General features: G+C 41.1%; 2 protein-coding genes and 2 long non-coding RNA genes across 11 annotated transcripts; all 4 read left to right on the plus strand.

Moving 5' to 3' along the window:
• The first annotated feature begins 42,336 nt into the window (after nt 1-42,336).
• RAPGEF5 (Rap guanine nucleotide exchange factor 5) lies at nt 42,337-199,998 on the plus strand. Of its 2 annotated transcripts, XM_068209040.1 has the most exons (26): nt 42,337-42,773; nt 70,940-70,990; nt 72,104-72,210; nt 73,213-73,334; nt 74,669-74,837; nt 80,742-80,808; nt 87,771-87,819; nt 103,997-104,073; nt 109,352-109,477; nt 136,140-136,243; nt 136,583-136,671; nt 164,055-164,133; nt 165,237-165,381; nt 166,695-166,792; nt 167,536-167,566; nt 168,500-168,578; nt 171,549-171,698; nt 174,278-174,375; nt 176,131-176,253; nt 177,365-177,543; nt 180,783-180,873; nt 183,502-183,552; nt 184,625-184,712; nt 187,913-187,977; nt 192,863-192,917; nt 196,279-199,998. In XM_068209040.1, exons 1-26 carry the CDS (start codon nt 42,585-42,587, stop codon nt 196,395-196,397), a joined length of 2,601 nt encoding a protein of 866 aa, XP_068065141.1. In that variant the 5' UTR covers nt 42,337-42,584; the 3' UTR covers nt 196,398-199,998. The 2 variants fall into 2 exon arrangements, with proteins under 2 accessions (XP_068065141.1, XP_068065151.1); XM_068209050.1 differs by lacking the exons at nt 42,337-42,773; nt 70,940-70,990; nt 72,104-72,210; ... (5 more) ...; nt 136,140-136,243; nt 136,583-136,671 and having other exon boundaries at nt 109,364-109,477.
• A 1,426-nt stretch (nt 199,999-201,424) lies between these two features.
• LOC137484864 (uncharacterized) lies at nt 201,425-231,089 on the plus strand. Of its 4 annotated transcripts, XR_011005077.1 has the most exons (6): nt 201,425-201,561; nt 218,360-218,441; nt 225,718-226,121; nt 229,143-229,227; nt 230,136-230,207; nt 230,534-231,089. It is a non-coding gene; the product is annotated as an uncharacterized lncRNA (long non-coding RNA). The 4 variants fall into 4 exon arrangements; XR_011005080.1 differs by lacking the exon at nt 230,136-230,207; XR_011005084.1 differs by lacking the exon at nt 230,534-231,089 and having other exon boundaries at nt 230,018-230,143.
• Nucleotides 231,090-239,167: 8,078 nt separating this feature from the next.
• On the plus strand, nt 239,168-243,624 carry LOC137484937 (uncharacterized). 2 transcript variants are annotated; one of them, XR_011005106.1, is made up of 2 exons: nt 239,168-239,185; nt 240,880-243,624. It is a non-coding gene; the product is annotated as an uncharacterized lncRNA (long non-coding RNA). The 2 variants fall into 2 exon arrangements; XR_011005105.1 differs by lacking the exon at nt 239,168-239,185 and adding an exon at nt 239,740-240,179.
• Nucleotides 243,625-253,081: 9,457 nt separating this feature from the next.
• CDCA7L (cell division cycle associated 7 like) lies at nt 253,082-271,193 on the plus strand. 3 transcript variants are annotated; one of them, XM_068209107.1, is made up of 11 exons: nt 253,180-253,329; nt 253,361-253,438; nt 259,682-259,828; nt 262,973-263,104; nt 263,592-263,951; nt 265,658-265,732; nt 266,416-266,598; nt 268,055-268,189; nt 268,986-269,135; nt 269,788-269,924; nt 270,272-271,193. In XM_068209107.1, exons 1-11 carry the CDS (start codon nt 253,195-253,197, stop codon nt 270,300-270,302), a joined length of 1,563 nt encoding a protein of 520 aa, XP_068065208.1. In that variant the 5' UTR covers nt 253,180-253,194; the 3' UTR covers nt 270,303-271,193. The 3 variants fall into 3 exon arrangements, with proteins under 3 accessions (XP_068065194.1, XP_068065199.1, XP_068065208.1); XM_068209093.1 differs by having other exon boundaries at nt 253,082-253,438; XM_068209098.1 differs by having other exon boundaries at nt 253,082-253,438; nt 268,058-268,189.
• Nucleotides 271,194-284,045: the final 12,852 nt, after the last annotated feature.

Below are 284,045 nucleotides of genomic sequence, written 5' to 3' on the forward strand. Positions count from 1 at the left end.
AAGGTTGCAGCCTCAGTAATGTTGCTTCAGTGCTTTGTGGTAGGGATGAGGTCCTTGGTCAGATCCTGGCAACATGTTCACTCCCTGTGTTTGCCACTGGCATAATTTGCTTACTGTAACAGACCCTTAAGGTTAGATGTTGGGCTATTTCAAGGAAGTGCTCAATTCTTCTAAATATTTTTTCTTATTTAAGTTGTGAATTGCCCCCCACATAACAAATTACTTGGAGATTATTTCAACTGGGAAAGCAGATATTTCTGCAACCTCCATTTATTTCTATATTTTTTCAAAAATTTAATTCTTAAAGGTCATAAGCTCTGAGGATGTGTGATTAGTGCTAGAACTCATTATTATGTTGAGATAATAATATTGAGAGTAGATTAATTTTTAGGTCAGCTATGTTACTGATGGTCACTGTGATATAATAGGAGTTGCCATATTCCCAGGACAGATACATCAAGGACCATGCTAGGAAATACTAAGTTCACAGATTTATTAGAATTTAAGTTTTCTTATCAGCTAGATGCCTTTGTCCTTGGATCAAAGGAAAAAAGCAATGAAAACATGAGAACAAGGTCTCTATGGGCTTCCTCTGGGAAGGCAGAACTCAGAACTGCCAAACTGTGAATACTGTTTAACCCAACAAAGCTATTAAAATAATCCAGGATGTCCATAGAGACTTCTTCTGGAATAACCTCCTGGTTTGTGGCTTGTTTTGCTTTCTTCTGGCTGAGATTTTGTTTCTTTGATGGGTTCTGAAGAGTTGCATGGTGGAGAGTGTTACAGCCAGGGACCCTGGGGGAGAGCCAGGGAGGTGAGAAGGGTCCAGCTGTGAGAGATAGTTGTTAATTCTGCCTCTACAGAAGGAGGGCACATAAAGGAAAAGGGAAGACGGCACCTGAAAAGTTGGAAACTAACATGGTTTGTGAAGGGAATCCATGTCTGAGCTCTACATTCCCATCTTGCTTTCTGGTCTCATGTATGTCCCCCTATAGCTTTTGCTGGCATACCATCCTTGCAGGCTTAGATGAATGTACTGCTGGGCCAAGCTGCTCAGCAGATGTTGGATTTCTGACTGCCACATGCATGGTTGGGCATCCTACAAGTTGCTACTGCTGTGTAATTCACCTCTGTGAGGCAAGCAATGAAGAGAACAAACCCTTTCAGGATGTCAGGAAAACCAAACTGTAAATAGCATTGGATCTTTGAAACATGAGTACTTTGCAGTAAAGTTAATAAAAAGTCTGGTTTTAGAAAACCAAGACTTAACTTTGATTAGAATTAAATGAGCAATTTCGTGCTGGTGGGGTACAGGCAATGGTTATTAATTATTCATTTGATCCATTTCAGAATGCTTTGATCTTTGCAGAAGCAGAGTTGCAGTAGTAAGACCCTAGCCATCTATGTACTGGTATTTATGCTATTCTGCTCTGTTGGGTAGTTCTGGTTACACTACTGAATACTGATTTCTTAGGGGTGTTGCTGCTTCAGCAGCATCCAGGAAAAGAGGGACCAGTTTCAAACCTTTGCACCTTGGTTCAGTTTCCTGGATTCCTTCATCTCACTTTCCAGAACAGTAATGCGTGGATGGAACTTTGGGTGAATCACTGCGTATGAAACCTGTCTCTATTATTGTGGTGTTAGAGAAGCTGAGCTGTTGCTGTGTTGAAACCTGGCAGCCTCACACTACAGTCAGCATCAACAGTCACAAGGCAATCCAGCGTTTCCTGTGGCCTCATCCAAAATGTGGGATTTTGCCGGAACTCACCCCCGGCTGGGGTGAGCCCGGAAGGTAGAAAAGTCTCTTTTCCCACCCGTGTCTCCAAAGAAAGACTCAGTAGTCTTCGGTCATCCGGTCTCAAGGTAGTTTATTGTGTGTTATCTAAAAGATTTCTCCCTGAGCTGCTGCAGTCCATTCAGCAGTCAGGCAAGGGCACACTCTGACACCCAGGGGGCTGGTGCCCTCTTTTATATCATACATTACGTATTAGATGTTTACAGTTTTTCCCCAATGCCCATCACCTACACTGAACAGTGACTTTCTACTCTAAACCAATCTGTGAGTGCCAACATCACCAAGAACATGGAGGTTAGGAAGAAGAAGGAAAAAGGACAGGGCACACCCAAGTCCCTCCATCTGAGAAATTCTGACCCCCATGTACAAAACTCAGACCCCGCTGTACAAGGCCTAAACCCCCCATGTACAGCACTCAAAAACTCGTCCTTTCACTTTGTGACTACTTCTACTACAATATCTAAACTTTTGTGATTTCTTATTCTTCCTGCAAAGTTGGTAAATTGTTCCATGGATCAGGTTCAAAGCCACAGGGGTCTGCAGCTGCATTCCAGGGTCTCAAATGCTTCTGACCTGGGCTTGGAACATCCAAGAGTGTCCAAGGGGCATTCTGGGTTCCGACAGGATTTGTGTAATACTGCAGTCATGCAAGCAGTCTGGTATAGCAGGACTATGTGCAGGCTTCCATCACAGTCATGATGGAAGGAGAAAACAGAAACAACTTTTCCCTTAAGGAGGCAGCGGTTCATAAATGAAGATGATTTCCTGGACTGCATTTCCTTCTTTCTGCCAAATGCCACACTTGTTGGAAGGAGCTGTCACAGATTCATGGATTAGATTAGTAGACTCAGCATCAACAGTCTGGCCACAGGGCTGGAAGTACTTATGCCAGGATGACTGGAACTCATAAACTAAAAAAAAAGAATTAATGGGAACTTCATGCACTGAATTGACATTTTAAGAAACATCTAAATGCATGTTCCATAAGTTTTTGTACAAGGAGCCAGCTCACAGAGCTTGCTGCCTCATACGACAAGAAAATTCAGGTGGATTTCCCCTTTTCTGAACATCTCCACCTCCTCTCACTCCCTCCTTCTCCTTAAAACTGTTTGTCATTATTTGCTGTTGGGAAGACAAATAGGAAAAAAAAAATTGTAACATATAAAATGCAGAATAAAGAGCAAGCAAATATTGCTGTGAAGACTGGAGATATTGCTGACATTGGCAAAGATGAAGACTTTGAAGGGAGAGTTAATAATTTTTTTAGACTAGTGGGTGGAGTTGAGAGATGATTTCAGGCAGGCACACAAATGGGTTTTATTTCCCCTCTCTTATGTAGAAGGGGACATTTCTTAAATATGGGATTGGTTTTTTACAGGTTTAAAAGATAAGGGCTGAAAAAAGAAAGTGCTATTCTTTTCCTTATGCTTTGATGAACTAGTTAAAATTCATCATTTTGACCATTCGGGGGTTAAATGTGACCTGATTGGCATTTCTGACTGCCTCAGAAAATGCAAAAAAAACAGTTCAGGATTTGTTTGCTTTATTTTTATTTTTTTCAGCTTTGTAATTGATTAATGTGGAAACTCTGGGAAACACTTATTAGTCTATTTTGGAAAGAAAGAATTTGGAAGAACTGCTGCAGTAAGAAAAAATTGTACAGGGACCTTCAGGAATATCCTACCCCATCTATACCTTAGCTGCACTTTGTCTGTATGTTAATTGTTATTTATTGCACTCTTGCTCTTAGTAGAGCATTTGTGACTGAATTTATTTTAGACTATAGAAGTTATTGAGCCTATAACCTTTGTTTTAGGGATGTTTTTAGACTTCATTAAGCCTATACTGATGGCTGCTTTCAAGGTAAACATAAAATTCTTGTAGCTGGCTGAATACCCTCTCGGGAGTCCATTATAGGCAGATTTCCTGCTAAAAATAGGTGCTCTGGGTTTTAATAACCAGGACAGACTGATCTACAAGAATCTGATTTTTTTTTTATTGTTGGAGGGTTTTATTTTTATAAACCAGAATTCTGATATAACTCATTATTCACTTGAGATGGCATTAGAATCAATTAATATTAAAATATTTAAATGTAGAACAAAGAGTTTGAAAAGTTACAGAGATTGATCACCCAAGATGCAACATTGGTGCTTCATTAGTTGTGGCTCTCTGCACTGCCAGGCTGAGGTACTTCTGTTTCACCTAATTAGCAATTTTCTTTCTTAATGCTGACTGGATTTGTATTCGGGCTGTGTGGCTTGATTTTAATTCTTGCCAGAAGTTTATATTTCTAGGAGATTTCAAAGTGTGTTGGTGAGAATTCATTCCAATACAAGAAAAAAGGCTTTGCAAAAAAGTGTAGATTTTTGTGATTAGCCTAAAATTTGGGAATAGTGGCATTAAAGGTGTGAGAGACAAATGCCATCTCTAAGCAGGCCAAATTCTTTTTGCATTTCTGGTGTCAGGCTCCTCTTGTATACAGAGGAGAGGCGTTTTCTCAGCTTCCCAAGAAGCTTGGCCCACTCTGAATCAATAATCTGTGGCATAGACAGGCCATCTTGTTCACAGCTCCTGGGTAGAGGAGTAGAGAGGCTGAGTAGAGAAATCTCTCCTCTCCTGGGGAAAACTCTCCTCCCAGAGCTGTCTGCAGTACTGCATTCCATGGCTGGAAGTCCTTAATCCCAGTAATACTAGCAGAGCTATATGGTCTAGAGCTGAAGGAAAAGACAATTTTCTAATTGTAGGCACTAGAGTCTTGCCAGGGGAAAAAGGAAGACAAGTTTTCATGCAGTTAAGCCCTTTGCCATGTACAGCATGAGGTATAGTATGCTCACCTTGCAAATGCTGCTCTCACAGCACTTGGAGTTTCCCTTGATTTTTAACTTAGGACCACAAATGTAAATCTGAGCTTGGCTTTCTTCCCAAATAGATGCTTGTAGGGGTTTTCCTCTGGAAAATCTTCTGCTTCCCCCCACGAATTTTCCCTGGCCCAGGGCCTGCAGGCATGATGCAACACAGACTTTCCAGGGCATTGGGGTTAAATCTGCCAGGTCAGAAGGCATAAACCCAAAGGCAGGAACATGAAACGCATTGTCTAGCAAATGGTCGAGGCAGGGGGCAGAGAAGTGTCTGCCACTTTCACTCAAAGCCACATGGAGCTTTCCGAGATCTGAAGGTCCAGAGAAGGCACGAGCCAGTCACTCATTGTCTCTCACTGGTGGGTAGAGGCGGCAGAGGCAGTGGTGGCTCCTTCACGCTGAGGAAGAAAAACAACCATGCAGTGATGTAACTTTGCATTTCTCTGCGTCCATTGTTTTGTGGCTTTGGACCAGTTTTAGTTTGTGATTGCGTGTGGTACTGTCTTTATTGTCAATGCTTGCATGCTTTTCAAAAATAGAAGTTATAAAAAGGACATCAATCTGTGGATTTAAAAAGTCCTTTCTGCTAGGAATTGTCATTCCTGTTATAGCTGTGCCCTATTTGCCCTCTTTAAATCTTTAACAGAGTAGCAGATATATCATGTTGATTCAAAGAGAATTTAAAATAAACCAGTGGATTCAATGCAGGAAGAAGACTGAGTGACTTTTTTCATGCATAGGTATCCAAGGTGGGGAGGTGTCAGTGGATGGGTCTAAATTTGACTGCATGGGCCCTGTGGAGTTTGTGATATGACAAGATACAGCACTTGCTGCAGCTGGGGCCTGTTTTAGCTTTTGCTTTATGTGAGATAGTAAGGATGTTCAAATCTGTAAACACACAGCACAGCACATTGCCCTTGAAATGTTCATGAAATATTCCCAGGGCCTTTCTACTGTCCTGGAAAGTGCAATGTGCAGCTGGGGCAAACACAGCAGGTCAGGGATGTTGGTAGGTTAGTGGCTTATGTGGTACAAAGGGTTAAGATGAAGGGGAAGGCTGCCTTTTCTGCTTCCAGGCATGTGGTCTCAGATCTCAGCTATGGGGAAATAAACCTTCCTGGGAAGTGGAGTCTCATGGGAGAAGTCTTCTGTTCCACAGAGCTCCCAGGTCTAAGGGGAATGGAGCCAAGGCTTTGCTGCTAGCTACTGCTTAAGAAATATGCAGTTTGATGCTGTCTCAGTGGATTTACCACCCAGACATAAAAAATGGCCAGCTCAACATTTTAAAGTGAGTTATAACTTCTGTTTTCCTCTCCCTTTTCCTGCCAGAGAAAGTTTCCTATTCCCAGGCATCTCTTAAGCACATGCAGAATTGTCAGGGGGGATTAACCAACACAGAGAAAGAACAGCAGGGTTCAGGGAAGACCCAAGGGAAGGACTGATGAGAGGAACATTTCCAGGAGGCAGATTATGCATAACTTTGGCTCTCACGAGGGAAATCTAGCACTGGTTGCACAGGTGTGGTGGTGGAGATCACAGGAGTAGAGGGACTGAACCAGGTTTAAATGTGCAGCCAAAAGAAACCTTGCTGGTGGGGTCTTCAGATCCTTCCAGTACCATCAAGTCTTCACATATGTTCCCTACCAACCCCCTGCAAGAACAGTATGAGGTCAATACATGCTGCATGCGCTTATCTTTCTTAGGTACCCAGTGGGCTAACTTGATTCAAATACTTTGCTTTTCCCCATCCCCGTGGCAGAGAAAAAGCTTTTTATCTCTTAAATATGACAACAACAAATTTCAGAGTCATCTTTTAATTGCCCTTTATGTGCTGTCGTTTTCTGTCACAGGCTCATGGGTAACATTTGCTTGGGAAGCAGGTTAAAAGAAATTGTCAGCGCATTAATATAACTGCTTAATTTAGACCAGTGAAACAAAGAAGTTAAAAGTTCAAAGCTGAGGGGCTCTCAAAGAGCTGCAGGTGTTTCCCTCTGACTGCTGTTTTGTTTCTTCTTTAAATTTATATTAGCTGGCAGAACTAACATCTATAGATTAAAAATCCAGTCGGTTCCTACCTTCTTTTGCCCACCCAGTACTGTTTATCACAGCCTTTCACAGGTCCACTGCACTCATGGTTCCTGAGCTGGGCACTGCTGCTAACCAAAGCCTCAGGGCAGGACCTGCTGCTCCAGGGAAAGGTGCAGCTGAATGCTCTTTCTCCCTCTTCTTGAGAAGTGCATCTGAAGTATCCTGCTATTCCTCTCGTGTCTTTGACTGACATATTGAAAGCATTTGAGAATGTTAGTCCAATTTTAGTCAGTTTAAAAGCTTCGATGCCCTTTTCCATTGGCAAATATGGAAAATATATCAGTTGCCCAGGAGTGGGACCGTATCCTTCCTGTACCTCTAGGGAGAGTGGCAGAAACCCCAAGCCTGCTGTAGGACACAGAAAAGCAGGAGGTAAGAAGGCTGCAGCAGAAGAGAGAGCTGTCAGTTTGTGCTGAGCTACTTCACCTCGTCGGGAGAGGAGCAGTAAGCAGAGCTCCCACTCGAATGACAGTGACACTTTTAGCAGGTACTCAGGCTGAGTCAGGTGCTTGTTAGCGGGGTTATTATCTGTCATGAAGAGGTGTTGGAGCAGTTAATACAACTTACTGGGGGAAGGCAGGGATATAGCTGCTTGGAGCAACATTCCCTCCTGCCTGCAGAGCCTGTCTTCCATCTGTATCCTACCGATTTGTAGTGACTTGCTTTCTCCATTAAAGATTATACAGATGATGTTGGGCTTTGATACTAAAATAATTGCTTTCTGGGTTACAACTGTAGCATTGGCATAATGGAAAGCTGGTTACTTCAGTCACAGGAAAACTTGGAAATAATTCATTTGGCTCCTGCTGATGCTGTGAATGTGTTACTTCTTAACTGGAATGGGCCCAATATTATTTAATGATAGCTTAAATCCATGGGACACCATGGAAAAGCTGCTGCTCAGCAGGTGCCAGTGCTGATCATGAGGGCATGCAGCTGCTTTCCTGAGTGAGCACATAGGTCTCTGGGACTGCTCGGAGGAGCATCAGCCTAGAGGAACACTGTATCAGCAGATAGGCAGTTGCCAGGGATTGCTGGTGGTGCCTGGGAATCCCCTGTTCATGAGGCTGGCACTGGGGCTCTGCAGCACAGGGAAGGCTTAAGCCAGGTGAAGGTGGGTGCTGATGTAATGGCAGAGACATCAGGGTGTGACAGAAAGCTGATGGAAAACCCCTAAAGGCTGAACTCAAAAAAGCACTCATTTTACATAAGGGCTTTTCTGAAATAGCATCAAAATTATTTTGTCCAATTGAGGATAGAATCCTCTTAGCAAAAGTGTTTTGGTGTTTTTTTTTTACTGTGCAAATCAAATTAATCTTCCTTTTTTTTTGAAGCAAATAAAGCTTTTGAGATTAAAAAACAGTGGAAGAAATGTGTCTCTCTCTTTCCCCTTTTCTCCTAAATCTGAGAGTGCTGAATTCTGGGCCATTTTTAGGGTTTCTAATTTTCATCTTATCTAAGGCAATTTGAGTGCAAATGATGTTGACTTACATCAAAACCTTAGGAAGGATTTAGATAAATTTTATTGTCGTTTTGTTTTCAAAATAATTTTTAAATCATACTGAACAATTGCTTAATCACTGGGTAATAACATTTGTTGAGCTTGTGAGAATAAGTACTCAAGGATCAAACCTGTATGCTTGTAGTCCTGTGGGTCAAGCAACATTTGTTTAAATGGTGGATGCCTTTTATTTTTTAATCACAGGCCTGAGCTGGAATTAAGAATTTCTGAACCTGGGGACTGTTTCCATCTGAATCTCCAGGCTGAGAAGGGCTTTTGTGACCATTGCTCTACTGCTAGACATAAATCAGCCTTTTAACCTTGGGTCTACAGGCAATTAATTTATAGTGGCATTGACTCTGCTGCTGACATGTCTGATGAGGAGGTGGACTGAGCTTTCAAGAAAGATAGTGCTCCGTTCTTCCACTGTAAGCAGGTTAACATACTCATTTTTACCACTGATTTATAGTGTATATATTAATAATTTCTGTTTCATGTTGTTACTTTTTGAGTTGTGATGTTATTACAGGTAAAGTCTGGGTGTTGTGCAGAAATAATTCAACTGGGAATCTGCACAAGGTCACTAAGTGTGTTTGAGAGTGTGTTTTTAAAGGAATTAAAGTGAAATTGAGCCCCAAGTACAGAAGACAATGTAAAAATGTATGCTCTGCAGTGTACTTTTCCAATAACAATATATTAAACAGCAAAAGGCACAGATGTGGTTACTCTGAGAGTGTGCGGAGGATGTAATAATGCTGTTTACTCCCTGTGCAGAGAAAAAAATGAGTGCTGTTCATCAGGCCCTCTGGTACAGGCTTAATGTTGGCTAGCATCCTCAGCCATCCTTGTCTCCTGCTGGAAGCTCAGGTCACGTGTTCCTGATGCAGGGCCAGAACTAGCCCAAGGCACAGAGAATCAAGTGGCTCTTGGGTACTGCCAGGGGCAGTTCTATGTTTGCCTCAGGCTCCAGGCAGGCAGTTGGGAGAGAACATCTGGGTTTTCTTTCCATGTTTTGGGGTGCTCAAGGTTTGGGGTATTTGCTTACCCAGGCTGCCCACTGCCTTCCTTACAAGATGTGTGTTGTCAGATACAGATGTCCCTCATCTTTGTTGCGTTTTGCCACAGAAGCAGCACAATGTTTTGGCTATTTTCTGTCTTTTACAAATGTCACCATAATGAGCATGGTGACATCTACAGCTCTTCCTTTTTCTTGTCCTTGATTTTCTCCTTTTGGAGCCTAATTGTGAAGAGAAGGCTCCAGGAGATCAAGCTGTGCAGTAATTAAAACCATGTCAAAGATTAAATGAAAGTGTTTAACCCTATTTGAATGTGCTATTCTAAATTTCATGGGGTAGATTCTGTATTTGGGAAGGATGCCATTATTTGGCTGAAGCAAATGATAAATTTTCTAGAATTTTGATGACTTGGACCCTGGATCACCTAAAGCAGATAAATCTAGGGGGGGAAAAATCACATTTTTGATGGTTTTAATATCTACTGGACCCATTTTGTTAAACAGTACTTAAAAATGCATTCATCATAAGTTGCTTATTAAGATGCATGTCACATGCACAGTCATGCTGATCAGCCTGAAAAAGAACAGTTTCTCAGCTGATAATCTGCTGTGCCACAAGGAGGTCAGGTTAGAAGTCAAGACTCCAGGGATTAAATTCTGGTCCCTTTGAAATTGATAGGCATCTTGCCAATCACTGTGGATTCTGCTCTGTTTTGCTGTTTCACATGAGCTCTCTTCTTGATTGTTATCAGTGATTTGCTGTGGGACTTGAGGAAGTTTTTTAACTTGTCTGCTCTTTTACCTTTTCCAGCAGTTTTTCAAAATCCTATGTATTGCATGTAACACGTTAAGATCAACATATAAATACATCAGATATAAGGGTAAGGTTGAAAACCTTGAGATGACCAACTCCTCTGATTTCTTTCTTGATACACTGATTTCCTGTTCAGGATTGTGGGTAGGAAAAATCAAAGAAATTTCCTACTTTGAGAAATACAAAGCTATTTTGTAGGAGAATAGTTTTTCATTCTGTGCATAACTTTCTGAACTGTTTTCCATAAGTTCTGTAAGCCAACCCTCTTTTTAGGTCAGCAGCAGGGTTGAGTGAGTAGAGCTTAACTTAATTTGGTGCCTCATACATGTCTCGGGATGCTGATGGGAAAGGTGTGCAAACTAAGCTCCGTAGCAGTATGTTTTTTGCTGGCATTGTAGGACACAGCAAGCACCACTTGTGCAGAGAACCACAGCCATATTATTCCCTAAGAACTGCAAATCTCATTTCTCCAGTTGGACTTCTCGTATCTAAGACAATCCATTTGTCTGCTGTGGAAAGGAGCATCCTTTCTCCTTCACACCAGCTTAGGCTGCAGGCCACACTGCTTCTGCAGCCGGACACCCAGTGCCCTTGCTTGGTAAATTGACTGTTGTTGTGGAAAAGAGATCCACCAAAACTGATGTGGAGATGACTGGTGTAGAGCAAGATCATCCCAGGGGAGCATGATGTTTACTGTGACATGAAGTCCTGCTCCCAGCATTGTGGTGAAATTTAGACTCTATGTTCTAAGCCTGAAATCAAAGGAAGATAAACACTTGAATACCTTTGAATATATCCATGCTGCTACAGGCCTGACAATATCCATGCTGCCCTGATGAACAATCCCTCATTCCCAGGTGAAGGTGTGTAAACTGGCCTTTGTCCAGACACCAGCAAGAGGGGACATCTCTGGGCTTTGCATGATCACCCTGGTGAGCAAGGAGAATGGGCTATGTCCTAGTCATTCCAAGGGGATGCAGCACTGCTGATGGGTGAGCTCTTTTTTCCAGAAAAAGGTAGCCTTAGTCATCTTAATTACTACATTGTGGTGTTCCCTGAAATAAGCCTGAACATTGTCTTGGAAGACATAATAGGGCCAGGAACCCTGTTGGAAGTTCAATAATTGGGGTTGTGCCCAAGTTCGTGTCCTGGCCCTGTTTAGGTCCATAGTGCCCGTGTTTCATTCATGACCAGGGATGCCATTATTTTCCAGTACCTTTGCAGTTCAGTGTGAGTGCTGCACCACAGCCTGACAGATGCTGTAGCAGTAGTGCAACACGAGGTACCAGTTGTACACCCAGGAAAGCGGCAAGCAGGTGTACACACAGGGTGTTTTTATGTTGCAAGACCTGCTGGAGTAGTGTTGGAAGACTGACATAGGAAGGAGGAGCCAAATTTGTAATGGTTCCTTTCATGCTTTTCCTGTGGGAAATCAGTGGGACTGCACCAGATTTTGGTGCATTTGAGGTGTGGATGAGCAAGGGAGTAAGTCAGAAAATTAAATTATTTGCAACATAGGTGCCCCCAGCTTTGTGTTGCTGGGTCTTTCCATGCCTTGGGATCCTGGAATTGAAGGAAAGCGCTGTGTAAATGGAACAAATAAAAGAGATGAGGGCAGCAGGACTGCAAGGAATCTAGAGAGGTAACTTGCTCTGCACACTGCTGAGAGGCCCCAGGGCTGCCTGTGGCTGTCTGCTTTGCACACCTGATCCATTCATCTCTCTAGGCTCAAATTGAGTGAGAGCAGCCCTGCTGCCCCCCTCCCTGTCAGACCCACAGGTGCTGCTGCACAACCCAGAGAAAGAAGTCCATGTTTACGGGAAGTCCTTTTCCCTCCCTTTCCTTTCCCTTTTAAGGCTCCTGGCAAAGCTGTGCGATTCTTATCTGGGCTCTGCAGAGCCTTGAAGTGAGGTCATTCAGGAAGTTTAATTAATCCTGTACAATTGTCACTACATCCTTGGCTGCACATTGTACTAGGGCCCAGCCCACCACCACAATGCCTCTTACGACAGCTGAACATCTGTTTAAAAACTAGTTGCCAAGAAGTAGTACTTGCTAAGCCTCATTTTCCCTCTGGCTGTATGTATTCAGCTCATCACAATATTGTATAACAACATTAAGAGAAAAAACAGAATTTCCCCTTGCTCTAGGGATCAACCAGTAAAGCAAGCTAAAATTATCTGGGAAAGGCTGGTTCTGAAATAGCACTGGCAAAGAAATGGGCTGGTTTATGTGCATCCTGCTCATATTTATTTCCCAGGCTGGCACCCTCCAGGGCACTGGGCTGTGAAGTGATACTGCAGAACATGGGATTTGTTGGGATGCTGAGATGGATTCACCAGGGGGTTCAGTCCCTGGTCACTGCTACTCCCCTCAGAATTGGGACCTTGCATGGCCCCAAGGCTGTGCTCCTTTCCACTCTTTACCCTCTGACTGCATAGAAAGTCAATATGTTTCTTCTTGTCCTGAGGATGGAGAAGTGTTGCAGACACAGAAGTACTCTTGGTTCTTCCCAGCCTCCCAGGACAGCCTTTAAAAATTACTCTGGAAGAAAAGGAGAGACTGATAATGAAGAGGTGAAATTGCGAGTCTTTTGCAGGGAGGAAAAGAATGATAGGTGCTGGGCGAGAGGGGAGCAGGGGTTGCAGGAACCAACAGAACTATGGGGCAAGCAATACCAAATACCATAGTGCAGAGTAAAGGTAAAGGGACATGTAGAAGGTGCTGTGACAGAATGTTCTTTTTTCTGACAGAAGAATATTCTTGGTGCCATATAATCTTTTACCTTTATTTGCTCCTGTCCCCCTTGACTCCCTGCAAAATTCTTAGTGGTGCAAGAATATAAGAAAGCCTAGGATAAAATCCTACAAGGAGTTATTTGTGATGGTAGGGAAGTATTAGGGCCTGTAATTTTGCAGCTCATATTTCAAGGAGAAGCAAAACTCTTCCCTGCTCCTGCAGGCAGAAGACCTAATGTGCCCCAGAGCTCCTCACATAGGATAACTGCTCCTGTCCAAGAAAGGTGGAAGTGGGGCTGGTGTGGCCCCTGACTGGCACAGCTGTGGATTGCTGAGGAGTGATTTGACAGGAAGATGGTCTAATTTGGCATCTCTGATGAATAATGGATGGGAAAAGTTAGTGTAGTAAAATAGACTTTGAGTCTTTGGAGGTAATAATCCATGCTTCCAATTTCCCAAATGGTCTTGCCTTTTGCTTCAGTAATGAAATCTATTTTTCATAGTTTGGCCTTTTGGAGCTACCTGACTTGTTTCACTCTTTGCATTTGTTAAAAAAAATTAAATTGCTTTCTCTGAGGTTTTGCAGAGTGATTGTGCCATTGAATGGGCAGAAAGTTGTACTTACATGCAGGCACATCCTTCAGGGTTGTTCATTCTGGGATATTCATATTTAGCTCCATACACAGACCATCTTTTATTCTATAGTAATAATACTAGCCTACCTTGAGATAAGTTGTTCTTTCTTTGATACCATATTGTCTTTTCTTAGACTTATTGAAGAATAAAATTCAAAATTAGCAACATACACTAATTAATTTAATATTAATTATGAACTATAAATACAGTTAAGATCTAAGCAGTAAACAGTTGACACAGACTACAGCATATAAAGGTATCTTCTATAATTATGATCAGATAATACTTACATAATAGTATGTATCTATAATTGTTTCTGTTATCTCCAGAGAACTGAGGTCTGTACTGGCTTCATGCACAGAGAGATGCATTGTCTGAACATTGGGGAGTTGAGCTTTCCAAATCCTGTCTGTGTGCAGGTATTAAATGGCTTAGGTGGTGTCCTTCGTGGTTGAATTGCTGGTCTCACCACAGCACAGAGGTGTAAGTTTGTGGCCAGGGGCCACTGCTGGTGATAGTGTTTTTCTGGCAGGACGTGTGTGTCTGTTCCCTCCCTCACATCATCTCTCTGGCGAGCAAACCCAAACCCCATTATCCTTTTAGGGATACCTCACTTGTTCTGGACTCTAGACATCTTGCTTTATAGGTATACTGGAGGAATTTGCACTCAGCTTTTAGTCTAAGGGATGTGTGAAGGCCAACTTAAAGGAGGGTATAAATACTAAGGAGGACTAGAGGTGATGTTTTCCTAGGAGGGATGTTTTATTGATAGCTTTCTAGCCAGTATTTTCCTTCCTCAACACAATCCTCTCAAGCACACTTACAGGACTGCATGAGTTGCATTTTAGGGTGTTTATCTGTCTTGCCTTTTGACAGTGGCACAGATGTGTCTAGCTCTGGTTTTTTCTGCAGAGCTCTTGGGAGCTAGTGTAGTCTGGGTATGCATCTGTCACAGTGTAATAACTCCCCTGTTGTCCATACCACTGATCTGTAGTACTTCCTATGTTTTGTGTGTCTCAGAATTGCCTGTGCTTGCTTACCTCTGAGTAGATGGTACTGCTCTGTGGCTTGAGTGGAATTGCAGGCAAGGGAGACCTGCTTTCTGTAGGTGTTATATACCTCCTGTTTGTATAAGAAAAAGGTTTTCTCTGCTTTGGGGTAGAATTTAAGGTCAGGAGGAGATGGCTGATGCTAAAAGCAGCATTTTTAAAGGCCAGAGCCTGTACTGATCTGATATCCTGACTTTATTCAGATTCCATAGTTGAAGCCAAAGGGGATCGTACTGGCACAGTCAAATATAGAACATACCCTGCTACCCCTGAAATAAATGACAGCTTACACTGATATACCCTATATCATATTTCTTCAATGTGCTTACAAGACATTAACTAATTAACCTGATAGTACTTTTATTTAATGAGGTCTGAGTACCAGCATGCTCACAGAAGTCTATTCTCTGAGCACTGCTCTCTGAAGAGCACACCTTTTGGTTTAAGTGCCACACACAATAGTATTTTATTGATTACTCTGTTTTTCTCCTACAGTGCTGTAGGGATTTTGTGTAGCAATAGGCTGGAGAATCTTGCATTGTGTTAGGTGCCATGATGCAGTTTCCTAGTGCTTGTAATTTCATTTAAATGGTGTTTAAAAGTCCATGAATTCTCACAAAAATGGGAGAAAGAAGTAACTAAGAAAACCATCAGTCTTAGGCAAAGATATCATGTCTCCTGTCTTAGGCTCGCTTTGCTGCAGTGTGTTGTATATTTTACCATAGTGGCTTGGCAATTTGAAATACAGCTGGATTTAAATGAGCTTTGGCTCCCTGTTAATCATTTGTCCTTCATGGACACTGCCTAGGCCTGTGAGGTTTGTTCCTCTCTCCACCCAAGAGCCCTTGTCTGACACTGAAAGCATCTCCCCGAGGCTGCCTGCTGTATTTTGGGGCTCAGCAACCTTATTACCCTGCTGATTGCCTGTGTCTCAACAACCCTTGGCCCTGACAAGCACCATGCAGCTGGGTGTGTGTGGGGGAAGGGTTGCAGCCCATGGTGGGTGCCTGCTGGCATCTGTCTGACCTCTGGGCCAGCTTCACATCCTGCTCCAGACCCTGGTTTCGCAGCTGGTTGAGGGTCAGTCGTGCCACACACGGCAGGAAGAACGGTTCATCCGTTTCTGCAGATTGCTCAGAGTCACGTTTTTATCTGTGCATGCAGAGCTGTGGTTATCAGCTGTTGCCTCCAAATAACCTGGGAACAAGACAGATTAGAGGCTTCCACCAGACGAATGAAATTGTGCATCAGCTGGCTTGGGATTCTGCTCATTGAACAGCTGAGGTTTGGTTTATGTGGCTGCAGTGCCACTGGCACACCTCCTGACTCGTGGTTACTAAAGACCACTGAGCTGCTAAGCTTTTTAAAGGCTTTATAGATGTGCAATGTGGGGAAAATTGATTAAAATACATTTCTGGATATAAGTGGCATTGCATACTCTGCATATTTTCTAATCATAGTTCGTCCTTATTTCTCCTAAACTCTCGTATCATGAATTCTCTAGCAGATATCTTTCTGGTATAGCAAACGAACTGTCAGGCACACAGTTTTGTTTTGGCTTCAACTGTTATATTTTTATATGGTGGTTTTTAGTGTTTGTTACAAGTGCCTTAACACTATTTTTTCCTGCTTTCTCTCCCTAATCTCACCTCCCTTTTATTGCTTTATGCTGAATTTGTATTGGATAAAGGTGGCTGGTTAACAGTCACATAAATCAGAAATTTCTGCTAATCTGTATCATATGTACAGTCCCTGAATTCTTCCACTGCTATCAGGTTCTCCAAACAGTCCTTTCTATGTTCTCAAGGCTATAACTCAAAGGAGAGACTACTTTTCTAACTCAAAATAGAAAAAGGGATTTCTGTCCATCTCTCTCTTGTCTGAATGTCCAGTTTGGGTTGTGTGTGACAGGAGTGAATCCAAGGGCTGAAGATGCCCATGCTGGAGCCCCTGCACCTCCACTGTAAGCAATTTGCCCCTTTACTCTGAAGCAGGGTTAATCTGATTCTGCAGGTGAATGCCCCAAATCATTCATTTGGGCTTTTGCATTCCCAGCAAAGTTTAAAGTGGATTTTTCTCTTTGCACACCGGAATCACAGCACCTGGTTAAGTTTTCTCTGAGAGCAACCTAGTCCATGACCACCAAATTGCCTTGCAAACACCACCAAAATGCAAAGATGAGCATGGGATTGTGTGGCTGCTCTGTATGAGTACAGCTTGAAGAAAACATGTACAGACCCCACCAAGGGAGCCAAAATGATACTGGGCTTATGCTAGATACAAGGAACAGGTTTTGTCAGGCAGAAGATGAAGCTGGCCTGCAATCACCAATCCCTTTTGTGTTGGAGTGACAGTCACATCTCCCAGCTAGCCAGGCTGCCACTGACCTTCTTGTAAAGGCATATTTATTGAGTGTGGAGTTTATATGTTAAGAAATATGGGATTTCCAAATGAATATTTAAAAAGAAGCTCCAGGAACAAGAAGAAACACTAAGCTGGCTTTTTGTATGTACTGGCCTGAGCTGCTTAGCAGAAACACAGCAGCCCCTCATCCACAGGAGGCTGTGGCTCCTTCATCAACTCTGTGTTGAAGTCTTAAGCCAGCCCCGGTGTTACACTCAGTGACGGAGACCTGACCTGCCTTGGGAAGGAAATAATCCCAGTCTGCTCTGCCCTTGTCCGGTTTGGAGCCAAAGATGTCGCTTCACCACAAAAGCAAAGAGGAAGGAGGAATGACCTCACCCAGCTACAGCAGAGAGCACAAAGGGGATGAAACCATTGGGGATAAGTTCAGCTGCTCTAGGAAATTCCCTTCCCCGGCCTTTCTGAAGGCATCATCAGTATTTCCAACCAACCAAGCAATCTTCTGTCTGATGCTTCCTATCCATGTTCACTGCCCCCCCCCCCCCCTCCCCCTGCCCCCCATCTGGCCCAGTCCCCAGACTCCCAGTGCAGCTTCCCTTGGCAGTGGGACACCCGGGCCTGTGCAGTGTACCTCCCGGGCTCTGGCCCCACTGTTTCATATCCTGGCACTGGCCACCTTTGCTGCCTGTTCCTGTATATGACAGAATTTGCACCTGCTGGTGTTCTGCCCCCGTACAGCTCAGAGTCTCTCCTTTGGTAGCAATTTTGGATATAGAATCAAATAATAGCTTAGGTTGGGAAAAAACTCTAAGATCATTGTCTCCAACCATTAACTCAACACAGCTAAGTTTACCACTAACCCACGTCACTAAGTGCCACATCTACACATCTCTTAAATAGCTCCAGGGAATGAGGACTCCACCACTTCCCCTGGGCAGGCTGCTCCAATGCTTAACAACCATTTCCATGAGAGAAGGTTTTCCTGGTATTGAATATAAACCTCCTGTGGTTTAAAAGCTTGAGGTGATTTCCTCTTGTCCTGTTACTTGTTGCCTGGAAGAAGAGTCCAACTCCCACCCCAGCACAACCTTCTTTGGGATAGAGAGCCTCCCTGAGGTCTCCCTGAGCCACCTTTGCTCCAAGCTAAACAATCCTAGCTCCATCAGTTGCTCCCCACGAGATCTGTGCTCTAGACCATTCACCATTTTTATGGTCTTTGTTGGACATGAAATCCATCGCCTCTATATCATAGCCATGCATTAAAACAAAAAATTAAATAAATTGCAATGGGTCCTACCTCTTCATCTAGGCTGCCTCCATACTTGCTCTGGGCAAGCAGATCCTAATTTTCATTCACTGGTGAATCATCCCCCACTGATGAAGCTTTTGTCCTTCCTGGAAGTCCCTTTGGTGTGTGTTCAGGTGACTGAGTCTTGCTCAAGAGTCTGTCCTGCTGTATTTCACTGGAAGGTGAACACTGTCTTGGGGAAGGGCTGGTATAAAAAAGTTTGTATCCCACAGACACTACTGGAGATAAGACAATTCCCAAAGTATCCAGACGCTCTGTCCTTTTTTTTTTTTAAGTAAGTAATGAATGAAAGCTAGCCTTATACATTTCAACTTTTAAGAAATTCTAATTTCCTTAGATGTAGGCAAAAAATAAAGCTTTTTTTGACAAAAGTATCAGAATTATTATTTCTACTTCCAAATGAATTAAAACAACTAATATGTGAGCTACAGAGAAGTGTATGTGCTGTAGCTGTGAAGGAGTGCATCCCTTTGGATATTTGCTGACTCTTTTATACCCATGGAAACGCTTGGTCCTTGATTGTGTTAACCTCCCAGGGCATGTGAATGTTGGCAGGCTCTTGAGTGTGTAAATATCTGGAAAAGAGTTCCATTTTAACTGGGGAAACTAAGAGTAGGAACTGAAACTACCTTTTTTCCTCTCCTACAATAGGGAAAAAGGTTTGGGTTCTATGTTTGAACTAATTAGCTTAGCTAAATAGAGACTTGTTTTGGTATATCCTGCTTGTGCATTAGGCCTGTGATGGGAATAAGAGCAGAGACCCCAGAGAGCATAAAGATTCATCAACTACATTTATATTGTCTCAATTGGTTTTCCTTTAGCATATGGCATGAAAAAAGGTATGACAGCAAAAGAATGATGAAGAAATATGGTCTGTATTGCAAGACTCAGCAGTCATTTGCAAATGCAGTTACTAAATCTTTGGTTGCAACAGAGTTTGGCTCTGGTAAACACTAAAATAAATTCAGGTACAGCTTCCAAGGTATTCTTTATACGGTGAGATCAACCAACATGTCTGGCAAGGTTACAGCTATTTTTTTCCCCTGCCTTCCTTCATCCCTTCCTTACTGCAGAGGAAAATTCTTTTTGAAGTTTTTGGACATGGTGCTTCAAAGGAAAATTATAACCTTAAACATACAGTTCCTACAACTTGAATATCCCCGTGTCTTCTCAAGGTGATGAATTCTAATTCCTTCATCATGAAGAAGATGAAAAAAATGAACTGTCAGTCTCATCAGCTTTTTTAGAGGAGTGATGAGATAAATTGCAGAGTTAAGCAGCAAAATGTTGGAGTAAAAACACATTTATTACATTTTTGAAATCAATGCATATTACTGAAAAGCTCAGCAATAGGCAACTTGCTTTGAACAGAGCAGTTTGCTGATAGATTTCTTAAACTACCAAACAAGAATTAATATGAGAATATGCACATGTCAAATAGGTATCTCTGAAGAAAGAAATTGGTAAAGTTTGTCCTCAAATATCACAACAAAAAAACCCTGTATTTTCCCAAACACTGATCTGGACACTGAGTGGTTCTGTGGCTTCATCCTCTTCTAAGAGGTGGTGAAGTTAAAAGTAATATTGCACTGTGTTCATTCTTCAGCCAAGTAGTTACAAAAACATTTGGAGAATAAAAATCCTTTTCTAAGATAAGCCTTTCAAGAAGGGCTTCTGTGACTGCTGCTTCCATCTTTTGATTTTCATTGCAACTTTGCCATTTAGATTGTATCAAAAGGTGAAATTTTTTATGGCCTTTCTCCTCTCCACTTATACCTCTCTTTCACCTCATGTAACTGTTAGGTAAGAATAGATATATTGGACATCAGAAAGCTTATATTTTGCTTCCAATTTCACTAAATCTTAGGCTTAATTATGTTGAAAATTCACAGAACCTCTAGAGATCTCTTGGGCTCCAGTCTCTATGATTACAATTTGCATGAAGGTAAAATCACATGGGAAGTACTCAAGAAAATGAGGTATTTTCTTCCCCATAGAAAATACCTTCCTCTGACAGCTGCAGAATCCTTGATTAGTCTTTGTCTTTCACATCTATTTTAGGGATGTTATCTGTGCCTGGGTGGTATCTTTGTAGCAGGCTCCAGTGAGTAATTTATTTCCTAGTGACTGACAAAGAGGAAGGATTATATCAGGACACTGATTGCTGAACTGTCCTGATTGCTTCATTCCTGGCACTTTGGAGAGAGCTGGGAGAGGAAGCCTGGGGACTGCTAGCCTCAGGATTGACACTCTCTAGACACTCTCTAAACACACTGAAAAGGACGGGGGGAGAGAGAGATTTTTTTTTTTTTTTTTGCAACACATTAGGGAAATGGACAGTTCCCCTGGCAACAAACTGCTGCTGAAGTCGAGTTTGCATCATCTGAAGGGTCTGTGTCCTTGAGACCAGGAGTCCAGAATGTGCTCCCACCTGTGTCCTCAGATCAAATGGTGCTAGAGAAAGGCGTGGGGGTCATGCAAAGCAGAAACATCCTTTACAGGTTTTGCTCTTGGGCCAACCATATCCATACCTATTTTTTGCCAGCTGGATGACTGTGGGCATGGTATTCTAACTCAGGAGACCACAGTGGAAGGTTCAGGTTTCAGTCACCCCTGTGGTGCTTCAACCTGGAGGTGCTCAGCACTACGGAGCCTCTGGGTGCTGCCAAACTCCTCTGGAGGCCTCAGTGTGCCCACTTCCCAGGGAAAGGCTGTAGACTGTGTGGGAGGCATGGCTGGAGCCCTGCTGCAGTGCTCTGGTGGGCAGAGGGGATGTTTTGTGAGGTTTCTGTGTGCCACACAAGCTGTGAGCAATGAAGGATCAGAGCTTCTCTGTTTATTATCATTGTGGGTCAGTGCATGGGGCTTTTCTGCCATCTGCTGAAGGTGGGAATCTCTACTGTGCTCATATGCTGATGGTGTAAAATCTGGCTACTCATGTAGACCTGAGTTTCTCCTCAGCATGTGTGTCTGGAAAAAAAGAACCAGTCATACACCAATTTTGTCCTATACTTCTATGTAAGCTAATGATACTATGTGGATCCCCCCTCCTCCCCCAAAGGCTGAATTCTTGAGACAAATGCAGCTTGTTTGGGGGACAAGGAAATGTGTGGACAGGACTAAGAAAGCGTTCTGAAGGCAAGGTCTCCTTCTTAGGCCTGGGAAGGTGGGGAAAGAGCTGTCTAACAAGTGTAACAATTGTGGATTGGTTCCCATGATGTGGAGAAAAGAGAAACCCGCTCTTGACATTTATTTTGGGAACTGACTGTAATTTTATCTGCCTTCAGCACAGCCGAGGCTCCTGTCTTGAATGATCTGTTGCTGAACAACAGGAGGAAGGGATTGCTCTGCCTGCCATAATATATCTAGTGCAGACTTTTCTGGAAGTAGCATTTGATTCGAGACAACTCCAATGGATGAATTGGTTTAGAAATTAAAGTGGAGGATGTAGGTGTAATAATTTCTCCCTTTTCTTTGATGTGAAGATATTTAAATGTATATCTCATCCAACTAGAACTGACCTGGGATCATTCAGATGAGGGTTACTAATGGAGTGCTGTCTCTTTTAAGTCTACCAATACCTGTACTGACACAGCCATGGCTCAGCATCAGAATTCCCTCTCTAAACATGCTTGTTTTCAGAGATTTATGTAACTGTTGCTGGAATTTCCTCCTGACTGGTTGTCAGATCTATTGAAACCATCTCAACAAATCAGGGAAAAAAAAAGTATTTCCTCTTGCCTAGAATTAATATCTTTTTATGTAATTTAAAGAAAAGAAAAACTGAAAACTATATAACTTGAAGAGACAAGAAATAACCTTAGAGGAGGCTGCTTGGGTGGCTCCCAAGATCCCTTCCAGCCTCAGCGGTTCTGTGATTGTATGAACTGTGGGCCTTGGCAGTGTGATGACTATGTATTCTTGAAAAATTGTTTTAGAAACACAACATTGGGGATAACAATTCCTGCTCAAGATTGACAGTAAGTCACATGCCTGAGGTGAGACAAGATGTTAATCTGAAACCTCCACCCCATGGTGGAAGGAGCTGGTTTTTATGTAAGTGCTGTACATCTGACCAAGAAATCCCATTGCATTGTTTACTGTATGTGGTGCACATGTCTATTGCAGGATACCTCTTCAAAACACAATTCACACATTATATTCTTCATAGAGTTCCTTTAGGCATCACCTGAACTCACACTGCTGAGACGAGCTGCTCTGTAATGCTGTGGCTCTCCTTATCCCTCCTGGAATCTGCAGGATGCCACAGAGCTAGCCAGAAAATTTTCTCCCTGGGTAAAGTTCTAATTTTCCAGAGCACTTGTGTTTAATTTTGTCCGGATTCAGTTTGTCAGGAGATGTAATAAACACCAAATGCTATGGTGGCTCTTTAGTCTGAAGAGGGAGATGGTAGAAGCCATGCATACGAAGTGAAGAGTCTGCTGTGCAAGCCAGCACATGGCAGCACGTACCAAGTGGTGACACCAAAGTAGTGGTTTGGCTCTGGAGCTTCATGTTTCAGCTACCTCATCTCCCTCTCCAACACCTTTCTCCCAGAGTGATGCTTGACTGTTTACTAGGAATGAGTTGTGTGGAGGAGAAGCCTGTGTCCCTCTGTGCCCATTTTCTCATTGCCAGGTATCCTACTGGCTTCTTGGCTTCAGTGTCTTTGGAAAGCTGGGATCTTTCTGGTGGTGGCTGCGACTTGCTGGTGATTGCTGCTGGAACACTGGTTCTCCAAGCACCTCTGCAACAAAGATTTCATTTTCATGCATGTTCCTGCCACGTCTGCCTATAATTAAAGCTGAGCAACCAATTAGAGCATCAGCATAAGTCTGTGAATGCCAGTACTGCAGTATTCAGTTGCCTATGGGTAATGAAGCAATAATTTTGAATGTGTGAACCTTGTCCCATGGTTGACTTGACACAGCATCAATATTGGCTTCATTCTGCTGTTGTTGCCTTCTAATGTGATGCTGTGCCATGTGAAATTATGCAGTTGGGTCTGCAGAGTATAAACACAAGAGCAGATATTTGTAAGACAGTCCAAAGTAAACTATAAAAATTGTCTTTCATTTCTTGGCTTCCTCTTTCACAAGACTTTCCCACCGTAACATTTTCTTGTGTGTCCCTTCACTAGGACAGGCAATGTGCTGGTTTAATGTTTCTTTATTCTATTCTGGTCTTCTGCCGCCCACATCAGTATGGTGTCTTAACTAGCACATACAGATTTGAGAAGATTGAAAAAAAAAAAGAAAAACTGCCTGCTAATTAACATTCTAGTGATGGGAAAGAAATTGTTCTGTTACCATTTAATTCTTGAAAAGCACTCAGTGTAAAGGGTTTTGTGAGGAACTTTCTAAATACTTTGCTTAATAAAGCAGCAATTGTGTGAAAATGAAAATAGACAATGATTACAGAGACAATGGAATATGATTTCTGAAAAAAAATGCCCACTTTGCAAACTGAAGACTGCTAGTGTTAAAGAGACAGAGGTATTGGTGCAGAATTGATAAACTACTCTAAAAAAAAACTGGCAATATCTATCTGCCATTACCAAAAAGATACATTTTTGCTGTCTTTTGAAGCTGAAACAGAATTAAAGATGCTTCACTTAACAAAACTATAGGAAACGCCATTCCAGATAGTGAGTCCTTTTTCTCGTAGATATGGAAATCAAAAGACATATGGGGGGGCTACCGTCTATCTGCCTGTATATATGGTGGTCATTATTCAGCTGTGCAGTCAGAGTTTGGGGTTAATTAGCATTAGAACATGAGAATGGAGGGATGACTACAGGGAGCAGCTATGGCATGTAGCTTCCTAGCCTTATGTGGCAGATATTTGTTGTTAATTCTCAGAGAAGCCAGTGGCTGGGCTTAAACTATGTAGACATGATCAAACTGCAATTCAAGATGTTCAGTGCCATTTCCTACTGCTTTTCTCATGTCTTATTCTAATATTCCAAATAAGCACAGGCTGAGAGAAAGATAAAGCATCTTTCCTCACATTGCAAACTTCTCCTAAAATTATCAGTGGCACCTCAAAAGTGTGGATGAACCTTGATCCTAACTCTGTGCTTCAGTACAAGTCTTCACAAAAACATCTAGTGTGGATACATGCTACCAGTTACTTCTGAACACAGGGAAACAAGCTGAGTTAAAATACGATGCAGAATGTGCAAAAACAGCCCAGGAGGAAATGTGAGCATACTGCAACATTATGTTGGACATGTTTTATCATAGTGAGCATCAAGTTCTCAACCCCACTCCCCCCCCCAAAAAAAACAACAAACAAAAAAATCCCAACAACAAAAAACTCCACCACCCCCAACTTCTAGTGCATATTTTCCTTAAATTTGTCTTTAAAAAGCTGTTTAGATTCAATTACTTCTGGTTCAGACAAAAGGAACTGGCAAAACCAGCATCCATAAAATAATACAGGGTATTTTCAGTTTTAATAAACTCACTGGCAGCTTCAATGATGAAAAATTATTCTAAGCACAAGTTATATCTCATATCTGATGCCAGGTAAAAACAGAACAACAGACACTAAAACATACTTCTTGGTTAAAGTATAAGGAAATTAGGGCTTTTGCCTGCTCTACCCATCAGTCTATAAGTGATATTTATACCTAAACAATACAGGGAAGGGCGCATTATAGGTAACACGGACAACTCAAAAACATATAGGGAAGGATTCCACACTGGAAGTGTATAATAAAGCAGGATGTGACTGAACAGAGCCAGACCTGCCTGTACAGAGATAAAAACAAGTATTTGGATGATGATAGTGCAGCTTTTGTATTACTGAACATACCTACCATTTAGGGAAAAAAAAATCCCTTCCATGTTGGAGGAATCTGCTCTTCCTAGGAAATTCAGCTGAGTCTACTTCAGCGTCTTCCTTGAATCTTGTTTAGGCAGATTTTTCTGTTACTATTTCTGCAGCAAACATGGGACTTTATGTAGTGGAGGAGGTGGATTCATACTTTGAAGACCCCTTTTTTGTTGTTTTGGGGCTTGAGGGGGTTTCTTTGAAGGCTGGTGCTAATACATTTGTAAGTGTGCATGCTTGTAGGCTGCATTGATCTGAGTCGGTCTTGCCTGGGCTCTATGAATGTCAAAAACTTAAGATTGAAGAAATTATTTCGACCCTCAGATGCCTTCACAAGAGTGAAGGAACTGCAGAGATGCCTCCCAGATTATAGAGGATATTGTGCAATAGGAAGGATTTGGGGACAACCAGGTAGGATTCATACATCCCCTTGTGATTAGTGGGGGGAACTTTTGTGTAGACAACAAAGTGACTGAAGAGAAAGAGCAGAACTGAGTAAGAAAAAAATATGTCTGGCATCAGAGAATCCAATTCTCCACAGCTGGGCACATTGGTGCATGCCCATCTCATGTCAAAATTCCTGTGTGTCCTTAATCCATGAGATGAGTACATTGGATAGCTAAGGGACCACCAGGAGGCATTGATCTGGGAAAAATACACATTCCCATGGGGAATTTCATATGCTGCCTGTGGGAGAATACTGGCATGCAGCTGTGTCCCTGGGCAACCCAGAGATGTTGATCTTGGCCAACCTTGCTGGCTTACTTCCCACCTTGGCTTGAGGTTTGGATTGCTTAACTATCCCCATGCTAACACACGCCTGCTGCAGGATGGGGGACATTGCAGGTGAGGCAGCATAGCGTGGGCATGTAGGGATTATGTTTTATGGGTCTCAAAATTAACATGTTTTCTACCCTTACAGGACTGTAGTGACCTTCAGGTCTAGTAGTCCATGGCAAGACAGCAAAAAGGCACCAAAAGCAATTCTCTTTACCCAACCCATATCCAGCCCAAATACCAGGTGCAGCAGGAAGCACTGTGCTCTAGTTGCAGAATTATTTCCTTCTGCGATTAAAAGAAATTTTAATGCACAGCAAGCTCCATTGAAGTGCAAGTGAAGGGCCCATTTCATAAAAGATTTAGGCACTGTCTCTCTGTATACTTTTGATTTGTACAGCAGGAAGCTTGTACTTGGGAAGAAAAAGGGGAGGGGGGAGGACTTTGCTTTAAATTACAGCTTTTTTTCCTATTCATTTTGCATTCAAAAGCCCAAATATATTTTCTCTTTCTGTTCCCTTGATTTATGACCTTATAAAAATGAGATAGAATCAGCCCTGAAAGAAACAAAGGTTAGGTCTTCCCAGAGCCTGAAGCCTTTGTGTAAGTCCCTGAAGAACAGCTGTGCAAATTACATTTGCTGCTATCAGATGAAGTGGAGACAGAGAGCAGTTTTTCTAACGGGATCTGGACAAGATTCCATTTTATTTTGTCATTTTGAATGCAGGTTTGATTTTGTTTGCTGGTAATCACAGCCTTTAATGTTACCTTGCCAAAAATGGCTATTGCAGGAGAACTCGCATCAATATGATATCAGCACAGGCAGAAAGAGAAACATCCTGTTTATGTGAATGTCCCTAACAAAAGAAGTCAAGATCTAAACAGATAGAAGAGAATGCCAGTAACCATGAGACAAACTACATGCCAGATGTTAGTCACGCTGCTTAGAGCATTAGGAGAAGTTGATCAGCTATTATGTTGATGAGTGCAGCTTATGAACCTGTAGAGAAGGGAAGCGATAGTTGTCATTTGCATGATTAAAGTCTTGTGTAGTACTTCTACATTAAATCATAATTAATTTCATTTAACCTGAGTGTATTAATTAAAAGGTTACATTTTAAGGCATTCACTTTCTTTTCTTTACAAGTTCATATAAAGCATTCAAAAGTAGAAATTAATTTTATTTTACAGACTAAGAAAGCCACAGAATCATAAACCAAATTAGGTTGAAAAGGACTTCTGGTCCTAGCCCCTACTCTGAACATGGCCAGATTCAAAGTCACACAAAGGCTCAGAGCCTTTAGTTAAACTTGAGTATCTCTACAGAAACTAGATTTTTTTTCATTACTTAATTGTGTTTGCAGTGGAATTGTTTTCCATCCCTCCAACCAAGCAGAATTTCCCATGCAGAAACTTGTGTCTGTTGCCTGTCATCCCTTTACTGTGCACCTCTGGAAGGACCCATCTTTGCTGTAGTCCTCCAAAGGCCCTGTTAGGTTGCTGTGGGGTTTGCTGTGAAGCCTTCTCCGGGCTGGACAGGCTCAATTCTTGTAGTCTCACTTAGCAGGCAGAAACTCCAGCCCCACCCATCTTTGCAGCCCTCTGCTGAACTCACATGGCTTTTTGGATCTCACTCCTCTCCTGGAAGATGTAAAACTGGTCACAATGGCTTCACTAACACCATGGAGGAAAGCTGTGGCCTTTCACATGCTGACTCTGTTGGTTTGACCTGTGTATTTACTGAGTGTGCGCTCCATCCGTCTGTCCAGGTGGCTGAGGAACATGTTTAACAGTGCCAGCATTGGTATTATCATTCACAGCAACTCCTGATTGTACTGACTGCTATGTTGTCTTTTGAACCCAATAGTCTAGCTTCTCCTCCATCTTGTATTGGTCATTTTTGAACCATGCTTAAATTCTGCTACTGCTTCTCTCTCCTGTGATGGAAGTAACTTGGAGCAGAGTATTCAGGACTTGCAGAATGTAATAAGTTGTCTAAATAAAATCAAAATCTGATTATTCAGCCTGCTTTCCATTTTGAGATTTTTATGAGAAAGTAACTGTTTCTCAAAGACTAATAGGTGTTTATTTTTCTTGTTTAAATCTCCTTTGGGTTTCCAGGAATCTTTGAGAAAGGAGAGTGTGGGAAAGATTAAGGTTGAAAGTGAAGGGACTGAAGCCAAGACCAGCAAATTATGGATTTGTACAGGAATAAGACCTGCATATACACAAAAATATTTGTAGCTAGCAGACACTATGAGCACTTCTGCTACTCTGCATAGTTTCACTCTTTGACTAAGGAAGGAGATATTTCCCCTGCAGCAGTGCATCTCTTTTTAAAATAAAAAATTTTCACAGGAGCCTTTGAATTTTGATAGAACTTGAGCAGGTTGAAAAGAAATACCTGACTGTGCTTGGTTTATTGATATTAGGTAGATTTTTCAGTAGTATCAAATAACCTGCTTCACTATATTAGTAAGCACTCATTGTTTTGGATTTTATTAAAGGGTACAAGGAACAGTAGCAGCATTATTATATCATTTTATGTTACATATCTGCTTGATTATCAGGTTTTGTAGTCAAAATGAAATAATTTCATACCGAATCCCAAATTTACAAAACAGGGTCTCATGGGATCTTTTAAAATGTCAGTTCTCTGTTTACGATAACCTTCTTATTTTCTGAAACTGCTAAGAGTTGTGGTGGATCATATACTTCCAAGATTCACAATTCATGATGTGGTCAGATTTCACTATCTCGACCAGCCCAAGGTGGTGGAAACACCTTATGCCTCATTGCTCAAAGCAGTATTTGGTGGGCACTTCTTGGTCCGTGTTTTTTTTTCTGTACTGCAATCTGATGGTAATGAACAGTTCTTCGGGCTCTTACTTGCTTAGCAGGTAATAGTGGGAGCTTCCAAGCTACACCAAGGTCACAGTTAAGTCCTAAGATGTGGTGCAGATTTTAAACATAGGGAGTTAGAGGGGCATGCAAAGAAAAAAAAGGAAGTAAGGGTAAGTAAAATTTAGCACACCCTCAAGGTGCATATGTTGTGTGAATATATCTGCGCATTATCATTGTGTTCATTACATATTTTTCTCAGAAGTGTCAGCCTCAAGAGCAAAGGTAAGGTGACATTGTGGCATGACATGCTTTTCTAAAAGCCTATCAATGGGGGTTTAGGTTTTAACTCTTCTCCCCTCATCTTCTCTTGAATATGAAATGGTTCCTAGCTGGGCTGTTTAAAAGATTCATAAGGAGAGTCCGAGTTGTGTTGGTGATTCATTTGTAAAGCTTCAGGTGAGGGAAAAAAAAAACCTGCAAAGAATTTCCAACAGAAAAGTGTATGTGGAGGAGTTAGAAAACTATTTCCTGTATGGACCAAAGCCTTCTGCATGGATGAGTGTTAAAACTGCAGCAGTCACACTACACTGATACCCAGCTGGCATTTTGCTACTGCCTCTAAATGCGCTAAAGCAGGCAAAGACAGAACACTATGAACTGCGTTTTTGAAAGGCAGGATGTAAAATTCAGTCTTTCAGAAAGCAAAACGTCGTCAACAAAAGACAGTGATTGTGCTTTTAAGCCACCTGGGAGCAGAGGGAGAACACATGCTCAAGCATTCAGAAAGCTGAGGCAGCCTCAAGTTGTTCTGCTCCTGATTTTGCCAGTGAGATGTGAAACTGAAACAGTTGTGTTGTTGATACAGAGAAAAAACAAGTTGTCTACCTGTGCTGACCTTGAAGGCTGCTCTCCTCTTGTTTAGTCAGTTGTTTCTTCTCCTGAGCCTTATGCTGGGGTAAAACAGGAGAAGGATGAGGGTGGGAGATAAGGGGACACAGCCACTGCCAGCAGTGTGGAAATCTCAGTGACTTTTGAACACCTCCAGGCCCCCTGACTACACCAGCACAAGCCAATCTTGCATTGCTATAAGGGCAGCATTGCATTCTGAAGAGCAGCCCCTAGAGTTGCCCCAAAGTCGTACTCCACTGGATATGCTGGAAAACAGCTATTAAGAAGAACACAAAATGAGTTTAATGACTGAAGAAATAGCCACTGAAGTCAGTCTGAATGTAAGGCAAATCTTTTGCAATGCTAAGTTTTGTCATGGGACAGTAGACAGGAAATGAAATGTTGTTATCTAGAATTCCTAGATATTTCTTTACACTTTTTCGGAAATAAAAAAGAAACTCCGATAAAAGTGAATGAAACCACTCGAACCCTTTGCCCTGCAGCACAGGTTGGCAGAAGAATGTTGCGATGCTTCCAGATTTTCCAGGAAACTAGCAATGCTCAGGAAGTCGGAGAAGCTGGAGTCCCTTCCATGGATGTGTGCCAGAGACAAAAGCATTGTTGTAACAGCTGAAATCTGTTTCTTCAGGCCCCATTGAGCAGGGCATAAGTACATACTTAAGCCTATCCCAAGCCAGCAAGGAGCAGAAGTGTGGGCTGAAGTTCCATTTTGCTACTGATTACATGTGGCAGTAGTGAGATTCTCACTACATCCACAACAGCTTTGCTCTGCTTCAACTTCCTTGCTATATCAAAAGTAATTATGTTACGGTGACCAACCTGAACTGGAACATGGCTTTAGGTTATCTTAAATTAATGTAGGCAAAGATAGATATTTACATTGTCTGATTCTACACAACTATTTAGGTGCCCCAAGCCATGTGCTAGTATCCATGGCTTTCCCTTTGGACATACAGTTGGGCTCTCAGGCTCATGAGTTCTGAATCACATTTTAATTAGATGACTAAAATGCCTGTTATAAATCTATTTCTAAGAAGCAAAGTTTTAACTGTGAGCATAATTAAATGTTGAAATCAATTTCAAAAATAATTTCAATTCGTCATCACTTGCGGTTTGTCAGCTGAGCATGAGTGTTCATAAACATACATTTCCCCCACTTCTGTGGGATTCTTATCGGGCACATTCTGGTACTGTGCTGGTACAATTGACTCAGGTCCATGGTGTGCTTTACTGTGTATTCCTCCTGAGGGAAGAATTGTGTACACCAGGATGGCTTCTTCCGGTAGCAAAGCGTGGCATACGTGTGAGAGCCTGCTTTTCCAAGAAGGTGCCTGGCCGTGTTTTACAGTAATTGCAGTTTCCTGTGAACATACACTGCATGCTATAGTCAGTTGATGGATGATCAAAGCACGACTTACTAAAAAAGATTATAATCTACCAGAGACAAGTTTCCTAGCCAGCCAGGGATGACTGCTAGATGATGCTATACAATGTCTGGAAAGGTGATACAAATGATTTCCAAGTAACAATTTGGAACGTAAGTCTTGGTTTTCCAACTACTGTACGTAGTGATTGCTTGTAGACACTGAAAAAGAGCTGTGTGATAGTTTCTGATAAAGCTGCAGTTTTCTCTGATTATTTTTTGAGTGCCTTGCTGGAGAAAAAGCTCAGACCATTTCAGATTGCTGCCCTGGACCTTTGCTTTTTTATCTCAGGAAAAGGAACTGTGCCTCTGAGACAGCATCAAATGCTTTAGGTAGTTCCAGGAGTGTGAGAAAGGATGTTTACTGTGTAGCCACTGAGTAGAGGAGATTTTGTTTCCACTGAGATTGTTTCTCATCCAAATCCTGGATCTGAAAATACCCACTCAGCTTCATTTATACAAGGCTACATGAATCCTGGGTTATTTTTTACGAAGAATGGAGAAGAGTTAACCACAGTAAACAGCAGATTGTTACCCATGCACCCAGGTACCCACAGTAAACAGCAGATTGTTACCCATGCACTTTGCATGCCAAATAGTGTCTTTGAAGAGAGCCTTCTTCTGTGGGTTTCATGTCAGCTATTTCTGTCAAGTGGCACCAGCTTACCCTGATGGAGGAAAAGTAACTGTTCTAGTCAAGTTCTTGGTTCATGCCCTCTCCTCAGTATGTGAAACTTTGTGCAGGTTGAAGGTAATGGGCACTGGAAGCCTTGGTGGAATTCTGGGTGTAGTGGTGTCCTTTTGTGCTACTTTGCATTTCTGACACTTTTTTGATCACAAGATCTATCTGTTCAGAACTGATTAAATCATCTGTGAATCATAGGAAGGCTTGGGGTGAAATTTGGCAGTAACAGTGGAGGGATGTGGGCAGGAAGGTTTTATGGGAGTATGGGACAACCTCAGCTTTTATTTTCTGCCACTTGGTACTTTGGTTTTGTGCCTCTGGCAAGGGAACTTGTACAGTGGCAGAAAGCAAGGGAAGTATATGCAAATGGTAGGAAGACAGAGCCATATGGTAGTCAGTGTGCTGATTGTCAGTGCTGTCAGTGCTAATGCCCCATAAGCCCCTCATGTTTTCCTCGGGAAGAAGGCATTTGCATTTTAGCAGACCTTGGTAGGTGTTGCCATCTTTGTGGCCAAGCCAGAGGCTTTGGACTTACGGCTGGTGTCCTAATGAAATTATGGTTGTGATTTTCATAATCTTGATAGCAGGGCTGGCAAGCACCACCTGGCTAGCTACTTGACCAGAAATTAACTGTGACAGTTCTAAAGCAGAAAAAGGGAAAAATTTGGCAGTTTTAGTCCAGCAGTCTCACCACAGTGTTGTTGAAACTAGGTGAACATGATTTATTTCACTACCTTCAATATACCAGTGAGATCTTCCGTGAATGCTACAGTCTTGGCAGAACTAGCAAACACGTGATTTTACTCCCCATTCCTTTACTGCTCCACTCTTCTGTTGTGCCTACTAACTGGAAAACACAGTGAGGCTGAATGGTGTCCTCAGACTAAGTGCTGTGTATTCATCCGTAGCAGCCTCCAGAGAACAGCTTAAACAACAAATGGTCTGTTTGTATATGCCTTACCTTACCGCTACTGTTTTCTCTATACCTTGGATAGGACAAAGGTTTCAGACATGGAGTCTGTCTTGGAGATCCTAACAAAGAGTTTAAAATCAATTTATAGTTTTCTTGTGATATAACAAAAGAAAAACCCTGTTTATTTAATTAAGGCATGTAGTTGATATCCAAGACAATGAATATGTAGGGCATGTATGGTAGACATTTACCCGAGATATTTGTTGCCTTTGGATGAAGGAAAATGTAAATGTTCTCCCATTGCTTAGTTATGTTTTTTCCCATTTTACAGAAATGTGAATGAAAACCCAGTGCAAAATTTAGGTGTCAGCAGTGCATCTGCCTAGGTTTGAGCTGCTTGCCTTAATTTACTTTACAGTCAGTGGAGTTAAAAATATCATTTTTAAGACCTGCCTTATTCAAAACACAGTGGCTGAATTCAAACCTACAAAGTCTCCTTTCCCTCCATTGACATGAAAGGGGGCCTAGTTTAGTGGTTCTTGTGTAGCTAGACTACAGATGGCCAAAACCCAAAGGTGAAGAATCAGAGTGAGGAGCTGATTCCATTACATTATTCTCCATTTTGAAATGTGTTTATTTGGTTGTCAGTGAGATCCAGTGTGCTTCAAAGTTCTAAAACAGAGTAGGTTCTCAGCCATTCCCCAAGTTGGCTCAGCTTTGTTAGTGGAGCTCACAGACAAACTGTCTGGTGTTTCACAACCCAATTAGTTTTAATAATTTCCCATTCAGACCACATTCTCACTTGCCAAAATAGAATTTTACATGAATTACTAAATAAATAATCAGTTCTTACTGACTTTCAGCTTTAGTGAAAGCTGATAAGAAGATGTTCTTGGCTTGTAATACAAGCCTAATGCAAGCTTCAGGGGGGCTCACTAAGTTTCATCCTATTTTTATCAGCCTTCTCCAGCCATCTATATTCCTCTTTTCCTAGGTGCCTTTTATTAGCTTGTTGAAAATCTGTGGGAAGCAAGACTCTTTAACCTTTGAAAGATTCACAACAGGTATTTACTCTTTCCTCTTCTAACAAGTCAAACAGTATTAGAGATTGAGTCACCACAAATCAGTAAAAGTAGTTTACCAGTCCATTAGCTTATTATTACCAGAAAGCTACCTAGGTCTTAATCAAACTGCAGATCTGTCTCCCTGAGACAAATACAGTTTGGCAAGAACTGGGAAAGAGAAACTCAAATATGTAATTCAATATTTTTCTCTGTAGTGTCTGTTCAGGTTTTGTTTAAGAATTGTTGCTGAGGGCAATGTTTAGAAATAAGTATCTAGCTGTAAACACCTGACTTTATTGAGGTAGTCATATATAAGGTTGGGACAATAATGTATGTCCTAATTATCATCCTATAGGTTTGACTGTTAATTGTGATGTGGGATACTGGACTGGCTTCCAAGCTCTATTCTTCAAAAACTGTGCGGTAAATGAATGAAAACACAGGAAGAAAAGGGAAGAGTTGTTATTGTCTAACCACAACAGTCCAGGCAGGCTGCCACAACAGCATTTTTTAAGCTCTAATTCATTAATTAGATCCAGTTACAAATGTATTCGTTTAGCCAAGTCCTCTAGTTGGCAAAATGTCTCAAATTTCCTTTGATAAATGCTGTTGTTTGCTTAATACATCGTTAGATGGTTTACAAATTGCTTGTCTGTAAATTATTATGTTCAGCAGCAACTTATTAGTTCGATTAATTTGGTTTGGTATTTTGCTAGAAATAGTTTATCTTTATATAAATATATCATTTTATTTCATTACAGTTACAAATATAACACTGTTTACTAATAGTAGTGTATCCAATTTTCAGAAAATACTGTAAATGTCTTGCAGGCCAAGTACAAAAAAAGCATTTCTCCAGGGCTTCAGTGAGAGGGAACAGTTTTCTCTTGTGAGAAAGAAAGATCCATCTAATGTCTTTTGCATGCACAATACCGTGTGCTTGCTGTGACTCTCTTCCAGCAGGTTTTACATGGCTGCTGATGTGGCTTGCTTGGAGACTGGACTGTAAGAGTCTTGTTCTACCATTCTGGCTGCTCCAGGTAATCTAAACACATTACAGACAGATAAACGCAAGCAGGCCCCAGGGCTAGTATTGCTTGCATGCAGAAATACACCTCTGTAGCTGAGGTTCCAGTAAAACCCACCGCTCCACAAGCCAACATCCATAATCTTCCATGGGTAGTCTCAACTGGATCTGTGTTGATGTCTTAGGACAAACTGATTTGCTATACTAATTTTTTTTTACTCCCTGACTCCTGTTGCCTTTCAGAAGTCTCCAGAGGTGTTTGTAAACACTTAGAGGAGACTGAAAGTGGAGGAGATTATGATGGGCAGAACAAAGACAATTTCTCTTTTTCTCCAGTTGTGCTGGATATCTCAGCATGGGGAGAGCTGTTTTGCCAGCCACCTCTCCTTCCCCAAACCTGCCCTTGCTGTCTGCTACTTTCCTGAATGACAAGATTCCTTTGATCATGTTTTCCCACAGTCCTTTTGAACAGATATCCCACAGGACAAGTGAATAGTTAAGAATCTCAGGAGGGCTGTTGGCCTGGGATTTGAGGGCTCATCAAGCTGTAGCTCTGGACACAGAGTTGAAAATTCCCTTGTGTGGATCCATTCAAATCCATTTACTATACCCTAGACACGTGGGCACTGCCTTCCTGCACTGGCAGATGTGGAAAGCAGTATCTCTCCCTGGACTTCTGCTCATGTTAGCAGACCTGTTGGATTGAGCTTTCCCTCCTTTACCACCACCCAAATGGAAAGGACAAAGCCACCTGAATTTATCCACGACCTCATTGCCTCTGCTGGTGCTGGTATGGCTGCACTTCACTACCTTTAACGTTATACTTAACAATACCAGAGGAACCTATCTGGTCATTAAGCAAACCTACACCATTCTTTGTACAGTGCAGACTGTCTTCTGAACCCCCAATCGAACATGATTTTCTTTTCCACTCTTCTCTATCCCTGTTTCTGTTCAATAGCTGCAGTCCTCTAATTCAGCACGGAAAGTCAGCCATAGTTAAAACAAAACAAAACCAAGAACAAATACAAACAAATCAAATTGAAGAATTTTTTTAGAGCATTTCAATACTCACATGATGTTGTGAGATGGTTTCATGTCTAAAATGGTAATATTGTTTCTGGCAATCTATCTCATGCTATTCTTTTGTTGATTTTTCCAAACTCTCAGGAACTTGGGATGAAAATATTTTACTGATGTTACTATCCCTGGGAAAAGCTTGTCAACAGAGATCCAGGTTTATGCTGAAAACTCAAAATGTTTTGTATTTTTCCTTCATCAAAGAAATTATGTGGGGCTAAAGTCTGTTCACAAGGAGGCCAAAAGAGATACTGACACTCTAATTAAAACAAAAGGCGACCTTTCATATCTGTGTACACATATATGCAAATATCTCTTTTTGCAAATGATAATATAATCATATGAGAACCTCACTGCATTACAGTAGTTCCCCCATACAAAAGCTGAGTAGACACTGTGGGCATATGTATACTATAAAAACCTCTCTCATTTTTGCAGTGGCTCTCTGAGCAGGGGGATCAATGAAGCCTGGTTTAGTATGGATTTGTGTCTTGAGGTTGAGCCCTTATCTGAACTTTGAGGTCTCATATGAAGTGCTGCACTTTTTACCTCAGTGAAGCATTAACCACAGCTCTTAACCAGCTGCCTAGTTTCAGAATACTTTTAAGGACTTAATAGTTTTTGGATTTCAATGCCTCTCAAATGTGCTTGATGAGCTGAAGCATTTGAAGACTCACAGAGAGATCTAGATGCTCAAAGAGGCAGCACAGTATCTTAAATACAGTTTTTGCAAAATGAAGCTAAAGCGATCTCACCCACATATGAAGAAGAAGCATAAAATACGAATTAAAACAGAAAACATGAATTTAAACATAAACAGAATTTAACAGCTAAGGAAGAAAAGATACATTTGTAGATTAACCATTAATCACATGGGGGAATCTTCCATTGCCTGTGAGAATTTAGCACTAAATTGCAATTTGTCTCTTTTAAAATTTCCTACACAATCTCTTCTGTGAATGTATGTAAAGTTTCTCACATTGCACATTAAACAAAAAAATTATGAATATGCCTATGTGTCTGGGGGGTAAAGGAACTTGAATTTCAGTTGTAACTGTCAGAAAAAAATTCTCTGATTCCATGGGTTCATTTCTGTGTTTCCTTTTTAAATATTGAATTAAAATACATTGATTTGCCATTTTGAGATTTCTATGTTTAGTTAAAAACCAACCAAGCAAGCAAACTGAACAAACTCCACTGAGGATCTTACTGGCTTTGGAGTTGAATTTTGGCCTGTAAGAGGAAGAGCAATAGCTTGATGACAACACTGTTTTGACAGAAAAGGCCAGATAGATGAGCTTTAAGAGTTTTAAGTTCCCTGAGGGGTCATAAGGTCCCCTGCTACCAAGTATGTTAAAAAGACAAATCGAACTGAAGAGTTGAGTCAGGTTCATTAGCTCTGGCAAATCACAGTTACTACAGCAAATGCATTCTTCCGTGGGTTTGTATGAAAGCAAAAGTTTGCTACACACCAAACAATGTAAATACAATGCTGTATTTACATTAATTTTGCCCTTGTCATCATGGCTCAGTGATTCTTAAAAAAGGCCAAATTGCTAAAGGAAATGCAAAGAGATCCATTTAAGATTTCAAACACCCTCCTGCACACCTGTCTTCTCACAATTTGGGTTCAAAGCACAGCAGCACAAACCCAGTGGCTCAGGATGCTCCTGAGCTCTCTTCTCTTTGAGTGCTGAAGAGTCAGTAGCAGGGATCATGTCTCAGTTTTGTGGATGATTCAGGGCAGGACACAGGCTAAGCAGCCATTTGAAGATGCTCTGAGAGTTTTGAAGGCTGGAAGAGGTGCTGGGGGCAGAGGGGCAGGTGGCTCTTGGTGAGGTGCAGGGAGAAAGGGTCAGATGCTGAACTTGAGGATGTTCACAGGCTGTCAAGTGAAAACTGGGGGTTGAATTAAGAGAGGCAGCTTCAGATCTTCTAGCTATGAGTCACACAAATCATGAAACTACTTGAAATATTTCACCTACTCATATATCTCCTTTATCTTTAACCTCTTCCCTCTCTTTTGTAGTTATTCTCCTGTTCTGCTTTCTTTCAAGTCACACCCTGCACTGTTTTCCTGCTTCCTCATCCCATTTTGGTATCTTTATTCCAATTTTGGTATCTTTCTGCTGCTGAGCATTCATTACATTTTGCAGATCTTTCACATTTTGAAAAAACTACAAGCAGTACTTCTGAGCTTTGGTCACTGAATATATGGTCTATATGATGACACAGTGCTAAACTGTTTTTCAAAAAAATTACTTGAGAAACTAACTAAATTATTTTTTTAAAGTATACACTACCCACATACATGCCCTCAATCTGATAATGAATTTGTGCTATTTATATCCATAGTAAATTGGTGATATTCAACATTTAGAATGCAACTGAGGTCCTGCTCTTTGATCAGGTGATAGGGAGATAAAAAACTCAAGCAAGTTATTCAGCCAGACTCAAAAAAGTCTCAAGGAAGTTATTCAGCTAGAAAGCAGATCCCTAGGCTGGTTTTGTTCTGAAGCTGAATGAACCAATGAAGAGTCGTCAAAGCAGAAAAAGGTGAGAGGTGCCCAGACTTCTGCAGAGTTATCTCCAGCTCACAGCACAGTGGCTGAATGTCACCTGCTGCCCTTGTGCTGTGGGTGAAGTGATGAGGGGCACACACCCCTTCTTGGGACTGGGAAATGTGTCCTGAGACTGCTGTGAGGCACTGAAGTGGCAGAATGGAGCAAAGCCTTACCCAGCCCTTTTCTTTTACAGGGTCATTGCACATGTTGTGTTTAAAGCTGGAAACAAACTTCTGTCAGGCCAGGCTTCTCCATGTCAGGAGCCTGAGAGCTGCCAGGATCTCAGAGCATGACAGGGCAGTCTGCAATTCACATGCATTGAGCCTGGAGTAACACTTGGCAAACTAAAATTTGTAGGATACAATTGTCAGGAGAGCATACCACAGAAAGGAACCTCCTTTGACGTTCATCTGGATGCTGTACAGGAGGTGGGCAGTACTGAGCTCACCTCCTCCTGAATGGAAAAAGGTGTTATGAAGAAAAATGTGCTTGCCTGCTTTTTGAAGGGATGGGGAGAAGGAAATCAACTCAGTTTCTGAAAGGGTAGGAAAGCATCCACGCCCATCCCCACTCCAGCAGGACTGCATAGGGAAGGGGAAGTAGTGTTTGGCTGGTTGTGTAGCGGGTGGTGTTGTTTTGGAAAAAAAACTTGCTTCCTTCTAAATGCCTCCTGCCAGGTGAGGGAGAGCAAATATTCAAAAAGGACTGCTGCCTGTCAATGACATATGGCTTTTGCACTCCAGTAGTCTACAATTCTATTTCTGTACCACCTATCCTCACTTCATGCAGGGAAAACTGAAGTGGTATCTATCAATTATTCCATCAGAGCCAAGAACTCCTAATACTTTAAGTCCAAAAGAAGAGTTTATTATGCTTTGTCAGGAAATGTCTGATACCAGGTAATTCTTTCTTTTTGCAATGATCTATTTCAAAACTGATGTGAAACACATACAGGCATGAAACAGCTTGTATTGTTTTTACTGCATTTCTTTTGATTGTGCTACACCATGAAAGAAAAACAAACACATTCAAAAAGCAGACACTCCCAGGCTCCACATCTGCAAAGTGCAGTAGAGTTGTTTAGGTCTCCAGACTCCATCCTGTATGGATTTAAACATAGATGTTTCTATATTTATATGAAGACTCTTGCAAGTAAGGGAACAAAGCCTAGTCCAGACTCCACTCTGGAAGGTACATTCAAGTTTAGATTTTTTGCTAGAAAGCACCAGATAGAGTGTGTCCATAGTTTTGCTTTATATTGGACCAAATTATAAGTGTTGAATCTGGAGAATTGGAAATCTCCAATGTCTGCACATGATCAGTGGATCTGATATTCCTTTAGTGCTATTGCTGGTGTCTATGAGGGACAGGAAATCCAGTCACTGGCAGGCCAAACCTGCTGAGGATAGGGACCACAGTCCCTCAGAGCCTGTTGTGCCTTCAGTGACAGCTCACTGAAAGCAAGAGCTCTGAATTTCGGCCACTACACACTGTTCTGGGTTTTTAAAATAATGGTGTTTTGCCAAATACTTCCTGACCAGATCTAGTTTTACTCTCTGATCCCTATCACTTTCCTGTGCAGAAAAAAAACCCCAGACTTATTCACCATGCTAAACCTTCAGTGGCTTAACAAAAAAAGCAACACAAAATTAAATTTTATACAATTCCTACCACAATCCTCCCAAAACCTGGAATGATCCAAACAAGAACTAGAGAGGCCTATCTACTATCTACTCAATTTTTTTGACAACTGATAGTCCATATTATGCTGTCTGGCAGCTGATATTTTTTAAATACACTGCAGGGCATATTAATTTATTTTTTGACACTGTTTACATGTTATACTTGCTTAGTTATCTTGCTTAGTTAAAACACAAAAAATTTTGAGCACTGGAATCATTTTACTCTTTCTTAACATAATCACATTACTTCTGGTTATACTCCAGTCTGTCACATTAAGTACCATTTTATTGAGTTGTCTTACTGTGGCTTGTATTGCAGCAGTGCCTAAAGACTCAGATAAAGAACATAGTCCTTTTGTGAAGCCCACAGACTGAGGATCCATTATTCTTTTGGGTGTAGATACACTTCTCTTCATAATTACATCCTGAGCTGTGACAAAGTGGCTGCCAGGCAACACAGCTGTCAAAACTACATTGCAGGGCAGTTCGAAAGCACAAATCAAGTATAATAACAGAAATATTTGGGATTGTCATAATCACCCTTGTCCTTGCGAAAGTGTTGGTGCCAATGTTGCCAACTGGGACTCCCAGATCTCTGTGGCATTTGAGCACACTTTTTGTCTGAAGGCTGCCACTATCCTGTCTCTTCTCTGTCTTTTGTGTCAGCAATAGGCATCATTGCAATGGGCTGTATCACTCTGCTAAAATAGGTGATTGTTTTTTTACACTTAACTTTTTAGATCCTTTACAGGCTAATATAAAGGGCAATAGCCGCAGAAAGGAGGTGATGCCAGAATGTGGCTGGAGCAAACCCTGTCCCTTTCAAGAGTACCCAGGCTGATTCACACTGCTTATCAAATCATGCACAAAGGATGCAGTTAAGTTGATTTAACTGCTACTGAAAGGAGCAGTTCTGCTTTACCTCACTTCCAGGTTTCTGCCTTCCTTGATCCTGCAGCTGTGGGGTCACAAGGTGGATCAATTCAGCTGTCTGGCCAATGGAAAATCCATTCTTTTCTGAGGCGTTATTTCTCCACCAGATTTATCAGCTGAATTGAGTCTGATGGTTACCAGATCCCACAGAACGGTGGCAAAGGGAGGAACACATCCATGGGTTGCAGGTGGGATCACTGTTTCACAGCAGCCTGTGGTCAGGCCAGTGCTGCTGAAAAGCCAGGCTGCTGCTGCATTGAGGTGACAGATAATCCAATGTCACACTGATGCTGGAAGAAGCTGTTCTCTGTCTTGGCACCCTGGCACAGGCTGGGCACATCTGCCATCTTTCTACTGTGGGTGACCCTATGATCCCCGAGGAGCTGGTTTAGGGAGCACATCTGTGGTGAAAACAACCTATTATTTTTTTACTTTTTTTTCCCCCAAGGTTAGTGTCATGGTTAAACTAATTCCCTGTGGGGTTGGAGGAGTACTAGGGTGAGTCCGGAAACCAGTAGGACCTCTTGGGACATGTTAGCTCTCTCTAACATGGCTGTGAAATTGGCTTGACTATAATGTCATTTACTCAGAATTTAGGCACTGGTAAATTCATCCTGGATGAGCAGGTCAGCCTTATTTGTAGCTTTGAGGCAGAAGATATATGTAAGAGAGACCTACATTACCATCAGTTCTGTGGTCTAAATAAGAGAGAATAGAGTCTGGCAGAGAGGAAGCAATTTCTGTACCATGAATTAGAAAAGGCAGGCTCCAGAGACTAAATAAAGTCTCCATAACTCATGGAACTGAATTCTAGACTAGTCTTTTACAAATAGTAAGGGAATTGGTTTTCTGTCATTGAGAGTTCTCTTGCAGGGATGACTGGAAGCAAGTCATTCACCTGGGATGAACTGCTTGGTTTCTCCAGTAACAATGCTGGCTGGCATTGGAGGATGAAACACCTCTTTGATTCAAAAAAAAAAAAAACAAAACAAAACAAAACAAAAAAAAAAAACCAAAACAAAAAACCACTGCGAAGGGAACAGAGAAGGTCTTCACCCTTTCCAGCCATAAATAATTACTGGACCAGAGGGTAACTCGGGCAAGTGGGAACGCGAGGAGCCCTCCAGCCCAGGCAGGCTCAGTGCTTGGGGGTCACACCAGGCTGCTTGGGACTTCCTCCGGTCCCGTCTTGACAGCCTCCAGGAGGAAGCTGAGGCCAGCCAGCCCCTGGAGGAGCCCGAACCCCTCTCGCCTCGGCTCGAACCCGCCGTCTCTGAGCGGACTGGCCGCTCTCTCACGTGTTCTCGCCGTGGGTGCGGGGCGCCAGGTGGGGACGGCCCGGGCGGCGGATCCCTGAGCGCAAAGGAGTTAACAGGACTTTTCTGCCTTTCCCGCCCGCGCCTCCTCCACCCTCCTCATTACCTGCACTTTATCACCGCCGGAGCCGCGGGGCGGGAGCGGTGCAGGGCCGGCGGGGTTTCCTGCGCCGCCCGGGGCTGCCCGCGGCGCTGGGGCCGCGCCGTGCGGGGGAAGGTGCGCCAGTGCTGCGCGCTGCGTGCGGGGGAGCGCCTGCCCGCCGTGTGCCTGCCTGTGGGTGGGAGCGCGGCTGGGGCTGCGGCCGGGGGAAGGCGGGCGGGCGAGCGGGTCTGCGCGCCGCAGCCCGGCCGGGATGCGGCATGGCCGTGGGCTCCGTGAAGATGCCGTCGCCGTGTGAGGGCGCGGAGCTGGCCCGAAGCTGGAGCCCCGGCGGCGGAGCCCAGGAGCCGCCGCCGCCGGTGCAGCTGCGGCAGAAGCTGCGGGAGCTGCCGGCGCTGCTGCGGAGCGGGCTGACGCTGCGGAGGAAAAGCGCGGCCGCGGCTGGCCGGGTGAGTGAGTGAGTGAGTAAGGAGATAGCGAGGGAGCCGCCGGCGGCCCGGGGCAGCGCCCCCGCCCTGCCCTGCCCTGCCGTGCCCGCCGGGCTGCGGTGCCCGGGGCAGGCGGGGCGGCGTCCGCAGCGCCCCCGGCCGGGCCGCGGTGCGCGGGAGGCCGCGGGCTCTCGGCGCTGGCCCCGCGCGGGGCCGGGCGGCGGCAGGGGAGGAAGGAGGGAGGGGGGGAGGAAGGGAGGATGCCCGGGCAGCAGCCGGGCGGCATTTCGGCATCCACCGGGAGCGGTGCCCGCGGGGGGCCCCGGGCTCCAGCCGCCAGTGCCAGCTCTGGTGCAACATGAGATACCAGGGTGAGAAAGCGTCCCTGTCCCATCTCCGGGTTCCTCGAGTGGCTCTCTCCCTCTGTCCTTTTCCCCTCGTGGAGGCTGATGCCTGCTCTCCGCGGACAGCAGGTACAGCGCGCCGGTGCCCCGACATCGGTGCACACCCGCGTTCCAGCAGCGAACTCCAGCGTGCCCTGGACGTGTGAAGCTGGGATGGAGTTGGGATGCACACACCTGGCCCTCAACCTCGCGTTCTCTTGACAGTGAGGCCGTGGTGTCAGCTGGGCATGACCGAGATCCCCGTCTAAATTTCACTCAATTTCACCCATTTTTAAAAAGGCTGGGGGTGTGTCTCCGCAGGGCAGTCAGTGCTCTGTGAAGTACAGCCTGACACTGCTGTGGCTGGGAACTGCAGTGGCAAGCAGCTGCCCATGGCTCCGAACTCTCCCAGTTGTGACTGGAGCCATATCGGGGGGGGGGGGGGGGTGGCGTTGCCATCAGATCAGTGGCAGTCAATATGGTCAGACCTTACTTGCAGGCCAACACTGGATTGTAACCCATCTCCTGAGCAGTCGAAATGAGGGGGTGGGTTAATCACTTGGGGTTGGGTCTGTCTGTGTTGGGTATCAGGCGAGCTGCTGTTTTGTTTCAGTGCACTGATAAACACCTGTGCAGAGAGTTAGGGGGAAAGTCAGCATGGTGTGTGTTTGTACCTTCATCAACTTTGCAGTACTTTGCCCATGTAAATAAATGATTTCTCTGCATGGGGAAGTTGTGAAATATACCAGGGTGTGAATTTCAAACCAAACTTCCTGGGTGAATGCTTTGTTATAAGAGGATATATAGGCAAGGAAGATAATTAGGATTAACGTAGGATATAAATTCACAGTAGAATAACTGTGGAATTAGAATTCTAGAATTCTACAGTAGAATAGCTGTAGAATTAGAATTATAAATCCACAGTAGAATTTTTGAGTAATGTGGATTCAGATGCCAGTTTTACAGTAATTTTTTTCCTCCAGCACATTCAACACACAAAATAAAGAGTAACCTGTATGGAGATGCCTAATGATTTTTATCGTTCTGGTGAATTAGTAATCCATCTGATTACAATCCGAGTTGTCCATATGAACACAGAGCTAAGGGGATTCATTTAAACAGCTAAGTCTTGCTTTGCCCTAGGAGGATATTTGTGACAGATATCCTTCTTCCAACGAAGAAAGTCCTTTTCTGAATTGAGTGTGGTTTGTTCCTCATTAGAAGCATACTACCAAAGAAATGGAGTAAGTGTGCAGTGAGGAGGAGAGAACCAGTGCAGAACTGCTGCTGGTGACAGCTTTAGCTGGCTGGCAGGTCTGAAGCACTGTTTTAACAAAACAAATTCATTACACTTTAGGGAGACACCATGCAGAGCAGCCTCAGGTTTGCTCTTGTGGTTATTCCTCGCCACTACTGAAAACGTTTGACAAGCGAGCGGTGCAACAGTTACTCTGTAAATATTTGCTGTGGGTGAGTTAACCCCCCAGTGAGAAGCCTGGGTTGCTCCTGGGTCATACAGCTCCTCACTTTGCTTGATGAACCCTTGGTCCTCTTTTGTTTCACAGAGTTCCAGTGAGACTCTGCCTGCCTTTGCTGATGTTCTGTGGACCAGCAAACACAGTGTGACAGATTTAGTGGTGGTGTCACCTATGGCTTCACCTCCTGGTACCCTGTGGGTCATCTTGTAAAGTTTTTCTAGAACCATCTGTCTTGGTAGGAAGACTGTAGGGAGGATGGTGAGTCTGTAGGCAGTCTGGAGCCAACCCAGCAGATCTTCTGCTAGGAAGAAATTCTTTACTGTGAGGGTGGTGAGACATTGCAACAGATTGCCCAGAAAAGCTGTGGATGCCCCATTCCTGGAAACATTCAAGGGCAGGTTGGATAGGGCTTTGAGCAACCTGGTCTAGCAGAAAGTGTCCCTGCCCATGGCAAGGGGGCTGGAACTAGCTTGTCTTTAAGGTCCTTTCCAACCCAATCCATTCTATGATTCTGTGACCTTGGATCAGTGGGAGATGCTGTGTGAAGATGCTGTATAGCTGCAGCAGGACCTTCAGACCAGTGCTTTGGTCCCATGTGGAGAGTGGGAATGCTGTGCTCTGCCATCTCTGGGTTTGCAGGGACTTTCCTGCAGGTGGAATTACTCAGCAGGATAAGTGCCTAGTGGGGTGTTCCAAGGAGCAGGTCGTACAAAGAGTCCAGCAGGGTTGTTAATTCACTTGTTCCCTTTGGAGACAAAGTGGGCACCTGAAGTGCAAGGAGTGTCTCTCTACATGTGTGATCATCCAGGGAGCAGTTTGTTTTTGTTAGCAGTGCCCTGTGTTGATTCCTGTCTGCTCTGTGCATGTGCCTTTTCCCCCCAGAAATGGACTTTTATGGGCATCACACTTTTCACATACTTCTTTTTAATCTGATGAATAACTTAAACCCTGAAAATGAGAGTACTTGGGAGAGAAAGAGACCTGTTAGAGCAATAAAATGCAGCATTTTTTATACTTTACCTTTTAAACATGGCCCTAAAATTTTAAAAGTCCTAAAGTTAGAGAAAGGAGTAACAGAGACATATGAAACAAAGATTCCTTTTTTCCCCACCTCAACAAAATATTTCAAGTTAATCCAAAGTTAATTTTCAGAGGGTTTTATTTGCTTATGAAAAAAACTTAGTCTGTTCTTCCTCTGCAGTGACTTTTCTTTGTGCCTTTTTGCTTGTTCAAACACCAAGCTGAGAGCCTTATTTGTCCAGCTGGTTTCATCAGGAGTGTTGCTCACTTAGGTGAGCTGTTTTCAAGTAAATGCTGACCAGCTGAAATCCTGGCTTTTTTAATTTCCTATAAAAATATTATGACCCCTGAACAGGGGTTCTGCTTCTGATGCTGTCTTGCTTAGGAACTGCCTGCAGTGCAGTTTGCTTCCACATGTATAAAGCACAGATAATCTACATGTGTACATGCCTAGGGACTATGGATAATAAAAGATAATGGAAGTGTTAAGGGTATCATAATTGTTTTAATGTTGTACTTCACTTTATGCTGTTCAAATACTTCCTGGGCTTCGGGGGAAGGAAAGCATTGTGTAGTAGATGGTAGTATACATTAAAATAATTGATTACATTTTGAAAATCAGTATAGAGTGAAATAAATTTTTTCAATCCGTTTGGACATCTCAGTCCTTGGCCCTTCACACTAGACTCTCTGAAAATTGTGACCAGAGGTGGTGATAATTGAAAATACAGTGTAACAAAATTAAATTTCCCTCTCAGTTCAGCAACCCTCAAAACTGGAGAGCAAATAGGTATTTTTTGCTTTCTGTCTTGGGATATGTCCAGTACTAATACATGTAAAGAACTTGGAGATGGAAAAGCACCTTGTCGAAATAGCTGCAGTAACCATCCTGCTTGATGGTTCTATGCTGTAAATAGTAAACATGAATATACTTCACTGCTTCAGTCATTTAGATAAAACAAACGTCCAGTTCCTTGTCTAGGGGAGCCTGATGTTTCTTTTAAAGCTCCTGAACTTCACTGACCTTGTCCTTGGTGTTTTTTTTTTTTCTTAAATTCATTCTTAGGGCAGGTGTAGCACAGTTATCCAAGACGGCATGGATGATCAGATTGCATTTGCACAGTGAGCTGTGAGGTGTAGGTTTTACTCATCATCCTCTGCTGGATAAAATAGCAGAAAATGCAACCTTTGCTGTTGTAGCTGGGTGCGTGTCAGAGCTTGCGCAGAGGTGGAGGAGGGATCTGTTGTAGTGGGTCATTGTGCCCTGTGGACCTGTTCCCCTCTGCCATGTCCTTTCTCAGATTCTCTGGAAAGACCCTTCTGTTTCCCAGTTTGCTTCCTAGAGTTATGTGTTGACCATACATGTAGTAGGCAGGAGTACTTTGCTTATGAACTGTCTTTGCTGCTCTTCCTGCTGCCTGTTAAAGGTATCTTCTCTTCCCTTTTATCTTGTGGCTAGTGATGAAATACAGTTCCATGCCTCTGGAAGCACCAGCAGGGAGGCCCTGCAGGCACTCCATCATGGCAAAACTTGTTTTCACCACACTCAGTTTCATTCTTTATGGACCTAACACTGGAAGCACTCAGGAGGAGGAGAAATTGTCTTGTACACACACAGGCACACACCTTTTTAATCACCTCTTCTACTTTCTAGGTTCACATTTACACACAGATAAATACTGTTATACATGAGCATCAATGTTGTTTTTTGTGACAATAGTGGATCTGGAAAACCTTTTGGATGTCATGGTCTCAAACCCCATTACTCTGATATTGTGAAAGATCATGTTGGTCTGTAGAAACCTTCATCATGGGATGAACCTTTTGGCTTGATCAAAGTTGAAGAGATACCATGACTATTTTCTCTTTTGAGACCTTGTAGTTACTTCTGTGAGGTTCCTAGAGGTCTTTGGCAGGCAGATGTTCTCACACTGTCTTTACCTTAGCTTTGTCTTGAGCAGCTATTTTGCTGTATGTCTTGTCAGGATGTAATTGACTGTAGGGTTACAGGTTGAAAATAAACTACAGAAGCTGCAGTACAGCTGCTAGAAGTCTACATGAGTTCAGGGTGAGTCTGGAGAAGTTCATGGAAGAGAAATGTATTGAGGATACATAACCCTTATCAGGCCCAGAAGGATCCCAAGCTGAAAATAGCTGGAGGGTTGGAGTGCGTTAGGGATATCTATCATGTACTCTGGCACTAGCAGTTGTCATGCTGTGGGAGACAACTCCTCTTTGGCAGAGGATAAAAATCAAACTTTATGCAATCTGTTCTAATTAAATGAAGTATCAGATCCTCTCAACCTACATTCTGCTAAACTTTTCTTCATCTCCTGTTAGGAGCTTTCAGTTGCTTGTGTCATTCAAGTAGCTATTCTCTAATCAATTCATTTGGCAGCTAGGGAGACTGTAGTGTTGTTGATGAGGTTTTACCAGGACATTAGAAACTGGCTGCTGGAAACACTCAGAATTTACAGTCCTTCCTTCCATGGCAACATCATGGTGGTGGTTGATATTTAGGTTTTGATTGAGCTGAGCACATGGATCTTCTTTGTACTCAGATAATCCTCTCACAAATGACTGACATTTATCACAGTCCACATCCTTGTTGGCAGCTTCTCATCTTCATGGTGCCTGAGTGACCTTGTATTTCATGCTGCTGAATTACACTCTTTTTCTAATATTACACTTCTTGAAGGCTCCTAATCTTCCAGCACACCATTCTGTTTACATGGGTTTTGACAATACCTCCAATTTTGTGCCATCAACAAATTTCATTAGCACCTTTATGCTCTTTTTACCTATCTTGCTAATGAGAAGAAAAGAAATCATAATAATTTCCCTGGTATCTATGTTTTTACATACTATAGAGACTTTAATTTTGACATTTCTTCTGCATTAAAAAGATGCAGCGATGTTTTGTGTAGATGCTGTACTGGCTGAAATCAGCACACAAAAGTGCTGTATTGACTCAGTGGGTTGGAAGTTTTATTGTCAGAAGTATTATTGAAGTTGATTGATTGATATTGATGACATTCTACTTTCAAGTCTGCCACAGAGGTTCTACTCAGTAACTTAATACCCCCATCACTTTAGCAGCTATTAAGTGACTAAAAATAGTTGTGGTAAGTAGTCTTGAATTTTTCCTATTGTAACCAGGATTATTATGTATGCCTGATAGACGTATTCAATTTAGATAATTATCTTTCACATATCACATATAGTATCCTTAAACTTGTCAGCTCTGTGATTGGTGATGCATGAAATATTGAGCAATGGATAAAATAACTTTAGCAACAGTGACCATGGTAGCTAGTGGGGAATTTCAGTGTCTTACGTGTTTATTTGCATAATAATTTGTTTCATAGTCAATCTTCAGAGAATACTAAATTGAGAATACTTCTTAATTAACCCATGTGTTATGACATCTGAGAAATTATGTCTGGATTTAATTAACTACAGTTGAATGAAATGGAAAGTAAAGCCATACTTCTGCCCTAGGAAGTAACCTAGTAAGTTTTGCAGAATGCAAAGCTATTTTTCTCCCTGAGGCTGGGGATTAGCCTGATTGACAGGATGATGCCCACTGCGTGTGGTCTTACGCTGGCGCTGGGAGTGAGGCTGGCAATTCCTGGACTGACAGTCAGCTGCTTTTTAGCATCCCTAGGAAAGTCCAGATGCAGCACTAGCTGGTGCCACTGCCAACGCATGGGCAATAGGTGCCATCATGTGGCTTGTGTTCATGGAAGCTGCATAAAATTGACACAGATTCCTTGACACGTCAAAAAAGCTTGCTTTAAACTATGGGAGAGGTTCTGTTTCCTTTCACTGCTTTGCTCCAGAGCACATCCTCATAAGCCTCTCTTTAACCTGCCTACCATAAACCAGACACTTGACTGTAACCTCTTTTCCATGCTGCAAATTGAGCTCCAGCTGAAAATACCTTGAGCTCATTTTGCCTGTGCTCAGACTTTAAGTACCTATTGTGTTGAAAATATATCTTTAGTTAAGGACAGCAGAAGTAAGTTTGATCAGCCTTTTTTTTTTTTTTTGTCTGGTTGGACAAGGATCTCTCTGGTTTCACTTTTGGTTTTGCTCCCCTTCCTAAGGGATGTAGCTGGCAGATCCTCAGATGTGGTACTTCTGTGTATGGCTTGGAAACCTATTAAGGAAGTCTATGTAGGAAATAAGATCAACTCCACTGAAGTAAAATTAGTGTATTTGCAAAACTTCTGCTAGTGTTATATCCTGTTGAAATTCTTGATTTAAAGTGAGCTGATTGTCCCCTTAGTTACATACATACAGGAAAATAAACAAAATTCACTAAGTAGAATTTTATACTTTAATTTGCTTGATTACAAACCTGTATTATTGGTTAATTCACACTAGATTTCCCAGCTGCCAGGATGAATGAACAGCACTATACTGTACAATTATGACAAACTCTGTTAAGATTTGTATTCAGCTGTTGTTACTTGTATGTCCCCAGTGGCTTGAATTCCATTTGCACCGTGAGGAAATTGCAAAGCAAGCTGTGCATTTTTATACTGATGAAAATGCTGAAAAGACAGTGATAGCTTTTCAAAAAGGAAAAAAAAAAACAAAAACCAACAAAAAACCAAAGCAGAATATGTCGAGTATGTGAGGTATAAACTTTATCCATGACACCTTTTTATTTAAACATTTTTTGTTACACCTGTGTTTTTGGCATGAGTTTAAGGATAAAAAAGAAGTCATTTGGGCTCTAAAGTTAAAAGCCATGGAAGCAGGATGTGAGTACTTGCAAATTCTAGGTATAAAATGCAGTAGCAATTCATAATTGTCACTATGCCTTTTAACTCAGTTAACTTATTATTGTTTGGTTTGGGTTAGTCTGACCTTGTAAAATGATCTTCTTACAGACATTGTATTAAGCTAGGGTCAGTCATTAATTTAATTATTTAAATCCTATGGTATACAATTTTCTCTGATTAATTCCTTTTTTGAAAGATATTTTCTTGCAGAAAGGCACAGTGGTCTAACTGATTCAAAGTCAATATACTTTTTTATAGTGCTAAAAGAAAATATTCTGCTGATTGAAGGAGAAAAAAGCCCTTCAATCTCCATAAATAGCAGTAGATGTATATTCATAGCATCAGTAAGGATCTTCTGCCTTCAGTTTTAGAACTGAATTAACCCATTAAATCTTAAAATGCCAGATTATTTCCTTTTTTTGAAATACTGGTTGTCAGGATTGCAACTTTTTTTTTCCTGGTTGTTGAGGAGACTGCCTTTCTTTCCCTGCTTCCTGAACCTCCTACTCAAGCCTTTATGTAACAGGCATGCATAGGATACACGAGTTAGAGCAATAAAGAAAGAAATAGTTGAGAATCTTTTGTTTAATTATGGGGTGTGTTTTATCTCTCTCTGTGTGTGTGTGTGTGTTTTATTGTGGTAGCTTCTCCAGCAGCTGCCCCTTCTGAGCCTCTCTGAAGGTCATGCATGTGTCAGTATCTGCTCTCTGACTGTGGAATGAGTGGCACCAAGCAAGGAGCAGTGGCTGCTTGAAATGATACCACTGATGGAAGAAATGTCTGTCAAACCATGCCCTTCATGATGAAGTAGATGGTGTGCAGTTTGTAGGTCAGTAAGGAGGAGGAAGTACTGCATTTTGGGTTAAAATCTGAAACAAACAAACAAAAAAAAAGACCCCAAACCTCAAATCCTACAGAAAAACCCCAACAGAAGATTGAGGTCCAGACCACTTGTGAACATCAAGAATTTATGATGTGGCTTGGGGGAGGGGGAGAGAGTAGGTGTTTGGGGTTTGTTTATACATTTTTGAAGATGATAAGCATTTAATTGTGGTTTTCTGGCCAGGTTCTCGCCAAGAGAGCTAGACCCAGTGGACCTAAAACACTTTGTAATTCCAGATGATAATAATTTGCTGCAATAGACTGCTGCTGCACGCTGCTGAGCAGATGCTCCCTTTCATCCCATAGGTGAATGCAGTTCAGTGATACATCAATTGGTTTTTTAGATATGGAAAGAAGGGGAGAAAAACAATGCACGCACACAGGGTTAGCTCTGAAAGTTGCAAAGCAGTTGTTTATTGGGTGGCTGAAGGAATGAGACAAAAGTATCTCTTAGACCTGCTCTTGATCCCAGCTCATGTACAATCCAGCGCTTTGTTGTGGTCTGTCATTTCTGCAGTGCCTGAAGCCTCCTGGCAGTAAAAATAAATCTGGGGGTGTGGGCAATGAGTCTGATGCTGAATCTGTGTTTCAGGACAAACTGTGTTGTGTGGTGTTTGTTAAGGAAGACCGTGGGAAATCCAAGCCCTAAAAGAAAAGGAACAGAATCCAGCAGTTAGCTGCCAAAGAAGAAAGAGGAGGACACAACCTATCCTAAGCTTAAGTGTGTTTTGACTTGAGCAGGATAAACTGTAGCATCTGTCCGTGCTAGAACTGGTTTGTGTGTGGCAATACTCTAAAGTAGCCTTTCTTGCATTTTGTTGGGAAAAAAATATTTAAGGAACAAAAATTAATAATCCTGTTAGATTTAACTGTTATAACCACTTTTGAAAACTTAAACAGACTTTAATTCCCATTCACAAAGAATGGCATAATCATGTTAAAGTTGGATTTTTGATACTTGAAAAACGTATACCATGCAGACCAACCTAAAGTTATACTCTGTCAGCTCAAAGAGCGTCTGCAAATGATTAAAAGACCTGTTCTCTTTCTTCCACATGTATAAAAGCGATTGATAAAAATACTCAGCCTGTTGGAGCACAGTAATTAATAAACAGTGTCTTTGTGTCTATGGCCTTTGATGGCAATTGCTGCAACAAAATACATAAACTGCAAAAAATAATAATGGCAGTCAAATTGATATGTCTTTATTTATATTTTTACTATTGTAGTGAAGGATACTAAGAGGAACATTAAGCAGATTTTTAATTTCTTGTTTTATCTCATTAAACAAAACAAATGAGTTTCAGATTAATTTTACCAAAGCTATTTATCTAATTATGGCTTTCACTGCACTTGAATGAATAGTTGCAGATCAATAGGGCTCTTAGGTTGCCAGGACATGCATTAATATTGGTGAGTTTCCAAGCTGAATACTAGGACTGATGTCTCTTTGTTATTTTTCCATTCAGATATCTGTCCTCAGTTCCTACAGTGTATGCATAAACTGAGAATTTACCTGAAGGTCTGCTTAAAGAGTTCCATTTATAAACTGATCATTTGCAATTCAGTGTGGCAAAAAATATTTACACTATACTGGTGGAGGTTTTATTTGAAAAAACCCAAAGCAATTATTTCAGAGGAACCTAGAGTAGGTAAAAACATATTCTAATGGGTCAAGATGATGGTTCATCTAGTCCTGTACCCATAAGTTTTAAGGTTAATCTAACAGGTAACAGTTTTAGCCATAAATATAATGTTTCTTGTGATTTCAAGAGAGTGTGTGGGCAAATGCTGCCTGTCTCCCACACTTTTTTTTTGTTTTGGATTTTGTTTGTTTGTTTGTTTTCCCCCTAGTTTCAAATAGTCACATAGTTTATATTCTTGTGCTGGGGGCTTGTTACCATTAACCATTTTAGTTACAGCTTTTCATGTTGTGCATCTACAAAGCCAGTCTTTTAATGAATCTGGATAGTGTTTTGTTTTCAGACTCATCTTGAAACATAAATTTACAAAGCTTCTCTGTAGGGTTTAGTAATAACTTTACAAGGGAAGGAAAACTGAGTTTTGTTTTATCCTGTTGTTGATGAAAACATTTAGTTTTGATCAGTTTTGAATATTCTACCTTAAATTTCAGGGACCCTTGCTCTGTTCCTATGAGGCAGGGAACTTCCAACTTCTGTACATTTGACTTTTTATTCTTTTTGACAGCTGTTTTTCAAGCAAGCAATTCCAGTCTCTTTAGATGACTCCTTCCATGCTGTAATCATTTTTGTTACCTTATTTTGAACTCTGTCTGGTTCTGCAGTATCCCTTTGAACTAGTGATGGCTTGTGCTGAATGTAATATTCTAGGTGAGGCTGCACCACTGTTTCATATAAATCATGCAATTTCCTCCTTCTCCCCATCATGTAGGATTTTCATCCTAACAATCTGCTATCTCTGCAGAGCTCCTGGTGCCACTGATTAGTTCTTCATATAAAATGTCTTCCCAGCCATTCAGGTTGCTTTCTTTTAGCTGTATAAATAATTTAAAGCTGTATAAATTGTCATCACACTTTTCCTTGCTTTTGATGTGCATAAACATAATATAGCACCGTTTACTTACCTACTTTGACTAGGTCCATTTGAAGCTGTTTATAGGCTTCTGATTGTGACTAACCAAATTTGTATGAGCAAAATTTGCTTATCTTAATGCTGACATCATAAATATATTTCATGAAACAGCATCCAGCCTAAGATACCATGTTGGGGCATCTTTGTTTTCCTTTTCACAATGAAAACAGTCCGTTTAATCTTGTTCTTGTCCTTGATTATTTCTGTGTTTTTGATCAACTACTATATTTTGTCTACACACAGAAGACTGCTTTAGCTTCCTTTGAGGAGTTTTCTATGCTAGGGTGAGTCCACACTGTCCTTGTTGAAGTTGGAGGTACAGCTGTGGAGTGTTGCTGTGTAGGTGGTCTCTGAACATACGAGAGAAGCAGCTGATAGCACGTCAGTCTTGAGTTTGTTGCAACATGCTCTGTCAAAGGCTTGCTGTTCTTCTAAGGAATGTAAGAATATTCATGACCAGTGAAGCTCCTGTTTGTTGGGTGGACAAGTCTTTGGAAGGCTTTCCACAGACTAGTAACCAACAACTTTGTCAAATAATCTCTGAGCAGAGCTTTCTGCAAGAATTTATCTTGATCCTGCTCCTATCAATATTTTCTTTAAAAGGTCTAGTGATGGAGTGGAGAATAAGCTGTTAAGTAGCTACTGCTCCAATACATTAAAGAACAAATACCTGTGAAGAAAGGTGTCGTTTTTTGTTGTTTTTAAAATAATTTATTTTTATTTTTCTGCTTAGGCAACTTTATGGCAGAACTGCATTTAGGAACAAACCTATCTAGCAGGTAAACTAACAAAGTCTTTTGAAGAATGTCACATTACAGGCATTTGTTCTCTATTCTTTTAAAGCACTTCATTGAAAACAGAGACACAAAATGTCCTTGCAGTAAGTGGTCTTTTGCATTTAAGCAGAAAAGTGTAGCTAACAGAGCAATACTTCTATAAAATCAGAGTTGCGGTCTGATTAAAAACAGTATGAACTTAGGCTCTTTGAGAATACATTTATTTTGGCTGTAGAAAAGTACCTACTTCAGTTGTTTGTTAATAGCAAAACATGTTACAGGAAAATTTATGGCAGGATGGTGGGAGTCGATACGGAAACATCACATTTGTCCCTTCTGTAAATAGAAATAATTCCAAGAAACTATCCAGAGACAATAATTTCTTGTTAAAAACTGTCCCTGGTCACTGAAAAGCTAATGGTAAATTTTATGAAACTTCTGGAAATGGAAACCTGATTTTATTTTTTTTTTATTTTGAGTTAAGCAAGAAAAAAGACTGCATCTTTATCCCTTGCTTTAGCAGTTCTTGGTGTTATCTGATTTTTAGAAACAAAGCTAAATGCTGAGGGTCTGTGAGTCATCTTCTTTTCAGCCTGAGCCAACTCCAGCTTCAGTATGTGTATGCTTGTTTCTTTATACCATGACTTTTTCCCTCCTAAGTTAGTCATTGTTATCTCTTGGCACAAGTGAAGAGGTTAAAAATGTCAACAAGCATGAGGCATGCTAAAAACATGCAAACAAACCTCCCATGTAATCTTCCAAACCCCAGAGTGTTCCCATTCCCATTACTTTGTTGTTCATGAACCCATCTGATCTTTTGATTCCTGATGGAGGGAGCAGGGAGGTGAATTCCAAGGCAAGGGTTTACTGACCAGGAATAATGTCCTAGAGGCCCTCTTCAGTTAACTTCTGCTGGTGTGTCCAGTTTCCAAAACAGACATTATGGCATTGCATAAAGAAAAAGTAGAAAATAGATTAGATAGAGGTGAAAATTTTCTGTTGATCTTTTTTTGAAAGCTTTGCATTTTGAAGAAGTCTCTGTGTATGTATCTTCATACCAAACAGTTTTGTAAACTCCTTTTAATTTTGGTACAGTTATTTCTGGTGTTTGGCAAGCTACCAATTAGGTAGTCAACCCATAGACTTAGGCTGGTTTGGATAAAATGGATGAAGCCCTTGTGGTTTGTGGTGGTAGTTCCATTGAGATAAGGATAGTTTGAAGTCACCTCTAAAAAATAGTGTGGGAAAGGATGGAGCAGTGAGCAAGGTGACAGGGGTGAGCATCAACTATTTTTTGAAGACAGAGTATCTCAAAATGAAGGTCTCTTACAGTTAGTGGTGATTTGCCATCGGTCTGCTCTAGGGCCAGAGTTTAACCCCTGGGTCATATGTTCTTGCTGCAGAATAAGCAATGGAGCTGGATGGGCTTTGGAGATTGTCATGATGAAGAGGCTGAAAGAGTTTGAGCAGAAATTACCTACTTTGCCCAGGCTGCTTTGGTGAATTGATGAACGTAAACCAAGTGTCCCAGCAGTTTGTTAGGATGTCACTGACATCTTGCTTTTTGTTAGTGTTCATGGAAACACAGAACATCTCTGCTACTCTCTGACAGATCAGTCACTATGGAGGGAACAATGCCTTATATTAACTCTTTGGCTAATTTTTCTTCCCTGAATTCAATCTAAATTATAATTTTCCATGTGCATATTTCTTGAACCAACTTTTCAAGACAGCAGTTCCCCATCTCTCCCACCTCCTGCTTTGCGTAGGTCACAAAACATTTGCTGACTTAAAATGAGGTTTATTAGTGACTTTGAAAACTGAGTAGGCTGGTAACTAGGATACAGTGGGTAAGTGGAAGGAGGGTAGCAGCATATTGAAGTGATCAGTGTTGCAAGCATTGGCTGTGATGCAGAATATTGAAGAATATGAGAGTTAATTCTCTTTGCCCCTAGGACTGAAAAAATCTGGTCAGTCTTTGCCTCCTTTTATTCTCAGGGGACAAAGCACTCCCTCAAGGATCTTAGGATAAAGATTTAACATGGTGAGGCAGAAGAAGGTGGCTCAGTTCTATGTTGTTGCTTTCCATGGGTACATAAAGGGGGACCCTGAAGGGTCCTGGACACTGGTGTGTGTGTGGCAGGGCAAGAAGGGTGCAGCTTCAAGTAGCACATGAAATGCATGAGCTGCTCCTTAGTCTGGTGACCAGAGGCTCCTCCAAGTGTGCTGTTCCTAGTGCTGGCTGCCGGGCCTGGCTGTCCTCAGGTGGTGGAAACATGACCCTGTAGAAAGGCAGTGATATGTGAGCCCTTTCCTCTGATTGTACTCTGGCATCAGCAGACGGTTCTGCTGGCTCTTTGTGGTTGCTCTGTTCAGGATACACTCAGCTGTACTTTGGCTGTGAGTAACGCAGAGGCTATTCTGCTTTTCTTTTGTATGTCCCATTCACACAACTGATAAGTAAGCTTCTGTTCACATTGTGTCCCTCTTACGTGTTCTAATGAGTATTTCTTTAAAAATAGTTACAGTGCTACTGCTGCTGCCTCCAGTGAGGGATGAGGTATTCTCCTGGGTGGTTATCTCAGATTCTGCAGGTGCAGGCTGCCTCCTGTATGTTTTGAAACAGCCTTGAAAAAGTAATCCACAACTTTCAAGCCAAAAGACTTCTGCTTTAAAACAACAGTTCCTCTGGAGGAGTAATTTTCCTTCCAGCACCTGATGTACAGAGATCTTTTGAAATCTTAGAGAGTTCAACCTCTTTGTCAACAGACACCTTAAACAGACACGTGTGGTCAGTTTCATAACATACAATTCACCTAAGATCCCGCTCTGCTCTAATACTGTGGATGTTTTTCCACTGCACACATGTTTTTCATGCTAATTTATACTCTAGCAGTTTTTTTCTTTTGCATATGCTTTTGAATATGAGATTGACTAAGATATAGATATCATATGGCGGGACTTCTGTTGGGATGGAAAGCTAGATAATAGTTGCAAATGTAATTAAAGGTTAATTAATTCAGATAATTTAATCAGATGTAGAAAGTAGAAAAATCTTCTAATCCTTTGACTCTCAAATTGTGAAGGTTTTTTTTCCTGTTTATGGAGTAGTATCTTTCTTTTGTAGGGACAAATGTGCCTTAAAAGTAATTTAAAGGCTTTGTAATGCATTAAAAAATGGAAAAAAGGATAGGAACTTTCTGCTTTAAATGCCAGGTCTAGTTTTGCTAGAGGAAAGTTATTGACATCATGGGAGACAAGAGACTGATTTGGGACAAATTGAAGCAAGATTTTTCTGTTTGTTTGTTTAGTTAGGCTGCCTAAAATAGTTTTTTTTCACAGGTACTTTCTCCACAAAAGGTTTAGTGGAACACAGTTTAATATATTCTTTTTCTGTGAATTTGAGTGGGGTTATCATTTCAGAGGACGTTAATCTTGCCATAGTATCTTGTCAAATTTTGTGACATTTTGTTTAAACTGACTTTGGCTGTACATCAGAACATAGTCTAAGCCTGAGGAGAGGTGTAGGGATCACTTCTGAAGGCCCATGCTGTCTTGAAAATAAATAACAAACACAGAGAGCCCTAATAGGACAGATTCTATTAATGATATTTTCAAAAGTCTATTGTTGGACCAAGGTCCTGTCTTTCAAAACTGGAAGTCAAAAAGAGAAAATTCCCTGGTACCAGCCGGAAAATCTCAAGAGATAAAGAAAACCCTTCCCCATAGGGATCAAACTTCCTACAGCAGTAGGAAGAAGGACTTACAGACTAAATTAAATTTAGAGTGACTAAATCTGCAGCAAGAAAATTCAAAATAATACAGCATAAACCTGATGTGACATATCCATGTGCTAATAATATCAAACGTGTGCAAACAATAGTTTCTATGAATAAAGAATGAAAATAAAGATATATATCAGGAGAAAGGCAGGTAATTAAATTTAAGGATAAAGAATATAATTAAGGAAATCTGTCTCATTAGGGTGAAAGTCTTGCCTCACTTGAAAGGCTGTGTTCCTTTCTTGAACCTGTTTCACAAAGGAAGTTCCTGTCTGAAGATGCCTGAACTGTATTTGTGACCTCGTGGGGGTGCTGAGGACATCTTTTACTTTCTTATGAGATCAATTTGTACAACATATGTCATTTGTATTATTTGGTTTTTATTTTATCATACTAAGTAAAATTTACATCTCTTAGCTACTTGACACTTGAGCAGTTTTACTGAGGCAAAAAGAAATATACCAAACTCATCTGTGTCTTGCATATATATTGTCTGATTCTGTAACCTCTCAGTCTGGTGAAAGCTAAATTTACCTAAGCAGCTTTTTATAGATGAGCTGGTTGCTCATCTATTCTAGACTCTTCATGGTCGAATCATATTCCATATCTAACGGTTGTTGCACACTGCTTTCCACATTGCTCTTTGTGCCAAGCAGTTGGGATTGAATGATGGGCATGCAGTGGTTTCTGCCACATTGCAAAATTCAGATATTTTTGAACTGCCCTGTTTCTCAGGTCCCTCCCCATCTCAGAGGTGACAAACATCCCTTTGGAGCAGTTTGCACTTGAGTTTTCATTTGTTCCTGCTTTAATGGCCAGACTAAAGATTTGCAAGGTGATCAGAATTAGATCTCACTCTGCAGATGGTTTGAAGGTGCTGGTAGCTGAGTTCCAAGTATTTCTGAGGCTTTGCCAAGAGCAGTTGAGGAGTTCCTGATGTATTTTGCCAAAACTGCTTGTGTGATCTAAGGGAAAGCTTTATTCTTTCTTTGCATATTGAGTGCTTTTTAGTTCTCTGTACAGAGGCCTTGACTGCTTAATGAAACTAAAGTAGTTACGCTTTAATAGTTTCTCCCTACAAAAAAGTAAATTACAGCTGTTCTTCTGGAAGTGGTTAAGAACTCCCACTCTCTGGTTCATAGTAGGTTGGCACTGGTTTGTGCCAAGAGCTACTGTCAGTGAAATTATTATTGTTCCCAAGAGGTCACGTAGCGGAGCGCTGCCAATACAAACCACAGCACTTCAGAGCCTCAAACTATTAAGGCTGTAATGCAAAATTCTTTAAGCAGAGCTTGTTCACCCACCCTCAAGGATGTTCCTGCTCTCAGAAAACCTCAGAAGCAAGAAAAGCAGAAGTTGGCAGTTTTACTCTAGATTTGTTGCACTTTAAATGTCCTGTAAGTATCTGAACTTAGAGTGGGGCTTCCCTGGGTATGTGGAAGAGATCTTGTGACCTTCTAGCCCTTAGCTGGTAGCAGATTTTTACCTGTGGCTCTCAAAGTGCTTCCAGAGTGTGCTCATGGTCATTGCCATTGCATGGGAAGGGAAATGCCTCACTGAATGTTTTGACCACACCATATTCGGGAGTAAAACTGAGGTACACTGAACAGTCTGGTGCTTTTCCCAGTGTGCCACTTGTGAAATCAGAAAATCAATTTCTCAGAAACAAAGAGGAAAGAGTTTGAATGTCTTGTACCAGAAAGGAGTAACTGCGCTCTCCTAATAGGAAGAAGGTTTGGGAAATTACTGAGTGACCCACCTTCTGTGCAGGCAGTGGTAAAAACAGGGCTCTCTGGGATCAGGGACATTAAATTATAGGGGCATTAAAAGCATACCTTTGTGCACTTGTAAACCCTATCATGGACAATCTGTGTGCAGCCTATTAAAAGAAAATTTAAAGAAAGTTGCCAGAAAGACAGGCTTTTTTCAAACAGTAAACTGCAAATGCAATTTAATGGGAGGTATTTGCATAAATCATAATTAGAGCACAGAATTTTAATTTCATCTTTTTATACTTGAAACACTAAAGTTCCTTTAGTTACTGAAAACTATAAAACTGTTTCTTTAATTATAAATTGCTTCTGAATGAATGAAGATTTTAATGGATTTTCTTATTCAATAATATATGCACTCTATATTGACATTTTTAGCCATTTGTCGTCATCGTTCATAGCTGATTTCCTGACTATTTGCTAATATTTGGGGTTTTGTTCCTGCATCTGCGTTCACTGAAATAGCTGCAGCAATCTTGGATATTTTTGCCATTCTGCTGTTTGCTAGAATTCTTGTGGCAGAGTTGAGCATTCTTGCAGCTGGGTTATGGGGCCAGTTCATCTGGAGGTTCCTGAGTCTGTGCTGGCAAAAATCAAGTACCCAACCATGCTGGTTTTGCCTGACACCAGAGAGGGAACGTTTGAACTTATGCCTGCATGGTGGGTGGTTAGTCATGACAGGCGAGATGAATCACTTAATTGATTGTCTGCTTTAAATTTTTTATTATATTTTACCTCTGAGAAATGTGGCTTGCTGAAGGTCAGGTTCTGGCACCACTATTATCTGCAGTAATGTTGACAGCTGGGCTATCTCAGCAATTGAGACCTGCCACAGTGGGTAATGTGATGGGGAAAAGTTTTGGTGGAAGGCTAACATGAAAATCTGTGATTTTAGGAGCCTCTTTCTAAACACAGAATGCACCTAGAAATGTACTTCTGGTTACCCTGAAGCTCCACAAACTTTTTCTCCCATGCCTGGTACTGCCAGTTGGACTAGCAGAATTAAATTGTCTGGGAGTGGTGGAGCAGGAGACAATTACAGAAATATTTGGGTGTTAAGGGAACTCCACAAGGTTGTTTGATCCAAGCCCTGCTCTGTGCAGGACAAAATTCAAATCCAGAGAAATTGTGCAGGACGCTGTTGGTAAAGTTCCAGGAAGCTCCAGGAAGAAGATTTTACAACCTGAGCATTTATTCTTGTGTTTGACACACAATTTCCTCATAAATTTCTTTTTGCTAATGCATGCTTGTAAGTCAGGCATCCTGGCTTTCAGAATGCCTTTGCTAAGAAGATGTGCTGTGCTGCTTTCTTTTTTTTTTTTTTCATTTGGAAATGTGTCTTGAGTAGGTATTTTGTTGACAACACAAGAAACATGTCAACAGAGGTAGTTTGAAAAGCTTTTAAGTATGCAGACAATCTGCATTTTCCTACTCCTGAGCTCTCTTTTAACTCTTTTGTTGGTGTCTTCATTTAGATTTATCTGAAAATAAACAGGGACCTGTCACTGGGAACGTCGTTTTAATTGTAGTCTGAAATATCCAGTGCACATTCTTTTGAAAGCTCCAAATAGTGTACTATCAAATTATAGTTTGCATCATTAGAAATATTAGCTGCTACAAAAAATTTTAGCAATCTCTAAAAACCCCCTACCCATCTTATGTGCTGCCCTCCAGATCAAAACCAGACCAGATGCTGGTGGCCAGGGACACAAGGGTAGATGACAAAGACCATCTACTGTATTTATTAGGTGCTAAGTTTTAAAAAAATATTAAGTACAGCAATATTGTTAAATGTTTAGGGTGACAGCCTGTACAGAGCCTATTATTTTACTGGAAGAAAGGGAGGACACTGCTTTCCTGTGAAATGTTGCTGACAGCCAGGAAGAGTGAAATGCACTGGGAATTTTGTAAGGTAGCATTAGGAAATGTATGGCTGAACTGGCAAATGAGAGCACAAATGCTGCAATAAAGTTTAGCTAACGAAGGAACATGAATAGACAATTAAGTGTACTCTGCATATTTTAATGTTATATAAAGTGTGATAAAAAGCAGTAAAATTCTAATTATTTCTTTCCAAATTTAATGAAATCTCACTGCAAACATTATATTAGCATATGAGTTGAAACGTCCATTCTGTCTTTATAAGAAAGAGAAATCTTGTTTAAACTCTGTTTCTGTATTACAAACTATGCCCATGCAGCCTACAGTTGTAGATGACAGGGAACTGTGTTTTGCTTCAGCTGATGCATTTATGTGAAGCTGGAAGTGAAGTTCCCCCCCGTTGCTGACACCCTTGATTTTTGTATTGTCATTTTTTGTGAGCATAGTTAACTTCCTTTTTATGTTGACAGAGCAGTGTCTCTGCTCTGTCAACATAAAAAGGATTTATTAGATGTGCTTTATGCCATCATTCCTTGGATAGTTTTAATACAGCATAAACAAATGCTTCCTCTGAGCACAGCTGTCCCTCCCTGCCTCCCTCCTTGTCCCACAGCCTTTGCCTGTGCCCCCGCTGGTCGCCTTGCTGGGGATCGTGTTTGTGTGGCTCCCCAGTGACCCCACCGAGGGAAACCATCTCTGTTGAAATGAATCTCTATTTAATGAGCCGATTCAAAGCCATTGGCCCTTTGGCTTGGTTCAGGATGTGGCTTCATGGACACGCGTGGAAGCACAAAGGAGTAGAGCGGCAGGAATGGGGAGCTGAAGCAGGAGGTCTAGAGAGGACATGACCTTCTTGTCAGCAGCAGTATTTCAGAATACTTAATCTGATCATGGAACTCATCATTAGCAGGAGGGTGGCTGTCTCCTTTCTTTAGTAACATAAATTTCCTTACCAAGGTATCCCCTTCTGCTGGCTCACCACTCCTCCCTTTCTCTCAATCCGGGTGCGTGTCAGGATGCTGCAGCTTTATTTGAGGCAGAGGATACAGATGGAGGAGCCTGTGTTGGTGCCTTCCTGAAGCTGGATTTATCCTGGGCTTTTCGCTATGGTAGGACTGAGGAAGAGGGTGGAGAGAAACCAGCCAGCCCTGCGATATTGTCTTCTATGATATTCTTTTCTTTAATTAGCTTATTTTAGGCATAGAAAAGGGCATTGAGAATAAATTTTGCTCTTGCACACTAAATTACACTCCTTGCTAGGCTCCAGAGACTTTGAAAGTGGATGGTTTATGCCAGATAAGTAAAAATTAGATTTGTTTGAAGCATAAACCCATTCAGCCATATTTAGTTTGCTAGGTACTGGAAAATAAAGAAATGCTTCTAAATGCATAGCTTCCCTAATTGTCGCTGACTCAGAAATAAGTCTTTAAACATAAAGAGCACTGCTTGTCTTTATAAAGATTGTCATTTTCTTCTCACATCTCTTTCTGTTTTGGAGGAAGTGAGAATGAACCATGGGTTGTGGGTTTCCCCTTTGTGAAATAACTTATGTCATAAGTTCTTTTTGTACAGAAAATAGATGACAATACCTCCTTGGTTTTCTTTCATTAATGACTCATTTGGGTTTCTCCAGAGAGCTCTTCAGGCTCACCTAGGAACACTAAATTGCAAGCTCTGCTGAATACAGATTTTTCTTTTTACAGCTTTTTGACCTCTTTATGCTACACTTAAGTGTATGAAGTTTAGGATGATCAGGAGAAGATCTTTCCTTTATAAAAAAGATCATTTATAAAGGGTTTTATATTTAATCTTAAATAAATATTAATGCAAAGAACTGTCACATTGGTTATACTTCATTACCCGTAAATTCTGACAGTGGGTTTCAAGTGGAGCAGTGGGGGAAGGTTGTTTGTTACAAATATTATTGGCAGAAAGGCATATTCTATGATTTCATATGAATGATATCTGCTGAAAGTCAGCTAGCTTCCCCACCAACTCTGCTTGCTGTGCCTTAGCAACAAGAAAAAAATCTGTTGCCACATGGAAACGGATTTGGATTCATGACAGCACTCCCTATATCCAGCCACCTTCAAACAACAGTAGCGTTTCCTCTACTAAACACAACACCCATGTCTTACTTCTGCTTAAAACAGCTGTCGTTTAGACAGTAGCAGGTGATGTCAAATGCAAAAATTCAAAGGTGGCAAAGGGATAAGTCATATTGTTCGGAAATTTTTTGCTCCCTCCCCCCACTTCTTGCCTGGCATGAGTAAGCACTGGGAATAAATGGGCATTTACTCCTGCAGAAATTACTGCCTTCTTGTGTTGCAGGTTGAGGAGGGTGTACCAGGCAGGTACAGCCCAGCTTTGTTTCAGGATTTGTGTTCAGATCAGGGCTAGGGTGGAAACTCACTCATTATTGTAGCTGCTTGCTTTTAGCAACTCCAGCAAATCTTTTTGATAAAAAACCCCCATGGGTTTTTATCAGTTGTAACAGTTGCAGTGGTTTCTGTTGCTCTTATGGCATTATCATTGTCATGGTTCATAACAAGAGAACAAAATCTGGTTGAGACACAAATAATTACTTTTTGATTTGTACGTGGAGTGGGAGAGAAGCCTGAGGAAAATTAAGTAAATACATCTGGTGGATTTTAAAAATTTTTCCTGAGCCACCGTATTCTTAGATCTGAATGATCATTGGAGAGAAAAGTACAAGCAGATGATTGTTTTTGAGAGTGAATTTGTATTCAGCTTTATTTGTGATCCTTTTCCATACGCTCTCATGGTTGGAATGTGGGAAGTTTCCAGCATGAGTACTTGTGAAAGTGTATTTTAGGTTTGGATGCTTAAATTCTTTTTGGATGTGTGTCTGAATATATAATTTCCTTTGTGAACACACTAGACAATTTAGGATTCAGGTGTTCAGTAGTTGCAGAAATCCCCCTGTCAGGGAATAGAAATGATCTCTTTACCAGGTAATCTGTGCTACACCGTGTGCATTTCAAAATGAGATTATTTTTTTGTTCAGGCTATTTATATTTAGGGAATAACAACACTGAAGCATTTGCTTAATTTTAAGGATACTGAGTAATCCAATTTGAAATGCATGAGTGTTATACTAAATTCTTTAGGGACATAGTGACAGTGCCCTGAAACTATGAACAATTGTTTTGTTATATTTGTACATAACAAAAATGTTTCTAGAAGTGCCCAGCAGCGTGGAGTTGATCATGGGCATGTTTGCAAATTAAGCTCTGATCAAACAGACAAATATTGGTGAGTGTGTTGTAAACTGAAAGCAGGTAAAGTTTGATCCCACATTACAAATTCCAAAGCACGGAATATTATGCTCATATTTTAGAAACACAACCAGTGAAAAACCTATATGTTTGAAAAATCTGGAGTGGAAGTTTGAACAATTTACTGGGGAAGAAAAGCCATGATTCTGCCTTTCCTCATTTCTCTTATTTTCAAAATAAATCCCACTTTAGAAGATTTAGTAAAAGGAATAATCCTGACTAAAAATGAAATTCTTCCTTCCCATTTTTGTCTTTTTTTCCTGTTAACTGCTCATGAGTATCAGATGCTCTTAGAAGAAAGGCAAAACATTTCTGTTCCATATTTGAAATTATTATCTCCCTACAATTTCTATAGCCTCTTTTGAGGTGTTACATTATGACTTCTAGTGTAGACAGGTTGCTGGCTGCTACCACTGCACTAAATCCCAGCTGAGGAAAGCACTTGAACTGGAGCTCGAAGCACTCTTACTTTGTTTCTTTCTGAGCATGCTGGTGATTAAATTGCTAGCAGATGTACAGAGCCTTGCTGATGCTACTGTGACTGCAGTGCTGGCAATGGCAGAAATATCAGCAGTTGTTGGAACAGCTTGGGCAGGAGGCAAAGCGCAAGCAACTTGTAGGCAAGCCATTCTCCCAAGCTGAGATGTGGCCAAAGCAAAATCCCAGGTCTAAAAATGAGGACAAAATTCAAATGTATCTCCAAAAGATATGACTGAAATCCATGCTCTACAGTACCATTAGCCCTGGAACAGAACATTAACCAGGTTGCAGTAAATGCACAGGGACTTGCTGTAGTGGACCCAGTTCAATACTCTCCCAAGGAAGGAACTAAGTCAGCATCTTACAGTAAGATACAGCTTGTTCTTTCCAGTGGAGCCATTAGTATACTTTGTTGTGGGGGAATTTCTTTCCAAACCTCTAAAAAATCAGTTTATGATGATATATTAAAATATTGTCATTGATATCTTCGCATGCTTAACTTTAAGTAACGTCAGAAATTTTCAACTTGTTTTAAAAATAACTGTACAGTTGAAGCAATACTAATTTAAACTTAGGTATAGACTTTACATAGTAGGATTAGTCATTAAATTAGCCTCTGTTTCTAAAACTCTACCTAGCATATTTAATTCTTTGGCTTATAGTTCTATAAGCTGAACATATAGATAATAGATAAATATTTCCTCCTGGTTGTTTCAATTACTTGCTGTTCACTTTATTTTAATCGTCCCATTCTTTTCATGTCATTACTCCTGGTGATGTTAGTGATTTTAAATACCACAGTAAATTCCTTTATAATGTTTCCCAATTTCAGACTAAATTTTCTGTGGTGTATTCAGATTTGATACCAGCAGTCCTATTCCAAAACCTTCTCCTGTCCCAGCTGCCCTCTCCTGTCAAATGCAGGTTGTGTCCCCAAGCTAGGACGATGCCATCCCTGTGCCATGTTCATAGTTCAGACTCTGGATCGTCCAGCCCACAGGACCTCTCACTGCCTATTTCTTCCTGCATCCTCAGCAGGGAAGATGAAGTTGCTTATGCACACCTACTCATGTGTGATGGGCCAGTCGTTCTGGAGGGCACCCAGTGCTCTGGATCTCCTGCACACATATGGTCTCCTGTCCCACCACACGTGCTGCCATAGCCCTGTCCTCTCCCTGACATGGAGCTTGGCAAAGCTTCTCCTCAAGCTGGTGAACAGGCACATGGGGATGCCAGGGTGGCAGTAGCTAGAAAGCAGCACTTGGCGTGGGCATCAATAACTGTTCCAAGGTAGTTTCCATGAGAGATGAGCTGTTTGCTTGATGACTAATTAATTTGCTTTAAAAGCAAATTTTGGCTCATTCTTAGAGTGATTTGCAAATGTATTTTCCATCGGTATGTGTATCAAAATAATTTGGGGAGAGCAGCCTATATTTACCAGATATCTTCAGGGAGGAGCGGCGCTTCTCCAACAGAGCCACCCAAAAGCTGGGGTCTTTGAAGATAGTCTGGACCACTTATCCACTATCTCTTTCTCTCCTGTAGGCAACTGCCCAGTTTGTCCCCACCAGCCAAAGCAGTCTGCTGAATAGAGGTGTGCTCAGTACCTAATATTTATTGAGGAAAGTTAAAAAAAAAAAAAAACAGAGAAAAAAGAAAAAAAAAAACCCCAGGATTTATCATGGTAGCTAGGTTAAACATTTTTATTTAGGATAAAAATCCTAAATTTATGTGGTAATTTCAGCCTAACTGCAGTGAGTGTTTCAACATTACACAGGCTGCACTAGCATCAACATGAAAGATCATTTTTTCTATTCCAGAAAGCCACTTCCTGTTTTGTTCTATTTACTCCTTTCCAGTTTCTATTTTCTTATGCTTTTAGAAATTTTGGGTGGTTGGGTTCCTGCATGGCAGGCTAAATGTACTCTCATGGTCTCTCCAATGTTTCATCTTTGCTCCCCATTGATATGGGTCCAGGCTGCCACCGAAAAGCCATTGTCCTGTTCTCCCTCGTCCCTTTTCAGGGAATTCCTCCTGTCTTCTGTACACCAGAAGACCACTTTGTGGTCTGAAGGATAAACTAGAAGTTTGGGGTCTTTTCTCTACTGGTTTTCAGCATCAGACACCTTTTGCAGACTCCTCGGAATTTCTTCCTAATATTTAATCTAAATTTACCCTGTTTCAGCTTAAAATTATTACCTGTCCTGTAAATGATTAGCTGTCCTTTCAGTACACTCCCTGATAAAAAGTCCATCTATGTCCTTTCTGTTGGCCTCCTTTAGATACTGGAAGATACTACAAGATCTCCTTGGAGCCTTCTTTTCTCCAGGCTGAACAACCCCAACTCTCTTGGCTTGTCTCATGGGAGAGGTGCTCCATTCTCATGATCAACTTAGTGGCCCACTTCTAGACTTCCTCCAACAGATCCCCATCTTTATTATGCTGGAAAGCTGACAAATGAATGCAGTGCTCCAGGCGAGGGTCTCACAAAAGTGTGGTAGAGGTGCAGAATCACCGCCCTCAACCTGCTGGTCTTCCTTATTTTGATGCAGCCCAGGATACAGTTGGTTCATGTGCAGATATCCAGTTTTTCATCCACCAACACCCCCAAGTCCTCCAAAGGGCTGGTTTCAATCCACTCATCACCCAGCCTGTGTCCATGTTTGGGATTACCCCAACCCAGGCACAAGACCTAACACTTGGCCTTGTTGGAATACATGAGGACTGCACAGGCCCAGCTCTCAAGGCTGTCCAGGTCTCTCTGGATGGAATCCCTTCCCTCTAGAGTATCAGTCACGCTACTGAACTTGTCATCCCCAGACTTGCTGAGGGTGCACTCAATCCCACTGTCCATGTTCCCATGTTAACATGAGGATGTTAAATAATATGGTCCCAGAGGGGCACCACTCATCACTTGTGATCAAACCACAGCCATCACTGGTGATCAAACACAGCCAGCAAACCATTGACTACTCTTTGAGTGTGTCCATTTCCTTATCTGCTGAATAGTCCATCCATCAAATCCATGTCTCTCCATTTTAGTGACAAGGATATGCTTGGGATAGTATGAAATGTTTTGCACAAGTCCAGGTAGATGATGTCAGTCTCTCTTCTCTTATCCATCACCACTGCAACCCTGTTGTAGAAGGCAACCAAATTTTTCCTTTTTGCTGAGCTTCATCTTACGCTGTCATGTAAGTGCACACTGCAGTACCAGTATTCTCCCTGGGTGACCCTCCCTGTCCTCTGTCAGCGCTAGCCTGGGAAGGGAGCAGGGAAATCTATGTATAAACTTTGACTGCAGTGAGTGAGGCTTGTGGAATGAAAGACTTGGACAGCAACCAAGAAAGGTGGTGGTATGTAGGGCTGCTGCAGAACCGAGGTGTTAATGACATGCCGGCTAGGAAGAGTAAGTGGGATCCGAGGCAGTGTTGTGCTCTTACAGCATCTTTGTTGGGCACAGGAGAGGGAAATTAGGCTTATATGTTACAGTATTTCCATATGGAGCTGCTGTAATGCATGCAACTACACTAAGGTTTGTGATGAGCGTGAAAGGGTAAACAGCGATAGATGCCTCTGTGGTTCCTCATCCTTTCCCTTTCTAAAAATACAGGAACAAGAATATAGGGAGGAAAAAGCAGGTGGTCTTTCTGAAATTTGGATTCTGTAATTCTTACAGGGTGTGAACGATGGGGTTTTTTTATGATTGAAATATACCAAGTGAGAATTGGATCCTTCTCAAAGCAAGGAATTAATTATGCTGCTTAGAAGTTGGAATAATGTGAGGGAGCACCACATGATCTCCCTGTTGTAGTGCCAGTGCACCTCTACAATCTGCAGTCTTCTTTTCCACTTACAGGCTTATTTTAGGCAGTGTTTATTTGTGTCTTGTGTGGTTTGTAGCAAGATAGAAGCTGCAAGTAAGCATCAGTATAGGCAATATCTTGTCTTTTAATAGATAAAGATATGAAAGGATCATGATGAGTAGGAGTGGGTTAACTGGATTCTTGTGATGTTTATCTTGTGTACCTTTCAGAGCATTGGTTCACTGTGAATTTTATAATTTTAAATCCCATCTTTATTGATCAGTCGTAAGATTTTGACATTTGCATTTCCCTGCTGCAAAAACTTATTTTTTACTTTCCTTTCTGTCTCCTCAAATATGAATCCTCTCTAATTTCATTGAGTGATCAGTTATTTTCATGTAACATAAATTAGAGCACAGAAAATTAGTCTTTTCTTTGTGCTATACTGCATAATTGCATTATGTCTCTTGTAACCTCTCCTTTTTAAGGTAAATAGTCACAGTCTTTTCTTTCTTTTCTCATATTAAAATTTATCCAAATATTTTATTGTTCCTACTACTATTATTGTCTGAGTCACCTCTAACATTGGAGCATTCATTTCTTGAGACGCTGTTACCAGTGCAACATGTGGCACTGCAGAGATAATGCTGATCTACATTAGTTATCTCCTCACTGGTCACCATTTTATTCACCATTTATCCTAATTTCTTTTAACTACAGTTAAGATTTTCATTTAGTAGAATGGTCTTCTTTGAGAAGGGTTCTGTGACCCTGAGGTGTCTTTACTTAATTGATAAAGTTTGCTTTTAAAGTATGTGTAATTACATTTTCTCCCTCTAGTACATGCTGATTTCAATGTTGAGCTCATCATGATATTGTCTTTTCATCCAGTATTTTTTAGGTTTATCTTGAGATTCGTCACTGTCAATTTTGATGTTTCCTGACCCAATAATTGTGCGTTATCTATAGGCTTTGCCATCTCATTGTTCATATTCTTTTCCAGATCAAGAATAAATGAAATAGAAAACACATAATTCAGTTTACCAAACCTTTTTCCTGATGTGAAACAATTATTATTTTGAGATATATGTTAGACTATTCAGATGATTTGATAAATCCTTTTTATGTAGATTTCAATAGTTAAAAGACTAGATTGCAGCTACTTTTTTTTTTCCATGCAAAAACCATAACAACACTAACAGTCTACCGAATTATCTTACAGACCCTGTCCAGAAGAATTTCAAATCCCTATTTGGAAACTCCTTCAAATAAGGTACTTGTGAACTTTCTTTTTAATTGTTTCATCAAACAAAATGCGAGGAATGCTTCTGCTTCAGTTCAACCTCTTATTCATAGCTTTGAAGGTACTTGTGAATGTGACCTGCAGTTAAATCCAGTCAAGAAGTTATCATTTTGTGTGTGTGTGTGTTATAAATCACATCCTGCTATTACTGAGTTTGCAAACTGAATTGTTGTTAATTCCAATGTGCACTTGCTTCCCAGTCACTTAAATGACTGCCACTGTCTAGCTTATTTTTACAGTATTTTGATAACTCCGGTTTGCATGTCACAAGATTTTGCTCCCTCAGGACTCTTCTATATGCCTTAAAAAAATCCTAAATATAGGAAGCAAACAAACAAAAAGGTGAAACCAAACAGAATCAAGTCAGTTCTTTGTGTCACTTGGTGAGACAGTGAGGAAACAGCACAATAAAAGCCCAAGGTAAATTCTTCAGTAAGGAGTGGTACAGGGAGTCTGGATGGAACATGGTTTTATGGAAGACTGGGCTGGGTTCTGTTTTGGCAGACATATCTGCAGTCTTGAGGTGCAGGGCAGAAATTAGGTGTGGGAAATCAGAGGTGTGTCCATTCTGAAGGACCACATCCTCCTGGCAATGCATGGATGAACTGATCTACAGCTATCGTAGGAAACCTGTAAAGGTTTTGAACAAAAAGAAAAGACTACAAAATAGTCTTTTGGTGTGTATTAGGCTTGAAATAAATTATTTAGCTCAAATACATAGGAAATTATATTTATTTTAAACTGTATCTTTGTGATTTTGCAATGGTTCGTATGTCTCTGCTTTGCTAGAATAACACAATTTCATTTAAATTGTCTTTTGTTCCAAGGTAAAGCTGATGGATAGTTAAACCTCTCCTTTTCTAGGACAGCAAATCTAAAATCAACCCAGCTCGTGGGGTACCTACAACCCATGATACAACTGGCAGAAGCTGGGTACATTTCCTATGAGACTGCATGCTTGCTTGTCATTTACCTGTGAAGAAGGCATTGCTCAAAGGGAGGGAGCAGACAGTGGCAAGAAAATTTACTACAGCAGGAATAAATCCCTGTTTGTCACAGTTTTCAATTTCTCTTTTCATTCAGATTTATGGAGAAAGTTCTTCCTGTGCTGGGAGAGCTCTCAGGAATATTTTTACTCTACAAGCTTCTGACCTGATTAAAGACAGGGTGTACCTTACTGGCATTTGCAGGTAAATAAAAATAATTTGTTTTAATCAACTTTAAGAGTTTTATTCACATTTATCTATGCTCTGATTTGACAAAATCAGATTCTGACAGATTCTGTGTATGTCATTAAGAATTAAAATATTTTCTTAAAAAATTCATTGAAGTCTCATGTACTTTGATGTCTTTTCTTACATCACAATGTCAGTTGTCAGAAAGCAGCAGTCTCTCGATTGTATATACATTAATTCAATTGCTTATGGTTTTCATATACAATAGTGTTTGTCAGTTATTTTGTTGAAAAGAAAGAGTATTCATTTCAGCCATGGTTTGGAGTTATAAAAGAGCTTAATTGGATTCCAAGATTTAGTGACACAGTGATTTCTGCATGTAATTTATGGAATATTTCTGTAATGAAGTGATTTTCCATTTGTGTTGCATTGTAGCATAAATACTTCCTCCTGCTTTCAATTACACCAAAATGTGCAGCTCTCTATTATAGCACCCTTCATTCACACCTGTGTTTAAGAAAAATCCACTACTATTATTATTTAAATATGTACATTTACCAATAATATGAAACATTAAGTATATCCTAGAGCAGTACTTAAAGGTCTTACACATATTGTTTAGCTGTACTGATTATGCTATTTTTGGAAAGGAGATAAATGGCTGAGGCTAAAAGCTGGATTTTATTTATCTCTTATGCATCTTTGGATGACCTGTATGCAGCACAAATTGATAAAATGCTATGTATAGCAAAGTATGCTATGCAAATCAGGTACGTAAGGGAACTTGCCTATCTAACATAAGTTCCCTCACTGTAGCTGGAGGTATCCGCTGAGGCTTGCCAATGTAATTTCTTCCCTTGAAATGAATAGGTTTACAAAAATTAGCAATTGAAGACAAAGAGTTTTCTCTGCTGAACAAAAAGGCTGACTTTCAATAGCTTTAAAAATAGCTCTTTATAATAAAAGAATGCTTTAACATTACTGCAGTTTAAGAAGTGATGTTTTGCTTATTTTCAGGAGAAGTTGTGTTGGATCAGAACTCGTAGACTGGCTTTTGGAGCAGTGCCCTTTTGTCAAGTGCAGATCTACAGCAGTTGGAGTGTGGCAGCTCCTCCTGGATATGGGCATTATATTGTCAGGTCAGTCCTGCCAGTACTTGCAGTGTGAGGAAGGCTATCCCTTTCTTCTGTATAGGACAAAAGCCATGCTTTTGATCAGAGGCGGGGAAGGAAAAAAGCACAGATTGATCCCATTTTCTTGCCAGTTCTTTTTTCTACTATCTTTCTGAGAGGCTCACTTATGTGACCTTTCATTTCATAAATACCAAAGATCAATCCCTTGTTTTTGGCAATTTCATTCCTTTTTTCATTCCTGTAATTGACTATTATCAAGTTGCAGACAGAGTGCATGTCTTTTCCAGCCTTTTTTTTTCCCCTCAAGCTATTTTAGGTTTCTTACAAGACAGCAGCTGTTTAGTCGCTGCAGATCATGGCTTTACCAGATGACTTCTGTAGCTATTGATGATTTTCTTTCCTCTCTGTTTTCCATAATTTTTAATTACAATGGGTTGAGAGAGGATTCAGCTCCTTGAGATGGTGGTGAGGCCAGGTTCTACCCTGCTGTCTCCAACTCCCCAAACAAGCTGAGGGATTTGGTCCAACTAATGTGGTTGGTGATAATTACATTGGTAACTAGTTTCTGGATAGATGATGGAATTTACTTAGAGGCTGGGACTACTTAGGTAGCTCAACTCAGGTCATACCCCATCCTGGGGTCTGTGCTAGACAACCTCTTGTGAAAAGGTGAGGAGTTATGGAAGATTTCTGCATATGTACACTGAAAGTGTACTTTAAGGTTTTCTTCAGCTAAACTGACAGCATGTGTGGTCATGCAGCCTCAGCAAGGGCTAAATTACTTGTTGCAGGGTGCTTGTGCTTTTGGCTTTGGACTCTGTCCTTTTTTCCCCATTAAATCTCTATTTTTTTTTTCAGGGAAGACAACTGATACGTCTTCTTATCCAGGTCTAGTCTGCAAATCCAGTAGCCCTGAATTCCAGGAGAAGCTGGAATAATGATGGGCTGCATCCCCATTACTGAACTTTGTTTACTAGTGCCTGACCACTAGTGAAATCAGTTTAGAAACCAATGGAAACTGAGACTCAGAAATCTAACAAAAAAGAGGAAGGGTTTTATTCCCTAAACCTGAACAGATTCCAAAACTAATTAAACACTCATCAGTCTTAATGGTTGAATTTCAAGATCCTGGACATCTTTAAATTGAGGTTTTGGGGTTTTCCTGTTTGGATGCACTGAATTTAACTGAGAGGTCAGGAGAGTTTCTGTGCTGAGTATTCAATCCTTTTGTCTTGTGTGATGGTATAACTCAGCATTAAGATCAAGTGTAATATAGAATGTGGTATGAATCTTTACATGCTGAAAGTTTAAAGGGTATCTAATATTATTTTTTCTTACAGTGGACAGACAACTCTATTTTCAAGACAGTCATGTTTTCTACCAGTTCTCAGCGGATGAATGTACGTACCTTTTCTGTGAATTTGAGAAAGAGGAAGCATGGAAGAATGGAGTAAAGCTCCTACTTCAACTACTGCCACTATCTCCTCCCAGGATTGACATGTGCAATATGTAAGTGTGCTTATACAGCTGTCTGCAACTTCTACTGACTACTTTACAGTTGTCTGGCCTTATAACGACAGTTTGCCCCAAAATCACCTTGCAAATGAGACAGCTTTCTTTTGGGGGTTGAAAAATCTTGTAGAGATGTGCTTTTCATCTGAGAAAGTCAGTATGGGTAGGAAGATGGGGGCACCTGACTAGGGAGTTTAGACATATGACAGTTTTTAGGGACTACCTTGCTGTCTCTAGCTTGCTCTATTACCTGGGCATGTGGTTTTTTTGGTCTCCTCTTACATTTGGAGGCTTGGCATGAATTTGGCAGCAGGGATGCTCTGGTGGTGATTGATTAGCAGATCAGATGCCCTTGTGATGTGTCAGGATCAGCTTTCAGATGGATTGACAAGATGGGTGGAAATGTGGTACCTTCAGTTATTTGATTTTAATTTTTTACTGTATGTTTGCCAGAGCTCTGTAAACTCACATTATTATTCCTTTTTCAGAGTATGCTTTTTAAAAGTTTTGCTTCCTATATGTGTCCCCTTTCACTTGACTATTAAATATTACCATACTCTCTGTGCTCATATGTCTGCACTCTCAGGTTGCCTGTTTAGAGTGGCTAGAAGGAAAACATAGTTATTTGTTCCACAGTTAGAGGCCAAAATAGAGGAGAAAAGTGTTAGTGAGAGCTCTGGAGGCTCGTGACCACTTATGCTTTAGTAAATCTGCAGGAGTTGGCCTGAACTGACAAATTGAATTAAATTCTTTCATTTTCCCTAGCATGATGATCCTCAAACCCAATAATTTGGATAACTATTACTCTGGCAGTACTAGAATTTATTGTCTTTGATGCCAAAGACAAAACTTTTTTCCATGGGTACTTTCCTTCTCTACATTTTGGCTTTAAAAAATGCTCATTCTTGAAGATGAATGCCCAGTAGAAATATTTCAAAGGAGCACAAAGTCCAAAGACCCTGTAAGCTGTCTCAAGCTCAGATTCTTAAATTCAGACATGTTGAGCTGGTAGGAAAAAAACTCAGTAGTTTCTCTACATGGTTCGGGGCATAAACTTGATTCCCTTCCCTATTGCTGACTGCCCTCACCAATCAAATATTGGCAGTTCTGGAGTGGAACTTCCCTTCAAAATGCATTTATTTGATCAGCTTGAGTGAGTGTAGGCAAGTGACAAAACCCCAATCTGGCTAGAGCAATTTGACTCAATATGATCTTCTAAGCAGCTCACTCACATGGGAGAAAACCTTTGACTATTTTTGCAAATTGAAATTCTTGTCTTCCAGACAACTCTGGTGCTAAACAGTTTGTCTGTCCCTTAAATATCAGGGCATTTTGATCTTGACTTTAGTGGGAATTGAGATTTTTCTCATCACTGTAAATCAGACCACTTTTCATGGTTTGTGTCTACTTGTTCAAAGGACTTGAATAAAAGGACAGAACAGATAGGTCATATTGATGTGTTATGTGAAGGATTCTGGGTAGGAAAATGGATTGAAGGCTTTTTAGGTGCAAGTTTACAGTCTGCTTTGCAGTTTTATCATTTCAGTGCAACTGTCATTTCCAGTGGAAGATGATCCCTGTCACATGAATTGAACAATTATTCATTAATGTACATTTCCAGCTCCTTCCTGCTCACATTATTCAAATTTGAGTTGAAGCTGGATTCCTTTTGGGAATATTGTCACTGAAAAATTGTTTTCTGGAGCTTTTACCTGTCAGATTGTGAGGGTGCTTTTTGAAAAAGTATATATTGTAGGAATTTAATTTTAAATAATGGTATACACTCAAGGGATTGTGATATTAAAGCAGGAGGAGACTTTTCCAGGTTCAAAATTCTTCATGCTTGATGCAAATAATAAACTACTAAAATGTTGGAACCCAGAATGTCCCTTGGACACTCTTGGATGTTCCAAGCCCAGGTCAAAAGCATTTGAGACCCTGGAATGCAGCCACAGACCCCTGTGGCTTTGAACCTGATCCATGGAACAATTTACCAACCTTGCAGGAAGAACAAGAAATCACAAAAGTTTAGATATTGTAGTAGAAGTAGTCACAAAGTGAAAGGAAGGATTTTTGAGTGCTGTACAGGGGGGTTTTAAGCCTTGTACAGCGGGGTCTGAGTTTTGTACATGGGGGTCAGAAGTTCTAAGATGGAGGGACTTGGGTGTGCCCTGTCCTTTTTCCTTCTTCTTCCTAACCTCCATGTTCTTGGTGATGTTAGCACTCACAGATTGGTTTAGAGTAGAAAGTCACTGTTCAATGTAGGTGATGGGCATTGAGGAAAAACTGTAAACATCTAATACGTAATGTATGATATAAAAGAGGGCACCAGCCCCCTGGGTGTCAGAGTGTGCCCTTGCCTGACTGCTGAACAGACCGCAGCAGCTCAGGGAGAAAATCTTTTAGATAACACACAATAAACTACCTTGAGATCGGATGACCGAAGACTACTGAGTCTTTCTTTGGAAGCTCGGGTTGGAGGAGAGACTTTTCCACCTTTCCGGGCTCACCCCAGTCAGGGAGTGAGGCCTGACACTAAAACACAGTCAGAAAGGGAATAGGTGTGATGAGATGTTTGTTAAAGTTGTCTGACCTGGTTAAATAAAGCCATATACTCCTTTTCATGAAGAAAGAGAGCAATTCTAAAAACCTTTCCGTGCAGGGTTTGTCTTTTCTTGAATATATAAGCTGTTTTGCATACCATTAGAAGCATAGGATTTTTTTATAATTTATTATTTTTGTACTAATTTTTCTGTCTTAGCTTTTCTTACATTCTATATTGACTGCATTAACTCTATAGGTACATAGGGATAGAGAAATTCTTACTTCATTAATTAGTTTCCCTGCTTTTGATGAGATCAGAAGCAGCTGCCGGCTTGTGCACCAGAAGGGAACATTGGATATCTCCTGGTGGTCCCAGAGGCCAGATGACCTCTGTCTCCTCTGCAGCTGTGGGCAGCAGCCTTGTGCTTTCCTGGACTGCCTCAGTGGGTCTGTGGAGTACCATGGTTCTGCTCTCCCAGGAGGAGTCTGTAGACCTGAGTTGGCAGTAGCAGCTCTGGGGACTTGCTTCAGCAGCTATTCTGGAAACCCTGTTAAATAAACATAGCTCAGATTTGACTTGCTGTACAGATTTTTGATGGATCTGTATTTGTTCCTGGTCAGTCTTAGTGGTGTTATCAAATTACTGTAGAAAACTCTACAATGAAAATACTGTTCTGAAGTCTGAGATGTGCTTATGATTCCTGAATAAATGATCCCCATTGGCCTTGGTGGAAATTCCTTACATTCAACATAATGTTGGTGGGATTCACCATGGATAATAAGTCAGGACATAGCAGACTTTCAGCAGCTCATTCTAATCTGAAGGCTAATGTTGTGTGTATTCCACAGGATTCCGACCCTATAAATGTTGTCAAATTAGATAGGACAAATGAAGAGGCTTCTTGGGGTCGTTAAACACCCAGTGTTAATCACAGTCATTCTACGTGAGTAGAAAACAAGTGAATATTGCAATAGCCTGGGAACAAAAGAACTGAATTGAAAGCTGTGCTATGGGCTCCCTTACAAACTTGAGCAATCACTGGGGCTCTTATTCAATGCCTCCTGAATTCTTTTCCAGTTACTGCAATGGTGTTGTATCAGGTGTTTAATCCTTGTGTGCTTCTATTTCCTTCTTTGTAAATTGGAGTGTTTATAACAATTCCCAGAACCACTGGTAGACACAGGGAACATTTCAAAAATGCAGTCTGTAGCTGGGGCTGTTGAAATGTATCCCATAATACTTTTAAAAATTATTGGAAGGTGTGTTAGCAGAGATTTTTTTTTTTCTTAATCTCGCATTGCTTTTTATTTTCAGGAGCATTATATTCTCTGTCTTCTGTCCTGAAACAATTTCCATTTTATTGATATCAGAAAAGTGACCATTCTTAGAAGTAATTCGGTTTTCATGCAAATAGCCAGGATGGGATATTGATTTAGTTACTGCCTTACGGAGTTCCTGGAAAGCTTTTGCTGAACACAAACAGCTCTCAAGTATTGGATGGAAACTGACTTGTCTGCTTGCAGATCTAGGACAAGCATCCCTGCATCTCACTCTGCTTAGCAGACTGAGCCCACAGATCACTGAACTGTATAAGCACTAATTTGCCTGGGCTTGATAGCTCCTGTTTGGTACCAGACTCACTAGGTCCTAGCTGTCCACTTTGGAAAAAAATTAGGGTGATAACTGTTGCTTTTGTCCATTGACCTTGGTGTCATAATATATCCTTCCTCTCTGATTCTGAAGAGCTGATTCTGATTTTTAGTGTTTTTGTTGTTTCAGAAGTATTTGATGATCATATGCAGATGAATACTGTGAGTAGTTTTAAATAGAAAATGAAGTGATAAAGGCCCAAGAAGGAACTAGCTATGCTATGTGCTGTTCTGGGTTTATAGATTGCATCTGTGGCTGTGTCTACTGAGCTGCTATCTTCTGCCTCCAATTTAGAAGAATCAGGTCCTGGCTAGGTTCTGAGAGATCAGAAGAGAACAGATGTGTAGAGAAACTTCTAAAAAGTTCAGTTATTTTAATCTCATTCCAAATTATAAAGAGAAAACCTGACTAAATCAGTCTTTGTAAATGAAAATGCATTCATTGATTTCTTTCGGGCTGTTTATAACACTTAAAATGTTAAATCACATTTTCTTTGAATAGGAAAGGCAGTTGTGAAAATAACTGTGATTTTAATCTGAATTACCATTTTGATCTGAATTTGCTTGCCCCAAAATGAATGCATGTGTCATTCTGTGCTTTCTGACCTTAATTTTTTATCAGGGAATGAAATTTTTGGAAATGGGATGTAAGAACCTCAATATACCAGCTGCATGTTCCAGATGTCTTGCCAGATCTCTCCCTAAGGACATCAAGGCATATAAGCAATTAAATAATTTAGTCAAAGACAGAAGCTTCTGCTAATACCTAGGATTTATGTTTATTTCAGCAGCTGCAGTTTTGTGTATCTGTTCAGCTTGCTGGCATGCTTCTTGAATACCATGAAAAGTAAAGATCTCAAGGGCATTTTCTTTTACTTCTTCCTGTAGTTATTACCCTATCATATTGGTATAATGCTTCTAATTGCCCATAAAGCTTCTGAAAAGCTTACAGATGTTTTAGTGATGGGAATTAGACTGTTTTAAAGAAAAACACAGTCTTATCCTGTCATACACTGTCCACTTTTGTGTGGCTATTTCCACATGGGCCAGGCTTCTGGGACGGTTTCTAGGAGGACTCTACCTTTACTGCCTCACTTTTGAAAAGACATATTAAGTCTCTTTCTTGTGAGTTACTATCAAGACATCCTAATATTGTTCTCAGCTGTTGCTTTAGTTTGGTTATTTATGGCTTCTTAAACATATTATTTTCACTTTCAGTTATTTTTTCTGAATATTGAATTTTATGTGTCACAAAATTATTTTGATGTTGTCTGTTTTCATCTACATTAAGTTGTTCCATAGGTGCTGCTCCACACCTTAGCAAAGCTGGGTGGTGGGCAGATAGAAAACTCTTTGTTCCATTCCTAGAGTATGTTTTAGCAAAACAAAAGATACAGTCAAATAAGCAACTCTACTCTAAAGGGTCCTGCATTCTTCAGTTCTTCATCATATTTTTATAGCTGAAGAATTCTCTCACTGCTTCATGTTGGTTGGATCAAAAGAGTTCTTGACAGCAAGGGACAAAGGGTGTACTCTGTCGTTACTGACATGATTAATTATTGTCATGCTGCAGTCCTCATTTTGATGTGGAATCTCAAAGGCCCTTTTACATTGGTGCCTGTGGCTACACCGTTCCTTACTTTCCAGGAATCAAAAGATGTTGAAACAGAATGAAAGAAATAATAAAATCTTATTTTTATTTTTAAGGCCTGATCAAAAAATAGAAGATACAGCAGAAACCAATGCTGAAATTCTTGCTCGTCTCACTTCTGCGGTAAGGTCATTGCATCAAAGTTTGAACTGATCATGTTTGAAATATTGTCATGTTTTGGATCCTTTCAAATTAAAGAGTCTAACTGAACAGATGTTTGTATATGAAGGCTGTTTTCTTAGTCTCTGGAAGGGGAAAGCTTTACTGAGGTCTTAGTGTGCAATTCCAAAGCCATTAAAATCAACCCAAGCAGGGACTGCAGCGGCCTGCTCTTGTACTAGATGCTATTCATGGCCCAGAAGATACCATCTTGGAGGATCAAGGTGATTTTTGTGTGATGTGCTTTACACTCAGACCCTCTTGGCCAAGTGTCCATCAATGGGAGACAAAGGGAGAGAAAAGTCTTCAGCAGCCCTTGTGTAGATTATCATAAACTTCTGACGACACCCACCTGGGAAACCTGAGCTTCCCAACTATGTTTAGCCTCAGTAAATTTCACCATAATAAACAATAGCTTGTTCTGTCTGTGCTAGAGTGTGGTGCATCTCATTTATCTTGTGAGATCACTGTTCTAAGAAGAAGACAGACAGGACTTAAGAAAGTTAAGCTAGACTGACTCAATTTGATTTAATCTGTATGATAGCACAGAGTGCACCCTCAGAAAATTAGCAAACAATGCAACACTGGGACAAATGGTTGGTCCATTCCATACCATCTCTGGAGGTATTTGAAAGATGTGTGGATGTGGCACTTGGGGACATGGTTTAGTGAGGACTTGGCAGTGCTGGGCTAACAGCTGTATTTGATGATCTTACAGGTCTTTTCCAACCAAAATAATTCTATGATTCTATGATTGTGCTGTCACTTAGAGGGTCTTTGACAGTCTGGAGAGATGGGCCAACAGGAATCTCAGGAAAGTCAACAAAGGGCAATGCAATATCCTGCATCTGGGAGAAATAACCTCATGATTCTATACAGGCTGGGCATTGACTGAAAAGCAGCTTTGCCGGAAAGGACCTGGGAATTGTGGTAGACAGCAGGTTGAACCAGAAACATGCCCTTATGGCAAAGAAAGCAAATGCTTCTTGAGCTGCATTAGTAAGAGCACTGTCCTTAGGCTAAGGCAGGTGATTATTCCCCTCTCCTCAGCACTGGTGTGCCAGATGTAGAGTCTTGGGTCTAGTTCTGGACTCTCAGTACAAGAGATATGGATGTCCTGGAGTGTATGTGAATGACCATGGAGATGGTTGGCGATTGGAGTACTTGACTTACAAGGAGAGCCTGGCAGAAGTGTGGAGTGGAGTTTGGAGAACAGAAGGCTATGGGAGAACCTTATTGATATCTACAAATCCCTGATAGACAGGCTCTAGCTGGCCATGATTTTCAGCAGAGGTTTGGATCAGATGATCTGCAGAGGTGCTTTTCTAACTCCGCCACTCTGCAATTGTACAGTTCTGTGAGCACTGCACCTAAGTCATGGTATCATCAAAACATGGAATTGGTGTTCTGTTTTTGGCATGTGAGAAAGTAGAGACAAAAATAAGGCAAGCAAGGTAAAGCTTTTATGAAAAAGGCATGAGGATAAGAGCTATTTTAAGAAAAATAAGCAAAGTTCTATCTTGAAATTGCTGGAAAATTGAAGGAAAGGAGAATTTTTGCAGTCTTTAGTAAAGAAAAATATCTTTACAAAAGACATTTAATAATGTTTTTGGAAAGCTAGTGATTCTGTATATTCAACTTTATTCAGGAGTATTTAAAAATATATGACATAATCAAATGCTGTGTTTTAAATATCTTTTTCTTATTATCTCCATTCAAATTCCTTGTTTTCACTACTTTTTTTCTTAACTGAAAACAAAAGGTGAAGTCAGAACCTCAATATCCTCTGTTTTCATTACGATACAGAGCAAAAATAGAAAACTGTGAAAGACTTTCTGCAAAGTTGTATTTTTTTTAAACACTTGCAAAACACCAAATCTATAAAACATTGCCAGTATTCTTCAAAAGCTTTGCCTATCAAAAATAGAATAATGGGGTTTTTGTCAGTTAAAAAAAAAGGGATATGCTCAACAAAATGAAGAGACCTTTTGAGCTTAAGAACTGGATTTAGCAGTTGCTGGATGCACTTGAGTAACACGCATATCCTTGAATGCCTAATTGACAGTGAGTTCAGAGTGTTTCACATCTGCAAGATTGAACCTGTGAACTACATCCTGAGTCATTCCAGCAGTAGGGCACCTGGACAGGGTTTTCTTAAATGAACCATTTTATTACTATAGCTAACTAGCTAAAAAAAAATTAGGCAGTTCCATCTCCAGATGGCGTGAGACCCATCTATCACTATGGTGATGTCAAGAATCTGATCTTTACTCCTGCATTTTCTGATTTTCCACAGAACTTTGTAGTGCCTCTATAATGATTTTCTAGTCTACCCCTGGGGAAAAGCACCAGACCAAAGCAGAACCCTCCAAATTTCATCTGTATGTGAACTTTCGTCTGTATATGAACTTTTCCTGTTTATCTCTCCAGAATATTGCTTTTCCTTCATACAGTAGATTGGGACCTAAAAAACTCACTGAAACCTTGTGGGAAGTCTTTTTAAGTCCCAGAAGAATTTGAAACCTCAGCTCGCCCCATTTAACAGAGGGCTGGACTGTCCAGTATCTAGGTTCTCTTTTTTTTGTAAGCAGGAGCTGGAAACTGAAAGTGAAGTTAATCAGCTATTACTGGAAATGTGTTCACACTGGCTTTTTGGCTCACTGAATGTTTTTGTATTTTGTACAATAAACCATTCTTCTTTGAACAATTAATAACTGAAAATCCCGCTCATGATACTCTTCACACCACAGTTTCAGAAGTGTGAAAAAAGCCACAAAATCACCCCTACTTCTGGCCCAGCACTAAAGCAGTCTAAGATTAGAGTTGCCTTTTTAGTTGGAGATGCAAATCCCACTGCTGTCTCTTCTACTTTTCTTTTTGCTTTTCATGGAACAAAACATGTTTTTGGGGTCAGAAGAAAGCTTCTGTGGCAGCTTTTTTTTCAGGGGATTCCATTCCAAATTTTAAAACCTACACTGATTGTGAGGATCCAACCCAAGCAAGATTGGAGGAATCCACATGCCTAAAATGTAAATTCCTCTCTTAATCTATTCAAGTATGTGATAGATGTGATATATGATTATATCATATGTTCCATTACATGAGGCACCAATAAAACCATCAAACTTAAATTCTAAAGGCAAGCAGTGCAAAATTTGCAAGCAGTGCAAAATGCCATTAGAAATACATTTGCATCAGATAATCTTTTTTTGGTCAGGAATTTTTTAAAAAATGCAATGATTACCCATGGGTTTAAAAAAAGCATTCCAGAGCTGTCAAGCATCCCATGTCGTGTCCCAAAGAGCAGTTTCATATTCAGAGTTTTGTGTGCTAAAAGCAGAACATGGTGGGATAGCTACGAGTGTTTCCACTGCAAAGCCTTTTTACCTTACCTTGTGATGAAACAGAAGATGATATCAGTATGTTAATGAGGTGTATCTGGAAAATAGTTTCTAGTACTTTAAGTCATCAGCCAATATTACTTTTATTTAGAGTCCATCAAACTATCATAACTTGAGATGCAAAAATGTTAACTAGAGTCTTACTGTTTTTCAAAACCCTGCTGTTTAGAGCCTTCTGTTGCAGGATTTCATTTTGAGTTTCTGTAAGGATCGGCACTTTGTCTCTAGATTTGAAGTCCTGCTTGGCACAATGGTATCTAGACTACTGTCTCACAAAAAACTACTATGGGCAGAAAAAAGAGAAAGGATAAAAGGTGTTATGCACTGTCTGCTAGATGCACAGTTATGTCCACTATGACAAAATGATGAGATTTGTGATAAGAGCAGTAGTTGTTATTTACTTTTTAAAATTCTCTATTCTTTGAAGACAAGATTCACCATATAAATGAGCCATTTGTACTTAAACAAGCAGAAGTATACCCGGGTATCACTTTCTATGCATACACTTCTATATTGCAGAAAGAAAACTGATTGAGATGTGGTAACATGCCAACGACCCACTCAAAATGTTCTCTTTCAGACTTTCATAATATTTCTGTAAATATTGTGTGGTGAACTGGCCTTTAAACTGAATCAGTTTTGACATCTGCAATGCTACTCAAATGGGATACTGTTTGGATAGTGTTAGCTTTGTAGCAACAAGCTGTATGTATAAAACATTTTTTAAAATTTAATATGTCAATATGGGAGGCATAGTTCTTGTTTATATATTTTTTTTTGTGTCTGCATTATAATTTTTAATGCGATGTGCAACTATTGATTTTGTCAAACAGGCAGTAACTGAAAATCCTATTAGGAAGAAGCATGGTTATAGATAGCATGTGTGCAGTGAGGAGTGAGTGTTATACATGGATTTCCATTGGTGTAATGATGCAGAGGAATTGCATGTCCAGCAGGGATGTCAAGTGCATTTATGCTAAAATAGACAGAAGCATATAGATTATGAAATCTAGGGGCACCAATCAAATCCAGAAGGATGCTCAGCAGTATCAGTTCTTTGTGATTGGACTGAATCCTATGAGATGGAGCTCAGATTATCTTGAGGGAACCCTTTGATGAAGGAACTTTGGCTTACTGTTAACACCAGAGAAACATATTTTCCTCCCGCTTTATCTGACGGGTTTTGTTCAAGTTAAGTAAAAGACCAGCTGCATTCCTGGCCAGCAGAAAACTATGAGACATTTAGCTTGACATAGACAAAATATAGAAACACAGCCCTTTAATTACCTGTAATTTTAGCACTATCTTTCAAACCTAAAAAGTGCCACCCTATAAGCAGAAGTAATACTGCAAATACAACTGCAGGATACCACAATGCTGCGTTTTCTTCTGACAAGATGGGTTTTTCTTTGCAGCCATGGAGAGATTTGCATTTCTTGAATGTTTGATTGGGTTAAGAGATACATTTGCAATTGTTTCAGGTTGTAGTGTCTCGTAAGGATAATCTTAGGATAATACATTTATTAAATGCTAAGAGATAAAAGATGAGAGATCAGTGAAATGCTTCTTACTGTCGGTAACCTGTGACAATAGACCAGAATCGACATGGGTACCTTCTTCTGAGATTAATGAAGGGAGGGGGTCCAAGAAGTGTAGCCATGAAAAGTCATGGTGTTGTTATTCAGAAACAACTTGGGCTTTTATTGAAATTCCTGTTCTTTATTAGATAGCTTGTATGTATTTTTGTAATACTCATGTATAGCAATTGCTGCAAGGAAGCGGGAGTTGTTTTTCTGTTCTTTCCCATTTTACTTAAAGTTTATGCTTACATTATCCATGATTAATATTTCTCCAGACATGGGAATGAGTGTACAGGAAGGAAGGAAGGGAAGGTAATACTGCCAGCTTGCACAATTGTGCTGGAAACAGGATGACATTTAAGAAAACCATGGCACTGCCTTCATATTTTCCTGCTTGGAGTGGCAGAGAACTCTGTCCCTCTCAGTAGGGCAGTATCAAGGAATAGAAAAGATCCTTTTCCCTTGCAAGGACAGCAAAAAAATCCTTTTGGTTCTTTGCCACAAAGGAAAGAAGGATGCGAGCAGAGGAAGGATGTGGCCTCTGGTATGACTGGCTTCTTCCACGTGCAGAGTGTACTGCTGTGTGGCTCCTGAGGATCTGATCAGGGGATGCTGGAGTTACCATTGTACTGAAATGCCCTGAATGATTTTGTCTTTCTGCTCAGACCAGTATAATGCTAACTGTTTTCTTTCACATTTTCAAACTTCTCTTCAGAGTCATGAGTGGGACATCAACAATTGTTAGTAATTGTATTACTTTGGGAATCCTTTGTGGGCTTTGTGCCTTATGACTGAACCACGTGTCTTGAGAATGGTGTTTGAAATTTCATGTCTCTCAGAAACTGCATGTCAAACCTCCCACTGCAGAATAGCCTTGAGCCTTGGCTAGGTCTGTTAGACAAGATGGCTGGTATGGACTGCTGGAGACTTTGTACAGAGAGGTCAGACAATGCCTAGAAAAAGTTGGAATGTGCCATATTTATTTTTTTTTAAATACTGAAGACAATCTGTCTTGGGAAAATTGGGGAAATTGGAAGGAGCTGAGAGATCTTTAAAGGAATCTGAGAGCATGGATGGGGCAGAGGAAGGGAAGAACTGAGGTGTATGTAGCAGAGAGCATTTATGGTGCTGTAGGCCAAGTGCAAGCAGCTGAAGCGGGACAGATGATGGCAGTGAAGAAGCAGGAAGCATAAGAATAATGTATAGAAAAATTATAGAAAAAGAAATTGTATAAAAAGGAATAGACCTATGGAGAGAAGTGGATGTTGAGTTGAACTGGCTAAAGAGAGACTAGCTGGTCTATACAGAGAATATGAAGAATGCAGAGACAAGAGGACGAGGAATGGAGCTGGTTAGCATGGCAGGGCTGTGTTACCACAGGCTAGTGAGGGACCCTGTAAAACTGAAAATAGCTCTGCCTTCTGCATTTTCACCTCAAGTAAAATTTTGGTCCAGAAATTATCAGCCATGCTACTAGGAGAGGTTGTTTCCTCCTGGAAGATCCAAAAAGTAAGGTCAATTATATACAGGAACCTCTGTCAAGCCTCAGCATGAAGGACTTTCTTATTCTGGAGTCACACAATAAATCCAGCATTACAGTGTGCTCATCAAAAGCAAAACAAATATGTAACAAGGAAAGGGAGAAGATTCAAGTGTGTACTTGTGAAAGAGATATGCTGTGCAAATAAATTACAGGACAGGCTACTGAATTGCCCACTCCCTAAGGAATGTGGGGTATTTACGTGAAATTTAAGTCACAGAATTCCCAGCTGAAAAGGAGATAGATTTGCTAGGAAAATTGACTGTAGTTTCAAAATCAGGCATAATTTCAAATGCAATTGATTGCTGCAAAGCACTGATAGCTCTTATCTTACCAGTGTTGCATTTTATTTTATTTAACTGTGCTAGGAACTATAACCATCCTTTTCTTTTCCTGATATTTTAGGTACAGAGAGAACTGGCTGCTGTCATTGCCTTGAAAGCAAGGAAGTCAGGTGAGTCAGGCTGAACTTCAGAGGGATTTTTGTAATGCTGTTCCCTGTTGTTATTTCTTGAAGTATCTGAATTGTCACTGCTGTCTTTTTAATATGGGGAAGAAAAGATGGTAATGGAGAATCTGTGTATACAGCACAGTGCAATTACAGTTAAGCTTCTCTCCATCCAGCTTATTACTTCTAACAACCTAGCTAATAAAATCAGTATCACTGTAGCACTTGGGTCTCTTTCTGGCCAAAATCACTATTTTCTCTAGGCTCGTGCTTTATAAAAAAAAGCTGACGTCTTTATTTGACTTACATTTAAGACAAATAAGTTGGTCATTTTCCTTTTTTTTTTTTTTTTAATCATTCAGTATCTCATGCCATCATCTTTTCTGCTTTTTACTGGCCCAGCCAGGTGTTTTTCTTACTGCTAAAGCAAAAGGACAACTTCATGCACAAAGGTGTTCTTCCTGCCTGTTCATCTGTATGGCTGGAGAGACAAGTCTCTGATCAGGGCAGGAGAAGGGAAAAGGCAATTGGAAGTCTCTGGCAGTAAAAGCACTCCCAGCAAATGCTGGTGTCATGGTGCAAAGGCACTGAAATACGTGGCTATCTCAGCTCCATCAGGGTTAGGTAGCACAGGCACTTTGGAAGGTAGAGTCTGCATTGCTGAGGCAAGGAAGGAGGCAAGGAAGCTGTGTCTTCCAGGAACTGCACAGGAACCAGCAAAACCTACTTGGCCAGACCTGACTCTTTACAGGGTTAATTCTCTGGTGTCTTCGTGCAGTGTCTTCTGTAGCAAGTTGAATGTATTTCTAAAGTAAGACAGAGGTGGAGTGGCCTTAAATTATTAGCGTGTTCCCAAAGCCATTGAAGTCTTTGAATACATTTTCACTGAGCGTCTCTTGTGATTTTCAGTGATTTTTCTAGAAATCAAAGTCACAGATCTTGTACTTCTCGAGCTATTTTCTGACTTGTTCATTGTGCTGCATCTCTATCAGTCTGTCTGTGGCTTACAAGTACAGCACAAAATTTACTACACACATGCACAGCACTCAGCATGGTATCATAACCTGGAGGCACTAAGAAGATGTGGCTGGTGTACCTGCAAATATTTTCTTGTGAAAATGTAAGTATTAAAAAAATAAATTCTAGACATAGTTTGATGCCGTTTTTTCCTGGAAATTGAAGTACCCATAAGTTATACCCACACTCATCTATAAATGTAAATCTGTAGAAAGTGAACACAAATGTGAGTGTTGATTCAGACCTGAATTGCTTCTGTGTGGAAGCTTTGCTTCTGAAAGTGCTGTAGTAGTTTATGATGTCAACACTCCTGGGCTGTTCGCCCTTACCTGGTGTCACCCCAGTCCCACCAGACTTGTAATGGCTGAACATGGAAATGCTTCTGCTGTGGTTCAGTGCAGAGGAAAACAGGTTATTTTAAAGAAGCGCTCAAGGTAATCTTTTGTTTTGCTGCTAAATGGGCTGAGCATGGTGACATGTACTTTTACTTCCTGCCTATGGAGGTATAATGAATCTCTCTGCTTTTAAGCAGTTTTGTCAGCAAATATTACTATGGCTATTAGCTATAAATAGAAGTCTTCCCCCCAGAAGAGTTGCTTTTAGCTTGAAGTTGCCTCTTATTTCCTTTTGGTGGATGGTTGTTAGAGGAGAAAATGGGGTGGGCGTTAGATTAGGTATGAGGTGCAAAAGATGAAAATCCAAAAGGATAATATCCCTTGGAGTCTCCTTTTTACTGGTGTAATTGCAATCCTCAATGAACAGCTAGAAATATTTCAGTTAAAAATCACAGCCTTAAAAAACCGAAGCTCCTTATAGAGCTTTGCAGTGCTGTCCAGCCTTTCCTAAGACATTAATGTAAACACTTAAAATATCTGTTCAGATCTGAACAAAAGATAACTCTTTAGTCAGTTTAACTAGTGTGTGCTTGTTGTTGAAATTTGCATTTCTTTTTGTCCCATCTTGGATGCCTGTAAAAAATGGGTGTATGATCAGGCATAACTGTAAGGTCTAATTTAAGTTAATGCCTTTAGTAAAGTAGGTGCAGAGTAAATTAAGGTGGTTGGTTATGCTCCTTTATTTTATTGCTGGTGGTTAAATTCACAGTGTAGCAGTTACTGTGAGTGATCCAGCTGTGGTGTGCTGTGTCTGGTGAAGTGAAGCACATTTCAGAGAAAGTATTTCTGGAGCTGTAAGCCACAGTATCTTTCAAAGATATTGTTCCTCTAATCCTCTCCAAGACTCCACATAATTCCAGGAAATAAGCCACCAAAAGTCAGACAAAGAATTTATTTTGGCTTGAAAAGAGTGGAACATGGCTTTTTGGGCCAGCTGCCCTGGGTAGCTTCCAGGCTGGTGTGAATGGCGTGGGAGCCTGGTTCATCCACCCTGGGATTCATGAGTGGGGAGGGCAGGTGATGGGCAGGGTCCTAACCTGCTGTCTGGAACCTGGCTGTAGAGGGTAATTGGTTCATTAATCAAAAGCTTTCCTAGAGATCAGCAGCCCCCTATCCCATTGAAAAAAAAAAAAAAAAAAAAAAAAAAAAAAGCATTTTTACCTAATGCAAGGACTATATAATATATTCCTGAATTAGTTTAATTTCTGGATGTACCTCTGCTCTGAGAGAGACCCTTCACAGTGATTTAATTGTACTAGAAAAACTGGCTGATTTAAGTTTTTGCATTATTTGATTATTTGTCTAGAACTGCTGTGGTAATCACTGTGTTAAGTTGCATGGAAAGCACTACGCAAGGACCTAAACACCACAGCTCCCTGTACAAGAGATGAAGAGGTTCCAAGCAGGAAGGTTTACTCTGTTTGTCGGGGGGGGGGGGGGGGGATTTTGCCTTTGGTTACCTGAATGAAATTAAATTGTTTTTGTTTAAATGAAGCTTGGGTTTGCTACCTAGTGTATGTATGCAACAGGTAGTAATTGAAACTATTACAGTTCTGATTGTGGCAGAGATTTCCACACTGTATCTGCTGACAAATACTGAGGTAGAGACCTGAACCTGCTGTAGGGTAGGGCGCAGTATCAAATTCTTGCTACTGCAGGATCTGACTTGATGGAGAATGTCTGCTATCAGAAAATAAAACACCAGTAGGGTGTGGGGTAGAATACCTTTCCCCAAGAGCTGTTCTTCTGTTCTTTCTGTGGTGTAGTAGAATAGGAGAAATTCATAAAACTGGCAGATGCTGAAAGAAAAATGAGGAACTTGAAAAATTAAAAAATTCTGCGCTGTGGGAAAAAAGCTCTGTTTTCATATTCCAGATGTGTACTGCAAGTATACCACTCTGATAACAAGGCATATGCTGACAGAGACATGCTTGAGAGCCTTCATGCAGAGGGAACTCAGCACTTTTAGTTTCTTGGCAAATAAAACTAAACCAGGGTAAAATAAGTAAATCCAAAGTGTTGATGGACCTCGGTAACACTGTTGGCTTGAAATCACATTTATATTTCATTAGGATAAAGCTCTCATGATAAAGGTGACCTAGGAGGGAGAAATGAGCTTGTGCAATTCTCTGTGGCTTATAAAAATGCATTGAAATAATTCTTGCCTAACCTTAGAAATAAACAGATTAAATGTTGTATTCTGTGGTTTGGTAGAAGGTCTTGGGGAAGCAAATAACTGGAGCAGAAAGGAACTTTTCCTTTAATTGTAGGCAGTTGGCATTAAATTGTTTTGTTTGTTTATACCTTGCTGGCTTCTGATAGCTTTTGCAAATGTGCTGAAACGTAACATAAATGCAGCCTCCCCTCTGAAGGTTTACAAGGGTTGGCATTTATCTCAATTGCTTGTCATGGCTCATGACATGTTTCTTATGTGTTAGAAGAGATGGTAGCTAAAACAAGGATAAAAAGCAGCAAATAGCCTAAGGCTGGAGGCTTTAGCTGGTGGCAAAGCTACGTGGGTACATGTGAACTGATCAAAACCTGTCACGTAGATGCTTTGTACTGCTGTTAATCCCATCCACAAACAAGATGCTTTGCATTTCTGTGCACAAACTGAGCTGCACCCCATGGCATCCCCCAGCAAATCCCTTTATAGAAAAAGGAATTTCTGTAACTTTATTTGTGCAAAGGATCAATTGATAAGAGCATGTTCTTTGTGTTTATGAATACAGGGGCTAATTAAGATAATAGCTGACAGGGTATGGATGAGTAGGAAGATGGTGACTCAGCTTCTCCCCAGGCACTGCAGGAGCAGCAGCAGGTCTGTGGGTGCTTCTCCCTCCCACTGTGAAGGCAGGGCAGCCACAAATGCCCTGTGTGTGGTTTTTCTCCCCCTTATGAATGATATTCAGGTTTCCACTATAAAATTAGATATATTTTAGTCATGCCATTCTTGAATTGGCAAGCTCCATTGATTTTTAATATGTCATTTACATTTTATTTATAATAATGTATAATAATTTATAATAATATTACTTTTGCGATGTATTAACTCCATATTTGAGACCTTCTGGATTGCCTCCACCCTATTCTTACATATATGTATGCATAGCCACCCTTCCCCTTTTCTTTTGTATTGCTTCTGTCAGAACCTAACTGCCTATGTGATTTGCTTTGTATTTTTATTTTAGTGCAGACAATTCAATAGGAAGCAGTCACTGGGGCTTGAGCTTTGCCAACATGAATGAAAAGCAAGCTGTGAACACCTATTCCTTTTCCCAGGCTCTGCACCACCTCTACAGCACTGCTGTCAGGGCTGATTGCGTGACCCGACTCAAACACACTGCAGGCAATGTCAGCCCGGTTAAACACATGAGAACAGTCAGCCTGGGTCAGGTTAAAAGTCCATCCAGCTACGCTCCTACCATGAGTGATGAGTAGGGGATGCTTAGAGTAGAGAAACAGAGCAAGTACACTTCTTCTGTACATACTTAGTATCTACCAGCCTGTGATAGAGGGATTTTGCTGTACCCACAGTGCTGTGGTAGGTAACTCATGCTGGACCTTTTCTCCATTAATTTATCAAATTGCCTTTTAAGCCTGCTTACACTCCTGACCTTCATCATCTCTGATGGCAGCAAGTCTCACAATTCACATGTGTAGTATGTTAAAATATATTTTTTCTTTTTTTTTTTTTTTAACGCATTCCCCATGACCCTCACTCTGTTTTGATGTAGCTCTTTGCTGACAGAGAGTGGTGAATAATCCATTCCCCATTTGTTGTTACACTATTCAGGATTTTGTGCACATCTGTCATACCCCTGGGAGTTGTCTCATTTCCCAGCTGTTTCACTAGTCATTCCTCATACAAAATCTCTTCCATTAAATCTGATTATCTTTGCTACATCTATTATATTACTTTTGAGATGGGGCAGGCAGAGCAGCATAGAGTATAGCAGCAACATGTGCTAGAGTTGACCCAAAGTGAGGGTGGCAGCTTCTTATCAGGGTGGAGAGGAGGAGGTGTGTGGGAAGGAGCCCAGTAAGACACTTTTGGCACCATTAAGTTGTTTTATCAGCTTAGTTAACTCAGAAAACCATATCTTTATCTTTCAGCCCATTTCCTCAAGTAGTACAGGCCCTTCTGAGACTTCTGGGTAAATTTATTCTACTATAATTAGCAGAAGTTTTGTCATATGGTGCTATCTGAATGTCCTATGCTATGTTATTCATTTTATTCACTTGTAGAAGTGTTTTTATATAGAAAATGAAAATCATTACAAGTTTTAGTTAGGTTTGTATACACACTTGAAAAATTACATAACAAATACCTGATCAAAGGTCATTTAAGAATGGACCAGTTCAGCACTGTGTGTAAATTTCAAACATATTAAGGCCTATTGAATTTACGTGTTTCATAAATAACCAGGTATTCAATATCTTTGGAGTAAAATGTGCATGCTTTGTTACCACTTGTGCCACTGAAAAAGGACCTAATGAGGTATGAAAAAACTTGGTCCTATTTACAGAATAAAGTGACAGTCATGTGCCAGAGAGGTGTGCATTTTCCCTTGTGAAAAAACTGAGAGAATTTGAAGGGTGGGAAAAGGGTAAATCAGTAGGATCTTACTGCTTTTCTGTTCTCTTCATATCTCTTTTCAATAGGTTTGCTTAGTTAAGTAGTACCTCATTCTATTACAACTCCCAGTTCCTCCAAGCACCCAGTTGTTTAAAGGAAGGGCTGAAATTAGTAAACTGTGTGGAATGAGAGTTCTTCTGCAAATTCTTCTGCAAATGATACTTACAAGATTCACCCTGGTGAAATGGCCACTTAAAGTGAAGGTGCAGGACTGTTTGTGCTTCTGTTAGGTCATGGTGACTGTATCTTTACTTATTCCCTGCCCACTGAAATGTGATTCAAAATAAAACTTCACCTGAAAACATAGCTAGCAATACTTTAAAAGTTACACTGTACTTTAGGGTCTTTCTTTAAGGTCTGTGATTTCAGGTCTTGAAGTAAGGATGGTGATCTTGGTTTGTTCAGCCTAGAGAAGAGGACTTCATGGTGGTCCCTCATGAGGGGAAGCGGAGGGGCAGCACTGATCTCTTCACTCTCGTGACTGGTGACAGGACTCAAGGAAATGGCATGGAGCTGAGTCAGGGGAGGTTTCGTTTGGATATCAGGAAAAGGTTCTCAGAGAGTGCTTGGGCACTGGAACAGGCTCCCCAGGGAAGTGGTTAGAGCACCAGCTGGTTCTGAGTTCAAGAAGCTTTGGGGCAATGCTCTCAGGCACATAGTGTGGTTTTGGGGTGTCCTGCTCAGGGATGATCCTGATGGGTCCCTTCCAACTCAGCATAATTTATGTGTGATTCTACGATTTTAAGTGTGTTTGCTTCTTTAAGCAATCATTTTAAAACATTTTGTGCCCTATTGAAGGGAATCCCTATCCCTAGGGGCCAGTGCAATACAATGATGTATTCCATCACATGGGATTCTTCCATTATTCCTGAGATTAAGCACACCCAGAAAATGACAGCATTTCAAAAGGGCAGGATCAGACCCCTTCTAGACCTGGGGAATGATGCTCATTTGTGCCCACCCTGGGTGAGGCTGGGGGTGAGAAAGCCCTGGTCAACATCAGTGAAGGAACTACACAGTAACACTTACCAGCTGTTGTGTATTCAACAGCTGATAGAAAGCAGAATGGACTCAGACTTGGAAAAAGAAGGAAAAGAGCTCTCTGCTGGGAATTGTGGTGAGAGGGACTTTGGCAGTTTATGGTTTTGTTTTTGCAGTTGTAGAACCTTGGGCATAGATCTTTCTGTGTAATCTAAGGTACTCACATAGAAGAAACCAGCAATGCAGAGTAGCTGTGTAGGGGAGAGATATTTTGCATGTATGCAAAAAGAGACAGCACAGTAAGGTCGCAAAGACAGCAGTTGTGCAAAAAACAACCCCCAGGTGAATGTTTTGTTTACTGGGGTTTTGGGAGAGGCATTTACAATGAGTTCACAGAATTTATTTATTCAGAGTCCTCTTTGTTTCCTGCTCCTTTCCTGGCCGCGCCTGGGGGATGTTTCCATGGAAAAGAGCCCTGTTTCACTTTGCACCAGCCTGCTCAACAACTGCCCATACCTCCTTGTTTGATGTGTTCCCAGCAGCCATTCTCTGATCATTTAATGGGGTCTTTCTTCTCCATCTTTCTATCATCTCGTTTCAGACAAAACTGTTATAGGTACATTCACTACCACGTGATTTTAAAAAAAATTTTTAAATATCATGCACATGAGAACAAATATCTACAATTACTGGATAAAATTTAAAACTTTCTGCATTCAAGCATCAAATGGTTCCCCTTGAGCTGCAGTTGGTACAAAACCCCTTGATTTTGTCTGTTCCTGCACTAATCCTACAGCATTTTCATATAATTTTTCACTTTTTTTCCTCCATGATAAAAAGTATGATGTCATATGTTCACAAGGTGAGTATAAAATATGGCTTTATCTTTGCATGCATCACAAAGGGCCAGGCATTGAAAACCAAATTTCCTCTGGCCACATGAATCAACAGTAGTTATCTATTAAAAAATGCCTATCTCATTTAGCCAGAGGTGTTTTACAAATTTTGTTGTTCAATTGCACCACTACCTTGCATGGAATATGGACCTTCAAAGCCAGATATAAGAACCTGGGGCTTTGGTTCTTATAAATAAAATAAACAGGAGTTTATTTTATTTATATTAAACTAACAAAACCAGTTGTACAATAATGTGAAAAGACCATTATCTAACTGAGCTGGGAAATATTGGTGGCTTTACTTGGTACACTCATTTTTTAATTTATAATGGCTATATAATGTAGGCAGGCCTGAGCCTCATTTAAACTAAAGTTTGTCCTTCCTGTGGTCATTTAGAAGCAGTGGGAAGGAATGGTGCCTTAACGGTGATCAGCAAGACCAAATCTACATCTGCCAGCCTCCTTTCTTACCACAGTGGTTTTGCTCTGTTTAGATTGCAGTTACCTACCCTTGCTGTTATCTGTTCCTTTTGATAAACTCTGAAATGAGAGGAAATGCTCTTGCATCATTTTCTGGAGTCCTGTTTCCTCTTTGAGATTTGAGAAATGGCTTGTAGCACTAGGACCCTTGGGAACTTCTTTTTCTGCATGGAAACTAATCAGAATAATGAGTACCCTCTGTGCAAATTCAGTATTAGTTCTACACCTAAGGTCAAGCAGAAGTTAATGACTATTTTTTAAGTACAGAAGTCAGTTATGAGACCAACATTACATTTCACACTTTTGTAATTGTAAAATAAAATGCTGGAGTAATTTATGTTAAATTGATTTAAACTACAAAGCATAAATATCATAGCATCCCTGATTAGGGCTTGAGAGAAAATGGCATCGTTGTCACTTGTGCAATAGTTCATTCATTGATTTACAAGTACCTTTATTCCATCTTGTGCTTGCTGTGCTTTTTACATACAGAGGTGCTGAACAATGCTGTAAGTGGGAGTCTGTCTCTAATAATTTTTGCATTTTCTTTGTTTCTTTAATTAGCTGATTTACTCAGCTGATTGCACAGCTGTCTGGGCAACACCCCCCCAGGGGTCTGCCAACTGTTTCAGAGATATGTAATGTACTCAGTGAAGGGAAATCTGTATGATAATTTGCATGTATATATGCAGAAGTAGTGGGAAGGAATAAGAAAGCTCAAAGGCAATTTTTATATTGCTAATAAAAGGAAACATGTTAAGGATGAGCTTAAAAAGCTTTCTCTTTTCAGTAATTTCTGTGAAAAGATTACCCTTTCATGGTAAATAAGGAACCAATTCTCAGTTGGAAGGTTTTGTTCCTGGGATTATTGCTCTCTTACAAGCAGCTTTTGGGAATTTCAGAGATACTCGGTGCTTGTTAGTTTTCCCCTTTAGTTTGGAAACAGAACTTGGAAAATGCAGGAACATGCATGAGGATGTGGTCTGGTCTAAAATGGTCCCCAAATCTGAGGTTTACAAAGCATTTACTGGCTGCTCATCTTCTTTTCCATTGCTCAGCACTAGTGCTCTACATAGCCTAGAGGATCTGGCTTTTAGTTTTCCCAGTGGTGTCAGTATGAGCTATTCATTTTTTTCCACTCTGATAAATTAATAAGCATCAGCAAACATTATAACACTGTCAAACAGCTCAGAGCTGCCATAGTAACCAACCTCTCCAGAGCTTGCTGTATACCCTCCACAAAGAACAACAAGGGATATCACAAGTTCCATTGTTCAAAATAACAGTAAAGTTTTCAAAAATGATAAAATCAGCTTAGTTATGTGATTTAAAAAATGAAATGGGGGGTTGTTTTTTTTTTCTTAAAAGCTTCATGCCAGCAACTTTTTTTGGGAAAAAACCCAAAACAAAACAAAATTAAATCCAGAAGAGAAACAAACATTCCTTTTAAAAATTTGAAATATAAGAAGAATGCTAGAAGTTTTGAGCTTCTCAGCAGCTGACAATAAATCAACTAGTGCAGGCTGCTGGCAATTCTGGAGCCTTCTCCCCAGGGAATATTCTTGCAGATTCCTGCGGTCTTGTTGGTTTGACAGGGACAAAAAAACTCCCACAACAGGCTATAACCATCCAGCAGGGATGAGGCAGTGAAAGTCTGTTGGCTTGTCAAATAAACAAAGTCCTTGTGTTCAGAAGTAGTCTCTTTAACTCTTCCAAGGTGGGAATGTGTCTCCTATCTGCACGCCGGTGCCTTTTACTTACTGGCTAGATAAAAGAGATTCATACATGAATTGTGATCACAGAGTACTGAAAAGACTGAAATCATACAAAGGGCAGACTAGTTTGATGTTCTCGGATGTTAGCAGGTTAAAGAACAATGCTAAATAATAGATTAATGTCTGCATTTGAAATGAAGGAGCATCTCTGAGTACATAAGCGATGTAGCCTTAGGGGTGATCGAGCTTTGTATGGCAAGCAGAGCTACCTCTGGAGAGGCTGCGGGGCCAGTGAAGTCCCCATGCAGCCTGTGCAGTCCCGGCTGAGCCTGGCAGTGTTTGTGCAGCTGCAATCCCCCACGCTCAGCTGCTACTGAGGCTGTGCTGGAGGGTTTGCAGCGGGCTAAGCGAGTTTGGTCCTAGGAGCAGCCTAGGGCAGTGCAGAAGCATGTCTGCTGAAGGTGGTTTATGGGCTCTTGTCCCCAAAGATCAGGCGGTCCTGTCCCCAGAGATGGATTTCATAGCAAGCTCCAGGGCTGCAGCTGGGGTTGCGTGGCACAAGGGGTCTGGCAGCAGCGTTACCTGGCAGCAGTGTCCTGTCCCCCTGCCTGCTGCCTGGGTATTCTGTTCTCAGCCAGGTCATCAAACCCAGCCGGCTTAGTGGTGATCCTCTGCCATCCGCAAATCATCAATGCTTTATGGTAGCACAGAGGGGGAGCAGTCAGTACAGGGGTGTGGGACAGCCAGCAGGGATGGGGAGCTAAACTGGAATGGCCATGTGGGTGCCATCCACAGCCAGCTGCTTACAGATGGGCATGTCCTTGCCTGTTGTTCAGCAGCAAAATGGTTAACTGTGATGGCAGTCCTTTCTTAAGCATTTAAATAATTAGCTTTCACAGTTAACACCCTATTAAGCCAAAGGAGGAAGTTCACACCTCTCCTGGTGTTATTGTTCCAGTCTAGCTGGCTGCAGCAGCGGAATGACGCTAGTGCCTTGGTTTGTGTTGAGAAGGTTATCTTTGCAGCCAGAAGGGGTAGAAAGAAGAAATTTCATTTATAGAGAAGGAAGAAAGCACAATAAAGCAAAGCCTCTGGGAAGATAACAGCGCTGTGGGTTCCAGGAGTTGCTTTATGTGTGGATTTTTTTAAACTGTCCTTCCCACTTTCAGTTGAGCAAATGATTCTGCAATATTGAACAAGATGAAGCATTAAAATGAAATAATGTGCTTGTAATATTATGTGACTTTTAAAAATCTTACTCATCAAATGTAATTAATGTAATTAATTACCTTCAAGTTTGTGGCATAAAGAAGAGTGTGTCATGGAGGCACTGTTCTGTGGGAAACCTTGGCAGATTCTTCCATAGGCAGGAGAAGGTTTGTAGTGCTGCTGGTGTCTGTTGTTACCCTCAGTGGGTGCCAGCCTGTATAGCTAAGGTGGCCCTTTTAGCATGTATGTTGTGCTCCTTGATGCTGGAAAGACAAATCCCTTCCAATGCCTTGAATCTACACTAAACTTTGGGGCACACTGTAAAAGCAGGAGGGAACACACTTGGTTCCAGTGTGAGCTGTGGTTACGTTCCCTTTCCTTTTACACCCCCGTGTGATGGCTGATTCTGCTGTAGTAGCAGGTACAAAATAATTTCTTTTGGTTTCTTATTTCTTCATTATTCTTTTCTGCTGATTGAATGATCTGAAATGGAATTACTAAAGGACAAACCTCTCCCCCACAGGAGTTCTCTGTGCTAATATAAGTTTACAGAAGAATCTACTAGTAAAATCTCAGCTCTGCTCTGTGGGGCCACCAGGAGCTCAGATCAGATGATGGCCCTTGTGATCATGAAGTGACCATAAAACATCAAAATCCAGAATTCCCTTGACTAATTTGCAAACAGACATATTTGAACTGCACATTAGCAAGCTAATGCTCATTTGACATATTTTTTTTCATTCATGGTGACCTTTTTTCTAAAGGAGAAATGCTGCAGGTAGAAAAGGGAATTGATCACTTTACATTTGTTTGTATTTCTTTCTTGTCTCAAGCTGAATCTAAACATAACATTAAATAGATACATATTGATCAGGGTAAACTACCTTTGCCTTTCCCTGTTATTGCTGCTTTGTAAAATATGCTAGGATATTTGTATCAGGGAGCAAAGCTGGGTTTATGGTGGTGGAGAAGGAAACGTTTGGCTCAGCTCCAAAGTTCACAACGTTTTTTGTATGTACAATTCCAGAATCAGCATTTGCCTGGGAAAGTCTTTCCCATCCCACCCTAAGCTTCCACTTGCTTTTCTATGGTCGAATTTGCAATGTCAATTTTTTACTCAAAAAAATAAATGGCCAGCTAACAGTAAGTAGAAAATTATCTTTGAATTCTTATATTTTGTGACCGAACTTGTATTGCATGCACAATAACCCATGAGAGCAGTGCCTGGGCCAATTCAAGGAATGCCTATGAGTTGTTACTGGGTTAGAAGGCATACTGTGTCCAAAAATACTGCTATCAATTTTTTACGTGTATGTGATGGCCCCTGGTAACATACATTTCTAAAGATACCAGAATATTTTAAGAAATATGTGGATTTTCTCTGTTTTATAGACAAAACACATAGTAACCTTTTCCTACAGAAGCCAAGAAAATATAATTAAGGGCTGCTGTTTGTCTGTGTGGCCACTTCGGCCTTCAAGGGACTGTGTTCCTGTGATGGGAAAAAGGTATGAGAGATGGTGTGATCCCTTGAGTGTTGCTCCCTGGGTGAAGTTAAATGGTTTAGTTGTGGCTGGTTCCTATGGATTTGAATGAGAGGCAAGGAAGACAAAAAAAATCAAGTTTGAGATGGAAATTTCATGAAAGAGGTCAAATGCTCCTTCTCTCCCAAGAGAGCTGCAAGAACGTCAGTGTGAGGTCTGTTGTTTTGTTTTTTTTTTTTTTTCCTTTAAGAAAATATTTACGGCTTCTTTTCTACATTCCTTACACAGTCTAAACAACATTGAAGCCAAAGAGAGCTGGCTCTGGATGATAAACTTATTCAGGTTTTTTTAGAGTTGAGTTGTGAAATTGCTGATAAAAAAACTTTTCCTTTTTTAAAATTTTAAGCCATTCACTTAGAGTGCACATAAACTGAGGCAATTTTCTCATCACCTTAAAAATTGCTAATCATGTTAAAATCATCCAATACTCAAGGACAGCTGTATTCATTGGGGGTTGTGGACATGCACCCTCTTTCTCTTCCCCTTTGTGCTAGGTAAGAGATCTTGCTGCTCTCAGTTCTGGGTATTTGCTGCTTGTCACTGTCTCCCTGGCCAGCCACCATCCCCTCACCTGCCTGCCCAGCCAGGTCAGCCAGAGGTGCTGCTCCCTGAATGTCTGCCTGTTCACTTTGGTTGAAGATGCTCTGGGGTGTTTGCCCTGGCACTGGGCAGGGAAGGGGACACTTGTAATCGAGGCCTGTGACAAGAAGCCAGTTGGCAGGCACTAACCTTTTCCCCTGGCACAGCTGTTTGTGGAGCTCCCATCTGCTCAGGACTGTGGAAAAGCTGGCTGGATCAATGTAAATCACTTAAACCTCGAGGCATGGCCGTGTTACCAGCAAGGTGCCACTCCTCTAAATGCCATGATTAATAGCTGGAGTCTGGGGGATGTTTTGCCCATGAGTGCCTACAGCAAACTGATTATAGAAGAAATCAGAAAATTGAAAGGAGAACTGGGGAAATGTTCTGCTAATGCAGACTTAACAATTTGAGAAATTGCTCAAACAACCAATTTTTAGCATTTGTTAATGCCTTCCGGCATTGTAGCATTCCTGTCTCAGGCACGTTGTACTGTAGGGGTCAACAAATCAATGTCCTGAATGCTCCATGTCTGCCGCAGTGGCAGTGGGTAGAACAGGGTCATGCATGTGTGGGACTGTGCAAGAGGATGAGACAACTCTTGGGGAGGAAGGCTGGGAGATAGGTTACACAGGACGGTACTGTACAGACCCCCCAGCCTGGCTGGATAAAGTAGGTTGCCTTTAGAAACCCTGCCCTGCACCAGAAAAGCAGGGATCACACATGGCTGCTCAGGCCATCCCTCTCATTACTGGATTATGATGTTGTTCCTTTTCCAGGCTGGGGCAGAGATATGCCACAATATCCCAAGAGTGTTTTGGTTTTGCCTAGCTTTAAATGTGCTGGGATCTAATGCCCATTATACATGCTGTCTGTTGCAGCTATAGTCTGACCCCGTGTTCTCAGTATTCACCTTGCATTTCAGAGGTTTGCTGGTAAAGTGATGCCTGCAAACCCAGTGGTGAAGATTTATGTCAGAAATCTGATAATGGATTTTAAAAGAGCCTATAATGGAATAAACTGTATTGACAGAATGACTTATTTCCCTTTATATAATTGCATTTTTATTACCTTTTGTTTTTATAGCATAACTGTGAGGGAAGAAACAAAATTATATCCTATATGGCATAGCAATATCAGCAGCAATCCTGCCACAAGAAAAAATAAATCCGTACAATTTATTTTAGAGATCAAAAACAGTCCAAAGTTACTTTTAAGTTGCTAAATGCTGCCTAAATGTTAGGCTGCTTTTTGTCTGCAGCAGATCCAGAGCACCCATGCAGACACACCAAGCTGGACCTCATGGTTCACATTAGGTGCATGAGCTTGGCCAGGATGACCTGGTTATATCTGGAGATTCAGGCTGAGGGCTGAGGATTGCATAGGTGAGGATGCCTGGTGAGGGTGGTACTGCTACCTGCCAGCCCTTCTCCTGCTCCCTTTGCTCATCAATCAAATTCTGGGCTGTCTCAGCTCACAGACATAGTTTTAAGGCAACACAGGACTGGTGATCCTTGTCTGAATACACTGTGCTGTGGGCTGTGGCTGTTCAGATGCAGCCTGATGAGCAGCTCAGGTACACAGGGGGGAAGGAGAGAGGAGGTGGGCAGGAGGAAGCGCACCAGCTCAGCCCTCCCACCCATCCATCAAAGCCGTGAGCCGTGAGGTGCTTTTCTAAATGTGATAGCTCTGCTGCTTCAAGGACACTTCTGGTGTCACAAATGCTGTGGCTAAACCAGGAAATCACTCAATATGTCCTCAAGATCAAAGATATTTGAGAGTGATTCTTCTAAGATGATGTGTACAGTATAAGGTAAAGTCACTTTGCATGTGTTTCCTTGGGTCTGACTCTCCCAACCTGTCACATTTCAGAACATCTGAGGGTCAATGTCCCACCAAAATATAGCAGGTGGCTGTGCTGACTGAAAGGGTAGCTTGGGGTATAGATAGTAGAACTGCCTACAGATGAAGCTGTTTGCAATACAGAAGTCTGAGGTGTTCTTTCATAAGAGGTTCCTTGTTTCTTTAGCTGGATAAACTCCTAGCTCTGGTTTTGACCCTTCAGGGGATTACAAGTTTGATACAAAATTTTAAAGTCTAGCAAAACTTGCTGGTTTTAAGTGATTTAAATCATGTTAATTGCGTGAGGTTGCTGGTTTCTTCTACTGTGCCAGCAGCAAAGAACTTTTGATAAAACATCTCCTGCTACCCTTTATTTCTGGAGATTACTTTCATAGCTAGTGGTGATGTTTGTTCAGACTGGCATCACTTTTCTTACGAAGAATTTTCCAAGTCTGGGGTGAGGGATAAATCTGCTTTTTTTGTTTAGTCTGACCTGACCTTCTGCAATGTAATGGAAGAAGAGAGACACTGTATTTTTTTATTGCTTACGAGTCATGATATCTTGTTACAATGTATGGAAAAGTGGCATTATCTTAAATGTTATTGTTTTATCAGAACAAACAGTAACAATGACTGTAACTATTTAGTATTGGATTTTACTGCGTGGGGAAAAATAAAGTATACTGTATTTAGCATTTTTCCAAACCCACTTAAGGTGTACCTTATAGAATCTGTCCAAAACCACTCCAGGAGTTAACTAGAATGCTGAAGTTTAAACATTCCTTGAATGGTCATCCTATTTGATCTAAAGTGGGCCATACCACTTTGCTGCTTTTTGTGATTTAAACCTGCCTGCTTCCAATATATTCCTCTTTCTTATTTTTAGCAATTCATCAAAATGAAGAAAACAGCAGTCAAGAAATAAGAAGACCAGGAGATCTCAAGGATACCTCTGATGCACAGGTACATGTGTAAGATTAATGGAGTCTTAGGAATGTTTCCAGATCTACAAGTTGAAGAACTGCTTTCAATAGCTCTGGGAAATGGATTTTCCTAGATGTTCTGTGCAGGGAGCATGCAGGAGGGAGAGTCTGCTGGATCTCATCTTATGTGACTATTTAGAATAAGATGGATGATTATTCTGGGAATTAATCCCATGATGTTGCAATTGGAAGCATTCTTCAGCTATCTTTCTGCTCCTTTTGGATAATACACATAGCATATACCAGATGTGAAAATAAAATGAGATGTGTTTTAGGAGGCAAGGGCATATGACATTTTGATTGAATTTTAATCCCTGTAAGTAGACATGCAATAAAATAGGGATACTTATTAGTCACTCAAGTGCAAGCAACAACCTTCTTTTTTTTCCTAACTGCCCTCATTTACAACCAAAGCACACTTCTGGATATTGCTCAGAAGAAACTAAACTGCCTTTTAGAGCATTTTATTGTGGGATTGCTTACCCTTTTTAATTCTGTGAATATTTTTTGATTAATCTGCAATTCATTCAATCATTCCATTCATGCATTCAAGCTGTGCAAGTGTAAATGTATTGCTCATTGTACTGGTACTAATTATTGCTTTTAATTTAAAATTGATTTTTCCCAGTCTTGACTGTTTTTTTTTCCTTCTGTTTCTCTTGCAAATATTATGTTCCCCACCAGTTGCCACCTTTTCTCCTTCCCCTATAGGCAGCTTGCAGTTCCTGCCTCTGATTTATCTCTCTAACATCTTGCCAAACTGAAAAGTTGTGTGCAAGAAAGACAGGATTTATGCTGATGTCTGTGGACAAGCCTAGCTGAAAGGGTACAAGCCATGTAGCCAAGAGTGCATTACAGAGATAAAGGAAGGACCCAGCAGGAAACACTGACCTCACTGCACAAAAAAATTGGCTTTCTGGTTTTTTGTTGGTTTTTTTTTGGGGGGGGGAGGGGGAAGGGAAAGGATTTCATGTATTCTCAGTTCTACTTAGTTGGTGTAGTTATTACAGTTTTTGAAAGTGTTTATTCCCATTCATGACATAGACAATGCACATGCAAATCTCCTATGTAAGCCAGCTAATAAGATTACCTGGAATAATTAAAAAAGCCCATAAAAATTTATTATTGGGGTATTGATTAACCCAGATTTTAATTGACTGGAAACCAGCTTCTAAAATTTGAAAAAATATGAAACACATTTAAAATTGTACAATTATTAAATGAGCAGTTAACAAAAGCATTCATGTGCTCTGCTGGGAGGAGGGCAGGAGTGTTATCAAAGCAGTGGTTGCTCCAGTTTGTTAACACCGTAAAAATGACATCCAGTGAAGGCCAAATACAGTTTGTTTTAAAGGAGTGAATGATTTTTCACTTTAGTGGGACTGGAGCAAAGCAAGGCATCCTGCCTTTTGAGACAGTGGCGCATGGGTTTTCAGTGGCAACATTAAGTTTTCAGGTTGATTAAAGGTGAAGTCAGTAATAATTATATTTTTTTCACCAGCTAAAGAAAGAGAGAAAGGCACGGTGAAAGAAAACCAAACCACCACAAACCTTCTATTAATAGAATTGAAGGATGTGGTACCTGCTCTAAACACTGTTCTCTGGGAGAGAGGCTTGATTTACACTTGAATTAGTTAACAAAACTGGTAGAAGTGTGGAAAAAATGGTAAGGGGACTTTCAAAAGCAAACATGCTGTAAACAATGTAAATTATGTAAATAAAAGATCCCATTTGTCTTCCTAGAGATGTGTTAATTCACCTCTTATGTCATTGCTAGGATGTTCATTTATGACCTATGCAGAGGGAATATTTTCTGATGGATATGCCGAAACAGAAAGTATCTTGTGAGCATCTTCCTTTTCCCACCCTCAGTAGTGACTGATTTCCTTTTGTTTCCATTAAGCTTTTTAAAATTTCATTTCAAATATTACATAAACACACTTAATTATAGTAATTTTGAGCCCTGAATGGTAGTAAAGCTTTACTATAAGGTACATTCTTTTATCATTCATTAAGGTAAAGCCAGTTGAACTATGCAACTTTTTGATTTTTCACCTTCACATATGTCAGCAATTGTATCTGTTTTGGTCTATGCGAATTATGGGTCTAAGCACCAACAAGGGTTTTGGAGGATGTGTGCCTGCACAAAATGGAAAAATAAAATTGTGCTTTGCAAGTAGGGTGACTTGCCTTTACCCTTTTGTTTAAAAGCTTTCAAAGTATTGCCTGAAAATTAAATTTGCATTGAGAAGTTAAAATGACCAGTAATTGGATACTGTCAACATTTTCCTAACCAGGTTTTAGAAGCTGTCATCAATTAATTATTTAATTGACTTGGATGTTTTCTTACAAGTATTTAGCAGAAATATTTATAGTGGAAAGTCAGCATAAGTGAGGAAACCAGAACTAAAAGTAAAGGATTCAGAGGTTTTTTTTCTTTTAATTATGAAAAAAACATGTTTAGCCTTTTGTGTTTCAAGTGCATTCTTTGCTCCCAGAGCCAAACATATGCAATTAATTTAATAATACCTTAGCCCTCCCAGAATTTTTTTATCCTCTAGAAACCAAATTAAATAATTTTTTTTTTCATGTTCTCTGCAGCTCTTTAATTTAAGGAACTGTGACAGAAGGAGGGGACATGTTAAAATGTAGCATTTTTACTTGGTGGTTATTGTAGGTCATGGACTACCTTCTCTGGACACATGTCCTGGTTCCAGCTAGGACAGGGTTAGTTTTTGCAATAGCCAGGACCCAGAGATTATTCTATACCACCTCATATCGTTGGTGGGGGCAGGGGAAGGGATTCTCTTCCAGGCTGGGATATTGTGGAGGAGGTATTGGTTGGGTACTGTTGTTGAGGGGTTTCCATGTGAATCATTCCTTATTTGTACACTATATATCATTATTATTATTGCTGTTATTGTTTGTTTTCTTATCTCATTGCTGTTTTCTGTAAATTGTTCTTGCCTCAGCCTGTGATCTTTGCCTTTTGTGCCTCCAATTCTCCTCTTCAGCTACCCAAAGGAGGTGGGGGAGGAGAAGGGTGAGGGAGCAAGTGGCACCTCATTTAGTCTCAGTGGGAGCACTAAACTGGGGAGTGACATTCTTGAACCAGGACAGCACAACAGGAAGGTGCAAAAAGTGCCTCCACAGTACTAAGATCTCAGATCCAGAGTCGAAATCTTTATCATCCCGAAGTCCTAATAGGTGATAATGCTTTGAAGCTGTCCTTAGCCTACATTACACTGATGTAATACTCTGCTAGAAGCATCCTGCATCCATGAAATAAGCAGGCTTGAATTAGTTGATGCCCCCAAGCACCCAAAGTGTTGGAAGTGCAGACATCAGGCCTCCCAAGTCTTAGGTTCCCTGTGCAAATTACTGGAGGAAAAGGAGAATATTAGGAAGCAATTGATCTGACCATTTTTAAATGTCTAGTGTAGAGTTAAAAAAAATCTCTTTCTAAATACCCTTTTTTCTCTATTGATTAAACAAGTCTGGACAACTAGTTCACTATATTCTTCCACATTTGATAAAATCAGTCTTGCTGCTGATCTGCAGGGTAAAGAGTGTGTCAGAACTGGTTTATAAACCAATGTCTTCAATTTAGAAGATAAGGGGCACTGAACTCATGGACTATGTAAGGAATCTGAGATAAGGCAATGCAATTCCTTATTTTCTCTGTGGATTTCTGACCTTCAAACCAGTGAGTAAGCTCATGTAGGGAAGCTGGTTTCCTCAGGAGGCTGGGCTCAGGAGAAGCACAGGACATTCAAGGGACAGGCTGTATCCGAAATAATTTACTTCATCAGAGCAGAAGTGTCTGATGCAGACTTGTGAGGAGATGTCTTCATCCTCACTGGAAGAGTGTAGGCATGTACAAATTTCTTTCGATGAGTTGGGTAAAGATGACTCTGGATTTGGTCGTGGAGCCCACTCTTTTCCATCAGCATTCAAGTACTCATTCATAAAGTGTGTTTGTTTTCTTCTTCAGCTGAAGAAATCTTAACCCCCACTTGTTGGTTGGAGAAACCAGCAGGCTGTAGGATGGTTTGGGTGGGCACTCTCACACCTTCATCTGTCATGGACAGGAGTTGCTCCAGGCCAAAGGATTGGACCCTGCAAGGCTAGCAAGTCAGGGCATCCCTAGTTTTTGGGCCTGACTCACAAGATGTGTTGTGAATTCTGGAGTAGGTAGTGATTAATTTAAACTCAAGATGAACAGTAGAAAGAAAACTGTGAAGGAAGTTCACCAGAAAAATGTTTATTTGCGGATTGCCTTTGAAGTCATATAGCCATGTCATAGCTATGCCACATGATGGGCCCTCCCAAGGCATCTGCTGTTCCCATCAGGAAACATCTGGGCTAATAAAAGCTGTGTGGTATCGTCGCCCCAGGTCTCAGTTATGCAGGGGCTATATCCATAACCAAGTCATGGACAGTGATATCAGCCACTGACTTTGCAAGGAGCAGTTTAGCCTTTTAGATATCAGCAGTTTAGCTGTTTAGCAGTTTAGCAGTTTAGATATCAGCTAACTTTGCAATGAGTCTCTACTGTGCCTGTGTGCAAGCATGAATCCAGCTTTTTATATGTATCTATCTGGCATTTTTAGAAAACAACCATTTTGACAAAACACTATCAGCATAGTTTGAATAACAGATTTAGCTAAAAAAAAAATAGCTCTAACATAGCTTTTAAAGCAAATATTTCCTTCCCTAAACAAAACCTAGAGATACAGATTTGTTATTTACGGAATAAATAAATGTGGCACAACTGTCTTTTAACTCCTGAGTCTTGCATATGTGAAAAATGGTTGGAGTGGGAGCAGAGGGAGTTATAGACTGTTATTTTTAGGAGTGCCTTGTGTTGCACTTCATTCTTTTTTCAGGGCTGTTCCTGGCTAACTTTCCCATGAGTTTTTAACCTCTTGCTCTTGTTCTCTTATGTAACAGGAAACAGGCTGACAGGAACAAATAAAACACAGCATATCTGATAGTTGCACTCAGAGGAGAGGTTGATTTAGTTAGCCCTGCCTTCTTTCCTCCAGAGCAGAAGCATTTGGAGATTCAGATGTGCTTCTGTTCCTCTCCAGTTGTTTCCCGGGAAGCAGTGACTTTGTTTGTGCTCAGCAAGTGGCACCGAAGTACCGCAAATATGAGAAAACAAATGCATTTCTTTTAAGGTTGAAATTTGTGGTGGTGTCATGTCCTGGGATTGTGGATTTAAGTATCTGTTTGCTCTTTCTCCCACCCTTAAGGCAGGAGTTTTATGCAAGCTTCAGGGAAGAGATGACATCGGACGGATTGAGCTGGTCCAAAAGCTGGCGAGAGAGAACTGCCAGTTTTTGCAGGCGGATAGAAAAGCACTGGAGAAGGCAGAACAAGTAAGACATTTCTTATTTGGGTTTTTTGTTTCTTTTGGGTAGGGGAGGGAGATTTAGGTCACAAAACTGAAATAGCAAAGCTGATGGTCAGAATCCAGGGCACACATTAGTCATGGAGCTGTAGCTGCTCTCCTCTGGCATTTACATTTCTCTAGAGTGCGTTCAGGTCAATAATTTTCAACACACTTAAATTATTATGTTGTCATTAACTGTCAGATGCTGTTATTAATATCTTATATTAGGATATAGCAGATGATTTCAGGATGCTTTTTACCAAATTGTTGGGTTTTGCGGTGTATTTAAATAATGTATAAGGCATATGAATGCTAAATTATCTTAAAATTACTTTACTGGGGGCATATTTGGATGCAAGTATTGGCTGAAACTTTTCAGCATGAATTAAAAAGAATGGTCTGGATAGGGAATTCAGCAGTTTGTGTTTTTTTCTTTTAAATTGTGTTTTCAATCAAAAGTTACACTGAAGAAAGCAGTGTTCTGTTTAATGATTCTGAAAGCACTTATTCAGATGTTAATAACTGGACTGAAAATTCACAGAAACTTGACTGCTTCGCTTATAGCACAATGTCTCCTAATTTTGTTCTCCTAGTAAAGATTTCTATTCTGATTGCATATTCATCTGAAGGTGCAGAGGATAATAAGTGCAAGAAACAACAAAAAACTCACCTAGTGTTCATGTCTCTTGTCATTATGTATATGCAATTTATTCCATTTTCTGCTCACTGGACAGTAGAAAAAAGACTTGTACTTTAGAAAAGTAATACTTCTCATCTCATCTGAAACTTCATTCCTACTGAAATTAGGCTGTACAAAGGAAAAGAGAATGATGAAATGTTTTTTCAGAGCTTCATGCTGTTCTATTTGGCAGTGTAGAGGGTCTGGTCTGGTGTAGTTAGATATGTAATCAGTAATTGTGCAGAAGGGATGAGGGCAATTAACTAGGCTAATTACCCAAGATTAAATTGTTTCTCAGCTGACCCTCTAGCAATGGATGTCTGGGAGAATTTCTATATATCTTTAAACTGTATCCACAAAGCACAATTAAAAGTTGAGGTGCTCAAGCAAAGAAGATTTTAAACGGCGGCAGATTTCTATTGTGTTTCTGGATTTGGAAACAAGATTACAGATATATGGGCATAGACGAGAGGGGAGTGTTGAGACTGATACTCAAAAAATTCAGTGGATATTTTTGCTGCTACTCTGGTCATTGCAAAGGGTGCTGTGGAGTCAGCTGCAGCTCTGTCACTGCACAGATTATAGTACAGTTCCAAAAATGGAGAGGAAAGCAGCACTCAGCTTTTCTTCTCCTTTTGTAAAGTATGGTACTTAGCAGTTGCTGCTATTTAGGAGATGAGTGACTTCAGTTTAGCAGGAGCTCAAGCAATTTGCTCATACCCGTCCTGAGCAGTATAACACAGCAATTACTGCTCTCAGACAGGGACATGCCTTTAGACCTTTAGGACGTGCTTTTAGAGGTGACAGCAAAGAGAAATGTTGCCTGAGAGAATGCAGAAGCCCAGGTCATTCCTCATGTGCCCTTTTTTCTGGGTGGGGTATGTCCTACAGCTTGTGCTGGCAATAATAAATCACGGTGTGCTTCTTCCCCCTGTTCTGCAATTTGCTGGTCGTTGTAGGGTGGGTCCAGACAGCCCATGCCCAGTTATTAGAGAGACCTAAAGTCCTCATTGTGGGTGTGTCTGGTAAGCCCCCAACTAGACTACTGACTTCATTGGGAATAGTCAACAAGAAGGCACCCTGAACATGGGCAAGGTTTGTCATAGCTTCTCAATTTAGCTGACTCAGGTAACTAACATTCACTGGAAAAAATGCACATGTTGCCATGGCAGGGCAGTGGGTTGCATATGCTCAGGAAACCATGGGCTTCCATCCCTTCCTCTCCCTCCCTTCCTCCCATGTGCTCCGAGAGCTGATCCGGTACACGTGCAGGTGACAGGATTTGACTGGCTGGGCAGGGTTCACTGCTCCTGGCAGATATCTCCCCTCTTCTCCAAGGAGAAAAGCAGCAGGCCGAATTGTAGTGAGTAAACTGTAGTGAATACTGCTTGGATCCAGGATTTCAGCCCTTCCCATCTCATCCTGCTGCTATAAAAGTGATGGCAGATTCATTGGCATTGGCTTACTCTCCAGTCCCTTGGGCTCACTGTAAAGGTTAGAGGAACAACATGTTCAGGGCGTGGTATCCTTATTATGTGTGACATGCCCATCTTTTTTTTTTTTTAATTTTTTAAAGCATAGCTCATTTTACACTGCTTTCTTTGTAACAGAGGATGATGGGCACTCAGTGCAGGAGTAAAATGGAGATGCTCTGTGCATTTTCCACAGGACCCTCATTTCTCAGCAAGTATGCCTGCACTAAAGCTTTCACCAGCTTTCCCTCCTGGGGAGCTCAAACTGGGCTTTCTTGGATGATCTGCCTTCCTCAAAGGAGTGGCATGCAGTCTGTAAATGAGAGGCCTGAACACCCTGCCAGGCTGTTCTCCCTGCCCTTGGAGAGCCTGCTATCCAGGCTGGCCTCCTGGCAGCTCAGCTCAAAGCAGAAATGCTGCTGGCTTGCAGGGCTATGTGTTTCTGTCAGCCTGGACCAGTGTCACTGTTAAAAGCTGGGGGCTTTATAACCTGCCTGGAAATTAAGCTACTCTTTCCAAGATGGCCAATGGGAAATTTTGCCTGAAGCAGAGTTCTCTAGTTTGTTCTCCTCTAGGAATATGAAAAAAACCCCAAAACCCCAACTTGAACATGGAGTTAGAATTGTGCATATGCATAATTCCTCTCTACATGTATTGTGTCCCAGGCATGTGATGGGAAATGGAGTTGTGGCTCCTCCGGTGTTACACCTACCATGTTTCTAAAGCAGGTCTCTTCAGATCAGTACAGCTTCACATGGGTTTCCAGCATTAACAGCAAATACAAATGTATTATAACTGAGCTCTGGTGATTCCTGTGCTTTTCTGTAAAGAAGAAAGGGTTCTGAGCCTAATTGAAGAATTTGCTACTGATTTGGTAGCCCAATAACTCTTTCCTGTACAGTGAATGAGGTGTGCAGTGTGATAGCGAGCTGGACTGGTCGATTATGAGGACTGGTAAACTCTCCTGTCATTCAAATAAATATTCACCATCTTCATCTGAGTTTGAATACAGAAGTTAATGACTCACTTAAAGAAGATAGATGACATTTGGATGCACAAGAGTTTTTTTGGCAGATAAAGTTCCTAAAGGTGTTGAGGTGTGGGGTTGGAGGTTTGTGGTCCACAAGGAACAGGTGAAGCATGGACTGGTTTGGGTTGCTAGTTCAGGAGAGGAAATATAATTATTTTTTCTCAGAAAAAGCAGATGGTCTGGAAGAGGGAATAAAAGTGACAGCTGGCTGGCTCACTGGAAGAAAGCTTGGTTTGGAACTAGTGGGTGGGAGAAGGGATTCCTTTAGTCTGGCTGTGTTCTGGAGGGTGTAAAATTGGGGTATATATCTTTATCTGTAAGATGATTTGTACAAAATCAGAAAGTCCATGCTGCTTTTTTTTTTTTTTTTAGTTTTCTGGGATGCTATCATTTCACATTTATAGTCTAAATGAAAAAAGAGCTTTGAATAACTCATAATTTTAAAAGTTCTGTGTTCAGTTTCTGTTATATGTGAGCTGCTAAATTGATTTTGACACTGGAAGTGGACAGTGACCAGGCTAGATTGGTATATTGGAACTGGTGTTCCATGGTAGCACACAGTGCCAACTTCTTCTCTGGTAAATATAGTGTTTGAAAAGTGCTCTAACCATAATGGGTGCTCACAGACTTGTAGAGAAAAACAAAAATGAATGGTGATTTTTTTCCCCACTCCCTCTTCCTAATGTGTTAGAATAAAGTGCTTAATGAAGGCACTGAACCTCCTGTATGTGTTAGGTCCCCTGAAACTTCAGCTTTGCTAATGAGTTGAAAGTAAATAGTACTAAACAAGCTTCTAAATAGGCAGATAAGCTTCTTCTCTGTGTTTTTGCATTCCTACAATGTATTGATAAGTAAATAAAATGAAATGATTGTCTAAAACACACAGAAATTATTTTAATATCAAATGTGGGGTAGCGTAAAAAAACTATGCAAGCTTGCAGTTCTGATTTTATCATTACATGCAAATCATACTTATACGCCTAGGGAAATATGAAACTGGATATTTGTATTTTTATGTAATTTAAATATTTCATTTCCTTAAAAAATTACTTTGACAGAAAATAGATGAAAAATCTGTATTGAAATATTCAGCCATAGAGCAAGCCTGCTTTTTGGAGAGGTTTGCTTATTATTATCATTAATTATAATATAGAAAGTAAGCTGTGTGTGTAAAGCCATTTGAAGTCATTTATCATTTTTCCCCTCCAGCATACATTTGGGATGCATTCAAGACGTATTTGCACTAAACCATAGTTTTTGAAATTCCTTATAGTCAACTATGACTCGAATAATGCCTTTGTAATAGATGTGAAAATGTGTTGTACAGTATTTCCAGTTATTGTTTCAATGAAGTGTTACACTCATTAAGAAAATCATGTCTGTTTATAGTGTCATTGTTTAAGTAAAATTGTAAAAGGGCTTTTCACCTCAGCAAATGGAGAGAATATTCTTTAGATTATAGTATCATTTTCATAGTCAGATCAACTGAATAAGATGTTCACAAACTGACAGTAATGTTCCAAGGAGGTGCTTCCATTACTTTGCTGCATCAGGAGGAAGGGGAACAATTCCTAAAACCACCCTGTACTCCCTTTACAGATTAATCTATATATTAATTAGCATTACCTGCTGCTTAAAAGAATATGAGTGCTACAGCTTGAGTGTATTGATTCTGTGGCTTAATTCAAGATGAAAGAGATATATTATATGCGGCAGGTATGTTTTCAGAAGGACAACAGATACTGAAGAACAGTTCTGTTAATTTGCTGGGTACTAACTTTTGTAATCAGTGGTCTCATTAGGAAGACAGATGATTTGCTCATTGAAGCAGGTTAGTGATTGAGCTGAAGCCGTTAAAAGGTTTACAACAGAAGATTAATGATTTAAAGCCTTGGGTTGTATAGATTGCTCATGACGGAGGAATTTCTTAAGGAAATTCCAGCCATGACACACCGGGGGTATTTTTAGGGTGCCCAGCTGGACACCTGCAAGGAGACAAGAATGAATGTCAGGACGTGTCCAGAGCTGCAGCTTTGGTTAGCTTGACAAAGCTGTGGCATCGGGCTGATGTACTGCTGGATTGACCGTCAGTAATCAGGGCTTTATGGAAAAATATTCTTTAAAACATTGACATCAAATGATGTCTGAATACAGTCAGTGACTGAAATCTATGAATTACTTTCTAAAAAACATCATCACTTTTGTTGTATCTGCTCTGTTTGGGGCAGATCTATTGTGTAGCTTGTAGGTTTACTGCTTTTGACTCTTGACAGCTGCTCTGCATCTCTTGCAGAGCTGTCGGTCAAGCAGTCATAACAACTATAGCACAGCTTTGCAAAAACTTTCATGGCTTGAACAGCTACGAGGTGGTATAGATGTCTAAAGTCATTTAAACAGAATGGACGTGGCATGTCAGCACAGGAGTTCGCTCTTTCTCTTTATACCTCTTGGACCTGCCAGCACTAGTAGACAGAGCTGTACCAGGGTAAGATGGTAGTTTGCAATTTTGATTTAGTCTTCAAGTACAAGCCAAGAAAAAATGAATCTATCAATGAGATTGTCAGAATATACCTCCTTGTTGAGTAAGAATAAGTAATTAAGAGTTAGGTACATGTTTGCTGTGGAGGTAACTTTAAGTTCAAGTCTCTGGTCTGAATCAGGGTAAACAGGGAGTGGAATCTAGTTCTGTCATGTTCTGGAGAGAATGTCCCATTCCAGATGCTCGATTTTTCATCTGCTGGAATGAATGCATAGCCCCAGGTGATCACCTGTTTTTCATAAGCCAATCTCTTTATCTTCTGAGAAGAAAAGGTTTCTGCAGGTCCTAGGCTTTGTTTTTTCCCCTCTCTTTTTTTTTTTGTTTTTGTTTTTGTTTTTTCCTTTTTTCCCCTTTTTTCCTTCTTTTTTTTTTCCCCTTTATTTTTTCCCAGTATGGGACAGGTACAGGTATCTTTTTGAAATGGAAAAAGTTTGCCAGAGATAAGGATCCTCCTGTTCAGATGTAGGACTGGGATCATCTGCATACTTGTTTCAGTCTTTTGCAGCACTTTAAAATTAATGATAAAATTATTTTTATTTACTACACACTTTTAAGAGGACTTCCTGTTCCTTTTTTTGAGTCTATTTAATGTGGCCAAAGTTTTGGAGGAAAACATCCTCATGCCAGGAGTGCAAAAGAGTGGTGAAATTATGTGATCCTTCTCCTTATAAAAAAAGCACTCAAGTCATGCTTGTGCTCCCATGATATATTGTGATCATTGAATAGGAAAACATTGAATAGAAACCTCACTATTTTCCTTTAAGTCAAGTTACATATTCCCACAATACTTTCTTTCCTCCAGATGCTCATCCTAGTGTTTAAAAGAAAAGAAAGCCTAATTTTCCCCTCTTTGATTTATTCTGTAACATTATACTACTTTGTATAGGAGGAAATTCCACATACACATTTTGCATGCTGGGCTTTCTTTAGAGTGGAATGGTGACTCATTCTTGTGTGGGACAATGACTTAGGTCCTGTGCTGAAAGGGGTAAAAAGGGTACATGGTATTTAGCAGACTAAAACCTGGGAGACAGAACTTTAAATTTTTATTTTTGACTCTGTTGTTTATTTAATAAATAACCTTCTTCAAATCTCATCACTTTTCTGCACCTTTGTTTACTCAGGTATAAAGTGAGGTCTTAAACATGTGGGACCTTGAAGGGTGCCATAAACCTTGCAGTGGTTAATGAATGTTGAGGAATTGCTTTGGGATCCTTGAGACTTGGTTCAGGAATCCCAAGGAAGCTGGAAGTGGGTTGAAATGTTGATGGCCAGGAGGAACTTTCAAAAAAAATCCTGAGCATAGCTGAGGTGAGGCCAAATATTTGCAGTCCCTACACAGCCTCTGGGTCCTCAGGCATCGCTTCAGGGGCTGTGCTGCCCCAAACGCTTGTCCCCAGCCCTGGGCTGGCCCAGGTAGTGCTGCTTTTTGAAACAACACAGGGAATAATGAAGCTGAAAAATACAAAAAATCCACCTTCCTTGTGGGGTTATTTTCCAAATGGGTTGGTTCCCCTCACATTCTGGGAACACAGATATGGGGTGAGAATGAGATCTGGTGTCAGGGATGACCTGTGCTGGCAAGAGCTACTCTGCTGCTCCTGGTGAAACACAGCCATCCTCCTAAATTCCCCAAAGCTTGTGACTTACCCAGTCCAGAAACTGGACTGGATCAAATTAAATGTCCGAGCAATTTTTTTGCTTGGCAATATTTTAATCTAGATCCTGTGTTTCACCAAGTGGTTTCATGAAGGCACACATGCACACAGAAGGGGGTGAGTGATGAATGGGGGTCAACATCCAGGATCAGGGAGAAGACAGGAGTGTTGTTTCTCATGGGCAGCAGGACTGCACAGTTCTGTTATATCAAGACTGAAAGCATAGCTCCTAGGTCCTGCCTTTGTTCCATTTACTCACATAAAGTAGAGAAACTCTCTGAGAGCTGCAGTCTGCAGGTTGTCACTGTCCCCTGCTTCTGTGTTTCTCTTCAGATTTTGAACCACTAGCCTGCTTATGTTTCTAGACTGTCCAAAGGCTTACACAGAATTAATCTTATCATATTCTCCCTTTGGAGAAGTAGAAATACCAGTTTATTAGTTCAAAGCATCTGCTCTTTTGTTTTCTGACATTAAATTGTCCCTCTATCCATGTGATAAATACATTTGATGACAATTCTGAATGTTCTTTTCTCCATTTGCCTGATTTATGACATCAATAAATTCCCAGTTATGCTGATAATACAGTGGATGTATCCTGCCATCTACTTCTGTACAGTTACTACTACCCTTTTTCTGGGAACTCCAAATAACAAAGGTGTCTGGATCTCTGTTAAATTAGGGAATTTGTTACCTAAATTCAAGAAGATAAAAAAGAAAAGTTGATAATGCTTTGAATATGTACTATGCAAATTTAGGTCAGAAATTTTAAGCAGTTTCTGAATTTCAGGAATAGTAATTTTGTCTTTCACCTTTCAGTGGTGCAAAACTTTTAAGTAATTCAAGGTTTTACCAGACTTTTCTGTTGGAGTTGAAACTAATCAAGGACATCTCATTTTGGCTCATAGTCTAGACCTGGCTGAAAAGAACTACCCAAGATAACTGGAAAACTTTTTGATAGGCTAGAAACCAATGGCTGTCTACCACAGCTTCCTCTTTGGAGCTGTGATTCTGTAGTCTGCCCAGAGATCAGAGTAGTGTAAAAAGGATTCAGTGCTTTAGGTATCCATTTTTTCTCTTTCTTTTTCCTCCTATCCTCCTGAATAACTTCAAGAAGGACATTCCCTTTCACTGTAATGAAGATTTGGGCCAGTAACACAGAAAATACCTGTCGAGTGTCATTAAACAAGTGGACACATTTCTACATGTCAAACATTGCTTTGTTTCAAATAGAAACTACGTTGGAGCAAATTCTGTAGTAAAATCTGGAGTCTGTGCTAAAGTCAGCGTGATTCCAGTGGCAGGATGCTCTGGAGTCGATGAGGCCTGTGTCAGGACCTCACTGGAATAAATGCTGACAGCATTTGTTGGCATCTGTTCCTGCAGGCATGCTCTGGAGACCAACTGGAGAATGCCAGTGTGCAGACAGCCTTTCCTCTATGTTCAGCTGCCTCTCCTGGACCAGAGTCAGGCTATCTGCTCTGAGGACTTTTTGGAAAAGTGGCAGCTCTAAGGTGGCTGTCTCTGCCTTGTTTGTTGAAACTACATACACAACAGGAATGTCAGGACACTTTGACCTTGTATTTTTTGCAGGCTCCATTTTTTCCCCCAGTATTTATTTATTTTAATCATGAAACCTCCCTAAAAACCTCCCCTGAAACCTGTCCTTTTGCTATGGCCATTCCATCGCTCACTGTGCCTCCATTTTAAAGTTTAATTCAGCCCCTGCTGATGTTAATAGATATTTTTTGGTGAGAGCAGTATATAGCCTGTAGAGTCTAAAGCTTTTGTCACACCGTAGCCAGGGAAGGTGGTGGCATTTTGCAAGATGTGCTTGACACATGGCCACCTGTGGAGAACGCTGATTTGGTAGCAGTTAATACACCACTTGCATCCATTTTTCTTGGTTCTGTGTGGCAGCTCAAAGAGCAAAGGAATGAAAACCCAGGCGATTAGTGGTATTTTTGCTGACTATCTTCCTCTAAATCAAAGCAAGTATTCCTCTCTCCTTCCTCGATTAGCGTTCCTACTGCTGTGTGCAGCACCTCCTGTATTCTAATTCACAGCACATGAAAACGAGGTCTCAAGTGCATATGCACAGATTTCATTTTAACTACCCAGTGAAAAGTTTTAATTAGGTGTTTCATGTGGAAACATGAAACAGGGTTTGAAATTAGCAATGACCTTGCGGCCTTCCTCGAATATATTTTCTGATAGCGTGTGGCAGGCAGTTCCCAGCTCTTTTTGTCACTGCCTGGAATGCGAGCATCCGAGCGGGGAAGGCTCTGACGTGTGGGAGCGGCAGCAGTTGCTGGTTGCAGGAAAAATTACTTTAGCCTCTTTTGATGACTAGGAAAATAATAGGATGACCTAACTCAGGAAGAGCATGAATAGTGGCTGGTAATTCCTTTAACAGCTTGCTGAAGATCAAATCTTAGATGGATTTCCAGGCTCTGAAAAGGGTAAGCCCTGAACAGGGGGTGACGCTGAGCTACACAGCCCTGTTTGATCGAGGGAAGGGCCTACAGCTCACATGCCTTTTTTGGCTGCTGTGCATCAGCTCTGTCCCCTGCCAGCCTGGCTGATGCTGCTTTCTCACTTGGAGTGGCTGGACTGAGAGCACCATCCCTCATTTAATCTCCGTTTTCCCTGGAAGGTGAGGGTAGTAGACCTGTGTGTCAAATCAGGAGCAGCATTCCTAATTAGTCTGGTGCTGGGAGGAACAAAGACAAGCTTTGCTCTTTTTGGCAGAGTAGAAGACAAGCATAGAATTCAAATGTGCATTACCTTTTTGGTTTGGTTGCAATATCACAGTGTCTCTCCTGTTTTAGAGGTACTAATATTTGTTCAATGAATACAGCATCAGTTTAGGCCTTTTTACAAGATACTTTTATACTGCAAATAGGGGATTAATCACCACCATAGGAATGTTTAAAATACATCTGTGATACAAATACAACTGTTAAAACAATTTACTGTTTGCAATATATGCTGTTTGGCCATATTTAGCAAATTAATAGAGACTGGATGTGGTCAGGGTCAGAGAAGACACTAATCAGAGCTGACTAAAGTGGCCACAATTTCAGTTCTCATACGCAAAGCCTTGTTGTTCAGGCTTTGAGCTAAAAAACACATAGATTCAGGCTGGGCTTCCTTGTGTGAATGGCAAATAGCTGGAAATGTACTGACACTCTGGCTGTGTTTCCTCAGGTGAGAAACTGGAATCTTTTTAGTGGAATCCACACATTAATTCAGTCTGTCTAAATAATCTCTCAGTCTCTACACAGTACCTGTACTGAGCTAATCATTGGGCCATATTGATTTATTTTTGCATTCTTGGATTTTGATGAACTTATGAAAAAGAAGCATGTGGCTCCTAAGCAGACCTCTGTCTGCAGTGAGTTCTTTACTCCAATTTCCCAAAGAGATAGAAGTAAATTAAGCTAGGTTGGATTTTCCTACCTGCTTTATCATTGGCTTCGCAAGACTTTTCCAACAGAGTTTGAGCAGTACCCAGTGCTGCACTGGGAAGCTATCAAATCCTGCACATTGCAGATGATGGCCTCCTGCCTCTGAGGTCTTTCTCAGGATTTCACCAAGGACATGGCAGAATTCTTCTCCACCAAGGAATTTGCAGTGTTTATGGTCCCCCAATTCTCCTTCTGTAGAGACACCTGCCTATGTGTGCATGTGCTGTACATATTTATTCATTAAGCAAACTGCGTACCTTGCTAAAAGCAAAGAGTCTCCTACAAAGACTACTTATGGAACCCCTTTTCACACTGTAGAATGAACCAGTCATTTAAACACATGGTTTCAGTTGTTAATGTAAACAAGATGCTTTCTCCTGGTGACCCATCTGTTCTGACAGTCCTCTCCTTCTCTTCCTCTTTTTAGATGGCATTGGGTTTTTGTCTAGCAGATTCTGAAAAGTTGCAACTTCCTTCTCAGTTCTTCAGGTTAAAACCTGAGTCTTGGTCATTAGAAGGGGTGTTTGAGTAGTTAGGGTGCACTGGGTGGCTGAGAGATACTATAAATAGGTTGAAGCAGATACATTTTTTAAGTCTGAACACCTGAATCACCTGAAGCTTACTTGTGGTGGCAGATTTTTAATGTGTGACCTTCAAATCAGGTACTTTCTTAAAAATGACCCCTATAAATTCTTTTTTTTTTCAATGTGTGAGCCATAGCTTTCATTTCCAAGGACCCCTAAAAATGTGCCTCTCTTACTTCGTTTTAGACACTTTGTAGGAATGTATGCAGGAACTGGGGGAACATGTTCCAATTTTCCAGCAGAGCTGTGGGTACGTGTGCTGGTTTGTATGGGATCCGCAGCCGTGTGTAGAGCAGAGCTGCTCTGCTCTTGCACTGGGTGCCCGTATGCTCCCTGTAACTCGTCTGTTCTCACTCTCCCACCCCCAGCTGTCACACAGACACACACATATGTATATGTGCAGTTATGACTGTCTCTTCCCTGGAGCAAAACTTAGTTTTGCACCCAGTAGGCAAAAAGACTACAGTTTCACCACACCACTTTCCTTTGCAGCTGCTGTAGCAATGCTCTCCAGTTCTGTCTAATATTTTTACTAGTTAATCAATTGACACATACTGTTTTCATTGCAATGACATGTAAATAGTAAATATTTGCATTAGACAAAAGCTATACAGTAAACCATGCAATGACTGTTGTTTTAAAATGCCATTAGTTTTTAATCTGTGTGATGTTCAATATGTATTAAGGATGCTCTAAGAATAAAACCAGTAAAACAAATAGCAATTCACTCATTTTAGTATGGTAGAAATTCACGTCTCACCTGCTGTAAGAAGAAACAAAAATTCAGCATTCCAGCAGAAGTATCAAAAAGCTGTAAAAGTTGCTTGACCATTATCTTGTCAGAATTACCTCTAAAATCATAGGCATTTGCAATTTTCCTTGTAATTCATTAATGCTGCAGTTTCCAGTGTTCCAGTGCTCTTGTGTGTGGAAAAGATCTGTTTCAAATAGTTGGATGCCCAGCCTGCTTGAAAAAAATCTTATTGATTAAGGTCTAATAATACACCCCATCCAGAGATTCTTCATTTGGGCAATTTTGTGAACGCAGCAGAACATGCAATACCAGCATGTCCATATCACCTTTGCTTTTATAAGAAATAATTTGTTCCAATTATTTTACTCTTTTTTTTTTCCAAGTTTAAGTGCTTGCTACAGGAAAACTTCTTCACTTTCCTACCATAGACAATATATTTAATGAACTTTATCTATATTGCCTTGTTAAGGGCAAGGAGCTAGGAACTACCTCTAAAGAGGCTAGAGCTTTTATGGAAATGAAAGTACCAAAGAGTTGCTTCATCATGGGAAATCACTGCCAAATGTCATGTGAGCTCTTGCTCTCCTGGCAGACACAATGTAGAGAAACATTTTCATTTTTAGCATCTTGACATTCAACTTTTTGACTTCTAATGCTTTACCACTTTTTAGTATATGAATATTTTCCATTAAAATGTGTTAGGAATTTGCTAAAATGAAATAACAATTGAGATAATATAGAGATGTAGATAATTAGAAACTTAGATCATGCTGTACAGAAGCATTTTGATAAGATAAATGAAAACCTGCATTTTATTTTTAACATAGTCTAAGATTTAATAAGCTATAGCTTAAAATCTGATGAATTGGCAATGATTTTGTGATTTGATATTCAGAAAGAATGTGTCCTGAATACCAAATGAATGAAAGTTCCCATGGAATATCATTGCTGCATTTTTTATTTTGACCTTGAGAACTGGGTTGGTTTACTGTTTTTACGCTGCTAACCTTGAAACACAGTAAATAGAAAAACAGTGCTGAAAGTTAGCAGTGCTTTTTCTTGAGTTATCATAGGGGAATGGTTTGAAGTTTATGGGGGTGGAGAGAAATTGTCTTCAAGATCTTCAAATAGCCTGAAAGTTTTGGTGATGACAACACTTTAACTTATCGTTATCCTAAAAATGTCCTTCTGAGCCAGTGAAGCCTTACATAGCTAAAAGGAAAAGTGACTGCAGAAAGGAGTTTAAGTAATGTCAAGAGGATGGGCATGCCCAGGAAGCTGCTAACAAATCTCTTCTGAAGTTGCAGAAACATAGCCTCCTGCACCATGGGTGTGAGTCCTCACAAAATATCCTTGGTGCAGCCTTGTTTTGGTAGGTCAGGTGAGTAGCTATGTGTAGAGATCATACTTCCCATGTCAAGTAAAAGCTCATGAGCCCAAGACTCATCCCCCTCTTTGCTGGTTGCAAGCAGGCAGCCAATACACCAGTAGAGATGAAGGGTAGCTGAAGAAAGATGCTTTGCACAGGGAGGGTTTTGTCTGGAATAAACAGAGGTATAAGACAGAGACAACAGGCTTGTGTTTTCATTTTTTGTCTTTACTGAATGGATAGTTACACTGTAAACTGCACATTCATTACTTACACTGAAAAAAAAATCCTAGGGTCATCTGAAAATATAGTAAATTTTATTAAAAATTTAACAGAAACCTGATGTTTTAGATAGGATTTTAGACTTTGTCTTTCCCCTGCCCCCCACTGTGGTCTCTGTGTTTCTGATTGCCTCCAATGCATGTGTTAAAATTCAAGGCATCCAGAAGGCACATGTCCTCCTGACCTAGCGCTGTAGTCATGATGATGCATAAAATAAATCATTGCAATTACTGAAGCAGTCTCAAACACTTAGTAACTCATGCAATTGCTTCTTGAAACATGACTGCACCGAAGAAAAGATCATTAGTTATTTCCCTGGAGTACTTGGATATTGTAACCCTCTTCACAGGGTTCTATTAGGGAGTTAAGACCTGGTCATCTGTCCATACATCTCATTTTATGTTTCTGTTACTGAAATGCTCTGTGATAGATGGTGAATTCCAGACTGTGTGTCTTCTTCACCCATAGCATCTCCTTATCTATCAAAGTTCAAGTCAAATAGTAAATGGCCAACCATGTGGGAGGTAAGAACCCAGTACTGACAAAGTAAACAGGTTTAAGAAGTAATTTCTGGAAGGACTTATAAGAGAAGGTGAATTTATGAGATTTATGACATAAAAATAATTTCCTGAGCAGGGAGAAAGAAGTTGGTTAGATGAGATCTCACAGTTATACATGAAAAGGATGTAGCTGCAGAAAGCTATATAAATTGTTTGAAGCTATGATAGTCAGGAAGGAATCAAAGCTAGAAATGGGAAGCCAGGATCAGAAATACATGAGAGTTTCAGTATTCCTTGGGTGGCATAATAGGTGTTGGCAGTGTCTAAGTACTCTGTAGTACACAGTCTGAAAGTAATGGGATGTGATGAGAGAAAAAGAATGGTATCAGAAGATATGTCAGTGGAAAATTGCAGCCCGCAGTGAAGCCTTTGTTGGCTGAAGAAATCACTGTGCATACAGTATGATATCAGAAGCTGGTAAGTGGCATCATGGAGTGTCACTCTCTCCCTATAGATAACACCAGCTTGCTCAGGAGGAGATACTTCAGGGAAGGGGAAGGAGAGTGACCCAAGGGAGATTGTTTGGGAACCTGGTGTCAGTGCTGCTTCTCATGGTGAATTTAACCAAAGAGAGAAGGAGCCTTATGTAGGCATGATAGTGGCTGAAGAAGAGCTAGAGAAGGGCAGCAGGGAAGTACAGTGAAAGCCCAGTGGCTGATGGATGGGCTGTGACTTTATGGATGGGACTGTCAGTAGAGCAACATGGTTTAAGGAGTTCTGAAAACAGCCATCTCCTACCATGTGGAGAAGGGAAGGCTATGTTAGGCAGAGCTGGTATGTTATGTGCTGATAATATCAGAGCCCAGCAAAACATGCAGCAGCCTGGCTAAGGGTAGATCAGATGTCCTTGTTTTGGAGGCGGCAACATCCCTCAGTAGGGTGGAGCAGATGGCTGGAGGCGGCAACAGCTCCGGCTCCAGCGCGATGTGCTGCTGCATGTCTGGCAGCCTCCACGCTGGCAGCAAGGCTTTTCTTTCCAGTGCTGTTGTGAATGGTCTTCTGGTGCAGGGGGTGCAACATGATTTTGAGGTACCCTGTCATTGTAAGGTTTCGTGGTCTTAACTGAGGCAAATCCCAGCAAAACATTCAATATTTGATCTTTTTTCCCAGTATTTCTTCCTATTCTAATGATAGAGCTGGTTAAATCTCCCCACATAAAAATAGCACTTTGGATTACTTCTGTCAACTTTTTGCAGAAGAGACAGTGAAATCTGGACTATGCCACAGTTCTGCATGTGTTCCTCCATAGAGGAACCATTCCCTGAGGAGGAGGTCACACAAGGAGGCAGATGAATGTTTACTCAAGATGCCTTGCATCTCGTTGCAGATACAATGTGATTTACTAGTTGCCATGGTAACAGTGCTTTTTTCATTCCACAACTTGAATAAATGTTGAGGTTGCCCTCGGTATAACTAATTTACCTCCCTTCTAAAGTTGGGCACGATTGTATTATCTAAGGAAAGCAGAGGGGAGACTCCCAGTATTCCTACTGAAATAAATTTAGAGTATATAGGCATGCAACAAGCAGGTACATAATTACAACAGGCAGAAAATAAAGAGTATATTAATATATGATTACTTAAAATCATAAAATATAGAGAAATACAAAATGTTGCTTCATAATGTGGTGTCATACATTTTTCTGTAATTTGTATTGCTTGTGACACTTTGCTTTTCTTCAATACATGAAAACTTATTTAATCATTTTATAGCATTTTCTTTATATTGGTATTCAAGAAAACACTTTTCTTCTTTTTCCTTGTTGTAATCCTGCAATAAAATTTCTTTATTTCTTGGGTGCTATAACCTCCAGTTCTGAATTAATTATTGCTGACAAAAGTTGATTGTTAACCTGCTCTTCCCCTCCTGCCTTATTCTTTTATGCTTTCCTTTTGCTAAATGTTGACAACAAACATTGTACCAAAACAAAGATCCTTTAATTTTCTCCTGTGCATGTAATATTAGAAAAAAAGCATTCTATATAGAAGCAGCCTGATTTTTCTCATTTCTATAGCTACTATTGACACCAGTGAATATTTTATCCTGCATAATAAATGCAGAATCACATCTCCTGCTATTAGGTGGAAGGAGTGAGTTTTATTTTTCCTTCTAACTCCTTTTTCCTTTTTATTTTTTTGGCAGCTTTATTGCATGCTCTACACATTTCTGTCTACTTAGGATCTGTTATCAAGTCTGTGAGTGATTAGTGGCTTATCTACATTTGAATGATTTAGATTCATGAATTAATTAACAAGAAAAGAAGCATTAGAAAGCATTAGTAAAAGGGCTGCTGATTTCAGGCTATTTTGGAGAGAATTAGAAATGTCATCCAAACCCAAGAAAATTGTAGCCATTGTGATTCATGCTTTCTTCAAGAGAAATCACTGTATTATGTCTAACTTAGTTGAAAACAACCACCAAACCACAGGATATAAATTCTATTTTGTGATGACTGCTATTGGTCTAGAAGTTAAATAAATTGTTTTGATTTTAAACAGTAGCTTTGGATTTTTTTTTATTGCTTTACTCAGGGCTTTTTCACACTTGCAGTTAAATGTCAATGCATTTGAGAGAGTTTGATTCTGGAGTTCTTGAGAATGAGCTTGAGCTTTATATAGTATACTCAGTTCTAGAGAACCTTTTTCTTAAGCCTTTTATGAGGTCAGATCCAGCTCCTGACCTTTGCTGAGTACTCTTAGAAAAATTATCTGCATCCTTCCTTGAGCATAACACTTCAACAAAAAGATATATGCTTTACAGTGATAAAGGTAATGAGCAGCAATAGGCAAGTTTTAACCTTCCTAGTTTGCAATTTTGGCTTATAATGGGAATAGTGTACAAATTTTATTTTATTTGGTTTTTATTGGAGTGATGACATTGGCAGCCTCAAGAGGTATTATAAGTCAAGAGACAAAGTTTTCTCTCAGAGACAGTAACGGGGTAAGTGAGTTTTTAAAAATAATATTTTGCTACACACCTAGTATAGTATAAGTGGGAGTGAAAGACAAAGAAAGGCATCATCGGTCTTGTCTGCTTGACTTCGAAGTTGTATGTGTTCAGAACTGGTAATTAGAGCAATATAAGGTTGACAGTGTCATGTATTTACTGCCATCTCTCTTCCATTCTTTCAGGAGACCTTATTTATCACTGCTTCCATTATAAAGGTTGTAAGGCCTTTGTACATGTGTCCTTACCAAGGTGAATACTAGTCTACATTAATAAATTAAATCTACTGATGTTAGTGAGCTGTGTTCTGCAGTTCTCATTCTTGAGCGAAAGCTGTATGGGGGCTGCCAGAGAAGTCAAGTTCCAGCCCTGTTAGATGTTAATCCAGTTGTTATCTATTTCCTCTCCTATGCCAGTAATTTCTAGAACTTCACCCATCTGATGTTAGGATTGTTCTTTCAAGTATAATTTCTGTATATCTACACATTTATCTACATATATCTATTTTTCTTTCCCTGAGCCATATGTTAGTAGTAGTATGTGTCATCAGTCCTAGGGTATCCAGGTTAAATCTGCAGTCCTCCTTGAAGCCTTGGCACTCCTCCCCCCTTCCTGGCTGAAACATAAGTCCTGCAGTTTTTATATCATTCCCTCATGCTCTTCACTGCAGCTAAGGCTTGAACCACTGCCACTAACATCACTGAAGACACTGTTCCAGTGTCTTCCAGAGTCTCCTCCAGATAACTGGGGGATTCAGCTGTTTCATTTACATACTCCTATTGTATTGTATTGTATTGTATTGTATTGTATTGTATTGTATTGTATTGTATTGTATTCTATTCTATTCTATTCTATTCGCAAAAGGAGAGACTTGCATCTGGTCTTTGAGTTTTTGTCCTGAAGGAAACTTTACATTCTGGGGAGGGAAACAATTCTGATTCTGGTGAAAATAATTGCAAGACTCTTTTAGGGCAGAAATACAAATTGAATTTTCCTGACACTTACTTTGGGACCTGGACCTCCAGGCCTGTTGATCTCCTGTGTAGCAGGGGATGCAGAAGCCCTGCCAGCCTGGGGTGAGCAGTATGTGCAGGCAGTGGGGGAAGCCTGGCTGGCTACTTTCTGTTCAAACTGACATGTTGTAGCACAGTTTCAGTTGTACTGAATTCATATTTTTTCAGTGAAAAGGAAAAGTTTCATTGGGAAATTTCCAACCAGCTCCATACCCCACCACATTAATTGCAAGGCCTCTGAAGGGGATGGTTGGCATCTGCCCCTTTTGTTCTACAGTCATGTTAATTTGCCCTGGCGTGGTGCAGGCTTTTCTACAAATACAGATGCTCTAAGCCTGCAATTCTTCCATATACTGACATTTTTTCAAGTAAATGCTGTCCTGCCAGCTGTGAGAGAATGATAGCAACATCAATACCATCATCCCATCTTCTGCCTTGCTTCACTCCCTTCCCCTTTCTTTTTTCCCCTCTGTTTTTGTACACTTGCAGAGAGAAGGTCTCCTCAGCTGTCCTTGCCAAGGGGGTAGCTCTCTGTCAGGCTGTCAGATTTACCCACTAATAGCTATGAAGAGTGTGTGCTCCAAGAAAGGGAAAACTGAAATGCATAGCTTTTAGTTGTTGTGAGAAGGCATTTCTCATTAACCAACAAAGAGTTGTGGAGTGATAAGGTTATGATAACATTACTTTGGTGGTTGTGACACCAGTAATGTTTTTTTCATCTTATTTTAGAAAGTGTGCTCTTTTTCCTGTGTTAGAGGCATTGCTTCCTTTCATTAAAGCCCAATCCTTAAAGTGTTCTTACCTTAAATATATTTAGAAGAAAGTGGGGGCCAGTCAGGGGTGCAAACAGTTCGGTCTCCATTTAGGACACTTCTTGTACATCCAAACAGTGTATCTGCAACTGTACTGCAGCTCAGCACCATCGAAGTGTGCCACAGAGAATGTACACTAGGATTCCTGCTTTCAGTCATGGATTTTATGCTTCTGTTATTTTCCAAAGAATATTAAGGGTTTTTTTCCTTTTTAACTGTAAATCTTCTGGTTGCTGGACTTCATCCTAAATAGGTCTTTTCCAACATAAACAATTCTATGATTCTGTGAAAAGCTTCATGAGGTTCCTATTTTTTCACTTCTTTTGCCTTTCTTTAACTACACAAACTTTTTTCATATTTTTAAGTGGCTTGCACAATGACCCCCCCACCCTCCTTGTAGTTGGACCACTGCTTGGGAACATCATGCAACTGAGTTTTTTTGGGTTTTTTTCCCTTAGGACCTGACTGCAACCTTTCAGCTCACATAAGGACTTGAATTTAGCAGTGCCCTATTCCCATGAGCGGTTTGTTTCTTCTTAGTAATAGAGAAAGCAGAAATAATCCTATTCTCAGCAGTTTTGGGATTACAGGCAAAAATTGTGTTCCTTGATGTATGACCGTGTAGGGATATTAATCTTTTCCCTGGTGCCTGTTGTCTGTCATCTCTGTCTTACCAGCACTGTCCTTTTGACCCCTCTACAAGGATAACTTGTTATGAACGTTGCCTTTGCTGTGGATGCTCAGTATGCAGATGACAGCACCAACAGTTTTTCTAAAAGGGCTTGTTCTGTGCATTATCAGACACAGTATTCAAGAGTGGCTTCAGCAACAAAGTATTTTGATTTTTTTTTTCCCCGTGTTGTGGCTTGTGCCCATTTTATCACCATTTGTGTAGCTGATAAATTCAGAGGAGGTTGTGCTAAGCCGAGTGTTGTTGTGTATCTGTCAGAATGATAGCTCAGTGTGAGACCACTAGGAAGTTTTGGTACAATGCCTGGGTGCTTTTTCCTGAAGGGAGGTTGTGGTCAAAATTTAGAGTGTTTTGTGGTTTTACAGACCAGTCAGAAGTCCCTGAGAGTCAAAACAAAATCACTGTGTGAGGCATTTTAATGTCATTAGGCGATTTTTACCAGTATACTATGGTTAGCCCACTTTCATTAAAGGATAAACAACTGCAGGGGAAAACAAAAATATTAGAGTACAGAGAACTGGGGAAAAGATCATGACATCAGAAAAAAATAATAAAATACAATATGTATATCCTATGAGCTGTATTTTGTAGTGAAATGAAATAACACAGCCTTAGGTAACATATTTTTTTAATGCTAACAAATTGCCATATGACAAACTTCTGTTGATGGTCCTGCAATCCTTTAAGGTAATTTTTCCCTTGATATTTGGAAAAAGCGGTGATCTTGCAACTTCAAAACAAGCAGTCCCATTGAAAACCTTTCATGTTTTCATATTTTAAATTGAGGTAGACTAGTAGCTATTTTTTTATGTTCATCTTTCTAAAATTAAGAGAGGGTAACCACTGCAGAAAAAATACTGGTCTCCTCCTTACATAGTGGGGTTGAGCTGTACTGGTGACTTTGAAAGCTTTTCTCCTGTGGTAGTTGAAAGTGAATCAAAGATCTTAATACAGATTTTGATCTCTCAAAACTCTGTGAAATGCAGTAACATATTCTGAGATGGATTATCCACAGAGATGAGAGATATTGTCATCCACCCTCACATTAATTGTGATCTGTTCACTTCCATTTTTTTGTCAAATGAAGGCAAATAGCCTGCAAAGAATAGAGTAATTTTTCTACATGTTTGCACTTTGGTGACTTTAGATCTAATTTTGCAGTTTCCACAATAACAGATTCCAGGGAGAAACACAGGGAAATGTAAGAAGGCAACCATCTTTAGTCTTGATAAAAGCTGTCTGAAAGCGTATCTTAGATCTGTTAATAGAATGTGTTTCGTTATGTTTCTTTTTTTTTCTCCCTTTCCCTTTCTTTTATGTTTGCAGTATAAATGTGCCTATATTTTATAGCCAGGACTCACCTCATTGTCTATTATTAGCACTAGCAAATGTCTCACATTTTAAGACTTCATTTTCCATTGCTTCTAGGAGTTGTTGTATATTTTCTGTTTGTTCTGAAAGGTGTCTGTGTCAGCCTATGTAATTCTATATGAAAAATGCAATCAACATTGTTCAGAAGCAGCTAAGAGTGAAGTTAGGGGTAAATCCTGTTTTGCTACATCAAAAAAAAAAAGGAAAAATTGGCAGTAGTTCTCCAAAAAGCTATTATGCCCTTATTATTCTGAGGTGGGATCTGCAATTTCTTTGCAGTTTTCTTGCCATCTTCATAAATATTTGCCCAAATATGACCCGAGTTAGAGGCCAAAAAAATGCAGTTTCTACAAGCTCTGTAAAGAGTTTCTAGAGCTCTGGAGGTTAATATTTAAAGGCTCTGGAAGCTCCAAGCGTGCTTCAGCCTGAGCTGTGAAGGGGTTTCTGTACAGCTGCAGCTCCTGGCTGTTACAACCAGAACGTGCTTGTAGGATGTAATGAGCCAGGATGGAGATTTAGTTCTGTCACTTTTGGTGTGTCCAACCTAGTCCTCATTGGGCAGGTTTGGGGACTTCAATGCCTCACTGCAAAGGCCTTTTGTCTCAGCTTGGACCCAGTCTCCAAGTTAAGTCTCAACATACGCTGAACAAGGAAGAGGTGTAGGAATGGAGCAGGACAGAGTAAAAACAAAAAAAAAAAAGTGTTTTATTCAAAGGAACTACATTAGATAATACAAAGATTACAGTCAGTGTTTCTCAGTTTTTTTACTTGACTTTTCTGTCTTTTTCATGTTCTTCTTTTGCATGGATAGTATATACAAGAGATATTATAATAGCCAAGCAAAAAGATACCTGCCCAGCAAAACAATTAGTCTTTGGAAATGAGGATCTTGGTATTTCGTGGCTTTTGTCAGGCTCTGTCACCAATCTGAGAACTTTCCCTGCATGGGCAGTCAAAGCTTCTCTATACTTGTTCTTCTGACCCCACTTCCTGACTCTGCTCTTGTGTTTCACACTGCTTGGATATGTTCCTGTGTGCACAAGGAAGCTCCTTAAATTCCTTGAGGGGAGCGGTCTCCCCTTCAGAACGCAAACAGCCCTGGGAATCCTCTGCATACACCTTTTCCCGTACCTCTCAAGGACATGACCTGGCACCAGCATCAAAAGACATAGAGGCAGAAGTGATTGACATTATCTGATTGTGTTGAGTCAGTTTTACCAAATTATGCTAGGAAAACAAAATGTTCCTGCCCTCCATAACTTCTAAAAGAGGCAATTTCTTTGTCCTTTAATGTGATTTTGAAGCAGATAGTCTATGTAAAGTTCGCTTTGTTGCATGTTGCCCAAAGAAGATTCTCTTTGCCTTTGCTTAGTTGTTTGGCAGCAGGAAAATCTGTCTGTGCACTGGATTTTCCATGCTCTATTAAGTTTATAGGTGCCTTATAGGTTATCTCTTAGTTCCTGTATTACTTTTTTACCCACTGAAACTGGCAGTGTGTGAGTCTCTCTGGCTTTGGTATTGGCTGGGGTAGCTCTGGGTCTGACTCATTTTTTAAAAAAGCAGGTGAAGAGATGTTGAATAAAAGTTGTCATTGGGAAGTACATAATTTGCATTGCTGGTTAGGGATGTTCCAACATAACAGGCACTTTGGTAATGGGTAACACAGATACAGAAATTAATCTTTGCACTCCTGTCCTGGAGTAATTATGTGAACATGGATTTTCTTTTCAGTGAAGCAGGCTTCTGAATATACTGTCTGTTGCAGAACATAATGTTTTTTTCTGTTAGAAAGCAGAGCAGCTTTTAAATTCTATTTCTAGCAGTGGAGGTTTCTCACAGGAAGAGAGGAGGCAGTGCATTCTGGGTGTTTGATCCTTTTTAATTAATTAAAAGGCCAAACTCAGGAATGCAAGGAACACAGAAATATCCCTGATACCAAAGTTACCAGTTGCTTTGGCCAGAGATTGCGTTTTTCCCTGCCAACCTAGAAACTGAATGGCTTCTATAAGGAAGCCAGCCCACTGTGGCTGTTTTCAACAATGCCATAGGTTCTTTCTGCTTCCTTCTTCCTCTGTGCTAATTCAGGGGGTCATATTCCTGCTCATGCAAGAAAGTGTAACTCACAAGTTGAGACCCGCTAAGCAATGACTTCCAGCTGTTTCATTCCTATAAGCATATAAATATTTATACCACCCCAGGGCTCCTTTCATGCTGAAAATAAAGGTAGCACTTGTCTGCTGTTAAACTATATTACCCAGGAGATAAATGGCTTACCTCAGTATTAGAAAGATGGATGAGAGGAGTGGAAAATTGGCTATAATATTGGTTGGAAGATCCACTGAGTCCAGAGAACCTTGCTGTTTACTTGAAACTCCTGCTGGGAACTGACATCGAGGTTGATAGTGCTGTGTTTAGCTATCAAGAGATGATTAATTAAAAGCTGTAATAAATGTGAAATATAGTGGCTGACAGATGCAGAGCTAGCTAAATTTCCTTGTGATGGGTAATGTGCACCATGGATTGATTATAACATCCTAACAGGATGTGAATGGTGCTTTTGAAGGCACAGATGAGACAGAGTGTGCATAAGGCCACATCTAAAGTGAGATGGCAGTTTAGCTCTGCAGCATTTTGGTGTTCTACCTCTTTCTGTCCCATCTCAAGTCCAAATGTATTCTGATCAAGGCTACTGGGAGTAATTGCCTACCCACTACCCTGGAGCAAAATAAATATCAGATAGTCAGTGTGGAGGGCTCAAAGTCCAGGTGCCAGAGCAGCATCACCCACACGAACTGGGATTCTGTGGTGGCCTCTCTGCCCCGATCCTTCTGCCCGGCCATAAAATGAGAGATGGTGATGCTGTGCCTCTGTTCCCCTTGCACGGCCAGCGAAGGTTGCAAAGGCTGTGTGAAGGTCTGGAAAACTGCTGGAAGGCTTCGTTGTTAATTGGAAGTGTGATGAGAACGTCTCTTGAGTCAGTCTGCTGACTTTCAGGGACTCGGCCAGGGCTCTGCCTTGCCCTTCAGTATACGCTGCTGTCACTTGGGGGCCCCTTGGATCCTCCTTATCTGTCACTGGATTTAGACGGAGCATGCTGAGAACAGTGTGGTTTTCTTCCAGCAAGAATTATTTCACGGACCATTCCAGGTTCTGGTAAATGAAGCGTGCCTTGATGTCATTTTAGAGTAATATCTGTACTGAAATCGGAACTTGTGAAAATATGTAGGACTTGCCTATGTGCTTTGCTTTGTTCAGGTTAATTGTTGTGGCTTGTTGTACGACTAAAGGGCCTGACTGAACACAAAAATATGTCATGTATAAGTGGAGGTTTAATGAAATAGTAATTCTTCCCTTAAAGTGAGATTGTTTTTGATATAAGATAGCAAAATAAAGAAATTCTCTATTCCTCTCCTTTTTTCAGGGAAATATTTATTATAGGTAATGAAAATCCAACTTGAACCCAATTGGCCTTAGTTTTGCCCAATTTTTGATAAAATAGGTTGATTTTTCTCTTCCTTGAAATTGCTAAAAGAGGCAAGAACAAGAGGAAGAGCCTTATGAAAATCTTACTATTGGGGCACTTTATGCTCTAAATTTGCAAACACCTACTCCAAAGGTTTTTTGAAAATATCTCTGCCTAGTGAGATGCTGAAGGGGAAACACTGTCTTCCACACCAACCATTGTTAATGTCCTTTCAGTATGAAAGAGCTTTCACCCTCCCAGTGCTCCCTGTTGACTTGCTGCCAGCTGCTCATGTATGTAATGTATGTGGGTGTGCTTAAAATCCATTCCCATCTATGAGGAAATAGATGGCTTGTACAAGTACAGCACCATACATCACATACATTCTCCATGTGCTGCAGTTTGGAATGTCAGTGAGCACAGGGAAATGAGGATCGGGGCTATTTTAGAGGATGGAAATGCCAGAGAAGAGACAGAGAAATTGAGCAATTTATTTGTTTGGATAAACCTCCCTTTTACTGAATTGCTTTAATGCTGTGCCTGTTCTTCCTCTCCTTCTCTTTTGCTGCTTATTTCATTGCTGTTTTTCAAATATATAGGCAACAAAAAACCATGGGCAGTGAAATGGAAGATTACAATTATGCATCAGTATTCTTGTAACGTGGCTGCTCAGTAATGTCTCCTGGGAGTGTTACAATGAATATCTGACATTAATTGGCTCAGTACCTGTATGTCTGACCTTGCAGAAATTTAATAGATCAATTCTACATGTTCTTTACTGATAAAGAAAACTTCTTCAGGGCAGGGGCTGCATCTTTGGGCATGTCTGCACCACAGTGACAACCAGAAGTAGCAGTCAGATTCACTGGGTCTCAGAATAAAAAATAAAAGAATAGAAAGAGGAATCATAAAGTGGTTTTTCACTCTTGTTTTCCCAAGGTAGCTCTGTTCCTTAACAATTTTTAACCCATTAGAAATCTTTTTCACTGCTGGATACTGTACACTTCATGCATAAATGCTGTTTTCTCTTCTTTGAGTACTACATGTATGGCCGTCATATGTGTGTTTGGCACACTGAACAATATAACTAAACCAGGTCAGAATTAGAGCAACAGCACCTACTGGGATGTACTTGCATTGAAACAGCTGCCTCTTTTGTGTCGCTCACTCTGCGGTGACTGAATCCGCCAGGAGGATCTCGCAGGGGGCTGCGCGCCGCTCTCCGGCAGCCCCCGTGTTTCAATGCGCCCTGCTCAGTCAGCAGCCAGCCCTCATCTCCCGCACTGCTCAGTCAGCTGGCTTCGGCTGCGCTGGGGATGTGGGCTGCGTGTGCACAAATGGGTCATGGTTCACCTCCCTTCCGTTTCGGGGAGCGGGGAGGGAGAAACTCGGTGTACAAAGCGCAGCTTAGCCAAGATTCACACACACAGCGGTCACTGGGCTGAACTTTCTGTGGGGGTGTTTTTTTCCTAAGTTAAAAAGTTGTTGAAAAGAAGGGAGATCCGTACACGTAGTATTTTAGGAGATGCTCAGAGGTACACATTACATGCCTGCCCCACTGTTTGTATTGTCTTTACTGAAGTACAGGAGAGAACGTTTACAGAAGGTGTATTCTGCCTCTCTATTATTGGCACGCTCGGGAGCACTTGCCGCTTTCAGACTATTGTTACCTGTCCCCTGCTTTGTCTGACTGTCTGGGAATTAAACAAACCATCACCTTGGGGACACAGAAACCCGCATATTCAAAGCCCCCCTCTCACTGGCTTCTGTGAATTAAAATCCACCACACGGAGCCTCTCACAAAGGGAGCCCGTTCCGCCTCCCTGTCCCGGGGTACCAAGAGCCCCCTTCCCAGTTTAAGCCTCGGCGGCGGCTCCCCCGACCGGCGGGATGGCAGCGCCAGCCCCGACCCCGGCGGACACTGACCGCGCTCTCTCTGTCCCTCTGGGCACGGAAGGTGGACGATGGAGGCGGCGGCGAGCGGGCGCGGGAGGCGGCCGGCGCGGCGCTGGTGCTGCGGAAGGTGTGGTCACGCAGCCCGGCCCCCGAGCGGCGCGGGAGGTAAGGCTTCCGCGGCTCCGGGCGTGCGGGGCTGGGCCGGCCGGGCCGGGCTCGGCGGCGGCGGCGGGCGGGGCGGCGGCCCGCGGCCCCGGCAGGGCGATGGCCCCCGCGGGGGGAGTTTAGGGGCCGGGCGGCGGCGCGCAGGGAGCGGGGCGCCATGGGCAGCGGCAGGGTGCGGGTGCCCGAGGCGCTGGCGGGCCGCGGCGGGGAGCGGCCGCTGCCCACCTTCGACGTGCCTTACTTCAAGTACATCGACGAGGAGGACGAGGAGGACGAGTGGAGCAGCCGCTCGCAGTCCTCCACCGAGGATGACTCCGGGGACTCTCTGCTTTCCGACAGATACGTGGTGGTGTCGGGGACGCCGGAGAAGATTTTGGAGCATCTCCTCAGCGACCTGCACCTGGAAGCCGCCCAGGACAAAGAGACGGGTAAGGAGCGAGCCTGGCGGGGAGGCGGCGGCGGCCGGGGATGGGGGAGAGGTGCCGGTCCCGGTGCCGGCAGAGCGGCGCGGGGATCGCTCCCGGGCACGCCTGGCCGAAAGCCGCTGCCAGCCGGGCGTGCAGCCGGGGCGATGCGGGGAGGAACCCACGAGTGTGGCGCGGCAGCCGGGCGGTGGCGGAGCGGCACCGGCCCCGGGGCAGGAGCGCCGGCGGTAGCGGAGCTGCTCGGCAGCAACTTGAACCGCTTTACCTTCGGCTTTGGCTGCCGCCGGGGTAGCGCCGGCTGCGCCGGGCTTTGTACAGCACCGTCTCCCTGCAGATAGGGCTGCCATCCCTCGTAGCCTGCAGCTGTTCCTGTATCCGTCCTGTATCCGGATGCTTGCAGCACACCTCACCTCCTGGCCAGCTACTCGTTTTGCCACCACCCCAGTACTTTGACACGTCTGCTTCATTAAAACGGCTTATAAATTTCCTCATAGCCCGGGGAACACCGTATCGCCCAGTGCTCTACTTGTTTGTCTTCAACCAGAGATATTTCATTCCTGCCTAGAGCAATTTTATATGAATCGGGCTACTTGGCATGCATGCAGTTTAATTTCCAGCTGGATCTCTTGGCTATATGCATATCTTGCTGTCACCAAGAGCTCATGGAGTAGTTTATTAGAAGTGCTTGTAACCTTCAATTTATAGATACTTTTAGTGGAAGCAGCCAGGCTGGTGAGACTTTTGGAGGTGCTGAATACTGAAGAGGAGAGAGGGTAGGTGGCTGCCAATGGTACTGTGTATTTGGTCATCCCCAATAGGGTTAAAATGCATACTCCTGATGCCTGTATATATATTTCTCTACAAATGAGATTACTGAGAATAAACACACTTTAATCCTTTTAAGTAGGAAATGTCTGTCTGAAAATATAAATAACATCTGTGATTCCCAGAGGAATGTCTCAGAACAAGTCATTAGTTTAATGTGGGACAATAGGCATATTCCTAGTGTTGATGTGTCAGTGCCCCAAAGAAACACAGAGAGTGTCTGCCAGTGATATTATTACAGTGTTCCTAGTGCTGCTTTTGTCTGCCTAGACATTAATATTTAGTGCAGAGAGAGGCTGTGGTTGTTTTCCTTCCACAGATGCAGTAGGCTAGTTATGGGTGTAATTTACTTGAACCAGCTTGTAGGCAGTGTAGTGAGGATGCTTCCTTGGCCTTTTAAGGTCAAATATTGGAATAGAATAAGTTTTTTCATTAATGTTTTTCACACAGATTGGGGAACATCAGCTGCCAGTCTTTATAGTCTGCTTCATCTTATTTTATAAGCTCACAATCTTGCTGGAAAACAATGATACTTTCAGTAGTGAATATGCATTATATATTGGTGTTTGTAAAAGCAAAGCACCCCTTATGTAAAGTGTTAGATGCTGTATGCAATCCTCCCATGTACTACCTTTTTTTTTTTTTTTTTAATCTCTTTACTCTCTCTCCCTCACATCACAGAGCGGCTGTTCCTAAGCCTGGTCTTTTTGTTGTAGTTTTATATAGGGGCTGGTAAACTGTCCTCAAAGCAAATGTTAAAACCATTAGTTGCTTGGTTGTTAGCAGATGGTAAAGTATTTAAAGGTTGATTAGCTTCCCCTCACCTCTGCCTTATCCTAGCTCCTTTGGAAAGAAACAATTAGGCTCTGCCCTGTAGCCAGGTTTAACTGGATCCCAGGAGCAGAACAAAGTAGCTGTGCCTTTGGTTTTTTGCCATCACAGAGATGTGTGCTAAACTTGCCCAGCAGCCCTCCGTTCCCTCAGTTCCTCAGATACCATTTTCTTCTGACTTTATCAATCTGGTAATACAGAACTTCATCAAAATGAAAGACTTTGGGAGTTATATTTCCCAGTGGTTTATGAGAGGGATGTGCCGTAATGGTTTTTACCAGCTTCTTTTGTAGACTCGGTTGCCTTTAGCATGAGGAAGTATGGGATGTTGATTGTGCATATGTACAGCTTTGTGTGTGCACCTGAAGACATCCTTCTGCAGTTTGGGTGCTTGGATTTGCTGGGTTTTGTATTATGCCAATCTGGCCCATCTCAGAGAATGATCGAATTGCAGAGCCCCGCAGGCTTATGTTTTAGCAGGCATAGCTTCACAGAACATAAAAGGAAGATGTTGTACCCAGCTGCTGCTCCTGCTGTCTGTTTGCCAGTTCCAGGATGACTTCTGTGGCCTGTTGCTTTCCCTGCAGCCCCCAATGCAGTTTCCTTATTTGTGTTTGTAAAGAACAAGAGAAAAGGCTGTTCTTACATTCGAAGGTGCACAGGGGGCTGTTGTTCTGTTTGACCCTTTGCACTGCTTCCCAAGGAGGGATGCTCTGCATGTTTTCATTCCCACCCTTTGTATACCAAATCATAACTGCAGCCCTCAATGGTTGTTAACAGAAAATCCGCTATCCTGGAGCTGGTGTGGTCATGGAACCTTTCCTTTTACAAACACCGACATGGCTGAACGATGTGCCATGGATGGCTCCAGCCAGCCTCCATTTTCTAGCCCAAGTCAACAGACACCGCTTGCACCTGAGAGCATAAAGCAAGTTTTGGGGCTTGTCTGGAGAAAATTTTACTGGTGTCCAGCCCAGTCTGTAAAGCTTCCTTCAGCTGCTGCTAAACCTGCAGCAAGACACTTTAAGCACTCATTTTAATAAACTCTGCTATGATAAACAGGTGGACAGCCAACCTGAAGAGTTATCCCAGTGCCAGTGACATAACAGAGCACTGTTTTAGCATCTGAGGACACCTGAAGAGGACACTGCAATCTGCAAAGCTAGACTAGTCTGTTGCTCTGGTGACTTCCATAGGCAGGATGTCCGGAAAGCCTGAGGTTTGCAAGACTCTTTAGGCTTAACTTACTTAGTAACTGTTTAATGACTGAGGGATTTTTGTGATGACTGTGACAAGGAGTATATGCGAGTTCTTGGGATATCACCTTAAATTTGGGCTTGCCACTAACAAAGGCTTGCCAGCCTTCCATCTCAAAGGGAGGAAGTTTTCATTTCACTGAGGTATTACAACCTGTAAAGTACCAACTCCCAAGAAGACTGTTCTTGTTTCCTGCTGTGGGATGGATGGAAATTTTAAATTTCTGTAACAAACAACTTTTCTGAATCATCTCTAAGGTGGTTGGAATCACTGGGGAATGTCTGCTGAGTGCACATTTTAGAGTGCAATTTGAGGTTTTAAGAACTGAATAGAGAGATACACTTCAAATACATCAGTGCCTAGGTGAAAGATGCAAAACACCTCCTGGGCTAATCCTCATCAAGGGTGGGGATTTGAACGACTAATCTTCAAGAGACCAAGCCTTAGCATCTCAGGGTCTCTAATCCCTTCCCATTGACTACACCATTTATTTCAGAATCATTGTTCTTTTATGTAAAATCTTTATTTATTGGATGCTAGCAGTGTTTCCTTCTCTAGATATTATCCCAATGTCATCTTTGGAGTTCCCTCCAGCTGGTCTCTGTTCAAACATGCTGTCTTGTTTTGTGGCAGTTACATTCAACATTTGGCAGTCTCTGGAATGATGTAGTGATCATCACATCCACTGCTACAGCTCCAGGCCTGCCTGGATCTCTCAGACCATTTCCTTTAGTCCATTGGGTCACCCACCTCTCTCACGCAGCTTAAGCAGAGCATTGCTGAAGTAGAACATGATCTCCCCTACTGCATCTGCTGACACCACATGTCTTTAACCTCCCTACTGCAGGATTCATTTCAGGGAATGAATAGAGAAGAGATTCATTTTGTGAAGGTCTTGGAGAGCAAGAGGCAGAGGGAAAGTGTGATCTGGAGAAAGGAAATAAACATGGAATGGTACGACTGGAACAACATGGTGGTGTCGGTATTAACTGATGTATCTTTGTAGTGGACTGGGTGAAGGGGATTGTGACAAGGGAATGCATGACAGTTTTGTTAGGCTATTGCAGATGTTGGGATGGCAAATGATGGAGGGCCTGGAGAAAGATTAAAGGGACAGAAAAAGAGGACAAATCCTCATGACATAGCTAAAAGAATGGCAGAAAAGTATAAGTATGGTCTGTATTTCTTTGGAGTAGGAAAAGAAAGGAGTAATGACTTTTGTACCTTGCTGTGTCACCTTATCTGGGACTGTGCATGATCCTTGCATTAGTGGGAACTCTCCCCTGTCATACAGAAACAGTTTTACTTTTAGGATTTTAACATACCACCTCAGAGGGGCCTTCAGACCATGTCTATTTGTCCTAGAAGTCTGCGTAGTAAGAGTTACTTTTGTTTAACACATTCTGTTTCTATGCTGCACCAATGACACTGCTGTGCAGTGGCACCCTCTGTGGAACTGTACGTGACCTTAGAGGGGAATGGTACTATCTTGCATGAACTGACTGCAGTCAGCTGCTAAATGAAGTTGTGGAAAAGGGTGACAGTTCTGCCTTTTCTAGATTGTCTTTTGTTTAATATTCCAAGAAATAAAGGTCTGGTTTCTTTTTGATAATTTTTTCTTAGTTATGAAGGATGTTATTAGGTTTTTTTCTCACTGTGCTTTACACTGATGATTAAAAGGTGTTGAAAAATGTACTCCTGTGACTGCCACTCAGTCAGTGTATCTGATGCATGTGGACTGATGTCAACAAGAATAAATACTTGCCCATCCAACACATTGTGATCTTACCTTCCAGGTTTTAGGATGGAGAGAATAAATGCCTGCTCACCCTTCCTCATAAGAGTCCTTCATAATGAAATGTTGTCAGTCATAATTTTGAAGGATTTTGTAAACTTTTCCCTGAAGTTTTAGGAAGATTTGGTAAAATAAGTGGGCTAAATGCATATTAGTGCCATGCTCATAGGAGGGGAATAAGATTTTAGCTGAGCACATCAATGTAAAAAAACAGAAAAGATAAAAAATACTAATATATATATATCAGTGTTCAATATGAGAGAACCTGGGGAGGCTCTTGCAGAGGACCATTGCTTTATGCAGTGTGAGTCTAAGCTATCTCTAAATTAGAGTGTCAGTAGAAGTAGATTTAGAATAAATCAATGAAATGAATAGTAACAAATCACCAGGATCAGATGTTACTCCCTGCAGACTTCTAAAGGAACTCTGATATGAAATTGTTGAACTCCTAACAGTGGTGTGTAATCTATCATATAAAGCAGCTTGAGTGACAGAGGAAGGTGGAAAATGTGATACCAATTAAAAGAAATGGTTCTATTTGGGGAACATCTAAGTAATAAGGTTGTCATTTTATCAATACATTATTCTAGCATAAACTGTTGCTGGAGTTGAAAGAAGCAGCCTTTCCCAGCCACTCTTGCCACTGTACCTCTGTGCTTCTACAGTCTTGTCATGTGATTCTGTAGCAGACCCAAAGCTGGTCTTACTTGATACTAACCTAGGAAATACTAATTTATTAGTTTTAAGATCCACTTGATCTGTCAGTGAGATAAAATTTGCTCCCCTGACACAGGGAGAGGGTGGCAGGGAGTGAGAGGTGTGCAGGTCAGGACAGCAGGAGAGAGGGACTGGTGTCTTTAGCAGCTGGACTTGATTGCAGGCGTATGATTAGATGCAAAATTTCATCATGAAGCTATGAATTTGTGCTGAAAATTTGGTGTCAGTACAGTAGATGCAGAAGGAAGAAATGCATACAGAAACACACTAAGAAGCAGGAAATGTGGGGATTATTTTTTGCAGACCATTCAGATCTTGTGTATTCTGTAGGGCTGTTAAATGTTCGAAAGAACATGAGGATATATATGATCTGGTGTGCCTGTATCTTATATTCATATTTTCAAAACACTTTTTATAAAGTCCCTGGCCAAAAATCCTGAAAGAAATTTAGAGATCATTTTGATCAGGAAGGAGATGCTTTTCAGAACCAATAATTACTTAAAAGAGAGAAAATGAAAGGTAGGGGTAAATTGTCTGTGTTTAAAATGGAAGGAATTCTCCATTGAAGACTGGGTGCTGCTGAGTGTGGGATGAAATCTGAGGTAACAGCATGTGCTCGTATTATTAAATGGTTGAGAATTTCACCTTTGGTGGCCATACAAGATGTTCTTGTATGCCCTATTATCCCCACATCTGACTGCCTGTTTGAGCTGTTGTGCTATATCAGGAAGCGGATCCAGCTCAAAATTAGTCTCATGAAAGTAGTAAGAATGGGGCAGTGTAGAACTGGGAAAATAAGTTGGGAGAAGGCCCCTCGAACCAGCCCTATGGCTGCTGAAAGATGAAAGAAATAAAAATCTGTGTAACTGCAGGATAAAATTGCAGATGGGATCCAAGTTTGAAAAATGCAAAGCAATGTGTTTTTCTACCATGAAGAAGAGGAAATTCTTATTATACATATTCAGCAGGGTGCTGACTTGACTATTATCATGTAGAAAATAGGTCTATGGAGGTAGTGTGGATTGTTCTTGGAAATTTTTGATCAGCATTGGCTAAAAAGGCAAGTGGTATTTAGGCTAATTAGGAAAAAAAGCCAAGCAAGAGCTGTAGTTATACCATTGTGTAACTGTGAAATATGGAATGTATAATATGATTCCTTCTTCTCCCCCAGCTCAGGTTGAAAATGAAGTAAAGAGCAGCAAGGGTGATTAGAATTATAGATTAAATACATCTAAGAATGAATAGTCTAGGTCTGGTCATTGTAGGAAGGCAACTTTTGGTAAAAGAGATATATGGTGACCTACAAGACTATTTATTAATTGTTTTGGGAAGGTGAGATGTAAAGATTGTTCATCGTTTCTCATAATGAGACAAGTGTTTTGTAACACAGTGAATGTGGTTTATAACTGACAAAGAGAAGTGGGTTTACAGTATAACACACAGCTAAGCTGTGGAATTCCTTGTTGTGAGTATTCTGTGGAAGTCAAAATTTGGAAGGGTTTAAACACAAACTAGGCAAAATCCTGGCAAAAACTCCATCACTGCAGTGATATCAATATGACTTCCCATTTGGAAAATCTACCCAGCCTGTTGTGGGAAGATAGGAGGTTGTGTCTGAGGAAAATAACTCTGTATTTATCTTTTTTTGAGTTCTTTTTTCTTCTGTTGGGCATCCTCCATCAAAGACCTAGTTCTTTTTATGAGGATCTTTGCTCTGACCCAGAGTATTGCATGCAGCAAGTTGCAGTTTGAAAAGAATTAATCAGAACCTAAGACTATAGTAAAATAGGTGGGACAACTGAGTGAGTTGTCGGTTCAGTTTGCAGCAGAGTGGCAGCAGCATTTTCTGCTGAATGGCTTTGCAAATGGCATCGTGGAACCTGAAGCTGGGACAAGAGAAGCTGGAGCTCTGGGTAGCATGAAATTGGGACCAAGGCTGCCAGCAGTGATGCTGGCTTCTCAAATGGGAAGGTCTGGCATTCTCTAACTGTACTTTGCCATGCTCTCCCATCTCTTCTATGCTTGACTTGACCTTGTGCCAAGTAGATTTAGGTAACTTAATAGGAAATATTTTTTTTCCCCTTTGATAGGATTATTTTCTGTCACAGTAGTGAGCTGAATCAGCTTGCAGAAGGAGCACCATGTCTGGGATTCACTACAGACAGACAGTGTGTCACATGCTGCAGTGCTGAAGATAATGCAGCCAACAAGGGGAATATGTCTAAGATGCTCTCTTGTGTCAGGAGCTCAGACAGTTTTTTCTGAGAAATGAGGACACGGAGGCTGAAAAGGGTTTATTTGCACTTGGGCACTAAAACTTGTTTGGGTAAACTTTTGGAAAGGCACAGTCTGGGAATGCTGCTCCTGAATTGTCCCACTGTTGTATCCAATGTCTGGGAAACTAGAGTCAACATGGGGAATGATAAACACTCTTATGCGTGATCAGGACTCTCTTTGTAGGTACAGATGGCATTTTTTCAGTTCATCGCTGCAAATACTTCATGCTGTGAGTACACTTAGCAAGTTGGACCCTTTCAGGGAGAGAAAGTAACTGAGGTAGCCATCAAAAAAAACCATGGTTTTGGTGTGCCAGGGAGCACCAAGGCACTTTGTGCACTTGCAGGCACCTAAATACATTGTACCTGCTAGAGCCCCAAGTGTTTAATGTTCTGTGTTTGAACCAAATTTGCAGAAGAAAAAGTTACCATGTCATAGTATTCTCAGTTTCCCAGTATCTTCCCTGTAATTCAGTGATTCATTATTGCCTGTTGTCGCCTTTTGCTATGTGAGAAAGTGATAAGGAACTGCTGTGAAAGCCTAGTGTGAAACCATTTATTATGAAGATGTGCATTGTAGACAATATCAGGGTCTTTGATGAACTTAGTAGTTTAAGCAGAAAAGATTTGGGAATTGTGGGTCTATCAGGAGAATATTTCTAGGGGTACAAGTAATTTTCTTTTGACAGTGGGAAAGGCTTCTAAGTCAGAAAATGTTCATTTGTTGTACTGCAAAATAAACTTGGGTGATACAAGCATTTTAATGAGGTACCTGGAAGATAAGATGTTATGACATTGGGAATTTGGTAAGGTTGTTGGAAATGTAACCCTGAAGACATTTAATCAGTTATTTGTAACATCCCTTTTGCTCTCATAACATTGGAAGTCTAGGTGCTGTAGCTATCAAATCAATGGAGAAAGCATTTCAGATACGTGAAATTATATATATTGTCTCATATATATATATAAATAAACAGATGCATTAAGTAGCTGAGTTCATAAAGAGACATGTTTGTATATTTGAAAAGCATTTCTGCAGAATTTTTTCCAGAATGGTGCTTTTGATAATTCTTAGCTGTCTGGTGGCACTAAGCCAAGAAGTGCATGGAAGGGATAAAAAATTATTAGAAGACTTCATAAAAATTCTTGTATTTTAGTGGTAAAAATAATAGCAGATGTTTCTTCTCAGTTTCTGTCTTAGTCTGAATCATTTTCTAATCACTCGGGTGTGACCGATCAGTGTCAAATGTAGCAGAAATAACTTGTGTTCCCAGGTCAGAAGGTTTGGACTGAGGGCCATGAAGTTAAAGGGGTAAACTGAATCACTGAACAGGGGTCATGCCAAAGAAATGTCACTCATCAAGAGACCTGTCATCTTAGATATACGTCAGCCACTTAGGTTGATTCCTTGTCTGGCTCAAATGCTACACAGGAGGTTAGGTCAGTTCCACTGCTGCAGGTCTGGAGATGAAACAGGCCAGGTACCTTCTGTTGCAACTAATGTCATATTGCCTCTAGTGAGCCATAAGGACACCAAAAGAAGTCAACAGCAGCTTAGCAAAAAATCATAGCCAAATTCTGAAATGAATCTAAACTGTGGTAACTCTTGCTGACTTCTGTCTACTAGAGAGCCATTCCCCTGCAGAAATTTGATCAAACCACCAAGAACATGAAGGGAGAGGATAACCTCTGCTGCAGAGTTGACACAGCTTTCTAGATCTTCTCAGCCCCCAGATACAGCCCTGCTTCGTATTCTCCCAGAATGTGGCTCACTGAAGCTGACTATTAAACATGTACAGTTATCTAAAAAATGCTGTTTCTAGTAGATGAAAAGTGGGACCTGATTTTTAAGAGAGTAGCATAAGAGGAATAGCAACAGACGGTGTGTGGGCTGGCAGGTCAGTTAGCTGTGAGAGTAGGAACTGGAACTGTAAAAATGAAATATCAATGTTGCTGCTTCTTACAAAGTGTCCACACATCCTGTTCCTTCAGCAGGAGCCAGAGACCACCTTGTCCTTCAGGAACCCCAAACATGGGGCCCTTCACCACAGGTCCCCCATTTATTGTTTTTACCATTTAGTGTTGTACTCCTTTTCTTCCTTAAGGCCTTTTACTATCAAACTCTGATCTGCAAGCTGTTGAACAGCTGTGCACTGTCATCCAGATACTCTTCAGGCACACCAAGATTCCCCAGCTGCTGACCTCAGTAGGTGTTTGTACACTAGTGACTCCCATGTTGCTATTAGCACTTACTGTGATGGTTGTTGATTTGGAGCCTTGTTCTCAAGATACAGCAAAGCATTCCATCCTGAAAGCAGGATCTGTAATGATATAAAGCTCAGAGATGGTGCTCCGAAATTCAGATTTTTAAATTTATTTTTCTTTTATTGAAAAGGGCTTTTATGGAATGGGGGAATTTTTATGTAAGAATGCTGAAAAGATAAAACTGTATCTTGACGTGCTTGCTGTATCTCTGAGTCCAAGAATACAGTTCACGCACTGTCTTCAGAGTTTGAATTCCAGTGTTTCCAGTGCTCCAAGTTGCTGTAATACAATGATTTTCTTGTGAGATTAACATTTTCTGAGGAATATAAAGAGCGCCTTCATTGCCCGCCTACAGGGTGGAAGGATGGATTCACTGCAGACCTGTACTTTGAGGTTGTGTATTAAGAATCTGAAAGAAATCTGTTCTTCAAAGCAGCTTTTTTCCCTCTTGTGAACTAAATTTACTCTCATGCTGTTAATTCCTCCTTCCCCCGCAATCCTTCTTAACATGCCCTGAGTTCAAACAGTTTCACAGAACTATGGAAGTAGAAGCCTTGGTCTTTTTGTGAACAAGAGTGGGACTGGTTTTGGCTATAGCCAAACTACAGTGATTGTTACTTTACTAGGCTCCCTGTCATGCTCCCTGTTACTGCTGTTAGGTGGTGCTTCGTTGTGCAGTGTACTGATGCAGTCCTTTTCTTTCCCACTTTACTGCTTTCAGTAAATCCTAGGCTCAGAGGTCATCCGGGGAGATTAAGAACAAAAAGCCACAACCCAAGACCTATTTGTGAACCATTAATTGGTATAGATTTCTGCCTATTTCCCAGTGGGCTTTTTGTGGGCTCTTAAGACCTCCCTTAATAGCTGGGAACCCTGGGCTGCATTACAGCACAGAGTGCCTCTGCTTGCTGTGTAGCTGAATAAACACAATTGCTTGAGAAGGTCTGGGGCCTTGGCAAACTGCTGCCAGCACACTCTGGATTACCAGGTGCAGCAGAGCCAGGCTCTGCCCTGCCCTAACAGTGGCTGCTGCCTTCTCTAGCATGTTCAAGGGCAAGGGAGAAAAAGAGCAGATGAGACAGCAGCTGCTAAAGGCCAAATTTGCTGTGTGCTGGAAGAGGTTGGCAGGGTGTTCTGCTGTGGTTTGTGATGTTTTGGTAGGTTTTGATTTTAGTGGGCAAGGGAGAATATTGGCTGTTGGATGTAGAAATTGATGGTTGTAGTAGGAATACTTCTGTGAGAGAGGAGGGGCCTGTCTAAAAAGGAGATAATGGAGCAGAATGCATTGAGCATAAATTCAGAAGCTCTGTTCTTTAACTGCAATTGGTAAGCTCATAATGCAGGCTTTAAATTGCTGTTGCTTTTTTTAGAGGGAAAGGTTTGATCCAGTTTGGTATTACTTAGGATGTATAACATCTTTTATGAGAGTCTATGTAGTTGGCATTGGAGACAGTCCTGCTTGTTTTTTTAGAGTAAATTTTGATGCTTTTAAAGATTGAAATAGGAGTAGAATTACAGCACTTTGACAGCCAAAGGTTTTTCATGAGATGTCAGTTACCCTCATGGAGTATAGCTGGCACTGACAGAAAGAGCTTTTCAGAATAGCATCAGTTACAGCAATAAAATCCATTACTTGTCCCATCTTCTAGACAAGGTGAAAAATACTGATGTGAGCTGTAGCTGTGGCAGCAGCTCACACCACTATCTCCCAAGACAGGCTGAGATCATGAGATGACCTTATCTTAGTTCAGAAAAGCTTAAGAGATCCTTCTAAAACCAAGATCATACTCTCTCTCTCGTGAAAATGTGATGGCTACTAGGACACTGAGTGCAAAAAACATTTTGGGGAAAATAGATGAATGTAAAAAAAAGTGGCAGCATTGATGGATCTAATTTTGATGGAAGTTAATACTAAAAAACTTTGCTTTTCTTGCTATGGCAATTGGAATGAATTGTGATTTTATTCCTTTGCTTGAACTTGAGTTTTGATGGAGATACAAATTGCCAGAATTAGAGATATAATCATGGAGAAATCATGCTGTCTGACTTGGGACTTCTGGAGGCTTGTATACTACACTTTTTACTGCTTTTCAGTTTATTTCCTTTTTTCCTTTTTCTACATTCTGCATCCTCCTCCTGCCATTATCCCTCCTCGTCCTCTCACTGCCCACAATGCTCTGCCAGTTCCACAAGCAGCCTTTCTTTAACCCTCTTCACGTCCATATCTTGGAATTTAGGGCTAGTTGACCTCTCTCTAGGAACCACTGCAGTTAAAACCAGAAAGCCAGATCTTGGTTTTGTTCTTTTCCAGCCATGAATTCAGAGCCCCGGCATCAATACAATAAAGAAACCCTTGTTGGATTTTATTCCCTGCCCCACAGGAGCTTTGTCCATGGGACTTTGTTTGTTGATACTGTTAGTAACATCCTGGGGGATGCACAGCCACAAGCTGGAAGCAAACAAACGACACTGAAAAACAACCATAGACAAATAGCATTTGTCAGATCCCCGTTGTCAAAGGGTTTTCATTGAAAGCCTTAAAGCAGCAGTGGCCATGTAGCATTGCCCCAAAGTGTGAAAACCACCAAGAATGGGCAAATGCAAACATTTTGCCTATAAGGTGACTACATCTTCTTCTCTTTCTGTCTGTAGATGTTAACTGTCTCTGTGGCTGTAGAGTTTAACAGGCAGGTGGAAAATTTCCATCCTGGTACCTGGCGTCAAGCAGTGGCAGGGAGGCTACAATAGGATGTTTTAGCAATTCAGCACACACATGCATCCCAATTTCTGGCAGGCAAAATACCTCCTCACTTCCACTTCAACTAGGCAGGCATTGAACAAAGAGGCTGCATGGGGCCAGCCAGGTGGTTCTTAGGATGGACAGACAGGCCAGGACCTCTGGCCTGCTGGAGCCCAGCCTCATGTGAGGAGGCAGCCCTGGACATGCTGTGGGCTCCTCGCTGTCCTCTCCCCTGGATGTCCCTAGAGCAGGGCCAGGGAAGCAAAGGGACACTGTTTATTCCCTCCTTGCTCTCCTTGCACACTGTAGGGCTCCTAGGCCCCAGCAGCTTGTGAATGCCTTGGAGGCTCCATCAGTGCTGGGGCTGCTGATGGGCACAGAGCCCTTCCCCAGGGCAGTGTGCCACCCTGGGGAGCCACTGCCATCATGGGACCTCTGAGGTTTGCTGTGGGCAGAAGCCCCAAAGCACACAAGGAGATCTTGGGATGTGATCAGTTGGGAAACCTGGGCATGTTGGACAAGCGAAGTCTAAAGCTGTAGGCAGGGGGAGGTCTCTGCCAGCTGAAACTGGGCTTCTCCCATTGCCAAGAAGGCATTTTCCTGAGCTGTATGTAGTGTCACTGGCTTGAGGGAAATTTAGTTACAGTCTCCAGCATGATGGCCCATCTCTCCAGGCAAGTATGTCATGACCTGCTTGTGCAGCTTATGTAAATACTTTGAACAGTTTTTTTTTCTTTGATGTGTGAGTACAGATCGTGTTATAATTAATGATAATCTAATCTCCCTTCTGGGGTGAGGGTTTTGGCATGCAAATGGGCAACGGGACATTTCATGTTACATCATAGTTTAATGGATAGGAAATTTGTTCAGGGAGCCAAGGTTAGTAAGATGTAATTTGGGAAGTTGCAACTATGTTCTTGATTACAAAGAACGATAAATACTTGATAACAGTTTTCTAAAAGCATCTGGAAAACAAGAAAATGCCATCAGCTTTGCAGGAAACTGCTGTACTGTGTTTTCTTGACAAATGGAGAGGATTCAGATCTTCCTGGAGCTTATTGTCATGTAGGTCTGGGATGAGGGAGTTTACAGCAAAGGGTAGGAACAAGTGCCCAAAGTGCTGCTATTTGTAGTGTTTGGAAGAAAGCTAGCTCCTCTTCTGACCCCCTGTGACTTAGGGGAGTCCTGGGTATGCATCAGGGCAGAGAGACCAGGAAAGTCTGTTGTTAGACCATACACAAACTCCACTGAGGTGAATGTCAGAGTTTTGTGTCCCCTTACTGCAGAGAATGTAAGCTCTGTACAGTCAAGCTCCTAATGGAACAAAAAATTTCAAATGGGAAGTGAAGGCACTACTTCCTCTGCTAATCTGTGAATCAAGCTGTGAATTTGGCTTGACTATTCATGATCTATTTACCTTTTAAAATTCAGACATAGGCATGTGTGTGCTGATTTATTCCTCCTTGTAATTGGATACAGTGATTAAATGAGCTTGCATATTATATTTCATTGTTCTTCTGGGATGTGGGCTACTCTTTCTTCAGAACAGCAGCTCCTAATGGAATAAATTTCAGCTCCTGTATGTTTACTGTAATCTGTGATGTGTTTCTAAAAACTGACATGGAAAATCGCTTTTGAATATATGTTCTTATATATGAAGTATTCATCTAGCTGAAGGGTGGTATGTAATCCTCAGAGTCTTCCTTTAAGATGCTTTGCTGCCTTCTCTGACAGGCTCTTTAGGAACAATAAATACATGCTCACTATTTTGTAACCTGAAAGAGGCTGTAGGAAGTGTTACACCTAGCAGAAATGTATACCAGGCTGCAGCCATGACAAAGTGATTGCAGTCTGAGACTGTCATCACATAATTGATGATTTCCCATGGGCTAAGCAGTGGTGATATAGAAAGCATACTGCTTCTTAGTAAGAAAAAAAAAAAATTGCCTTTAATGACTAATTGAATAAGCAAATCAGTTTAATAAAAAAAAACCCGAGAAATTATGCTGTTAGCCTATTTAATTTGAAGAGGGTTTGGAAAACTGATAGGCAAAGGCATTTTGCAGTGGGATCACCATCTGACTCACATTTGATGGTGTTGGCCAGCAGCATTGGTGTTGTTTGCATGGGATGGTGGGTTTATGTACTCAGCCTTGGCCAGTACCTCTCCCCTCTCCTGAGCTCATATCTGCCTCCTTTTCTCTATACACTGGCAAAATAAAGCACATTTTATGAAGACCGTGCTGGCACTTAGAGCCTAAAAGAGCTATAGAAATGAAGGATGGCAGTGAGCACGAGTCACAGCCAGGTGCTGTAGTGGTGAAACGTGGTCATGGAGCAGATGATCCAAGAGGCACTGTTTAATACAGTGGCTTATCTGTTATTGCAGTTTGTGATTTTTACATTTGTCCTTAATATTGCATCAGATTTGTGTATGCTTGTGCAGAAAGGTAGGATTTACCTGGTAGCCAAGGAGATTCCTCTGTGCCCTGTGAAGTCCAGGACAGCTGGGTGTCTTGATGAAGGGCTAAAAACTGAACACTTTCCATGAATACCGAATGCATTTCCTGCATTAGATGCTTTCCAGTGTGTACCTGAAAACCACAGTATCACATAAGACTTGGGAAAAAAAAGATACAAAGGAAGAAAGCTGGACTGTACCAGTCCAATGTTATGCCTGAAAGCTGTGTTTTGAATCTCTTTCTTTTTTTTTTTTTTTTTTTTTTTGTGAATGAATCAATAAATAGCACTAAAAATCTGAAATAATGGCAGAAATGAATATAAACCTTTAGAAAATTGCCCCATTGTGCTTTCATCTATAATTGCTTGGTATTTCCCCTTTATTTAACTGAAATAAGCAAGGCCATCAAGTAAAAAAACCTGAGTAATTATGGTACAGTTGAACCAAGGGTCTAATGCTGAATGCTTTGCATTATTGAATGTAAATAGTTTGAAAAGTATCAAAATAAGGATCTTGTGTTTTAAAAGTGTAGCACTGAGATGCTCTGTATTGCAAGCAGCCAAATTGCACACAAACACAGCTCAGCTGCCACAGGAAAATATGTCCATGCAGGTGTTTTAACATTTACAAGCAGCTGAACTCTGGATTATATCTGTTCCTCATGTCTTACCCCTGTATGATCTTTAAACAGTGCAAGCAAGAACCTCTGTGATCGCTTTCATTCAGCTGTCAGCACAGGGTTGTACTGACCAACACACTTGTTTGAAGTTTTTAGATATTCTTAATACATATGCAGACTATGTGCAAGGCAATTTTATTGCCGTCTTCCATTAAATTGTAATAATAATAAGCATAAAAGCTGTCTTTAATTACATGTTAACCTGTCACTGGAATGATTTGGGTGTCTCAGTGTAGCAAGTACAATTTCAGGGCATAATTTAAGGACCTTTATCTTATAAATAAGTCTACACTTAGTGTAACAATGTATTTTAACACCACCATCATGGAACTCATCAGATTTTTTTGGCACCCATTCACCACACGGGGAAGCAAAATGCAGCTGCCTTATGAGTGCTCTGGTGCCCATTGTTCTGGTTTTATACTGTGAAGCTGTGCTTCACTGCCTGGGGAATGGGGAGGAAGACAGGTGTGGAAATGCAAGATGCAAAGATGGTCCTATTTAGTTTTGGGTTCTCTTGGATGTCACATCCCTCATGCCACCCTCTCCACTGTGCATCATAGGTGTGTTGTTAAATATTGAATAAGTGATTTCTGAGCTATCTTAGAATTGTTTACCCATCAGCCTGAAGTATTGTACACCCTGGGCAAAATGCTGGAAGTGGCATCCTTCACCACAAGAGTGACATTGCAGTATGCCAGTGTCTGTCTGGGTGTCCTGTGGGATTTGCAAGATGTATTGCTCCCTCCCCTCTGCCCTCTCCCCAGCAGAGCCTGTAACACATCCCAGTCAGCCAGCACCTTTGCTGGGCCTTTTGCCTCCATATGTCAGAAGATGTTAAGTGAGTCCCTGCTTTTGAAGTTACATGACAGTGGGCCACAGCTGTGTATGCAAGACCCTAACCTAGTGTGCGTGACCCAATACACCAAAAATATCCCACCACTTGACCTTTCCTGTGCTGGAAGAAATGTGTGGTCTGCTCATTAGTCTACTGCATGCTCTCCCCATCTTGTATAGAGATTTGGACCAAATTAAACAGCTCTTGCTCAGATGAAAGTGCCATCGTTCCCTTTGTAGGCAATTCTGTCAAATCTACAGAAGCCAGGAGCGATTTGCCAGTGAAGGCTTTGTCGTGCTAGGCTTCCCTGAAGAGATGCTGTGATGTTTACTGCACATGCTCCAGTGCCACATGTTGGGGAGTTTGCACTGCTTAGCATATTTATGATAATTTGGCTCCCAGGGGCAAACAAGATACTCCTTCTACCTCCTTCCTTGGGCTCAAGCACAAAGAAATTTTCCCTTGCTGCTTTGTAGGGGGGGAAATAATAGATCAAAGCTTCTTGCTAAACACTTTTAAAAATACACAGCGTGGATCTGTACATTTCTGTTCCCCTAAGGGATCTGTCCCTCTGGTTCTATGGAAAGCAGTTAGCAGCAGGTGATGGGATAACACTGCACACTGAAGTCTAAACATTGTACCTGGCCTGAAGAGCTTTAGGTGGGGCACTGCCATGAGTAATTTGACCTGTCCTTTATCCATGTCATGTACCATCATGGAATGTATTCTGGTCGCTATACTGTAGTTGTCATAATCTGCTGGACTGGATGTCGTCCAAGTGGATTTGGAAGTAAAGCCTTTTGGGGCTAATAGTCTCAACTTGAAAATAATGCTAATTAAGAGATTTTAAATATATGTATCCAGATATATATGTATTTTTGGGTTGTAAACAGAGAATTTGGGCTCACGTTCTCAGAAATGTCACTGAGAAGCAGACTTTTTTAAAGCATCTCAATGATCTAGAAATTAGGAACTCACAAGCATTTTTTGAAGTTGTGATGATTTTTATGCTTATATATAATATTAGATTTGAAGATTACTGTTTCCTAGGGGTAGATTTTCCAATTCAGCAGTGACAAAAACATGCTGAACTTGTAACTTTGTTATTCTTCAATGCCATAGACGTGTTGGACAGCAAAGATGAAAAGAATAAAGATTAAGTGCATCTTCCTTTGTGTTAACCTTCTGAAAGCTGAATGTCTGATTTTCAAGTTCCCTTTAGACTGGAATGTGTGCTGGACTCATGGACCAGGCAAAAGGCTTGAGCAGCCTTAAGGCACCTTAGAGCACCCAATTGGTAGGGCCAGGCTTCCAGTGGCAGAGGGAAAAGAAGGTGCACTGTGTGCCCTTTCTGTGCACTGCCGGCAGTTGCAGGAGGATGTCTCTGTGCTGTGCTGCCACCAGGTAACAACAAGTCCTGTCCTGCTGGCACCACTGAGGCAGTGTCAGCTCTCAGTAGCACCTGGAACTTGTGTCACTGGGGGTTCTGAGCTGGAGACATTGCATCTCCTTGGTTGCCTGAGGAGGAGGGTGATGGCATTGATGCAAAGAAGTTCCTGCGCAAGGCAGAAGCAGAAAAGTAGAACCTTGCCTTGTACTTGCTCATACAACTTCCAGTGAGCCGCAGCAGTGCCTGAGGTGCCAGGAAATGTGCAAGCTGGAGGTGCAAACCCAGGAGGGCACATCACAGCAGGCTGTGCTCAGGCAGCTGGTCTGCAGGCAGAAATATGAAAGGGAACCATTAAATCTTTCATCCTCTGTCCTGCTGCTCCAGGCAATCCTGGCCTGGCTGGCTTATTATAATCAATCGATGGAAAGAGAGGATGAGTTTTTCTCCTTAACTACTTTGGGAGATGCCTGATGTGAACAAGGAGTGTCTGCCTTCTGCTTGTGTGAGGATTTCACATTTCACATGTGCATTAGAATACTTCCTTTTACTGTCAAGTTTCATTGCATGGAAAGCATCAGTGTTTTTGTTGCAGCAAAGGCACTTTTTAAACAAAAAGTATCAATAGCTTAAAGTGGCTGCTATAGGCAACATTTCTAATGCTTCAGAATGTGTAAGGTGTAGAGGATTTATCCAATAATTTCAAGTAACCCTGACCATTATAGCTGCAATGAATCACCAGGGCTCCCTCCCACCTGGGAAAAAAAGAGAGCTTCAGATTTCTATGTGGAAAAATTAGTGTCTCATTAAAGCTGGACAAGTTTGACATTTGCTCTCTGCCTGTGGTTTCAGGGCTTTTTGTCTCTCCAACAAAATAAGAACCCGCTCCAATCCATGTGATAGCAGCAACTGGAATGCAACTTTAGGAGCATCTTTGACCTTACCAGGCAGAATGTGTTTGATTCATTCTGCAGATGTTAAAATACTGCCAGAAATTTCTGGGAGATGACCTTAGAAATGATTCCCAGTTCTGACTTTTGTGCTCTAATAAAAAATGTGGTTGTACAAGTTAAGTATCATGCCCTTATGTATTTTAGTATTCTAACCTAATGCCAGAAATAAATGTCTTGCTCTTTATTCCTTTGTGCATTGATTTCTCAGTGCCTTGGTTGTTAGGTGACATAACTACTATAATTGTTTTAATACATTAGCAGCAAATTATATATTGATGTTCTCTTTTTTTCATTGACCTTTCTTTCTCAACATAATTTTTTTTTTTTTTTTTTTTTTGCTTCATGCTGTGTCCATGGTGGCATAGCACTATTAGAGGATTGGATTTTGAATTAAGGGCTAATCCTGCAAGGTCCTGAGCACCGTTGCCATCTGCTAAATGCAAGGGAGGTCTGGGACCTCTCAGACATGAGCAATATCTTGCTAGATCAGATAGCAATTTGCATTTACTGTTTGTGCTCAGAGACATCCTGACATTTTTAGTAAATTGCTGTGGAATTACAGATTGCTGAAAAACTTCTACCTTTGAAAAGAGTTGCTGCCATCAAATTGTTATTCCGTTTCTGCAGAACAAGCAATTTTCTGATTACAGCTCAACTCTCAATCCCAGGACCTGTGTTTGCATTGCTGAAAGGTTTCAGAGCATTGCATAGTATTATATGAACTAAACCACACAAAAAATCTACATGTAGCATTGCCTGCCTCGAGGTGTGTTATAATTTTTCTCGTTTTGCAGAAGGGAGGAAGAGGTGTGGCAAGAATTTATCAAGGCTATGAGCTTTCAGCACTCAGAGGCTGAAAAACTTGGAAATGCTTTGCTGTAGCCCTCATTTTGTTTAATTTGAACTAAGTGACTAATTATTTAAAATAGAAAAAACTGTTTATTCCCTATAGAATAGTAAGTAATCAGCATCCATTTTATTCAGGCACAGGGCTCGTCTGTCTGCCCAGCTGTAACCCCATCTCATAGGGCTGCTGTTCTTGATGACTGTGAGAGATGCATGTCGTAACTGTTTCTGATCAGCATGGTGTTGCTAACCCTATCAGTGAATATTTTCTTTCTAAAAAGATATTTCCAATATGAGCTATGAGGTCAGAAGGTGCATTAGTTTTATTGATCCCAGCTTTTCAGGCATAGCAGGATAAAAATTCCAAAGGATTCAGCTGGTCTAGCAGTTGACTCTTTTTTCCCAAGTATATGCTGGGGGATGAGCCTCACAAAATGTTAGAGAAAAGTGTCTGGTCCTGCAAGGTAGGGATTATGCACTGAATGTAAATGAGAGCAGAGTTGTTGATGATTATTTAATTTGTAATTCTGGCTAATACTGGTAAGTGTATTAACATAAGGGGATGTCAGGAGCTGACCATATGGTCCCCTTATCATCTTTGCCATAGTCACAAATGGGAAATGGCATGGATAAAGGGTTTTAGAATTCTGTGTTGTCTAAAATACATTTATTTTTCTCTTCATCTTTGTCTTTCTCAAAAATATCCCACCCCCCAAACAAGAACCAAAGAGATTTCATTATCACACAGAAGTCCCTAAGAATTTGCAATGATGTTTGAAAAATGCATGTGTAGCCCCACTTGTATTTTGTGCTGCTGGAGTTCCCAGATGCTGACAACCAATATATTATACTAAAGTTCTTACATGATGAGGATGAAGAAGATATTATGACCTCTTTTTATTTGTTACATTTCTGAAAGAAAAGTTGAGCAGGAAGGAAGGACACTTAGTGATTTCCTCTGCTTGGAAAGCAGAGGGTTTAGAGTGTTATATTTTTAATCCAGTGCATGGTTTTCATTCTCAGAGTTTAATTCTCTCATACACATATTGACAACCACAACTGCTCTGTAGCATGACAAAGGCTTGCTACTACAGTGGCAGGAGTAGTTTTCACCTATGAGTTACTGAATTCCAGTGGCTTGTTCATTCAGGAAATTTTTTTTTCTCTTTTTTGTTGTTGGTATTTGGTTTTTCCTTCAGTCTCCATACAGGTTTCGCCTCCACCAGCAAATCCTTGGAGAAAGCTGAATCACTACTTTGCATAAAGACTTGCATTCCAGTGCTTTATCTATATTTTCTTATAATCCGATTTAGTGTGGAATACAAGCCTGAAAACCCTTAAATCTTCCTGTAATTCTTGCACAGCCATTCACAATGGATTTGTACAGTGCAAAGTCAAAGAGATTTGGGTTCACAATAGTGATAAGTTTAAAAAAACACAACTCCCCCCAGAATAACAGATTACTTGTTTTTATTTGCAATCTAACAGATTTCACTGTCAGTACCCTCTCCCCAACTAAGAGTGCATGGCATAAACAATCTGCAGAGAAAGGAATATAGAGTCTATTTGCACAGAGTCTATATGCTTATGCTGTTCTGTATAGAGGAATTTGCCTTTTGTAAGCCATGCAGTCATAAGAAAAAACGTCGATGCATTGATGTTTTAAATCCTGTTGTCTTGTTTTGCATAGCTTTATTTTTTCATAGTATTTAAATAAGCAGATAATGGAAAGGATAGAACATGGAAAAAGGAATGTTACAGAGAGTGGAAAGAACAGATTCTGAAAAGTTGCTCTATAAAGTCTGATATGTAAAAGAGAATGGCTCTTGTCATCTCAGCAGTCAGTTTGTCACTGAAAGTGGGAGGTAACAAACCAAAATCTATACAGGATGTAGTAGTGTGATCTGAAAACCAGGACAAACTGGAATTTGTCATCAAGTTATCTCTTCTTGTGGGTATAAAGGGATTAATGACTCAGGCATTAGGAATAATTATATCTGGCTTAGTTGGAGAGTGTGTCTTATATTAGCAGTAGAGCAATAGGTGTATTCTAAATGCAGCCTGAGCTATTGGACATGTTTGTAATGTAGATGTATATGCACTATTGGTTTAGCTGTGGTGGTCTAAAGATGCTGGTTGATGCATGTGCAGGCTAGTAAAAAATATGTGAACATATAAATTGCTAGGTGTGTAGTTAGACATATATAGCTATCTGTAATACTTGAATGTTTCCATACTTTTTTCTTTGCTCATTCTATGACATAGCTTTTTAAATTGCTTTTTAGAGCTGTCCTCAAATATATCTAATTTAATAAAATGAACTTGACTTTTACTCAGTGTGACAAAGGCATTTCCTTTAGATAAGAATCTTTGAATGTTTATGTTACAAGTTATTAAAGTGAGGCTGCCCCACTGGTGCCTCATACCACTGTAGTAGTTTAGGAAAATGCTCCAGTTTGAGAAGAAGGTACAGATGTTTGATGTGGCAACACCAAGAAGTGTACTGCCTGTCCTGATTTGTTAAATATGTGTCACAGATGATTTTTCTTTACAGATCTGTATTAATTTCTGTCCTAAAGTAAAGCCTTAGTAATTGATAGCCTGCCTAGAGAATAGGGTGGAGAAAGGAGAAAAGAAACCGTTGGTAAATCAGATTTGGTGTGCAAACCCATTCTTTCCTCATATCATTTTTAATTGTACCATCACCTTGAGCTGGTATTTGTAAAGCTGTCTTCTCAGAGAGAAAGGTTTTCTCCTGTTAGAGAGGTAGGTAAGCACACGGAAAGCAGCAGGGAATCCTGTCTATTTTTTTAGTAGTTGGGACTACATGATGTGTTGTTCGTCTAAATATTTTATCATTTTCTGTCACTGGGACGCTAGGTCCCCCTTCCCCACCAAATTCACCATTGCTCTTGTTCACCCCATCCCTACACTACAGTTGCAACTTCTCATGTAGATGTATTGCTGGGTCCTTCAGGAACCAGCTGAAAGCAAATGTTCCCTGGATGTTTCACATGGGTGAGAGTGTCTCTATACTGCTCTTTCTACCCCTCAGCCACCCTGAATGTGTCTTGCAGAAGGACTTGTCCATCACAGAGGAATGGGAGGAGCAGTACTAACGGTTCCTGGTGAAGCTGTGTCCGTGCTTTATTTCACTTGGGAGAAGGAGGGGGCTCATAGCCTGGGAGAAACTGTCTCAGCAGAAGCTGGTGCAAACTGATTACTTAATAACAAACAAGCAAACACAGTGCCTGCTTTTTTATTATTTTTATGCCTATGGAACTTCCGCAGTATTGGTGTGGTGAGATTACTGCCTAAGGCTGTCCCCAAAGAGCTGCAAGAGCAGGAGGCCATGGGACTCATGCTGGTTCTGTTGCATGTCTTAATGAAGCTTTAAAATGCTTGAAATTGTCTTTGACATGAAATATTCCATAGCTGCAATATAACTCCAGACTTAGTAATAGTTGCTTAGCCAAATAAAGGAAAATTGTGGGCAACACAGAAAAGTTAGGTTGATGGCTAGAAGAAAAAGTTTAAATAAAGATTCATGAAGAAGAGAAAAAAATATTGTAGCATCACAGGCTTTTGCACCAAGATTTCCCTTCCAGTGTCTTTTCTCTTCCAGCTGTTACTGTGAATTTTATTCTCCCTGCTTGCTGCAAACGTTAGAAAAACTTTTTCTATAGGAATGATATGAGAAATTGTCACAAATTTAGGCAGAAACTGGAACACGGAGTAAAATTTTAAAAGGGGTATGCATTTCACTGCCATTCTGAGTGGGGGTGTGGTGAACTGCAAATTATTAATTAATTGTCTGGAATTGCCTCTTGTAACTCTTAAATCAAATGTGACTAAACAGAAAAATCTCAGAAAGACTTTTGTTCATAATTGTCAGCCCAACTTGTACAGTTACAGCTCTTCCTCATTCAAATTTACTGTTCGTAGTGGCCATTTGTAACAGAATGAATAATATGCTGTGAATAAATCCTCTCATGGTCACCCTTTCTCTCCATTTGTAGATTAAATCATCATTTGTGGACACATATTAATGTCCAAAAGTGTCTGACAAATGTGCAGTTGTTTGTTTTGAGCAAATTATTTTTGAAGTATCAGTGCACCCTCAGGTTTTGTGTTCCTGCTATGACATGAAAAAATATTCGGGAATGAGTTTAAATTACAGGACATTTAGGAAGAAAATATAGAAAATAGTTACTGTGAACAGTAGGACTTCAGGGAAATACCTACAAGCTAGTTCAGGCATTTTAAAATATGAATATTATTGTAAAGTCTTTAGGTGATGTCTGGTAATAGATATTTAATCTTACAAAAGCACTTTCATTGCTTATTTGTTAAAGTAATTTAATGGATGAGTGGTGCTATTAATGGACCACATGTATAATCCAGACTTTTTTTGTTCAAAACATCCCTCTAGGGCTTAAATTTCTAAACATGTTCAGAAGCAATTTGGAGAAATTTAGCCTATACACAAACTGTAGGAAACATAATTTATTAACTTCTTAGCATTTCTTCTGCATTTAGAGGTTAAAAGAAATCACTGTGTATACATATGTGCAACTTTAAGTGGGCTGAGTGATATACCTTGTGTTGGTGTGTTGATGGGGTTGTTAGAAACCAGACTGTGAGTGGAAGGACGTGGAGATGGAGATGAACAGAGGGCTTAAAACTAATTGTAAGTTACCTGAGCAAGTGTACAGTTTCAGACTTTCTATCACTGTTAGATTTGTTGTAAGTTTTTGAGTTTTTTTTTGAGAGAGAATTGCATTAGTAATATCTGTAACATAGTTCTTGCAAGAAAAGAAAACAAAAAAGCAAGAAACTGACATTATAGTAAAACCAGTCTTGATTTCCATCCCAACACTTTGGGATGCTGGAAGAGTTGACATCTGGAAAGCAGATTATCAGGTAATAAAAATAAACATAAAAGTCGTTTGCTAAACACCAGTTACTATGATGTAGTCACACTCCTTTGAACAATTAGAGAAGTTCATTAATAATATCACAGTTTTGCTTCTACAAGGAGTTAATTTCTTTTCCAAACACATGGCTGTGTTTTGCTGAAACTCGGATATCACCTACACTGAGTAGGAAATTAGGGAAATAATCTGGTGTAAACATCTCTTTGACTTTATGAGGATCACTGCACAGTCACATAGTTCAATAAAGAACTAAAATGTGTTTGTTGACTCCAAGCTCAGCTGTTTCCAAACAAATGTTTGTGAAACCTCCAACTTTAATAGCCTCATTGTACCATCCAAAAGACGTGCAAGAGAATGAATAGATGACCTTTCAGATAGAGAACAAGCTGTTCACCATGTCTTTTCATTTACTGAGACAAAATACTCTTTTTATGCAGAGATAATACTTTCCACCATTTTTAACAATGTTGGGTAGAGTAAAGAGTTTAATTGTTTTTCTTCTGAGTGCAAGGGGTTTAACCTATGCCTCCTTAGATCAGGACTTTTTCTGGACCAGCAGTGTTAAATACATTGAGTTGAGATAGACTTATTTAATTTTTTTAAAAGACACTGGAGGTATTTTGAGTCCCATGCTCACAGGGTGGGATGTCATTAGCTGTCCATCCATGTTTAGCCACGTGACATCTGTCTTTGAATGATACATAGATGAATTCTCATTGCCGTTGTGCACCACAGCTATGGGATCAATAATATATTGAAAAGGTCCAAAGCAGCTGTAACAGAAATTGGTCTAAATTATTGTGAAATTGCAGTCTTGCTGTGGAAAGCTGCTGGGATGCTCTCAGATGAACACTTGTACAAAAGGACTAGCTTGGACTGGAACAGCTCACAAACAAATAGGGAGAAATTCAGGGTATGGAAATCAGGGCTCAGCCTTGTCTTTCTCACATAAGGTGTGGTTTGGCCCTTAGTGTTTGCAGTTGTAAATCCACCACTTAAATCACAACTTATTATAATTGATGCTAACTAATACCAGCTAGTTACACTGGTAAAATATGTTTTGCTCTACAGTACAACTGAAATCACTTCATTTATTGTTCAGCCTCTGTCCATGTTTCTGTTCTTATCTGAAAAAAAACAGAGCTGTTCTCTTGTTAAAGGAAACACATTGTATTTGCTGAAATTAAAAGAAATACAGTCAAAAGGAGTCCCTCAAAACTTGAGGAAAACTTTACCTTTTGGGAAAAAATACCAACCCAAAACCAGAGAAAGAAACAGAAACATTTTTATTTTGTGGTTACAAAGACTAATTACATTGTCTGTTTGCAATAAAGATTTTGTTGTGTGAACCAAATACTCTAGATCATGTATCGTGCATGAGTAGTTTAGTAAAATTGGAAACAAATTTGTTTAAAAAATTTATAATAATTTCGTTTGGAAGGGAGCTGTGAAACCATCGGGTCCACCCCGTGCTGGAAGCAGCTTCAGTAAGACCAGGATGCTCAGAGCTTTGCACAGGCAAGCCCTGAATATAGTGATGTTGGACACTATTCAGGTAACCTGTCATGTTGGGCCTCCTCACAGGAGGAAAAAAAAAGTACTTTAATCTAGAAAAGATTTTTTTTGTTGCTATCTCTGATTGCTATCTCTTGTTGCTATCTCTGGTTATTATATGGTTGCCCCATATAATTTTGTAGCACATCTCCAGGAAAAGTCTGGCTTGGTTTTATGTCTATTCTGCCACTGGGTTTTTGAGGACCACCATGAGATTACCTTGAGCCCTATCACCCAAGAGCAAACCCTGTGCTTTCACCCCAGTGATCTGTGCAGTAAAGGTTTGGGAAATCCTAAAAATAGTTTGACATGGGAATGAGGAATGAAAAAGCTACACTGAAATCCTAAACTGTCTGTTTGTCCTGACAACCTGAGGTGCTACATCTTCTGTGCGTAGGAATGGTCTGTTGGCAAATTCCTTCAGCCTGGTTTTGTAACACTGATAGAAACCAGGAGGAGAAAAAACCTTCATTAATACAATTGAACAAACCTTAGAGAAAACTTCTCAGCACTTACAGTGATACCCACAAGACTAACCAACCATCTAAGGATTTCAATATATTTATTTCATGGTTCTCAACTACTGTGCATAGATGTTAATCACAGTTCATGGCAATCCTATTTTTTTTTCTCATATTACTAAATGCTATTCTTCTGAATTTCCAGAACAAGTTAACGTGTGGAAAGGCTGCTTTGTGTGCAGCTGAGCTAACTAGGATGGCAGTGTTTGTTATAAGGACTCTTTCTTACTGGTTCCTGAACTGTGATGAATTATTTTGTGCATACTTGTGCGTGTTGGTGCTTTGGGAGCTGAGGATGTACTCGATAAGTAAAGGGACTGATCTCTGCAGCAGCAACATATTGTTAACTTTTTGAGACTTAAAGGTTTATTTATTCTGTATTCTTTGGGCCTTTTTTTTAAGGGCAGGTGTCCTGTTCCTGCCATGCGCAGTAACAGGAGTAGATAATTTCTTCCTGCTCTTGCTCATGTATTGTACCTTGGGTTTTTTTGTCTTCCCCTGCAGAAACTCTCCTGGATGATTTCCTTCTCACATACACCGTTTTCATGACGACCGATGACTTGTGCCAGGCCCTTCTGAGGCAATATCCTTTTACTGAAGGTTGTATTCACGGGGGTCACACATTTATTCATAGTTTTATCTATTGTTGAGCCTTATGTCAAAGCTACATGCCTGGTTTTGAGACAGCTGTCTAACTCATAGCAACAATGCAATTTCATGTCAGCTTTGTTTGAAGATAAATAAACTTTTATAACTGTGACACGGTAGAATTTAAAACCTTCCCAGATTATGTTAATTCATAGAATACCTGTATGTGCATAATACATTACAAAATACACAAGGAGAAAACGTAAAGAATTTTACAGTCTCCGCTCCTTTTATCATGTACTACAGGATATAAGTCTTAACTCATTCTGAGATAAAATAATTATTTTCATGTATTTCTCATGACTTGGATAAGCTACAAAGCTATGGATCAATGTTTGAATAAACTTGTGGCTATAAAATGAACCTTTTGTTTGTTTGCTTGTTTTTTTTTAAATCTTTTCCCCATCTTTAAATTTTGTGGTGAAACCATCAAATTTTTTCCCTTATAAGAAAAGAACCATGAAGAGACAGAAGCAAGTGTCTAAAGCGAGTATCATCTGACATTTGGTGCTTCTGCCTTATGAATAGAGAGCAATGGTGGAAATAATATTTCACTTTTTTTTTTAAATTTTAATAGAATCACTTCTGCAGATAGTATAATTTGTGCAGACAAAAAGAAACTGACTTCTTTTGCCTGTTTTTTGTGTTATAGTTATGCTTTGCCTTTCTTCCCATAGGCATTCACATTGGCATCAGTGTGCAGGGCAAAGGTTCATTCTCAGTTCTGCAGAAAAGATATGACTGAACATTGTATAATTCCTTTTGAATTGATTTTACTTTTATAGCCTCATCTCTCTAATCTATAGGGGAAAAAAATCCTGTTGACACAGAGGATGAATTGAAATTCTTATTACTGAGAATTTAATTCCCAAAAGTTATGAAACTCCTAAAGCTCCAGACAGGATAAAACATTTAAAACTGAGCAATGCAGTGAAAAAAACCCTTTCATTAGCAAACGAGATTATTGAAAAGTCTTTGCCAGCAGTTAATTTTAAAGTTTCTTTGAGATCTTATTATATGTTCCTTAACCTACTGCACCTATTGTGCTAAGAACCACCAAGGGAAAGAAGACGACTCTGATGTGTCCTGTAGGAAAAGAAAAGTCTTGCATTTGGTGTCTCAGTGGACTTCTCTCTACAAAGACTGGTTACATGAAGATGAGCATTTAAAACAATTTCTAAAGGTATTGAAACAATTTCTGTGATGCATTTCAGCACTGTTTAATTACGTACTGTGTCTAAAAAACCCCAACAGCAAAATCTATACAACATATTTTTTCACACTTAGATCTTCTCCATGAAATCTATAATATAAAATGATATACATATGTCTATTTTAAATGCCTGTTCTGGTTTGAAAGCAGTGAGAGACTCCAAGTCAGAAATACAATTAATTAGGAAAAGGAAAAAAAAACCAAAATACATGCAATAATTCAAAAGAAAAAACACTGACAGTGAAAATCATGAGATTCCTTTTTTTTTTTTTTTTTTTTTTTTGTTTGGTTTGTTTTTTTAAGTAGGACACACTGCATATGGAAGCAGAGACATTAGGATTTTTGCTTTTTGGTACTAGATGTGTATTGCTGTACTGGAAAGGGGACATCATTTCAGGCATCAGTGATGTCACACTGAGTTGCACCTGTCTGGATGCAGGGCTTTTTGGCCATGGAGGCATGTGACTGTTCACTGTCTCACAATTCCTCTTCTGGAAGCTTGTGTGCAGTATTAAACAGCAATAATGTTAATGATGGTTGTAGTCACATGTGCAAAACCAACATACAGCGTTGTCGGCTAAAATCATTCATGCAGAGATCTTTGAATGTGGGGGCTAAAGCAAACTTGGTGACTCAGCTCATACATGTGATCCTCATTTCCTTAGAAGGGAAAGGGAAGGATCTATGTGCAGATGTAGAAAAAGTGTAGAGAAGATATTTCCTAGAATTTCAGTCATGACAATGCCTTCCCCCAACTTAAAAGTAAGGTTTATTTACGTACTAGTTTACAGCTAGGGAGAGCTGTGGTAGTTTGTGGGAGACATCAACTCAGTTTAAAATGCATGCAAATGTGAGGAAACGTAAAGTAGAATATTTGCCATTTTAAAAGTCCTTATCTGATGATCTGTTATAATTTTGGATAACTGGTGATGGTGTGATGTGCTGTCATGGTTCAGAATGTGTTATGCTGACCTAACCCAGGTTTCCTGTAATAGCTTCAAGTGGCGTTTTAAATTTTCCTGTTTATAGACAAAATATTACAAGCATTTTGCCCTCTCGCTTGGTACACAGTACTACGTAAGAGTGTTTCTCCAAAGAATATTAAATATTGACCTTTCTGGAAATTTAAACAGGAACATCCTCTCCTTACAGATTTTGCATAAGTATAATGATATCCCGCTGTTTTAGTAGGATAGTGCCTGAATTGACTTAGACCACTGATGTGATGCCTTAGATTAATGTTTGAGTTGTCAGGTGTTCTAAGATACTGCTTTGTTTTGTAGACAATATACAGAAACGTGTTAGATGATGTGTATGAGTATCCTGTTCTTGAGAAGGACCTGAAAGAATTTCAGAAGATACTTGGGATGCATCGCCGTCAGTAAGTATTGATATGTTAGTGATCAAGTCTTCATTTATTCAGAGTGTAATTTATTTTTGTTGCTATCTTTCTGTAATTCAGTAAAGTTATAAGTGATACAAGTGGCATATTCAGTTTTACAAATCATCTCATCTTAAAACTAAAGCTAGATTATTCAGGTTTTTTTGATGTTTGTTGGGCAGTATTTGTGATTCAACAGTCGCTCCCATCAATTTCATTTGGGATTACTTACAGACAAAGCAATGGTTTGTGGAGAAGCTAGCAAAAATTCCCTCAGAAGCTGCAGTCTGTGACTTCAGATGGTACCTTCATTCTCTCTGTAGTACTGAGAAGCAAATAATTTGGCATAGTCATCTCAGAGCTATTATTTTATTAATAATTATGGCATCTATAAAAGATATTTAATTGGCATGTTATTCCGACAAATGGAGGTTGTTTCCATGGTTTGGCCATTGGGGAAGTGGAAGGAGCTGTGCCCTTGAGGGTGACCCTGACTGCTGTGTTTGCTACTCCAACAGCTCATGGGCTGGCAGCATTGCTTTTCACTACCTCGATTATGCAAGTCAAAGGAAGGTTCTCTGGCTGAGCCAGATGCCTTTAGTTTTTCCTGAAGAATCTCTGCAGCCTTTCTGCAGTGACCATTTACTGTTAAGAACTTTCTGATATTGTAAAGTTTGTTACAGCTAAAACTTTTCCTAAGCTTTAGCTGGAAAGAATAATTGTGATTTTCCTTTTTGTTTCAGCACTGTAGATGAGTATTCACCTCATCGAAAGGTAATGCCAACTTTATTGTTGCTGATGGCTAGATAACTTACCACCTCCCTTTTTTTTTTCCTCTCTGCCCACTTCTCTCTCTTTTCTTGGCTTCTTAACTGAACGTGACTAGTGACCAAAAACATGACAGGACACATCAGTGAGGTTAGACCTGCAATGCTGCTTAAGGAACACTTGTTTTTCTTTGAGTGCATCCTGCATATCAGCAGTGTGAGTTAACCTGCAGTGGTTGTGACAGTATTAGCATGTTAACAAGATGCTTTGAGATGTCAAAATTCAGGAGAGGCCTGGGAGGGTGTCCCCACCGAGCTAGAGGGATGTGGCAAGCTGGGCAAACTGGGCTGAACACAGGCATTGACGTGGATTTCAAGTAAACAGAGCAAAGGGCAGATTTGTTGTGTCAGGGACAGACAAAAAGAGAGGAACATGAATCTGTCTGTTTGACTGGAGGGAGAAGCTGCAGCCAGAGCAAGTTGGGGTACAAACTGCTCAGAGGTGAATTGCTGTGTTTGTCATTTTTACTGGGCTGAAGCTGAAGTGTGTAATAAGCTTAAAATGTTCCTGCAAAATGTGGAAGGCAGAACACGAGATTGTAGTGAAATTGCTAGATAGGCTGATTGGTACATAGGAAATGTATATAAGAAGTGTGCAAGAAGTAGGCTCTGAACATGAATACAGAAAACCTTGAATTGTGCAGGCTGCTTAGCCTTGGCATGTCCTGCTTCCTCCAAAATCCTCACCTTGGCCATTATTTAGTAAGGCAACTCCCAGTTTACTGCTCCAAGAAAGGGTGGGTGTACTTCCTATACAAAAAACTTTTGGCCAGACATATAGGTTAAATGCTGTATTCTGTGAATTACTGCTTTGTAAACAGCAAGGATGTAAAAAAATCACTGTTTTTTTTCCCTTTGTTTCTTTTCCACTTCTTCACAGAATAAAACCTTTTTCCACCAGTTCAGTGTAAAGGACAACTGGCTGCAACACAGAGGAACTTTGAATGAAACAGAAGAAAGTGAGTATAAATGAAAGAGTAGAGGAAAAGCTCGAAAGCTATACAATTGTTTCTCAAGGACTTCAATGTAAATATTCTTTAGCTGACATATAGCTTTTGAACAAGACCTTAGGGATGTAAAAGAAGAAATATTTGGCAAGTTTACCTTCCTTCCTCCTGGTTTGCAGGACTCAATAGTGCCATGGTATCTCAAGGGGTTTTTGCCCTGTCCAGTTCCTCCGGTACCCCTGTCACAGTCCTGTGTACATCCCAGGTGTGCTGGCAGCCCATCCACCAGGCATTACTTCTGCTCCAGTTCATGCTCTTGGTCTCTTGACCTACATCTTGGTTGTGAAAGGTGAATGAATTAGCCTGTCGCAAGAAATGGGCCAGGATCTGCTAACTCTGGGAATGTGCCTTAGTTCCTTCTCTGCTCTGAAACATCTCTGCGTGAAGTGCGAGGTGCCACTTCACTTTAATGCCAGTCATTTCAAAAGGCAATTTCCCTCCGTCGCTGTTAGTACTGTAAGGCAGTGAGGCTGTGATCCTCCTGCAATGCCTGAACGAGGAAGGAGGCAGAGAGGAGAACACTGTGTACGCAAGCAGGGAATGGCAGAAGGAACTCCTACCTGGCAGCCTCACTCTTTGACAGTAGATCTTCATTTCTTACTGAGAGCAAAACTCCAGAAGTTCACTGGAAGTCAGGGTATTTTTAGTGTTTGTTTGTGACAGAATAAAAACTGAGCTTGTTCTACCGCAAGCCCAAAGACTTGCACAGTATGTGCTGCTGATAGATAATCCTCTTTTTGTGCTTCAGATGTAGGAGGTTTTGAGGTTTATGTTACCAAGTCTTCTTCTAAAAATGTTATTTGTAGATGAGAACCCCCACATTCATTATTCTTTCAAAGTTGTACACAGCTTGTGGGTGACTGGAATGTGTACTGGTGCAAGAGAGGGGACAGACGGTGTGACTGTGATAGGACAGTCACCAGGACAGGACCCAGCAAAGCCACTCCTGACTGAGTTAAATTGCTTTTGTCTCACTCCTTGAGAGCAGGAGACATGGACTGTGATGGGATTGAAGTAATGAAATAGCCAGAGTGAAGCTGGGGAGGGGAGAGACAGATGCAGAGGGTGGACATCTAACCCTGTGTGGTGAAATGCTGTCTGATTGATGGTGCTTCTGGAGGATGGGTCTGTCCAAGCTGCACTGTGCCACTTGACCAGAGGTGTTTTATCCTCCATTGCAATCATTACCAGGGCAGCTTGCAGCCCATGGCCACTTCCTCCCTCTGGCATTCCCTCCTTCTGACAGAGGAGCAGCACAGGCTCCTGGAAGAGATGACGTGGTCCATCCCAAGAGATACCACAGATAGAACATTGGAAAGGTGTGAGGGGGAGAATCACTATGGTGGTTGTGCATGAGTGTCTGACCTGTGGGTTGATTTAGTTCAGTGTTAAAAGAAGGATAAATCAATAGCCCATTTATAAAATGACATCACTGTCATTGTCCGTTTGCAAATGACAGAGGGGACATTTCAAACAAATTCACTGTAAGCAAGGTGTGTCAATCTGCATATGGAGTCCAAATATTCCTGTCAGATTTTTTGAAATTTATTTTTCTATCTTGTAATTTAAGTGCAGTTGGATGTCTCAATCTTCATGATGTATATCCATTCTGATAAAAGATTCTGCCATAGAATGAGCATCGCATTTACTCTCTGTCAGCAGAGACAGGTTAAAAAGGAATTAAAAAATAAAATGGCTTTTTTTCCCCAATACTCAATGTTAAGTTCCCCCTTCATGCTCATATTCATTTCTTTACTACAACAGGAAAAAATCCCTTTTCTTAAGGATAGAGTTCTTAACTGCTTCTGGCATAGTCTTCACTAATGAAAGTGCCCTGAAGCCATGAAATCTGTAGGACAAGCAAAGAGCTATTGCTACATACATCTTTCAATAAAGAGAATAAAAAAAATACAACAGTTCTGGAGAAGAAAAGTTGTCCTGTGTTGGCATGGTAGCAGCCTTTCTAGAGTAAGAAGTGCTAGAGGAGAAGGAAATTGAAAGTTTAATTGAGCACTGAAGTGAGTGTGAAACTAAGAGCTGTGACGATTCTGATTAGCAGATGTAATTTTCAAAATATTTATGCAAGTCTGCAGCTCAGTTTCTTCTGCTTAAGTGTGGCAGCCATATTTCAAAGAACTAGCTAGGGCAAACTCTGCAAAAGATGTAAATCTAAAATTCTGGCAGGCAGAAAGAGTTTACATCCCTTTTTGTAGCAGAAGAAAGTAATCACTGAGCTGACCACAGCATTCCTAGAGCTGAACCAACTCATGGACCTAAGTGGAAGGAATGAGCCCAGGGAGTTTCTCCAAACCAGTCCCATTTATATGTGCTGCTTGTGATTCAGAAAATGAGTTGTCAGAACTGATTGTATGGCAGTTTGGGCAGTCTCTGCTGGTACTGAAATACTCTGGCAATGCAAGGAGTTTAGATGTCTAGACAGATAAGCTATCAGGAGTGGTTGAAAACCTGGGAGCACTGTTCTTGCAAAGCTTCCTGTTCCAGGTAGAAATGGAGGTCCAAAATAATTTCTGCAGCAGACATGAAGTATATTGAAAGAGCAGTGATTTATCTGAACCTAAAATGAAGAGAGAAAAGATGGCAACAGATGAGTTTCAGTGAAGACAGGCAGTGAAGGAAGTTGTCTGTGACAAATCCTCAGGGCAGGAAATCTTAAGTAGATATTGCTGTGGGAGTCTATGTTTCCATTTTCTTGCCTCTCTCATTTCCCAGGGACAGGAAGTGGGGAGGGGAAAAACGGTGATTATGCTTAGTTTCATGTCCTTTGTGTCAGGGTACAGTGACTGCCCTTCCTGCAGCAGCCAGGCAGCTGAGGCACTGCTGTGGTGGGGTCTGCAAGTTTGTTCTTTGCTCTGTTCAGGTATCTCTGCCTACAGCTGAGCATGTCTTTGTTCCTTTGTGTAGTTTTCTGCCGTGTGTATATAACGGAGCACTCCTATGTCAGTGTGAAAGCTCAAGTGTCAACTTCAGCGCAGGAGATTCTGAAGATCGTGGCAGAAAAGATCCAGTACCCGGAGGAGGAGTTGGCGCTGGTGACAGTGTCATTCTCTGGTGGTAAGTAACTTCCCTCCATCTGATTACTTACCTTCTAGTGCATCAGGTGAGGGAGGGCTGGCATTTTCTGATGCGAGGATACAGCTGTTCCTCTGTGGGCCCACAGCTGGATGACCAGGGGAACAATGAGGAGCTGCTTCCCAGAGTCTTGTTTCCATGGCAACAGCTCTTTCTTGGGTACAGTGGGATGTAGCATCTCCTGCTTGGTAAGGGAGTGTAAAGAACTCTCAGTCTCTAGCAATATTGCAAGGTTTTATTTCTTTTTCACAGATGAATCTCCTGTTTTGGAATTTAAATTAATTTTGAAGTCAATGAGGCATGCTTTGCCTTGAAAATAGAGACAGGAATAGCAAATACTATATGCATGGCTGTTTCCTCATTTATGGCATAGGTAACAAATATCCTTGAGGTGAAAGGAGGAAGACATGTATTTGCACAATTGAGATACTGGGAGCAATCTCAGCAATATTTTGTAAGCAGCAACTGACACCTTTTGCCGCTTGTTTTAGTGTTAGTCATTAAATAGAAGGGCTTATTGTCTTTTTTAAGAAAGACTACAGTGATCGTGGAGTGTTACTAGGGACCAGCCAAAGTCCCAAGATCTTTGGTCTTTGACAGGTCTCAAGCTCCTTGGTCAGATTGTTTTGATCATTGCTGTGTTTTTTGGAAGCAATTTAACTAGGTGCATAGAACCATGAAGCTGTATCTACAAAAGGACTAAGAATGTAGAATATCTTGGCAATATTCTCAGATAACATTAGTTGGAGTTGACCCCCTAAGACAAAGGATGTGTCTTAAGTTACAGCCCTCGTTGCTACTTCTTTGTCAGTCTAGTTAAATGAAGTACACACAAGTGCTGGTTTGTTCTGTTTGTATCTTTGATTCAGAACTGGAAGGTCACATTTTTTTTCCTCCATGCTAAGCTCAATTAAGTAAACGTATTTTTTGAGTGCACTGATGTGGGCGTCAGGGAGATGGTGCCCTGCTCTGGTTGTTGAGACCCTGGGCACGGAGCTGCCATTGGGAGCATTACAAATGGGTGTCCTGGCCATCCAGGCTACATAATTTTCAGGCATATTCTTTTTACCCTTGTGTGTGCCCAAACTGACCTCCAGAGCATTTTACAGCACTACAAAATCACTCTGCTGCTGTTGTTTTTCAGGTCTTTCTCTCCTGTTCAAGAGCAGGTCAAGTTTTGCTCTGATAGCAATAAATCTGGTTCTAACTGCCTGCTTAGCTAAAGAAAACCAACCATTCATAAATAATGAAACATACTATATTGGTTCCCAAGAAAACCACGAAGTGGAAGTGGTTGCCACTTGGTTGTTCAATGAGAAATAGTAAATAAAATGCAGGTATAGTAGGAAGGCCATTTGTATGTGACCTTTATAACCCCTAAAATGTTATTTAGTTACATTGCCTGAGTTAATTGGAAATACAACAATATCAGTATCTTTCTTCTTATGCATCCTGTACTGCAAGTAATAAACACCAGCTTGCTATGCTTTTTTTTCTACCTTGTGTTTTTGCTATTTATGTGACTTAGAACTCTTGCCTTTAATCCACTTGGAGGGCAGCAGTGTGAGCATCGGAGAACCTGTTTTTATTGTACTCCAATAGTGGATAAGCAAGCTCTTTATTCAAAATGACCTTGAAAAAAAAATAATTATAGTTCAGCATAATGTATCTATATATCAATGGATAAATGAGCATGGATAAAAGGGAAAACTATCTGAAATTATGGTTGTCTCTCAGGCTCCTCCTGGTCCTACTCCTCAGGGGCAATGCAGAGTCCAGGGTAGCTGTCAGTTTTCTTGGTAGTTTTGGGTCTACCATGTATCAGGTCTCCAGAGGATTACCTGGAGCCTGCAAGAAGTGACAGTTTTTGCAGGGCAGTTTTTAAGCTGTGTTTAGAGTTTTGATTTATTTTCCCCCCCACCTTTCTCTAGTTCATTCAAGATTCTGCAGAGCTGAACCAGTACTCTGGACTGGAGGAATAAGTCCTTACCCTTTGCTACCTGCGTCCTGCTCTTTTACTCAGATATTTCTTAAATTTGCTCTAAGTCTAGAAGAATTACTGTAAATACTGTGTTAGTGCTCTGTGGGGTGAATTTCATGGTGATGGGATCCTTTAAACTTCTTTTCCTGTTCAATGGCTGTGGCTACTGATTTAATCTCCACCCCTGTTTTGTCTCCAGTGACACACAACAGCTCAGTCTCTGGAGGCTGAGAGACTCTGCTCTAATAAAATTCACTACATTTATACTAGATAACACTGGGTTGAAATTAAATGTTCTATAAGGCATAGGAGGCTAGACCAGATGATTTTAGGGTTTCTTTCTGTTCTATGTGAAGTGCAGTTTGAAAGCAGAAGCAGGAAGCTTTTGTGCTCTAGTTCATCAGAGATATCTTGCCTTGCCTGAGCAGGGTGGAGATGATTGATCCCCACAGAGACTGAATTTAATGCTTAGTTACCTTCTAAAAAGTGATGTGGCTTCACAAATACAATTGTACTATTTTTTCTCATATACAGCTTGTACCCCTGTTCTGAAACTTCTGGTTTTTTACTGTTTTTACAGAAAAACATGAGCTACAACCAAATGATTTGGCTATCTCAAAATCTTTGGAATCATCCAGTCGTATGTTTGTATACCGAAAAGATCTGACTGATTCTTTGGTAAGGATTGGTATTGTATATTTCCCATTTTTTGTTTGTCTGACTCCAAATCAAAATCTTAGTATTCCTCTCAGAGGGCTTTTTCAATGCAGAATTTCTTTTTTTTTTTTTTTTTTTGCTTCCTTAGTAAAGCTTACTGAGCTGCTCTATTCCTTAAAAAAAATCTTTCATTAACAGCAGTTATTTGACTGAACAGTAATGGAATTTGTTTGTCAATTTTAAATAAACCAAAGCTTCTGTGCAGCTTAAATCTTGCAATCTACATCAGCCTGGAAAAGCTGACTTGTGTTTGTACCAGAATGGATGGGATAAGGATTATTCAGGGCTCTTGTGACTCTTTCCTCCCTGCCCTGCCTTGTGACTCTGTAGCACTTTGGCTGGTACATAATCATACCGAGTGATGGACAAATTCCCTGGAATTACTATATGTGGAAATAGATGTCGTGTGAGTTCCACCAGACCCATCAGAGTTACCCCTGTGTTGTGGCCAGCTGGTGTGTACCACTGGGGGCGTGTCCTCCTCCTTTCCTTCTGCCTGTCTGTCTCTCCATCCTCTCGCTGGTGCTGGGAAGGTCAGTGGATCGAGAGGCAGCAGATCCCTCTCATCCTTTCCTCTGTCTTCAGAAACCAGGGTTGCAACCTCCCTCTCTCCACGCTTTCCCAAAACCTCAGTGAGGCAGGCACAGTCAAGCACTTTGGTGTTCCAATAGTTTTCTGCTAATTATGCAGATGTTTCCAGGAAAGAGTAGGGGCTGAATCGCAGCTGACTTCTACATGTTGTCAGTACCTCTAGGATCTGTGCATTCATCCTCAGGATGAGAAATGTCTGTTTGCATTTTGTTGGATCAATGTGCCCTGAAGAGCTGACATGCCACTATCATTGTAATCTGTCATCCCCATTATCTCTGGCGTTCCAGCCATCTCTAAAAATGTGAATATTAAGGGAAGGTTTCCAGCGAAGATAGGTGACAGCCAACCTAGTTTCATTAGTTACTTAATAAAAATTGCAAAACTTGCTGCAACTGTCTGAAATATAGCATCAAAGTAATGGCTTAACTGGTATGAATAATCTTTCATCCTGGCAGATGGTTCATGTGCCAGATTACAGACTGATGAGGTTAAAAAAGCCAAGAGAAGTACAAAACTTTTAAAATCCCAGCTAATAATGGAAATGTCAAATGACCCTGAATACCAGCAGTACCACTGCACTCCACAGTAATATACTAAGTAATTTTTATGAATCAGAACCCACAGCGTTTTACTCTTTGTTGATTACATTTGGAGTAGATTAATCACAAAATATATGGATTTATGTTATTTGTAAAAGTGGACTGGAGAGCAAGTTATGTGTATTTATTCTTAATCCAATGTGTTTTCAGAATGATTCTTTTATATCAGAAAATTTACTGATGTATTAATTTAGATTTTATTTTCTGATAGTTTGACGGATTTTATTTTCATTATGCTGTCTGCTTGGCCAGTGTTTTATATTCAAGGTTGGGAGAGGGAGAGAGAAGGAGAGAGGGAGAAGGCTTCACTCTCCAAAGCAAATCATTGATCCCATTGACCCATTTCCCATTTCAAGCTATTTATTAAATAGGTTATAGCTCCTTCATTTTGATTAGTGGGGAAAAAAGCCCTCAGAGTGCACTTAGAGAAGATTACCTATTCAACTCTGTTTGGTACCTTAGTCCAGTAACTGTTCCATTGCAGAACCTTTGGCATTTCTTGAGGAATTTGTTTTGCTCCATTTAGAGCCCGTTTTCTGAAAGTGAAGAATTGCAGCAGAGATCTGTGAGGATTCTGGGAATTAACACCTGGGATCTTGCCTTAGAGCTAACAAACTTTGACTGGAGCCTCTTCAATGCAATTCACGAGGTAAGAAGCACCACATCCACTTCCAGGTATATTACTGTCATGCAGCATTGTGTCATTGTGATGCATTTTGGAGCGTTGGTATTCCTGGGTGCTTGCTTCACTGTCCTGACAACATGATTTGGCAGCTCCCCAGTAGTGGTCACAGGTCCAAGAGCTACCTTGCAATCCTTGGGACTGAAAAGAATTGTCAGAGGTTTGTAACTTTCCTATGTTCAGGCATCTTGTATGTTCCCTGTATACCTGATGTGTTTTATTGAGATTAGCCTCAAAAGAGTAAAAGGCCATGATTATTTTCTAAAAACCCTCTCTGTGAATGTGTTACATATGCAAAATGTCCTATGCACTTGATAGTGTTTCAGTAAATATGGGATTCCAGAAATAGTTGTCTTTCATGTCACTTTAGCCACAAAAAAATTCACAGTTTCAGCAATTTAAATGGTCACATTACTGTTCTTGTTAGGCTTCAGTGAGATAAAAAATACTGGGCAGGCTTTATTAAATGATATAATGGGGCACTTCAGGTTGTTTCAATGACTTTGATAGATTCTGGTTTGTGTTGCTGAGTAAAACAGTTAACAGTAGAAAAGCTCTCTTGAAAATACCGTTTACTGAAAAGCATCTTGGCTTTCTGAGAAAATTAATGCAAAATTGCCTTGCTTTTCAACAGATACTTTCCTTTTCTTTCATTATGGGTTTTTATTCAGTTTAGACACTTTAAATTTGAAACTGGCCACATCTGGGATTTTTTTTAACATAAATCAAGACCCACACGTCTATTGGTTAAAAATTGGCTAATCCAGAAACAATTTTGAATATAAATTTTTGAATATAAATTGTTTACATCTTATACCTGGCTATAGCCAGAAATGGAACCTTGGGAATTCTAACAAGAAGAGCATATCTTGCAAGATTTCCAGTCCACCTACCTTCTGTAATAAGTCTCTGGATTTTGCTAACCTAAACCTGAACCATTTGTGATTGGCTCATGGATAATGAAAAAATAACCATTTGTGACCAGACCTTGTTTCAAAAACATAGTTTTAAATAATTTACAGTTTATTTATATTTAAATTATTTTTATATCCCTAATGGTGTTGTCAATGTCTTCCAGCAAGAGCTGATATACTTCACGTTCAGCAGACAGGGCAGTGCTGAAAACACCGAGAATCTCAGTCTTCTGCTTCAAAGATGCAATGAGGTCCAGCTTTGGGTTGCCACCGAGATACTCCTCTGTAGCCAGCTCTGCAAACGTGTACAGCTAGTGAAAAAGTTCATCAAGATTGCTGCCCAGTAAGTTGCTGGCGTTGCAACAGAAATCGTTGAATTCACATGGTTTGTTTGGCAAGAAGTAGTTAGAGGAGCAAGAAAAGAAAACTAATTCGTCATCCTGTGCTTTGATAGTGTAGTAAGTGTACCTAAATAAAACAGTCCATAGATAACAACAGCAGAGCCTGGTCAAAAGGAGGCATGGTGGAGTGTGTGCTGCTCAAATCTCCCCTGGCAGCTTAGCTGCTGTGTCTGCAGTGTCAGCTGCAACATCCCTGATGGTGCAGAGATGGCTCCTTGGCTGAGATAACCTGAGGACCATATGTCAGAACTATTTTGGCAGGGAAACAGTCATACAAGGCTAGATAGAAACAAAACCATTCTGTTACAATCTTGAAAATCCTACCTCCAGAGAGGAACCTAACTGCAATAAGCTGTTGCCCCATGTAATCCTCTCTAGAGTACTCCTTTACTTATTGGCGGGGTAGGCTATTTCATGGGTTAGATTTGACAGTCTACTCTGTTACTAAATAGTACTGGCATTTATTCTATGTCTTGCAACAGAATACAAATATATACTATACACAGAGATTTCTTTTCTCTGTAGTCACTCTTTGTCTTAATAACCAAGGAAATGGAGCAATTTAAATATGTGCAATCATGTTCCTCGCCTCTTTCTCCACTTGTTGGTCTTCTGCAATATTTGAATATGCATGTTTGTGGAAAATGTATAAATTGTTCCCTTCATCGCCTGGGCTGATTTAATTTGCAAGGCACTTACATACAAAGGACTGTTCTCTGCTGAAGCAGTGCCTTTAGAGAAATGAATTCTTCTAATCTAATCTAGTGTAACTCATAAATGTGATCCGATTTAGTTTGCAAGTTGTGTGGTATCCAGCAATATGTTCATTTTCTGCCGTATCAATGACCAAAAAATGGTTGGTTCCATGTGCCTTGATTGCACCATTGTAGCATTAATTTGCACCCCAGAAAAATTTTGTGTCAGTCCTACATGAATAAGAATATATTTGTTACCAGACTAAAGTGTTGCTCTATTTTTATTCATCCCATTCTGTTAAGTGAAAAGCCAAAGTTATGGAGACTAAATACAGTTGTCAGTAAACAGTAGATAGGCTCTCCCCATGTATTGCAGAAGCATCCATCACTGGAGAATGTAGGTGATGAAATAAGAGAGTGTGTAGCTTTCACGAGTTTTTTTTTTTTTTCATCATAAAAGCTGCTTTCTAAATGAACACACCACTGTATCTCATTAGTTCTGGAAGAGTTGATGAGAGAAGAACAATTAGGGTGGAAGGATAGTGTGCTAAACACATCATGAGACAAGCCAAGCAGCCCTCCTGCTTTGTTTATGACTAAGGCAGAGAGGTAGGGAACTGTGAACAGCTCTGGCTGCTCCCTGTTTTCTGCTCACAGATTCAGCCAGGAATCTTTGTCTGGTCAGGAAGCCACCAGGACGCAGATTTCATGTTCATCATCTGTGTGCTTTGGTGTTGAGAAACACATTTTATGCAAGCGTGTCAATACATAAAAGGGAGACAGAGTTTGAAAAACAAATCCATACACTTCTGTTGATGAGTAGTCTAAAAGAGAAGACAAGTGGTTCAATAAACAAAATTAATTAGCATGTTATTAGGAAAAAACATCCTGGGGAGCTAAAGAAACAAGTCAATGTAAGGTTAGAAGAAACAGATTACAACAGCAGCCTTTTGGCTCCCCAAGCAAGCAGTGGCTGACTGTGAGAGACATCCCTTCTCTCCACAGCTTGCTGTGAGGAGTGGGCCCACCCAACGGACCATTTATGCAGGCTGCATTGGACACCTTCCTTGCTTTGAAATGAGTTGCCTTTGGGAGCTGCCTGGCTTTAATGATAAAAAGAATCTAAGCAACAAAGTCAGCATTAACTTGAAGACAGCTGAAGTGAAGTGAGAAATACACTGTCTCAAGATAGTACACAGTGATAAGGGCAGGCTTTATAACACTTGTAACAAGTTCTGGCCATTTTCCAGGTTAAGGTCTTGGCATGTACTTTTCCCTGATGATAAATCCCAGTGAACATAGTGGATTCATTCATAATTTAAATTGTCTTAAAAGATGATTCACACTCTCACACACAAATGCACCCAGGTATTTGTATGGTCATCAAAAATCTGCAAGAGACAGGGCAATATTTTTGTTTTAAAAGGACTCAGTATTTCAGTATTTCAAGTTTCCTAATGAACTAGGAAATGGATTAGAAATAAGCATGGTCTGATTGTATACAGTAAAATGTCAAAAAATAGAGGTGTCGAGCAAATTCCATTGGGACCTGTACTGGAACCAGTACTAGCTGCAATTGGTTTATAGGCATATGTAAATTGAACACTAACCAGATTTTCAGACAACAAAAATGATGAGGGATTGCAAATGCATTGGAGGATAGATAGAAAAAAAATTATCTAAGGAGTCTAGTGGCATGTGCAAACAACAGTAGGATAAGATTTAATTTAGATAGATGCCAAGTAATTCAGCTACAGAATGCTAATACTCAGCTGAAGAAATAAATGCATGACTGTAAAGAACAGCACTGTGACAGAGGTCCTTGGGTGATAATAGATGACAAATTTAAAGAAAGGACAAAATGTGATGCTGCTCCAAATAAATAATTTGCTGTTTGTTTTATGCTTGCATAAGAACGTAGAACAGTAATTATATTTCTTCTCCCCTCCCCACTGTCTCACTACATGAGAAAGTAGTGAAGGAAATAAGAGTTAAATATGAGTTAAAATAAATCACAAAGAATTCAATGAAGAATAATAACAATATGGAAAAGCAAATTGCAGGCCACAACTACAAAGAGAAATTGAAGGAACCTATGTTGTACAATTTACAGAAAAGATGAAAAAGAGGATGAAAATATTTATTGTACAACAGAATAGAGGTCAAGGAATTATTCTGTGTGGTAAAGGACAGCTGGGAGTAACTTAAACATTGAAAAGGGAAAATTACTTTTGACAGCAAAGGGAAAAAATTAACCTGCCAACAACAGGGTTGATGAGACAGTAGAATGTTTTCTAAAAAACTTCTGAGAGACCCCATCACCTAGACTGCAGGTGGTTATGAGAGGACATTTAATGAGTTCATTATGTGGGAGATGATTGTATGTAAGTGCTGAGGGTTGAAATGAGACTCAGTAACCTAGGATACGTGTGCATTCCATTTATCACTGATTCTGAGTACAAAAAAATCATATTTTTATTCCTCAGCTGTAAAGCCCAAAGAAATCTGAATTCATTCTTTGCAATTGTTATGGGTCTCAACACTGCATCTGTCAGCCGGCTGTCTCAGACCTGGGAGGTAAGACACATCTTTATATCTTTCAGATGCTGTCAAAACCATTTTGCACAAAGGCTGTATACTGGTGAATTACCTTTTCTTTCTGATTATTATTTTTTCATGCTGAAATCAAACATGGAGGGAGTGTTGGTGAGAAAATTCTTTGTGACCTGAAACCTTAGATACGCAGGTATTAAAAAAAACCCTAAATATGTCCTTCCAGAGTTTTAAATAAGAACAAAGCATGGAGATCTTATCCCCTTAAAACAAAATAAATTATTCTAGCATTTTAAGTAGATGTCAGAACAGAAAGTCTTACAAAGGTGGCTCCAAACAAGCAATACCTTATTATGGAATAATTTCATTAAAAAGCCAAAACAACAACGTAGAAACAAGCCTTCTCTAGTTGTCTTTCATCAGGTTTTTTTGCAGCTGCTCATCTTGAACAACGAAGTTAGGAAATGAGCCATGAATAAGGAGCATACTGGAGAACAGAGATTATTTGCTTAAAAAACTACTGGTTGCTACATAAAGCATGAGTGTGTTTAAAGGAGGGTCCCACTGGGATTTATGTTGTGGATTTTTGTTCCCATCCAAATGGCATCCATATTGAGTTATAGTATCTGCCAGTTTACTGTTGTATCTGCTGATGAACCAAATACTGGGGAAGGACTAATTGAGCAGGGTGGGTTGAAGCCTTACCCCTCCTTCATGCCCTTAACACCACAGGTGCACAGTACTCCAGAAATATCAATCTGTAATACAGAGTGACAGAGAAGGGCTGTGATCTCTTGCCTTGGAGACATGCTTGAGCACCAACAGCTGGGACCAAAGGGCCATTAGAGACTTACAAACCTGTCTGACACTGTCCAGAGCAAAGTCTCCCCCCTTAGCTGAAAACCATGCATATGGAAACATCACTTGTATGTCTCAGGCTTTGACACACAGAGGAGCAACGACAGTGACTGTTTACGGGGACTCAGGCAAGGAAGAGCTGACTTAAATAAGCGATAAAGTAAAGTTTTAGAGAAACTACATACCTGAGGACGATAATACAGAAACCCCTTGCCTCTGATATCTCTAAAACACCTCTCTGGGGAACATTTGCCGTGGCCTCCTCCTAAGCTGCCTTCATTCCATTTCTCTGGGCTTTGGTAGGAGAGTGGAAGAGACCAAGTATGGTCTCAAAGGCAACGATACAGATCTCTCCTGCCCAGAGACACGCAGAACTCTGCTCTGTGCTGAGGCCTCTGGAGATCATGCACTGCCAGTGGACTTCTTTCAGGAAGAGCAGAATATGTTACTTGTCAGAACAAAGAGTGCATCTGCATACGTACCACTGTAAATATGTCACGTTTCTGAGTGTAAAATATTTATCAAGTCACATCCTTTCTTTTTTTTATTTGTAAAACATCATTCCACTGGAATTTTCAAAAGCAGAAGATTATTTGCATTAGTAATGTGACTTCTAGAAAGTAGAGCAATGTTTTAAAATTAATTATAATTACTTACACATGTAAATGAAACAACCTGAATTTAAGCAGCCATTTAGACTAAATCATATTGGCTATGCACTTGATTTCTTAAACAAGTAGTATGCTCCCAAGCATATTCTACTTTTTTTTTTCCTACAGTATCCAGTGTTTTAATAAGCCTCACTTTCCCTGATTTAAGATAGAAAATAACATGCAATTGCAGTTCCATGTTCAATCATTTTAGCATTTTAATAATGCACATCCACTTAATCTAATTGTTCTAAATCTCTTTTCTCTTGGTGGTGTCACTGGGGCTGTCAGGATCTAAGGACAAAGACAAGACATGATTTGTACTAAGAGGGGATCTTTTTTACTAGACTAACTACTGTGGCTGGAAAAAATAGGCAGGCTTTAAGGTCCACACAGCATTCTTCAAGTCTGAAATACTAGCATGAAAATTTAAATTGCAAACCATTGCTTTGAGTGTAGTGATGTGAATCCATTAAAGCATCTTAGAGACAAAGAAAGTGGATGCTTGTGGAGTAGAGCAGGTGTTGGCAGGAGGGGCAAGACAGTAGTTTGTGCCTGGGCTCCCTTTGAAAGTGTTTAATGCTCCTCTCTGTGGCATTAGGAGCAGATACCAGAGACAGAGTAATCAGTTTATTAAGGAAATGTCTCACTTTGACACCAGTATGTGCCAGTGTTAATCCTATCAGCACTGGCATGATGTATAGAACAGCACTGAGTGGGATGCCTGTTAATTTCTAGAACCCATATTCTGGGGGTAGATTAATTACAACAAATGATTTAACATGGATGTGATCAGTTTCTGAATTCTCAGTCTGTGTTACTGCATCTAACTTGATATGGATGTTTAGTCATAGAAGCTGGGGAAGAAAGTAAAACCAGCTGCTAACAAGCAGTTTCCATAAAAGAAGGATGCCAGTCCCCAAGACGAGGCTGCAGGGCCCAGTTCCTGGCTGGCATTGCACTGAACGTGGTCTGTAATTAGGGCCCTGGGAGCTGAGGAGCCGGGGTTAAGTGCGGGTTGGTGCTTTCAGCAGGCACTTCACCCAGAGCAGTCTTGTGAAAAGAAATACCTCAGCATTTTTCTGCCTAAATCAATTTTTTTTCTTTTTTTTTTTTCTTTCCCTCTCTGTTTTCCACACTTCAGAAAATTCCTGGGAAGTTCAAGAAACTTTTCACTGAACTTGAAAGTTTGACAGTAAGTATGGTGTTGACAGCAGAAGAACATCGCTAGCTTTATCTGCCTTCCTTCTTCCTAATTTATTTGGAGTCTGCCTGTTATTGTCTGGAGTTGGACTTGTCATGTCAGATCTGTGATTTGCTGAAGGCCACGTGGCTCTCCAGAGCTCTCAGGTGGTCTGCAAACATGAAAAGGAAAGAGGCTCTGTTCCTTACAGAGCGAGGAAGGGCAGAGAGAGGCAAATGTAGTTTCGCCAGCATCAGTTTGGGAGCTGTTCTTTTTCCCTGGTAGCTAATCAACCTTTATCTGAAGCAATATGCTGCAGATCAGGAGAAAAAAAGACCAGCTCAAGTTGTAAAAAAACAAATGTCAAAATCAGAGGCTTGAGGGTCTTTGTCAGCATTATCAAAGCAGAATAAACAAATGTTTCCTCTGGCTGTCATGGAAGTGGGTGCATGGTAAGATCACTGCCTGGCACGGGGAACAGGAGATCCAGCCTTTACCAGCTGTCCTGCTTCTGTACTTGGAATTCTTTATAAATGAATGTGTTTTAAAGATTCTTTGTGAGCTGGTGTTTACATTGGAAATTGAGATGACTTTTTGAACTGCCTACATAATGCCACTGAAACATACTACCTTACTTTTTTTGAAAGTCTCCAACATGCTCCATGGATCTTACAGCAGTTTTTGTTGGGATTTTTTGTTGCTGTTTGGTGATATTTGTTTTGGTTTTTTTAAAGAAGTTAATCAGCAGTACATTCAAGATACGTTTTGTTCTATACAATAAGAGATTTTGCTAATATAAATTGGTGGGGAAATTATAGAGCAGTCCAAGTGAATCTATTCTGCAGTTTCCTCTCAATTTAGCACTGCTTCATCTAAAGGAACATAATTGCTTTTGTTCCTTTCATTGTTTACGTTCCTGTTCAGTTTAGCATGTCAGCTAGCTTAGAAAACCTTTAGCTACCTTGCATCCCAAAGAAACCTTTTATATCTAAACCATGTTCAGATCATAAGCCTGTAATGGATTTAGAATTGCTCTTTTTATAGCCTATTGATTTTTCTGTCTATTACTCAAATGGTTTTGTAGGATCCTTCTCTGAATCACAAAGCTTACAGAGATGCATTCAAGAAAATGAAATCTCCGAAAATCCCCTTCATGCCCTTACTTCTGAAAGGTAATGTTAAAGCTTGGCTGCTCTTGACTGTTGTTAATTAAAATAAGTGTAAGGTGATTTTTCTTTCTGTTGCTCTTAAGATCAGTATATGACAGATATAGTAGTATTGACAAGATAGCACTTGGTCTGGATAATAAACAACTTCTTTTAAGAGAGTGGGAAGATCCCAATTTTCACACAGGTCTTAAAACTGCATACTGTCCTGTTAAGTGTTGATTGAGCTGTGTGCTTTTGCTTTGGCCACATCCTCTTCAGTGGAGAAGTGTGACTCTGCAAGCCCCTGAACCAGTGGCCATGGTCATACTGCTGCTCTAAGATGCCTGTTGGGAGATGCCTCCCTGCTTTGCTGGGATGAACCTGCCCTGGTGCCACCTGCAAGCAGAACCTGCCCTGTCTGTCTGTCCTTAGAGGAGGGGATTTCCAAGTCTCTTATAGGTCTGAAAGAGATAAATAAAATCTTACTAAAATAGTTTTTTTTTAAAAAAGTCTTAAAATAAAGTACAACTACTTGCTAATGCGGTGAGCTGGGCAGCTAATTAGGTGGCAAGTATTTCAAATATTCCATTGTCTTGGAGTCATTAATTATTAATTGCCTAGTCTTTGAACATGGCAAATTCATTTGTTTATTCCTGTATTCTGAAAGTGTTCTCTTTAGGCTGTTTATTCCAACCTGCTGCTGTGAAATATTTGAAAGCAGTTCTCCAGATCAGTTGGTGACAGTTTGGGAGCCACCAGACACTTCCCCTCTTTGCACACATCAAAGGAGTTTGCATTAATTCAGATGGATACAATTATCAAGGCTTCAAAATTAAAGTGTTCTGGAGTATGTCTTCCTGCAAACAAAGGCAGCAGACATAAATCACTTGGAGCAATGATGTTTGCACTGCATTACAATATGGTGTATAACAACATGTACCTAGACAACATTTGTACCTTTAACTTGTGTTGGAGATAGCAAGAAGACTTTGAAACTAATGCAGTAACGTCCTTCATTAAAGTGGTCCATAAGGAGATGTTGCCAAGGTTGGTAATTCCCAAAGTATTGCACAGTGCAATGGAATTTATTCCATATCAAGCATATTTGTATTAAGGTCATTTCCAAGACAGTAAAATAGGAATGGGTAACATAGAAATCATTAATAACTCAGCAAATTGCTGTATTTCATCACAATAGGAACAAAAGTAATTTCAATTTAAAAAATGAAAAAAATTTAAATTATGAAAAATAACTTCAGAGTGTCCTTTTAAAAGTTAATTAAATTTAAATGCAGAGCTCTCACAGCACACAGACAGCTTTTGAAATCCAGCAGATTTTTCAAATGTGTAATAAAATACTGTGATATACCCATATAACCTAGTTCAGATGCAATTTTCTGCTCCACTGAATTTATCTAGACTCTTAGTTGTTGGCTGCAAAGCAAATTTCTGTTCCTTCTGCCCTCAGAGATACACACATTGCTGTCAATGACTTAAAAAGCTGTGTGGAAATTTCTGCTTTCAGTATAGGTTTTTCATTAGCAGCGATGGACAGGTTTTAACTGCATTGATATAGATGCAAGTACTGCGTGTGTCCTGAAGTCCTGTCCTTTCTGCGTCCCTTTCCCCGGGTGCCCCAAGGCAGCCCAGCAGAGGAGGTGCAGAGGGTCGTGCTCCCTCCTTTCCCTCTGCTTTTCAGGATGCATCCCAGCAGTAGGCGAGGTGCTGGAGGTTTTGGCAGCACGTGCTGTGCTTTCTGCATGTCCAGGCTGGCATCCTGCCTGTCCCAGCCCAGCCACCCTAGGGGCACAGGAGCTCTCCATCACCCACCGTGAGAGTCCCAGCCCCGGGTTTCCAGCAGCATTTGAAGCCGTTTAGCATTTCAAGTCCAAGCAATTACAAAATGCCCCTCAGGCTGAGTGAGCCTTTGAAACCCAAGGAAATAAATCAGGTTGGCTGTTTCCAGGAAGGGTGAAGGTAGAGGTGGATGGGGGCGGTGTGTGACAAAGCTTCTCTGCAGGTTTCCACTCCTAAAATCCCCCAAAACCACGGGGTCCGTGTGGTTATCAGAGGGAGTCCTAGAGGTGAGGACAGGAGAAATGCCGAGGGGCACAGATCGACTGCTGGGCTGGAGGCTGGCGCCTCTGCTGAGAGGGACACTTGTCCCATTTACTGTGTGCCGTTCTCCCACTGGCACAAACAGTTGGGACTTTTAAGGAGTAATGGTATTGGAGTGCCATCTCATGCCTTTAGTATTTTCTCCTCGTGGATCTCCTGGGTACCCTCACATGCAGGAGAGAGCTGATGGGGCCATGGCTGTGGTGCTCCTGCCACTGCCTTCTGTAACCTGGAGGGTGCACTATTGAAGTCAGAGCTTCCACTCCCACAGGAAATCTATTCATATTCTTGGTACTTTATGTCCACGACAGGTCTCACTTCTGACCTAATACATATTAGAAAAACAGAGAAAATGGCCTTGAGCTACTGTTTTAATTGTAATCTTAACTTGGCAACATTTATTTTGCTTGATATTCCCTCCCTCCAGTTCATTACACTGTGTTCAGTTCCCTTCCTGGATCCAAATATAGACCTTTTCATTTTCCTCTGACCTTTTTGTTGCCTTTGCAAATTCCCTTCAAAAACACTACATAAAAATGTTTTTCCCTAGGCATGATGCTTATTTCAAGGCTTTGTACTTTGGTGTCTTGTGTTTAACCTCTCTGGCTGTCAGAGAGGGCTGTAGCCCTTGTCTTTGGGGAGGACTTCACAGTCATTTGTCCCACAGAGCGAGATAAAAGGGTGTCAGAGCCAGCTCCAGCATCTGGTAGCTCTGCCCCTGTGGAGCTCTGGGCTCAGGGACCGACCTGTCCCAGCCTGGGCCATGCAGGGCCATCCCTCTGGATGGCCTCCCCTGCTCCCAGCCATCTTCTTTATATTATGCATCCCAGAAGATCAGGTTTAATAAGAAATACTTGCCCCCACTTAAAAATACTGTTCTTAACAACGTGTAAATGTTGTCACCTAATATTGTCTGCATGTCATCATTAGACCAGGCTTTTGTTTCACTGTTACAAGATATGGTGTCAGTCCTTAATGGGATACTTTCCTTGTTTTTCTGGGGTGTTTTATTTGTTTGTTTATTTTTGTTGCTGTTTACAAATTCTATTTATTTACATTAACAAAGAGGTTGTGAATAATAATTGTTTTCTTTTTTTTTTCCCCAGATGTAACATTCATCCATGAAGGAAATAAAACGTTTCTGGATAACCTTGTTAATTTTGAAAAGCTGGTAAACTAATTTTATCCTTCCTGTTTTTCAAAACATTCATGTTCTCTTCTTCCCTTTGCTTTCCTTATCTTGTAAGACTGTAAGATTTTCTTCTGGCTGAACCAGGAGGAAATAAACAGGGATAGAAAAGAGCAAGCAGGATGAAACAGCAAAGTCTCTTTCCCCTGCCCTTTTCCTCTGCTTCTCGCTTTTCTCATTCCTTCCTCCTCTACTTCTGGGTAAAATGGCTTAACCAGTAATGGCCATCATCACTGCTACACAGTCCACTCTTCAGTTATACTCAGTGAGATCAATTCCTTTGCACCATCTCGTGGGCTGCTTCATATGAGTTAAGTTCTCCTGCTTCAGCTTTCTCTGAATTATGTTTCCTTTTTTTTTCTCAAGGTTTCTTTAGTTTATCACTTAAGGAAAGATTTCTCTAGTTTATCACGTACCAGTGGTATTGTAATTTTAAGGATCTTAAATGAAAGTTAAAACTTTTTGATCTGTGTTAAATGTGGAAGAAAATAATGCCTGAAATATGAATTGAATTGATTGTAAATATCACTATTGTAGCTTTTATGCATAAGGGCACTTGATGATGTGTTTTTGGCCACATTCACTCTAGGCATCATATGACATCTACTCTGGTATGGTATTACTGAGAGAGGTTTGAGTTGCCTAATTTGTGTTGGTTTTTGGTGGTTTATTTGGTTTTTGTTGTTGCTTTTTGGTTGGTTGGTTTTGTTCAGTTTGGGGTGTTTTCTTTGATAACATTTTCATGAGGTCACTTGGTCTGTTCAACCTAAAGAAGAGCTCATCGCAGTCTAGAACTTCCTTGTGAGGGGAAGAGGAGGGGCAGGCACTGATCTCTTCTCTGTGGTGACCAGTGACAGGACTCAAGGGAATGGCCTGAAGTTGTGTCAGGAGAGGTTTAGGTTGGATATCAGCAAAAGGTTCTTCACCCAGAGGGTGCTTGGGCGCTGGAGCGGGTTCCCACACAGAAGTGGTCACAGCACTAAGCCTGACAGAGTTCAAGAAGAGTTGGACAATGCTCTCAGGCACATGGTGTGATTCATGGGGATGGTGCCGTGCAGGGTCAGGAACTGGACTCGATGATCCTCGTGGATTCCTTCCAACTCGGCTTATTCTGTGATTCTATGGCACTAAAAGCCAAAGTCTATATGGTGGAGTAGAGAAGCTTGGATTTTTTTTTCCCCCCCCCAACTATTTTCTCCTTGTGTTTACACTTGTTTGGAAATGAACACGCAACTGTGGAGTCACTCATGAACCAGATGTTGAACTTATTTTCACAATCTATCATAATACACGTTGTCTTTCAACTTGCAAGCAGATGTAGAGTGTGACTTTTGAACCTGAGCTGCTTTTTTTTCATGTTTTCTATTTGATTTCTGTACCTTTTCTTGTTGCAGAGTTTACAAGAATACTGATTTGCATGTAATGGAAGGTTTTCTTGTTCCAAGTCCATTAACTGTTTGACCTTTAGGTGTTTTCATAAAACTCATTAGCATGTTCTTCTTCATTGCCACTTGGAAGTGCATCCAATTAACATGTAAATTAAACTAGCCCTCGATGCACCATAATTGTTATTAAAATCCTTCCTCTGCCCCATATATTTATTTAGTGAATATGTAGGATCTAATTCATGTCCAGTCTTAGCAGGCTGTGTTCATTTGTTTGTTTGTTGTGTAATCGTGTAAATGCTTTATGCATGCTGGGCTTCCTGGGTAAGAATCCCTTTCCTTTCTGTCTCCATTGTGTCTGCAGAGGCAGTGGGAGCTTTGCTAATTGACTTCAGTGAGCCAGGATCTCACCTTTTCCATTCAAATGGATAATAGGCATTTTAAATGACAAGGGGGGAGAGGCTGAAGTGATGGTTGTGGGGTGAGGGTTGTTCAGATTGACACTTCCTCCAAATTATCATTCAGATCACAGCTCTCAGAAACATGCTGTCTCATGCAGCCCTGTACATATGAATGTAGGCAATAGTGCAAGCTTAGGAAGTGTGAGCTTAAGAGAGATTTAAATATCAGTGTAGTGGAAACTCGAGCTGCACACTGGTATTACCCTGGCTCAGTTGGATTTAGTCAATGGCCATGAACTCACAAGATGCATTACACGTGATCACATATTCATCAGTCCATGTTTCTTTTCTAATTATAAGGGCTTTGTCTGGAAAAGCAATGTCCTCCTTGGTGTTCTGTACTGAACACTGAAGTGCTGAGCACTTTCTGGCCTTTGCTGAGGAAAATTAGGATTGACATTGACTCCTGCTCGATTTGGATCAAGCCACTGAACCTCACCTGCAAATTTGCTGTTGCAGAAAAAGAAGAAAAGAATTATTCTACCATAGCAGATTACTGCTTTGGGGAAGGAACTTACTCACTGTCATAAATGACTAGAATTTCCACTTATGAATTTCAAAGCAAAGATGGTTTCTTGTGTCTCCGTTTGGATCACTATTTGGAAGTATTTCATTTCTGCATTAATCATCTCACCTGAAGGAGGACTTGTCAGTCTGAACCATTATTTTTTCCAACTATATTAGTTTCTTTTATTAAAGATCTTTTCTCCCTACAATCCCTGATTATTTTATATTCTTAGAACTCAGCAATCCTACCATGACTGGATTTTATTTGACATGAAATTATAACAGTGGATACAAAGTTAATTCAAAATGTAAAGGAAGAAGTTTGCAAAGAGAAAAGAAGTGATCTTTTGTCTCAGGAATGTTACCTAGCTTTAGCAAAGGTGAAGGGGTTGCAGTGGTTTATTTAACTGCATTTTGGGTAAAATCTAGTCTATTATAGTGTTAGATCAATATTTAGTATCATACCTACTTCTTCAATTAAATCTGAAGGAATAAATGGAAATATAACCTTACATGGTCTCATCTCAAGGAATTTCTGTGGTATTTTCTTAGCTATTTCACTAAAATGTGCCTTCTTCAGGTTTTTCTCTCCACCCTTTAGCTATGTCTTAGCAATGATATGTCTTAGCCACACTCCAGCAAACTCTATTACAGGTCAATGGCCATTACCATTTACGATAACACCTGCTTACCTAGAGCCTTCAGCTGTAAGGACTGTGTAGGTGCAGCTGTGGGTTAACCCACACCCCCAAATATCTGTGCAACCCCAAGCCTGAGGCTCTGCTGTCCTCAGTGAAAGGAGTGCTGATGATCCCCGGTAGGGTAGGCTGAAAAGCCACAAGAAATGTGTGTTACTTATCACACTAACAAGTATGCAAGCACCTGCTTAAGCAGTGAGGAGGTAGCATTTGCTTTGCAGATACATTTGCTGACTTTCTGCATTACTTTTGGGTCCCAGAGAATTGAAACCAGAGAGCAATTCGTAATTAGGATGCTAAAGCCAGAGGATTTGCAATTCTGCTTTAAATGTTGCACAAAAAGGTTCTTCCCTTAGCAGAGCATCACCTACAGAAGCCAGTCTTGGGATGAACCGTCACAGTGACTGACTACAAAGGAGAGACAGCAAAGAATTACGTACAAAGAGTATGTGATGTATGGCTCTCTCTGACTTCTAAAACCCAAATGCAGAGTGTTGGCTGGGAAACATCACAGTAGCAGCACTAGGGGAAGTTTTAGTACTGCCAGTACTCACATTATTGATTGTGAAATCTAGATCATCTCATTAGAACTTCATTATAATCAGTGCAAGGACATCAGCACGAGAGATTGTGTAATTTCATGGCAAATGAAGCACAGCGGGTGTCAAGAAAAATTATTTTGATTTACTGATGAAAGAAATATGAAGTTTCCATTAAACGTGCTCTTGTGACAAGCTTTTCTGTGGAGGAGCCTTGTAAGCCACTCCCAGGATGTTGAGAGATGAGCTTTTCTGTATCATTCTGGTCTTAAACATACTCTGCTCAAGACAGTTAATCCTTTCCACCTCTAATAATTTTTGAGGGAGATGTAAAATGAGCATCAACTGTTTGCATGAGCTTTCAGATCATTCCTGCTAGCTGCAATTTGCTTCTGTTACTTACTAGATTTGGTGAGAAATTGCATCAGAAACAGTAACATTTTTTACAAGTAATGGCTTAAGAACTTTATGGGTAGTATCTAGTGAAAATAAGCTCCCTCTACTGATTTTTAGAGAATAATCCAAATTTTTGTATAAATTGATGATCTGAGCCTGAATGAGAAACTGAATTTAAACCTTTTGTTTCCTCTGCTTAATGTAAGTGAACATCCACTATCCCTGTAAGCACCAGCTTTTGTTAAAAGGATACCTACAGGACAGTTTTACTTGGTACCTTCATGTGGAGATGTCAGGGTGCTTGCTTTGCAGCATCTGGGCTATGGGCTCTTTTCTTTTGTGCTGGTTAGGCTGCAGAGAACTGCCTGGCTGATAGTGGTGCCTGAGTGTGGTAGGCATTACACAAGTGTACACTAAGGGGTGTAGTCTGTGCCACTAAGAGGCTTACAGTCCAATTATACAAATGTGGGGACAGAAGGAGAGGCTGCAGACTACACAGTACCTTAGATTATGCACTAAAGCTGGGGTTGAACCCCAAAGCACTCACCCAGTCTACAGGCCTTCCTTGCTGTAGGCTTTCAGTTTAATAAAACTCTCTGGAAGAAAAATGAGCATTTGTTTGGTTATTTTTCACTTTCCATGGGTTCTTAGGGAGTTGTTCTCATTTAATCTGTGTTATATCAATAAGACATCTAGACTAACCCTGTTTCATTAAATGGTATCACTAAGATAAAGAGCTAAGTTTCTCCTGCTGTCTATTTTCTACCTTAGCATAGATGCTTTTTGCTGTTCAGTGTAGGGCAAGGAGATTTTCCAGGCTTTTCTAATAACAGACTCTGTCCCAAGTCTTTGCACTGATGTTTATTATTTTGTCTTTGCAGCACATGATTGCAGATACTGTTCGGTCATTGAGACATTGCAGAAATAACCAATTTGGTGAGTAGACAAAATTTCCTATTTATTTTGCCTTTGTACATCCTTGTTGAGTTTTTGGTTTGGTTTTTTTCCCACCTGTTTTTTTTCCAGTTGCTCAGGTTTACTACAGAATGTAGTCAAAAACTATTTAACTAATGGGCAAGAGAAGGCGTCATTTTTGGAAGATCAACACAGCAAAAACCACAGTTGAAGGAAGCGTTAGTTTACAAAATGTTTCTAGGAACAGCTTCCAAATTTTAGTAAATTACTTTCCTGCAAAAATTGCCATCTCTTCAAAACCCTGTGTAAGATCTGTGCCAGCTGCACTTAGTAATGGAGGTGTATGCTGCTGTTTCTGCCTTTCCCAGCTATAAACGAGTTAGCTCAGTCTCCTGCCAGTCTGAGTGTTTTGGTGAGGAATTCACAGCTGCCTTGGCTTCCAGCAGCTAAAAGATGGGGCTCATCCCCACAGCTTTTCACTCAGCTCTTCACCAAGAGCAACTGTTTGTTTATCTGGGCTTCTTGAGGACATTTCCCAAAACTGTAGAAGTCTTTGAAGGTATGAGGATCCTGTGGGTTTCCTGAAAGTGGTTGAGTAGGAAGAGATGAGGGGGTCATTTCCTCTTCTAGGAGAAGCTGCAAATATATCTGTGCCTGCTTTAGACACTGGAGGATCTATGCTGGAGGCAAGGATTGCGAGTGCCTCAGCTGCAAAGAGGGCTTTTTTTGTTTGCTTTTTTAAATTTTTTTTGTTGTTTCCGCCTTATTAGCCACTAGAGAATCCAACCCTAAGGGACCATGCCAGAAAACTTCAGCTCTCTTTGTTCTGCTGCTTACAGAGGAGAAACCTTGCTTTTCTCCTTCTCAGTGTTCTTATTCTCCGCAGAGATGTTAAATACAGGAAGGGGACAGAAAAACTACTTTAGGAAGCAGTTAGTTTTCAAGCCAAACCCACTAAACATGTCATTTATTGAGGCCACTAAAACCTCTTTTTCAAAGAGAAGTTCAGAACTGTGCTGCAGCCTTGGGGAAAATAGAGTTGAATAATAACTTTTTTCCATTGACTTTTCAGCAGCTGTCAGCATTGACTCCAACAAAAAGAATAATAATTGCAATTTTAATTATAAATACAGGTACCTTGGAGAATAATAGGTACTTTTAAGAGTTTTGTTAAACATTTGCTCTATAGGATTACCATATGTATATACAGTATTACCTTTAAACAAAGGCTGCTCAGTATTATAGTTCTTGAGTAATTTTTCTAAATATATATATATATTTATAAATGTATGTATGTAAGAGAAGAAGGGGCGGGGGGAAGGAACAAGATGTGCCTTCCCTTCTTTTAATTCAGATGCTGAAGGAAATATTGATTAATCCAAACCATACTTCTGTAAACTAAAATGTCTCCTATTTGGCATTATGAAAAGTAACATTGTTTCCTTTCAGTAATGTGAGGATTTTTGCACTTTCCCTGCACATCTTTCATCTTGTTTTTGCCTTTTTTATTTTTCCAAGTGATTTTGTAAGTCTTGCAGCATAAATCCAAGGTTAATACTTGAGATTTATCATATAATCTGGTAGTTTGAAGTAGGCAATTGTTATTTTATTTTAGCACAGACTTGATTTATTGTGAAGCTGGCATTTAAAAAGCAGCTTATACAGACATCCCTGTAGGCAATTTTTTTCCCCTAAAATTCGTTTAGGCATGAAATGAATTCACTGAATATTTATTGAGACTTTATGGACAGTTTCCTTTTCTAGTGGGCTTATTTTGCTCTCAGGAATGTGAATCTTTCTACTGCATCAATTCCCAGATTGGCCTAAGAGCAGCAGGCATCTCACTGTAGGAAGAAATTCAAACAAAACTAAGCAAGGAATATTATTATTGTTTATGAAATGTATCATGTATATTAAGCTTGTAGGCCAAAGTATTTCTGGATTAGAAACTGGTTAGGTTCCAAGTAAAACTGAAATGAATATTCAAAGGAAATGACATTTATATCCTAAACCCTGAAAACAAATAATAGCATTTCCAAAGTGAGGAAGAGCAGCCTGAGAAAACAACATAATTCAAACTTTCGTCATTTGAGGTGTTAATGAGAAATACAATGTTTTTCATTATGTTCAGCACAGCTGCTGGGATCCTATTCCCTCAGAACAAAAAGGTCAGCTCTGTATCTTGACACAAATTTATCACATTATCCTGTTCTCTCCAACACTGCTCAAGTTAGTTGGCTGCTCTGCAAGAGCTCTTTAAAACAGCTGCCCAGGAGCCCCATTAGCAGCCCCATGCAGAACTGGCTGCATTCACATCCCGTGTTACCCACTCAGCATCACAGAGATGTCTTCAGAAACAAGTGGGATTGGTGATTCCTGGAAACTTGCTCATACAGCTGGAGAGTGCGCAGAAAAGAATGATAATGAAACAAAGGAGAGGGAAGAAGTGTGTGAGTTAAGCTGATTGGGTCAGGGAATTTTGAAGAGGTTTTTTTTTCAGTTTATGATAATATTGAGGACATGGACACGAATGGAGCTTTCCAACTTTGCTTTTCTGCCAGAAGTCAGCAATGTTACTTTCTCTGCCTGTCTTGATGGATCTTGGGCTTGGCTTCTTTCTTTTTTCTGTCTCTGCTAGTACCAGCCATGCTGGATGGTTTCACAGGCAGGGAGTTCCCACAAGCCCATTTTGAGCATAAAGCTTGTAACAGAGAACAACTGCTATTCAGGCCACACTTCAGTTTGCCTGTTACACATCTAATTCCTCTTGCTGCATAAACTCCCATGAAATGACAGCATGACTTTTGTCTCTGTTACTAGATCAGAAATCAAAAGCCTAACAGATCAAAATACAGGGGTCTGTCAGAGCAGCTTTGAAGAGCTTTTGTATCCATATGCTGTGCTGTCACCTTTCACCAGCTCTGAAGAAAATCATCCAGGGTCTGCTGTCTTGTGGACTGTGTTAAAATTTTTAAAAAGTTGCAGGCTGGGTTGCCCACCCCTGCTCAAGGTCCCATTGTGCTGCCAGAGCAGCACAAAGTAAATCTTGAAGCACCCTTACAGGGGATGGACTGCCTGTACTGCCAGCAGAACTAAATCTTCCTCTTGGGAAGAGTCAGCTTCTTGCTGTCCTCATGTCCCCCTTGTTTATGCATGCTGGCTGCCTAGAATTGCCTATATCTTTTTTTCTTCTCCCCTTTTCTCTATTTAGCTGTTACCTCATTCATTGCACTTAAACAACAAGTCCTTTGGATTATTGGCTGTCTTTCCTGTGGCTGTCTAGCACCTGGCAGGTGGCACAGCAGTGACTTTGTGGCACAGGACTGAGAAGCAGCAGGCAAGGCACAGCTGTCTGATCCATCCCCTTTCTCCTGTCTTGTAGGCAATGAAGTTCCTTCGAAAGAGCATCACGAGCTGAAGCCATTCGTCCACCACCTGCATGTCATCGACAACCAGCAAGCTCTGTTTGAGCTCTCTCACAGGATAGAGCCGCGAGTGTGAGCGTCCACAGCTTCGCATCACCTTGTAACTGCAGCACTTTGAATTAAGTGAATGTTTATGCCAAGCATGTTGCTTCCCTATATGAGAATGGTTTACTGAGTTTTATCAGTAGCTCACACAACATGCGCAGGAAAATCAGGCAAGAGCCAGCAAAGGAGCTGCTTGCAGAGTTGCAGGGCAAGCTTGGCGCCCTTCCCGCTGCTCCCTGGGACCTGAGGCAGCGGAGCAGTGTCCTTTGAGCTCAGGAGCTTGGTTTCTGTGAAAATATTGTTTGGTCCAGTGTAGCTTTCAATGCAGATTCTGCCAGTATTAGAAAGAAAGGAATCATCATGTCACAGCAGCAAAACATTTCAGCAAGCAACATGCCGCAAGGGGGTTGATTCCCAGTTCACCACATTATGTACCTCACTAATTCAAGGCTGCCAAAGTATTGTTGCCAAAAATAATGTGCAATCTGTGCAGCTCCCATGAGTCCACTGGAGCCTAGTATTTGAGATGTGTGAGCAACGTAGAAGAGGAATATAACAAGGCAGTGCAACCAGATGAAACTCAAGAGTGTGTTGTGATGTGGAGGTCAGCAGTAAACAGTTCACTCTGTTATGGCTCCTTTAAGAATATGCTTTATAAAACACACTGTGAGAGCCAATCCACTTCTGTTGCAATTTATGGACACAGTCGTTTGTATACTGAAAACATGTTGTTTTCTTCCTTTTCAGTTATCTCAGATTTAGCACTGGCTCCTGCAGTTAATGTGTTATAAATTATTGTCGCAGGAGCTTTGTCTTCTGCTTGGATTACTCCCTCTGGTATCTATTCAGAGGCAAATGCCTAGATCCATCTACATTTCTAATTCCGCTCACTGGAAATACTATTTCAGGAAGCAAAACTTCACCTAACTTGCACATGCTTCTAGTTTTTAAAGAGCAGAAAGGTGCCCCTTACAGGGTACAGGTGTAATTACCTGCATACACACCAGGCTCTCAGCATCAGGGTCCCTTTACTGCTTTTGTCCTTTTCACAGCCCTCCTCATGACAATTCTCACATAGTTAAAAGTACTGCATCTGGGCCTGTGCTGAGGCAGCATTTCTAAACTAATGTCTACAGCTGACCTGCATCTTGAGCACCACCATCACCTGGTTTCCAGTGCTAAGAAGTTGCCCTGAGATGATCTAGTGAATGCCACAGGCCATGTGCAGAGCGTGCTCTTGGCATGTGTTTGTGCACTGACTCACAGTGGTGATCCCTTTCCAGAGCAGGGAGGATACATTGCATTGCTTGCCCATCTCTGTTGTATGTTTTCCACATGAGGAAGACTTCCAAGAAAATGCTCCTTTACTAAAATGTGGGAATAAGCATGCTCTTCATAATTGCATTATCTCTAGTCGAAAGGGATTTAAAAAAAAAGCAGCTTTAACAAGTAGTCTGTGGGGGAATCTGTAGAATGCATTCAGTTTTCCCATCTGTGAAATATTGTATAGAACTATTGTAAAGGAAACAGATGTTTCAGAAATGTATTTGCTTGTACTTTGTTATTATCAAATACTATATGATTTTTTTTATGAAAAAAAAATTTCTTTTTACCCAGTAAAAAGAAAAAAAAAAATAAACTCTTGCTGGCCATGGAGTAAAAATTTCCTATGTTCTTCTGTAGATGTGACTGCACATATTGTAAATAACTCTTTTGTGCAAACAGACCAAAACTGTTCAAATGAATATACTAGCTGTGGTGGGCTCCTTTTTGCAGTGTAAGAACAAAAGCCAGATACAATTTGTTGCTTGTGTTTTTGCAGTTCTTCCTAGGGCTACAGCACTTAGAATTCCCAACATAGCTACATTACCTGGATGCTTTCCTCGGTTTTGAGCTCCCTCTTGTGATTTTTTTTTTTTTTTTTACTGTGGCATTATTTTTGGGAACCTGTATGTAGACCAGCCTGCATGCTTCAGCTTGTGTGGTGTAACACTCTAGTCCACAAAGTTATTCTGGAAGTCTGTGGGAGAGGGAGCATTCAGAGGTATTCAGGGTGAGAAGGTGGGGCTGTTTCTCAGTTCACTCTGTGACAGTTTTGGTAGCTACCATGGATGAAGCAGCAGCTGTGTTGGGGAAGAATAAAAGACAAGGAAATGAAAGAAGGAAAAGAAAACAAAAGAAGAAAGATGACTCTGTGCCCAGAGTTTGATTTGAAAGCCTGATAGATCTACCTGGAACACTCCTCACTCTGCCAACTCAAAATGAAGTAAAGGGATGGGTTAACTCATACCAATAGGCTTTGAGCCAGCAGAAGTGTTGGCTTTCTGCACCTCTGTAATTTCACATTAAATCAGGTGTTGTCTACCACTTGAAGCTGGCATAAAATCAGTCTGGAGGCACACAGCCAGCATTAACCTTGTTATCTGTGCTGTGACTACTTAGGCAACTAGTCACAGCTTTGCAAACTAGTTTTTAGAGTGACCTGTATAACTTGGATTTAAGTTTTGGGTGTGAGGATCCAACATGGCTGCATCAATTTAATGTTGAGAACTGGGCCTTAGAACTCTTGCTATAAAGGAAAAGTAAATAGCACAAACCTGTAGCTAATATGCCTAATTTTAAAAAGGCCCTTCTATGTCTTCATTCCACATGTAGGAATTGCAGAGTTTTGCTGCAGACTGGCAAGCAGTTTGAAGATATGGAAGTTAGGAGAAGAACTAGAAGTTAACCCTGTATTAGGGAAGGGCAATATTATACAGCCTCTCCCAGAGTCCAGCACTGGTGATATTGTGTGATTTTTTTTTTTTTACATCCTTCAATAGTGCAATTAGGTTATGTGGTATAAATTCTATAAATCTTGTAAATTCCATTTATAACAATCACATCTGGGGTTAAATACTCTGCATACTCTTCTTTTTAGTACCAAAGAGGAGTAAGACAGAAGAAAGGAAAGAGCTGTGTCATTTTAACCTCTTTGATGTGGGATTTTGTGGCAACAAATTTAGATGTTTCTCTAACACAGCTTTTTGATTCCAACATCACCTTGAATAGCAATAAATTTCATTTGCATAGCAGTGGCAAAAGAAAAGGTATTATCATAAATAAGACCATTGCTGCGGTAAAATTACAAAGAAAGATGTAAATACTAAACATTTTAGCAGAGTAATATTTATTTGCATAGCCTATTTATTGTCATCTTATACACTGTTAAACACTGGGATGAAGTCAATGAGCTGAGGTAAGAACACCTGCCTGTTCTCTCTTGAGTGCCATAATGGTGTCAGCTTGCATTAAAAGTAATAAAATAGAAACCCCCCAAATCAAGGTATTTACCTAACTTCTCAGGGACTACAGCTAGTAGTTATCCACCATCATGAGACCTGGTATGTATGAAATAATCTGATTTACCAGAATCAATGTTGCCAATGTTTTCCTTTGCATATTTCATGCTTGTTTGCCTCTGTACATATGATTGTGTCGTGTATTTATGAGCGCTAGTAAGCAATAATTTATATGTCAAAATGGCCAAGCAATACAAGGTTAAAACTTGTAGAAGCAACTGTTATGTTTATCTTGCATTTTCCAGTGTTTTTTAATATTGCTTTTCAAAATATAAAAACTACCTTAATGAAGTCTGGACTCTGTGCCTTTATGCCTGCCATACGTACTTATTGTTCCTATGTGGAATATTTTACTTCCAGTCCTTCAGTTCCACAGACCCTCACTACATTTGTGAGATAGATGCAGACTCGCACAGAGGCTCAGGAGCCTGACCTCTTTCAGAGATGCTCATCTGTCTCTGGCCAGTGGTACTTGCTGGTACCAATGTTTCAAAGCAGGAATGATGTTAATGGGGCCTCAGCTGTACCCTGTCATCACAGCACAGCCAAAGAGAGGCCTCCAGCCACCATGAGAAGTCCCTGTGGGAAAGGGGAGGAGTAAATCTATCTTCATATCCTCTGGAGTCTACTTATTGGCACTTGATCCTCTTACTGAGGACAGCAAATGCTTTCCCCTGTCATCAGTCATCCCTGATGCTGCTGTTTCCTCTCCTTCCTCTGGGGTGGTCTGCAGCAGGAAGGCAGAGCTCAGGATGGGCTGCAAGTGCACTGTAAAGCACCTGAAGCTTGCCCTGTCCTTCCTTCCTTTCCACTTGCAAACCTCGGGAACCAGAATGCCAAACCTGGCTATTTCAGACATAAATAACACTTGGTACTTACAACATGATGTCTGTTCAGAGTGCTTTACAAATAGGCAATACTTAATTTAGTTAATACTTAAGACTCTGAGTGTCTGCACTTTAAGTAATCTTAAGCCTGACCTTTAAAGTGTTAGTGCTACTGTTAGTATACAGATAGGGTGAATTCTGACCTTAATATTTAAAATAAGCCTGAATTGTTGACACTACTCCATACTGATGTTTAAAGATGCATTACAAACAGACATACTTTTCCAGATCCAGTTGCACAGTCTGAAGAATTTATGGTCTCAGTGGTTTATCACTGTCCCTTCATTGGATATCACTCCTCTCCATGGTGTAGCCCAGAAGACTGGGAGAGAACCTCCAAACCTGTTGCAGTAATTAAGCCACACATGGCTGCATGCAAGCAGCTAACTTTGCAGAAAGGGCTTTCCTTCCCTCACTGCCCTTGCTGGGAGACTTTCACAAGAGGAGTGGTGGTATCTTTTAGATGATTTGCAAATGGCAGGGTGTGGAGCTGAGGACAACTGCCTTACAGCTGCAGTTGTGCTGGAAGAGCCACGAGAAGAGGCTGCTGGGCTGCAGATATGGCCCCTTGCTAAACTGTTCAAATGAGGGCTTTTCTATCCCTCTCCAACAAAAACAGCTTGACTGGTGAAGGCCTGCAATTTAAGCTGCTTAAGGGGCTCTGTGAATGTTAACTGAAGTAATCAGAGGGGCCTGAGGCAGCAGGTGGGGGCAGTTTGCTTGGGGCCAGCACAGCCCTCTGTGCAGAGCAGCACTGACCTGCATGGGGACAATTGCTCTAGCCCGGGTAGGGGTGATTTCCTCTTCTCAAGAGGAAAAAAATGCTCAACCTGAAAACCAAAGCTCCCACATACTTGCTGTTTCATGTCCCAGCAGACTTTCATGCCACCCAGAACCTCTGCCCTGGAGTCCTTCTGTCTTCTGCTGTGGGATGGCAACTGAGATACAACAGCAAAACCCAAAGAAGGTAAGTCTTCCAGCCCTGCAATGTCCACCATTTCACACTGGAGACTTGTGGGATGGCACCTTACACTCATGGGTACAGTAATACTGTGAAATGCTTGTAGTTGTATCAGAGTTAGAAGAATTGAGCAGTGTAGTTAAAGTCTGGAGGACTGAGGAGACCTGCAAAGATGGGTGAAACAAACAATTGTTGAAAGCGATGAGTTCTCCTTCTTCCCTCTTGTCTGGAAGAAGGTCTGTTGATGGCCCTGAGATTACTTCAGTTAGAGCATGGTGCTAACAATGCTGAGGCTGTGGGTTTGATCCCAGCAGGGGCCCTTCACCTAAGAGTTAAACTTTGATCATCCTTCTGGGTCCCTTTTAACTCAGAATATTCTGTGATTTCATAAGACCCCTGTTAACACCCTTGAGCAGCATCTGCCCAGAAAAGTATGACAGCATTACAGTCTGCATAATTTTAATTTTTACTACCCATTGCAGTAGTAAGCAGTTGCAGCTGGTGGTGTCCCCAGGAGGTTTGTACTACCAATTACTTGCAGAGATGCAAATCCATGCATTTAGGGAACTGTCTGGACTTCAGCATGGCTTTTTCATCTGTTTCTTATGCCAAGGAGGGAAAGTGGCATTGGCAGGAAAATCCACAAACACCAGAGGTTTATGTCCAAAAAGGAGACAGAGGAAGGAGTCCTGCAACTTTATTGGAATAAAGGGAGAGAGTCCAGTGAGGCACACGCCCACGGGGTTTTCTCTCTCAGGGTTTTGGAGGGCACAGCCTCCTTTTATCCTAAACTCCCAGCTGCATGTTGCCCTCTTCCTTTCCCCACTGGCTGAGGTACCAGGAAGGCAGAGCCTTCCCAAACCATCTACCATATATCCTCCCTTGAATCTATTTTACCCCTAAGCTCAGAAACTCAAGCTTGTGCAGACCCTTGTTTGTTTCAGGAGCCAAGCCTTCTGGGCTCCTACAGACCTGCTGCCCAAAGTTAGTAGAGACATTAAGACCCTTTTCAAAGACGTCAACACTCACACCTTCACCCCTCAAATTGTTTGTAAAGACATTACCTTTCCTCTCAGCATGTTCTGGAAAACCGTGGAGAACTTCCTTTACCCTCAACAGTGCTGCTGATCTTTTCCAGGTTCGATTTCACCAGGGGAAATCTCAGGGTTGAGGCAATCCTCCCCATTAAGAAAAACACAACCATCCTAGAGAACCCAGGCAGCCAAAACCAACGGAAAAACTCATTTTAAGTTTAGGAAAGAGAAGAGCCATTTGAGAAGTCACCCAAATGCAGCAGATGAGAAGGAAGCTCTTCCTTTTTTATTCTCTGCATGGGTCTGATTGATTGCTCTGGGATTTTTGGCTGGTGAAGTTGTTACTTTGCAGGGAGAGGTGGATAGTGCTGGGTTTACTTGCAAACAGAGCTGACTCCTAATAAGAGGTCTTTTGTGGGCTGCCTTTAGTGCTCTTTACCATCCTAGTACCACTAGTTCCTATGCCTAAGGTTTCACCTTTCATCACTGTGGTGAGGAGTCAGAATAGATCTGGGGGTGCTGAGGAGTAGTGAATCAACATAGTTGAGAATAAAATTTGATTGGAAAACCAAACTTTACCCTTTTTAGCTGAAAATGTGACTCGGTTGTATAAGTTTATAAAAGTACATGGGCAAGACATGCCTTTAAGCAGAATCAGATGCTAAACCACACTGAAGGACAGTAACTGGGTTGGGCAGCCTGCCTTGAGTAGATAGGTCTTAAAAGATGGTTTGTGCAAGGAGATGGGCTATAAATTTCTTGGCCTTTCAAATAGATTTTCTTGCAGAAAGTTGTCAGGTCTTCTAAAACTTGCAGCATTTTGTTCAGCTCTCCTGCTGTTGCTAACACCAATTCAAGTCCTTTCCTATCTGCAGCAGAGAAAGGGCTGGTTCAGAGTGACTGCTAGTGCTTGAGATAAGATTATAAAGAAAAATAAAGGAAAGGAGAAATCTTGCCATTGTCCTAGCTGTGTGTGGGGCTACCTCTGTAGGAAATGATGGGAGTGCTACTTAGCAGGGCAAATGGCACTGGCAGAACTTGTCTGTTTAACCTAAGTGGTGAAGTGTCCCTTGAGATAGGTGCTGCCAGCCGTGACAGATGGCTTGAAAGTAAAGAGCTGTGGATTGCTGGAAGGGAATTTACTAGCAAATGTAAACAGGGATGTTTCAGACCTAGAAATGAAAAAGGAAGGTGAGGATCAAGCCCCAAATCAAGCGCCTCTTTGGTAAGTTATGGAGACTCCTGTCAAATGTTTGTGAGAGCTCTCTGGAATGCTAGTCAGAGGTTTTGTTGCTTCATGAGCAATGAAGCTGTTACTGAGGTCACTGGGCCTGCCCCCAGCCAAGCGTGGCTGTTGGTGGGGGTGATTGTGGTACACTCAAATTTCTGCTGAGAAAGTCAGCTCAGCAGCTCCAGGTGACAATTCTGAGGCCATAAAGCCCTCAAAAGTTTGAAGTCTTCAAGTTATGTCAAGCAACTTAGCAAAACTTTAATCAAAACAAAGCTAGCTACTGTCATAAGTCTGTCTCCCTCTCATTCAGAACGACTGTGTGAAATCAAGTTGAACTTCTGTTGATTTCTCTTGGGTTTTAAAAACTCAGGATACTCAATTATCTGCTGTCAGGCTGAGTCTCTGACAACACTACAAAATAGAATATGGTCTCTCTATCCATTCTGAAATACTTTAAAGTAGCAAATAACCCTGAACTGCTTTATCTGCTACTGATGCTGGGCTTCATACAAGGCCAATCCCTCTCATTATGGTGCAGTGCCAGAAGAGGACCAGGCAGGGCTGCTAGGTGCCCTGTCACACTGACAGTGATGAAAATTGTTGTGGCTGACACCAGCTGCCAGCATTGAATTTGGCTCAAGGCTACAGCTACATGCTCCAGCTTCAGGGCACATTGTTGGTTGGAAGCCACTTTTTAAGTCCAAATAAGTGATGGTGTAATAGTAGGAACTAGAAGAGAGGCATAAGACAGGATGTAGAAAGAACTGCACAAGTCCAGCACAGCAGAGGTAGTACAGGGGAGTACTGTTAAGGGAAAATAACATGCAAATCTGAGGAGAACTCACACATGTCTGAAATTCATTTAGACCCTTGTTTGCTGCTTAGTTGATGAGGTTTACCTAATTTTAAGTGATGTAATTCACTTTGCTTTTAAATTGGAGTTTCTGCTGAAGAGTATAAAGTAGTTTAGTCAATCAAATTTAATTCTGTGCATTTTGCAAACTTGATGGATTTCTCAGAGCAATTTATGTGACTCCAGGGAACTCGGTCCAGTTTTGTACACATGAAAATGAGGAAAGATTTTAGCTAAATGTTAAGATTTTCAGAGGACATTGAGATATAGTAGTATGGCGAAGGTTGGTTTAATTTCCCAGAAATAACCAGACAAGAAACTAGTGGAGCCACATGTTACTGTAAGACAGACAGGGCTCTTATTGGAGGCATCTCTGAAAGGAGTACATAAGCATCCTGACCATGCAAAGAGTTTGGTTGACTTGTGGTTGGCTGGTGTCAGCCAGAACAAACTTTTCCTGCAGTTAACCTGCTTTGAACAGTATCTTCCCTTTCAAAAACTCAGAATACCATTGACATCTAGTGGTGAAATCCTGAGCCCAGAGAGTCAGTTTATTGCATCAAAACTGCTGGCATGACCTTGAGGGACTGCAGGACATAATGCAGCAGTGAGAGGCTCCTCTGTCATCTCTGTGGTCCTCTGACCCCATTTTATTAGATTTGTTTACTCAGATTCTCCTTTAAGTGGACTGATGGGATTACCTGTTCAGGGTTTTTTGTGCATATTCTACCCTGGATTTAACTTTCAGGCTTTATGATGAGAGTGCACATACACTTTGGACAGATGCTAATGGGAATAAAGACTGCTGCCTTCTCATGTATCAGTAGTCCCTGGAGTCAGCATCTCATCCAAAGCTGTTGGCTGTAGTGAGAGCATTTGGTCTAGGGCAGCTTCTCCAAACATGCTGCAAAGTTGTCTGAGTGTGTTTGACTAAAGCAAGCAAATCCCCAGCATGCTGGGTTAATGGCGTGAGGCTGAATTCAATCTTTAGCCAAAGGATGGGTTTTGTGAGCCCAAGGAGTGGGTTTTCTTCTGAAGGTGTTGTTGTACAAGTGCTCCTGGCAGGCTGGTGAAAGTGTGTGGCTATTTTCTCTATATCAGTGGTACCCTTAAGGAGCACAGCTGCAGCCAGCCAGCTGCAGCTGCCACTTGGTGCCACAGGGAAGCTGCAAAAAGATAAGACAGGAGTGTTTTGTTGTCATATTACAAGACAAGCCTCCTCTGCATAGAAAACCTCATATTTCAGCTATACATGCAGCATGGGTATTTGTGCTTTACCCTACCATTGGTGCAGCCAATGAGTGTAGCTCACTGAGGGCTTCCCCAGACTTGCTGTGATACTGCAACAATGGTCACAGTGACAGCCTGGGGTCCATAACAGGGATTGCTGACACTTGTTCTTTTGTGGACTGGGGACTTTTTGTTGCTCCTGGACAGCAGCAAAAAGTACTGTCAATAGGACTTATTCATTTAGTGCCACTCAGGGGGCTTTGAAGGCAAATAGAAAATGGTCACCATTTTAAGGCACCAGGACACAGAGAGGAAGGAGTTGCTGTTTTAAGGAGAAGAAACTTCAGAAAGAGAGAGGCAAAGAGACATGGCCAAGGTCAAATGGCACTAGAGCACCATCCAGATTGAGCCTCACCCATCCTTGGGTACTTCCAAACCATTGGTTCTTCCCCTGCAGCTGCTCACTAAACCAGCTGTACGCTGTCAAAGAGCCTGTGAAGGTGAAAGAGGCAAAGGCCTGATGGAGACAACTGGAAGCTGAAAGGTGGCAGGGCACAGCCTCCTCCTGGATGGCTGCCCACAGCCTCTCTGTCTCCAGAGAACTGCACAATTTTTTGCTTGGTGGAGCAGCCGTGGTGTTGCTTACGCAGCCTCTCTGCTCTATGGACTTTGAGGCCTTTACTACTTTGTTTTGAGGAAATCAGTGTGACTTCCAAAATCTTCCACTTCTTTAGCAGGGTCCCCATCCCAGATGGTGAACTTTCTACAGCTGCTTGTCCTCTGCTGCCTTGTCTGTTCCCTGTGCTGGCTGACTGGCTGGATAAGCCTACTCTGGGGAAATGAGGTGGTTTTGTGGGTAGGGGAGGTGATTTGCATGGAGATAGATGATGCAGTCCACAACTGCAAGCATGGAGGTGGCATTTTAGAAGCTGGTGAAAGGTGCTGCAACTTTCTTAGGCTCCTTGGAGCAACCTACTTCAGTAGACACACACCCTCCTCTTCCTGGGGGCTGTTCCCAATGTGGGGCCTCCTCACTGGCCACAAGTAGGCACATTTCCAATCTGATCCTTTGCATCTTCCTCAATGGCTTGCCATTGACAGTAGTTTAGTCCCTGTGTCTTTTATTTTGCCAAAATACCAACCAGCTCTTAATAGTTTGGGCTCTAGTAGCATTTAGCCTTTTTGGTTTAGTTTTTCTAGTAATCACTTAATTAAAAGAAGGGGGTTTACTTTTTATTCCTAATTTCAGGTAGAATGCCAACAAATGCATACTATGGCCAAAAAACAGGTAACTTGACCTAGAAAATTGTGTCCTGTCTTGTGCACAGGCTGCACCATTAGTTGATTGACAGATTAGGGAACTATGCCACTAAATTTTGCTTTTGAGCTGTGTTCTCCTTTATACCAGCAACCACCTCTGGAGTCATAGAGAGTACTTGTGGGAAAAAGAACTTACAAGTGATATAACTGAGGGTAAAGAACTGGCTTTAACCTAGTTTGTACAGAAAAATGATTTTTTTTTTTTGCCCTTTCTTATCCCTTATAGATTTCTAGGTACTTGAGACATAATTGACCAAATATGGAGGAGTCAGAAAAGGCTCATAAATAAATGTATGTCTGTGAGGGAACTCAAAAGACAGCTGGAGGAGACGAGGGGAGATAAAACAGAAAGCTGCAGCACTGCTCCTCATCCCGGTGGTGCTCTATGGACAGCAAGAAGCCAACTCTCCCTTTATTCATGTCAGTTCTTGCCCATTAGAAATTTTGCTGGTCATAGGAATCAATGTGTGGGCACATTTGAGCAAGGTACCATTGGTGAGCAAGGTACCATTGGTGAACCTTGCTTTGTACACCCTGCAAAGAGGGTTAAGTGTCTCAGGCAGGAGAGTGACCATTTGTGAGCTTTGTATATAACAATAATGTCTTAATGTTCCTGCTACCCCATTCATAACTGATTACTACCAGTAAAACAGCACTATTATTTTTCTATATTTAATGGAGAGCAGGTGTAATTTTTGCTTTCTTTTCCCATGTTTTTTAAGTCCTCAGCCACGGTATGGAGAAGAGAGTAGCTCAGGGCAACATAAACTGAGTATCAGTCCTATTCCTATCCTAAATATTTTGTGGTGGAAAGACTAATGTTTGACTACCTTACAGCATCTTTTCTAGAGCTCACTTAAGGAGTGTAAACAAAGTGCTTTAGGAAAAAGGAGCTGTGGTGGTCCTGGATGTTGTTTGGCCAAGCAAGACAATTTGAATATGCCATAATGGCACCAGAGGCAGAACTGCAGTTGCATAAAGCGGCAAATAGTACAAGTTTACTTTATAATGAAGAAATATTGGCTTGTCTTTTAATCTAAAAAGAGATGTTTCTAGCTGGAGCAAGCTAGGAAGGCATCAGATAAAGTTTCCTGTCTTGATTTCAAATATATAACATGCAAGTGAGCTTAAGTAATATAAACTGGAATTTGTGTAGTGGTTGTTTTAGGGTTTTTAATTTGTTTGTTGTTGTTTTTTATTTTGTTCTGTTTGGTTGGGTGTTTTAGTTTTGGGGGGTTAGGGGATTTTTTAAATTAAAAAGGAACAAAAAAGCAGGAACTATCCCATCTCAGCTCAGTGTTGGTGAGTGGAAGAGGAGTCTCACAATGCCATCTAGGGGCTCCTTTGCTTGAGAGAGGACTACTTAAGCATAAGTCCCACTAGCTGGGAGCTGGCAATGCATTTTAACTGTTCTTACCTGGGCAAGAGCAGTTCCAAACATGGATGATATCTTATATGGGAGAGAACCTTACAGTATTATAAAGATATGCTGTCATAAATTTTTAGCACTTATACCCAATCTGTGGGAGATGTCAGGTAAATCCTGCATTTGAAAACCACATGGATCAGTATTCACTATTTCAAAAATCTGTCTGCAGACAAGGAAAGACTAATTTTAGTTCCGACAGGGAACTGGATGAGACTTTTCTTTTACTTCACTCACTAGTAGAGTCTTGAGTGACCCATTTCTCTCCAGTAAAGGAGGTGGTCTTGAGCTCCTTCTGCTCTTGTTTCTACTGCAGGCAGGCAAGGAGACTCCACACGGCTTCTGAGGGTGCTAATTAGATGAGGGTTTATTGGGGGTCCTACTCCGGGGAGGCAGCATGGTTTCTGGGGGGGGGGGAAGGGGAGTGAGGGGGTAAAGGGGACGGGGAGAGAGGGGCTGATAGAGCACCAGCCAGGAGAGCTGGGGAAGAGAGAGCGAACCATCCCCCTGGCACACTTAACAGGGAGATTCAAAGTGGGCGCAGAACAGATTGGGCCAATGGGATAACAGACACAGGATACTTCAGGGGAGGATCACAGGTTTGGAATAAACCATACATTTTCCAGGGGTGAGACAGAGCATACCATTTAACTAAAATATAACACCACAGTAACTGTCTGTGGCAGAATTTGATTTGGGAAAATGGCATCATCATAGCAGGTCAATTGAAGCAAAAGTGCTGGACCAAAAGTATCAAATACAGCCACAGCACTACTAGTAGCAGGGATGATGTGGGTTGTGGTGGTTAAGCTACAAGTGTGTAGCATCACAGTAAAACACGGGCATTTGGCATCCTGGGTCATTCCTCAGCACCGATAGCAGAAGCTATTTTTGGCTTTCTTTATTTTTATCCATCAGTGACTTCCTCTGCTTTAAATCTGTCAGTAACATGTCAAGCAGCCTTCAGAAAGGCACAATACTTGGGGTATTTGTGATAACCCATGAGACAATGCTGAACAGGTGCAACCAGCAGGTTCCTGATGGCTGCTGGGCACCTTCCTGGGACCATGTTTTGTCCCAGTGTCTGTGTCACAATCAAAGCATTACCAAGCACAGGCATGTTGGACGTGGCAAAAGAGTGCAGGTAACATTCTATAACCACTGTCACACCCTCTCCAACCTGCTTTTTATTGACACTTGGTTGAAACAGAGTTTTTCTTTATTACCAGTGATTTAAGGTTAGATTCTGTGAGATTACACACACAGATACTTGATTAATCCTCCTTAAAAGGAAATGAAATGGAGGACTAGCCTGTGATATTTGCCTATATGTATAGTTAAATTCTCTTTCAGGAAATATTTAACCTTAAGCTTAATATGGGATAGATTGTAGCTGAAAGAAAATGAGAAAGATTAATCTTCTGCAGTGACTTGCAGCATCCTGGACACTAGAGAGAAATTTGTCAAATGGAACAGCACAACAATGACACCTTCTGTAAAACTCTAGAAATGTCATGTCTTACTGCTTCAGCTTCTTCCCTTGGAAATTCCTAACCTACCCCTGGCAGAGGGCTGAAACAGGCATCTCTACAGAGAAGTCCTTTCCCTACCAGGCTGTGCACATGCACCCCAGATTGTCATGTCTTAAGCTGTGAAAATCATTTTGGCAATCCTATTCCGTGTTTGTTTGGGTTTTTTTTCCTGTCCAAAAGCATGCTTGAAATTCCTCACCTGAATGGCTTCAAGATCATGGCAGCATGAATGGGGGGCACAGCCCAAGGTTTTAAGTACTTCTAAGCCACACATTAAAAATATTCCACTGCATTGTATTTCCTAAATGAATTTGTTAAAAGGAGAGAGCACAAGAGGGAGCCAGACTCTGCATCCTGCTAAAGGTTCTTGGCTGTGTGTTGGGAAGCAGTAAGGGGAGCCTGGAGCTTGGTCCCTGTGCTCCAAGCTCTGTCCATATTTGTTCAGTGGCTCTTGTACTAGGTCCTGTGGACACCAGGTCCAACTTCCAGGACTCCCCACCCCCAGGTGATGTCCAAGGACTTGGACCACAAAATCAAATCACATGTCTTTCCCTCTGACATCAAAGGAAGTAGAAGAGCATCCCATTCAGGCCAGGCAGGATGTGAAGAGATGTAAGATATGGTTTTGTTCTCCTTTCCAGTGAGGAGGAAACACAACACAAACCTCCTGTTTCATCTCTCCAGCCAGTACATTCTCATGGTGTGGGTGCTGGGTGAAGAGCACTGGCACTGCTGGAGCAGGTTTATTGACTCTAACAGGGGCACAGGTGCTGTGGGGTGTGTGGGGGGCAGTGGCACTCACTCTTCAGCAGGGTGCCTGAGAGCAGCTGCTGTGGGGCATGGGAGGCAGGAGCCTGAGCCCTCAGTTTCCTGTCAGCATGTGTGGTCAGCACCCACACTGCCTGGGAGATGCCCTCCCCAGTGCCTGCAGCTGAAAGGCAGCACTGACTTTGGAAGCAAGCCCTAACTTTAAAGCATCTGGGACTTTTTCTGGCTCTGATTTTTGCTGAAAATCACTCTTGCAGGGTATGACAGAGTTGGGAGCTTAATTTCTGCCCTCTGAACCTCAGATCAGGGTCTTCACCACAGATCAGCCCTTCATTTGCCACATACATCCTGAAATAATTCTACTTTCTGTAGAGGAACCATGCAAAGTCTTTATCTACCATTTTGCTGGGTTACTGAAAATGGCATGGAACTCCGTTTAAACTCTGTTATTAGAATGGAAAGTCATTCAGATTCCTTCACATTTGGTGCAATAATTATCAGATATCATGAGGTTAACCCAAGGTTTCAGTGTTGGAACAGCTACCCACAGGATGTTACAGGGTGAACACCCACCAGGATACAACACAGGGTATGATGGGAATATGGCCTGTATAATTCAGTGAACACAAACCCTATCATGCAGCTCTTCCAGGACACAGGCATCAGAGTGCAAGGGCAGCTGTCATCAAGGACAGCTCTGCTCGGGTAACACCATTTCTTCTATCTGAAACTTGTCAAAAGATTTAGATTAGAGCCCCTAAAACTTCTTGCAAGTCAGTTAGTGTGGTATTCACATTCTCTGAACAGAGAGAGATATGATTCTCTATCCCAGGATTTTTCCTGGGAAGCTGTGAAATGCAGTGAGAAAGCTCAGAGAAAGAAGAAAACAATTCTTATCTCTATTCTTTGCGCCTGTTGTTTGGCACATGTGGAATGTGTTATGGAGATTGGTTACTGAAGAGTGATTTGTTAATTGGACACTGGCAAAGGTGGTTTGGATTGATTGGCCAATTGGGTCAAAGCTGTGCTGTGTCTGGAGACAGTCACAGGTTTTTCTTTAGTATCTTTTTAGTATGATATAGTTCTCGTATAGTATAGTATTAATGTAATATAATTTAGCTTAATAAAAGCAATTTATTCAGCCTTCTGCAACATGGAGTCAGGACGCGTTATTCCCTGTGCTAGGGTCGCACTGCCTCGATAAGTAAGTGCTTCTTTATTTTTAAGAGAGCAAAATGAAGAACTTGGTGTCTACTCCATATAATACATCCTCAGGATTTTTTTTCCCCTGTGTAATTTGACTGACTACAGCAGTGCTAGTTCAGATTTTTTTTGTGTTTATTTTTCAGATAATACTCCTGCAAGTGACAGACCGCACAATTAAAATGTAGATTACTTCACAATTTTATTCATATGTATTAGAATTCTGAAGGCTTTGCACCATTATGCCCCAGGTAAACAGGTGTCCCCTTGCACATCAAGCAGCATTAGTTGGGTTTTACCTCTATTTCAGTGACCTGCACCTTCTTGAGTGTACCTGGTATGATGAGAATTCAGCTGAATGAAAATTGAGAAGAAAGCATTGATTGAAAGGTATTTTTCATGTTAATGTATCAGATGCAGTGTCAGGAGCAAGTTACTGCCATGGCTGCTCCCTGAAAGTTTATATGGTGTTAGCTTTAGGTACCAATCTGTATAAATTAGTGTGAGTTAGGTGTTTGTTGATCAAGTCTCTGTTGGCATCAGTGACACATTTGTATTTTAGTGCCTTTTGGATTTCATGCTTTCACTGTTGAAATTTAATTTTTGAAACTCAAGACTCTTTCCACTCCCTGGCTACACAGCCCACACCATGTTGGCCCATTCCCTCCTCCAAGGTTACTGGTCTCCCACAGCGGGTGGTGGATGCCCAGCCAGCCCTAAGGACAGGCAAGGTCCTGGGCAGCAGGTCCCACGTCTGTTTGGCCTCTGCTCATTTCGCTTTGTGTGGTGGTGGCCTCGGTTGAGAAACATTGACATGTTTGCATGCCAGCTTGCTGGCAAGGCTAACATCGCATTTGGGGTTAGCAACACCTATAACATTCTGAATTTTGCTGGAGATGTGCTGTATTTACATCTAGACACGAATATCTTCTCCCACTCCTAATCTGGCACACACACAGGCACTCACACATCTCTTACAGAGGAAGGGTGAGCTATTCATAGGAGCCCAGCTCCTGGGGTGGGTGGGTGGGTGCTGGGGCTTTTTGTTGGTGCTCCACAGGGTGCCTCATCCCTCAGCAGGGGAGGCATCCACTCAGCCACAAAACCACAGAGCACTCTATCACCTAAAAAAAAGCATTAATTAAAGGGTGTCAGGAGAGGAGAAAAAGAAAGGGTATTTTTGTAGGGAGGAGGAAAGCAAGGACAATATATTTTCTTTAAAGAGGAAAAAATAAAGAGCTATATTGCTGAGATATATAATTTTTGGAGGGAATTTTCCTTCTGGTATTGCATATCAAACCTTCTGCCCATTTCCATGCAATTTGGCAGAGCAATATTTGCAGACAACACTGGAAATTGAACTGCTTCTTTTGGTTTATTTTCTGTACTTAATACAGCACAAACCCTGCTATGTGCTTTCAGATCCAACCTACTGCTCTCTAAAAATGTCACACATCAGCAGTAAGGAAATTCTGCAGTATTTAGATAAAATTCTGTCAGTTTCCAGTAGAATTTATGGATTTTTATTAATTAGATGCTATAATGCAAGACCTGTATAAATGTGCTATATATATACACATTTAGGAGAAAAAAAACCCAATCAAACTAAACAAGTGCTTTCTTTTTGTGAAAGGCCAGGAACTGCACAGCACAGCAAGTTTGCTAAAGACTACTGTCAATTCTATAAATTAGATTATCTACTAGTAAATCAGAAAGTCAAAACTACTGGGATTAATGACCCCTCTGAACAGTGGCAAATACAAGTGCTCGCTGCACAAAATTACTTAACTGAGGCTGTGCTCATCTCATCCAAGGAAGCTGTAAGGGCAGCCCTCTGGATGCCCTTCCCCTGCATTTGGGGAAGGAGGGTAGCAGTGAAAGTTTGTTTTCCTCTTACAGGTTATTCTTTTCCTTCCCCATCTTTGTGGTGACGCCTCTCACACCTCCCTGAAACAGCAGGTTTTTGCAAAGTGATTTCAGGATGTTCTGTGGGAGTGCATCAGAATCACAACCAGTTCTGCATTCTTTTCAAAACTTTTCAGATTGGTTTCTTGTTCCTGCTTCCAAGATTTGGATTTTCATTTTAACAAAGTGCCTGCAGTGCTGACTGCTGGGGTTACAGCTAGGCAGCAAAGCTACCTTTTGCCTGCAGTTTCTGCATGAGGACATGGTTTCCTTAAAGGTGGCTGCAAATGCCAATGATGCCAATACAGCTAAAGTTAGGTTTCTATTAGCAAAATTCAGTTTTTTAAAGTAAATTTCCCTTCTTTCCATTTCTCCTCAGGCCACCATTATAAAGCCACTGAGTTGCTGAATACTAATTTCTTTGTTAAACACTTTGTTCTGTGAACAGTGAAATTAATGAAAGTTGATTTTCAGTTAATTAAATTGGCAATTTCCATGTTATTTTCTCTATCTTCAATCCTTTCATGTCCACTACAATAGAGATTGCATCTTTCCCCCATTTTATTCTCAACTACCCTCTCCCCTGACCTTGGCCCTGATTATCCCCATGCCAGCTTTTCCCAGGGCTTAGCACTCTCAGATCATCAGGCTATGTCCCTCATGGCTCTTCCCTTGGTGGGCACAGGCTGGCCAGGTTGTCTGGTTTGACTCTGGCTAGGAAAAGCCCAATGGAAAACAGGCAGATTTCATTCTACATTCATCTGTCCAGAAATGCACATCTTTTCTATATGCATTTGATGTTGTGTTTAAAATTGAAATGACCTCACATACACTTTAAGTTTTAGTACTTTCCCAATGGTAGTACAAACCAGGAGGCAGTTTCTAGGAGAGATAATAAATACACATGTATTTGCAAATTAATTTGCAAATACAAATTAATTTGCATTTCTAAAAGCTTTTGGAACATTTCAATTTTCATGTAGTCCTGTGCAAGGAAACTGAATTGATATAATTCCACATAGCCTTCAGGGAAGTCAGGGTAGTAAGTCTGAAGAAAAAAAGGTCTGGTGAGACTTTATAGAAGCTTTTCATTACCCATAGAAAGGTGGAGAGGGATTTTTTTACAAGGGCATGTAGTGATCATACAAGGGGTAATGGCTTCAAACTGAAACAGGGAAGGTTTAGATAAGATATTAGGAAAAAGTTCTTCACTGTGAGGGTGGTGGGGCACTGACACAGATTGCTCAGAGAAGTTGTGTATGGCCCATCCCTGGCAGTGTTCAAGGCCAGCCTGGATGGGGCTTTGACCAGCCTGGGGGTTTGGAACTAGGCAATCTTTATAAGGTCCCTTCCAACCCAAACAATTCTAGAATTCTATGATTCTGTAAGTGTATTGGGGAGCTGTATTTTTCTCCTCAAATGGCAGCCCTGATGAAAGCATTTCTCTGGGGTATAGCATTGAACATTTTGCTAGTAGTTTGAAAATATGACAGGGAGACACCTGGCACAGCAAGAGAGTGGAAAAATTGTGTGAGCTGCACATCAAACAGGGACAGTGTCTTCCTGGCATTTATGTCTCTGCTAAAATATTTATACTTTCCCCTTTTGTTGTCTCTCCTGTGAAGTACTTGAACTCAGGGGACACTGCTTCATTGGGAATTTGGGTCATGATGGCTAGCTGAGCTATGTTCAAACAAACATCTCGCCCTTCTGAGTTCTGGGATATAAAAATGTGCAGCGTTTCTGTATCTTTTTGGTGATACAGACCCATATGTGTGAGCAGAGCAGAATTCACGGTGCTTTCATGGTGGTAAAAGTAAATTATGAAGATGGGCTGTGTTGGATATTGGCTGACATACGAAGTGCCACTTGCCTTGAAACCAGTTTCCTTTGTAGGACTCCAGGCTGTTTCCTATGCAGCCTGTGATGAAAGTGGGCAATCAGGCACAAATAAACTAGGTTTTTATTTCTGTTTCCACTGACAATTTGAGGGCATTTTTGTAAAATCTTTCTTAGCAATGCTTACAAGTCCTGTCTCTAAAGATTTTGGGGAAGACACCTTTTCATCCAGCAATTTTTTGACAGTCTGGAGGAAGCACATGCCATGTTCAACATTCCCTGTGAACACACTCTAAGAGGAGGATGTCCTCTGTGTTAATGGCTAACTTTCATCCTGGAACCTTCAGGCACATGTAGACAGCACACTGAGAGGAGAATCAAATAACCTGTTACTTCCTCTCTTATCTGATTGTAGGATTAGTGCAGTAGTAACTCTATGACAAACTGTACCGTAGCAGCTCTGCATTCAAACACTCCTAAAAACCTCTGTGGGAACTGAAAGGTTTCATAACAGTTAGGAACAAGCAATGTGACATTCCCAGTCCCTGATGTACAGTATGATTTGTTCCTTTTACAATCTTCTTGCTCATGACCTCAGTTTTGTACAGCACACTCCAGGGATGCTTGTACAAAACCAGCCAGAAGTAAAGACAGCTGCATATTTCATTAAAGTAGATGAAAGGGCTGAAGGGGTAATGCCAAATGGACAGGAGCAGTGGGACTGAAAAGCTAAAAGCTTTTCTACTAAAGCAGCAATTTATCACTTGCTTACACAACTTGATGTTAGTAGGGCTTTTGCCAAAAATATTTCTTTAAATCCTAAAACCCCCCAAATGTTTCATATGATATATGTTTGGAAGTAATAAAAACATCCAAAAAAGTGTGGCAGACCTCTTTATGCACTTAATTATGTAGCTAATGCAAGTTTCCTTAATTTTCAAATCTCATCTGCATAGATACAAAGATCACAGAACAATTTGGAGGCTTGTTCTTTAACCAAGGGAAATAATAACAATAAAGGGAATAATTAAGCCACAAAAAGTATTTACAAATAGGATAGCATCTGACAGAAAGCCATCAGGGGCAGCTTCCATTGTAATTCTTCTTTTTAAAGGTGCTATTTAAAAGAAAATAGAGAAAGAAACAAAAGTCACTAGGAAATATCTGAGCATTGAGTTTTAGTTTGCAATGCTGTTTTTAAAGGTTTTTTAAAAATTATTTTTACCTTGTGTTGTCCCATTTTATCGTTCTCTATTCTATAAAAGATTTTAAAGGTTCTTCAGAGATGCAGGATGTGTAAAAGGTACATAATTGTGTCCTACAACTTGCAGTCTGTACTTGATAGCAATAAATAAGTGGACAAACATATATGCAGATAAGCACTAAATTATATTGAATGGCATATGGCCCTTTATGAAATCCCATATTTGTTGCAATTGGGATGCCAATTGCATGCATCATGCAATTATTTTCATCATGCCTTTATTTTCTCTGAAGAAAAAGGATCTGAATGAGACATACTGTGTCAGAAGCTTCTGGGTATGATAAAGAAAAAAATGCATTAGAAACAGGCAATGGGTATTATTCCTCTCTCTTGCAATGACTTAAACAATGAACAGCAACTCTGGGAAAACAAACAAACAAAACCCATAACAACTATTACAGAAATGTTTGATTCCTGTAAGGCATCTTTACAAACTGTAGCACTAGCTAGCTACCATGTGAAAACTGTAGAACTAGGAGTGACATAAATAAATAGAACCAAGGCTCACATGGGGACTTCTGAGGTTATAAAGGCTGGTTGCCAAAACAGCCCTTTAAAGTAGAGTAAGGTTTGCAGGTATTTGTCAAATTGATTTAAGATTCATTAGTGGTCTACAAAGCTCATTAAAACATTGTAATTTTTAGTTATTCCAACTGCAAAATCCATACCCTAAATATGTTGAACTTCCATTTCCAGTTTTTAGATCTTATTATTGTATTTGCTACTTTGTTGCTACTACTCTGCAGGATATTGATCATATTCATGAGAAAGAAATCCATGTCTGATTATTAAATGCATAGAAACATGAGGCACTAAAAATCCCTGAACTAAAAATGGGTTTGGAGCAGGAGATTATAGAGAGAAGTATAAATTTGCTGTGTCCTCATAACATCTTTTCTATGTCTGGTACTTTTGGAGAGGTGATATTTGTCTGAACTGTTTGTTTTGATCTGTCCTGGCTGTACTTATAGTTCTCCTATAGATATTTAGAGAGTTTATTAAGTAACACCTTAGGTTTTTTCTGCTCTGTGAATATGTAGATTGTGCTCTCTGGCAGATTCGACTGCAGGGCACTTGTTTGATCATTTCATCAACATGGGTCTTAAATTGTAAAAGAGTTGTAGGTAGTGTGTCAGTAAGAAAAAAAAAATCTAACTTCTCTACAGCTATGTGACAGCTCTTTCTTGGAATATGCACAGGTCACATTAGCCTTTTGCCAATGGTAGTATGCTGCAAAGACATCTACATATTCACTGTCCACCAGGACTCCAAGGTTTTACTGTAAGTTAGTGTTTTGCTGGACCACATCCCTATTCATAAAGACATGCAGCATATTTAATTTCCAGATTTATAAATACAAATGCATATATCCCTTGCTTGTCCCTGTTTTGCAAACCACTCAAAGTGCTCTGTCTCCGTGACCTCAACTTCGTACCCTCTTTGTCTCAGAAGGATGCTGTGGAAGGTGGTCATCCACTGTGAAGTGCAAAAACTGCCACCTGCTCCCACTGTGTGTTTTTACTGTTGGAGGATGGATCTGTGAGACTTCCTCCTCTTCAGCCTCTGAACTGTCAGTGACTCAGAAACCCACAAAACTACTTTGACAAAGAAGGTCAAAAAGGGGATACCCTTTGACTGTTCGATCCTCTTTAAGAATTGGCTTTGCATTCTAATTATGCAAATATTTCCATGAGGTTTGAGAAATACCTGTGGACTGACATATATGCTGGAAGATGAATGAGTCCTGTTCTTTCTTATCTAGGCTCCTGTCAATGGTACATGAGCAACTTAAGAACTTAATCTTGTGTCTTCTCATTAACTATGATTGTCATCTCTCAAACCCTTGATTTGGGTTAAGTGAACGTATCTATATTCTGCCTTTTACCATGTTCTTGGATTTTGTTGGTTTATTTACCTTAAAAATGAGATTGGTTTGAGTTATTTTTATTCTTTGGATTTTTTCAGCTCTGAAAAGTAGTTTTGAGTAAAGGATGGGAGGAACATACTTAGGACAGATAGCTCTTCATGTTCATGCTGAAGAATTGAATATATTAAGCTCAAAATTATATTTTGTTCTCTTCTTAGTGAGATATGGACAGCATGTAACTCTGAACTAGCAAATAACCACAACAAAAAAAAAAAAAAAAAAAAACCAACAAAAAAAACCAGTTCATCTAGCCACTTAGGAAATGGATTTAGCTACTCAGGGCCTTAATTTAATATTAGCAAAATTTTAATGATAGTAGATGGCATTATTTGTGTACCTTTGACTTTACTGGGGTTAATTTTTATACTTTCTTTTTAATGTAAGTATTAAATACATTCAATATGAAATATTTTAATGGTAGTGTTGCTGGAAAAACTATCTCATTAAAGTCAGTGAAAGGCATTTTGGGTACAGAGGAAAAAATATGTAAGTTCTACTTTTGCATATGTATGTCTTCCCAGTATATCTAACAGAGATAATTTTGCTTAGATCTGCATAAAATATGTGTCTTTGGGGAACTTTTAGTTAAAGAGCTGTGTATTCTATCTTAATAAGCACTGGGTATATTATGTATGTTTTGGGTTTGGTAATCCAGTAGTCATTTCTGTGATCCATACAAACAAAGTACCCAAACCAATAAGGTAACTAAACCTTCAATTACTGTAATGTATGTACAGAGCATTTCTCCTCCTCCCTATTTCCCTTCGCCCAAACCATCCCTCGTTCCCCTGGGCATCATCTGGTTGCTAAAGCATTGAATCCATCACAGTGCACTTAAACGGCTGCGGGAAATTTGTTTTACAAGGCTGGTTTTAACAGAACTACCTGCTGTGCACCACATTGCTACTGTTTGTGAAATGAATGATGGGAAAAGCAAGTCTGTGATTTCATTTGTTCAGACCGATTAGTCACACGTTGCATATGGTATCATTTGCTTGTCACTTAATGACTGACCAGCCTGCCTGAATCATTAGTGCGGCAGTGCAATGAAAGGAAGACATAAACATAATGATGAGCTCAAGGAAGTGGAGTGCTGTTTTACCTAAAAGAAATGGTGCGCAGAAATCCAGCACAGCTGCAGGTGCTCCGACGACAATGTGGGAAGCAGTTAGCTTCCAATTTAGCAGAAAATTAAGAGCGAAAAAACTGTTATTTGTGAGAGAAGATACTCATGGCAAGCAATCATCCATGCTCTATACCCACAAGATGAGCATTCAGCTGTCTTTGTCGTGACTTAAAACAATTGGTATCTTGGGCAGCATTCAACACCAGATTGGTGCTTATTATCTGCAGTTTATTCTTTCTTGGGATATTTTGTAAAACCCCCCCTTTATTTTATGGTTAATTTGCTTGTTTGAATGTAAAGCCATTTAAGCTGAAAAATCTGGATTGGGGTTCATCATTGTGCCAGTGCTCTGAGCTGTGTGATGCAACATAATTGGCAATTTTAAAATTCATAATCCATTTTGTTTCATGCATACACACACACACACACACACACACCCTGCCATCCCCTTTCTGCAAACCAGTAAAAAAGCATGATTGGAGCATGTGGATTCCTTCAGTGAAATATCAGGAATCAACAAGAGGTGAGTTTTTATAAAGTTAAATAATGGATTTCTACTAGTCAGGAGAATAAGATCCCCAAAGAAGAGCTACAGAAGTATTAATGGATCTGAAATATCCTCATTCTTAGCTAGGGAAGGCTTCTGCCAGGATTAGCAGAGCTTCACATTGCACAAAAATACTGGAAAATCTCAAATTTTTATGTATGGCATTTTTAGTGATTTTGGTAGCAGGCAACTGAGAGAAAACATTATAGGGTGGGAGAGACTGGAACTTGGAGTTAAAAAGGAAAATGCAATAATTTCTTAAATGCATGGCTGTTTATACCAATGTACATTACTACTTGTTCAAAAGAACTTAAAATTTACTTTTTCTAATCAATGATGAAAGGCAAACCAGGGAAAATTCAGGCCCTGAGTCCTTCTGTAAAAGCATTTTGTTTCTTCTGTCCTGTTTTATGTCTGGTCTTTGTTCCTGGAAAAGCTTTCACTTCTCTGGAGTTGCTTACAGGACTTGGAGGCCAAGGGATTTTCTATGTCTCACCCACTTACCATAACGTATGGTGCTGGCGGGGTTGATTATTTTTTTAAGCTTTATTGCTTCAAGAGTAACTTGAGTTTCTACATCAAATTCTGTCTTGCCTGAGCTTGTGATTTTAGTACATCCTTGTGCTCCATTTTTGTTTTCACCAGCTGGCCACAGCCAACACTCAGCTCCACTCTATTTCCCTCTGGCTAATGGCCAGCCACCTTGCCTGCCAACTCTGCTTGCAATCCGCTGGTTCCTCTCCACCCATTTCCAACATTCTTGTCAGTTTGCATCCTCTACTTCATTAAGCATATCCTCTGGTTTTTCAGAAATGAAGGATTCTTTATGATGCTGGGATAGAAATGGTCTGAGTTCACCAACCCCAGAGTACCAAAGCTGCAGGATTTGCTATGTTGTACCTACATGGGAGGAGATGAGGCTGAACTGTTCTTCTAGTAGGACTCTGTTCACCCTAAAGTGAAAACCTTTATATCTGAGGAAGTTAATTTCATCAGCAATTGACAGTGGCATTATCAACTTTGAGTGAAAAATTTTCACTGGGTATTGTATAACCCTTGTTTGAAGACTTAAAGTATTTGTCTGTTCTATTCAGTTCAAATTCACTAGGCCTATATGCTCTGAATTGCTCTGTTTTCTGGCAATCCACCAATCTGTTCTCCAATGGGAAGGTGCTGCAGCCTGAAGCCAAGTGGCCTCATGTGAAAGATGGCTACTAGTTCACAGAAACACAGAATCATGGAATTAGCTGAGTTGGAAAGGACCCACAAGGATCATCAAGACCAACTCCTGGCTCTGCACAGCACCATCCCCGAGAGTCACACTATGTACCTGAGAGTGTTGTCCAAACACTTCTTGAACTCTGTCAGGCTTGGTGCCGTGACGACTTCCCTGGGGAGTCTGTTCTATTGCCCAACCTCCCTCTGGGTGAAGAACCTTTTCCTGATATCCAGCCTAAACCTCTCCTGACTCAGCTTCATGTAATTTCCTTCAGTCCTGTCACTGGTCACAAAGTGAAGATATCAGTACTTGCCCCTCTGCTTCCCCTCACAAGGAAGTTGTAACTGCAGTGAGGTCTCCCCTCAGTCTACTCCAGCCTGAACAGACCAAGTGACCTCAGCTCCTCCTCACAAAGCTTCCCCTCTCCAGACCCTTCACTATCCTTGTGGCCCTTCTTTGGATGCTCTCTAACAGCATCATGTCTTTTTTATATTGCGGTTCCCAAAACTGCAAACAGAACTTCAGGTGAGGCAACCACAGTTCAGAGTAGAGCAGGACAATCCCCTCCCTTGCCTGGCTGGTGATGCTGTCCCTGACTCTCCTCAGGACAGGGTTGGCCCTCCTGGCTGCCAGGGCACTGCTGACTCATGTTCAACTTGCCATTGCCTAAGACTTTCCATGACACTGCTCTCCAGCTTCTCATTCCCCAGTCTATACACACATCCAGGGTTGCCCCATCCCAGATGCAGAATCTGGCACTTCTCTTGTTGAACTTAATGTGGTTGGTGACTGCCCAGGCCTCTCATTTGTTAAGGTCTCTCTGCAGGGCCTCCCTGCCTTCAAGGGAGTGAACAGCTCCTCGAAGTTTTGTATCAGCTGTGAACTTGCTGAGTCCCCTTCCAATCCTGTGTCCAAGTCATTTATGAAGATGTTGAAGAGCTGAGAGCTGAGGGTAGAGCCCTGTGGAATCCCACTAGTGACAGGTCCCCAGTCTGATGTCATCCCATTCCCTACAACCATTTGTGCCTTACCCATGAGCCAGTTGCTCACCCATCTCCTGAAGTGTTCATCTAGCTGTGTGCGGGACATTTTGTCCAGAAGGATCCTGCGAGAGACAATATCAAAAGTTTTGCTGAAGTCCAAAAGAGATCACGTCTCTCTCAACAGCTGAGCATTCAGAAGGTAAACAAAAAGTTGGTAATTAGGAAAAGAGGTATAAACAAGACAGAAACCACCATTTTGCTCCTCTCTAAACTGTAGATGTGCTCATACCTCGGGCACCCTTTGCCTTCCTAATTGGTACACTATAGACAGGGCAACAGGAGGTGTAAAGAAGGGCAGTAGAAATACCAGAGACTAGGATTTCCAAATGGAAAAGCAACACCAAGGTGGAAAACAACAGAGTCATATATGAACAAAAACTCCAGTCATTCTAAATTTCTCACCATACAGGAGCAATGTCAGACAGCACTTTTGAAACAAAAGGTAAGAGTACATTTTCACCTGACACATGGAATTTCTCTGCAGTAGTTGCTGTGGAATTCAAAACAAGAATATTAATGAAAAAGGAGATTCTTTTGTTCTCATCTGTACATTTGGATTTGGAGAACATGAAGGGTGTGGGCAATTGTGGCCCTCCTGGAGAATTTCAGCTTGTTGCTTTAAGAAGTTCTGTATAACATTTCACATGCGCTTATGATTGGTTTGGTCTCCAAATGGCAGTGGAGCAGCATCTCACCAGAACACCACTGAGACAAGAAAAGTTCAGCTACCCAAATTTAATGAAGAATTTACAATAGTGCTGAAATTCTATCTTTGAGACAGGCATTCATAAGTACTGCAAGGTGAACTCTATAAAGTCTGGGTAACTGAACAGTTGTTTAACCCAAATGTTAAAATTGTGGAAGTTATAAAATATTTAATAGATGCTGGCTCATATTGAGCTTGCGAGTTCCATGCATTCAGATGGTGAAGTGCAGTCTCTGCATCCTAATTGATGGCAACGGCCTCACATTGACAGCTGCCTGTATATAATGACTCATATTTAAGAAATGTGTTCATAGTTGATTTATTTACTTATTGAAATGAGAATATCTTTAGTGGCAGAGTTCCTTTAAAAAAAAACCAGTTTATTTTAAAAAGTAAAACAAAAGAAACATTGGAGAATTTACAGAGCATCATTGAAATCCTCATGAGAGATCTGTCTGGCTTGCTCCATCCCTTTTTCTGGTCACCAAAATTCATGTAAGAATCAACCAAAGGTACCTGCAAATCTCCCTCTGGGGAAAAAAAAAGCGGGGGAGGAAGAAGTCATAGAGAAAAAAAAAGTTCAAAAAAAACTATTTTTATATTCTTGTTTCAAACTTTATTTGCAAATAAATCTGAATTTAATTCAAAATAAGTCAGTGCACCATCCCTATCTTTCAAGTCTAATGGTATTAAATGCTCAACAAATTTCAAAATATTTCTGTTTAACTTCTTTTTACTTTTCTAACCAAGGAACTATGAATGACATTATTTTCCCCTAACACCAAATAGAAGCAAAATAGCTTCAGACCAACTTTAAGTATATTACATATCACTCCATAATCCATCCCCTTCTTGCATTTACACAAGTAAAACCAGTGTGTACCTTCAGAACCTTGTTTTTCTTTTATTTACTTGATTTCAGAAACAAAAAAGTCATATGGAGATTAACACTATGAGCCAGCATGGGGACCAAACAAAAACTAGGAAAAAAAACAATTATGCTGCTGGCATTCTTGTATAATGCTCAAATTGCAAGGCTGTTAGTGCTTCCTGCCACATTTTGATTTTTTACAAGCCACTTTTGCCTTCAGCTAAAAGCATTAGAGTATTTTGTAGCTATTCCATATTCCGTACTCTTGTAATTCAAATAATTTGAAAAAAAATCAGGTATTTTAATAAACCTCTTGACCATTCAAAGTACTATACAATATAAAATCATTACACGCGTTATTTCTATATCCAGCACAATTTCATAGCTACATGGATATATCCTACTGTGGGTAAGTCAGTGAGTTCACCAGACACTGGATCAATGCCAGCATCACCAAAGCTATTCCCTCCACAACTCCATAAGATTGCCCAGAGAAGTTGTGTGGGCCCCATTCCTGGCAGAGTTCAAGGCCGGGCTGGATGGGGCTCTGAGCAACCTGGTCTAGTGGAAGGTGTCCCTGCCCATGGCAAGGGGTTGGAACAAATGATCCTTAAGGTCTCTCCCAACCCAAACAGTTCTATGATTCTTTGATAACATATGGAAGTCCTTAAGAATGGTGCAGTCTGGTCAGTAAGTCGTTCACTAGAGAACTTGCATGGTACAAACTGTTTGTGATCAAAGTGTTGGGAGGCAAAAGAGTGACCCTGCTCTTGGAGCCCAGATGTCCAAACAGTACCATCCAGAGGACTGAGGTGGTCAACAAGGCCATAGTGGCCATTAATTGTGTCTCTTACTATCTCAGGATGCTAAAGGAAGAATAAGAAAAAGCTGGGAGATGGTGAAGGATTGTCTAGCAGAGTATCACTGTCCATCCATATGGCTGGAACCAAAGCAGGAAGAAATGCCAAATTTGTCTGGGACACTGGAATACTCTTTCAGAGACTTGAAGGAAGTTCTCTGAATCTGATAAAACACTCATCATTGATGTTCTTCCTTTGACCACATCAGTGTAGAGGTCACTCATTTCTTTTGTGAATCCAGTCTTTCTTTTCTTTTAGGAGCATACAAGGAATTTTGTGAAGAGCTAAAAGGAATGTTTACAGTCAGGCAAATTTTTGGTTTATTTAAGTGAGAGGAAAAGAAAAAGGTTGATCCAAGCAAATGTAATCTATTTTTACAGTACAAATCCTGCATTTTTTCAGCTGAATTAGTTTCCCTTTCTTCTCTCTACAGTGTCTCCAGGAGTTCCCCTATACATCCACCATGGTGAAAACTAAACTGGCATAGTGGCAGAAAAGTAAGGATGGCAATCCTCTCTGTGCTGGAGAGTGAGAGCATCCACGGCCTCCTCTACAGCCAGTCTCTCCATTTTCACAGGCAGAGTTTCAGGGAAGGAGTTGAGAGGAAAAAAGTTGCTCCTGCTGTGGCAATGAAAAGTCAAGCTAGTTTCCAGAAAAGAATAGTAGTTCCAAGAGGGGATTTTCCAACAGAGTAAATTGTTTGTAGGAGTCCCATGGTTTCATTGTAATCATCCCCAAGGCAGCAGTCTTCCTGGTGGATTGCTGTTGTGAGTCAGCCTAGCGGGAAATCAAGCCTTGCAAGGAGGCAAGCAGTCATTAAACTCCTTAACTCTCACTCATAATTCAGAACTATTTTGATTTAACAAGACTTTCTTCTGTAGCTGTCTAAATTCCCACCTTTAAGAGTTTATTGAAAGAAAATATCCCTCCCTCCTCCTCACTAAGATCATTTTAAAGTCACCAAATATCAGAGAAAAAAGCCTTTATTCTGCTGTCATGTAGCTGGCTTGTGCAATGTCAATACTGATATTGATTCAGAAAGCATATTGTGCAGGTGTTGCTAAAATATTTGAAATTAGGTGGATAATGTAAATTTTGTGAGCGAGAAATTCAGTGTAACTTTTGATTTTCTCTGTTTTTAACTTTCACATCAGATGCCAAAGTGGAAGAAGAAAAGCAAATTACTTTACCTCCTTGTTTAGTTATAGTGATAAATCTATCCCTTATAACCATATTATTTTATCTATTGGTGAGTCTATCTATCTATCTATCTATCTATCTATCTATCTATCTATCTATCATGCACTTATATACCTACCACTACACCACCTGACTGGTGGAGCTCTGCAAAAATCAGTGCTGTTTCAGCTTGCTGTCAACAGGCAGCCTGTGTGGCTTACTATGGAAAAACAAATCTGACAGTAATTACATGAAAGAAACAATGTGCAGAGTCCTTACCCAGAGACTTTGGTTACAAAAACAAATACAGCAGAAATATAAAGAATGAGACATGACTAGTGAATTAAATGCCTGAAAAGTGAGATGTCTTCCAATTGACTAGATGGAAACACCTGAAAATTGCACTGAACTGAAAAAAGGATTAGTAAAGCTGCTAAAACTTCTGAGGACAGCAAAGGAAGAAAATGCCTGTGAAGTAATAGTGCAAGTGATAATTTGAAACTGATATTGTTACATCAAACCCTCTATGTCTTGTAACAGATGGCTCACCAACTGTATTTGATGTGAATGTAGGGTTAATTACAGTATTTGCAAAAACATTTGGACACCCATTTTTTGGTATTTCAATATGATGGGCATCAACAAACACCAAGCATGGAAATAATTGAGCAAAGCTTGAAGAAATGAGAAAATTGCAACAAAACCAGTAAACTTCAATATTTCATGTGCACTGAGCAGTCACAATTTCCAAATATGTTGGAAATAATTAATTAATCAATTGGTGAAGCATAACAATATATAGCTATTTAGCTACTGGTCGGCAACTTGATTTGTTATCTATTGTTTGGAGAAGGAGAGTTTGCACATGGCCTCCAACGACCAGAATAATTCACAACTGACTCATGGCAAAAGCTTGTGATCTAATGGTTTTGTTTAATTTGGTTTGCATTTGAAACACATTCTGAATTTCTTGAGGAAATATGACTTTCTGGGTACAGATGTACTTTCCAATACCCAACTGCATTTAAGAAGCACAGAATATTTCAGGACAGTGTTATCATTAAAGAAAATAATCAAACTATAGTAGATTCTTTAACTCAGCTTTTGCAATATATTTAATTATTTTTGAAAGCAAATAATCTATCTTACTGCAAATATAAACACAATTGATTAAAAACATTTTGGAGCTCCTATTCTACTGAACCCCTACAAGATATAGATATGTTCAATTTTAAGTCAAATTCAGTTTGGCAAACAAAATTATCAAATTCAGTAAATAAAAATGAGGGATCTGAGAACTTGGTTAGGAATTCTTAAATTTGGAGATACAGCAATTAATAGGGTCAATGTTGAAAATAGAATTCAGGGCCCAAAACCACTTGACTACTTGCTCAAAGACAACAAGGTGCTATAATTACATATTTCAGTATTTGTATAGCAACACATCCCCTGTTTCTTTTCACCTATGCAGTATATGAAATTTGACACAAGAAACTTCCACAACTGAAATGTGTGCTGCATATGCTGTACCAAAAACAAGTGAAAACCAAACGAACAATTGCATTGCTTCCTACAGTAATGTGAAATGGAAAAATATTCTCTCCCAGGGGGGTATTATTGGTCTCACAGCATTTCTGGATGAGTGCACAAACTGCAAAAGTGAAGCAGCTGCCATCTATCAGGAACAAAACCAGTTACACCAGTAGCCTCTGTAGGTGAACCTGCACTCCTAAGAGACACCCTGAGCCCTGATATGGGGTTCAGAGATGTACCAGTGCCACATGTTCTCCTGTCAACTGCTGTCCCTCTTGGCCAGGCCAGGCTGTCCTCCCAGCTGTTGGTGTTTGGCTGCAGCCCATTGCCCAGCTCTCACCCTGTAGTCATGAGGGAGAAAGATCTTTCAGCTGAAGTGATGTTCACCAGAGTCCCCTGAAAGGAGTCACCCATCTCAGGAAGGATTTCCAGATCCTACAGTGCAGCAGAGGAAGTCAGGATGCTGCAGAGAACAGACATGGGGGAGCCAGCGCCAATTCACCTACACTAAACAGCTGAGCACAGTAATTGCAGACATGATGTGCAGCATGCTTGTTTATTTGCTGCTTTATATCACACACTGTGCAATAGCCTGCAGGAATTCATTCTGCCACTAATTCAGTCTTAATTAAGATTATGCCTTTATCTGAGTAAACAGCCAAAAAAGTTGAGAAGGGTGGGTGGAATAAATAAGTAACGCAGTACATGAAGCCATTGCCTCAACTAGTATCAGTCAAACTCCCCTGTGCATCTAAAACTTTTGAATAGCAGTGAGAGAAAATTAAATTTAGTGGGAGTTTGCTCTGGCTATAGTGTTGAATCAGTCTGACTCAGCTTAATTAAACTAATGCTCATGACAGCAGAGCATGGGTAGGCAAAGGTGTGAGTGCATGGACCTCTCCATGTCTTATGACCAAGTGTCACTCCAAGCAACTGACTATTTCTTAAAGATGCTGCTACTCACTTTTCAGATCATACAGAAAATGGATTTACAGAAAAAATCAGGCAGTGAAGAAGAATTCACAGACATTGAACATACCTGCTGATCTCTTCCTGGTAGGTGACAATGAATAAATCAAGTAAGGCAGCCCAGATTTGGACTGACAAACTTGAGCAATCTCAAATGTCACATTCATTCATGGCACTAAAGTCAACCAAGGCTTTATCTTGAATTGTGTTTCTGTTTTTAAATGATAAAATATATCCAAATTATATGATTGCTTAAAAAGAAAAAGAGGATAGGTATTTTATAGTCCCAGCTCTTCCACAATAGGGAAAAAAAAAAGAAAATACCTAGTACATGATCAAGCAAATGTTTTTATATAATTGGTGGTGCAGCATAGGCTACTTTGTATCTGAGCAGGTGGTTTGGTTTCCAAGCAAGGAAATAGAGGAAGCCAACACTTGTTTAACTTGGTGGGTAATGACAAAAAGATACTTGGCTAGATTTTTTTTTCTGGAAAAGTGAGTGACTATAAAATATTATTTTTTATCCTGAAGTCCCTACTTTATTTGGAATGATAGTCCGTAGTTACAGGTGAAAGAAAGTGTTGTATCATGGAAAGAGCATTGTGCCATGCACTCTGCTCTGCAGTTCTTGGGACAACAGTGTAGTCCCAGACATAGCTATGGGACAGTGCAGCTTTGCTGTGACTGGTGACCACGTGTACACTTGGCTTTGTGACTCCAGCTAATGCTGGGGACAGTGGCAGCACTGGCCAGCTGGATAATTCTTACAATGGAAGACTACATAAAGTAAGACATCTTTGAAAATCTCTATCTCCAAGTAGTTTGCTTTTCCAGTGGTCTTTATCTTATTTCCCTTCTGTCACTGTTTTCTTTCCAGTAACAGCCAGAGGCACACAACCTGTCATTATGTTTTGAGGCCATTAAAGCATTTTCAGCAGTACTAGGTAAATCTACCTATGATCAGTGACTTTAATGACTAGAAACATGGTTTCTAGGGAAACGTTTGTTCAAAGGAGAGAAGAAAAACATGCAGCTCATTAGAAAGGTTCACAGTATACCTGCAGAAGGTGAGGCTCTCCTGTGCATTTCCCTTACCAACTTCCTCCACCTGGGGGTAGGAGGAAGTCTTTCCAAAGACTCGTCATGGTTTGAGGGTCTAACTCTCAGCAGAGTCATGCTTTGTGATGGATGTTTAAAGAGATGCCATCATTAACATAATCCTCCCTGAAAGTTTTTTTAATACAGGTCCAGATAGCATATGCACCCCATTTACAAAGGTTTTGACAGTGGATTCAGTAACTAAATCCAGACTATTTTATTAGTTCCTATTTTTTGAAAGGGTAAGCAACTTTTCAAAGCAATAGGACATTTTTCCCTCCCGCTTCCTTCCCAGGTTACTCACCACCCTTTTCCCCAGTCAAATAGTTTTCACTGTGTATCACTGTGTCACCAAGGGAAGACAACAGGACTCTGTCCAAAACTCTGCTGGCTAAAAGTAAGCAGAGCATTGTCTTCCCTCTGCAATCATTTTTTTGTAGCAGTGATGTAGCCTGTATGTGGGGCAAATAAATATACAGCCCCTGTAACATCTCCTCCTGTCCACATGGTACCAACAGCCTTCCTCAGGAGCTTTTACTACTGAGTGGACACAGTAGATGAGGATGAACTTGTGGCTGAGAAAGTGGAGTCTACAAAGAAGCTGAGGTCAGTCCCTAGCAATGCCACTACTTTTCTGATTATTTTTCACTAGTTCTAGTTCAAGTGCTCAGCTCAGCTGAGCAGGACAGGAATTGCAGCAAATCCTGGGCTTCAGCACAAGGCTCTCCCCAGACCTGCCTCATCAGCAATGGAGAGGCAGCCTCCCCTGGCAGAAGCACGATCATAACACCTCCTGACTTCTGGATTTGAAGATCAAGGAGACCTTCAGCCATGTGAGCAGTGACACTCCAGGGCAGCCTCTGGAGGGACTGTGGTGCTGCACAGCCAGGCCTGGATAAGGGCAGTGGTTGAACCCACCGAAAGCCAGAAGGGCTGCAGGTTTGCTAGAAGGTGGCAGAAATCAGTGACCACCAAGTCAGTGACCTGCAGCATGTACCCCCCACCACCCCATCCCAGAACACTGAAAGCCCTGGGACTCTTCAGCCAAGTTTAGATGGCTGAGTTAAGGATTCCTAAGCAATCCCCACTCTAGCTTGAGAGAGACTAAATTATATTTCTCACTTTATTTTAATGTATTTAATGTTTATTTCTATATGTGCATGAGTACTTAATTTGGCATAATTATTGAGATGAATTGCAGCTAAAATTACAAGAAAATTGTAACTTGTCATAAAACAAGTGGGCCATATTATAACAGAGCTGCTACCACACAGAAATACTCGGCTAGAATAGCTTAATAACACAAATAAATCCACACTCCCCAACATCATACTTCTTTGGGGAGTTGATTAATTATTAGGAAGTAAAATGGCTAACAAAATAGCATATATAAAAATATCTTCTCACATCAATAAGATTGTAAATTTTAACTCTATTTCATGACAGCAAGTGTAAGCAAGAATTACACACAATGCAATGAGCTGAATGAATTAATATGCCTAGGGCTTTTGTTGCTAGAAATAGTTTGCGCTGTATTATAATCAGTCATTGTAACTGATCTTAGCTGCAATTTAGCTTTCTTCTCGCAGTTTATAGGTGACAGACAAGTGTTTGTGCCAAAGAGGCCTTCCAAAATGTTAATCTTCATAGCCTTTCCTACCTGTCTGAGGCCTGACCTTCAGCATGCAGGTCTTTTCAATGAGTTAGAAAGATGGGGTTGCTGCTTTCACCTCTTTCCCTATCTTTTTCTGCCCGCTGCAACCCAGTCCTTGTTGTCCTTAGCCCTTATGGTCCTCCACGGTTTAGCCACCCAGGTACATCTTCTCATAGAGTTGACAAACCTATGTTTCTCAACAGAATGTTGAAGACAGAGGCAAAGAATGCATTAAGCATCTCTGCCTTGTCCCTGTTTGTGAGATGACCATCCTCATCCTGTACTACTATATTTACACTGCCTATTGCCATTAATATATTTGGAAAAAAAAATTATTGTCCCACACAGTTCTGTCCAGCTTCAACTCCAGTTGAACTTTGGCCATATGAATTTTCTCCATACAATGGCAAGCAGCATTTCTGTATTCTTTTCATGTCACCTGACCTTGCTTCCACTGGGCTTATACCTTCCTTTCTTACCTTCTTCCAAGAGAAGATTCCTGTTCAGCCAATCCGGCCTTTTGTCTCACCTGCTTGACTTCTGCCATTTGGGAATTGCCTGCTTCTGTACCTTTAGAAGGTAATGTTTAAAAAGTGACCAGCACTGATGGACCCCAGCAGCTCCAGGGAAACTTACTAATTCCCTGAGCAGCCTGAAGTCAGCTCTCCTCATGTCCAGAGCTAAGGGTTTGCTGGCAGTTTTCCTCTCATCAACAGAGATTTTAATCTTTGTCTCTTCCTGACTCAGAATACAAGTTTTGTCATCAAATGTTCAAAAAATATTTCTCAGCCACCAAAAATCATGCACTTGGCTTAAAAGCCATGGATTTAGAAACAAAGTATCTTTTGAGCTCTTGTATTTTCTTTCTTCTTGAAAAATGTGTATTTAATTTACAGCTTCTATCTTTTCTACACAGAAAGTAAGGCAGAAGGTTTACTTTTTTGTTTAAATAAGTGTTTTGCAGTGCAGTAACATTAAGCTGTTGAGATACCACATGAAGCAGTTTTCTGTTATGGAGTAAACACTGAAATTCCCACAAAGACAACATACAAATTAATGGAACATGCACAAGTCACGTATTATAAATTCTTTGCTGTCACCACTACAACTGCAGGCATACTGCTACTTTAGATTTTTTTTCTTTTGCAGGGTGATTTTTGCCATTAGTGAAAGGGTCAAGCACACCAAAATTCTGCTTTTTGCCAGGATGCTTACAAAGTTTCCAACACTTTTACCAGAAAAATGCTTGCATGATATAGAGCAGCCACCCGAATTTGCCACCCGAGGCTTTACTGCTGGGTGCAGCTCTCTGCCTACTCTCTGTCTACTATGACTGTGCCTATGAACTCTCTGCAGACAGGGCTGCCATGGAGTCATTAGACCTGGACATTTGTCCAAGTTGTGAAGGATGCCAGCGCTCTGCTTTGGCACTCTATTGCATGGGCATCTGGTCCTAGTGTTGCTAAGTGGCTGATTTCAACAAGCCAGTCATGTGTCTCCACATCACTCATTTATTCCAGGAGTGGAGAAGGATTAAAAAAGCATTTTATGACAGAAAAAATACTATTATGGGAAACAGAATTTTCTCATTCAGATGCCCTTGTGTTAATGTCTGAGAGCCAGCAATGCTATTAAAAAGATATTTTAAATTAACTACATTTTATTTCCTGCACCTCCAATGTCAGCTTTTTTGTCTCCATTTATGCAGACAAAGTTGCTGGAAATCCCATTTTATGGATGTATTTCCACCTTCATTCTGTTACTGCTTGAAAAATACACTGAGATCTGTACTTAATGTCACCTTTATGTTGTGGATGCATATACAAGCTTAATGCTGTGTGTATCAATCTTCTAACAGGTTTAATGAAATGGCTGCTTAGGCTGACTATTACTGACTATTACTCCTACAACTGTGCTTGCCGTTCCAGCTAACCTTGGGACACAGAGATGCCCAGTACAGCAGGACTTGCCCCAAAGTGTTTTCAGGTTTAATAGACAAGGCAGGGGGGTAGTAACATGGTTCCTGTTTTCAATGCCAGGGCTGATTTCCATTAGGTAAAACTGGATCTTAAACCACACCTCCTACTTCTAAGACTGGATCTCTGATGTCACTCCAAAGTTCAGGGCTCTCTTTGGCAACTCTTGAGAGCCAAATGACAGTTTTTCTATAAGGCTGAAGTTTGCAGAACAGAGAGGGCGATAAATCTTAGCCTCAGGTGTAAAACCATGTATAGACCTCCTAAGGACCAACACAAAATGTTGAACTGTAAAGTTGTTGAGTAAGGTTTAAAAAGAACAAGTAAAGGCATATAACAGTCATTTGTCACCCTGAGTTTTCAAACTTCACAGAAATGTCCTTGAGTAAGGGGGTTAATGGATGCTGCAAAGCACAGACTGGGCCCTTGTGTGGGCTGAAGCATCATGAAATTCACTGATCACATGTCTCAGGTAACTCATGCTTAAAGAAATGGATTATACTTTCTGGGACATTTGTGGACTTGCAGAAACTTCAGATGAGAATTCAGGCCCGGTAAAATAAGGTACAGTATGGTACAATCTGCTCTGCACCATCAGTCAAGAAAAAGAATGTAAATTAAACCCAGGCAACGGCACTGTGAGAGCATCCATAGAAAATATTTTGGTCATATTCTCTGAGCTAGAAGGATATTCAACCACCTTCTGCTAAAGCAGCAGCTTTGGTTATAATAAGGGACACAGAACTGTCTTAAGCTAAAAGAAAACTTGTGGTAATGTGATGTGATTTGAAGATTTAATGTGATTTGAAGAGAATATACCACACCTATAAACTACGTAAGCTTTTGCCAGAAAGATCCTGCCTTGGTAAAAATCAACAACTCACTTCTAATGCAAGAACACTGATGTATGCACATAACTATAGCTGGTGAGGTGGAGTAACCATAAATGTCCACAGCTTTTCTGGTGCAAGGAGAGAAGTTTCACATGCCAGAATTCCCATCCAAGCAATTTTGGTAATACCCGAGCATGTGCAAGCCAGTCCTGAACTAACTGAACTAATGATTGTGCTGGACAAAACCAAACCCCAAACCTTTAGCTGGCCTTTTGCCTCTGGCTCTCTACACTACTGTTTTCTCCCTGCCATTACCCTGAGCTGCCTTTCCTTTGTACCACAGCACTGCTATGCATCAGAAAGATGAGCTGATTACCCTTCACTGAGTTTTCGTAGCTCCAGGTGTCAGTCAGACATGCTCTGCTGCAGCTGAGCAGGGTAAAGAGGCCCGAGCTTACGAAAAAAAAAAAAAAACCAGGAGTCCTTTGAAGCCCTCTGCTCTTAGAAGCAGTTCAACTGAAACAGGATGTCTGGTCTCAGAGCACGCCAGAAGTACTGATTGCTGTCTGGTTTTCAAAGCTTACCCTAAAACTGTGCTGATATGCTGAGCCAAAGACAGGAGAAGACTATCCCCAGTAATGAACAGCCAAATGGCAGAAAAGTGAGATATGCTTTTCATGGTGAGGAGAGAAGGATGTAAGAAAAGTTACACCCTGACTTTAAATGCCCTTCTGAATACAAATGATTTTTATTCATGCTAACTAGTGTATGCCTGATCTACACTTTTAATTCCTTTTGGTTGAAAATATCTTACTCATGGGTGCAGAAATGCTTATGATAACTTTAGGGAAATCCAGCCTAGGTCCAACCAGACCCATCAGCTTATGTCTGAAACTGCTGTGCAAATGCCATGGTGCTACTACTGAAGCCAGTAGTCACCTGCAGCTGTGTGGCATCAAGCCCAAGGTAAGAAGCTTTGGCAGTGCCTGAGTCTGGCAGGGCAGCTCAATGCAACCTCAACACCAGCTGGGCTGAAGCCACATGTCTGTCACCAATCTGTCACCACTCTTCAGTCCTGCTTCTGAGAATGGCCTTTAGCCTGGGGTCAGTGCAGAGGGTATGCACCTCAGCAGGTCCTGGACTGGTGCTCATGCTGTGCCTCTACCTGAGCCAAAAAGCATGAGCTGTATAGAAAAGGATGGCATCACCCAAGCTGCCACACTTCCCCAGGGAGGTAGCAGTATCTATACCCAAGCAAGCCGACATGCTGCTCTCTGGGATGCTGAGACTGATTCCTGATTAGCCCCAGACCTCCTACCATTCTTTTTCCTCCTTCTGCTCATTGGTTGCTCAAATAACTGAGTCTTTGCTGAAGCCAGGTTTGAAAAGTTAGTGCCAACCTATTTTTGATTTGAGCATCAATGAACAAATGTATTACTTAAGACTGGCTGGGTGCCATTAGTCACACACAGCAGCATGATTCTCTGGCACCCTGCAGAACTGGCAATGGTGACTGGAAAAAATAATAAAGACATTTATATTTTTATTAAGGGAAGATCAGCTTAGTAATATCCTGGTGATATAACACAATGCCTTGACTGTCGGAGAAACTCAGAAAGGTCTAGACTTTGATGAAAAAGAGTTAAAGCACATTTGCATTCAGCAACTGCAATGATACTGAAGCAAGGAAACAGAAGCTGTCTAGACTTTTATGATATGGCTCTTTCTCTCCCTCTCCTTTTTCAATATTTCTTCCATGCTTGTCCCAGATGCTACCTGCAGCAATAGGGTAGTATTCCTGGTTTTCCTTTGGTCACTTACAGTGCTGAATTATTCATCACATTCCAATGTGATGAATGCAGTATATGACACACAAAGTACAAAGCTAAGGACTGTTCTGAGCCATGGTATTCTAACTGGAGGTATTCAGGGCATTCTGGATCAGTTTTTTTTTTTTTTTAAACTCATTTGAGGTAAAATTAATTCAAAAAGCCACTCCAAGGCTTGTTGGAGTGGAATGATGTGTAGTCTCAGCTGAGCTGCAACTGCCCTCAGCAGAGTCAAGAGTTAGATTTATGAATCCCTCATCAGAAAGAGTCCCCTGGATTTTCCAGGCTGGAGGGTTGGGTCTTCAGCTGCTGCTTTCCCCAAAAAGGGCACTGCTTGCATCTGGATCCTTGTTAGCTGTTGCTTACCTCACGTCTCCCTTCCTAGAGAAGAGAAGGATGGTGACACTGGTGGGTTCCACTTTATGCCACTGAAACTTCATCTTTTTCCCAAAGCGTGCGTGTGTGTGGGTGTGGGTGTGAGCTTCTCTGGCACCTCTGCCCAAGGAGATGCATGCTACATTGTACTTTCTTCCTAAAGGCCCCAGTCTCGGTATACACCTTAGATTCACAGATCCTATGGTTTTGGCAGTGTATGGGCTGGGGCATCACCTCTCTGAATCCATTATTCCTCTTGAAAAGGTGGCTGTAAGACATGTAGTGAGATAAAAGAAAGATCAGGCTGAGGGAATGAAATGAAGGGAAAGAAGGGAATGGTAACCAATAAGCTTTGTATTTTTGTTATGTTGCACAGCTGTTCTCTTTGTCTTCCTAATGCTGTTGATCTTTTTAAACTGTAAATTCTTTAAAAAGCAGGACTTATTTTCATTCTCTGTGTGTAAAGGGGATACATATCTAAATAGCATGTATGATAGAGGAACATGAAGAGTCTTTACAAGTGTACAGTCTTGACATTATCCACATTTATGTAAAACAGGATCATCTCCATTCCTTGTCTTAAACTGCAGATTTTCCTACACATTTTGTTCCAGCATTCACCTTAGATACCCCTGCATTTGCATGTACAAACATTTTGCAGATTACAAAATTACAACATCCAGCTTTTAAAAATCTCTCATGGGAAATAAAAGTACCCTATGATACCTATCAGTGCACAAAGTCCTATGCCTTGGACCTCAAAAAATAAAATCAATCTTGATAGTAAAATCTGAAAAGTGCATGAGGAAAATCTAAATCAGAACAGATAGGAAGAAAGGGTTAATTGACATGAAGACTAGCACAATCCTGACTTTATTGATTGTAGTAAGGTTTTCATTAGCAAACAATTAGCAACACCCACACCAAATAAAAGGAATTTCTAAACAACAGGTAGTAATAACAAAATACATTCCTTAGCTGAGAGTCATTAGAAGGTAGAGAAAGATTATCCATAAAGAGAGGATTAGTAAAACGAGAAACCCCTGATGTAGTAAAGGGAGTCTCAGCAGGCCAGCTGCCTAGATTGAGGTAATAATCCCACCTTTTCTTCAAAGAAATAATAAAAGTAAAAAGAAAGATCAGAACCAATAAAAGAACCCCTTTGCATGATACAGTGTGCTATGGATAAATGCATGTGCCTTTTAAACAATCATTTCTAACAGGGAAACAAAGAAGACTCAGCAGTAGGGTTCGGTAATGTTTAAAGAGACCCAGGAACTGATAATGCCACTTTTATACCTGTGTAACTCCACTGGCTTCTTGTTTTATATCAATCTAAGTAGGAGGAGAATTTGGATGCACACCGTACAGTACAGTGTGCTACAGGACAAATTGTTGTTCACTGTTGTTTTTCTGACTGCTGGGGGGCAAACAGAATGAACTAATTGCTCTCTTCAGGGTTTTTTTTTTGTTTTTTTTTTTTTTTTTTTTTTTTCTCCTTAGGAATATTTTAGATCACGGTTATTTTCTTGCCTTAGTATTATTCATTGTTCCATCTGGTTAGTGCAGGGAAGGGCCGAGTGAAAGTTTGCCTAGTCTGAGCGCCCCCGGAAGGTTTCCCATCCCTTCTGGGCGGCATTGCTATGGCAACAGGTAACTCGGAGGGGGCGAGAAGCAGGTCAGGGGCCAGAGCCCAGCTACGAGGGACTCTTCTATCGGCTACCCAAGCGCTCGGGCCCACTGGGATGGTTCAGCCAGGTTTTCAGCGTGACGAATTAGGCTCCAGCGGCTCGCTCTCCTCTCAACTTCACAGGACCCGTTCTAGCAAAGCGCAGGGAGCTGCACCAGCACGCTGTAGAGGCGTCCACATCCGTGCGCCTTTCACCTGGGCACCTCGGATCCCAGGCTTCCCCATGGAAATTCCAATGAAGATTCGGGCTGGGTCCTCACCCCTAGGATCTGCCGCGGCTGCCATTTGCCCTGTGCCCCGGGCGGGGCCGTGGCCGGGCCCCTCGCAGGCCGGTGCCGCAGGCCGGTGCCGCGGGCCGGGCGCTGCGGCGGCGGGGCCATGGCGGCGCCCGCGTCGCTCCCCGGCCGGGCGGGTCCTGCGGCGCGCGCCGCCTCCATCAGGTGGCGCCATTGCCCCGGCCCGGCCCGGCCGGCCTCAGCTGAGGGCTGGAGAGCCGCCTTGTCTTGTCTCTGCTCCCGGGACGTTTTGTCCAGGTGAGCCTGAGGACATAAGCGGTGAAGCACAAACCAGCGGCAGGAGCCAAGAAATGGGTGAGGACACCTTTATTAGGGTGTAGCGGAGAGGGAGGGTATATAGGGAAAAGTAGTTGAGATTTGTGCCACGTGGCACAAGTGGAAGAGCAGGTTTGCATCTGACATAGGCCACTTGAAAAGGTGTGAGGAGGATTATCTCCAGCTCTGTGATGTCTTCCAGATACCCCCCAGCTCTATCTGCTGCCAGTGTCAACTTTCCATGGCATCCTCAATGCCGGGGTGGTGGCCGAGGCTGCTGAACTGTCCCTGCCTGCTTGTAGCTGCCTCACTGCTGGAGGTTGTCATCCCTCAGCCACTGCCACAGAGCCTGTGTGTGATCCAGGTCCAGGGCAGGGCCATCCCATCGGCTCTGGTGACTCACAGGAGCTGTAAGGAGCTCTAGCTACTGCAGCCTGTCATCTGTGAGGAAACAACTGCTGGGCCAAAGGTGGGAAATGAGAAGCCACCAACAAAGCCTCTCAAAGCACTCACCTGCATGCCAGTGCTGCAGTGCACCCTGTGGCTTCTGCTCCTAACACTAACTCTGCACAAGCATGTGGCTGGATTTAGGAAAACATCTGCCAGATTCCTTCAGTTTCTACCACACTGAAATTGCAGGAGACTTTGAGTTTTAAATGCTCTCACAGCTCTAGTTTACAGTGAGGGACGAAATTAACAAAACAAAAGGTGCTAGTCAGGAAAAGTCATCTAGATGCACTTAGTCAATCCGTGGCATACAGAACTGGAAAACTATGCTCTAGGAATGGGCAGTTAATAACAATGAAGTCAAAATAGGTCCCTGTCCTGCTGCAAAGCTTTGGCCATGGCTCAAAAGAATGTACTGCACAGCCATCAACTTCCATAGCCCCCTTAAGAGGAACAGATATTGCTGTGGTAGTGATGCTGTGCTTCAGGACTGTCCTTTTTGCACGCCCAGTGAACCACCAACTTTGCATGCCAAAAAGAGCCCAGGTCCAGGCCAGCCTGAGATGCTCACCAAAATCTCCTCCAGGTGAAGTATCTTTTTACACCCCCATTCAAATGCGTGGGAAGAGAGGGCATGAGCAACTCCACCCTCGACAAAAGCTTATGCACAAGGCAAAATCTCCTGGAGATTTCCTCCCACTCTGCTCCCTCCTATGGTTCCTCCTGGAGGAGGGGGCAACAAGGCCCATTATTTATTTAACACCAGATTGCTCAAAAAGAGGTTTGAGCTGACTGTATAAAGAAACGTAGGTTTCATTACCTATAGCGCTTCACATTTCAGAGGAGCTTGTATTGTTACACAGTTTGAATTGTTTGACAATATAATTATTATTATTAGTCCATAATGTACACTAACAGGTCTGGCGGTGAAAGGCTGTATATTAATGCACAGTAACTATGTTTCTCTGGAGGGGGTTAAACAAAACTGTAACTAGGGTCAAAGCTATGCCTTTGCCTCCATCTGCTAGAAACCAGGTATAGTTGCTTAAATTTTAATTACAAATTAATAAAACAAAAATATGGTACATTTTGCACTGGAGAGCTAAATGCTAATTTTGCAGCTTACCGTGAAATATCTAATATTGGAAGGCTCTAATGTTAAGGGTTACTGTAGTTTGCCTTTGAAAATATACCTGATAAGAGCCTTGAATTGGAACTGAACTAATAATCAAAAAAGACTGGCATAGCCCAGTGAACTAATTTTTACACCTTCTCTCTTTCCACAGGTTCAGATAATTTCCTGACAAGGGCTGTTAAACCAATATTTTTTTCTTAGTAAAGACTGACAAGTTTCTGGAGCTCTTCTATAGCCACACTAGTTTCTGGGAAGAAGAGATAAGCCCTTTCCTATTTGCCAAACAATGATGGCAAACAAAGCATCATTCTACAGGAAGCAAAAGGCTTTTTTAAAAAAACATAGTTTATTGGCTTGGCTGAAGGTTGCCTGCTAGACTGAACAAGCAAATACATTTTATTCATATTTCTCTATAAAGGCATGTTTCAGTACAAAGTACAGGCATTAAGGTGCAGGTGCAGGACTGGTCTGTTTTTTTTTCACAGTAAAACATTTGTGTGGTTAATAGTGCTGGAGATACACCATGCTAATAAGTGCCTGAAGGTATTCTTCCTACCTAGCCTCCAGTCAGGGAAGCAGCTTACAAAATGTTTAACTCTTGAGATACAAAACAACTGGTGGCTGTGACTGCAATGCACCATCCCTTCTTCTGGGTCTCAAAAACATATTAAAAAATCATGATTCCTGGAATGAAGTTGTACTCTTCAACAAACTAGTGAAACTCAGTGAGAAATGTGCAGGAGGAGGGAGATAATGGCTAGAATGTAGGAACTCAAGAGACAGTGAGTCAGATGGACTCACTCTCTGTCAGGATCTCTGTCAAACTACTTGTGAAACTTCACTTTTGGCAACACATATATGTTTAGGCCAATTGAAATCTTAATTCCTCCTAGTCTGTTCAACATCCTGCTACAAATAATCTTCTGCTTCTCCTAATTTGTCAGGTGCACACACACCGCCCAGTTCCTCTGCTCTGGCAGAGCTGGAACCCATGCTACTTTGGACTGTGCCAAACATCTTAGGCAGCCATGATATTCTTTGCCATTTTAGACCACCTTTGCCCTCACTGCTCTACAAGTTTTGCTGTAAAAAATTAGCAGGTTTAGTAGTAGTAGAACCTTAGCTCTGCAAAGGCCAGAGGAAAAATGTATGCAGTAGTGATGTTGCTCCAGCACCCGAGTTATCTTGAAGAAATCTTCCTTTCTGACAGGCTCTCCTGTGAGCACTGACAACCTCAAATCACAATTTTGCCGATGCCAAGGCATTTTGAGGAGATACAGGACTTCAGCTATGGCGGTCACCACCTTGTCTTTGCTGGGATGTGAGAACACGTCTCACAAAGTCCTACCTTCCCAGTCCAGCTGTTACATTTCAGAAGATGGAAGGAGAATTGCTGCCAAGAACCCATGAGAGAAGGGAAAGGGGCACTGGGCTGAGGAGTTACTGCAGGAAAGAACGTGATCAGTGAAGAGAGGAAGGTAAAAACAGCCAGCCACCACTTCCTTCACATTCTACCAAGGGAGAGTTAGTGTCCTGCCAGCTGTGCAAAGAAAGCGAGCCAATCTGGAATCAGACCAAAACTGCATAAGGAAAGAAGGGTAAGGCAGAGAGCTAGTGCTCATGCAAACCTGTCCCTATGCTTGCATTCTCTATGCGGCTACAGGGAAATAGTCTTTTTTTGTGTTCCTGCCTGTTTCCAAGGGAGGCAGCATTTGAGAATAAATATTTAATGTCAGCCAAGAGTTTGAGTTCCACAGAGGCAGTTAAGTGTTTATTCCTCAGACTGGGTCCTTGCTTTCTTGGAGCAGAATAGGTACAGAGCCTGGAGATCAGCCAAGCCAGGCATTACCACCCTTTCTGTGGCATGCTTCCCCATGGAAAAAATTAAGGCTCTCATTGCTGTTTGCTGTGGCATGTGAACAAAGGGCTCCTCTGCTGTCCTGAGGGATTTAGTGGATTTGGTGACTGACTTGCCACTTTGTAACAGGAACTTCCCAAAAGAAATCCAAGCACAGCGATCCATCTCTCCACGTTCTTTCTTTTAACCTGCATATATGGTTTTAACAGTGTTGCCAGTTGCCCTGAGGCCTTGTTTTGTGAATCTCTGTTTAAACATGTATGAGGTTTTGTCACCATCAGGCAAAGCTTTTTAACTAACCTGAAATATGTAATGACAGAACATACCATCCACCAAGGGTACATAACTGTTCTCTTCAGGTTTTTGCTTGTGTTTTAACCTCTCTCAAACTGTCTGTTTGAACTTCCAGTCCGTTCCTCTCTATACTAGATTCCATCAGTACCTGCTGCCTTATGAATTCCTCAGAAATACAGTCAGTTTAAAGGGTGTGCATACAGGAGAGTGATTACTGGGGACAGCTGAGCATTATTAATGTTGCAAAAGGATAGGCAGGATCAAAAGGCTTCTCCTGTTCTGGCCAACCAGCCTTTGTTCCTACAGGGGGCAACTTTAGGAGTATAACAGAAGTCATGACCAGTCATGAACCTGCAGATCTTGCAGACTGCAGCCCTCACTGCATCTGTTCTGGAGAAGGGGATGTGTTCTTTCTGAAAACTGGGTGACAGCTACTTAGCAGGAGCCACAAGGAAGGAAGGAGGGTAGAACATGCAAAGGGAGTCCTAGGACTGAGGTTTTGTCCTTCAGGAGCATGCAGAAGCTTCTGTTTGTTTGTGGGAGATAGGGTCTTTCCCTTACCAGTTCTTTTGAGCTCTACTTTTGGTAAGGGCAGGCAGAGGTGTGTGCAATTCACTTAATTACTACCCTGCCCTCCTTGGAAGCATCAAGCAAGCTTTATTTGTAATGAGTTCACTCCTGCAACAACAACAGCAACAGAAAAAAGGAGATCTATCTTAACAAATGACAGAAGGACCTTAAATATAGAGTACTTTCCTAATTGTATGGTAGCATAAACCTAACTCTCTCTAACAGATATGCCCATAAGTCTTTGGAGTAATAGATTACCTTTATTAAAGGTAGGGTCTGATCTGGAGAATCTTTGTACTGATACAATGGAGAGGATAGCTCTAGTTATCAATACCAAAAAATGAAAGAAGAGGGGCTATTCCCACACTAGACTCTAGTTTTACATTCTTGACTTCCTTGAGCCACAGTGCAACACAACTGACTAGGAAAATGTTTTTACAACAAAACTAATTACAGTAAGTTCAGTTTTGTGATTTGTAAGACCAGGTGGAGAATTCTACTATGCTCCATTGTTTTGATCAAAGAATGCATGCACAAGTTTTTCAGTAAAATTCTGCCTGACAATAAAGTCAGCAGCATGAACAGCAGCTGTGTCTCAGGTTAGGTATCTAGGGCTCAAGACTGAAAGAAAATCAGATGCAGCATAATAGACTCGTCAGATTATTCCTTTTGGGTCACATATCCTCTCCTTGCCCCAAAAAGGAAATCATGGTGGTTTGGGAGCACAGATGCAATCAGGACATCTCTTGAAACTGTGACTCTTCCTAGGTTTTCCACTGAGTATTGCATCTACATATTCCCCTGGAATCCAGAACCAGGTACTGATAAGTTACCATGTGGGCTTTTGCAAGGGTTTGAGCTTATTGCACTCAGTGCTGTTAGTACCTTTTAAAACTTAATAATAAAACATTGTCAGAATCACAAAAAACTTTGATGTGTTTTTAAAAGAACTTTTTGATTTCACTGTAAATAGATTGAAGTGATCGTTTGAAGTGATCATCAACAGTCCTGTGAACTGCATTTAAGCTGCATTTAAATTAATTTGCAAAGTAGACAATATTTTCCAAGTTTTCTGTGGTAGAATATCAAGTCTCTTGACTTGTGCAACTTTTAAATGCAAAGGATAAAATTCTCTAGCATGCTTCTGGGAGGCAGACAGTCCTTCTCATGAAAGCTATGAGGTTTTGCAACTATTCTAGGAAGACAATGTTGAAAATCCTTTTATGGTAGAATTCATTCAGCATAATACAAGAAAGAGTATGACAGTTGACTATAAAACGGAACAGAACACCTACTCCCCAAATGCTGCATTTCTAATGAAATACACTATTTCTTGATAACTTCTCCCATCCATTGTGAGAAGGGTTATCTGCTCCTTTAGAAGATGAAGGACAGATCTTTATCCCAGGAGAAAAAGTTAATTCAAATAAGCTAACTCCACTGGGGCAATGTCCATATTTGCAATTTGTGCTTCAGCAGGTGACAGAACATAGACAGATCCAACACAGGCAGTCCTGTCTACCAGCCACTGAGCACTGGCACAAGTCTTATTCTCTCCAGTGATAAGGCACAAGAAATGGTGGCAAACACTTTTTCAGGGGTGTGGCTCCAGATAGCTCTTCCTGAGGAAGGGTGTACGGTTTCTTGGTGAGCTGGAGACATTGGCAACACTCCTTGTTGATGGGCAAACCCATCACATCATAGTCACTCATCTGCACCCTCAGCCAGACACAGGATACCTGGCAATGACCTTAGACATTTTGAGTAAGTATATGGGACTGCTGGAGCTGTGTGAGGAGGTTGTTCTGGCACACACAGTTCTAACAAACTCATCTGGAAAGGGACAGAAGTAAAAGATGCCTGGACAGATTGCTACAGGTCCTTGGCTATTCAGTTTGGAAGTGAAGCCACATCTGGCTGAAGGTTTTATGATGCCCTTAGCAGGTGTGTGGTGATGGCAGATTATCATTTGGCAATTCTGTCCAATCTATAAGGCAAAAAGGGGAAAGTGTTAGTGATACTGCTTTCGTCTAGACCAATGGCAGTAGGCTGTGAGTGCATCTTGAGATATTAGACTATGTCCAAAAGAACTGGAGAAACAAGGCTGTTACCACAAGACTGGGCTACGAGGAGAAGGTGCTTCAGCATAAGTACCACTTTGTGTTCTGTGTAAATTAATTCAGGAGTTTTTTGAAAAGTGGGGTGAGGGACATAAGTCCTTAATACTAAGGATAGCCATCTTATTCTCAGATGCTAGAATTGAATGTGAGCCAGAAATAAAACAATTTCTCTAAGAGACTATCTCTCACACACAGAGGCATTTGTCAAGGCATAGCTCAGCTACCAGAAAATAAAGTACAGGCAAATGGACAAGAGCAAATGCAAAACCTATATCATCTGAGACCTGAGACAGTAGAGTGCTATGGCTGTCAGTAGGGTCACTCGTTTCTCCCGCTGGCAGGGGAGCTGGGGGTCCTGGGAACCTCTTGTCTCACATCACCCTTTCTGGGACAGCGCAGCCTCTACTCTGAGTTTCTGCAAGGCAGAATGGTGGTAGCATGATCAGGACTAGGCTTGAATCCTACTTAGCTATCCCAAGAGATGTTTTGTTTTGGCTACCAGAGAGAAAAAGGGGCAAAAGCAGAAGGAGCTTATTCTCTCCTGTGTTTTTGTCTTCCTGTTCTCCCCACCTTCAGATCCATTCTGCTTTGGCTCAGTTGCTGGCTTCTGTTTGCATTTTATCTAGTCCAGTCTAGCATGTTGTCTTGGCTCCTTCTCCTTCTGTTGCAAAGATTTAGTACTATTAGCAAGTCCTGGTCATAAGTTAATTCCACTTTCAGTTTAATAGCTGTGGAAAGAAGTAAGACACATAGTTTGGCTGGGAGAACCCAGGTGGCACAACACTCTGGGTCACAGAAAGGCAAATCCTGACACTTTTACCTCATAGTGCATTATGCTTTATTTCACATCCTCTTCACACATGGCTTCACACATGTTGTGACTTCACACATGAATGATCACCTGTTCATGATGTTATTTAATGTGCAGTGCCATTTATAATAGTACGTTACTGCTTGCAGACTTTATATATTTTTCCTGTGTGAACTCTCAGGCGAAAGAAAGGGGTAGATTACAGAATGGAGATACAGCTCCCTTCCCCTGAAATTGAAACTACATAGACAGCAAATAAATTCTTCCTTTCTCCTTTCACTATATTTTCAGTACTAGAGTAGAGATGGAGTATTCATGGTCACATGGCAAGTGACACCATATGTGATGATGAAACACACTGTTGCTAAGAAGTGTGTCTAACACAGGTTGAAGCTGCTGGGTGCACTAGCCAGATTCTGGGCATGCTCTGCAAAATAAGTGATTAAGCCTTTTATGGGTTAAATGAGCTAACACAATAAAGGCCACCTGCCAAAGTGTTTGCCATATGATATGAAACACCAGTGCAAAAATTATCTTAGAGGAAAAAAGGGAAGGCTTTCCCAGGAATTTGAATACAAACACAGGACTTGAGTGGTTTCATAGGCAGGAGGCAGTGAGGACACATGGCCTGAATGCAAACTAAAAGAAAGTGAATTCTGGATAAAGAAATAGATGGGATGTATGAAGAGGAACCATGCAGAATCAAATAGTCTGGTTTCTCTTTTTCCTGTTTTACTGCAGAAAAGGGTGTTTAAATGCATTGTAAGTACACTGGACTGAACCAAAGAAATACGTGGCCCACTATTTTAATTTTCTGCTTCTAAATGATACAAGCTGTATTTTCCTGTGCTTTCAACTCACATTTTGAACCATGCAGGTGACTTCTAAGGGAGATGCGGAAGTCCAGGAGAAAAACCCATTGAGTCAGGATGTAGTTGAGTTGAAGAAATTCTTACATAAGGTGATAGCAATACTTGCAAAACTCAATACTGGCTAATACTGACTCAATATATTGAGTCAGTACTCAAATAATAATATATTTGAAATTGAAACTGTACTTTGCTAAGGCAATGAAAATTGCAGCAATAAAGCAATAAAGAATGGCCTTTCATGCAAAAGAATAGCTTTGATGCAAAGACTTTGTTGGGTACGAGAAGTCAGAGCCGATTGCTCTCCCAGCCTCTGATGTTAGAGTGAATTGGCAATTGGACAATTTTTTGAGGAATTTTGTGCTAGGCAAACTTTGGTTAGCCTGGAATTTCTTAATGATGGTGATCTTCAGCAGGATTTATGGAACTGACAAATAAGCATAAGAAAGAAATTAAAAGGATGACAAAGAGAAAAAATTGGGAAGCAAATAACTAGAGAATGTGGATTAAATGGGGCTTTGTCATATGTTCCTAGCCTTTTTTTAAAGCAAAGAAAGCAAGAGGAGAAAGGTCATATAATCCTAGCTCACAGGATGCAAAAAACCCCATTTCCTCTGAAGGAAAACTCCAAAGCTCATTTCTCTGAAACAATAAGACTCATTTGTCCCACGTGAATGGCTGGGAATGTAGGGGAGAGCAGGGCATTTCCCATGTCCAACTGAAATGTTCCAGCCCTGCTGATGCTGCAGAATTTACCCAAGGAGGAATTAGCTACAACTGACACAGCCTCGTCACTGGCAGTTTGGAAGCAGCCATCCATCAGAGTGGGCTGAAATACAACTAAGAATTAATAAAAACACATGAACAGACATCTCTAAATATCAACAAAGAATTTTAGGATGAATTAGCAAGGACAAGTCTGTTCACCTGGACCTGTGATTTTCAGGATTAGATCAAGAAAAGTATGTCAAAGATCTCATAAATTTGGAGTCTGAGTTTTTTGCTGCAGCAGTATAGTGATGGAAAGAAAAATGCATGGGAGGAAGCCTGAAGCTGATGTTCATCTACCTTGTGAGTATAGCTGGCTGCCAAATAAGTGAATGGAAAGGGGGTGTGGACTCTAATCCTGGCTTATCTACTTTGTGAATGACTGCAACAAAATACTGTTTTGCAATACGAAACAACAAAATTAAATTTTCAGCAATACAAGCTTTATTGGCAAACTCCCCTCCCTACCCCCCCCACCTTTTGCAGGAATTTTAAGGGAATGATAGGAGAGCATGGGAAAGGCTGTCTTAGACAGCATTCAGGTGAGTACTGCAAAAGAATAACCTGTGGCTTCATTTTGAGTTGGTAGTGTAAGATCACTCAAGCCCTCAGCCTCACCCACAAGCCAATTTGTTGCAACAATCACCATGTGTGAGGAAAGATTTTGAGATGAGTGGGTGGAAATCAAGGTAGCAGGAACATTTGTGCTTTTGTTGTTCTGTCAGATACCACCCACAACCCACTGTTGGAGCACAAACCTTCACCACCAACACAATCCTCCGTGCCAGCTTTTGAAAATATTCTGCAAATTGACAGGCAGTTTGAAAAAACAGTAGTTTTTGTATATAAGTTAAAGTATGTTTCTGGGTTTTCTTAACAGAATACATAATATTAAAAATTGGGTTCAAGTTAAGGCAATTCTGTGTCTCTACCTTTTTGTAGACATCTTTGAGAGGAGTGTTTTGTCCTGAACACCATTCATGGTAGCAATTGTGTGTGTATTCATACAGCTGTTAGAAACTAACCCAGAAAATATCAAAGCACCAGAAATAGTGATGGAAGATGCCAATGAGTTAATAGTCAGGGACACAGCTCCTGGACAAGCGTGACCACAAGTAAATCTTAGATTTGTTGTTTTATTCTATGCCTTCTGCAATGGTGATTTGCCCTGCACAGCAGAACAGATCTTGGCCTTTCTTTTTCACTTACTAGAGGATTTGCAGAGCAGGAAAAGAAGATTACAATTCCTCTCAGCAGAAAGTAATCCTTTTAAGTTAGGTATGTCAGCATTCATTGAGAAGTGTGGGAAAGTTCATGCTACTTAAAATGCTTGACAGGTCTTAGAGAAGCGTGGTGGCAGGAAGATAGTAGTAAAGCCCCCAGTTGTGATTACAATGGCCCCCAAATTAGAGGCTGTTAGAGGGAGCAGTGAAAGCAGAGTTCAGGAGCAAGGATTGATTTTGATGTTCATCCAGCTTGGTAAATTCACAGCAGTAAAGTCCAAAATGATAAACTAGAGTGGTATTATTAATTTGAAACTCACGGGAAACAAATTTTCTGTTTACATGGCCACTTTAGAGAGGTGGTGGTGCTGTCCTGTAATTTTACAGTGCATCATGTTGTTACTGAGTATCCCATAAACTCATGGATCTGCTATACCTGATACATATTTAGAGTAGCTCATAATTCCTTCAGTACACATTTGTTCTGTTTGGAAATTTCAGTCGGATTATAATAATCATACTGAGCCCAAGACAGAGCTCATTGTTATGAGTTTCATTGTATACTTTTGAGTCCAATGAGTTGGACTGAGACATTATCAGTAATGCTGTCATGGGATGATAAGCAAGGTCAGAAACTATTCTGGACCCAGTAATTGCAAAATAATTCAGGCTTAATACATAAGGCTGAAGTTGAAGAGTATCAGGATTTCAGCTAAACCTCATCTGAGCAGATGATGAGATCCTACTGACAAGGCAATAACACAAAAAATGTTGTGGGTTAGAAAAAAGAACTTGGAAAAAATATGACAAGAGGTAAAGAAAATGGACAGGAATTCAGTGGTGGAAAATCCACACTGAGAAGTATTTGAGCTACAGCCACAGAAAAATTCAACTAACAAAATTTTAAAAACCCCCACACTTCTAATAAGGCAACATAAAGAACAGTAACTGACAAGAAGGGCTTGAAATGCTGAGAAGGAGAATGATTATGAAAGTACAAAATGAAGTGGAAAGTTGGGGGGGGGGGGAAAGAGAAACAAAGCCAAAGCAACAAATTGCATAAAATAGCTGAAGATATCAGAGAGTTCATAATGTATTTGTAACAGCATAATAGCTGCACATCTCTATTGTAAAAGAATTCAATTTTATTCACTCTAATTTAGCACAGGACAGTCAACACAACCATTTCAAATCTGTTGTTCGCAATCCAAGACAGCATGTTGACAGCTTTTAACAAAGTGCTTCATAATGTAGACTGCTGGGGACTAGGGAAAGAACCAAGCCCAGGATCAGCAGTGAAGGACATAATACACAAGCTTTTCAGGAATGTATTGCGCAAGAGATCTTTATTCTTTTGTATTTTAAGAAGTCTGCATTTCAGTTTTGCTGATATTATACATAATTCCCACATTTTGTCTTCTACTGAATTCCCTCCTCCCCACCTCATGTCCAAAGCTTCTTATTTCTGCACCCTGAGTAATAACAGCAAGTGCCCCAATACTGGATATTGCAATGCAAACCAGTGTTTAAATGGCCTGCTTTGGCTAAATGCTTCTTTGTTTGCATGTAACGACTTCCCTCACATTCTCTCCTAACAAATACCTTCCATATGGCTGGAATATAAAGACTTGAAAGTACTTTAATGGGTAGTCCACCATGTGTTACATTAAGGATCACATGCAATGGTACATGGAGAGGCTTATCTTATCTGTCCTTCACTTTCCAAAAAAATGTTACTTTCCTCTAACTTTTATTTAAAGTCAGTATTTACAGTGGAGTGTTTAAAATACCTACTCAGACCTGGGAACTCATCAGAGTAGGCAGACTGCACTGTGCATTTTGAAGTCCTTCCCTAAATTAAAAAATACATAATGTCTCTGTCATCCAGAAGGTACTGAAATAGTCAAAACAATCTGAATTTATTTTTAGCATGGCAATTCACAATTGTGTTTGAAGGTAAGCTACAGAATAACACACTTGTTTCCTCTGATTTGCTTTTACCAATTCAAAAACTATAAAGGTAGTTATTATGTGCTTATTTCAGCCAGATTACATGGGCAAGTGGATTTCTTGCTGTTCTATTCCACTATCCAGACTAGAGGGCTTGTGGAAGACACCAGACAGAAACCTGGGTGTGAAACAGACCCTGAGACCTGATACTGAGATCCCCCAGTGCAACATAGTTATCAATTCTTCTCCTGTTTTCTCAAATCCCATAAGGAGGATGGCAAAGACACACTTTTCTTGTACAGTACTGCAAACACTGCAGTACTTCACTGCTGATCTCAAGAGAGCTCTTTCCCTCTGAGACACCTACAGAGTCCATCCTTTTGAGATGGATGATGAACAGCTGGCAATAGCCCCATAAGAGAATGTGTGAAGGTGCCATGCTGGCAAGAAAGAGAATGTTTCTCAGGGAGCACTTCAAGGGAGAAATACTCAGATGCAAGGATGGGAAAAGGGAAGAGAACTTTGTAAAATGTGCTCTGATCAGGGGAGTTAACATAATTGCAACCGTAGTGGAAAGTGTACCCTTCTGTGTACAAAGTTGCATCAGGAAAACACTGTCTCAACAGTTTTGTGCTGGAACTATTTCACATTACATTGGGCAAGGGAATATTCACAGTGCCAGTGGGACAGGGGGAAGCTGAGTACAGACCTCCACCCCACCCAATCAGACAACTTTGGGAGCACCTCTCTGCTCAAAGGGTAGCTTTTCTCATGGAATTACTGGGTAATCATAACACAAAGTACCTAATCTAGTAACAATCCCCTTGATTAAAAAGGGACACATAAAACATTGTTAAGTTTTTAATAAAAATTAAGCCTCTTAATTGAGGAATAGAGGTTATTCAGAGGAAACTAGAAAAAATAGTTTGCCTGGTTTTGTGTTCATCTTTCTACTAGCTGCACAGTGGAAAATATAATGAAATAGGAACTTGTGTGGAGGAAAAGTGTTTTAAAATTTGCTATATTCCCTTTTTTTTCCCCCAATTACATTACTCTGATTAGATTCCCCCCCCCCTTTTTTTTTTCCAATTACATTACTCTGATTAGATTTTTTTCCAGCATTTGTGATATTTTGAAATTTGAACTGTTGACTTGCTGTTTCAAGGAACCAGTTCTGCTACCCATCAACTTCAGATTTCAACTTCAGATTTCAACTTCAGATTTCACTTTCACAGTGAAGTTAAAGGCTGTTGACTTAGGAACCTGGGGAATGCATTTAAAGTCCGCCTGTACTTGGCACTGGTGAGGTCGCACCTCTAGTCCTGTTTTCAGTTTTGGGCTCCTCATTACAAGAAGGGCATTGAGGTGCTGAGAGTGTCCAGAGAAGGGCAGTTGAGCTGGTGAAGGGTCTGGTGAAGGACCTGGAGCACAGGTCTGATGAGGAGCAGCTGAGGGAGCTGGTGTTGTTTATCCCAGAGAAAAGATGACTCAGGGTGACAAATTATTATTCTCTACAACTGCCTGAAAGGAAGGTGTAAGGAGATAAGGGTTGGTCTCTTCTCCCAAGGAACAAATGATAGGACAAGAGGAAATGGCCTGAGATTTTGCCAGGGAAGGTTTCTTCACTTAAAGGGTGGTTAGGCTTTGGAACAGGCTACCCAGAGAAGTGGTGGAATCACTATACCTCAAAGAAATCATATGGATGTGGCACTTGGGGACATGGCTTAGTGGTGAATGCGCAGTGCTGAACTAATGACTGGATTTTACGATTTTGATTCGAAAGTGGCATCATTCCCCCTCTGTGCCCCGCCCCGCCCCCCCCCCCATTTTTTTCCCCAGAGGTTTTCAAGAGGCTTACACTTCCCGCCTGTATTGCGTAAGTGAACATTTTAAGTTATTTGGAGGATGAAAGCCTATTTCCTTCCAAAGCCTTTCCCTTTCAGACAAAACAGCTGCCGCTCAGCGAAAAGCGTGCAGGAAAGAACGGAGGATGCTGAGTGCCCATGGGATCCGCAGCAGCATCCGAACAGCACTGGCCCATCCCGGTGCAGGCCACGCGGAGTGCCCCGTCCCTCCACCCGCTTTCCCGCCGCTGCCGGGCGGCTCCACCCCGCCACCGCCCCGCGCCCCTCCTCCCTGCTCCTTCCTCCTCCTCCTCCTCCTCCTCAGCCCGCGGGAGCGCGGGCGGCCATGGCGCGGCGCGGCCGGCGGCGGGGGGCAGCAGCGGCGGCGGGGACCCGCGGCAAGGTGAGGCGGCCCGCGGGCTGGCGGAGCGGGGCCGGGCGGCGGGGGCAGGGAGCCGGCCTGCAGCTTTCCGCCTGCCCGGGGCAGCGGCGGCCTTTGTCCGCTGCCCGCGGCGTGAGGGGTCGGAGGAGCTGCCCGCCAGCGCCGGCGAGTGACCGCCGGCGGCGGGGCGGCTCCCCCAGCGCGCCCGCACCGCCCCCGCCGCAGCGCGCCGTCCGGGACACCGGGCGGCCCGCGGTCCCGCCGGGAGCCATCCACGTGGCGCGGCGGCTCCGCGCTTGTAAAAGGCCGGGAACGGGGTGGAAGCCGTCCTCGGGGCGGCCCTGAGACACTCAGCAGCGGCGTGGGGCAACTGCAGCTGTGCTGGGACTTAGCGGCTCTAATAAAGGCTGGAGTAGATCATTGAGAATTAATTGGTTGTGAGCCTGGGGATACCACTTTAGAAATAGCTAATACATTTATTTAATTAATTCTGGCTTTTTTTTTTTTTTTTTTTCTTTTGAAATGCCGCAATGCCAATGCTGGCACATAATTGAGTCGCCTGAGAGGCATGCTTCCATCGGCTGTGATCTGGTCCAAGCCTGGTGGCGCATGCTTGGGTGCATCAGGCTGATTGTGTGGTTCAGATCTTGGGAGGTGGTATGGCTGTACAATCGTAGAATACTTTGGATTGGAAGGGTCTAGTCAACCTCCTTGAATGAGCATTGCCATCTTAAAGTAGATCAGGTTGCTCAGAGCCCCCTCCAGCCTGACCTTGAATGTTTTCAGGGGTGGAACATCTTATCAGCTCTTTAGACAACTTATTCCAGTGTTATACCATTCTTATATGTAGTCTAAATTGATTCTCTTTAAGTCATGTTGAGCTTCCCAGGTGGTGTGAAGGAGTGAGAAGTTCAGCATCTCATTCAGCTCTTATTGATGGAAAGTTAGAGTTTTACAGGCATTTCTGTGGAGCTGGAGTGTAATAGAGCCAGTGGAATATTTATTAGAACCTGTGTCCTTGCAGAGACCTTCCACTTCTGTATGACCTCAGGCCTTCCATTGGCAGTGTGAAGATAAGGGCACTATAAAACAGTTTGAGATAACCCTGTTTGACTAGACACAAATGGCACTCGATTCTCACCTCTGGTGCTGTAACACAAGACTCTTACTGTCTACTAGTTCCCTTTCTGGTACACAGCTAAAGGCTACACATCGTGTTTCTTTCAGGGCTCAGCAAAGGGCAGAAGGACACGGTCTGTTCTTGGTGCTTTCCTGTTTCTCATGGGAGTTTATTTTTGACTGAGCACAGCCTTCTGCTGGCTCTGCCTTGTCTTTGTGATACATTGATGGGCAGTGAGTTCAGTCCTGGCTGGCCCAGAAGAATGTGGTGGCGAAGGTTTCTTTGCCTCTGAAGTCCTGGACCCTCATTGCTGACGGGCAGATTGGCTTGTGAGTACATGGCCCCATTTGAAAACAATTGCTGAAGACATCAGCAGTACAAAACTGTTTTGAATGTCAAGACCTGTAGTTCCATTTCCTGTCCTGGGGTCTGATTTACCAGGTCCTGGCACAGCAGTTTCAGTACACAGAGCTTGTTAAAGGGGTGCTGGCTGTGACTAAGTGTTTGCACCCACAAGGCCTGAACTCAAGTTCTAGACTTGAGCAGTCTAGGCACAAAGTGAGGGTGCATCGTACAAAACTTCTTAAAACACCAGGGCTGGGACAGTAATTAGGCATCACCATGGGATGCTCTTGAATTATGCAGAATTAATTCAGAAATAGTTGTTACAACTGTTAAGATTGGTGAGAGATTAGATGGTACACAGGAAGAAATAGTAGCAGTTGATAGTGTTTGGATTGTGTTCATATGCTGGCACGCTGGTACTCACAGTACGACCACCATTTTTGAAGAGTAGTAAATAGTTTCCAGGAAGGTACTGCCTATGGAAGGTGACATTTTAAATTATTTGCCATGTGATGATGGTACTTGGGAATTCCTTATTTTAGGATAAAGTAGCTTTATGGACATTAGCTTATTATCAGTCTAAATAAGGCAATATAGAAACTGTATTCGGCTGGCTGTTCTGAAAACAGCTGAATTTACCAAAATTTTGTGGAACAGTAGGTTTACTGGTATGAAAATTGCCAGAACCTTTTGAGGGGGTACCCTCAAAGTCCCAGGAGTTGTTGCTGTGACAGATTAAAGGTTCAGGCATAATCCATCTTTACTTTAGAATGAAATTATTCCTGCAAAGATCATAAAAGCGGGTGATGACTGCTCGTTCTATCGGTTGTTCCTTCTTCTTTTAGAACACTCACTTGCCTTTCCATCTCCTGCTGCTTATGCCAGGAATACACTTCACTGTCCAGGGGATTTCAGTTTCTTGTGCTTTAATGATGTTGAGAAATTCTGGAGGTCATCTGCCATCTTCCTTGCCTTCCTAGATCTTGTTGATGCCCACGAGTCTCAGGCTGATTGTGTGGTTGACAGTCTTGTTGACCATGCATCCAATCTGTGTAATTCTTTTGCACTGCAGTATGGGGCTTTGTATCTCTGTGCTTTCCATGTCTTCCACACATTTGTATGATACTTAAAATTTAGCTTTTAGAGTGCTGTCCACCTTTGTGACTCCAATGGAAAAACTAGGATCTTGACTTCTAAAAAGTTCTGGTTTATTGGTCTGGCACCTATTGACATTCTGGCTGGGCCCTTCTATTCTTGTAGTGCTGCCCACAATTGTCAGCCTTGGAGTGCTTCCCTGTTTGGTTGTTCCTTTGAGGTAAGAGCCAAATGCAGTGCCCTTGGGTGCTGTGCCTTAGGCTGGCTTCTGGACTGAACCTGGGACAAGTCAGGAGGCTTTCCAGCATGTAGTGAAGGTGTGACTTTGCACAGGTTTGGTTTGTGTGAGTATCTGCTTGGGATTAAACTTTGGTTATTTCAGTCTGACTGAGTTTGAATGTGACTGAACTTGTCTGTCCTCTGTTTTGAGTATGAATGCCCATACATTGTGCTAAATTGAATTAAGGGAACATGGCCCAATTGATTTTTTTCCCCATGGTAGGAGCAAAAATAGAGAACTACATCTAGCCCTGCTTTCTCATGCTGTAGGTTCTCCTGATACATCACTGTTGGAGAAGAATGTGCTAGTGTGACAATTGGCAGGGAAAGTGATGTGTACAAATAAGCCTTAAAAAAATTAAACATGGTAGTCATGTTTAGAAATAGCAGTAGAAATAACATGCTTCCCATCAAATACACTGGTTTGCATGCAGGCAAGTGTTCTCTCCTCATAGCCTACTGGGCAGGTTGCATCTTTTCTGGCTTTGGTGTCAGGAAAGTTGCTTTTTCAATTGAAACATGAAAATTCTTCCTGTTGATGTGGATAACAAAACAGCTCACCTCAGGCTTTTCTTTTTTTCCTTGCCTAACAAAGTGGAATTCATGAAGATGGTGCTTGGAAAAATGTTCTTGTGACTGCTGTGGATGTCTTGAGCTTTGGACTACTTCTGCAGAAAGATAGGATTTGTTATTCTGGCAGTTGTTGGATTGTGTGCCATCTGTAGCAGGGAAGGTTTGCTGATGCTTTTGAATAGTACCTTGTAGGGATTTTAAACAACTAAGTGTGTTTTATGTGCAAAAATAAATGAGTTCAATAGATATAAAACTTCCTACCAGAAATAAGACTGACTTTTTCAGCAGCTGTGAATTATTTCCAGCTTTTACTAGACTTTTGGTATTTAGCCCTCGTAACAGGTATATTTAAAAGACAGTATTTCTCACACCTGCAGCATTTCAGCAGTCCATTGTGGTCTATTCATGTTGAAATATTTTCCCTGAGCAAGCTTGTAATGTACATCACATCTGTCTTCATTACTTTTTTAGGGGTTTAGTGGCAAAAAGATCCTCTCCTGGAGTGCCTGTGTTTTACAGGTGTTTTGAATATATCAACATTTTGACATTTCTGTTTGGACAAATATGTATTTTCTTTCTTGGTGTATAATAATTTGTTGACAAGAGTGGAAATCCTAGGCTCTGATGCTGATTGTAAATCAGTTTCAGAATGTATTTGAATTGAAAGTTGAAGATGGAAATGTCTGTGGCTTTCAGGACTGTACAATAAATGACAGTGAATGAACCCATCACTACAGAGATGTTTGCTGCAAGCTTGTCTTTTATGTCAGTGGACTTTTCTTGGAAATAAATTTGGCTTAAAATTTCAGGTGCAGAAATAGTGTTGCTAATCAAGATTCACTGTGAGGCTTCCCTTTCTGAACTTGTGGAGTATGTATATCTGCCTTGTACATGTCAGTTGCTCTCTGTTACTGACATTAAGCCCTTCTGGTAAAGTGGGGACTCATCAGTGACTAAACTGAGATTCTTTCTAGTCAGGCTATGGGGAGCAAGTCACAAACTAAAAATCCTTGGAGCTCTGCAATAAGTTACTTAAATCAGTACCAGTACCGTAGAATTTGGGAATGCAAAAAAATTGTCTCCTACTGGGAAAGAATTTTTTGTTGTTGTTCAAAATCAGTAATTACAGCCTCATAACGACTCCTCTGGTGCAGATGCAGAAGCAAGAGATGAAGAAGAAGAAGAAGAAATCAGGCATACAGTAATCACAGCAGTGGCTAACTCAGCTGTACATTAGCACAAGAACTAATGCAGTGGCTCCTGGAAGCAATTTATTCATAGCTGCGAGACTCTCAGCTCCTTGTATGTTTTTCCATTAAAATGCACAGTCCTTCATTTTTAGCACTGCTCTGTACTGAGTGAATTCTGTCACAGCAATGGAAGTGGATTCTGGATGTTCACTGCAGGAGGTGGGAATGAGAGAATATCCAAAGGAGTTTGGATATAGACAGCATGACTTTAGCAACTGTACTTTGGATCATGCCATTATAGGCCTGAGAGGGTCAGTTTTTCAGAGGTGAATTCTACTCTTGCTCCAGCAACAGTAAGTTGGTTTTGCATCAGCCTACATCAACCTTGGTTTTCTGTGACAGTGGAAAAGGACAGTGTGCTCTTGGTTCTGAACCTCATCTCTGAGATGTACTGGTGAATATTCAAGGCTGGAAAACAGCACTTTCAGATGAGGAATTGGCCTCTGACCAGGCAGTCATTGATCTCATGTTCCTGAGAGTTAATGAGAGTGTGGCTTTAGCAAACAGCCGAGAGGCTTGTTTCAAGTTGCAGTGGTGTGTGTGAGGTGTATATGTGGTCCAGGGGATGTAAGGGATGAGTGTCTGGATGCTGGTGCAGAATGCAGACACTTTTCTCTCAGAGCATTTGTGTGACTAGCAGAATGGTTTTGCAGGTGATACTTGGATGTGTGAAAATGTGTTCTGAAATTTGGCAAAATGCGTTCTTCCTTGGTTTTTAAGGCTTAATCTGTTCATCCCATCCTTACACACAGCAGATCCTAAAGCAGTCCACATGTGAAGAGTCTGAAGGCTTCTTTACTATCCTGGCACATGCAGAGCCTTATGCAAAGTGTTTGATGTGAAGTATAAGGCCCAGTGGAATGGTTGGATGTGGTGTTATGAGTCTTCTAGGCTGGGACTGGACTTCTTGAACTCTGAAGCTGTGACCTTGGTCACCTCCGGAAGGCTACTGCCTGCCAGTGGCTGTGCTCCCCCCTCTCCTTCTGGGCCACATAATGGGCTTCTAGCAAAGGAGACGTGTTCTTGGTTAGTACATTTTCAGTCTTTACCAAGTATCACAGGAGAAGTTCTGTGACAGTACTGACCAAGGAGAATGAGTTGCATTGGTTTTATTTTTAGAGTTAGCTAAGTGTCTGCTAAAATCCATAATGGTACGGTGGGATCTAAAGGTCTGGTTTCTTTGTACTTTAGCATTGTGTTATGTTTGAAGTTGTGTTCCTCAGCTCTGAGCCATCATTGCTCTGAAGGAGCAGGAGGGGTGGTGGGTTTCTCCATGGGTAAAGGTGCCCTGAGCTCCAGCTTGCAAAGATGAGGCACACATGTATTTTTTTGTCTCTGAAGAACTTTCCTATGGAGCTGAACACCCTATGTATTGCATCCCCTCCCTAATCCCAGATCCTGAGTGTGTATTCAGGGATTAAAACAGTCTATACAGACTTTTCCTGCAGTTTAGCTAAATAAGGTGCAATTTGCACATAGCATATTTTGTGCTACAGACTTTACTTGCATAAGAATATAAAAATAAGTTGTACTATTGCCAGTTTGAGTTTTCTTGTTAAGTTGGTGTGTGTGACTTGTATTTTCTGTCTTGTTTTGAATCAGAAACAGGTACCCAAGGATGTGGCCAACATTTTTAATGCCCCCAGTGACAGTGAAGATTTTCCAGGATTCCAAGACGATGTTTCCAAACAGAGCTTCTTGTCAGAGAACAACTCTGCTAGTTTTGATTCCCTGGAGTCTGGAAAAGAGGTAGGAACAGATTGCCATATTCCAATTAAGCTCTTGGGATGCAGTAATACTCTGAGCCTGTGTAAAAACTGTGTGAATTATAACTCGCACCTTAACCCATAATTTGCAATGCCCATATTAAACATAAGTGTAAACAAACTTAGTATTTAGGGTTTAGTGGTTGCTTTTGAAAACTTCATTATATAAAAAAGAAAATGTGTTTCATTGGAAGATGAGTTTAAGTGAAATAGGTAAGTACATGATATTAGATGGGCATTTGTGAGTATGTAGACTTGAAACTATTTCTTCCAGAAATATCTCCATGCTGTCTTTACACTAAAATTGTGTTTTAATAATGGTAATCCAGAGAAACCAGCAGTTCCTGCTGGAGTAGTGCAATCTGCTGGTTCTTTGCTCTCTTGATGGTGAAATGGCTTGGATCAGCAGAATGATTTGATATTTTTTCTTCTCTGATTTGGTAGCTGGAGATACCAGCTGAATTCACAAGAAGGGAATAGAACTGGTATGCTGTCTTGGGTGGCAAAAAAATTTAATGTTTAGTCTTTTAGAAACTTATAATTACATGCTTGATAGCCATGGGTTCATGTGTTATAAGGTACTTCTGTCATTTGTGATCTTGCAAAGGTCCCTCTTTCATTAAAGAGATAATTGAAGTTTTTCTTCTGTTTTTTTAGTCCATCAGGTCAGCACCTGGTTAAGAGGTGCTTATGACAAGGAAGATGGTTAGTGTTAGCCAAAGAAAGAGACAGAATAAGGCTTGTACAAGTATGTACTGTTTCTCTGAGCCTTTAGAGACAAAGTGACCCCAGGAGAGTGCAGAAACCTTTTTGGAGTAGAGCCACAGTCTGTGCTATGGAGAAAGATAGTATCTGATATGTAATGAAATGTGCTGGGCTCTAAATTGGTTTGTAATCTTGTTGCTAGACAGCAGTAGTGGCAACTTCAGAAAACCAGGGGGTAGCTTGCTGTTGCATTTGTGGTTTTGTGAGGAGCATCAAGAAGGGTCTGTGGGGAGAAGTAGTGGTGGTGGGGGGGAAGCCTCTTGTGGGAACTTCTACTTCTGCATACTTGGGGCTGCAGTCACCTGTAGGCTTTACTTTTCTCTCCCTTGATTTCCCAACTTGTGAAATAGAGTTTATGATAATGATCTCTTCTGCAAAGCATTTTAAAATCCTCTGATGAAAAATGCTGTGGAAGAGATAGGTACTGTTAGTTTAACATGCATTGCTGAGAATCCCAGTGAGACTTGTTCCAGATTTACAGCTGGCACTGCAAACTTCCTTACCGTTCCTGTAATTCCCTTGGGATGAGAATTATTTTTAATCTTGATCAGTATTGAATTAAATTTCCTTACCACTAAATATCACAATAAAAATACCCTGAGTTCCATCCAATTGCAGCATAACCTGTCCTTGCACATCAGGGCCCTGCATCAGGATGAGCATCATCCGGTGTTCATGATGCCAAACACCGCTATTGTTGCAAAAGGCCATTGGTACTTTTGCAGGAAACAAAAGGGTTTTTGGTGCAAAGGGCAAAATGATGGGAAGTTCAGAAAAATTCAGCAGTTCTTGAGAAAGGAGGCAAGGTAGCTGCCCTGCTGGGGTGGCAAATGGGCTGTTAGTGCATCAGGTGTTCCCTTGGATGCTGAGGTGCAAATGAGTTAACAAGTAGTGACCTCTGTGTGCCTGCTTTTCCTCAGGGCTCTCTGCAGTTCTGCTCTGATAATCTCTGCACTTTTGCCGAGTTCCCACAATTTCTCCCACTATAGGTATCCCTGATGTGTACTTTACCTGGTGTAGACTGTTCTTCATAGATGAACAGTATAGCTGTAGGTGTGTTATTTTTAGTTACTTTAGCTGACAAACAGCATATTTCCCCCATCAACCTTCATTTTGGAATTTCATAAAAACACAGAATACATAAAAACTTCAGTTTCTCCAAGAAATGCAATTTAACTTTAAAGTAACTTCCCTATTGTGTTTGTTCCTTTCTCAAGCAGCTGCACTGCAGCTATCAACAAAATAATAAAGTAATTTTCCTCAGAGAAACCTCATTACAATTACCCATAATAATTTGTAGATGTTTAAGTGTAAAGAAACAGCATATGCAGTGGCTCCCCCCTCCCATTCCCCTCTAAGTTTTTCCACTCATCTATTGTATCTTTTTTTCACCAGATAGTATCTTAAAATAAAGAAATGTGTAATTAAAGTCAGGGAAGGGAAGGAATTGAAAGGAAGAATAAAGATATTTAGCAAATGCATTGTATTAAAGGTAATTTTTGTTTCTTGTGTGGGAGGAAGAAGTAACAGAGGAAAATTGGGGAAACAAACTTATATGTTGCTGACTTTCAAGAGGCAGGTTGATGTGAGCATGGATTATATTCCTACCAGGAACAAGTCTCTCAAGAGATTAGCAGGAGCAGGTTGACTAAATGGCTTTCTACTAGTTCTTGTTGGAAGTATGGAAATATATTTCTATTTAGTAAAAGCCTTGTGTTTAATTGGGATGTAATGTACATATCATGAAGAGCGTTTTAATGAGATCTTTTTACTTCCTGGTCTATAGGCTGAAATTGAGGAGCTGTCTACCCTAGAACACATGTGAATGATAAACTGCACCAAAAAACCAGCGAGTTGAGAAGTCGGAGGGATATTAGTCAGGCTGTTCAAAGCTCTCATCATTTGTGTTGGTATCGGTCAGTTCAGCGATGGTGTAACAGCATGAGGAGCAGACCCCATCATTTGTATTTTCTTCTATTCAAGGCCTGTTTTTTTCATCAAGAAGAAAATACATAAAACAACATGATAATTTATATACAAGGAAACTGATAGTTTATTTTTATTGAGTAGTAATGAAGAAGGGTAGATGTGAAGGAGAAAGTTTCCCCCATGAGAAGTAGCTTAGTTAAAGCTATGTCCTCAAAATTAAGAAAAAAAAAATCTTGCAAAGTTAAAACAACTCAATATTGAAACTGAATGTTGTCTTTTTGTTGTTTGTTTCTTTTGACAGGCTTTGCCTGCAAAGTGCTTTCACAGTGTGCTATTTAGTTGGCATGTCTTGACCCTCAAAGCCTGTTTATTGTGGCTGTGTGAATACTCTCTATCTGACTTCTCTCACAGCTACTGAATGGTATTTTTGCAGGGGCTCCGGTTTCAGTCCAGATACCTCACTGAAGAGCTGCGGAGGATTTTCACTGAGGACACTGACTCTGAAACGGAAGTGTTTGAGGGCTTCGCTTCAAACGAGGTGCATGTGAACAAGAAAGAAGTTCTGGTAAAGGCAGTCACACCTACATGTGAATGATGTATATGTTGACTTCTTTTTTTTTTTTTTTTCTGTCTCTTCTGTGTAAACTTCATATTCTTGTAGGAATTTTTCTGATACACTGTGATGATCTTTTTTTCTTTTTTTCATGCTGAATTAAAACGTGTTGTCTTAAAATAGAGAAAGAATGCTTTATTTGATGTAGCATCACATTTTAGGAATGAGAACTACTTCTACTGCTTGTAGATTGTACTGGGCAAGATTGTTCCTCTGGAGACAGCCATGTCTGTATGTCAGACAATACTAATATGTAGATGTTTAGTTGATTTCTGCACAGGCAGAAGTTGCGTACTGTGAACTTGTAAAAAGATGTTAATTTAGGTGAATTGATGGTGGTGCCTTTGGGTGAAAGACTGCTGTCTAGAACTAGTGATTTTAAAATCACCTCTCTTGTGTCAGAGTCAATAATGTAACATGGAATTTTTCCTGTCTCTAGATGGTGGAGTCAGACTTGAGTGATGAAGAACGTGATAATTTGTTGGGTAATGAGAAAGAAGAGGAGAAAGAGATGAAGAAGAAGGTTTCCCCCAAGAGAAGAAGCTTTGGCCTTCGTGTTGCTTTACAATTTCCCACCAGGAAGTCATCTGAGAAAAAAGTGCCTGAACAGACTTTGTCTGATTTACCTCTAAAGGACAGTGAATCCCTCACACCTCTTTCAAAAGAAATAAGCCTCAAGCGGTCGGACAAAGTAGAAGGCTCTGCTTCAGAGTCTGAAGAAGACATCAAAGAAACACAGGAGGAAAGTTCTAGTGCACTGCTTAAGAGAGCCATAAATATTAAAGAAAATAAAGCCATGGTAAGACTTAAGAGCAGTGTTTTGTTCTCTGACATTTACATCCAATTACTTAGCTTTAGCATACTTGAATTCTAGGGTCCCTGCTAGTGCTGCGCTGGAACTTTGGGAACATCTTAGGTTAATTTTTCTACCTGGGAAAACCCTAGGGGACCCTCAGCACTCAGACATTTACCTCTAAAAAAACCTCAAGCAGAGACTAGCCTGGTCAAGTTTAAAACCAGAGCAGAACTAAGAATTTTTAATATGGATATGAGCAAAGTTACAAATGACCAAGTTTTGCAGCCTTCAGAACATGTTAGAAAACCAGCTGTTTCTTTCAAGTGGTTTATGGGGTCATTTGCACAATAATGTTTCTACTTTTTGTTTGTGTGTGACAAATCTGCTGCAGTTACTGATTGGAAAGCCAGCTAAAAACTGCTGAGGATGATAAATGTAATTTTTCAGTTGTGTGGGATATGATTTTTACAGTATTGCTTTACTATATAACTGCTGAACATGTGTACATGTGTGTAGGTGTGGAAAAGAGCAACTGATCATTTCCTAATGTTTTTTTCCTCTATTATCCAACATGCCACCAGCTCTCTTTAATTATCATGCTGCTGTGTAATCTGAACTGATGTTCAGTCTTTAGTAGCGCCTTCAGTTTTACTGTGTTTCAGGGAGAGTTGCAGCTTCCAAGCAGTCTTGGGGCTCAAGCAGTACCTCTTGGTGTGGGCCTGCAGCTCCTGTGTAAAAACTTGCTTCAGCTTTGTACCTGCACTTGTAATCTGTCATGTGTCCCCACTGCTGTTGTGTTGGTCTTTCTGCTCTTTGGTCCTTCTCACCTTCCACTCTTCCTTTCAGTTCAACCACTGTGAAATTCACTGACATCCTAGGAGCTGTACTGTAATGGCATTAAATAGCTCTTAATAAATGCCACACTGAAGTATTTACTGAGAAATACTGTATTCAGCTTTTAATCTCTTGATGGCTGTGGCAATCTCAGAGAGCTAGCAGCTTGGCTCATCCCCACTACCAGTGGCTTTTCAGAAGTTAGCCTCATTCTGGAATTCCAGAACAGGTCAGTGCTTATTTTGTACCTATCAGCCAACTGCTTCTGTGGAAATGTACTTCTAAGACATCTTGTGCACGGTGCAAGAAATCATCATCCTGCTGAAGTATTTCTGATGCTGTACATGATCAGAGCATGCACGCACTGCGGAAACTGCCTGTGGGGCTTAGTTGCTCTCTGACTTTGTAATGAGTGTGTACCCAGTGTCTACACTGCTTAAGGGGACGCTGAACTCTCTGGCAAAGAGCACAGATGTATCTGCAGTGAGGAAAAGCTCACTGGGAACATCTTACTGTCTTCTGGCACCCTGTCTTTTCTCCCTCCTATCATATGAGCTTAATTTCTCATTATCAATCATTACCATGTTGTAGTGCACTCCTTTGGTGCTGTTTTGACAAGATACTATGTAACTGGCTAGTTCTAATTCCCAGTAAGAATTAGTGGGACCTATGAAGTTAGTATTGTTGGCAGAGTTATTGCTCATGGCAGAATAAATAAACCCCTTTTATGAGCCCCACTTTATTGAAGTGCTTCCATAAAGTTCCTCGCACATGTTTAGCTGTAATTTGAAGTGCATGTGAAGAATGGATGGTAGGTGGTGTTGCTTTTTTTGCAAGTTGCAGTGAATTTTTAATGTGACATCACTTGATTCCAGCTTGCCCAGCTGCTGGCAGAACTGAATTCCATACCGGACCTGTTCCCAGTGAAAACACCCTCCTCAACTCCTTCAGTAAGTTTCCAGGACTGGTTGGTGATGACAGTAATTTTTGTTAGACCTAGGATTAATGAGTTTCATCAGAAACTTTCAGCAAGTTTGTTCTGGTTTTCTTTGGGTTTGGTCACTTAATTTGTATAGATTTGCTATTGGTCGGGAAGTGCCAGAGATTATGTGAGGAAATTGAATTTTATAAGATAATTTATGAAGAAATACATCCCAAGACTCTCCAAAATTAGGAATCTTGAACTAAATGAAGCAGCTTCTTAATACCCTTTCAGTTTAAAAAGTTTAAAAGAAAATTAACGAGAATTCAGCTTGTCCCTCAAACTTTGTATTCCTCAATGTTCCTCGATTGTATATTCAGATTGTGGGAAAATCTGAATATTTAGCTACCAAAGAGCAGTGAGAACTAGCTTCCACCTTAATATGCCACATGTTAAATTTTGGTATAGTTCTGTGATGTTAACTGGAACAGAATTTGACGTGAAGGTGTGATTTTTAAAAGTAGCAGAAAGGTATATTGTGTAGGGAGTATAGTTACTTGTGGGGTTTGGCTTAACAAATAAGGAGTAGGAGAACAGTAGATCAATTCATGATAGTACAAGTGTGGTACAGACATTTTCAGGTTATTTCTAGTGTTTAACACTACAAACATAACTGAAAAGACAGTTACTGGAATTTTCTTCTCTTTGTAGAAACATAAGAAAACCCCAAGGAGGACATTCTCTGAAGGCCAGATAACACGCCGAATGAACCCAACCAGAACTGCTCGTCCACCAGAAAAATTTGCCTTGGAAAAATCTACTGTGTCAGCTGTCAAATCTGCAGAACACATCCGTAGCTACAGACAACAAAACCTTTTGAAGAGACTCAGTGTGGTATTTGCCAGATTTTGATATCCCCAGTAGTCAGGAACTAGGAAACATTTAAATTGTTGGCCAGCACTTAGACCAGACACCACATCCTATGCAAAGTTATTGAAAATCTTTGGTTGGGATTAGCTACAGAAGAAGGTATTTCCAGGCCCTTCTGTCTCATCTTTCACCTGTTGGGTGGGCTCTATTTGTGACCAGTGTTACTCAGGTGTAACAAGGCAGTTAACTTCTGGTCTTTTATTAATTCTTCATCTGAAAATTACTAGAGCCCTTAATGTATAAAGCCTTGTAGTGGCAAGGCAGTGGGGTGGTGAAGGTGGCAAATCAGATCTTCTCTGTTACCAGACTCAGAAAAAAAAAGGCAAAAATCCTTCTCTGGAAATAGCAGACAGAAGATTTGAGTTATATGGCTGAACTGAGAGTGAATTAAGGGAATCTGCACCAGCAAACTGCTAATGTAAGGCTAGTAATGAAAAGTTGCAGATTTTACTCTTTCCTATTTTTAAAAATATGTGTTTTTCCTTCTCTAGCTTATGGTGGTCATTTGTCTTGCTTATATTTTCTTAGCCCTTATGAGGAAGACCCTTTAAGTTTGAATCCTTATAGGCTGGATCCCAGTTCTGCTTGTAGGAACAAGTGCTGGGCATAGTTAAAGCTTTATAGAGGGAACTTGGCTATTAGAAGAAGAGTAGTAGCACCAAATGAGAACCTGGGCTGGTAAATGACTGTTTTGGACAGAACAGAACTGATCTGGAGTGAAGGACAAATGAAGTCTTCAGAGACAGGTATAGGGAAGGCTAAGAATGTGATGAAATTTGTTCATGAATAGGGGTCAAAGAGAATGATGATTTAGAAGGAAAAAAATTCACTTAATGGTGAATGGAGTACTCTCTTCCAAATAGCAGGTTAATAAGAAAGGGCTGGGTATGGCAGGACTAACCTGAAGCTTCAGTAGAGGTTTTTGCAGGACATTAGAGATTGTCATTGGAGAAAGCAACTAGAGAACATAAAAGGAGATTGAAGGAGGAAAACATGGGAAGGCAGATGATCCCAGTTCCTGATTTTGAGAGGGAAGAAGTAGAGTATGAAGAGTCATAGTGGAGGAGGAAAGGGAATGTAAAGAAAAGTTAGCAGTAAAACATGTCAAGGATTTGTGCACATAGAAGTAATAATGATGGAAAGTAAATATAATAATAATAAAATAATAAAAATAATTTTTTAAATAATAATAAAATAATAAAAATAATAAAAAGTGTAGTAGTGAAAAGATTATGGAGGAGAGGGAGAGAAAGAGGCAGGGGTGATTTGGAAACTATTCCCTGTTCTTCCAATGGTGCATGAGCCTGTAGTTTTCCAGCTGTGGACTGCATACTCATTGTAAATGAAGAAATTGGTCACCACGTGTGGTGACAGAGGCTTCATGACATCAGACAAAAAGTACTGAGATGAGTTTGTTTAGCAGGGGGATTGTGGAGTACGGAAAAGAAGGAGATCATCGAAGTACTCGTCTCATCGCCCAGTAGAAGACATAACTGAGGAGGACTTGGACAACATTGCAATCACTGTTAGAGACAAAATCTATGACAAAGTTCTTGTAAGTGGTTGCCAGATTCTTCAGTGTGTCTGTGTGCTTGAAATAAAAAGTCTCTCACTATTTCACTGGTGTTTGCTAAAAGGTGTCCTTTCCTGAGGCTCTGGGGAGTTCAGCTCATCGTTAATGTTCCACAAGTACAACTTTGAAAGCTTTGCCAGACTTCTCTAGGCTTGGCTGTGGTGGCTGATACTCTCCACTGGCTTTTTGCCCCTGAAAAGTGTTTGTGCCACACAGCTATTAAGTCAAGTTTGCTATAGCTATTACTTGCTACTGGTAAGAGTTGGCATCCTTTTTGTCTCTCTCACTAATAAAAATGTTGTGTTGTACCATTCAATAATAGTCATCCCTGCTGTTCTTTTACCTCTGGAAATGACATTTCTGTACAGGTTGTGTAGTGTCCAGTGTTCTTAATGGAACTCCTCCTTCCTTGCTTTCACTGGGTTTGGCTATTATTATCATAAAGATCATCTTACCATGTATGTCATGCTTCATGATACTGGCAGGGATGAGTCACAAGATAATTTTCTCAATAGTTTTAGGTTTTTCCTAGAGAGAAGAAAGGACCAGAACTGTGATTATGAGGTTCATGTAATTTGAGAATTCCATTTTAACTGAAACTTGGCACTGTCTCTAAAATTCCTATCGTTATATGATTTATTATAGTAACAGAACTTGCTCTTCATTGTTTAATTTGACTTTGGTTTGAAGGTTGTGCTTATTATTATTAGGGAAGCTCATCAACAGGCATTTAAGATGTCCTTCATACAAATGTATTTCTCTTCCAATCCACCTTTAGGGTAGTACTTGCCACCAGTGTCGACAGAAGACAACTGATACAAAGACAATCTGTCGCAAGCAGGGCTGTGGAGGAGTAAGGGGGCAGTTCTGTGGACCATGTCTTCGAAACCGATATGGTGAAGATGTGAAGTCAGCTCTGCTTGATCCAGTAAGTATAATTCTTGAACCTGGAATGAAAATGTAATGAATACAGCTTTGTTAGTAATCTGTGACGTTAAGAATATGCTCATAGTAACGGTGTTCAATCTTTTTTTGCCAAGAGCAGATCTGTAGTACTAACTAATGGCTCTGATGTGCGAGTCCAATGTGGCAGTGGCTGCTCTATTAGCACCTGTGCTTTTATGTGCAGTTGCTGGGCAGCTTGGAGGTGCCTGACTTTATGTACCCCCCAGTTAATTCAGTCCCAGGAATTGTCCTGTAGCAGCAGGCAGAGAGAGGCAAAGGAACTTGTCAGAGTGGGTACCCATCTCTTTCTAGGGAGTTGACTACAGTCAGCCTAACATGGAATGAATGTTAGGCATTACAGATTACTTCAGTCTATTTGAAAATCAACACTGAGCACATCAGAGAACCTGAGGCTTCAGAGTAAGAAGTATTCAAGCACTTAATAATTTCTCTAATCCTGCAGAATTTGGAAAATGTTAATAAGGTTGGCTGGCTGGCTGAGAGAGGATTGTAAAACCTTGCCCTAAACAATCACATGGTGGGGAAGCCATACTCACATTTCTCAGAGCAACAGGAAGGCCAGTATAACATTTTTCATCACTTGCTTTTCCCCTCCTATGTTCACGCCCCTGCAGGCCTGGATCTGTCCTCCTTGTCGCGGGGTGTGCAACTGCAGCTACTGCCGCCAGCGGGACGGGCGCTGTGCCACCGGTATGCTCATCCACCTGGCCAAGTTCTACGGCTACAACAACGTCAAGGAGTACCTGGAAAGGTGAGAGTTCTGCCCTCTGGTTATTCCTTTTTAAACTGTTATAGCCCTTTAAATAACATTTGACAACTTGTGCCCTGGGGCAAATCCTGCACCTATGCAAAACAAGTTTCTTGGATTTCAGATTTTTTCCTTGGCTGAAATCAGCTTATTTGAAGTGAGGTATATTGTCTGTGTAAACAACTTATTTGATTAAAAAATTGAAAGACTTCTGCCTATTTTGAAATCCCTGTTGGTTGGCTGAAGTGTATAGAAGTGCTGTTTTGGAAGTTATCATCTTAAGCAATGGAAATTTATGGGGAAGCGGAGTTTCCTAAAAAGCACTAACACTGTTGTCTCCTATCTTCTAGTTTACAAAAACAACTGGCGGATGACAATTGAGAGCACTGAACTCAAGCCATGCCTGAAACTGATTCATATGTTAACAGTTTGACTTCAGAAGTTTATTACTATGTTTTACATAAAATAGAATTGTAGTGTATAGCATATTCATTTCTGTATTGGGAACTTTTTAATTGATATGGTCTTATGCAAAAGATCTCTCAGGAAAATGTTTTGGTAGAGAAATCTACATGCACAGACCTATATAACCTTGAGTGGTTAATTTTTAATAGAGCTACACAACCACATGATGGAGAGCTTGGTCAAAATGAGCAATATTTTATTTATATAATTGTGCAAGTTGCAGAAAGGGTGTTTAAAAACTACCTTCAAAGCATCCCGTCTTCAGAGTAAAAAAACACCCTTGTCTACCAGCTTGACCACAAAGATCCATTTTTCCAGATCTGCTGTCTGAACCTGTTTCACCACCTGTAGTTTATAGAACTTGTCCTTGCAAAGAAGGAAAAGGTACTTTCATCTGAATGCCATTATATTCTAGCCAAAGGTGCTGCAATTGACCAGTGGGAGGATGGTTTTTGAAAATTTTATTCCAAAGTGCAATTATTCACCAAGACATGAAAGTAGAAGAGTGTTTAAAAAGAATTTTAAAATATCCCAGTAAAAAAAAATCCAACACAACTTCTCACCAGCAGTTTTTGTGTAGCGCACCTGCTGCCTTAAGCATCTACCCAGCTGTTGTAACTAGTCTATAGTTCAGGATTAAATTTTACTTGCAATTCATACTTAGATATTTTTTCATTTGTACAACCAGGCTTTCAAACAACTTCATTTAAATGCAAGATATTTGTATTGCATGTTAAAGTATGTTAAAATCATGTAATATACACATTTCTTTTTGTGTAGAGAGAATAAAGACTGATCTAAAGAAGAGTATTTTGTGACTCAAACTACACCCTGATGCTGATGTTTCCCATTTACTTTCCCATAGCAGGTGTAATGGTGCTTGGAGATCAATAATCATTATGTGGAGAAACACGTGATGTCATTATTTCCTCATCCGTCAACAACATTGACGGATGAGGAAATAACAACATAGACCACATAAGTGTTACATTAAGGATTGTGTTTTTGTGAGACAAATCTTGCTCCAGCTGACTGTGAAAAATACTTCTCTCCTTTTACTATCAGGCAGATTGAGAAAGCAGCATGTTTTATTGAAAGCTTAGTATGAAACTGCCAGAAGTGAAGCTATTCCTGCCAGAACCCATTTACCTGACTTGATTTTCAGCTTGAAAGTCAAAACACAGGTTGTCCTGCTTTTGCTTTTATAAGTTGGACATTCACAAACATTCTTGGTTTCCCTTTGATCCACTGGAATAGCCTTTAAAAAAATGTCTGGCATTGCTGAAGTCAGTTCCTGAACCATGCTTCTGTTCTGGGCCCCACTGGATGTCCTGTGTGGTGCCTGCAGTAATAGTAGAACATCATGCTTTACATGATGTTCTGTAGTGCAAGACCAGAATCATTTGTGTTTAAACAGTTGCTAAATAGTTAAGGCTACATATGAACATACAGATGTAGTGTAGACTTTAGATTTGGTTGATTTAGATTTAGATTTTGTTGGCCTGATGTGCATTATCTCTTTGTTTGAATGCAGAGATGAGTCCATAGCATCTGTCTGGACTGCATTTGTGGATTCATCAACATGCCCTTTTACTAAAAGCAGACACTGTAGTGGTAGGAAATTTTATATATGTAAACACCAACACAAGCCCAAACTGCACACACAAGGTTCCTTGATGCTTTCCTCATCTCCAGAGGAGGAATGAAGTGTATTGCCCTTGGACTTACCGATGTTTAAAAAAAAACCCTCTGAAAAGTTGATGCCCCCATTTCAAAAAGCAACATTCAAATGACCTTGCCATTGCTCCATTCCCCCATGCTAACTTTCCTCTTGGAGTTTACTTGCTCTAGTAGCAACTCCTTTTCAAAAGAGTGGCTTTCTTTTTATTAAATTCAGGTCTGGTGAAGAATACGAGTAACAGTGGTGTTTCTCCAATTGCCACTGGGAGTCACTCCCCTTTCTCTAATGAGCTGTAGCTTTCTTGACAGCTTTTCTCAGTTAAAACTAAAATCTCATGTTGACAGCAGGCCTGAATTGTTGTTCCTGAACTAGATCCTTCAGTCTCAGGAAGATACAGATTCAAAAGAACAAAATACGGTGTTTATCATGTGAAGGTTGTTAAAAGAAGAGTTGCAGCTCAAAAGGTGAGCATGGTTTCCATTTAGGGACAGCCTACAACCCTATTTCAGTTACTGCAATAGTTGTTTAAAAGTCCAGATGAAAAAATCTCATAATTATTACACTTTGCTCACCTAATTATACCTCATGCTAATCACAGAATCACTGAGTATTCTGAGTTGGAAGGGATCCACAATACACATGTTTTCAGGTACTTCCGTTTATTCTTGGTATATCTCCCCAAAAGCTTTGTAAGCATTATGACCCAGCAAATAAAACATTCATAATTCTTTATATCTGTTTATTTAGAATTGGCAACTTTCAGTCAAGGTAGGATCAAAACACAAGATACAGATGATTTTTGTGGGGTTTTATGTTGGTTTGGGGGTTTTGTTGGTAGGTTGTTTGTTTTTTGTGGGGGTTAGGTTGTGGTTTTTTTTTTTTTTTTAAATTACAGTTGTGTAGATTACTTGATCCAGGTTGCCAACATGTGCTAACTACTAATCCTATTCTGCACCTCTTGAGAGCTGCAAAAAATTTCTAGAAGTTCATTTTTGTGAAATTTATAGTTTCTGGAATAGTCTCTAAGCTTCTGAACCTCAGCTGGATTAGAGCTGCTGCTTTACTAGAATGCAGACCTTGTTCAGACATACTTAACAGTTATTTAAATGCAGGAAATATATTTAATGATTAGAACACCAAGCTGGTATGAAATTTAAAGCCACAGTGACAAATGCCAGCAATCTAGCACCAAGCTTCTTGATGCTGTTCATAGGGTCACAATGCTTTAGTGCAACTCTTCATGCAACTTCACTGCCTAATAGAGTCCTTGAACTAGGAGATCAAGCAAGTTAAGTTTATTTCTTACCTTGCATGGAAGGCATACAGATACAGGCTCCTTCCCTTGCTGAGTGGTCATACTCCTCCTTGGTATTTTTGGTAACGTCTGCAGTCAAGCACACCTTATTCAAAGGCCAGTTGTCCCTGCTCTGCATTACAGCTTTAAAAAAAAAAAAAAAAGTGCTTTCAAATAGTTCTACATCCAGACAGTAATTTTAATGTCAGAACAGTCGACCTCTTTGGCCATCATGCTCAAGCCTGAGACTCTGTGGGGTCTGCCCTCAGTCGACCTCTTTGGCCATCATGCTCAAGCCTGAGACTCTGTGGGGTCTGCCCTTCTCCAGAGAATGGTGGCAGCCCAGCCAGTGTCCTGTGAGGAGCTCCTGGCCACCTTTCTGCTAGCCAAGTGAAGCATTTAGCTCAATGCCATTGGTGACCATGCAGAATTTGAGCTATGCTGTTACCAAGCTCTCCTGTGGTGTTCAGAATAAATACAAACATACATTCACAGATTCACAGAATATTCTGAGGGAAGGGACCAACAAGAATCATTGAGTCCAACTCCTAAATGAATGATCCATATGGAGACTGAACCCACAAACCGTGGTGTTACTAGCATCATGCTCTAACCAACTCAGCTAATGTGCTGTGACTGTGACAAGAATGAGATGTACTGCTTATTCACTACACTGCTGAAAGTTTTCCATCGCCTGTTGTGGCAACAACTACACAAAGAGGATTGGGAGACTTGATATATTTTTCTCCTTAGCCTCATAACTCTTTTATAGAGGAAAACAGAATGGTATTATGCTATATGCACCGAATTAGTCAAATTACAATGGCAGAAAGACTTGCACTCTTAAACCTTTTTTAAGCTATAAAATTCAAGCTCTTATTTCCTTAGCTACTTTGTCTTCACACTTCTGAGTAACCTGAAGACAAGTTTGGATTGTTCCTCCTGCTTTCAGGAAAGGATTATTCTAATGTTAAGGTGATTTTAATCCTTTTATATAAGCTGTGATTAACTCTCCAAACAGCATCACAAACATAGCTAACACCAGTAGTTAAGGAGAAAATCCTGACATTGAAACCATTTGCTTTGTGGCATACACCCATTCTGACCTGTCAGAAAGCACCGAGGATGGAACAAGCCAGAAAGCATCACGACTACTGACAGCACAAGGTTCTGTGTCCAGATGGCAAGTTCTTAGCACCTCATGAGAAAATCAGTAATCGTAAAAGAGAAGCATGAATAGCTCCTGCCTTAACTGTATGTGAACTATTGTTTTTGTTCCCGGTAGTGCTCAGTTGGTCCGGCTGCCTTGGTGTTCTAGGGTGAGAAGGGTATCTGCACACCCTCCTGCCCAAGCACCTTTAGCAGAGCTCCCAGGCACAGGCTAGCCCCAGCAAGCTGTTGTAGTGATATGCAGCTCTTAAGCAGTGTTCAGCTCTTTTAGAAGTGATTTCAGCTCATAGGCTTGCTGGGGTGCCTCGGGCAGACGCAGGGAGAGAGAGACGGGGAGCGCTGTGTGAGGTTCCACCGGAAGATCTTTATTTCATCTTCCATGAAGGGTTCAGGGACAGCTTTCTTCCAACGAGCTAGGGAAACTGAGGGGTTTTTATAGGGTACAGGGGTTTTGAGAAATGGTCCAATGGTGTGGGTCAGGGTACAAATTGACCTCTTGTCTTACAGGAAGATAACAGAGGGTCTGAGGCGCGGGAAAAGGGGTTCTTTTGCTAGTCAGCATGACTATGCATTTTCTCTGCCCTTAGGCAGCTAATCTCCAGAGGGGCCTAGCAGGCCTATCTGCTGCAACAACTCCACTTTCTGTATTTAATAAAAAGGCATTCCTAATGGTTCTTTTAAAACAATGGACAAGGCATGAGAACATAAGTAATACAATGACAATTACAATGAAAATCAAAATAATTCCTTTAACCAGGGATGCAATCCATCCAGTTAACCCCCATTTACCAAAAAGGTCATTGACCCAGTCTGGGTTCTTTTCTATTTTCACATCCTTCACAAGTTCTTTCATTTTTTGGATGTTTGCATGGATGGATTCTGAGCGTGACGAGAGATTGAAGCAGCACATCCCTTCGAAGTCCTGGCATCCGTGTCCATGGGCGAGCAGCAAGAAGTCAATCGCTGCGCGGTTCTGGAGAGATGCATGTCTTGTGGTTTCCTCATCCTTTAAAAGATCACTCAGGGCGGCAGATGTAGCGTTGGCTTGCTTACTAAGCCAGCAGCCTAGGTGATTTATTTCACCAAGGGCCTTAGCTGCAGCTACCCATGGTAAGAATAGGGAGACAGCGATTCTTTTTGGTTTATTCCAATTGTATAATCTGGGATCACAATTTTCATCAAATTCCGTATAGGATCTTTTGTGGCGATTTTCCTCCCTTTCTTTTTTCCAATTATGCAACAAGGTAATATTTGGTGTGAGGGTAGAAAGTTTCCCAAGGCTACAGGGACCTCCCTGAAGGTGTGAGGGGATCCCAGCCCATACTCGGTCACCACAGATGAGAAACATTCCTTTGGGTAGTACTTTGGGATGGAGAGAGGACACAGATAACACTCGAGTGGTGTAATTGCACCAGTTTTCATCTCTGGACAGGGATAGGACTTCTGATAGGGAATATAAGCAAAATTTGTTATCTTTTATGATGGGAGGAGGGGGTTAGGGTTTTTTTCCCCTCATTCCTTTTCTCTGTTCCTTCCCCCCCCTTTTTTGTAATATAAGCAAGGGATGGGTAAGCAGGTGTGAGGTTAAGGGTTTTTAGTAAGAGTTGGGAAAGGGAATTATAGGGGTTTTTAGGGGAAAAATTTTTTAAAACAGATAATAACATGTAATTTAGAGAACAATTTTGTGTTCAAGCTATGTCTGGCTTATAGCTTGATTGATGCAGCAGAATGTTATTCATCTTTTCTGTTTCTTCTGCTGTCGTGTGATGTGTCGGTTTTTTCTCAGGTATGTGGTTATTCTGCGACGTCTTCGTCTCCAGGCAGAACTTGTCTGGTTTTGAGGCGGTCCTGTATCCGGTTCAGAGGAACTCTTGTCCGTGTCTGACTGAGTAGTGTTTGTAGTGCCTAGGTATGGTTTTATGTGTTTTCCTGGGTACCACCTTGGGCCTGATGGTAGTGAAACACACGCATATCCTCTACCCCAAGTAATTAACTGGAAAGGCCCTGAGATTTGATGAGTCTCTGGGTCCTTCACTAGCACCGGTGGTTTCTCAGCGAGCTTTGCTTGGGTGGTATTTGCAAAGTGGCGAAGCACTGGAGGATCAGGTTCTGATGTTGTGCCATTTAGGAAGTTGATGACATAGAGAGCTTTGCAGAGTCTTTCAACTGGAGATATAATTTTTGTTTCACTTCGCTGCTGGTTGAGGACTCTTTTGAGGGTTTGATGTGTCCTCTCTATGATGGATTGTCCTGTGGGATTTGCAGGTATGCCTTTCTTGTGTTCTATTCCCCACTCACTGAAGAAGTCCTTTAACTTACGAGAGGCATAAGCAGGTCCATTATCTGTTTTGATCTGTTTTGGTACTCCCAGGGTAGCAAAGGCAAGGAGGAAATGCTTTATGGCGTGCTGTGCAGTTTCTCCTGGATGAGATGATGCAAACACTGCTCCAGAAAATGTGTCAACTGACACGTGTACATACTTTGACCTTCCAAAAGGTGGGAAGTGAGTGACATCTGTTTGCCACAGCTGGCAGCTGTTGAGTCCTCGGGGGTTGACTCCTGTTCCCACAGATGGTATCTGGTAGCTTTGGCAGTTTGGGCAGGTGGCAACAATAGCTTTGGCCTGATCTTTTGAGAGCTTAAACATTCTGATCAGGGCAGGCACATTTTGGTGATAAAATGAATGTGACAACTTTGCCTGGGCAAAGATGTCTGGGATGTTGGCAGTCCCTATTGCCATGGCCAATGCATCTGCTTTCCTGTTCCCTTCTGCAATGAAACCTGGGAGGTCAGTGTGTGACCTCACATGCATTACATAGTAAGGTTGTTTTCTGTGGGAGATTAAGCGTATTAATGCAGAAATCAATTGGTGTAACTTTGGATTGGGAACATCTTTTAGAAGGGCTTGTTCTGCCCTCATAGCTATACCTGCTACATATGAGGAATCTGTAATGAGATTAAAAGGTTCATCTTTGAATTTCTCAAAGGCTCTGACAACGGCTGCTAACTCTGCAATCTGTGGAGACCCTTCCACAATTTGGACATCAGATTCCCATTTTTGGGTCTTAGGGTCTCTCCATGTCATTACAGACTTGTGGGATGACCCTGAGCCGTCTGTAAAGACTGTTAGAGCTTTGAGAGGTGTTCTACTTTGTACTAATTTTGGGGTCAGATTAAAGGTTATATTAAAAAGCTTATGTTTTGGGATATGGGTAGAAATTTGGCCTGTATAGCTATCTAGGGCATACTGGAGATTTTCATTATTCTGAAGCAAATGCTCCAGGTCTCCACTGGTTAGTGGCAAGTGTATGCATGTGAACTCACACCCTGCGAGAGAACGGAGGCGAGTTCTGGCCTTTTTTATTAAATGTGCCATAATTTCTTGGAAGGTGGTAATTGTCTTTGTAAGTTGGTTATTTGTAAAGATCCACTCAAGTATCAACAAAGGGTCTCGAAGCTGAGTGTCCCACTGGAAAATCAGTCCATGGAACCGAGGTGCTTTTCCTAGGATGACGAACTGGAAAGGCAGGCTGGGCTCGAAGCGATGGGCTTGGTGTGAAGATAGGGCTTCTTGTACTTTGGTGATGGCATCTCGGGCTTCTGCTGTCAGAGTGCGTGGAGAGTCCAGGTCTCTGCTGCCACGGAGAAGGTTGAACAGTGGAGCGAGGTCCTCTGTTGTAATTCCTAGCAAAGGACGTACCCAATTGATAGATCCACACAGGCTATGTAAGTCTCTCAGAGTTTTTGGGTCGTCTCGGATGACGAGCTGCTGGGGTACGATGGTCCTCTCCCGGATCAGGAATCCAAGATAAGTCCATGGGTTGGTGTACTGTATTTTGTCCTCCCGGATTTCGAACCCTGCTTTTTCGATGGTTTCAATAGTCTTTGTAACTGCTCTGTCCAGGTAGGCTTTGTCTGATGCACAAATCAAGATATCGTCCATATAGTGGTAAATAATTGCCTCTGGAAATAGGCTCCGAACGGGAGACAAAACACGAGAAACATACCATTGGCATATAGTAGGCGAGACCTTGAGACCTTGGGGAAGAAAAAGCCAATGATACCTTTTGAGTGGAGCCTCTCTGTTAAGAGAGGGGACTGAAAAAGCAAACCGTGGAGCGTCCTGGGGGTGCAGTGGGATGCTAAAGAAACAGTCCTTAATATCTATGATGGCTAGTGACCAGTCTCGAGGCAACATTGATGGTGAGGGCAGTCCAGGCTGAAGAGGGCCCATGTCCTCAATTACCTCATTGATTTTACGCAGGTCCTGGAGGAGCCTCCACCTGTCCGTTCCAGGCTTTCGCAGTACAAAGACGGGGGTGTTCCAAGGGCTGGTGGTCTCGACGATGTGACCTTTGGCAAGCTGTTCCTCTACGAGGGCTTGTAGTGCGCGTAGTTTTACCTTAGGCAGGGGCCACTGTTCTTTCCAGATCGGGGTCTGGCATTTCCAGGTGATCTGAGGGGTGTCTGGTAGTACGCGCTCCTCAGTGGCCCCAATTAGAAATCCCGACTGGGAATTTGTAGAGAGGCTCCCCATTGGGATAGAACATCCCTTCCCCAAAGGGTGACGGGGGCCCTTACCACAAATGGACGGACAGTAGCCAGCTTGCCTTCAGGTCCTTCGACGAGGATGTTGTGCTTGCTTCGCATGGAAGCTGTGGCACCACCAATCCCTGAAATCATACCTAGTACGGGTTCCAGTTCCCAGTTTGCTGGCCATTCTGAACGTGCCACAAGACTTACGTCAGCGCCCGAGTCCAGGAGACCTAGTCGGTGGGTCTTCTCCCCTTTGCAGGACAGGCCGCACTCGATGGTAGGCCTATTAGGTCCCAAAACCTGTGCCCACATTGCTATAGGGTTGAGAGGAAGCTGTTCCTTGTGATTTCTGGGGAGTAGAAAGGCTTGTGCAATTGGAGTTCCCTTTAAAAGAAAATATGGTAAGTCTGTGCAGCACAGCTGAACCAATATTTCTTGACCCGGGTACACTGTTTGTACTGCTGGAAAAACAAAAATTTCATTTGGGCAATTAACAGTATCACCTATAATTAAGATGTCAAAAGGACCTCCTTTTGGCCCATATTTGCCAGTTGGGACACGATAAACATCCCTCTTTTTTAAGTCGATGGATAAAGCAGTTACCAGCTGACGTCGGGTTCCCGTCTGTATTGCTCTGTATGCTGGATCCACTTCGTGTGAGGTGGCTTCTCTTGGAATGATGCATGGTTGGGTCTGCATGGCTTTTGATTTGTTGTCTTGGCGTGGAGCCCGACCACGCTCCGCTGGTAGTTTCCCGAACGTTGCTGAAAGCGTGGCCGGTTTTGGTGTTTCTGGTAGGTATTACGGGGAATTGGGATAGGTGACCTTTCTGGACAGTCTTTTATAAAATGTCCAAAGTTACCACAGTGGAAGCAGCGGGTCTGGTCTTTGGAAGTCACTACTGCAAATGCACCAGAAACTCCTTCTGCAATGCCCTTAGCAACTGCTTGTGCTACTGTATTTTCAGTGGAAAGGTGTCGGGTACAACTTTCCACCATTTGTTCTATGGTAGGTTCTGTGTCCAAAGGTAAGGCTCTCAGAATGTTTTTACATTGCTCATTAGCATTGCTCATGGCAAGTTTGCATAACAGTTCTTTTCTTGCCTCTGTGCTCTCTATTTGTTTATCCAGAGCATCTTTAATTCTGTCCACAAATTTAATAAAGCTTTCATCTATTCCTTGTTTAATATTAGAGAAGTGTTGGGTAGGGATAGAGTCATCTGGGGTGAGAAGTAGGGAGGTTTTTGCTGCGATAGCCAGGTCTTGTATTACTGCCTCAGACAAAGTTTTAGCTTGCTCTGAAGGTTTCTGCAAATTGCCTTCTCCAGCCAGCTGCTCAACTGAGAAATCTTGCCTATTAGGATCTCTTGCATATGTGTCTGATAATGTTTTTAATTGTTTTTTCCAATGCCTTTCCCATAACATGTATTCTGCTGGGGATAGGAGGCAATGAGCAATATTTTTAACATCATGTGGTATTAAGACGTGTGCTGAAAAGATTGCCTCTAGAAAATTTTTAAAAATATGTGAGTTTCTGCCATGTTCTTTGGCTACTTTTCGAAGTTCAATGAGCTCTTTGTTTGTATTGGGTTCCCACGTAATCTTAGTAGAGGAACCCCCTCTTTTTCCCTTAGAATAAGTTACAGGGAAGGCAGAAATTCTTTGTGCCAACTCCCAATCCCCTGCCCGGGTGGCTTCCATCTTAATTGAAGCCCATGGGTCCAAATCATCTGTGTCAGAACTGTACTCACTATCACTACTATCCTCAGATGAGGAGTGTTTTTTCTGGCGTTTTGGAATGGCATTTTGCAAGGGTGTGGGGTGCTGGGAAGAAGACTGCGAGGCGTGGCTATCGACAGCACAGCTGGGGCAGGTTTGAGAGGCATGTAATAGCGTTATGCCACTATGGGGTGTCACTGGAGTACCGTGGGAATTTTGTGGCTGTAGGGTCTGGAGCGAAGGGACCGGCGGGGGGGTGGGGTGGGTAACAGCAGGAACAGATACAGTTGCATTCGGAGATATCGTGGGTGCGGGGTGTTGACCACACTTGAGACAAGAGACCTCCGGAGGCTTAGCAGGCACACAGGAAGGGTTTGGTAGCCGCGCGAGGGAGGGGGAAGGCGGGGGACGCGCGGGCTGGGTGGGCGGGGACCGCGCGGGGGAGGGGGAGGAGGGGGACCGCGCGGGGGAGGGGGACGGGGGGGCTTGTGGAGGAGGCGGGCGGGTGCTGGGGGCCGCGGTAATCCCGGGGGGGCAGGGCAGGAGCGGAGCAGAAGCGGCAGGGGTGAGCTGGGGCCCGCCCTCCCTGGAGTCCGGGTTTGTAGATAAGGTATTAGCACTTGAAAGGGAACAAGCTGGTGGGAAAGATAAGGCTGGAACTGCTTCTGCCGCAGAACCCGTCCTATTTCTTTTTTCTACCGCTTTGGTAATTTTGTGAAAAATAGGTAAGAATCGTGTAACAGAGAAATCCCCATTAATTTGGGAAGTATATATTTGTATGCCCACAGAGTCCCAAAAAGAATCCAAGGTTATGGAGTGTGTATTAGTATCAGGAAACTGTGAAATTATCCATTTTATAAACTTTTTTAAGTTAGGTTTCAAAAGTTTAGGGTTAGAGAAAGAAGAATTATTAAGGGAAAGAATTTCTAAGAGTTCTAAATATACGTCTCTCTCGTTCTGGGGTTGTTTTAATTTACTATTTTTTGATCCCATATTATTATTATTCCCTTTCCCCTCCAAGCAGTAAAAAGAGAAAAAAAAACAAAAGAAAAAGAAAAAGGGACCCAAATGAAAAAGCGCGCGAAAAAAGGCTGTAATATACTTACTCTTCAGCCAAATGTGGGTCGGAAGCTGCTGGAGGGTGGTCTGCCACTGTCTGATTCCTCAGGGCTGGACAAAGAGGGTCATTTAGACACTTTCTGCAGAAAATTTCTTCTATAACGGAGAAGTTATCTTCAGAAGGATTCTGGCCGGACCCAAGGCAGTTACTCTTCGCGAAGAAGGCTGCTCTGATGGGTTTTATCTTCCCGGTTGGGCGGCCAGATTATTGTTTTTGGTCCCGGCTAGGCTCAGTTGGTCCGGCTGCCTTGGTGTTCTAGGGTGAGAAGGGTATCTGCACACCCTCCTGCCCAAGCACCTTTAGCAGAGCTCCCAGGCACAGGCTAGCCCCAGCAAGCTGTTGTAGTGATATGCAGCTCTTAAGCAGTGTTCAGCTCTTTTAGAAGTGATTTCAGCTCATAGGCTTGCTGGGGTGCCTCGGGCAGACGCAGGGAGAGAGAGACGGGGAGCGCTGTGTGAGGTTCCACCGGAAGATCTTTATTTCATCTTCCATGAAGGGTTCAGGGACAGCTTTCTTCCAACGAGCTAGGGAAACTGAGGGGTTTTTATAGGGTACAGGGGTTTTGAGAAATGGTCCAATGGTGTGGGTCAGGGTACAAATTGACCTCTTGTCTTACAGGAAGATAACAGAGGGTCTGAGGTGCGGGAAAAGGGGTTCTTTTGCTAGTCAGCATGACTATGCATTTTCTCTGCCCTTAGGCAGCTAATCTCCAGAGGGGCCTAGCAGGCCTATCTGCTGCAACAGTGAACTGCTTTTTTTAGACAAAATAAACTACAGATTTCAAGTGTAAAGAGTCCTTTTGTCTACAGAGAAAGTATACTGCTGAAGTCACCAGAAAGTATAAGCTTATATAAGTCTAAGGTGATTGTTTCAGTGGAATTTGTTGTTTCCCTCATGTAAGTATGTCTGAAATCAGTTGTAGAAGGTGAGCAGCATGGGATGGATGGGTTGCTGGCAGCAGAGAATGTGAGTATGCTCAGTCCTGTTAAGTCTTCTGTCTTGGGAGAAACTTGAACATCACCATGAGAAACTGCCAGAATTTGCTAACAGCTGATGGCTTCTTAAAGATGCAAATTGTCTGATACCATCTTCATTGGTATTTAAACTTCATGTTTAAACTTCCAATAAGCCAGAGCAAAGTGCAAATCAGGAATATAAGGGATTCTGACAGAGGCTCTGAATAATGGCATAATGCAGCATACATTGCCATGAGGTATCAGAAGAATTTCCAGAAACAATGCCTGTTTCATCCCTGTCTAACCACTGCTGGTGGCAGGCTAACAGAAAGGAATCCCACAAGATGCTGAACACGCCTGGAACTTGGGACAAAGGGAGGTGACGAAGCCTTCGCTTTAGCCAAGTGCTTGGCATTTCTACAAAACCCACTTCAAGGGAAAACTGGCTTTCATTAGGACAAAATTTGGAAGAAATATGAATGGAACAAGGCTGCTGGGTTTAAATCACTGGAATAGCTCTGCATAGTAGCTAAACCCTGTCACTGTGGGGTACTTACCCGTGGACAAAGCTGTGGATGGATACGTTGGCTTAGTCCATGTGTCTGGTACAGCATCACAGAAGAGTGTATATGGCAGCACTTCCATGTAAGCAGAAAACATCAGCTCCCCCTTTGGAGAAAAATAAAAAGCATACATAAAGAATAACTATTCTTTCATTTCCAGAAAAGCCACAAAAAGTCCTGAAATAAGTAATTTGCCTTCAGGCTGCGGTCCAGCTGTTTAAAAGACCTACAGATCTCTGAAAGGAAAAAGTCTATCACCTTACTCTTTGAGGCAAACAAGAGCATAGGGTCTCCAGGCAATAGTCTTCCTGCATGATTTCTGCTATGTTAAGCTTCTCAGGAAGCATTTCCAGAATATGACCCAGGACATTCTTAACCTGTTCAGGACAATACAACAGAGCAATAGAAATCCCAGCAAATCAAATCTTTCTGAGTCATCTACTTTCAAGTCTGATTTCTTCAGAAGAGCACAAATACCTCATTTTCTTAGATGAAAACCAGAGATGCTCCCTCCATCACCTCTACTGTCTTCTTGGCAACAGTATTGAGAGGAATGACTGCAAACCAATTAACACTTAGCAGCTTCTATTCAGCTCTACCTTTTCAGGTAACATTGACCCT

This window comes from Anomalospiza imberbis, chromosome 1 (assembly GCF_031753505.1).
Source record: "Anomalospiza imberbis isolate Cuckoo-Finch-1a 21T00152 chromosome 1, ASM3175350v1, whole genome shotgun sequence".
NCBI lineage: Eukaryota > Metazoa > Chordata > Aves > Passeriformes > Viduidae > Anomalospiza > Anomalospiza imberbis.

Coding starts and splice junctions, on each gene's coding strand:
- CDCA7L (XM_068209093.1), top strand. CDS start 253,097: ATGAAAGCCTATTTCCTTCCAAAGCCTTTCCCTTTCAGACAAAACAGC. Junction 253,439..259,681: donor CGGCGGGGACCCGCGGCAAG/GTGAGGCGGCCC, acceptor GTTTTGAATCAG/AAACAGGTACCCAAGGATGT. Junction 269,136..269,787: donor AGTCAGCTCTGCTTGATCCA/GTAAGTATAATT, acceptor ACGCCCCTGCAG/GCCTGGATCTGTCCTCCTTG.
- RAPGEF5 (XM_068209040.1), top strand. CDS start 42,585: ATGGCCGTGGGCTCCGTGAAGATGCCGTCGCCGTGTGAGGGCGCGGAG. Junction 167,567..168,499: donor AGTATTCACCTCATCGAAAG/GTAATGCCAACT, acceptor ACTTCTTCACAG/AATAAAACCTTTTTCCACCA. Junction 184,713..187,912: donor CATGCCCTTACTTCTGAAAG/GTAATGTTAAAG, acceptor TTTTTTCCCCAG/ATGTAACATTCATCCATGAA.